Here is a 288,358-nt window from a genome sequence, read left to right on the forward strand (position 1 = left end):
AGAGTAAAACAGGAATACAAGAAATTACAGGTACTTATAGGGAAGGAAAGAAGGAGAAAAATAGCTGCACGAATCCTGACCATACACGTGTTGAAGATCCGCCAAATTAGGATGCCAAAGTTAATGCAAACGACAGATGAAATGACAGTTACCCGTCATGATTAATGACATGTCAGAATAACTGTCAATTATTGTCTGCAAGGTATTCAAACACAAGTTGAGTTCGACACCTCGCGCGCTACTCGCACATAATATTGAACTGGGGGACTTAATGATACGCATACGTTTTTCATGTCTATGCACACCACACGTGCTGCGCACGTGCTACCAAAAGACTCTTAGCGTTAATAATGGCGCGCCAAGAATACACTAAAAGTGCTCGGTGAAAGCGTATGAGCGCAGATAAACAAGAGGACGACAAAGTAGTGGTGCAGATGACTGACAGACTGTACTTGGGACGACGATCGCTTTTACAGCTTTATGGACATGGTGGTACAGAGCGGGAAAGACAATGTACCTTTTGTCGAGACACATGTCACTAAGAGAAAAATAAAACAACTATAAATAAGGTGTCAAATCATCATTGCAAAGGATCGATTCCCAAGGAGATCGACCCGTCATATTGGAAGTTATATCCGCGTTATCAGAGATTACAACTTCCTACCCACGCAACCGGATATAATCATTTCAAGCTTTATGATAACGTTACAGGTAACGTTCTTCGAACAATCAATCCTACCACCTCCTTTGGGTCATCAATTGGTCATCCCGACGATGGTGGGTCGACGTTTAACCACCCCTTTTGTGATCGTCATCTCGTAACGGAGTTATTCACGGTACTTCGAACCAGAGAGTTAAACTCAAAAGGCCCTTAATTCCCCCTATTTGTTGTCAAGTATGGACCGAACCCAAATCAAATATTCTATGCTTGATCAACACACACACACACACACACATAGATATATATATATATATATATATATATATATATATATATATATATATATATATATATATATATATATATATATATATATTGCAATAAAGTATGAGGAAATAGTTGTCTCATCACCCAAAGCGAAAGACATATATGTAAAATGATTAAACATTCTTGTAAGATTATTTACTGAAGATGAAGAAATATAAGTGATGAAATTTGTATACATATTTCAATTCGCATTAAAATTTAATTGTTGTAGGAGAGTAGGCTGTGTATAACCATGTTGAGGCTCAAATTTAGAATGAGTCGAGCCATAATGGGCCGAAAGACCAGTTGACATATACTGATGAGTGTTGGGCCTAAGCTATGAAGAGGCGTTATATTGGGCCGTAGGTGATGCATATGATGCTTGTTGTGTGCCGTGCTTATGCATTTGGGCCATTGTGTGCTGCTCAAATATATGCTTTGTGTTGATCGTGCATTATACTTGGACGTTGGGTATTTGGCCTATTATTGATGACACCACTATAGCTATAGCTATAAATATTATACTAGTTAAAGACTCGCGAGACGCGGGCATTTTGAAGTTATGTTTTTAGAAGACTAAATGTACCATAGTATGACAGAAACAATATATTAATGAGTTTGAACGAACATGAAACACATTATTATTTATGCTGTATAGTTTGAGATAGTTCAAAAACTTAAGAAACCACTGTATTCAACAATAAAAAGAAATGAAAGCAATTTAATAAACTCTGATGAGTTGGTGATTTTGTTTGATATGATCAACCAAAAAACTGTGTATATGCTTTCAAACCTTGGTTGTACTCTCGAACATATCTGACGACATAGTTAATCGTTTGATATGATCATGAATTGTAAATAATGCCATAACATATCAGTTGGACGTATTCCACCAATTCACACTATACATCGTTGAGCAGGTGTCATCCAAGTTCCATGGATAATAGTAAACACATGAATTTTTGAAGCATCTTTTTTAATATTAAAAATGGTATAGAGATGTGATAATGTGTTATTGACATATCAACAACATTTGTTCTATTGGTAACGTATAATTAAGCAATCAATGATTTGATAACAAACATGTAAGTATAGAGATAGTTGTAAATTAAGTATGTACCATGATTCATGGCTTCGTTAATACCCACCTGTTAGAGTATTATAACAGTTTAGTAATTTAATTTTTTGTTGTCGTCACAAATTAGCGAGCATATTGGTTATAGAAGTTAGTTGTTTATTTGCAACAGATGATAGGATGTGTAGACCTGTACCTTATGTTCAGCAGCATCCATTGTTGTTTTCTTATTCTTTGTTTGATGATGAATAATTTTCAATAGAAATCAGAGGATATGTATTTCACGGTTAAACAAAAGTTCAAATATAGAATTGTTTAAAGAGTTAAAAAAAATCAAGGCATTAATGTAGGAAATCAAGTTGTTAAATTAAAAGTTTATCTAAAAGATCACAGATTTCTTTATATCTTTTATTTTTTAGAATTTGTTTACTTAATAAATACGTACAATTCATTTCTTTGAATAACCTTATACGTATTATTTTTGTCATCGGTTAATGACATAAATAGGGATGGCGCCCGCAGGCAACGGGCGCGGGTTCTATATACCCGCGACCCGTCCTTCGGGTTTCTTTTTTGCACGTTGAGACCCGTTACCCACCCGCGGGTAAAAATGTTTTGCCCATGCCCGTGATCCATGGATACCCGTGATCTGTGGATAACCTGCGGGTAATAATAATATACAACTTTTTAAAAGAAAACCTAAATAATTTTATTCATTATAAAAAATATGTACAAGCTATATGTAAAATGACGTGAAAATACGTTTTTTACTTGTATATAAAACTAAATTATTAATCATCATTATTCAGTTACAAGTAAAATAACTTTTAAATTTAATAATTGTAAGTATAAAGTTGCGGGTAAATTAAAAAAAGTCTCATGTATTCATGGATCGGATTTTACCCGCAACAGGTAGTATATACCCACAACCCACCCACGACCCGTCCGCGGGTATAAATTTTTACCCGTACCCGTGCCCGCGGGTAAATTTTTTTGAATTTACCCGCCCATCAAGGATCGGGTACCCACGGGTCACGGACTTTTTCTCGCCCATTGCCATCCCTAGACATAAGCTAACAAAGCCCATTAACGATATTTTTTTTACCGGGCTTTAGGTTATTATGATTTGAAACTATATTGCACGATATGCATGATGTGATCACTATATACACTAAATATAACTTGTCTTTTACAATTTTAAATAGTCGAAGGATAGATCGACAGCTAATATGAAAGTCTAATTTTTGATTTCCATGTATAACTGCAAGAACATGAGGAGCCATACTTAAGTCACCTCCTTTTGTGATGTTTGCTGAATCAGTTTCGATCAATCTCAAATTTACCGAGTGTTATAGTATAATTGCAAGATTTCAGAAACATAACATTACTCCCTCCTTCACATAGCTTATGAAAACATAAATCATTAGACTAAACTTTTCTGCTAGATGACAATTTGAACTTTTAATTTTTTATCCACCTTTTTATGACACATAAAAAATAGGGGTGATAAAGAAACAATAGTTCATTTGGGTCATCTAAAAAAACATGGACTATAAATGTAGGACAAAGGGAGTAATATATAGGATCGCCGAGTAATATATAGGGTATTTTGGTACCATTTGTGACATTTTCTTAGATTAAGTAATGGTTTAGGAAGATAATTTCTAGCCATTGGATCTAAGGGTAATATTTTGGAAATTATTGATCTAATGGTGATTAGAAGGTAGATAGAAAAAGGTTATGTGTTAGTAAGAGCTATCTTTTAAGGTATAGTAGGATAGGATGATCATTCGAAAACCTGTGTATATGCTTTCAAACCTTGGTTGTACTCTTGAACATATCAGACAACGTAGTTAATCGTTTGATATGATCATGAATTGTAAATAATGCCATAACACGCTGTCTTATTTTGAGTATTTTGTGAATATCTGAGAGCGTCTTTTGTCGTAAATCATCTGAAATATCCCGTTCTTATTGATTAAAAACGTTCCATATTAATTGATTTCGTTGCGAGGTTTTGACCTCTATATGAGACGTTTTTCAAAGACTGCATTCATTTTTAAAACAAACCATAACCTTTATTTCATAAATAAAGGTTTAAAAAGCTTTACGTAGATAATCAAATAATGATAATCTAAAATATCCTGTTTACACACGATCATTACATAATGGTTTACAATACAAATATGTTACATCGAAATCAGTTTCTTGAATGCAGTTTTTACACAATATCATACAAACATGGACTCCAAATCTTGTCCTTATTTTAGTATGCAACAGCGGAAGCTCTTAGTATTCACCTGAGAATAAACATGCTTTAAACGTCAACAAAAATGTTGGTGAGTTATAGGTTTAACCTATATATATCAAATCGTAACAATAGACTACAAGATTTCATATTTCAATACACATCCCATACATAGAGATAAAAATCATTCATATGGTGAATACCTGGTAACCGACATTAACAAGATGCATATATAAGAATATCCCCATCATTCCGGGACACCCTTCGGATATGATATAAATTTTGAAGTACTAAAGCATCCGGTACTTTGGATGGGGTTTGTTAGGCCCAATAGATCTATCTTTAGGATTCGCGTCAATTAGGGTGTATGTTCCCTAATTCTTAGATTACCAGACTTAATAAAAAGGGGCATATTCGATTTCGATAATTCAACCATAGAATGTAGTTTCACGTACTTATGTCTATTTTGTAAATCATTTATAAAACCTGCATGTATTCTCATCCCAAAAATATTAGATTTTAAAAGTGGGACTATAACTCACTTTCACAGATTTTTACTCTGTCGGGAAGTAAGACTTGGCCACTGGTTGATTCACGAACCTATAACAATATATACATATATATCAAAGTATGTTCAAAATATATTTACAACACTTTTAATATATTTTGATGTTTTAAGTTTATTAAGTCAGCTGTCCTCGTTAGTAACCTACAACTAGTTGTCCACAGTTAGATGTACATAAATAAATCGATAAATATTATCTTGAATCAATCCACGACCCAGTGTATACGTATCTCAGTATTGATCACAACTCAAACTATATATATTTTGGAATCAACCTCAACCCTGTATAGCTAACTCCAGCATTCACATATAGAGTGTCTATGGTTGTTCCGAAATATATATAGATGTGTCGACATGATAGGTCGAAACATTGTATACGTGTCTATGGTATCTCAAGATTACATAATATACAATACAAGTTGTTAAGTTATGGTTGGAATAAATTTGTTACCAATTTTCACGTAGCTAAAATGAGAAAAATTATCCAATCTTGTTTTACCCATAACTTCTTCATTTTAAATCCGTTTTGAGTGAATCAAATTGCTATGGTTTCATATTGAACTCTATTTTATGAATCTAAACAGAAAAATTATAAGTTTATAGTTGGAAAAATAAGTTACAAGTCGTTTTTGTAAAGGTAGTCATTTCAGTCGAAAAAACGACGTCTAGATGACCATTTTAGAAAACATACTTCCACTTTGAGTTTAACCATAATTTTTGGATATAGTTTCATGTTCATAATAAAAATCATTTTTCCAGAATAACAACTTTTAAATCAAAGTTTATCATAGTTCTTAATTAACTAACCCAAAACAGCCCGAGGTGTTACTACGACGGCGTAAATCCGGTTTTACGGTGTTTTTCGTGTTTCCAGGTTTTAAATCATTAAGTTAGCATATCATATAGATACAGAACATGTGTTTAGTTGATTTTAAAAGTCAAGTTAGAAGGATTAACTTTTATTTGCGAACAAGTTTAGAATTAACTAAACTATGTTCTAGTGATTACAAGTTTAAACCTTCGAATAAGATAGCTTTATATGTATGAATCGAATGATGTTATGAACATCATTACTACCTCAAGTTCCTTGGATAAACCTACTGGAAATGAGAATAATAGATCTAGCTTCAAAGGATCCTTGGATGGCTTGAAAGTTCTTGAAGCAGAATCATGACACGAAAACAATTTCAAGTAAGATTTCCATTCGAAATAAGATTGTTATAGTTATAGAAATTGAATTAAAGTTTGAATATGATTATTACCTTGTATTAGAAAGATAACCTACTGTAAGTAACAAAGGTTTCTTGATCTTGGATGATTACTTGGAATGGATTTAGAAAACTTGGAAGTAAACTTGCAATCTTGGAAGTATTCTTGATTTTATGAAACTAGAACTTTTAGAATTTATGAAGAACATTTAGAATTTGAAGATAGAACTTGAGAGAGATCAATTAGATGAAGAAAATTGAAGAATGAAAGTGTTTGTAGATGTTTTTGGTCGTTGGTGTATGGATTAGATATAAAGGATATGTAATTTTGTTTTCATGTAAATAAGTCATGAATGATTACTCATATTTTTGTAATTTTATGAGATATTTTATGCTAGTTGTCAAATGATGGTTCCCACATGTGTTAGGTGACTCACATGGGCTGCTAAGAGCTGATCATTGGAGTGTATATACCAATAGTACATACATCTAAAAGCTGTGTATTGTACGAGTACGAATACGGTGCATACGAGTAGAATTGTTGATGAAGCTGAATGAGGATGTAATTGTAATCATTTTTGTTAAGTAGAAGTATTTTGATAAGTGTCTTGAAGTCTTTCAAAAGTGTATGAATACATATTAAAACACTACATGTATATACATTTTAACTGAGTCGTTAAGTCATCGTTAGCCGTTACATGTAAATGTTGTTTTGAAACCTTTAGGTTAACGATCTTGTTTAATGTTGTTAACCCATTATTTATTATAACAAATGAGATGTTAAATTGTTATATTATCATGATATTATGATATATAATATATCTTAGTATGATATATATACAGTTAAATGTCGTTACAACGATAATAGTTACATATATGTCTCGTTTCGAAATCATTAAGTTAGTAGTCTTATTTTTACATATGTATTTCATTGTTAATACACTTAATAATATATTTACTTATCATTTAACATAATTAACCAAGTGTATCAATATCTTAATATGATTCATATGTACCTAGTAAGACGTTGTTATAACGATAATCGTTATATATATCGTTTTCGAGTTTCTTAAATTAATAGTCTCATTTTTATGTATATAACTCATTGTTAAAATACCTAATGAGATACATACTTATAATAAAATCATGTTAACTATATATATAACCATATATATATCATCGTATAGTTTTTACAAGTTTTAACGTTCGTGAATCACCGGTCAACTTGGGTGGTCAATTGTCTATATGAAACATATTTCAATTAATCAAGTTTTAACAAGTTTGATTGCTTAACTTGTTGGAAATACTTAACCATGTAAATAAAAATTTCATTTAATATATATATAAACATGGAAAAGTTCGGGTCACTACAGTACCTACCCGTTAAATAAATTTCGTCCCGAAATTTTAAGCTGTTGAAAGTGTTGACGAATCTTCTGGAAATAGATGCGGGTATTTCTTCTTCATCTGATCTTCACGCTCCCAGGTGAACTCGGGTCCTCTACGAGCATTCCATCGAACCTTAACAATCGGTATCTTATTTTGTTTAAGTCTCTTAACCTCACGATCCATTATTTCGACGGGTTCTTCAATGAATTGAAGTTTTTCATTGATTTGGATATCGTCCAACGGAATAGTGAGATCTTCTTTAGCAAAACATTTCTTCATATTTGAGACGTGGAAAGTGTTATGTACAGCCGCGAGTTGTTGAGGTAGCTCCAGTTGGTAAGCTACTGGTCCGACACGATCTATAATCTTGAATGGTACAATGTACCTTGGATTTAGTTTCCCCCGTTTACCAAATCGAACAACGCCTTTCCAAGGTGAAACCTTAAGCATGACCATTTCTCCAATTTCAAACTCTATATCTTTTCTTTTACTGTCCGCGTAGCTCTTTTGTCGACTCTGGGCGGTTTTCAACCGTTGTTGAATTTGGATGATCTTCTCGGTAGTTTCTTGTATTATCTCCGGACCCGTAATCTGTCTATCCCCCACTTCACTCCAACAAATCGGAGACCTGCACTTTCTACCATAAAGTGCTTCAAACGGCGCCATCTCAATGCTTGAATGGTAGCTGTTGTTGTAGGAAAATTCTGCTAACGGTAGATGTCGATCTCAACTATTTCCGAAATCAATAACACAAGCTCGTAGCATGTCTTCAAGCGTTTGTATCGTCCTTTCGCTCTGCCCATCAGTTTGTGGATGATAGGCAGTACTCATATCTATACGAGTTCCCAATGCTTGCTGTAATGTCTGCCAGAATCTTGAAATAAATCTGCCATCCCTATCAGAGATAATAGAGATTGGTATTCCATGTCTGGAGACGACTTCCTTCAAATACAGTCGTGCTAACTTCTCCATCTTGTCATCTTCTCTTATTGGCAGGAAGTGTGCTGACTTTGTGAGACGATCAACTATTACCCAAATAGTATCATAACCACTTGCAGTCCTTGGCAATTTAGTAATGAAATCCATGGTAATGTTTTCCCATTTCCATTCCGGGATTTCAGGTTGTTGTAGTAGACCTGATGGTTTCTGATGTTCAGCTTTGACCTTAGAACACGTCAAACATTCTCCTACATATTTAGCAATATCGGCTTTCATACCTGGCCACCAAAAATGTTTCTTAAGAACCTTGTACATCTTCCCCGTTCCAGGATGTATTGAGTATCTGGTTTTATGAGCTTCTCTAAGTACCATTTCTCTCATATCTCCAAATTTTGGTACCCAAATTCTTTCAGCCCTATACCGGGTTCCGTCTTCCCGAATATTAAGATGCTTCTCCGATCCTTTGGGTATTTCATCCTTTAAATTTCCCTCTTTTAAAACTCCTTGTTGCGCCTCCTTTATTTGAGTAGTAAGGTTAGTGTGAATCATTATATTCATAGATTTTACTCGAATGGGTTCTCTGTCCTTTCTGCTCAAGGCATCGGCTACCACATTTGCCTTCCCCGGGTGGTAACGAATCTCAAAGTCGTAATCATTCAACAATTCAATCCACCTACGCTGCCTCATATTCAGTTGTTTCTGATTAAATATGTGTTGAAGACTTTTGTGGTCGGTATATATAATACTTTTGACCCCATATAAGTAGTGCCTCCAAGTCTTTAATGCAAAAACAACCGCGCCTAATTCCAAATCATGCGTCGTATAATTTTGCTCGTGAATCTTCAATTGTCTAGACGCATAAGCAATCACCTTCGTCCGTTGCATTAATACACAACCGAGACCTTGCTTTGATGGTCACAATAAATCACAAAATCATCATTCCCTTCAGGCAATGACAATATAGGTGCCGTAGTCAGGTTTTTCTTCAATAATTGAAACGCCTTCTCTTGTTCATCCTTCCATTCAAATTTCTTCCCTTTACGCGTTAATGCAGTCAAGGGTTTTGCTATTTTGGAGAAATCTTGGATGAATCTTCTGTAGTAACCAGCCAATCCTAAAAATTGACGTATATGCTTCGGAGTTTTTGAGGTTTCCCACTTTTCAACGGTTTCGATCTTTTCTGGGTCCACCTGGATACCTTCTTTGTTCACTATGTGACCGAGGAATTGAACTTATTCCAACCAAAATGCACACTTTGAAAACTTAGCGTACAGTTTTTCTTTCCTCAATACTTCTAGCACTTTTCTCAAATGTTCTTCGTGCTCTTGATCATTCTTTGAGTAAATAAGTATGTCATCGATGAAAACAATGACAAACTTGTCAAGATATGGCCCACACACTCGGTTCATAAGGTCCATGAACACAGCTGGTGCGTTAGTCAATCCAAACGGCATAACCATAAACTCGTAATGACCATAACGTGTCCTAAAAGCAGTTTTTGGAATATCATCCTCCTTTACTCGCATTTGATGATATCCAGAACGTAAATCGATCTTCGAATAAACCGACGAGCCTTGTAGTTGATCAAATAAGTCGTCAATTCTCGGCAGTGGATAACGGTTTTTGATGGTAAGTTTGTTCAACTCTCTGTAGTCAATACACAACCTAAATGTACCATCCTTCTTCTTGACAAACAAAACAGGAGCTCCCCATGTTGATGTGCTTGGTCGAATGAAACCATGTTCTAATAGTTCTTACAGTTGGCTTTGCAGTTCTTTCATCTCGCTAGGTGCGAGTCTATAAGGAGCACGAGCTATTGGTGCAGCTCCTGGTACAAGATCTATTTGAAATTCAACAGATCGATGTGGAGGTAGTCCCGGTAATTCTTTCAGAAATACATCGGGAAATTCTTTTGCGACGGGAACATCATTGATGCTCTTTTCTTCAGTTTGTACTTTCTCGACGTGTGCTAGAACAGCATAGCAACCTTTTATTATTAGTTTTTGTGCCTTCAAATTACTAATAAGATGTAGCTTCATGTTGCCCTTTTCTCCGTACACCATTAAGGGTTCTCCTTCTTCTCGTACAATGCGAATTGCATTTTTATAACATACGATCTCTGCTTTCACCTTCTTCAGCCAGTCCATGCCAAATATTACATCAAAACTCCCTAACTCTACTGGTATCAAATCAATCTTAAATATTTCGCTACCCAGTTTAATTTCTAGATTCCGGCATATATTATCTGCTGAAATTAATTTACCGTTTGCTAATTCGAGTAAAAATTTACTATCCAACGGTGTCAATGGACAACTTAATTTAGCACAAAAATCTCTACTCATATAGCTTCTATCCGCACCAGAATCAAATAAAACGTAAGCAGATTTATTGTCAATAAGAAACGTACCCGTAACATGCTCCGGGTCTTCCTGTGCCTCTGCCGCATTAATATTGAAAACTCTTCTGCGGCCTTGTCCATTCGTGTTCTCCTGGTTCGGGCAATTTCTAATAATGTGGCCCGGTTTTCCACATTTATAACAAACTACATTGGCATAACTTGCTCCGACACTACTTGCTCCGCCATTACTCGTTCCGACACCATTTGTTCCTTTCGTTCTGTTAACCCCTGGTCCGTAGACCTCACACTTCGCCGCGCTATGACCATTTCTTTTACACTTGTTGCAAAATTTGGTGCAGAACCCCGAGTGATACTTTTCACACCTTTGGCATAGCTGCTTCTGATTGTTGTTGTTGTTGTTGCGGTTGTTATTGTTGTTGGGATGATTGTTGTAGTTGCTGTTATTGTTGTTGTTGTTGTTGTTGTTGTTGTTGTTGTTGTTGGGCCGTTTGTTGTAGTTGCGATTGATGTTGCGATTGTTGGGATAATTGTTGCGATTATTATTGTAATTGTTGTTGTTGTTGTATTGGTGATTCTTATCACCGTTTTCCTCCCACTTTCTTTTGACTTGCTTCACATTGGCCTCTTCAGCCGTCTGTTCTTTAATTCTTTCCTCAATCTGGTTCACTAGTTTGTGATCCATTCTACATGCCTGTTGTATGGAGGCGGGCTTGTGTGAACTTATATCTTCTTGGATTCTTTCCGGTAATCCTTTCACAAACGCGTCGATCTTCTCTTCCTCATCTTCGAATGCTCCCGGACACAATAGGGACAATTCTGTGAATCGTCTTTCATACGTGGTAATATCAAATCCTTGGGTTCGTAACCCTCTAAGTTCTGTCTTGAGCTTATTGACCTCGGTTCTGGGACGGTACTTCTCATTCATCAAGTGCTTGAATGCTGACCACGGTAGTGCGTAAGCGTCATCTTGTCCCACTTGCTCTAGATAGGTATTCCACCATGTTAACGCAGAACCTGTGAAGGTATGCGTAGCGTACTTCACTTTGTCCTCTTCAGTACACTTACTTATGGCAAACACCGATTCGACCTTCTCGGTCCACCGTTTCAATCCGATCGGTCCTTCGGTTCCATCAAATTCCAAAGGTTTGCAGGCAGTGAATTCTTTGTAGGTGCATCCTACACGATTTCCTGTACTGCTAGATCCAAGGTTATTGTTGGTATGTAGCGCAGCCTGTACTGCGGCTATGTTCGAAGCTAGAAAAGTACGGAATTCCTCCTCATTCATATTCACGGTGTGTCGAGTAGTCGGTGCCATTTCCTTCAAAATAGTCATATGGAACAAGTTAATCATACAGAATATTAAGAGTAGTTAATAGTATTTCGTAGCATAATTTGAACTCATTTATAAAAGCTTTTTCTTCATATTAGCGTTTTATAGTTTTCATTCAGGTAGTACCTACCCGTTAAGTTCATACTTAGTAGCTATTATACAATTCAACTACTACAATTCTATATGAAAAACTGATTATAATAATATTTCGCGTCCAAACTTTTACACAATATTTTACAAACTTACAATACCGCTTATTTTACATATAGCATAAAATATAGCACACAATAACTTTGATACAAGATAGTTGTGAAGATAATTATAGCTAGTACGCAAGTCGTTCAGCAAAGGCAATAAAGACATTTAATTCATACATCCAGAAACAAGTCATGCATTCTGGTTTTACTAGGACTACTTCCCATCCTTGGTCTTGTGGAACATAACCGTTATGGCCATTGATAAGACAGCGTGTTGTAACGTCGTCAAAGGGACGAGGGTTACGTAATGAGCAACAGTCTCGTAATAACCTAAAAACCTCATTTCTTACCCCAATTACCGACTCCGTCACTTGTGGAAACGTTTTGTTTAATAGTTGTAGCCCGATGTTCTTTTTCTCACTTTGGTGAGAAGCGAACATTACTAAGCCGTAAGCATAACATGCTTCTTTATGTTGCATGTTAGCCGCTTTTTCTAAATCATGAAGTCCTATATTCGGATACATTGAGTCAAAATAATTTCTTAACCCGTTGCGTAAAATAGCATTTGGGTTCCCCGCAATATATGCGTCAAAGTAAACACATCGTAACTTATGGGTTTCCCAATGTGATATCCCCCATCTTTCAAACGAAAGTCTCTTATAAACCAAGACATTCTTGGAACGTTCTTCGAATGTCTTACAAAATGATTTCGCCGTAAATAGTTGTGCCGAAGAATTCTGACCGACTCTAGACAAGATTTCATCAATCATGTCTCCGGGTAGGTCTCTTAAAATATTGGGTTGTCTATCCATTTTGTGTTTTTATACTGTAAAATAGACAAGAGTTAGATTCATAAAAAAAATACTTATTAATACAAGCAATTTTTACATATATCATAAAGCATAAGCACACTATATTACATATATTACACCACACGAATACAACTATCTTATTCCGACTCGCTCGTTTCTTCTTCTTCGGTTTTGGTTCGTTTTGCCAAGTTTCTATGGATATATGATGTTCCCCTAATACGAGCTGTCGTTTTCCACAACGGTTTAGAAAAACCTGGTGGTTTACAGGTTCCCGGGTCATTGTTACAACTTAAGGGCTTCGGGGGTTGACGATACATATAAAGTTCATCGGGGTTGGAATTAGATTTCTCTATTTTTACGCCCTTTCCCTTATTATTTTCTTTTGCCTTTTTAAATTCAGTTGGGGTAATTTCTATAACATCATCGGAATTCTCATCGGAATCCGATTCATCGGAGAATTGGTAATCCTCCCAATATTTTGCTTCCTTGGCGGAAACACCATTGACCATAATTAACCTTGGTCGGTTGGTTGAGGATTTTATTTTACTTAACCGTTTTATTATTTCCCCCACCGGTTCTATTTACTCCTCCGGTTCCTCCTCTTCCGGTTCTGATTCTTCTTCCGGTTCTGATTCTTCTTCCGGTTCTTCTTCGGGAACTTGTGAATCAGTCCAATATATATTCGACTCTTCGTTATTATTAGGTGAGTCAATGGGATTTGTGCTAGAGGTAGACATCTATCACACAATATCAAACATGTTAAGAGATTAATATACCACATAATATATACATGTTAATAATATATAGTTTCCAACAAAAATGTTAAGCAATCATTTTTAAAGAAAACACGGTCGAAGTCCAGACTCACTAACGCATCCTAACAAACTCGATAAGACACACTAATGCAAATTTTCTGATTCTCTAAGACCAACGCTCGGATACCAACTGAAATGTCCCGTTCTTATTGATTAAAAATGTTCCATATTAATTGATTTCGTTGCGAGGTTTTGACCTCTATATGAGACGTTTTTCAAAGACTGCATTCATTTTTAAAACAAACCATAACCTTTATTTCATAAATAAAGGTTTAAAAAGCTTTACGTAGATTATAAAATAATGATAATCTAAAATATCCTGTTTACACACGACCATTACATAATGGTTTACAATACAAATATGTTACATCGAAATCAGTTTCTTGAATGCAGTTTTTACACAATATCATACAAACATGGACTCCAAATCTTGTCCTTATTTTAGTATGCAACAGCGGAAGCTCTTAGTATTCACCTGAGAATAAACATGCTTTAAACGTCAACAAAAATGTTGGTGAGTTATAGGTTTAACCTATATATATCAAATCGTAACAATAGACCACAAGATTTCATATTTCAATACACATCCCATACATAGAGATAAAAATCATTCATATGGTGAACACCTGGTAACCGACATTAACAAAATGCATATATAAGAATATCCCCATCATTCCGGGACACCCTTCGGATATGATATAAATTTCAAAGTACTAAAGCATCCGGTACTTTGGATGGGGTTTGTTAGGCCCAAAAGATCTATCTTTAGGATTCGCGTCAATTAGGGTGTCTGTTCCCTAATTCTTAGATTACCAGACTTAATAAAAAGGGGCATATTCGATTTCGATAATTCAACCATAGAATGTAGTTTCACGTACTTGTGTCTATTTTATAAATCATTTATAAAACCTGCATGTATTCTCATCCCAAAAATATTAGATTTTAAAAGTGGGACTATAACTCACTTTCACAGATTTTTACTTCGTCGGGAAGTAAGACTTGGCCACTGGTTGATTCACGAACCTATAACAATATATACATATATATCAAAGTATGTTCAAAATATATTTACAACACTTTTAATATATTTTGATGTTTTAAGTTTATTAAGTCAGTTGTCCTCGTTAGTAACCTACAACTAGTTGTCCACAGTTAGATGTACAGAAATAAATCGATAAATATTATCTTGAATCAATCCACGACCCAGTGTATACGTATCTCAGTATTGATCACAACTCAAACTATATATATTTTGGAATCAACCTCAACCCTGTATAGCTAACTCCAACATTCACATATAGAGTGTCTATGGTTGTTCCGAAATATATATAGATGTGTCGACATGATAGGTCGAAACATTGTATACGTGTCTATGGTATCTCAAGATTACATAATATACAATACAAGTTGATTAAGTTATGGTTGGAATAGATTTGTTATCAATTTTCACGTAGCTAAAATGAGAAAAATTATCCAATCTTGTTTTACCCATAACTTCTTCATTTTAAATCCGTTTTGAGTGAATCAAATTGCTATGGTTTCATATTGAACTCTATTTTATGAATCTAAACAGAAAAATTATAGGTTTATAGTCGGAAAAATAAGTTACAAGTCGTTTTTGTAAAGGTAGTCATTTCAGTCGAAAAAACGACGTCTAGATGACCATTTTAGAAAACATACTTCCACTTTGAGTTTAACCATAATTTTTGGATATAGTTTCATGTTCATAATAAAAATCATTTTCCCAGAATAACAACTTTTAAATCAAAGTTTATCATAGTTTTTAATTAACTAACCCAAAACAGCCCGCGGTGTTACTACGACGGCGTAAATCCGGTTTTACGGTGTTTTTCGTGTTTCCAGGTTTTAAATCATTAAGTTAGCATATCATATAGATATATAACATGTGTTTAGTTGATTTTAAAAGTCAAGTTAGAAGGATTAACTTTTATTTGCGAACAAGTTTAGAATTAACTAAACTATGTTCTAGTGATTACAAGTTTAAACCTTCGAATAAGATAGCTTTATATGTATGAATCGAATGATGTTATGAACATCATTACTACCTCAAGTTCCTTGGATAAACCTACTGGAAATGAGAAAAATAGATCTAGCTTCAAAGGATCTTTGGATGGCTTGAAAGTTCTTGAAGCAGAATCATGACACGAAAACAATTTCAAGTAAGATTTCCACTCGAAATAAGATTGTTATAGTTATAGAAATTGAATTAAAGATTGAATATGATTATTACCTTGTATTAGAAAGATAACCTACTGTAAGTAACAAAGGTTTCTTGATCTTGGATGATTACTTGGAATGGATTTAGAAAACTTGGAAGTAAATTTGCAATCTTGGAAGTATTCTTGATTTTATGAAACTAGAACTTTTGGAATTTATGAAGAACACTTAGTAACTTGAAGATAGAACTTGAGAGAGATCAATTAGATGAATAAAATTGAAGAATTAAAGTGTTTGTAGGTGTTTTTGGTCGTTGGTGTATGGATTAGATATAAAGGATATGTAATTTTGTTTTCATGTAAATAAGTCATGAATGATTACTCATATTTTTGTAATTTTATGAGATATTTTATGCTAGTTGCCAAATGATGGTTCCCACATGTGTTAGGTGACTTACATGGACTGCTAAGAGCTGATCATTGGAGTGTATATACCAATAGTACATACATCTAAAAGCTGTGTATTGTACGAGTACGAATACGGGTGCATACGAGTAGAATTGTTGATGAAACTGAACGAGGATGTAATTGTAAGCATTTTTGTTAAGTAGAAGTATTTTGATAAGTGTCTTGAAGTCTTTCAAAAGTGTACGAATACATATTAAAACACTACATGTATATACATTTTAACTGAGTCGTTAAGTCATCGTTAGCCGTTACATGTAAATGTTGTTTTGAAACCTTTAAGTTAACGATCTTGTTGAATGTTGTTAACCCATTATTTATTATAACAAATGAGATGTTAAATTGTTATATTATCATGCTATTATGATATATAATATATCTTAGTATGATATATATACAGTTAAATGTCGTTACAACGATAATCGTTACATATATGTCTCGTTTCGAAATCATTAAGTTAGTAGTCTTATTTTTACATATGTATTTCATTGTTAATACACTTAATAATATATTTACTTATCATTTAACATAATTAACCAAGTGTATCAATATCTTAATATGATTCATATGTACCTAGTAAGACGTTGTTATAACGATAATCGTTATATATATCGTTTTCGAGTTTCTTAAATTAATAGTCTCATTTTTATGTATATAACTCATTGTTAAAATACCTAATGAGATACATACTTATAATAAAATCATGTTAACTATATATATAACCATATATATGTCATCGTATAGTTTTTACAAGTTTTAACGTTCGTGAATCACCGGTCAACTTGGGTGGTCAATTGTCTATATGAAACCTATTTCAATTAATCAAGTCTTAACAAGTTTGATTGCTTAACAAGCTGGAAACACTTAACCATGTAAATAACAATTTCATTTAATATATATATATATATAAACATGGAAAAGTTCGGGTCACTACATCATCAGCCTATCAACGTTTTTAATATAAGAAACTGAAAATCAACCCGTGGATTCAAATTTTTGACCCGTCACCTAAACCGACCCAACCTGACCATTTCAAATTTTTAGCCATTTTAACTCGTTACCTAAACAGGCTTAATCTGACACGTTTGCCAGGTATAGTTAGTATACAATCTGACTGAAACTAATTTTTGACAGCTACCCCCAACCCACCATTTCAAACCATAGCCATTTTGGCGATATTAACTATATAATATAATATTACATTTAAATATATAAAGTTAAAGAATGATCTTGGTGCCTTAGAAAAAACAATGATCAAGGAAGTTGTATAAATTATAAGTTGAATTTGAACCCATTTAGCCAAAAAAAGATATTTGAACCTTTTGAGACAAAACAGAAGCCAAAGTCAACCTAGAAAAGATTGGTGAATTATAAATGGGCATAAATTGATGAAATACATATGAAAAAATGACTTGTCAATCAGAACACATAATATAATTTTATCTTTAATTAGATAGAAGATAATTAAGAGATGTAAAAAGTATTTGCCAACCTATCCAGTATTTGTCAACCTGTTAAAAGATGAATTTTTTTTTATATAAAAAGCTGTTACTAACTGTAGAATGCTGATATCTTGACGATGGACAAACTCCGGGCGCAAGAGTCCATTCCCATTGTCCAATTTTATGCATAAGCAGTCCATAAGCATCTGCTAATGGCTGTAGAACACATACAATAATACAACCGTTGTTATTAAAATAATTATTTGCAAGTTAAATTCAACTTTCACGATAAAATTCTCAGCACATGTGCATTACAACTCAAAAAACAGAGCTAAATTATGCTAAATCATAGACATAAACACAATGTCGTATGGTGCGTGAGGTGTCTCTTCCACCACAAAGCAAAAACATACCATCTGAGCGTGCACTAGCGGTAGTATACCTAAGTACAAACAAAGGAAAATGTGTACAATTTCTGTTCCAAAGCTATAACTTTTGAAAATAACAAAATATACAGAAAATAATAACAATAATTCATTCTCATGCTTCTTTCTAATTTTTTATTTAAATTTAATTACCTGAAATACAACCATGGTTCCAACAGCAGCTGCAGCATGAGCAGCCCGTGGTGAAGGGGCTTCCCCAGCCGGTTGCATTCTGCACGACACTTCAAGGATCAACATTTGATATGGAACCAACTTTAACTAAGCAAAATGCCAAAAGATGATGTAGAAATTAACTAACCTGATCCATTTCTTAGTATGAACATCATAACAATGAACAGAGTTTGTCACTCCAATGTAATCATTTTGGGAAGATAATCAAATTGATTAAGAATGGCCACCGACACACTTAATGGATCTTGTGATGCAACATTATCTAGAAGAAGAACGCATGGTTGCAAAACTCGGATTAAATCGGCGAGAACTCGCCGAGTTATCGTTTTCAGTAGCTCACCGAGAACTCGATGGCTAACTCGGCCTATAAATCGGTCAACCGCCGGTCTACGGCGGTGAACAGCCGGTCTACGGCGGTCAATTATTCAGATCTCGCCGGAAATGACAGGAGAAAGAAAAGAAGATGAGAGAGGAAGGAAACAAGTTGAAACCGGTCACAAAGTAGGCCGTAAGTTGCTTAAATCTGCTGTGACTTTTTGAATTTTATTAAAGTTTTTTGTGGAGAAGAAGATGAGAGAGAGAGAGAGAGAGAAAAGTTACTCTGTAAGTTGCTTAAATCTGTACTCCATCTATTTTCTAGGCATATTATATACCATTATTTATATTTAAATATATATTATAATTATTAAATTATATTATATATTTATTTATATTTATATATTTTTATATATAATACCAGCCCTGTAAGAGATTCACTTTAGATTAATTTCTTTTACTTTTGGCAAATGACAATAAAAGTCCCTAAAGTTTAACAAAATCAAAATAACATGAACATACTTGATATATTATACATATATATTGAAAATAATTAGTTATATTAGAAAAGTCAACAAAAGTCAACATCCGAGTACTCCTCCGAGTTCTCCCCGAGTCGCCGATTACTCCTCAAAAACCTCCGGCCGAGTACTCCCCGAGTCGCGAGTTTTACAACCTTGAGAAGAAGACCATACCTAATGCATGATCACATTGGAGTCATGGCAGTTAATAAAGATATTAAAAACATTATGCAATTAACAATTGTACCTGTAAAAATCGATAAATACATACAATAATCATCAAATTCAAAGGGTATGTGGATAAGCATTTTTCAAGGTATACACCAATACAATATCATTAATTTTTTTTCTCTTCATTGTACTTAACATGATGTTATTATTATAAACCTTAGGAAATACAAAATTAAAATTGCAAAAACAAAGACATAATACAAAGTACGTTCGGACATGTATTATCAAAAACACAAATAAAAAACAAAAACTAAATGCAATAGCAAATGAATAAGGAATCTACCTTTTGAAGAAAGTAGGAGCTCCAAATACCCAAAAACCGTTCATGAAAACCAACTGAAAAAAACAATTGAAATCATTGAGCAAATAATAAGAGGAGAATCGAATAGATCGTACCTTTTATCGATTAATGTTAGGAATGCCAAATATCAAATATATGATCGTACTCTGATTGTTTAACGAGGATACACTAACGAATGTGATGGAACCCTGGTTGATTATCTTCAAGATGCTAATCATCTACATACCAAAATTAGGGCTTACGTTAGAAATCGTAATAGAAGTCATCGTAAGTTCCGATTGTAACCTGAATCGATGCAATTCACAAGTATTGGTAAGAAACACAATTTGGCATATGCAGGATTGTTGATAAGAAACATAATTGTGTGATTCACTAAGAAATCACAAACACATCTCACAATCATGGTACCCTAATCGAACCCAAAAAAATTATAAAAGAAACGAAAATGAAACCGTCATTGTAATACAATCATTGAATCCCACTTTACAATCATAATTTTAGTATTACAAAACCTAAATAAAATCAAAGATGATATATGAAAACATAATGATCGAATCCCTAAATTAGAAATACTCGCCCGCGGTTATTAAACCCCAATTCAAAGACATACTGATTCAAAGCAGAAAATCAAAGATTCATTAAAAAAAGCATGAATGAAGGATTAGATGTCGGAAGACTCACCCGCTGCGATTGAACTGTGGTTGTTGAACGATGGATTCGACGTTAGGGTTATGGTCGTTGCCAGGAGTGAAGCAATCGAATGATTTTTGTGTAATGTGTTTTGGATTTTATGTTTAAACATATAAGCTTTTCTAAATTTAAATCATGATAAGATCAAAATTATTACCTTCACAAGAAATTAGGGATCACAAATTTGGCAACCAGGTTGCCAATGGGGCTTTGCCTCATTGGTCACCATGTTAACATGGTGTTCGAGGAGACCAGGGTTCGAGTCTCGGGGGGGGGGGGATTTTCGTGAATTAACTTCGTGTGCTAACCACTAACATTGCCTTTCAAAAAAAAAAAAAAAAAAAAAAAAAAAAAAAAAAAAAAAAAAAAAAAAAAATTTGGCAACCAGGTTTGTGTTTGAATAGGATTGGAATGTATTGTTGGAGTTTCCAGATTTCAAGAATGAATTAAAATGGTCAAATTTCCAATAGATATATGACACACGAATTTGTAAGTAATTTTGAAGAAATTCCTAAAAATTAGGAAAGGTAGTTAATGAGTTTCCAAATTTTGAATTTTGAATAAATTTGATTTAATTTCGATGAGGGTATTTCGTACTATTTTAGACATTTTCTTAATTAAGTAATGGATTAGTAAGAAAATTTATATCCATTAGATTAAAGGGTAAGATTTTAGAAATTATTGATCTAACGGTGATTAGAAGGTATATAGAAAAAGGTTATGTGTTAATAAGGACTCTCTTGTAAGGTATAGTAGGATTATATTATATTATATTATATTATACCTATATACTAAAACGCGTGGTAAATTTCGCCGTTTCAGTTATTTCGGATTGTTGTTTTGAGTTTGCGTTCACACTACGAACGGCCCCTCAAATTCGGCTCCACTTACACAACGGTCCCTCAACTTTACACTTTTTCAGGAGTAGAAAACGGATTGTTGTTTTGAGTTTGCGTTCACACTACGAACGGCCCCTCAAATTCGGCTCTACTTACAACGGTCCCTCAACTTTACACTTTTTCAGGAGTAGAAAAGTAGAAAGCGTAAATATATAATTTTATTAAAATAAAATAAACTAATTCCACCCGAATTTTTAACGGGCCCTATCTTCTCGCTCGGTGCGAGTTAAATTTTTTCGAAATCACCGTTCAATTCAAATAAAACTAAAGAACACAACGGGACTAACTACGCGCGAAACGGACATCGTTAAAAAACACTAAATATTTCGGGCTATATTTCATACATATACATACACGCAGGGCCGGCTAAGGCTATGGGCGAAGCGGGCGACGGCCCGGGGCATCACGCGGTTAGGGGCATCATTTCGAAAAAATGATTAATACACATAGTTTAAATCTCATAAAGATATATGTTTGCGTAACTGTTGGGGGCATTTTATAATCATTTCGCCCGGGGCATGCAAAATTTTTGACCAAAGTTTGACCGGCCCTGCATACACATACACGTACAACAAACAACTCAACCTATTAGATATATTAGGTACCAAACAACATATATCCAAATTCGACCGCACGTTGAATACAACCGCAGCAATGCGCGGTCGAATTTTTTTCTAGTTGATAACTTCATAAGGTAAACAAAGTAGAAATACCGAGTAATATGATACTGTAATAGACAAAGGTGTTTAATTTTATGTAACAAAAGTATCAAATGAATATTGTAATAATTGCGTCTGACATAATCAACTAGCCGACCTTGTGATCTTAAATCATGAAATTTAGACTGTGTTCAACGTCCCCAATATGAAGAACATGTTCTCCTAATGGAAGCTTCTTATGACCTTCTTCGTCAATGACACTCAGATGGCTGCACACGTCCACCTTAAAGTTAGCCACTTCTCTCCCTCTTGAACCCAAGCATACCTTTTCGAAATTACAACTGCTTTTGAGGTGCGTTGTGGATCCTTGGTGGAGCCGAGAACAGTAACACGGTATGACTTCCCTCCATTTCCCCCAAATTCGTTACACTAACCTCAACCTCAAATACTAAATTCTTGCAAACAAGACGCACCGGTAAAAAATGGTAGAAGTTTACCTCTTTTTAGTAGAAGCGATAATCTTTCGACGAGTTTTAGCATAACCTAGTGAAAGAACATCAACTAGAAACATGTACTCTTGGAACAAAAGCGTATTAAAATTTTAAGTTAAAAGAGGGTGTCAACTTATTTTAAAGAATATATATATATATATATATATATATATATATATTATGTTATAATAAAAATAATAACTAATAGTATAGTTTTCGTTTTTAATCCTCTTATTTTTAAATGTAAAGAATAAAGTATATCAAACGAAGATATTGTTACAATCCATTTATTTTCTTTAACTTTCCTTTCATTTTCCTATTATTTCCTTTCTTTTCCTTTCATCCCCTTCTTTAAAACTACTAATATAATAAATAAATTATTTACCTTCTTTACATTTATATTTTAATAAAATTTCAGAATGCATTAAACAATAAAATAAGATATATATTTATATTTGTTGTAGTTTGTATTTATTAATAAATTTTCAAAATTTAATGAAAATTCTTAACGAAGTTTTAGAATGGTATTGTTGAGTTCAAGAGGGGGAACAACGGTTAGCTTTAAGGTGGATGTGTGTAGCCAATTAAGTGTGATTGATGAAGATGGTTATAAGAAGCTTCCATTGGATATCGTGTTCTTCATATTAAAGATACCAATGACATAATACCAACATTCTTTCATTGAAAAGGTGAACAAAGTATGCATTTTGTTAATATTTTTTTATGTTAATAGGTGGTAGGCTATCAATGACATGGTACCCACAACCTTTTGCTGAAATGGTGAACATGACCAACGTGAAGATGAGACCATTTTTAAAAGCCACATGTCACCCTGGTTACACTTACAGGTTCTACAAAGGTGAAATGGTGTATCCATTTGGGTTTGGGCTAAGCTATTTTTCTCATGTCCACCAGCTCGTTAAAGCAGCTGAGATCGTATTTATCCAATTGGAGAATTTTGAAGCTGATCATGTTTGATCATCATCAAGGTGTAAGTCATTTGATGTAGTCAAAAACGTTTGTGAGAATTTAGTATTTGAAGTTGAGCTTAATGTGACAACTTTGGGGGAAATGAATGGCAGTAATATTGTGTTATTGTTCTTTCCTCCATCAACGATCTATAATGCACCTCATAAGCAGTTGTTGGATTTTAAAAAGGTATTCTTGGAATCAAGAAGAAGAACAATGGTTAGCTTTAAGGTGGATGTGTGTAGTCACTGGGAGATCATGTTCTTCATATTGGAGATGTTAACCATAGTGTAAACATCAGGATTTAAGATTAGAAGAGGATTTAAGATTAGAAGGCCAATTAATTATGTTAAAGATCACTACTATTTGCACTGCCATTTGCACATGTCAGACACAATTACAATATTTACAGTTTGAATGCGGTTGAACTTATTTTTTTTTTTTTAAAGGCAAGCTTGCATCAGTCCGGACCGAAGCCTAGCCATCATTTGCAAACACACACGCGCTTTCGGGCAGGAAACCCGAACCACACTCTGAGGATCCGACCCTTAAACCATCCCGAGGGGCAGGCGGGCCGGATCTTAGTCCCGGAGCGGGTCGGTAAAACCTTCCCTTTGGGCCACCTTCAAGGAATAATGTTTCAATTCCTAGAGCGGGTGACGAGGTTCGAACCCAAGACCTCTAGCCCTGCGAGTACACAAGTGTAACCGCGGTACCATTGAAGCAATGCTTCGTTGGTGCGGTTGAACTTATTTAGAAGATAGTTTTTAAATACGCCATTAACAATCTAAATATTTCACTTTATGTTTAGAGATGAACCACAATTTAAAATATCTTATGTTATTATAAACTAACAAAGTATTTCTTTCTAATTCGATTATTTTTAGATGTAAAGTATATCAGACAAATATATTATTAATTTTTATTCGTTTCTCTTTGTTTTCATTTCATTTTCCTATTGTTTCCTTTTATTTTCTTTCATTTTCTACTTAGAAAAAACTCACAAATGTAATAAATTTTTTACATACCTTATTTCCTTTATATTTTTAATAAATTTTCAGAATGCATTTAACAAGAAAATAACATATGACATATGTTCATAATAGTAGTATGTATTACAAGTACTTAATAATATAACTTAATGAAAAAAATCATCCAAGCTTCCAATTTTTTCATCTAATGTTCACCACTACAGAAGATCATTTGCACCCTTATTTTCACAGCTAACGAAACATTAAAAAAAATGCAAATTTCTTCAAGTTGGAATTTTTTTTCTTCATGGCATGCATAAGAGGGGAATTATAGCTTGCAGCATTCATCCACCGTGATGAGAAAACATAAAACATGAAAAAAAAAAAAAAAAAAAAAAAAAAAAAAAAAAAGTAAGAACGCACGAGCTTGCCATGGTTAAAAATGAAACTAATTTTGAATAGGGAGATAAATGACTACTTAAAGAACAAAGTAAAAACACACGAGCTTGCAGCATTCGACAGTCATGTTTGCTTGTCTTCTAATTATAAGACGATGGATGCAGTATAGCACATTTGTAGAAAATTATCGTTTGACTTTGTGTTTGGGGTAAAAATGTGGGTGAAATGGAAGGAAGTCACGTCGTGTTATTGTTCTCGTCTCCTCCAACGAGACAATGCATCTCATAAGCTATTATTGGACGTTCGAAAGGTGTTCTTAGGAGCAAATGGTAGTTCATTTTAAGGTGGATGTATCTAACCATCTAAGTGTGGTGGATGAAGATGGTAATAAGATTTCATTGAGGAAACATGATCTTCACGCTGGAGATCTTAAACATGAGATCAAATCTCAATTGTGATGATTCACTAAGGTCCTGCACACGAAGTGCGATTAGAAACCGATTAGTAAACGAGTCAGTGATTGATAGAGCTGTTTCCAACAATTTCAAGTTAAAGTTCAATTCCAAGTAGTACTTTAGTACGTAGTTCATGTTATTAACGGATATTCTAGAGATTATATTATTTAGATTAAATTTATTATGTTTAGTAATTATCTAATTTCATATTATAACAAGATTACTTGTTATGCAACCTGTTGATTACGAATGTTGAAGCTAAAATATTAGACGATTAAGTTAGATGGCCCAAGTCTTATTGTGGGTTTAGGGTCAATTAGAATTATTTAGGGTTTGATTTGTGTTCATTGTATATATTATTATTGATTTTGTAATACAGTTATGATTACGTGGTTTCTATTATTTTACATGGTATCATGGTATCAGAGCTTTTAAGAATTTCGAACACATGCTTATGTTCACATGTACGAAAAAATATATTTGGAAAAGGAAAGGCAACGCCTTTAGAGTGGTTCAAGTAAAGATGAAACATATTTGCCGCCCTTGTAGCACTAGTGGCAATAAACACAATAGATGGTATTACAAAAGAAGCAGTCACCAATGGAGCCCAACATTGAATCGTGTCATAAATGAGCAAATCGGGATTAAGCATTTTCAAAATTTTAGTAAACTCAGGACGTGCATCGTCGAAAGCTTGTTTGAGAGTATACATAAGATGAAGTGGCGGACCATTGGTGGTATGTAGGTGAGGTGGCAGATCAGGCAATGTAGGAAGGTGTAGATTAATGAGCATAATATTTTTCGGTAATGTTTTCCTGATCGATTCGAGGTTAGCAGAACTCGAAGAAAGGTAGATTTCGAAGTGTTTTTTCTTAGTTTTTTTTTTGGTGTTACTTAATTTTTGACGAGTTCTAGAAAAGGAGAAATGTGACCATGGCCTAACCACGGGAACAACAAAATAGTAAAACACTTTTCTGGTATACACATTGTGAAAAAAAACTTGTATATTTTATTTTATTTTGATTTTTTCTTCTAGTTTGAACTTTCGCGGTTTCGCCGTTCGAACTGCGGTGGAGTATTAGACGATTAAGTTAGATGGCGTAAGTCTTATTGTGGGCTTAAGGTCCATTTAGGATTATTTATAGCAACAATTAACAATTAACAGATGCATATGTTTCCTTTCTAAAAATTATTTATCTTCTTTCTTTTTTTTTCTTCCAACTCAGGAATATCAAACTTGATTAATAATTCAAACACTATGTTAACTGGTTTGATTTTATGGAAAAGTAACTTATTTAGAAAGATGTGAAAATCTTAAAAGTATTTTAGAGATTCTACTAAATAGTAAAATGAAAATAACTGGAAAGAAACACTTAACTTTAAAAGGCTTAGAAGGTCTCAAAGTTTTTGTACATTTTGTTTTCCTTTTGATTCCAACTCACAACCATATAATTTTATATAAAATCATTCAGCTTTTTTGTTTCTTTTCCTTCCAACATTGGAACACCAAACTTTAAGTAAAAATCACTTACCTTCTTTCTTTTTATACTCCAATTTTCTTCCAATTCAAAAAAGTTAAACTATAAATAAAAATCATTTACTTTCTTTTTTTCTTCTTCTTCGGACTCAAGAATATTAATTTCCTTCTAACTCAGGTACACCAAGAAGTACTTTATTTTCCTCTACTTATATTTCCTTTTTATGTTCTTTTAAGCATGATTTACACGATTTTCCTCTCACATATTGGCCTGAGACCGGTCGATGTGGGGCCACCAGATGGTCAGTTTTGCCTTCTTTTTTTCATTTCCCTTTTATCTATATAGACCGAGTAAGAAAGTGTAAATATATAGTTTCTCCAAAAAAATAATAATAATAATTTTAAAGTGTGTCACAGACGCAATACAGATTCGCACGCTGCAGTTCTCCAAATACGTAATATACTATGATTTTCCTTCATAAAATACTAGCATTTTAATATTTTAACCCATATAAGTGAATTCCCTATGATCTTCTGAATTTATTATTTTATCGTAACGGTGGATGAATATTGCAAGCCATAATTCACTTATCTATGCAAGCAATGCTGAAAAAAATCAATACTTAAAGAACTTTGCATTTTGTGATGTTTCATTGAATGTGTACACAAGGTTGAATGATGCTGTGAAGAGATTGACATTGGATTAAAAAATTGGAAATGTAGTTAGCAATGAAATTCGATTTCAGCGTCTTGGGATATCAAAATACAAGTGACGGTTCGATACATTACATATTATGGTTGACTGGAAATAAATTTCTTTGGTTTGTTCCTAGAGCCACCAGCTTCCCACAAGTCATCCTCAGTGCAATATCTTTCAATAAAACGTTGTTCAAAGTCGTTGGGAAGGTATAATGTTTGTATATGTTAAATTTAAATAACTCTCACATTATGCTTCAATAATGCACAATATATACTAATTAACAAGTTGTTGATTTTCTATATCTTACTTAGGATTGTTTGCTTTTTTAGGTGGTTTCGACTGAAGCTCGAGCAATGCACAACATAGACTTATAAGGATTAACGTTCTGGTCACCAAATGTAAACATTTTTCGAGATCCAAGATGGGGAAGAGGGCAGGAACACCAGGTGAAGAACCAACATTAACGACAATATGCAATCGCTTATGTTAGAGGTTCACAAGACAGAGACGATGGAGATACAAATCGACTCAAAATTGGAGCTTGTTGTAAACATTACACTACTAACTAGAATATCGATAATTGGAATGGAATTGACCTCTTCCATTTTGATGTTGTGGTAAGAATTTGGGTTGCAAATAAAACTCTACTATAGATAAAGTTTGAAGCGTAGCCTGTTGAGCAAGATTTTAAAATAAGGGCTTTGTTTATTTTGACTTGAGGTTACAAAACAAGATATGGAGGATACAATTTCAACCACAGTCCAAAAGTTGTGTTTTGGATGCAAATGTTGCAAATATTATGTGTTCTTATAACAGAGTTAATTGATATTAAGCCAACTTTTGAAAGGAGTTATTTTACTTATATACTAAACACCACCCGTTATTTGGTCGTTTAAGTTAATATAAAGGTGTCATTCCAAAGAAAATGGCTTACTTTGGGATTTGTTTCCTTATACACTAAACACCACCCGTAATTTGGTCGTTTAAGTTAATATAAAGGTGTCATTCCACAGAAAACGGCTTACTTTGGGATTTGTTTCTATATTTTAACTTTACTATATATTTGTTTTGTTGCCATTTAAAACAAATCACCCACTAGCTCAGTTGGCAAACCTATAGTTTCAAGTTTATTGTTGATGTGTGCGAGGTGTAGTACGAAATACTATTATTTTTATTACGAAATACGATACAATTTACACAAGTTTATTTATTTATATAGATGGGATATACTTAAACCTTGCTACAACACTTATAGGCAGTGTACCTAATCGTAGAGTAGTGTAGTTTTTAGTAAGTCCGGTTCGTTCCACATGGAGACGGCTTATTGCGTACAATATATTTTTAAACAATTATATTTGTATATATATATATATATATATATATATATATATATATATATATATATATATATATATTAGTAATATAGTAGTATTAGTAATATAGTAGTATTATTATTATTATTATTATAAAAGGGAGGTTTTACCGTTTAATGACCGGTTTGTCGATTTTAAATAAAGCGTAACGATAAATGACGATAATATAAATGACAGAATTTAAATTGCAATAAAGTAAATTGCAGTAATTAAAATGACAGTAAATAAAGGTACGATGAAATATGAAATAAAAGTATTATGCTTATTTAAACTTCCGTAATCATGATGTTTGACATTTTGATTTTAATTTATTACCCTGGGTTAATTGTCCTTTGTCCTGGCTTATTTAATACCTATCTGGGTTTTGCCCATAATAGTCCATCGGTCATAATTATAATATGCTCGTCAAATTAACCTTATTCCCGAAGTCAAATATTCCAACTAATTAGGGATTCGAACTGTAACAAGGTTTTAATACTTTATTCATAATTACACCAGGTTATCGACTGCGTGTAATCCAAGGTTTTAATACTTTGTTAACAATTAAACCAATTATCCTTGTATGTAACCCACCCCTGTTTTAATGAGATATGAATATTAATTTACCCACTTGATCAGAATGAATAATCAATTACCCAACCCGAATAATTAATTAAATGATCGTAAAAGATGTCGTATAAACGTCACTAAATATGACATACATAATCATTTTAATAATTATTAGATTAACTAATTTGAAGATGGGTTCGACAGATTCTAATGATTTGTCATTCGATTAGACAATACTCCCCATCTATTAATAGTCAATAGTCCAATGTTCACAAGTGTCGGTCTTTTGTCCAAACCCTAATTATGGTACAAAATTCAATAACCCCATCTTAATATTTAGTCTAACATCGCGATTACTTCAGCTCAAATAAGCATAATAATTACTTAGTTACGAGACATTAATTTAAAAAGGAAGAACATAGCTTACAGTGATTATTTATCGCGTAGCGTTACACGGACAGAGTTCCGACTTTAAAACCCGTAAAACATTTCTTACAATAACCCAACTAAACCATAACTTTATTATTAAAATTAACTTATATTAAAATTATAATATAAATATATTTATGTTTACAGAAGAAGGAATGAAAAGAGTGTGAAGAGGTGTATCATTCGAACAGAATTCGCTGGCTTTTATAGATGTGAACGGATCCTGAGGGCCATGCGATCGCATAGCTTTTTAGTGTTATTCCAATGCGATCGCATGGCCAGGCTGGCATGCTCCCATCAGTTTGTTTTCTAGTTTGCCTACGTTTTATTTAATAATATAATATAATATATATAATTTTATATAATTATATATATATATTATATTATATTCATGTGCATAGTAGACTTTTAATTTTAGGTCCGTTGACTTACGCGTTGATGCTCGGTTTATGTCTCGGTTCCGGATTTTCGAGCGTCCTTTCGTACGCGTAGATATCTTGTACTTTGCGTTCCGCGACTTGTACTCTTGTCTTTTTTAGACGTTTCTCATCAATAAATTAAACCACTTGGATTGTATATTGTGCATTTGAGCTTTTTGGTCATTTGTGTCTTCAAATCGTCGTTTTCTTATTTTGTCTTCGCGCTTATTTATTTAAACGATTGTTACTTGAAAATAGAACAATTGCAACTAAAAGCTTTACATATTGGAAGGATATTGAGCTTAAATATTTGTTCATTTGGAGCATTATCAAATATCTCCACACTTGAACGTTGCTTGTCCTCAAGCAATACAGAACTTGAAATTAAATCACACTTCACTCGAATCACTTTTTTTTATTCTCACACTTTGTACATCAGTGATTTTGATACGGCGGTATAAACAATGATAGTAGCGATGTGGTTTACAGTCCCACATGATTATGAAAATTTAGATCCTCTAAGGAATGGATCTTTATGAAAACATTTGATCTTTTGAAATTTCATTCAAGCTTTTACCCTAGATAAGTTTTCCGGAATAACACTTCACCGGTGTTTGCAAATTGTTTTTGTGGGTTATGTGGGTTTCAGATTTTAAAATTTTAGCTCAAAACTTACGGTTTTGTGTCACCCACTTGCTAACCTTGTATTAGGAAAGCACACGTCCAGTATACTTGCTCCGTATATTACCTTTCGGTAAACTACCATCCGGTTGTAAAGGAAAGCGTTGAACAAGCAACTGTTAAGGCAATGTCTAATGACATGCAGATGTTCATGGTCCACAACGTGTCGGATGCAATTACTATCCTTTGTAGGAGAAATAGTAAAGATCACCCTATAATTTTTCGATCTGGCACAAGGTCCTGTCTTCAACCATGCTATGCAACCAACGTTCTTACGGTTGACACCCGATTTGTTTCAGGTGACCTAATGAATTCCAGGTGAATTCCTAGGATTTTACGTTCAATGGTAATGAACGCATTGAAAATGGGTTTTCAGAAAACAAATCGGTTTTAATTTTGATCAAAATATTTTCTCGTTCAAGCTCGAGTTTAGATATCATCGAATTTCATGAGTTTGTAATTCTCAATCTTTAAAGTCAATCTCAAGGATTGAGTAATATCAGGCTTAAAAGCTGATTTTTAATCTTTAAGGAGATTATCCTTTCTGGGGGTCTGATTCATTAGTCTTATCAAGCTAATTGGTACGGCGCCCTCCCTATTTTACGAGACAGATCCTCTCATGGTTAGGATAAGTCTGACCACTTGGCGACCCTGTTTGATGCTGAGGTCCGTGGATTTCCTGCTGATTTTAGAGATGACTTTTCTAGATTTTTCATCAACCTACAGCTGATCTGGACGACAACTTCCTGACCTAAATCAAGAAGCGCGTGTCTTTTTTGGAAGACTTTACTTCCTTTTAATGATGGAATTGATTCATCGTGTAGATCCATCTATTCTTTCAAAGGTATTACAATAAATCGGGTAAAATTGATTAGTTTAGTCCAAAGCTAAAGTACCTGCAATAATCTGTACCAAATATGTGATATGTGTTTTAAAGAACTTGGTAAATTCTTCCCACACTTAGCTTTTATTTATTCTTTTCTTTGCCTTTTTATTCTCTTCTATTCCATTTTAAATGAATTCAAGCGTTTTGGGTTATTTCTCCAGTTATGTTCTCTCCGAGGTAACAATAATTTCAGCATTAACACCTAGTTTTATCGTTCATAAATATGTATAAACATGATTTTGAATTCATTTAGTTGAATTTTTTTTTCAAATTTTCACAAAATTTGGCAATTAAACTAAGTGTAAACCCGAGAGAATTTATAACCCTTCCCCACACTTGAGATCTTGCAATGCCCTCATTTGCAAGAAATCAGACTATAATTATAAATTTATGAGGGTGATTAGTGTAGAAAAGTGATTAAAAATACCGAGTTTGCAAACATATTATTTTATATCACATTTGATATTTTGCGTCTTGTCGTCAAAATTAGTAGCTTTTGATGAGCTTTAATGTCAGTCTTTGAAAGTGCGCTGTTTTACCCTGTTTTGTACATAAGATAAACTACATATATATATATATATATATATATATATATATATATATATATATATATATATATATATATATATATATATATATATATATATATATATATATATATATATATATATATATATATATATATATATATATATATATTTATATATATATATATATTTTATAAAACCTTTATTTATTAAAATAACTTAAATGAATAATTTTTTAAAATTTTATTTCCTCTTACTTTAGGTAGTTTTGGTATGTTTACCTAGTCCGTCCATCGACAAAATTTAAAATTTGTCGTTTTTAAAGCGATTGTTTTAAAAGCAAAGATTTTTGGGTTTTTTAATTTTTTTTAGTATAATTTAGATTAATAAAATTAAAAATAATGATAACAAAATTTTTCGCCCCGCCCTCGGGTAAAGCAATTTCGATTCTATGATCTAGTCTTTAACTTACGACGAATTTTAGAAATCATTTTTTTAAACTTAATGAAATAAAGTAAATTTTGTTTTTAAATTCACACAAAACTTAAATTTAAAAAGCATATTAATTTCATACAAACCTACAAAACAAAATAAAATTCAGAATGGGGGGGAGAAGAAAACTAGTTCTTTAGTGTCTGCTAGTGGAAAAGACCAATCGGATTCCATTCTCGGAACTACACGAGAACAGAACAAATAATTCTAGACAACATTATTTCTCAGAACATTTGAATCTCCCCACACTTAGGTAGCTGTGGTTTTGAAATTGTAATTAACTTCATCGTCCATTTCTCTTGGACCATAATCAACTTACATATCTGTGAATTTTGCTTTAAGCCATTGGTCGGATTCCTGTGTAATATCCACAAATTCAACTAGTTTTTCCTTTTCTTTAGGCGATAGATTGGATACTAACCGGTTACATAACTTAAAGTTCCCCGTGGTTCTAGCATCGCGAATCTGTTTAATAAGTTTCTTCATTGAACTGTTAATAACGGAGTCATTTAATTTCGTATCAACAACGGGGTTCTTTGTTATCAGGTCATCATTAGGTGTTACTTCATCTTCCCCACACTTAGGCGTTTTATTATTGTTAAGCACTACCGTTGGAGTTGGTAAAACAATATGGTTCTTACCAATCATTTTTGTTGGTTCAACAGTTTTGGTTGGTGGAGATTTAGTCTTTCGACAAACAAAGGTGACCGATTTTTCACCATCACTAAGTGTCATTCTACCCTTTCTTACATCAAATAACGCCTCGGTGGACACTAAGAATAGTCGACCTAAAATTAGAGGAATGTTTGAGTCCTCTTCTATGTCAATAACAATAAATTCGACTAGAAAGGTTAAATTACCTACTTGAACGGGTAGGTTGTCAGCAATTCCAACTGGGTGCCTAATGGTTTGATCAAAGAGTCGAACACTCATTTTCGTTGGACTTAACTCACATACACCTAATCTCTTATATAATGAAAGAGGCATAACACTTATACTCGCACCTAAATCTGCTAGTGCATCATACATGACATAATCACTAAGTAGACAAGGAACACTAAATTCACCCGGATCACCTAACCTGGGTGGAGGTTTTGGTGGAACTGTCTTTACCGGGTTTACTTTTACGGTTTTTGTTTCTTGCACTTTCTTATTCTTCTTCTTCTTCTTTCCAGAGGTATCACAAACTTTATTACCTATTATTTGCTCATACTCAACTCCTTTTCTTGGAAACGGGATGGGTGGTCTGTATGGTGCCACCACTGGCTTTACATACTCGAGTGGTGGTGGTGTTGTAACTTCTTCAATGTTACTCACATCTAAAACCTTCCCATCTTCTGGTGCTGATTTTTCAGAATTTGTTGTCACCATATTAACATTCTCATTCCGAGGATTTACTTCAGTATTACTTGGTAGCTTTCCTTGTTCCCTCTCACTCATCATGTTAGCAAGAGTACCTACGTATTTTTATAGATTCAAAATGGAAGCTTGTTGAGTTCTTAATGACTGATCAAACCACTCATTTGTTTAGGTTTGAGATGTAATAAATTGTGTTTGAGATTCCATTAGCTTTGCCATCATTTCTTCCAGATTTGGCTTTTTCTCTTCGGTTTGTTGTGGTGGTTTATACAAGCCAGGTCTTTGTTGATTGAAAGTGTTGTTTTGAGTTGGTTGGTTATTCGGACCTTGTTGGTTGTACGAGTTATTGTTAGGCCCATTTGGATTGTAAAGAATGTTTTGATTTCGATTGAAGTTTGGCCTTGGCGGTTGATAATTATTTTGATAATTATTTCCCGGCCTTTGGTTCATGTAGGAAACATTCTCACATTGTTCCATGGTTTGCTCGATGTGACAATCTTTCGTTAAGTGTGGTCCACCGCATGGCTCACAACTGATTCGTATTGCGTGAATATCTTTAGTCATCTTTTCCATTCGTCTCTCGAAAGCATCTATTTTTGCGGAAACGGAATCAAAGTCATGGCTAGAATCGGCTCTAGCCACTTTAGATGAACGAAAAATATCTTTTTCCTGGTGCCACTCATGTGAGTGGGAGGCTGTGTTATCAATAATTTTGTGAGCTTCGGTTGCGGTTTTCTTCATAATGGAACCACCAGCTGCTGTATCGATGTCTTTTCGTGTAGCAACGTCGATACCTTGGTAGAATATTTGTACTATTTGATAAGTGTCTAAACCGTGCTTAGGACATCCTCTCAACAACTTTCTGAATCTTGTCCACGCCTCATATAATGTTTCATTTGGCTTTTGCGTGAACGTAACAATTTCTCCTCGAAGTCTCACGGCTTTAGATGCCGGAAAGAATCTTTTAAGAAATTTCTCAACTAAAACATCCCATGTGTCAATTGCCCCTTCAGGTAACGATTCTAACCAATCTTTGGCTTCTCCCTTTAAAGTCCAGGGAAACAACATGAGATAGATCTGTTCATCCTCAACTTCTCTAATTTTGAATGGAGTACAGATCATGTTAAAGGTTCGAAGATGTTCGTTTTGATCTTCTTTTGGCGTACCACTATATTTGCATTGATTAGTTACCATGTGTAGGATTTGTCCTTTGATTTCATAATCTGGCGCATTAATGTCTGGTCGAATAATGGCGTGACCTTGGCCAGTGCGTGTGGCTCTCATTCGATCTTCCATACTTAGAGGTTCCATTATTTCCATATTTGAAATTTTTGAATCCGAATCACTAGAAGATTCTGATTTAACGGGTTGTGGTTCAGGAGGAATGATTAGTGGTTCAGGATCTTGGAATTGTCCTTGAATATCCTCCGGGTTCTCAATTGTGAAGTCGGGTTCAAAAAATGGATTATCGGAAATTTGAATTGGAGTACTTGTTCGACTAGATGATGATTCTAAAGAAAAATCAACGGCGATAATATTGGCTAGATGTCTTGATCGAGTTACAGGTGGTGAACGTATGAAAGGTGGTGAACGTTTTGCTCGGTGCATTCACTGAATATCCTATTAGAAATTATATATAAGTTATCAAATTAATAGACTTTTCTGCTTTTGCCCACGTTTCGAATAGCCAAAATATGCAGCAGGGAGCCAGGATCCTTTAAGTCGGAAAATCCACAACTCAGCCACTAACAAATCCAACTATTACTACGAAGCAGAAAATTTTGGATGTCTATCAATTTAATCGTTTAAAATAATTTTTCGTCGAAATTTAAAGAAAACTTTGAAAATTCTATGTCCTAAAAACTAGAGCGTAGAAATGAGAAAGAAAAAACGCGTCGAAAAATAAGAATCGAAAAACAAACGTCGAAAAATAAAAAGTCGAAAAACAATAATAAGAAAGTAGAGCGTCGAAACTTAAAAGTCTAAAAACTAAATATTAAAACTTGCGTCTAAAGGTATTAAAGCTTAAAAGGAATTCTATATCCAAAACGGAAATAACTTAAAAGGCACTAAAATATATAAACGGCGTCACAAAATTCTAAAGCGCCTAAATCTTAATTCTAAAGAAAAAACACTTAAGGGATTTTACGGCAAAGTCTTAAAAGCTAAAAATCTACGGCAAATCTATAACTACGAAATTAATATTACGAACAAAAAAGTAATAAAAACTACGAATAAACGATAAAAAGATATAAAATATAAAATAAAACGATAAAAATATAAATTTTATAAAAATATTATTTTTATATGATATTTTATAAAAGTATTAATTTAAAAACTAATTAAAATTAATAATAACAAATTATAATTAAACTAAACTAAATATATTAAATTAAAACCCTAATTAGGTAATTAATTAATAATAATAATTATAAACGTAACCCTAATCGTACCAGTTTAAGGATCAGAGCTGTCAAGTCACTCCATGCGATCGCATGGAGTGTAGGTTGTTTTTCCGTGCGGTCGCATGGCCTGCTGATCCATAAATGGTTTTGGCCTGCTACAGTACTCGGCACGATTACAATTTTTATTTTTTATTTTTCTGAGTTTAATTTACAAAATATATATAAAGAAAATATTTATTAAAATAAACTTATATTTTAAAATCTAAAAATAAAACTACTTATTATAGACAAAATCTTAAATATATATATATATATATATATATATATATATATATATATATATATATATATATATATATATATATATATATATATATATATATATATATATATATATATATATATATATATATATATATATTATATATTTTTTAATACTTATTACAAAAACAATATATTTTTACAAAATAAGAAATTATATATTTTTACAAAAATATAGTAATAATAAATATAGAATTTTTCACCGAGTCCCCGGCAGCGGCGCCAAAAACTTGATGTGTGCGAGGTGTAGTACGAAATACTATTATATTTATTATGAAATACGATACAATTTACACAAGTTTTATTTATTTATATAGATGGGATACACTTAAACCTTGCTACAACACTTATAGGCAGTGTACCTAAACGTAGAGTAGTGTAGTTTTTAGTAAGTCCGGTTCGTTCCACAGGGAGATGGCTTATTGCGTACACTATATTTTTAAATAATTATATTTGTATATATATATATATATATATATATATATATATATATATATATATATATATATATATATATATTAGTAATATAGTAGTATTATTATTATAAAAGGGGGGTTTTACCGTTTAATAATCGGTTTATCGATTTTAAATAAAGCGTAAAGATAAATGACGATAATATAAATGACAGAATTTAAATTGCAATAAAGTAAATTGCAGTAATTAAAATGACAGTAAATAAAGGTACGATGAAATATGAAATAAAAGTATTATGCTTATTTAAACTTCCGTAATCATGATGTTTGACGTTTTGATTTTAATTTATTACCATGGGTTAATTGTCCTTTGTCCTGGCTTATTTGATACCTATATGGGTTTTGCCCATAATAGTCCATCATCATAATTATAATATGCTCGTCAAATTAACCTTATTCCCGAAGTCAAATATTCCAACTAATTAGGGATTCGAACTGTAACAAGGTTTTAATACTTTGTTCATAATTACACCAGGTTATCGACTGCGTGTAATCCAAGGTTTTAATACTTTGTTAACAATTACACCAATTATCATTGTATGTAATCCACTCTTGTTTTAATGAGATATGAATATTAATTTACCCACTTGATCAGAATGAATAATCAATTACCCAACCCGTCTTCGCACTTATTTATTTAAACGATTATTACTTGAAAATAGAACAATTGCAACTAAAAGCTTTACATATTGGAAAGATATTGAGCCTAAATATATGTTCATTTGGAGCATTATCAATTGTATTCATAATAATCCAGGTTCAATCCTTCCTTGCATCAGATTATGACTTTGGACCACATTTGTAGAATTATATGGAGTAAACAATTATTAAATTAAATATTTAAATATAAATATTAATAACAATATATATATATATATATATATATATATATATATATATATATATATATATATATATATATATATATATATATATATATATATATATATATATATATATATATATAGTAATTGAGTCCTAGAATCATAAGTATAGTGCATTAAATACGGTTAACTCAATAAAATTTACCCATATAACTTTAATAGACGAATAAAAAAGGTTAAAAATTATTATGGTAAAATAATAAAATAAAAAATAAAAATAAAAACCGTATTAAATAAAAACGTCATAAATAAATTTGAAGTAATAAGTGATTAATAAATATATAAGCCTTTCATCTTCTAAGTAACGTAAGTTATTCTTTTTTAACCTATAAATATGTCATCTCCATTTCTTCCATATTAATCATACAAAAGATCACACCATATTACTAATGTTGTATTCTAAAAAAAAAATTAACATGAAAAGAAGAAGAAATGATATATATCCGAATATATATATATATATATATATATATATATATATATATATATATATATATATATATATATATATATATATATATATATATATATATCACATAATATTTGTTCATTTTTTTGTAGGTATCGAAGAAACACCAATTTCAAAATATTGTAAAGCGCGGAAAAGGCAAGAAGAAACGTGATGGAATCAATGTTGGATCGATTTATCCGAAAATCTCTTTTTAATGTTTCTATTATGATATCATGATTATTATATTGTATATTTGTATAACTGGTATGATTAATAATAATTAAGATTATGATTACTATTATGATTATAATTCATAATTATGAATATGATTACAATTATTATTTTTATTATTATTACATTTTGATTTATTATAGGTGTAACGTTTTTTATCATGTAAATATATAGATAATATTTATTTAATTAATTTATATAAATAATTATATATATATATATATATATATATATATATATATATATATATATATATATATATGCAATGATATTATTACCATATATACTAATAGACAAAAGTTATGAATTGTGCTATTCGCAAGCTTTAATCACTTGTACATCGCGCAACAATGGTTGTACAACGGTCACTATCCACGCGAACAGTACGTTATGAATAGTACTATTTGCACGCTTTAATCACTTGTACATCGCGCAACAATGGTTGTACACTGGTCACTATTCATGTAAACAGTAATATTCACGTGAACAGTACTATTCACGGTACTGTAGCAATTTTTTTTTAACAGTTTTTTCCCCATTTTTTTCTTTTTTGGTTTCCTTTATATTTTTCTTCACCCGCAGCAAATATCTACTAGACAAAAAATATGAATAGTACTAATGGTTTCTTTATAATTAGCAGCAGCAAATATTTACTAGGCAAAAAATATGAATAGTATCGATTGTTTCCTTTATATTTTTCTCTACCCGTTGTAACAATTTTTTTTTCTTTTTTGTTTTCTTTATATTTTTCTCCACCCGCAGAGATGCACCTATATTATTAATTTAAAATAATATTTAAATCTTTGACGGGTTATACCTTTTAGTTCAACGACATCACCGTTAAACTAAACGCAATAAAATACATTGAAAACCAAACCCCCGGCGCGAAGCGAGGGTAAACAACTAGTTATGACTATAATTCAAAATTATAATTATGATTACGATTACGATTAATAATAATAATAATAATAATAATAATAATAATAACAATTATTTTTATTATTGTTACATTTTAGTTATAATTTATATAAGTATGATTATTATTGGTGTAATGTTTTTTATCCATGTAAATATATAGATCATGTTTATTTAATCAATTTCCATAGATAATTATATATATATATATATATATATATATGCAACGATATTTTATCAAAGTAAATATGAAAATTTAAAAGTTTGAAACTATTGTTATTATTTATGTCATAACTTAATTTTAAATTTATGATAAATTTATGATAAGAAAAATGAAAAGATTGAAACTAATCATATAATTTATGACATATAAATTTTATTTAGTATGAATGGATGTTTATAACTAAAGTTAAAAAGTAAAAAAGATAATAGTTATTGAAAAGTTTATAAGATTTACTACTCTTGGTGGTGTTACATATATTTATTATAATAGTTAATAAATAATTGTTAATTTTATATCAATTGTTATTCAATGTTATGAACCTTCAATTTTATTCTATTCACGAGTTTTATATTGTGTGGTGTAGTAATACGTGACGGTTCATGTTTATATTTAAAAGTTTTTTTTTACGTACTCCAATTATTATGTATCTACTTATTGTCACATATGAAGTCATAAAGAGAGTCCTTAAAATTTTTTGGGGTAAATTGTAAAGGTAATATATGTTTTAATATTATGTATCGTACTACAATATGCAAGTCTTATAATCTATTTTGGCATTATTTGTTAACTAATTTAACCACCGTAAACCATTGTTTATATATAGTTTCATGGTTAGTACATATGATCCGAATGTGCAGATTTTCAGAGTGGCAAACAAAACATATGCACAAAATTCTACTTGACCACTTGCATAATGGGACCAACATCAACTTTTACTTCAAGGTTAATATGTTTGCAACCAACTCCCGCCATGACTCTGACCATTCGGAACACGAATTTTAAAATAGTAAAATTTGAGACAAGCCGTGTAACGCACGGGCATTGCCTCCTAGTACTACAATATAATTAGCTTTCATAGGGAATTTGATTTTTAACTTCTTCTTTTTTCTACATTACGGAGTACATTATATTATATTATACATATATCTAATAGACAAAAGTTATGAATAGTAACTACAGGTATTTTCGACTTTTTACTTTTTTTATATTTAAATTTTAACTAAATTTCATTTCACCAATAAAGCCCCCCACACTTTTTTCAAAAATTCAAATCGACCCCTCAAAGAGGAAGGTAAAGTGTCAAATAATCATTTTCATAAAAAATCTTAAATAAACTCCACCCAAATATTCAACGGGTCATATCTTCTCGCTCGCAACGAGTTAAATTTTTCCGACACCATCGTTAAACTCGAAATAATTTTAGGAACACAATGTCAGTAACTATACGCAAAAGGGACGTTGTGACAACCCGAAAAATTTCCGATCAAATTTAAACTTAATCTTCAAATGATTTAATGTTTCCGACACGATAAGCAAAGACTGTAATGTTGAAATCTCAAAAACTTTGAACTGTGTTTCATATATTCATTTGACCTTCGACTATTCCCGAAGATTCACGAACCACTATCTGTAAATAAATACATATATATTTAAATATAAATATATAAATATGAAAGAGAAACTTATGTGATTTAATTCATTTTTGTAAATAAAAATAATATATAATATTACTATAAATCTATATATATGAAAAGTATATTGAATACATATATATATATATATATATATATATATATATATATATATATATATATATATATATATATATATATATATATATATATATATATATATATATATATATATGATTTAGAATTTATTTAATAAACGCTCGTAGCACTCGTTTGTCATCTTGATAGTTATTAATCAAGTTAAAAACGAACTTATGTGATTTTAAAATAAACAGTGATCCGAAAATGAATTCTATAAATTATAGACTTATTAAAAATGTATTTAGGAGCTGTTTATTAAATTTTAGAACTTTTTATATTTTACCCAGAATTGAGAGGGACGGTTGATGTAATTTTTATTTAATAAATTAATGATCAAATTTTATACCATAATGACCAAAATAAATAAAACTATTTAATTTAAAATTTTGAGATTTTACTGTGAACTTTTTATCCGCCACTAATTAACAACGGAGTACGATACACTATTCGTGGGAAAACTGTCGGTAGAATAATCCAATTCATTCGATGGCTGGACTGTTTTCTTTTTGAATTCATATCCACTTGTTTTACTGTACTAAATTTGGTGATTGAGAATTAATATTATATTCTGAATTGAATGTTACATCCGTGATTTAATGTATGATTGAAAGTGTCATTGTTTGCTTTTGCTATCTATCTAAATCAAATTTCTATATATATATTTATCACATGCATATCGATAGAGATATACATATACACTCAGACTTGTTAGATAATAACCCCCTAACCTCCTACACACCACTTCTATCAACCTCTTCCTGCACTTTGAGAGACACCAACACAACATACAACCACACTCATCCACTTTAAACTTCCACCATCTCAACCATCATGAACTATGACCTATCATCCGATCATCACCACCACAGACCCTAACCCAACAAACCCCACGATCATCAAAGGCTGCTACACCTTCTTGTTTCTATCTTTCTGTTCGAAATTAACACCTTGTAAACCACCTTCGTAAACCACCGCTACTTTCATCAAAACACCAACTATCATTCAATATTCTTAAAAACTCCGTATCAATTTTTTTTTTTTTTTTGCTTTGTAAACATAACTCCATCACCTTGTGTCTGTACTAAACCATTTGATCACCAAACCCACTTATTCTATTTCATCTAATTTCATTTCTGTTTGTGGCCGAGAGATTATCTCAAACCACCACCAAACGTCGATGATCACCACTGCATCACCATCCCAACCACCATACGCCACTAACTTGTAGTGACCCGAACTTTTCCATGTTTATATATATATTAAATGAAATTGTTATTTACATGATTAAGTGTTTCCAACATGTTAAGCAATCAAACTTGTTAAGACTTGATTAATTGAAATAGGTTTCATATAGACAATTGACCACCCAAGTTGACCGGTGATTCACGAACGTTAAAACTTGTAAAAACTATACGATGACATATATATGGTTATATATATAGTTAACATGATTTTATTATAAGTATGTATCTCATTAGGTATTTTAACAATGAGTTATATACATAAAAATGAGACTATTAATTTAAGGAACTCGAAAACGATATATATAACGATTATCGTTATAACAACGTCTTACTAGGTACATATGAATCATATTAAGATATTGATACACTTGGTTAATTATGTTAAATGATAAGTAAATATATTATTAAGTGTATTAACAATGAAATACATATGTAAAAATAAGACTACTAACTTAATGATTTCGAAACGAGACATATATGTAACGATTATCGTTGTAACGGCATTTAACTGTATATATATCATACTAAGATATATTATATATCATAATATCATGATAATATAATAATTTAACATCTCATTTGTTATAATAAACAATGGGTTAACAACATTCAACAAGATCGTTAACCTAAAGGTTTCAAAACAACATTTACATGTAACGACTAACGATGACTTAACGACTCAGTTAAAATGTATATACATGTAGTGTTTTAATATGTATTCATACACTTTTGAAAGAATTCAAGACACTTATCAAAATACTTCTACTTAACAAAAATGCTTACAATTACATCCTCGTTCAGTTTCATCAACAATTCTACTCGTATGCACCCGTATTCGTACTCGTACAATACACAGCTTTTAGATGTATGTACTATTGGTATATATACTCCAATTATCAGCTCTTAGCAGCCCATGTTAGTCACCTAACACAAGTGGGAACCATCATTTGGCAACTAGCATGAAATATCTCATAAAATTACAAAAATATGAGTAATCATTCATGACTTATTTACATGAAAACAAAATTACATATCCTTTATATCTAATCCATACACCAACGACCAAAAACACCTACAAACACTTTCATTCTTCAATTTTCTTCATCTAATTGATCTCTCTCAAGTTCTATCTTCAAATTCAAAGTGTTCTTCATAAATTCCAAAAGTTCTAGTTTCATAAAATCAAGAATACTTCCAAGATTGCAAGTTTACTTCCAAGTTTTCTAAATCCATTCCAAGTAATCATCCAAATCAAGAAACCTTTGTTACTTACAGTAGGTTATCTTTCTAATACAAGGTAATAATCATATTCAAACTTTAATTCAATTTCTATAACTATAACAATCTTATTTCGAGTGGAAATCTTACTTGAAATTGTTTTCGTGTCATGATTCTGCTTCAAGAACTTTCAAGCCATCCAAGGATCCTTTGAAGCTAGATATATTTTTTTCATTTCCAGTAGGTTTATCCAAGGAACTTGAGGTAGTAATGATGTTCATAACATCATTCGATTCATACATATAAAGCTATCTTATTCGAAGGTTTAAACTTGTAATCACTAGAACATAATTTAGTTAATTCTAAACTTGTTCGCAAATAAAAGTTAATCCTTCTAACTTGACTTTTAAAATCAACTAAACACATGTTCTATATCTGTATGATATGCTAAATTAATGATTTAAAACCTGGAAACACGAAAAACACCGTAAAACCGGATTTACGCCGTCGTAGTAACACCGCGGGCTGTTTTGGGTTAGTTAATTAAAAACTATGATAAACTTTGATTTAAAAGTTGTTATTCTGGGAAAATGGTTTTTATTATGAACATGAAACTATATCCAAAAATTATGGTTAAACTCAAAGTGGAAGTATGTTTTCTAAAATGGTCATCTAGACGTCGTTCTTTCGACTGAAATGACTACCTTTACAAAAACGACTTGTAACTTATTTTTATGACTATAAACCTATACTTTTTCTGTTTAGATTCATAAAATAGAGTTCAATATGAAACCATAGCAATTTGATTCACTCAAAATGGATTTAAAATGAAGAAGTTATGGGTAAAACAAGATTGGATAATTTTTCTCATTTTAGCTACGTGAAAATTGGTAACAAATCTATTCCAACCATAACTTAATCAACTTGTATTGTATATTATGTAATCTTGAGATACCATAAACACGTATACAATGTTTCGACCTATCATGTCGACACATCTATATATATTTCGGAACAACCATATACACTCTATATGTGAATGTTGGAGTTAGCTATACAGGGTTGAGGTTGATTCCAAAATATATATAGTTTGAGTTATGATCAATACTGAGATACGTATACACTGGGTCGTGGATTGATTCAAGATAATATTTATCGATTTATTTCTGTACATCTAACTGTGGACAACTATTTGTAGGTTACTAACGAGGACAGCTGACTTAATAAACTTAAAACATCAAAATATATTAAAAGTGTTGTAAATATATTTTGAACATACTTTGATATATATGTATATATTGTTATAGGTTCGTGAATCAACCAGTGGCCAAGTCTTACTTCCCGACGAAGTAAAAATCTGTGAAAGTGAGTTATAGTCCCACTTTTAAAATCTAATATTTTTGGGATGAGAATACATGCAGGTTTTATAAATGATTTACAAAATAGACACAAGTACGTGAAACTACATTCTATGGTTGAATTATCGAAATCGAATATGCCCCTTTTTATTAAGTCTGGTAATCTAAGAATTAGGGAACAGACACCCTAATTGATGCGAATCCTAAAGATAGATCTATTGGGCCTAACAAATCCCATCCAAAGTACCGGATGCTTTAGTACTTTGAAATTTATATCATATCCGAAGGGTGTCCTGGAATGATGGGGATATTCTTATATATATGCATCTTGTTAATGTCGGTTACCAGGTGTTCACCATATGAATGATTTTTATCTCTATGTATGGGATGTGTATTGAAATATGAAATCTTGTGGTCTATTGTTACGATTTGATATATATAGGTTAAACCTATAACTCACCAACATTTTTGTTGACGTTTAAAGCATGTTTATTCTCAGGTGAATACTAAGAGCTTCCGCTGTTGCATACTAAAATAAGGACAAGATTTGGAGTCCATGTTTGTATGATATTGTGTAAAAACTGCATTCAAGAAACTGATTTCGATGTAACATATTTGTATTGTAAACCATTATGTAATGGTCGTGTGTAAACAGGATATTTTAGATTATCATTATTTGATAATCTACGTAAAGCTTTTTAAACCTTTATTTATGAAATAAAGGTTATGGTTTGTTTTAAAAATGAATGCAGTCTTTGAAAAATGTCTCATATAGAGGTCAAAACCTCGCAACGAAATCAATTAATATGGAACGTTTTTAATCAATAAGAACGGGACATTTCAGTTGGTATCCGAGCGTTGGTCTTAGAGAACCAAAATTTTGTATTAGTGTGTCTTATCGAGTTTGTTAGGATGCATTAGTGAGTCTGGACTTCGACCGTGTTTACTTGAAAAATGATTGCTTAACAAATTTTGTTGGAAACTATATATTTTTAACATGTGAATATTATGTGATATATTAATCTCTTAACGCGTTTGATATTATGTGATAGATGTCTACCTATAGAACAAGTCCCATTGACTCACCTAATAATAATGAAGAGTCAAATGTAAATTGGAATGATTCGTGGATTAATTCACAAGTTCCCGAAGAGGAACCGGAAGAAGAGTCGGAACCGAAAGAAGAATCAGAACCGGAAGAGGAGGAACCGGAGGAGGAAATAGAACCGGTGGGGGAAATAATAAAACGGTTAAGTAAAAGAAAATGCTCAACCAACCGACCAAGGTTAATTATGGTCAATGGTGTTTCCGCCAAGGAAGCAAAATATTGGGAGGATTACCAATTCTCCGATGAATCGGATTCCGACGAGAATTCCGATGATGTTATAGAAATTACCCCAACTGAATTTAAAAAGGCAAAAGAAAATAATAAGGGAAAGGATATAAAAATAGAGAAATCTAATTCCAACCCCGATGAACTTTATATGTATCGTCAACCCCCGAAGCCCTTAAGTTGTAACAAAGACCCAGGAACCTCTAAACCACCAGGTTTTTCTAAATCAATGTGGAAAACGACGGCTCGTATTAGGGGAACATCATATATCCCTAGAAACTTGGCAAAACGAACCAAAACCGAAGAAGAAGAAACGAGCAAGTCGGAATAAGATAGTTGTATTCATGTGGTGTAATATATGTGATATAGTGTGCTTATGCTTTATGATATATGTAAAAATTGCTTGTATTAATAAGTAATTTTTTTTATGAATCTAACTCTTGTCTATTTTACAGTTTAAAAACACAAAAAGGATAGACAACCCAATATTTTAAGAGACCTACCCGGAGACATGATTGATGAAATCTTGTCTAGAGTCGGTCAGAATTCCTCGGCACAACTATTTAAGGCGAAATCAGTTTGTAAGACATTCGAAGAATGTTCCAAGAATGTCTTGGTTTATAAGAGACTTTCGTTTGAAAAATGGGGGATATCACATTGGGAAACCCATAAGTTACGATGTCTTTACTTTGACGCATATATTGCGGGGAACCCAAATGCTATTTTACGCAACGGGTTAAGAAATTATTTTGACTCAATGTATCCGAATATAGGACTTCATGATTTAGAAAAAGCGGCTAACATGCAACATAAAGAAGCATGCTATGCTTACGGGTTAGTAATGTTCGCTTCTCACCAAAGTGAGAACAAGAACATCGGGCTACAACTATTAAACAAAACGTTCCCACAAGTAACGGAGTCGGTAATTGGGGTAAGAAATGAGGTTTTTAGATTGTTACGGGACTGTTGGACATTACGTAACCCTCATCCCTTTGACGATGTTACAACACGCTGTCTTATCAACGGCCATAACGGTTATGTTCCACAAGACCAAGGATGGGAAGTAGTCCTAGTAAAACCAGAATGCATGACTTGTTTCTGGACGTATGAATTACGTGTCTTTATTGCCTTTGCTGAATGACTTGTGTACTAGCTAGAATTATCTTCACAACTATCTTGTATCAAAGTTATTGTGTGCTATATTTCATGCTTTATGTAAAATAAGCGGTATTGTAAGTTTGTAAAATATTGTATAAAAGTTTGAACGCGAAATATTATTATAATCAGTTTTTCATATAGAATTGTAGTAGTTGAATTGTATATTAGCTACTAAGTATGAACTTAACGGGTAGGTACTACCAGAATTTAAACTTATAAAACGCTAATATGAAGAAAAATCTTTTATAAATGAGTTCATATTATGCTACGAAATACTATTAACTACTCTTAATATTCTGTATGATTAACTTGTTCCATTTGACTATTTTGAAGGAAATGGCACCGACTACTCGACACACCGTGAATATGAATGAAGAGGAATTCCGTACTTTTCTAGCTTCAAACATAGCCGCAGTACAGGCTGCGCTACATACCAACAATAACCTTGGATCTAGCAGTACAGGAAATCGTGTAGGATGCACCTACAAAGAATTCACTGCCTGCAAACCTTTGGAATTTGATGGAACCGAAGGACCGATCGGATTGAAACGGTGGACCGAGAAGGTCGAATCGGTGTTTGCCATAAGTAAGTGTACTGAAGAGGACAAAGTGAAGTACGCTACGCATATCTTCACAGGTTCTGCGTTAACATGGTGGAATACCTATCTAGAGCAAGTGGGACAAGATGATGCGTACGCACTACCGTGGTCAGCATTCAAGCACTTGATGAACTAGAAGTACCGTCCCAGAACCGAGGTCAATAAGCTCAAGACAAAACTTAGAGGGTTACGAACCCAAGGATTTGATATTACCACGTACGAAATACGATTCACAGAATTGTGCCTATTGTGTCCGGGAGCGTTCGAAGATGAGGAAGAGAAGATCGACGCGTTTGTGAAAGGATTACCGGAAAGAATCCAAGAAGATATAAGTTCACACGAGCCCGCCTCCATACAACAGGCATGTAGAATGGCTCACAAACTAGTGAACTAGATTGAGGAAAGAATTAAAGAATAGATGGCTGAAGAGGCCAATGTGAAGCAAGTCAAAAGAAAGTGGGAGGAAAACGGTGATAAGAATCACCAATACAACAACAACAGCAATTACAATAATAATCGCAAAAATTATCCCAACAATCGCAACATCAATCGCAACTACAACAAATGGCCTAACAACAACAACAACAACAACAACTACAACAACAACAACAACTACAACAATCATCCCAACAACAATAACAACCGCAACAACAACAACAATCAGAAGCAGCTATGCCAAAGGTGTGAAAAGTATCACTCGGGGTTCTGCACCAAATTTTGCAACAAGTGTAAAAGAAATGGTCATAGCGCGGCGAAGTGTGAGGTCTACGGACCAGGGGTTAACAGAACGAAAGGAACAAATGGTGTCAAAACGAGTAATGGCGGAGCAAGTAGTGTCGGAGCAAGTTATGCCAATGTAGTTTGTTATAAATGTGGAAAACCGGGCTACATTATTAGAAATTGCCCGAACCAGGAGAACACAAATGGACAAGGCTGCGGAAGAGTTTTCAATATTAATGCAGCAGAGGCACAGGAAGACCCGGAGCTTGTTACGGGTACGTTTCTTATTGACAATAAATCTACTTACGTTTTATTTGATTCGGGTGCGGATAGAAGCTATATGAGTAGAGATTTTTGTGCTAAATTAAGTTGTCCATTGACGCCGTTGGATAGTAAATTTTTACTCGAATTAGCAAACGGTAAATTAATTTCAGCAGATAATATATATCGGAATCGAGAAATTAAACTGGGTAGCGAAATATTTAAGATTGATTTGATACCAGTAGAGTTAGGGAGTTTTGATGTAATAGTTGGCATGGACTGGCTGAAGAAGGTGAAAGTAGAGATCGTATGTTATAAAAATGCAATTCGCATTGTACGAGAAGAAGGAGAACCCTTAATGGTGTACGGAGAAAAGGGCAACATGAAGCTACATCTTATTAGTAATTTGAAGGCACAAAAACTAATAAGAAAAGGTTGCTATGCTGTTCTAGCACACGTCGAGAAAGTACAAACTGAAGAAAAGAGCATCAATGATGTTCTCGTCGCAAAAGAATTTCCCGATGTATTTCCGAAAGAATTACCGGGACTACCTCCACATCGATCTATTGAATTTCAAATAGATCTTGTACCAGGAGCTGCACCAATAGCTCGTGCTCCTTATAGACTCGCACCCAGCGAGATGAAAGAACTGCAAAGCCAACTGCAAGAACTATTAGAACGTGGTTTCATTCGACCAAGCACATCACCATGGGGAGCTCCTGTTTTGTTTGTCAAGAAGAAGGATGGTACATTTAGGTTGTGTATTGACTACAGAGAGTTGAACAAACTTACCATCAAAAACCGTTATCCACTGCCGAGAATTGACGACTTATTTGATCAACTACAAGGCTCGTCGGTTTATTCGAAGATCAATTTACGTTCTGAATATCATCAAATGCGAGTAAAGGAGGATGATATTCCAAAAACTGCTTTTAGGACGCGTTATGGTCATTACGAGTTTATGGTTATTCCGTTTGGATTGACTAACGCACCAGCTGTGTTCATGGACCTTATGAACCGAGTGTGTGGACCATATCTTGACAAGTTTGTCATTGTTTTCATCGATGACATACTTATTTACTCAAAGAATGATCAAGAGCACGAAGAACATTTGAGAAAAGTGCTAGAAGTATTGAGGAAAGAAAAACTGTACGCTAAGTTTTCAAAGTGTGCATTTTGATTGGAAGAAGTTCAATTCCTCGGTCACATAGTGAACAAAGAAGGTATCCAGGTGAACCCGGCAAAGATCTAAACCGTTGAAAAGTGGGAAACCCCAAAAACTCCGAAGCATATACGTCAATTTTTAGGATTGGCTGGTTACTACAGAAGATTCATCCAAGATTTCTCCAAAATAGTAAAACCCTTGACTGCAATAACGCATAAAGGGAAGAAATTTGAATGGAAGGATGAACAAGAAAAGGCGTTTCAATTATTGAATAAAAAGCTAACTACGGCACCTATATTGTCATTTCCTGAAGGGAATAATGATTTTGTGATTTATTGTGACGCATCAAAGCAAGGTCTCGGTTGTGTATTAATGCAACGGACGAAGGTGATTGCTTATGCGTCTAGACAATTGAAGATTCACGAGCAAAATTATACGACGCATGATTTGGAATTAGGCGCGGTTGTTTTTGCATTAAAGACTTGGAGGCACTACTTATCTGGGGTCAAAAGTATTATATATACCGACCACAAAAGTCTTCAACACATATTTAATCAGAAACAACTGAATATGAGGCAGCGTAGGTGGATTGAATTGTTGAATGATTACGACTTTGAGATTCGTTACCACCCGGGGAAGGCAAATGTGGTAGCCAACGCCTTGAGCAGAAAGGACAGAGAACCCATTCGTGTAAAATCTATGAATATAATGATTCACACTAACCTTACTACTCAAATAAAGGAGGCGCAACAAGGAGTTTTAAAAGAGGGAAATTTAAAGGATGAAATACCCAAAGGATCGGAGAAGCATCTTAATATTCGGGAAGACGGAACCCGGTATAGGGCTGAAAGAATTTGGGTACCAAAATTTTGAGATATGAGAGAAATGGTACTTAGAGAAGCTCATAAAACCAGATACTCAATACATCCTGAAACGGGGAAGATGTACAAGGATCTCAAGAAACATTTTTGGTGGCCAGGTATGAAAGCCGATGTTGCTAAATACGTAGGAGAATGTTTGACGTGTTCTAAGGTCAAAGCTGAGCATCAGAAACCATCAGGTCTACTTCAACAACCCGAAATCCCGGAATGGAAATGGGAAAATATTACCATGGATTTCATCACTAAATTGCCAAGGACTGCAAGTGGTTATGATACTATTTGGGTAATAGTTGATCGTCTCACAAAGTCAGCACACTTCCTGCCAATAAGAGAAGATGACAAGATGGAGAAGTTAGCACGACTGTATTTGAAGGAAGTCGTCTCCAGACATGGAATACCAATCTCTATTATCTCTGATAGGGATGACAGATTTATTTCAAGATTCTGGCAGACATTACAGCAAGCATTAGGAACTCGTCTAGACATGAGTACTGCCTATCATCCACAAACTGATGGACAGAGCGAAAGGACGATACAAACGCTTGAAGACATGCTACGAGCATGTGTTATTGATTTCGGAAACAGTTGGGATCGACATCTACCGTTAGCAGAATTTTCCTACAACAACAGTTACCATTCAAGCATTGAGATGGCGCCGTTTGAAGCACTTTATGGTAGAAAGTGCGGGTCTCCGATTTGTTGGAGTGAAGTGGGGGATAGACAGATTACGGGTCCGTAGATAATACAAGAAACTACCGAGAAAATCATCCAAATTCAACAAAGATTGAAAACCGCCCAGAGACGACAAAAGAGCTACGCGGACAGTAAAAGAAAAGATATAGAGTTTGAAATTGGAGAAATGGTCATGCTTAAGGTTTCACCTTGGAAAGGCGTTGTTCGATTTGGTAAACGGGGAAAACTAAATCCAAGGTACATTGGACCATTCAAGATTATAGATCGTGTCGGACCAGTAGCTTACCAACTGGAGCTACCTCAACAACTCGCGGCTGTACATAACACTTTCCACGTCTCATATTTGAAGAAATGTTTTGCTAAAGAAGATCTCACTATTCCGTTGGACGAAATCCAAATCAATGAAAAACTTCAATTCATTGAAGAACCCGTCGAAATAATGGATCGTGAGGTTAAGAGACTTAAACAAAACAAGATACCGATTGTTAAGGTTCGATGGAATTCTCGTAGAGGATCCGAGTTCACCTAAGAGCGTGAAGATCAGATGAAGAAGAAATACCCGCATTTATTTCCAGAAGATACGTCAACACCTCCAACTGCTTAAAATTTCGGGACGAAATTTATTTAACGGGTAGGTACTGTAGTGACCCGAACTTTTCCATGTTTATATATATATTAAATGAAATTGTTATTTACATGATTAAGTGTTTCCAACATGTTAAGCAATCAAACTTGTTAAGACTTGATTAATTGAAATAGGTTTCATATAGACAATTGACCACCCAAGTTGACCGGTGATTCACGAACGTTAAAACTTGTAAAAACTATACGATGACATATATATGGTTATATATATAGTTAACATGATTTTATTATAAGTATGTATCTCATTAGGTATTTTAACAATGAGTTATATACATAAAAATGAGACTATTAATTTAAGAAACTCGAAAACGATATATATAACGATTATCGTTATAACAACGTCTTACTAGGTACATATGAATCATATTAAGATATTGATACACTTGGTTAATTATGTTAAATGATAAGTAAATATATTATTAAGTGTATTAACAATGAAATACATATGTAAAAATAAGACTACTAACTTAATGATTTCGAAACGAGACATATATGTAACGATTATCATTGTAACGGCATTTAACTGTATATATATCATACTAAGATATATTATATATCATAATATCATGATAATATAATAATTTAACATCTCATTTGTTATAATAAACAATGGGTTAACAACATTCAACAAGATCGTTAACCTAAAGGTTTCAAAACAACATTTACATGTAATGACTAACGATGACTTAACGACTCAGTTAAAATGTATATACATGTAGTGTTTTAATATGTATTCATACACTTTTGAAAGACTTCAATACACTTATCAAAATACTTCTACTTAACAAAAATGCTTACAATTACATCCTCGTTCAGTTTCATCAACAATTCTACTCGTATGCACCCGTATTCGTACTCGTACAATACACAGCTTTTAGATGTATGTACTATTGTCATATACACTCCAATGATCAGCTCTTAGTAGCCCATGTGAGTCACCTAACACATGTGGGAACCATTATTTGGCAACTAGCATGAAATATCTCATAAAATTACAAAAATATGAGTAATCATTCATGACTTATTTACATGAAAACAAAATTACATATCCTTTATATCTAATCCATACACCAACGACCAAAAACACCTATAAACACTTTCATTCTTCAATTTTCTTCATCTAATTGATCTCTCTCAAGTTCTATCTTCAAGTTCTAAGTGTTCTTCATAAATTCCAAAAGTTCTAGTTTCATAAAATCAAGAATACTTCCAAGATTGCAAATTTACTTCCAAGTTTTCTAAATTCATTCTAAGTAATCATCCAAGATTAAGAAACCTTTGTTACTTACAGTAGGTTATCTTTCTAATACAAGGTAATAATCATATTCAAACTTTAATTCAATTTCTATAACTATAACAATCTTATTTCGAGTGGAAATCTTACTTGAAATTATTTTCGTGTCATGATTCTGCTTCAAGAACTTTCAAGCCATCCAAGGATCCTTTGAAGCTAGATCTATTTTTTTCATTTCCAGTAGGTTTATCCAAGGAACTTGAGGTAGTAATGATGTTCATAACATCATTCGATTCATACATATAAAGCTATCTTATTCGAAGGTTTAAACTTGTAATCACTAGAACATAATTTAGTTAATTCTAAACTTGTTCGCAAATAAAAGTTAATCCTTCTAACTTGACTTTTAAAATCAACTAAACACATGTTCTGTATCTATATGATATGCTAACTTAATGATTTAAAACCTGGAAACACGAAAAACACCGTAAAACCGGATTTACGCCATCGTAGTAACACCGCGGGCTGTTTTGGGTTAGTTAATTAAAAACTATGATAAAATTTGATTTAAAAGTTGTTATTCTGGGAAAATGGTTTTTATTATGAACATGAAACTATATCCAAAAATTATGGTTAAATGCAAAGTGGAAGTATGTTTTCTAAAATGGTCATCTAGACGTCGTTCTTTCGACTGAAATGACTACCTTTTACAAAAACGACTTGTAACTTATTTTTCCGACTATAAACCTATACCTTTTCTGTTTAGATTCATAAAATAGAGTTCAATATTAAATCATAGCAATTTGATTCACTCAAAACGGATTTAAAATGAAGAAGTTATGGGTAAAACAAGATTGGATAATTTTTCTCATTTTAGCTACGTGAAAATTGGTAACAAATCTATTCCAACCATAACTTAATCAACTTGTATTGTATATTATGTAATCTTGAGATACCATAGACACGTATACAATGTTTCGACCTATCATGTCGACACATCTATATATATTTCGGAACAACCATAGACACTCTATATGTGAATGTTGGAGTTAGCTATACAGGGTTGAGGTTGATTCCAAAATATATATAGTTTGAGTTGTGATCAATACTGAGATACGTATACACTGGGTCGTGGATTGATTCAAGATAATATTTATCGATTTATTTCTGTACATCTAACTGTGGACAACTAGTTGTAGGTTACTAACGAGGACAGCTGACTTAATAAACTTAAAACATCAAAATATATTAAAAGTGTTGTAAATATATTTTGAACATACTTTGATATATATGTATATATTGTTATAGGTTCTTGAATCAACCAGTGGCCAAGTCTTACTTCCCGATGAAGTAAAAATCTGTGAAAGTGAGTTATAGTCCCACTTTTAAAATCTAATATTTTTTGGATGAGAATACATGCAGGTTTTATAAATGATTTACAAAATAGACACAAGTACGTGAAACTACATTCTATGATTGAATTATCGAAATCGAATATGCCCCTTTTTATTAAGTCTGGTAATCTAAGAATTAGGGAACAGACAACCTAATTAACGCGAATCCTAAAGATAGATCTATTGGGCCTAACAAATCCCATCCAAAGTACCGGATGCTTTAGTACTTTGAAATTTATATCATATCCGAAGGGTGTCCCGGAATGATGGGGATATTCTTATATATATGCATCTTGTTAATGTCGGTTACCAGGTGTTCACCATATGAATGATTTTTATCTCTATGTATGGGATGTGTATTGAAATATGAAATCTTATGGTCTATTGTTACGATTTGATATATATAGGTTAAACCTATAACTCACCAACATTTTTGTTGACGTTTAAAGCATGTTTATTCTCAGGTGAATACTAAGAGCTTCCGCTGTTGCATACTAAAATAAGGACAAGATTTGGAGTCCATGTTTGTATGATATTGTGTAAAAACTACATTCAAGAAACTGATTTCGATGTAACATATTTGTATTGTAAACCATTATGTAATGGTCGTGTGTAAACAGGATATTTTAGATTATCATTATTTGATAATCTACGTAAAGCTTTTTAAACCTTTATTTATGAAATAAAGGTTATGGTTTGTTTTAAAAATGAATGCAGTCTTTGAAAAACGTCTCATATAGAGGTCAAAACCTCGCAACGAAATCAATTAATATGGAACATTTTTAATCAATAAGAACGGGACATTTCATAACTGCAGCAACCTATCGATCCTCCGGTTGTTCTTTCATCTTTCATCAAACTATCATTACCATTGGCATCCATTAAACCATTACTACGAATAAAAAAATTTCTGTTCATGTTCGTGAATTCATAGACCCAAAATACCCTCGAAGATTGCTGCAAGTTTCTACTTAGTGTTTCTGTTTCAAATAATCTATACACCAAAACCAAAAGGGTTGTTGCTATATTATCTTTCTTTTCTCTTCGTTGAACCGTTCAAACATTAAACCCACAACCACAATAATCCATCGCCACCTTCAACATGTAAACCATTTTCTAGCACCTTGAGAACCACCACAAAGCACCACCACTCGAACAAACCACTTCTTATAATTTTTTTTATGTTTCGATATAACAACCCCAAAACCACCCATCAAACAACCACCACCTTCATTACAATCACCACCTACGAAACCCCTCTAAAAATACAACGAAATCAACCTCCAACTACTATTTCTGTTCAATTTGCGATTAAACCAAAACCCACATAAAACGGTGATGAAACGAATTAAAGAAGACAATGAAACAGGATTGAATGGATTCGCATAGTTTAAGGTTTGGACAATTTAATGTATTGAATATATATATATATATATATATATATATATATATATATATATATATATATATATATATATATATATATATATAGTGGTAGGATCAAGAGGAAAGTAACCAATCGGGGGGAAGCGGGGGGAAGCAAAAACTTTTTTTTTTCGTTTTTTGAAAAAACTTTGTTCACGAACATTATAGATGGGATGAAAATATGAACATTTAGTAGAGACACTTTGTGATAAATGTTTTTATTTTGGCGGGAAAACGCTCGAAGAAGTAATATATAACAATTATCGTGTTTTTCGAGCATATGTTGAGGTTTTAGCTATTGGGGTTTAGATATTAGGGTTTATAGGGTTTAGATATTAGGGTTTAGAAATTTAGGGTTTAGGGTTTAGATTTAGGGTTTAGATTTAGGATTTAGATTGAGTTTTTAACACGAACGGTTTAGAGTTTAGGGTTTAGGGTTTAGGGCTTAGGGTTTAGGGTTTGGTTTTTTGGGTTTATGGAATAAACCCAAAACACCAAACCCTAAACCCTAAGCCCTAAACCCTAAACTCTAAATCGGGCTAAATTTTACTTCACAAAACATGAAAAAAAATCGTTCATATTCTTCATGAACAATATTATCTTGAATGTTATTTTTGTCGATCGTTTTCCCGTCTAAATAATAACATTCATCACGAAGTGTCTCTTCTAGATGTTCATATTTTCGTGTGATCTTGATGCCGGAAAAAAAAAATTCCAAAAAAACGAAAATTTTTTTTTTTTGCTTCCTCCCTCTTCCCCCCGATTGGTTACTTCCCCATTGATCCTACCCCTATATATATATATATATATATATATATATATATATATATATATATATATATATATATATATATATATATATCACTAATTGTTGGGCAAGTGGGACTAGTATTACATAGTGGCAGACCAAGACAATTGTTTATATTATATTCTTCATGAGAAAGTTTAGAAGGAGACAGACATGTGTATGTTTGTGTTTCTATTCAAAAAGTTCCAGATCAAAAGCCACCGATTTATTTTTTTCTTTGGGCCACTTAAACTTGCAACATGGGCTCTTTTAAACTCTTCTAATTGGACTTTTAAACTTGATCTGTGGACTTTTATTTTATGTTTGGGCCGAAGTATTTAAAGGTTGGGCCGAAGATTTTATTTGTATTGGGCCGATTTAAATGAAGAAGTGGGAGGCACAGATAAATACGGGTTATATATGTATACGTCGTGAAATAAACCAAAAATGTAATGGACAGACGAGTGGTTATGCGTGTTTAGTGATTATCGAGAGGTCGCTGGTTCAAGCCTGGCTTGGGGCATTTCTTTTTAGGAAAGCTTGTTTGAGGTAGTTTTCATTATCAAAATTTTTATTATTATTATTATTGTTATAGTATTATAATTATTACTAACATTATTAACTACTTATTATTATTATTATGATTATAGTAACTATAAGTATTATTAATATTGTTATTACTAATATTATTATCATATTAGTAGTATCCTTAAGTATTATTATTGTTATTATTATTAATTTTATCAGATTAGCATTATAAGGATTATTAATATCATTACTAATTGTATCATTAAATATTATTATCATTATTATGATTATTACTATTATTATGAAAATAATATAGTTTATTATTATTTTCATAAATATTAGTATTAGTAACATTCTATAATTATTAGTATTATCATTATGTTCTATTATTATTATTATTAATATAAGTATTATTATTATTATTATTATTATTATTATTATTATCATTATTATCATTATTATCATTATTATTATTATTATTATTATTATTATTATTATTATTATTATTATTATTATTATTATTATCATTATTATTTTTATTTTTATTTTTATTAAAAACATTATCATAACTATCATTAACAGTAAAATTGGTATTTTTACAAGTATTATTATTAATATTAATATTATTATTATTGATATAATTATTAGTAACATTATTACCTTATTTAGTAATATTAAGTATTATTATTATTATTATTATTATTATTTTTATCAATATTAATATAACTTTTGTATCATTATAATTACTATTTTTAACAAACAAATGATATATATATATATATATATATATATATATATATATATATATATATATATATATATATATATATATATATATATATATATATAAACATATTTATAACATAACAAAAATTAGTATTTTTATATACAAAATGAATATATGAAATATATATATATATATATATATATATATATATATATATATATATATATACTATTAATATAAAAAGGATATAACTAATAAATTTATATATATATATTAGTTCGATTACAATTATGTATATTAATAAATATACAAATGATATAGGTTCGTTAATCCGAGGCCAACCCTGCATTGTTCAGTATCGTCGTATGCATATTTTTACTACAAAATATCGTATTGTGAGTTTCATTTGCTCCCTTTTTAAATGCTTTTGCGATATATATTTTTGGGACTGAGAATACATGCGCTGATTTTATAACTGTTTTACGAAATAGACACAAGTAATCGAAACTACATTCTATGGTTGAATTATCGAATCGAATATGCCCCTTTTTAGTCTGGTAATCTAAGAATTAGGGAACATACACCATAATTGACACGAATCCTAAAGATAGATCTATGGGTACTAACAAGCCCCAGTCAGAGAATTTGAACTGCTTTAGTACTTCGAATTTATCATGTCCGAAAGGAGTTCAGGAATGATGAGGATATTCTATATGCATCTTGTTAAGGTCGATTACCAGGTGTTCACCATATGAATGATTTTTATCTCTATGTATGGAATGTATATTTATGAAAAATGGAAATGAAAATCTTGTGGTCTATTAAAAATGATGGAAATGAATATTTATGATAAACTAATGAACTCACCAACCTTTTGGTTGACACTTGAAAGCATGTTTATTCTCAGGTATTAAAGGAATCTTTCGCTGTGCATTAGCTCATTTTAAGGTGTCACAACCCGAAAATTTTTGACCAAATTTAAACTTTATCTTTAAATAATTTAATGTTTTCGACACGATAAGCAAATTCCGTAATGTTGAGTCACGAAAGTTTTGGAACTATATTCATGTAATCAATTATTCTTTGACTGTTCTCGAAGATTCACGAACAATATATATATATATATATATATATATATATATATATATATATATATATATATATATATATATATATATATATATATATATATATATATGATTTCAAGTTATTTAGTAAACGATAGTAACATTCGATTATTGATTCGATTGATATTTAGATAAATTAACTAAAACGTTTAAGATGAAGCAGTAAAACACTACTTTGCTAAAGTAATTTCGAATTGCTACAGTACCCGAAAAGCTACAGTGTTTTCGCAAATCACTATTTGCTACAGTAAAACAAAAACTTTGCTACAGTAAAACACTATTTCAAAATGAAAATGTATATATTATATATATATTAACAAATAGTGAGATGATGATTTATAGAAGTAAATGACCAAAACACTCAAATGTATAAGTTATATCTCGAGTGGTATAGTTTATGGATAGTTTAAGACTATATTTTGACAAAGGTACGATTCACGAAACGTAAAGTACAAGTTTTCTCAGTATACGAAAGGACGTTCGAAAAACCAGAACTTAGACATAAGTCGAGTGACGACGTACGACTTATCGGGACGAAAATTAAAAGTCAACTATGCACGTGAATTTAATATAATATATAATTAATTATATAAATTATATATATTATATATTAAAATAAAAATATGTCGACAAGCTTTAGGACAAAAACAATGTGAGCTGGATTTAGAGGCCATGCGATCGCATGGCTGTAGGCCTGTGAACCCATGCGATCGCATGGGAAGGCTGGACATGAGACATCTATAAATTCCAGTCAATTTCTGTTCGTTTACACACACATATACAACACTGATCTCTCTATTATTTATATTTATATTATTATTATTATTATTATTATTATTATTATTATTATTATTATTATTATTATTATTACTAAGATTAATATTATTATTATTAATCTTATTATTATTATTAGTAATATTATACATAAAATATTACGACGAGGTTATGAGCGTGTCACTTTCAAAATGGGTTTTCGAGCGGGATAGAGCTAAGGAAATTATGAGTTATAGCTATGGAGGTTATGGATAATGTTCGAGGATAATACATATATTACTGATAAAAGGTATATGATATGTATGTTTTTGGAAAGGTGGCGAAAAATCAATAACTTTTTATTTAGAACTCGCGTAATTTCGTTGAACGAATCAAAAGATATGGTCAACTGAATTATGATTGACGTTAATTGGAATTGCTTTTGAATCTGCAATTAATATTTAAACAACTTGTTTGTAAGATTGATAAATTGGATTTTTGAATATTACCAACCGAGTAAATGAATCCTTATATAAGGTACGTCTCGTTTTGTTGAACTATTGTCAAAATTGACCTTTTGAAACGACTTTGGATAACTTTTGAATGTCAATCTCGAGCATTAGGATTGTGATACACTATGATCAGACCTAGCTTGATAGACATTTATTGACCAACATATCTTCTCTAGGTTGAGATCTACGATTATTTGGTATTCCGAGTTTCGGTCACATTTCGGTGAACGACTTTATGTGCTGCTAAGGTGAGTTTCATTTGCTCCATTTTTAATTGCTTTTGCAATCTATATTTTGGGCTAAGAATACATGCACTTTATTTTAAACGCAATGGATACAAGTACATACTAAATTCTACACCGAGTTTGAACCGAAAATCCCTTAGCTTTGGTAACTAGTAACTGCCGGTTATAAGAACTGGTGGGCGCGAGTAGTTATATATGGATCCATAGGGCTTGATATCCCCGTCCGAGCTAGAGCACTAGCCTTTTAACGGACGTATGCTATTTGAGACGCGTACACGTTGGTTTGCGTGTATTATTAAGATGATTGTACAAATGGTATAAATTATATATACGCTAAGTTTAGTTACCAGGGTGCTCAATCTTGTAGAATATTTTGATAAATGTTTCTGGATGAAACAACTGAAATCTGGTGATCCACCTTTATATACAGATTATGCGCAACATTAAAACTATGAACTCACCAACCTTTGTGTTGACACTTGTTAGCATGTTTATTCTCAGGTTCCCTAGAAGTCTTCCGCTGTTTGCTTATATGTTATACAAGATATGTGCATGGAGTCATACATGCTTTATTCGAGAAAATGTTGCATTCACAAATCATTACTATCTATCTTATTTTGACTGCATTGTCAACGGAAGTACTATTGTAAACTATTTTTTACGGTGATTGTCTATATGTAGAAATCATCAGATGTCGAAAACCTTTGATTTAAATATTCATTTATGGTGTGCCTTTTCAAAAGAATGCAATGTTTACAAAATGTATCACATAGAGGTCAAATACCTCGCAATGAAATCGATGAATGACGTGTTCGTCCATATGGACTTGGAGCGATCGTCACAGTTGGTATCAGAGCTTGAGGTCATAGAGAACCAGAATTTACATTAGTGTGTTTAACTGGTAATTGTTAGGATGCATTAGTGAGTCTGGACTACGACCGTATCTGTTTTTACCGAGTTTTGCTTATCATTTCTTGTTAGAAATTATATGCTTATCATTCTTAAGTCTAGACACGTTTGCCTGCAGTTATTGCATGAATAGTGCATAGACAAAATTCATATCTTAGTTTATCTGTTACTGTAAACTTTTCCTGACATCTTTCGAAAATTCCTCCGTGATTTATGGAATTTTTGTATTATATATACATATGTAAATTATGTATTGAAGATTACCAATCTAAATTCTATAATCTATTTCATATCAAAAATCATCTCTCTAATTATACAAGATGGATCCCGTATTTAGTTCAAATTCCTTAAACTCCGACAGCTATTCCGATATGGATATTCATCTGAACTCCGAAGACAGTGTAACCGGAATGGATCAACCAATCAGCCATCACCTATTTTGGATGAATTGGGGATGGGTTCATAGCTTACTTAATCATTGGAGACAAGAAGAAGGCGATCCCTTCCATCCACCACATTGCCCTCTTGACAAAGAACCTGAAGCACTTACCGGCGAACCTGTTCGTAATACCATTTTCTCTAGAATATCTCATCATGATTATATACTCTCTCAAATTCTGGATCTTATTCATCCGCTCGTCCGAACCGCCAATCATCCTGGTGTAGTAGAAGAAGTCAACGAGCTTCGCGCTCGGGTAGTGGCTTTGGAGAATATGGTGCAAAGGTTACAAGCACCAGCAGAATCACCGGCATCAACAGTTCCACCGACAACAACACCAACAGTACCATTACTACCACCAACAACATCCGCACCGCAAGCCTCAACATCACAATATGTACCTTGAACATCAATGTCATACGCACCATAAATACCAAGGAGTACCAACAACAATAACCGATGAAGTATTGATTCATAACTTCATTGGAGAAATATTCTGCGGCGATTATGTAATCTCTAAAGTCTTAGAGATAATCTATTCCAGCCGTAACCGTAAATCAGATGAGTGGACCGAAAAGATAGAAGGAAGAGTAGAAACCCTGACCGGAATGGTGCACGATTTACAAGCTAGACTCGTTTTACCAGCAGCATCAACAGTACCGTCAGTATCACCAACACCGGTAAAACTTGTAGCACTACAAGTTCCGCCAATTTCATAATCACTGATGTCGTACGAGGTGTATATAAAATAGTATTATTTTTAGTGCGAAAATACTATTAAATACGATACAATTTTACACAAGATATTTATTTATTTATAGAATGGATATACTTAAACCTTGCTACAACACTTATAGGCAGTGTACCTAATCGTACAGTAGTGTAGTTTTTAGTAAGTCCGGTTCGTTCCACAGGGAAATCTTTAAACAAAGCTCAACGCTATATTAGTTTACTTTTATTAAAAATACAAATATATATATAAGTAATATTATTATTATAAAGGGGGGTTTTTACCGTTTAATGACCGGTTTGTCGATTTTAAGACTTTAGTCGCAGTTAAAACCTAATGTAAAATATAAAATAAATACAAGACTTAAATTAAAGCGTAAAGTAAATAACGATAATGAAATTGCGAATAATAAAAGTGCGATAAAATAAACTTACGATAATTAAAAAGTACGATAATTAAAAGTGCGATTAAATAACAATAAATAAAAGTGCGATAATTAGAAGTGCAATTAAATATAAAATAAAGGAAATTAAATATGAAATAAAAGAATTATGCTTATTTAAACTTCCGTAATCATGATGTTTGACGTGTTGATTTTAGTTTTATGCCCATGGGTTAATTGTCCTTTGTCCTGGATTATTTAATATGTCCGTCTGGTTTTTGTCCATAACAGTCCATCAGTCATAAATATAAATTGCAAGTGTCCTCATCAAATTATTCTTATACCCGAAGTTAAATATTCCAACTAATTGGGGATTCGAATTGTAACAAGGTTTTAATACTTTGTTTAATGAATACACCAGGTTATCGACTGCGTGTAAACCAAGGTTTTACTACTTTGTTAACAATTACACCAATTACCCTTGAATGTAATTTCACCCCTGTTTTAATTATTCTAGTGGCTATTAATCCATTCCCATGTCCGGTTAAATGAACGATTATTCGTACATATAAATACCCCGCCCATCGTGTCCGATCGAGTGTATATGGTAATTTATAGGGACGCCCAATTGTAAATCTTTATATTAACATTAACAAACTTTCATTTAGTTAAACAAATATAAAGCCCATTAATAGCCCATAGTCTAATTTCCACAAGTGTCGTTCTTTTATCCAAACCCCAATTATGGTACAAAGCCCAATTACCCAATTTTAGTAATTAGCCCAACATCATGATTACTTCGTTTTAAATAAGCATAATAATAACTTAGCTACGAGACATTAATATAAAAAGGTTGAACATAACTTACAATGATTAAAAATAGCGTAGCGTTACACGGACAGAATTTCGACTTACACCCTTACAACATTCGCTAACATACCCTTATTATTAGAATTATAATTAAAATTAAAATATAAATTATAAATATAAATATAAATTTTACGTATGAATGAGGAAGAAAAAGATGATGAATTTTGATCAGAATTCGGTTTGCTTTATAGCCAGAGTTGAAATTTGGGGCTCCGCGACTCGCGGCAAAAGCCTCTTCAAACTCCGCGAGTCGCGGAGAATGTATTTACAGCTCACACCCTTGGAGTTTCTCTGCCGACGGTTTTATAATATATATATATAATATATATATAATTAATATAATTAATTATATATTATATTATATTTATATGCATAGTTAACTTGTAATTTTTAGTCCGTTGCGTCGAGCGTTAAGAGTTGACTCTGGTCCCGGTTCCGGATTTTCGAACGTCCTTGCGTACAATTTTATATTTTGTATTTTGCGTTTTGAATCTTGTACTCTTGTAATTTCGAGACGTTTCTTATCAATAATTGGAACCTCTTTGATTGTCTTTTGTACTTTTGAGCTTTTTGGTCGTTTGCGTCTTCAATTCGTCGAATCTGTCTTTTGTCTTCACCTTTTATTATTTAAACGAATATCACTTGTAAATAGAACAATTGCAACTAAAAGCTTGTCTTTTTTGAGGAATAATGCTATGAAATATATGTTCGTTTTTAGCATTATCAAATATTCCCACACTTGAGCGTTGCTTGTCCTCAAGCAATATTGTCTTGAAATACTAGAATCACTTCTTTATTCTTCACACTTTGTACATCAGTGATTTCTATACGGCGGTATAAACAATGGTAGTAACGATATGGTTTACAGTCCCACATGACTATAAAAATTTAGATCCATTAAGGAAATTGGATCTTTATGAAAACATTTGATTTTTTTGAAATCTAGTTTTTACCCTAGATAAGTTTTCCGGAATAACCCTTTACCGGTGTTTGCAAAATATTTTTGTGGGTTTGGTGGGTTTCAGATTTGAAAATTTTAGCTCAAAACTTGCGGTTTTGTGTCACCCACTTGCTAACCTTGTATTTGGAAAGCAACACGTCCAGTTTACTTGTCCCGTATATTACCTTTCGGTAAACTACCGTCCGGTTGAAAGGAAAGCGTTGAACAAGCAACTGTTAAGGCAATGTCCCGTGACATGCTTTTGATTATGGTCTATAACGTGTCGGACGCAATTACTATCCTTGGTAGGAGCAATAGTAAAGCTCATCCTTATAATTTTTCGGCCTGGCACAAGGTCCTGTCTTTGACCATGCTATGCAACCACCGTTCTTACGGTTGACACCCGATTTAGTTCAGGTGACCTAATGAATTCCAGGTGAATTCCTAGGATTTTACATTCAATGGTAATGAACGCATTGAAAATAGGGTTTTCAGAAAACAACTCGGTTTGTAATTTTGATCAAAATATTTTCTCGTTTAAGCTCGAGTTTAGATATCATTGAATTCCATGAGTTTGAATTCTCAATCTTTAAGGTCAATCTCTAGGATTGAGTAATATCAGTCTTAAAAGCTGATTTTTAATCTTTAAGGAGATTATCCTTTCTGGGGATCTGATTCATTAGTCTTATCAAGCTAATTTGCACGGTGCCCCCCCATTGTACGAGATAAATCCTTCTCATGGTTAGGATAAATCTGACCACTTGGCGACCCTGTTTAATGCTGAGGTCCGTGGATTTCCTGCTGATTTTAGTGATGACTTTTCTAGATTTTTCGTCAACCTACAGCTGGTCTGGACGACAACTTCATGACCTAAATCAAGAAGCGCGTTTCTTTTTCGGAAGACTTTACTTCCTTTTAATGATGGAATTGATTCATCATGTAGATCCATCTTTTCTTTTCTTTCATCGGGTAAAACAGTTTAGTTTAGTCCAAAGCAAAAGTATTTTCAGTTATTTGTTACAGATATATGTGACATATGTTTAAAATAACTTGGTAAATTTTCCCACACTTGGCTTTTTATTTTTCTTTTTATCGTCCTCTATTCCATTTTAAATGAATTTTGACATTTTAGTTTGTTTCTTAATTTATGTTCTTTCTGAGATAACAATAATTTCGGTGTTAAAACCTAGTTTTATCGTTCATAAATATGTATAAACATGATTTTGAATTCATTTAATTGAAAATTTTGAAAATTTTTACTAGAATTGGGTAGTCAGTATATAAGACTAGGGCTGTTCTTTTTTATCAGAGAGCACTAGATTCTAATACAACTACTGCTTTACTAGTATTTTTAATGGTAACCAAGTGTTTAATATAAAAATTTTAAAATCCGAAAGAATTTAACCCCTTCCCACACTTAAGATCTTGCAATGCCCTCATTTGCAAGAAATCAGTAACAATTTAAATTATTGAGGGTGATTTGTGTGAAAATGATTAAATTTTACCAAAGTTTCCAAATATATTGGCGTTTGTTTGCTGAATGATAAATGGTGCATATCATTTGTTCATTCCGTCTTGTTGTTATTTCACATATATTTTGCATCTTGTCGTCAAAATTAGTTGCTTTTGCTGAACTTAATGCCAGTCTTTGAAAATGCGTTGTTTTACCCTGTTGTGTACATAAGATAAACTGCAAACATATATACATATTTTTGAAGTTTGGTATATTACCCCACATTCAAAAATTATTAAAATCTAAGAATAAAAGTTAGATAATTATAAAAATGATTACAATATTAACAAAAATATTAAATGTATCAATAATTACAAATTACAAAATAAAAAAAAATAATAATAAGTAAACTAAAGATGATATTGGTACCAATAGGGGTTCCAGGCATAACCATAAGTGCTATAGAATGCTTCGGCAGGGTCATACGTAGGATATGGTGGCTGCATCTCTATCGACCAAGGAGGGAAGATGGGTTTCGGTGTAGGAATATAGTTTCTACCTATATGTTGGCAATGAGCTATGATTTGGTTCTGATGAACTTGCCAATCTTCAAATGCTCTCTGTCTAGCATTTTCGTATTCCTGAGAAGCTATAAACCTATGCATTTCTTGCATCTCATTCCCCCCTCCTACATTACCTTGCTGCTGGTTTCTCTCCACCTGTGGATGTCTACCATGGTATCGTACTGCGGCGTTATTTCGCCTCTTCAAAACTTTCGCACCATGGTATACATTTAAACCTATAGTATCGCGGGGTTCCGGCTCTTCTAGTAATAATCCCCCCCGACTTATATCCACACCGAGATATTCACCAATCAAAGTAATAAAAATACCACCTCCTATTATGCTATGTGGTCGCATCCCCCGAACCATAGCTGATAAATAATAACCCACACAATATGGTATACTTACAGCGCTTTGTGGGTCTCGAATACACATATGGTAAAACAAATCCTGTTCATTTACTTTTTCTTTGTTCTTACCCCTTTGTGTAATCGAATTAGCTAAAAACCTATGTATCACTCTTAATTCGGCTCTATCTATATCCAAATAAGAGTAATTTCCCCCTTTGAAACGGTGATGGCTTGTCATTTGACTCCACACACCGTGTGTATCAAAATTTTCATCTATCTTTCTACCGTTTAGTATCAATCCTCTACAATCGGCAGACGCTAACTCCTCAGGCGTATATATACGTAAAGCCTGAGTCATGTCCAGTAAAGACATGTGGCGCATCGAACCGCCTAACAAAAATCTAATAAAAGAACGATCGGTTAAACTAGCTACCCGATCATTCAACTCTATACTACATAACAATTCTTCACACCATACTTTATATACAGGTCTACGTATGGTGAATAAACATATCCAGTCATTAAAAGAAGAATTACCATACCTCTGTACAATTAATTCCCTAATTGGCCCGGCCAATTCTACAGCTTCTAAGGGTCCCCATTCTATGACCCTCGGTACCTCAACAACCTTAGAGTGAAGAGTATGCAAACCCCGTTGATATTTTGGATAATCTATCCAAAGTCTGTCAAATCTCAGGTTCGGGTGCAACTCTTCCAAGTGCATATCTGAAAAGGTCATGACTGGATGAGGTACATCCTGCTTGTAGTAGTTATCCACCTCCTGTTGTTCCAAATTCTCAGCAGGAGCATTGCGGGCTTGGGATGAAGATTCACCCCTTTCATTCTGCAAAACACATCAAACACAATTTTTGTGCATCCAAATATGCATTAGTGTCAGCAAAATCATCAATCAAAATAATTACAATGACATTATCAATTTATATCAAACTTAAGCTTATTTTCACATTTTTATCAAATCTACACTTTTTCAAATAAGCATATACGAAAATGTTCGCCAAGTTCATAAGCATTCAACTCAAATAACATGTCAAAATAATCATTACTAGCAATTAAACAAGTCTCAAATGGCATTATCTTTCAAAAATAAAGTTCATGAATTTTAGACTTGAAAAAGTCCACTTTAATTCTCAAAATCATGTTTAGGCTCAAAGTTTGGATCTTTTAACTACCTAGACATGTTACACTACTCAATTTAGCAACAATTCATGACAAAAATCGGCCATAACCTGTTTATATCAAAAAGCCCCAAATTTGCTCAAGAACATAAACCCTAGATTACTCAAAATTTGAAGTTTAAGGCTTCTAATCATGTTAAACAGCATCAATCTAGGTTATACAAGCATAATACATAAACAATTTAAGTCTAATTACACTAAAAAGCATCAAAATCAAATTGGGGAAAAAATAGCTCAAGAACACCAAATTTCGGATTAAATGGTGTTTAGGTGTAGAAATTTACCGTTTTTCTTGAGTAATTCTTAGATAGCATCCTTCTCAACATGATTTTAGCAAAAGATTTGGTGATTAACGGTTAAAAATTGTGATTTTGGGGTGTATTTTTCGGGTTTTTTCGGGGTTTTTTCGAGCTGTATTTTTGAGTTGGGTGTGTGAAACTGATCAGTTCTTGCGTTATATTTTTTTCTCTATAAATTGGTCCCTCCGCGAGTCGCGGGGATTTACTCTCCAAACTCCGCGAGTCGCGGAGTTTGGTATATTTTTTTTTTTTTTTTTTTTTTATAATCATTAACTTATTTCCCTTGTTATTTAGGACGAGGTCGTTTCGGATCGATGTCCTAGTCCGTCCTTCGACAAAATTTTAAAATTTGTCTTTTTGTAGCGATTGTTTTAAAAGCTAAGATTTTTGGGTTTTTTTTTAATGTTTTTGGCATACTTTAATTCAATAAGATTAAAAATAATGATAATAAAAATTCTCGTCCCTCCCTCGGGTAAAGCAATTTCGGTTCAAAGACCTAGTCTTCAACTTACGATGAATTTTAAAAATCATATTTTTAACTTAATGAGATAGAGTAAATTTTTGTTTTTAAATTCACACAACTTAAATATAAAATTCAAAATTAATATTAAAAATTCACACCAAACTTAAAATTTGAAATGCATAAAATTAAAAATTTATATTTTAAAAATTTAAAATTCACACCAACTTTAATTTAAAAATTTATAAATTTATATCAAACTTATATTAATTTTTTCAAATATTTACAATTTTAAATATATTGTTTTTATAAAGTTTACAATATTAATTTAAGATTTAAATATTAATTTTAAAAACATGGTAAAAATAAATTTAAAATCTTTTTGTCTTTTTATCCTACTTTAATCAATCAAATATTATCAAAAATATGCGCCCCTCTTTTCGGTAAAGTAATTTCGGTTCCAAGACCTAATTTAACTCATGACGAATTTTTGAAATATTTTGGTTTGATTGATTAAAGATATTTATACCTTAAGAATAAACGTTAAATTTCGCAGTGATGTAATAAATTTTTGAATGATATCAATAATTTCGGTCGCCAAACCTAATTTTATTCAATACCAATTTAATACTTTTTAGCGAACAAATTAGCGTTTATTATCAAAAGGTTAAAAATAAAAATAAAAATAAAAACTGTACAGACATACCTGTGAAATAGATTTCTTAGTTATATGATCTATCCCATTCATAAGATAGTCGGTTTAATTGGTTTTCCATGGCTACATAGGCGTAACCTCGAGCATTCAGTATCTTTTCTTCTAAACATATGAACGGTCCGTCTCTGCATAAAGTAACAAATTCGGTATTTGAATAGGTTTGATTATTTGAACATTTACCTCCATGTGACCATTTTCCGCATTTGTGACATCTTTCTAGGTGTCGTGCTCTTCTTTTCGCTGCGGATTTTGATTTTCCTTTACCAAATTGTAACTTATTATCTTCGCATCTGGATTCTTTTCTAACTCCGTCCATTCTTTCTCTGATTACTGATACTATTTCACTCGGGAGTATGTCATTATTACGTTTAGTGATCAAAGCGTGTAGCATTAGACCATGGTTTAGTTCACAGGCAGTCTTCATTTCGTAAAAGCCTAAAAAAAATAAAAATTCAGAATGGGGGGAGAAGACTAGTTCTTTAGGGTCTGCTAGGGAAAGACCATTCGGGTTCCATTTTCGAGAACTACACGAAAACAGACAATCTAACTCTAACAGAAATACATATTATCCTTTAAAGACTTGATTCTCCCCACACTTAGTTAGCTGTGGTATCGAAATTGTGATTAACTTCGTTGTCGACTTCCATCGGACCATGTATGTAATGTTTAACTCTGTGACCATTAACTTTAAATTCAATCCCATTTGAATTTATCAATTCTATCGTTCCGTATGGGAAAACTCTTTTGACTATGAATGGTCCAGACCATCTTGATTTCAATTTTCCAGGAAATAGCTTGAATCGTGAATTGAAAAGAAGAACTCTGTCTCCTTCTTTAAATTCTTTTGAACTTCTGATTCTTTTATCATGCCATTTCTTCGTTCTTTCCTTATAGATTAACGAATTTTCGTATGCTTCATGTCTTAATTCTTCTAATTCGTTTAGTTGACTTAATCGTAGACGTCCGGCTTCATGTAAATCAAGATTACATGTTTTCAAAGCCCAAAATGCTTTGTGTTTAATTTCTACTGGAAGATGACATGCTTTTCCATAAACAAGTCTAAAAGGTGTGGTTCCAATTGGAGTTTTGTAGGCTGTTCTAAAAGCCCAGAGTGCATCCTCCAATTTAATGGACCATTCCTTCGGATTTGATCCTACGGTTTTCTCTAGAATACGTTTTAAAGCTCGGTTGGTATTTTCAACTTGTCCACTTGTTTGTGGATGATATGCGGTGGAGATTTTATGAGTTACTCCATATCTTTTAAGAACTTTCTCAAGTTGATTATTACAGAAATGAGTACCCCGATCACTTATTAAAGCTTTCGGTGTTCCAAACCTTGCAAAAAGACGTTTTAAAAAGTTGACTACAACTCGTGCATCGTTAGTTGGGAGAGCTTGTGCTTCCGCCCATTTAGATACATAATCAATGGCTACGAGTATATATAGATTATTATGAGATTTTGGAAATGGACCCATAAAGTCAATACCCCAAATGTCAAATACTTCACATACTTGGATGACATTTTGTGGCATTTCATCACGTTGACTTATTTTTCCGGCCCTTTGACATGCATCACAGGATTTGCAAAGAAGGTGTGCGTCTTTGTAAATTGTAGGCCAATAGAATCCAGCTTCATAAACTTTTCTTGCTGTTAGTTGAGGCCCATAATGCCCTCCTGTTGGTCCTGTGTGACAATGGTTTAAAATTTTACTAGCTTCATCTCCAAATACACATCGGCGTATTATTCCATCGGGACAACTTTTAAACAGATGTGGATCTTCCCAGAAATAGTGTTTTATATCACTGAAGAATTTCTTTCGTCTTTGGTACGATAATCCTTTTTCAAGGAATCCACAAACTAAGTAGTTTGCATAGTCTGCAAACCATGGGATTTCTTTATAATCTATCTTCAATAGATATTCATCAGGAAAGTTGTCTTGTATGGCCGATTCATTTAGAACTTCTAATTCGGGATTTTCAAGACGAGAAAGATGATCAGCGGCGAGATTTTCTGCTCCTCTTTTATCTCGGATTTCAATATCAAACACTTGTAAGAGTAAGATCCAACGGATTAATCTTGGTTTAGCATCTTGTTTTGAAAATAGGTATCTAAGAGCAGAATGGTCGGTATAGACCACCGTTTTTGCTAGAACGAGATATGATCGAAATTTGTCAAAAGCAAAGACAATAGCAAGGAGTTCTTTTTCAGTAGTTGTATAGTTCGTTTTTGCTCCTTGTAATGTCTTACTAGCATAATATATAGGTTGAAATCGTTTTTCAATCCTTTGTCCTAAAACGGCTCCCATTGCAAAATCACTTGCATCGCACATTAGTTCAAATGGTAGATTCCAATTTGGTGTTATCATGATCGGTGCATTAGTGAGTTTCTCTTTAAGAATATTAAAAGATTTGATACACTCATCTGAAAAGATGAATGGAGCATCCTTTTCTAGGAGTTTATTCATAGGAGTGGCAATTTTAGAAAAATCTTTTATGAAACGTCGGTAAAAACCGGCATGCCCTAGAAAACTCCTAACTCCTCTAACATTGGTGGGATGTGGAAGTTTAGCAATTACATCTACTTTAGCTCTATCCACTTCAATTCCTTCTTTTGAAATTTTATGTCCAAGAACGATGCCTTCTTTAACCATGAAATGGCATTTCTCCCAATTAAGTACTAGATTTGATTTTTCGCATCTAATTAGCATTCGTTCCAGATTAACTAGACATGATTTAAATGTATCACCGAAGACTAAAAAGTCATCCATGAAAACTTCCATGCATTCTTCTATCATGTCATGAAAAATCACCATCATACACCTTTGAAAGGTTGCAGGGGCGTTACAAAGTCCAAATGGCATGCGTTTGTAAGCAAAAGTACCATAAGGGCACGTGAATGTGGTTTTCTCTTGATCTTCGGGTGCTATTGGAATTTGAAAATATCCGGAAAATCCATCTAGAAAACAATAGTAACTATTTCCGGCTAATCTTTCCAACATTTGATCTATGAAAGGTAAGGGAAAGTGATCTTTTCTGGTGGCGTCATTTAATTTTCTATAATCAATACATACACGCCATCCTGTTACAGTCCTAGTAGGAATAAGCTCATTTTTCTCATTTGTAATGACAGTCATGCCACCCTTCTTAGGTACGCATTGAACTGGGCTTACCCATGGACTATCAGAGATTGGATAAATTAAACCTGCATCTAGCAGTTTAATAATCTCTTTCTTAACTACATCTTGCATATTAGGATTTAGTCTTCGTTGGCGTTGCACATACGTTTTATGACCCTCTTCCATAAGGATTTTATGTGTGCAATACGAAGGACTTATTCCTTTTATATCATGAATCTTCCATGCAATAGCTGGTTTATGAGCTTTCAACACAGAAATGAGTTGTGATTTCTCATTTTCAGTAAGAGAAGACGATATTATTACAGGTAATTCAGATTCACCATGTAAATAAGCGTATTCCAAATGGTTTGGAAGTGGCTTTAACTCTAATTTCGGAGGTTCTTCTATCGATGATTTATATCGATATCTGTCTTCTTCTTTTAGCATTTGAATTTCTTCTGTTGTTGGTTCATATCCATTAGCTATAAGTGTAGCTAACATTTCAGCTTCATCAATTGGTTCATTACCTTCTCCTAAAGAACATTCTCCTGTTCCTTGTAATTCTGGAAATTCTTCTAATAATTCTGCATGTGCATCTATAGTTTGAATATAATAACATGTATCATCTGCAGATTGTGGCTGTTGCATTGCTCTATCAACTGAAAAGGTAACACTCTCATCCTCTATACTTAGGGTCAGTTTCTTACCGAACACGTCTATCATTGCTTTAGCCGTGTTTAAGAATGGTCTTCCTAATATGAGAGGAACTTGAGAATCTTCTTCCATGTCCAAAACAACAAAATCTACTGGAAATACTAAAGTACCAACTTTAACTAGCATGTTCTCCATTATCCCTCTAGGATATTTTATTGATCTATCGGCTAGTTGTATGCTTATTCTGGTTGGTTTCAATTCTCCAAGGTCTAGTTTAGTGTATAGTGAATACGGCATTAGATTTATACTAGCACCTAAGTCTGCCAATGCTTCTATTGAACTAAGACTACCCAGAAAACATGGAATTGTGAAACTTCCTGGATCAGATAGTTTTTCTGGTATCTTATTCAACAGTACTGCTGAACAATTAGCATTCATAGTAACAGCCGAGAGTTCTTCCATTTTCTTTCTATTTGTGATTAGATCTTTCAAGAATTTAGCATACCTTGGCATTCCTGAAATTACATCAATGAAAGGAAGATTTATATTTATTTGTTTAAACATATCCAAAAATTTGGATTGCTCGGCTTCAAGTTTTTCTTTCTTCATTTTACTCGGGTAAGGAAGTGGTGGTTGGTATGGTTTAACATAAGGTTTATCCTTAACTGTGTTATCTTCATTAACCTTCTCAACTACCGGTTCTTTTTCCTTATCTTGATCAGGTTGTGGTTCTTGTGGAGTAGGAATAGTTTCATCAGAAGTTACAGGTATTTCAGGTGATTTAAGTGTTGTACCACTTCTTGTGGTAATGGCTTTAGCTGTTTCATTCCGGGGGTTAGCATTTGTATCGCTAGGTAGACTTCCCGGTTTTCTTTCACCTATTAACCTTGCTAGGTTACTTACTTCTTGTTCCAGATTTTGAATAGAAGCTTGTTGATTTCTAAATGCTTGAGCATTTTGTTCATTGGTTTGTTTCTGAGATGTGAAAAACTGTGTTTGAGTTTCAACTAGCTTCGTCATCATATCTTCTAAATTCGGCTTTTTATCATCGGTTTGTTGTGGTGGTTTGTTTTGAAAATTCGGTCTTTGCTGATTGTAAGTATTATTGGATACTTGTTGATTGCTAGGACCTTGTTGGTTGTTGTATGGAATATTTCGGTTATAATTCTGGTTTTGATTGTAAATCGGTCTTGGCGGTTGATAATTATTCTGATAATTATTTCCAGGCCTTTGGTTTATGTATGAAATATTCTCTCTTTGTTCCATTGTTAATTCAATACTGAGACAATCTTTTGTCAAATGTGGTCCTCCACACTGCTCACAACTAATTCGTATTGAGTGAATATCCTTAGTCATCTTTTCCATTCGTCTTTCCACAGCATCTATCTTTGCGGAAATGGAATCTAAGTCATGGCTAGAATCGGCTCTAGCTGCTTTAGATGATCTAATGATGTCTTTTTCTTGGTGCCACTCATGTGAGTGGGAAGCAGTGTTATCAATAATTTTGTAAGCATCAGTTTCGGTTTTCTTCATAATAGAACCACCAGCTGCTATATCTATGTCTTTTCTTGTAGTGATGTCGTATCCTTGGTAGAATATTTGTACTATTTGACAGGTGTCTAAACCATGTTGCGGACATCCTCTTAATAACTTTCCATATCTTGTCCACGCCTCATATAGAGTTTCATTTAGTTTCTGTGTGAACGTAACAATTTCTGCTTGAAGTCTTACGGCTTTAGATGCAGGAAAGAATTGTTTAAGAAATTTGTCAATTAAAACATCCCATGTATCGATCGCCCCTTCAGGTAACGATTCCAACCAATCTTTGGCTTCTCCCTTTAAAGTCCAGGGAAATAACATGAGATATATCTGTTCATCCTCCACTTCTCGTATTTTAAATAGTGTGCAGATCCTATTAAAGGTACGTAGATGTTCATTTGGATCTTCCTTCGGCGCACCACTAAATTGGCATTGATTAGTCACCATGTGTAGAATTTGTCCTTTGATTTCATAATCTGGCGCATTAATGTCTGGATGAGTAATTGCGTGACCTTGGCCAGTGCGTTTAGCTCTCATTCGGTCTTCCATACTTAAAGGTTCCAGATTCTCCATAATTGAATTTGTTGAATCGGTATCACTAGATGATTCTGATTTAATGGTTCGTTCCTCAACAATCTCTGTTTGAATGATTGGTGGCTCCGGAGGAAAGTTTAGTGGTTCAGGATCTATGAACCGTTCCTGAATATTCCCCGGATTCTCAATTGTGAGGTCGGGTTCAAAAAATGGATTATCGAAAATTTGAACTGAAGTACTTGGTCGACTGGATGACGATTCTAAAGAAAAATCAACGGCGGTTATATTTGCTAAATGTCTTGATCTAGTTACAGGTGGTGAACGTACAAAAGGTGATGAACGTCTTGCTCGGTGCATTCACTGAATATCCTATTAGTTTTAAAAAGGAAAGAAAAATTATAATAAGTTATCCAATCAATAGACTTTTCTGATTTTGCCCACGTTTCGAATAGCCAAAAGATGCAGCAGAGGGGCAGGATTCGTTTGGTCTCAATATAATTGAGGACTGTTTGGCTCCAATAACCCGGTCCACGTACAAATCCAACTATTACTACGAACCAGAAAATTTTGATGTCTATCAATTTAACCACTCAAAATAAATTTTCGTAATTTTAAGAAATTTAGATAAGAAGTAGAAAAAATTCTAAGTCCTAAAAACTAGAATGGCGAGAAATAAGAGAGAAAAAGAGTTCGTCGCAAAAGGTCGAAAAAGAAAAAATGGTTGAAAAATAAAAGGTGACGGAAAAATAAAAGAAACTTATAAAAACTTAAAAATACTTAACTAACCTAACCTTATTACTACAACTAACTTAAAATTATAATCGCAAATTGAAATTACTAATTGGAATGATAATTGGTACATAGTAAAAGGTCTAAAATTATTAAAGCTTACAAGGAAAAACTAAATCCCAAATGGAAATAACTTAAAAAGAAACTAAAACTTAAAAAGGCGTCGCAAAATTCTAAAGCACCTAAATCTTAGTCTAAAGAAAAAGCACTTAAGGAATTCTACGGCAAAGCCTAAAAATCTAGGAGTAAAAATAACTATAGCAAAAACTAAGTTTAAAATTAAATATGAGCTAAAAATACAAATATTACGCTACAACGATTAAAAAGGGACAAAATATAAAAATATACAAAAAGTTGTAAAAAGTACAATTTTTATAAAAATATTATTTTTATATTATTTATTTAATAAAACTACTAATTTTACAATTTAATTAAAACTAATTAATACTAAATACATAAATTAAATAAAAAGTAAAAGTAAAAATAAAACTAATAATAATAATAATAATAATTAGGTTTAAATAATAATAATAATTAATTAAAACCCGTAATTAATGCTGGTTTAGGGTTTTTTGTCGCCTGTCAGAAAGGCTCCGCGAGTCGCGGCATTTATTGCATCAAACCCCGCGAGTCGCGGGGTTCCAGAATTCAGCTGACAGGTTTGAAATTTTACGCGTTTTTATATATATATTTTTTTTTTTCTGTTTTCTGTTTTTAAATAAATAAAAGATTTTTAAAATAAAACTTATATTTTTATAAACTAAAATAAAAATAAAGAAACTTATAAAACTTAAATATTTAACAAAATCTTAAAAATACATATATTTTTGTTTTTCTTTTTATATTTTTCGAATATTTAAAACGTATTTTTACAAAAACGAATTTTAATAAAAGTAAACAAAAAAAATCTTTTTTTTTTATATTAGCGTTGCGCTTCCGGCTTTTAAGAGTGTTCCCCGGCAGCGGCGCCAAAAATACTTGATGTCGTACGAGGTGTATATAAAATAGTATTATTTTTAGTGCGAAAATACTATTAAATACGATACAATTTTACACAAGATATTTATTTATTTATAGAATGGATATACTTAAACCTTGCTACAACACTTATAGGCAGTGTACCTAATCGTACAGTAGTGTAGTTTTTAGTAAGTCCGGTTCGTTCCACAGGGAAATCTTTAAACAAAGCTCAACGCTATATTAGTTTACTTTTATTAAAAATACAAATATATATATAAGTAATATTATTATTATAAAGGGGGGTTTTTACCGTTTAATGACCGGTTTGTCGATTTTAAGACTTTAGTCGCAGTTAAAACCTAATGTAAAATATAAAATAAATACAAGACTTAAATTAAAGCGTAAAGTAAATAACGATAATGAAATTGCGAATAATAAAAGTGCGATAAAATAAACTTACGATAATTAAAAAGTACGATAATTAAAAGTGCGATTAAATAACAATAAATAAAAGTGCGATAATTAGAAGTGCAATTAAATATAAAATAAAGGAAATTAAATATGAAATAAAAGAATTATGCTTATTTAAACTTCCGTAATCATGATGTTTGACGTGTTGATTTTAGTTTTATGCCCATGGGTTAATTGTCCTTTGTCCTGGATTATTTAATATGTCCGTCTGGTTTTTGTCCATAACAGTCCATCAGTCATAAATATAAATTGCAAGTGTCCTCATCAAATTATTCTTATACCCGAAGTTAAATATTCCAACTAATTGGGGATTCGAATTGTAACAAGGTTTTAATACTTTGTTTAATGAATACACCAGGTTATCGACTGCGTGTAAACCAAGGTTTTACTACTTTGTTAACAATTACACCAATTACCCTTGAATGTAATTTCACCCCTGTTTTAATTATTCTAGTGGCTATTAATCCATTCCCGTGTCCGGTTAAATGAACGATTATTCGTACATATAAATACCCCGCCCATCGTGTCCGATCGAGTGTATATGGTAATTTATAGGGACGCCAATTGTAAATCTTTATATTAACATTAACAAACTTTCATTTAGTTAAACAAATATAAAGCCCATTAATAGCCCATAGTCTAATTTCCACAAGTGTCGTTCTTTTATCCAAACCCCAATTATGGTACAAAGCCCAATTACCCAATTTTAGTAATTAGCCCAACATCATGATTACTTCGTTTTAAATAAGCATAATAATAACTTAGCTACGAGACATTAATATAAAAAGGTTGAACATAACTTACAATGATTAAAAATAGCGTAGCGTTACACGGACAGAATTTCGACTTACACCCTTACAACATTCGCTAACATACCCTTATTATTAGAATTATAATTAAAATTAAAATATAAATTATAAATATAAATATAAATTTTACGTATGAATGAGGAAGAAAAAGATGATGAATTTTGATCAGAATTCGGTTTGCTTTATAGCCAGAGTCGAAATTTGGGGCTCCGCGACTCGCGGCAAAAGCCTCTTCAAACTCCGCGAGTCGCGGAGAATGTATTTACAGCTCACACCCTTGGAGTTTCTCTGCCGACGGTTTTATAATATATATATATAATATATATAATTAATATAATTAATTATATATTATATTATATTTATATGCATAGTTAACTTGTAATTTTTAGTCCGTTGCGTCGAGCGTTAAGAGTTGACTCTGGTCCCGGTTCCGGATTTTCGAACGTCCTTGCGTACAATTTTATATTTTGTATTTTGCGTTTTGAATCTTGTACTCTTGTAATTTCGAGACGTTTCTTATCAATAATTGGAACCTCTTTGATTGTCTTTTGTACTTTTGAGCTTTTTGGTCGTTTGCGTCTTCAATTCGTCGAATCTGTCTTTTGTCTTCACCTTTTATTATTTAAACGAATATCACTTGTAAATAGAACAATTGCAACTAAAAGCTTGTCTTTCTTGAGGAATAATGCTATGAAATATATGTTCGTTTTTAGCATTATCAATCACCAACATCATCACAAATCAACAACGAGTATATTGTATCAACGAGTTATGAAGTATTAACTCATTTTCCCTGAAGAAATTATATGTATATTTTAAATATATATATGTGAAATTTGAAATCAAAATAAATCTTTTCGTACTAAGCTATTACATGTAAATCATAACTAGTAGATACTACTCGGTTAGTTCATATTACTAATATGCAATGATATACATCCTTCCTTAACAACTTAACCATTGTTAACTACAATCTCTGTTTCAACTTAATGAATTCCATTTCATAATAAACCAAGTGTATTATTCAATTACATAATTGATTTTACATTTTCATTTTCGATGTACTCGAAACTTTCCAGAAAACATCATCTGTGCCTTGTAAGGTTCACAAAAATTCCACGAGCATCAACATCCTTCACCGAGGAATAAGAATAAATAATGAAGTATCGATTACATTAGCAAAATACTCCGCAAAGATTATGCAATCTTTAATGTTTTAGAGATTAATTATTTCTAAGTCAAGCCGAAAATCAAATGAGCTTAATATGATATTAACTCATTAAATCTGTGTTACATATGAAGAAAATATACATACATATATTTTCATAAATACGGTAATAAAAATTCTTTTGTACAAAGTATTAATTGTGAAATCTTTAACGGGTAGGTAATACCCGGGAAATATATAAGTTCACAATTAATATATCACACTGTACATTCTTCAACTTTGATTCAAAAATTATTAACAATGCTCACAACGATATACAATCGTTTTCATACAAATTCAATTACATATTCTGATATTGACGGATCAGAATCCAAGTCATAACTCTGAACCGGTGACATCATTCTTAGATCTCTATATCTTTCAAAGCTATACTTTGGCTTTAAATCTGTGCAAGATCCTTTAGCATTGTTTTTACCGAAAATAACCTTGTAATTCCTTTTAAAGTATCCAGTTTTATCACACTTCCAACCAGTCAACTTCAACTTTTCAGATTAGCTTTATTGTAACTTTGACATATACGTTCTTGTTACCGGGGAACCTTTCATATTCCACCACATTAACAGTAAATGTACCAGCAAATTCATTAATCTGTGACTTAAAGTCTCTCCAAAAAACCATTATAATTGTTCATTGAAACCCTATCATGTACTCATCCACATCTTGTAACGGTAATTGCCATACCAACTACCGGGAATTAGCAATCAGTATTTCGAATTTCGCAGCAATTCTACGCCAACAGTTATATATATACATATAATGTCTATCTCCTAGACTTATTTACTTCTGATGTTTTAGCAGAGTAGTATATAAAATAGCTTATATTTTTACAGAAAATACTATTAAATACGATACAATTTTACACAAGATATTTATTTATTTATAGAATGGATATACTTAAACCTTGCTACAACACTTATAGGCAGTGTACCTAATCGTACAGTAGTGTAGTTTTTAGTAAGTCCGGTTCGTTCCACGGGGAATCTTTTTAAACAAAGCTTAACGCTATATTAGTTTACTTTTATAAAAATACAAATATATATATATAAGTAATATTATTATTATAAAGGGGGTTTTTTACCGTTTAATGACCGGTTTGTCGATTTTAAAACTTTAGTCGCAGTTAAAACCAAATGTAAAATATTAAAAATAAATACAAGACTTAAATTAAAGCGTAAAGTAAATAACGATAATGAAATTGCGAATAATAAAAGTGCGATAAAATAAACTTGCGATAATTAAAGAGTACGATAATTAAAAGTGCAATTAAATAAAATAACAATAAAAATGCGATAATTAGAAGTGCAATTAAATATAAAATAAAAGAAATTAAATATGAAATAAAAGAATTATGCTTATTTAAACTTCCGTAATCATGATGTTTGACGTGTTGATTTTAGTTTTATGCCCATGGGTTAATTGTCCTTTGTCCTGGATTATTTAATATGTCCGTCTGGTTTTTGTCCATAACAGTCCATCAGTCATAAATATAAAGTGCGAGTGTCCTCGTCAAATTATCCTTATACCCGAAGTTAAATATTCCAACTAATTGAGGACTTAAACTGTAACAAGATTTTAATACTTTGTTTAATAATTACACTAGGATGTCGACTGAGTGTAACCCAAGGTTTTAATATTTTGTTATCAATTATACCAAGTGTCCTTTTACATAATTTACCCCTGTTTTAATTATTCTAGTGGCTATTAATCCATTCCCGTATCCGGTTAAATGAACGATTATTCGTACATATAAATACCCCGCCCATCGTGTCCGATCGAGTGTATATGGTAATTTATAGGGACGCCCAATTGTAAATCTTTATATTAACATTAACAAACTATAATTTAGTTAAACAAATATAAAGCCCATTAATAGCTCATAGTCTAATTTCCACAAGTGTCGTTCTTTTATTCAAACCCCAATTATGGTACAAAGCCCAATTACCCAATTTTAGTAATTAGCCCAACATCATGATTACTTCGGATTAAATAAGCATAATAATAACTTAGCTACGAGACATTAATATAAAAAGGTTGAACATAACTTACAATGATTAAAAATAGCGTAGCGTTACACGGACAGAATTTCGACTTACACCCTTATAATATTCGCTAACATACCCTTATTATTAGAATTATAATTAAAATTAAAATATAAATTATAAATATATATATATGTTTTACGTATATATGAGAGAAAAGAGAAAGATGGATGTGTTTTTGGTTCACCAAAGCTCGATTTTTATAGGCATGTGGGCTGGAATTGGGGCTCATGCGATCGCATGGATTTATGCCTTCCAGGCCATGCGATCGCATGGCCAGCTGGGGAGGCTCAAAAATTGGTTGTTTTCTTCTGCCGACGGTTTTATAAATAATATAATATATTAAATAATTATAAGAATTATTTAAATATTATATTATATTTATGTGCATAGTTGACTTGTAATTTTTAGTCCATTGCGTCGAGCGTTGAGAGTTGACTCCGGTCCCGGTTCCGGATTTTCGAACGTCCTTGCGTACAATTTTATATTTTGTACTTTGCGTTTTGAATCTTGTACTCTTGTAATTTCGAGACGTTTCTTATCAATAATTGGAACCTCTTTGATTTTCTTTTGTACTTTTGAGCTTTTTGGTCGTTTGCGTCTTCAATTCGTTGAATATGTCTTTTGTCTTCACCTTTTATTATTTAAACGAATATCACTTGTAAATAGAATAATTGCAACTAAAAGCTTGTCTTTCTTAAGGAATAATGCTATGAAATATATGTTCGTTTTTAGCATTATCAACTTCGAATGTGAAGTTTCTGAAAAACACCCAAACTGCGAAACTAGTTCTCCTAATTTTGAAAAAATGCTGATGAAGCAGCAAAAACTGTAAACGACTTTAACAGTCGAAAGTTTGATTATAAAGAGTAGTGTGTTAGAAAAGCAAAGAAAAAGAGAAAGTTTGGTACTGAAAAATGGATTGAGCAAATCATGAAGGAGGCTGTGGACAAATCACAAAGACTAAACCTGCCTTCAAAGAATATAAATGATTCAGTATCTGTTGAAGTCATTAATGAATACCTTGCTCCTGACTCAAAATCGTTACGAACAAATCTTCTTCATCATCCTTCGATATTAGGAATTCTAAGATATCATTATATCTTTCATTATGAATATCTTCGATATTTATGAAGATATCTTCATAACTATTATTATCCGAAATTATTTATCTCTTCGCGCTATCTGTGTTACATCATAAAAGAAATTATTTTAGTTTCTAAATTCTAAAAATCTTGAAAAATGGATGTTTTTGAAGTAGTGTAGGGAACTGAAGCATGAGTTAGTATAATATAATGACACTTGATCAACGTGATTATATTACAGTAAGTCATGCTGAGTTTCTAATGGAACGTGATAAAGGTTCACAGATCATACCCTCATCATGAACCATGTTACATAACTCTTTCATTCTATTTAACCTCTAAACTATCAAGAAAATATTTTCTTAATGATTCGGTCTTTTTTCAAGGTATTCTGGTAATTTGACAAGTCAGATTGTGCTATTACCGTTTCTTTCTTAGAACATTAATTATGTTCATTTCGAAATGTATAGCTACGAATTCTGGACCATTATTCGCCTGACTTAAGGTTGGGAAGAGAAAATGAAAGCATGAATCTCCGAAATATAATGGAAAATATAAAGCCCGATAACAACCCCGAAATTACAAACCGTGTATATCAATGCGTATAGCAATATAAAGACACGGGAGAATGAAAAACACTATAACCCCAAGGTAATAGTAGAAGAAAATAACTTCCTCTGGTGGTAGATGAACAAAAAGAATGAAGGATACGATAGCCAGGAAAATATCAAGAATCAGAACTGGATTAAGCATTTTCACAGTCTATTAGGAAGTATGAAATAAGGAAGAAGATTATAGGAGTGGTGAAAATAAATGAAACGGAAAAGGTCAATTTATAGCAAAATATCAGACATAGCGATCAAGGCAGATTACGCATTTAATCAAAGAAAATCCTAATTTCCGCAATTACCGAAGAATCAAATCTTATTCAGATTATGAAAATTTTCTATTCCTTAAATTCTGGAAATCAATCGTGACTACGTCAAAAGATATGACGAATCTATATTTATTCATTTCACTCTTTTGTGATAACTTCACTCGTACTCTTCACAAAATCGAATTGTTTTATCTATATTACTCAATGATGATAAAACTCTAATTTTCAACTCGTATGAGTCATGAAAACATACTTATTGTCATCCATGACCATCCCAACCAAATTTCGGGAAGAAATTTCTTTAACGGGTAGGTACTGTGACAACCCGGAAATTTTTGACCAAATTTAAACTTTATCTTTAAATGATTTAATGTTTTCGACACGATAAGCAAAGTCTGTAATGTTGAGTCACGAAAGTTTTGGAACTATAATCATGTAATCAATTATTCTTTGACTGTTCTCGAAGATTCACGAACAATATATATATATATATATATATATATATATATATATATATATATATATATATATATATATATATATATATATATATATATATATATAACTTAATGTGCATATATATATATATATATATATATATATATATATATATATATATATATATATGATTTCAAGTTATTTAGTAAACGATAGTAACATTCGATTATTGATTCGATTGATATTTAGATAAATTAACTAAAACGTTTAAGATGAACCAGTAAAACACTAATTTGCTACAGTATTTTTGAATTGCTACAGTACCCGAAAAGCTACAGTGTTTTCGAAAATCACTATTTGCTACAGTAAAACAAAAACTTTGTTACAATAACTTTGCTACAGTAAACACTATTTCAAAATGAAAATGTATATATTATATATATTAACAAATAGCGAGACGATGATTTATAGAAGTAAATGACCAAAACACTCAAATGTATAAGTTATATCTCGAGTGGTATAGTTTATGGATAATTTAAGACTATATTTTGACAAAGGTACGATTCACGAAACGTAAAGTACAAGTTTTCTCAGTATACGAAAGGACGTTCGAAAAACCGGAACCGGGACATAAGTCGAGTGATGACGTACGACTTATCGGGACGAAAATTACAAGTCAACTATGCACATGAATTTAATATAATATATAATTAATTATATAAATTATATATATTATATATTAATATAAAAATATGTCGACAAGCTTTAGGACAAAAACAATGTGAGCTGGATTTAGAGGCCATGCGATCGCATGGTTGTAGGCCTGTGAACCCATGCGATCGCATGGGAAGGCTGGACATGAGACATCTATAAATTCCAGTCGATTTCTGTTCGTTTACACACACATATACAACACTGATCTCTCTATTATTTATATTATTATTATTATTATTATTATTATTATTATTATTATTATTATTATTATTATTATTATTATTATTATTATTATTATTATTATTATTATTATTATTATTATTATTATTACTATTATTATTATTATTATTATTATTACTAAGATTAATATTATTATTATTAATCTTATTATTATTATTAGTAATATTATGCATAAAATATTACGACGAGGTTATGAGCGTGTCACTTTCAAAACGGGTTTTCGAGCGGGATAGAGCTAAGGAAATTATGTGTTATAGCTATGGAGGTTATGGGTAATGTTCGAGGATAATATTCGCAAGTCAAACCTAGTGTTTATCATCTCTGTTGCGTCTACGTACTTTCCTGCAATATTGAATCACAATATTGATACGTGAGCATTCATATCTTATCTTTTATATATTATTTGTGTATCCATGTCTAGTGCTCGAGTATATATATTTATGCATGCTTGTATGCTAAATTTCGTCGTTAAACAGTTTATGATGAATCATGAATTAAATACATATATTACTGATAAAAGGTATATGATATGCATGTTTTTGGAAAGCTGGCGAAAAATCGATAACTTTTCATTTAGAAATCGCGTAATTTCGTTGAACGAATCAAAAGATATGGTCAACTGAATTATGATTGACGTTAATTGGAATTGCTTTTGAATCTGCAATTAATATTTAAACAACTTGTTTGTAAGATTGATAAATTGGATTTTTGAATATTACCAACCGAGTAAATGAATCCTTATATAAGGTACGTCTCGTTTTGTTGAACTATTGTCAAAATTGACCTTTTGAAACGACTTTGGATAACTTTTGAATGTCGATCTCGAGCATTAGGATTGTGATACACTATGACCAGACCTAGCTTGATAGACATTTATTGACCAACATATGTTCTCTAGATTGAGATCTACGATTATTTGGTATTTCGAGTTTCGGTCACATTTCGGTGAACGACTTTATGTGCTTCTAAGGTGAGTTTCATTTGCTCCCTTTTTAATTGGTTTTGCAATCTATATTTTGGGCTGAGAATACATGCACTTTATTTTAAACGCAATGAATACAAGTACATACTAAATTCTACACCGAGTTTGAACCGAAAATCCCTTAGCTTTGGTAACTAGTAACTGCCGGTTATAAGAACTGGTGGGCGCGAGTAGTTATATATGGATCCATAGGGCTTGATATCCCCGTCCGAGCTAGAGCACTAGCCTTTTAACGGACGTATGCTATTTGAGAAGCGTACACGTTGGTTTGCGTGTATTATTAAGATGATTGTACAAATGGTATAAATTATATATACGTTAAGTTTAGTTACCAGGGTGCTCAATCTTGTAGAATATTTTGATAAACGTTTCTGGATGAAACAACTGAAATCTTGTGATCCACCTTTATATACAGATTATGCGCAACATTAAAACTATGAACTCACCAACCTTTGTGTTGACACTTGTTAGCATGTTTATTCTCAGGTTCCCTAGAAGTCTTCCGCTGTTTGCTTATATGTTATACAAGATATGTGCATGGAGTCATACATGCTTTATTCGAGAAAACGTTGCATTCACAAATCATTACCATCTATCTTATTTTGACTGCATTGTCAACAGAAGTACTATTGTAAACTATTATTTACGGTGATTGTCTATATGTAGAAATCATCAGATGTCGAAAACCTTTGATTTAAATATTCATTTATGGTGTGCCTTTTCAAAAGAATGCAATGTTTACAAAACGTATCATATAGAGGTCAAATACCTCGCAATGAAATCGATGAATGATGTGTTCGTCCATATGGATTTGGAGCGAACGTCACATAAGGATATTACTTGGAGTCATTCATAGCATATTTCGAAAGACGTTGCAATCGAGTCGTTGAGTTCATCAAAGATTATTATTAAGTCAATTATAGTTGGATATATTATAAAAGGGTATGCATGCTGTCAACTTTCGATGTAAAGAAAGTTTATCTTTTAAAAACGAATACAATGTTTGCAAAATGTATCATATAGAGGTCAATTACCTCGCGATGTAATCATATGTTATTGTATTAGTCCTTATGGATTGGGACGGGTCGTTTCAGACGCTTTTTAAAGAACGCTAAATATTCGGGGTACTTTTCATACACGTTGATTTTGCGTTAAATTTTTAAAAGGTGACAATTCCATAGCGAAACGCGGAGATGCACATATATTGTTAATTTAAAATAACATTTAAATCTTTCACGGGTTATACCTTTTAGTTCGACTCGAGTTGCGCTTCAACGACATCATCGTTAGCCACGAAATAATTTTACAAACAAAACGCAATAAAATACATTGAAAACCGAACCCCCGGCGTGAAGCGAGGGTTAGAAAACTAGTTTAGTACAAAATGAGCAAATTTAAGAGATTATCGTACGTAAACAAAAGTATAAGCATAAAGTTTAAAATAAAATATCTCCGTTTCAATTTATTAGTCTAGTTTTTTTATTTTTTAGTCGACTCAAGCTAATAATATACTTTCATATATAAATATGAATAATGAGGTAAAGTTATTTTATTTTTTATTTTATATATGTAAAAAAAATGTATGTAAAAAGTAAGAGGTAAAAATGTAAAGCTAAAAAGAAATTACAATTTTATAATTATGTGGACTATTAAATTAAGACGGAGGTGTACTAACTTTCAAAATAATACTATGTATATTTTAGTTATAAACAACTAAAAATGGTTTAATGTATATAGCAAAAAAAGGTATTGATACAAACGATTTGTTCCTCCCCAATACGGTAAACATCTATACTACTGAAACAATACTTAAGTTCGAGCGAAACATTTTCCGCAGTAATAAGCGGGCTATTTCTTTACTCGTTTACAAACACTTGAAATTGAACGAGTAAACTTCTATTATTATATATTACTTATATTATAATATTATATTATATAGTGGTATATATAAATCTAAAAGGTGCCTGGGCTTAAAACTGTTGGACGATAATAAGGGTCGAGTTCATATGTGGGCTTAGGGTCCATTAGAGTTTACTTAGGTTTAGGGATTATGTAATCTGTAAATAGTGGTTAATGTTATCAATAATATTGACGGGAAATTCATTGTCTAACATTGTATCAGAGCGGGATTTCTAATCCTGTGACATATCGCTTCCACCCTCACCAAATATTTGTTAGGAAATCTAGGTGAGCCCTAACAATAACTTGATAATCATAGTTATCAAACCCACCGTGCAACAAACAAATAATCTCCAACACAAATAAAGATAAGAACAAGAAACGTAAAGAACAAGGAATTAACGTGGTGATGTCCAATCGTTTAATTCAAACGAATTGGTTTACTCCACGGCCAAACAAAGAGGATTTTATTATATTTTTCGTAGGTGTATATTGCAGGTCACATATGAGGGTTTTTATAAGGCAAAAAACGAAATAGGAACAATCTAGATAACTTGATGAATACGAACATTGTCACGTTTCGCGACACCTTGTCGCGTATCGCGACAAACCACACTCATACGCGACACGCTCCAAACGTGACAAGTCCAGATCTCAAGTTCTGCCACATCTGTCTCGTTTCGATGCACTTTGTCACTTTCCAGTCTTGTCGCGTTTTGCGACAAACATCACCGTTTGGCGAAAAACATCACCCGAACACGATAAACATCACCCGAACACGATAACTGCAGCTCATTCGTTTTGATCTTCTTTGCACCCAACAATATCCTCCGGTCATTAACTACTTGTTGATGATTCGGAGGAATCCCAATCCATCGTTGCTACCCTTTGTCTATCTCAATCCTTAAGCTTCTATTAAAACTATTATTTTGTTTTATCCTCAATTGCCGCATAATTTTTGGGTATTGAGGAAACACAATTGCCTCAACATGTTAATAACCCACATCCTCGAGTAACCGGTAGTCTATTTTTTTTTTTTTTTTCTTTCAAAGTTTATGTGTCTACCTCTTATCTTAACCGATCGGGGTAGCCTTGCTCCTCTCATGCCTTTCTTTTGGCAATTCTATTTTATTGTTATTATTATTAGTTTTTAATTTATCTCTGTAACATGAACAATTTTTATTTTTCTTGCTTAACATTTTCAAAAAATCTCAACCGCATCAAATTTCTTGCTTCTTTTAAAATATTTTCTTTTTTTTAACCACTATTATCTCCTTTAATGCTTTCCTATTTTAATTCTCATAAATGATAAATGATCATGCTACCAAAATCGCAGATTCACTTTCTTTTCAAGGACGTGGGGATGAATCGCTTAGCTTGACTAGGTTTCAAACCCCGAAAAAAGACTATAGTCAAAATTCTTGTTTGCAGCATTGAAAAATATAGTTATCATTGACAAATAGCATATTAAAGTGATACTTGATCCTTAGGCACAACAAGCCACTGCGTAAAAAAAAATAAACGGTAAAACGAGCTTTAACAAAACACGCTAATATATAGTGTTTGCAAATATATAAGTTCTGATTACATGGCAGATTCCACGTCACTAGAACATAAACTTTCAAGATTATTAAGCTGATGGCATGGCATATTCCAGATAAAAAAAGATGTCAAAAAATTATCCATCTCAAATTTCCCTCCACACATTCAAGCCCTAACCTTATCTTCTTATTTGTCTCATTCATCACTTTCTTTCCCAAATTAAACACCACAAAAATGAATTCATCAATTTACAATCCTTACTCTGCACTGCATCACGATCGCCGAAGATATGGCGTCAAAATTAGGGTTTACAATAACATCATCTCGTTTCTTCACTGCTCCAGTTCGAAGACCATCTGTTACTGGTGGTTTATCGTTACCCGGTTCTTATCGGTTGTCTTCTTCGAAGGTTCAGTCGATTCAGCTGATCGGAAAACAGTTCGTGAGTCACCGGAGGTTGATTATTATTTCTCCAAAAGCCACAACTGATCAGCCAGGTTAGGGTTTCATTTGTGCTTTGTTGTTTTTGTACGTTAATTGTTGATATATGTTTGATTATCTATTTCATGCTTATTTGTAATTAATTATATTTTTCGACTTTTATTTGTAATTAACTCAGTGATTTAGCGCTGAATGGTTTAGAATTTGAATGATTCAAAGTCTCTAAATAAAGTTTGTTCGGAATGAAAATAAGTTGTTTGATAATCATTTAGAATGAATGATATAAACTGAGTAAAATTACCTTATCAAAGTGTAACATGAATAAAATATTCAATATACTTGTTAGTTAAGTGTTCATGATAGGATTTGAGGAGAAAATTACAAAAAAATAGGCTCTTAATGGTTAAGAGAATGTTTCATCTCTGAATGGTTCAACACTGAATTCCGAACCATTCAGCACCATATGTCATTCAGAGGTCAGAAACAAACGCACTGAATGCTGAATGGTTCAGCATTCAGCACTGAACCATTCCATTAAGAGGCAAACAAACGCACCCTAAGTTTAAGTTTGTGTGAATCAGATAAATTTCGCACCATGGGGCTAATATGAAAATCTCTTACGAAAACTTGAAGTATTATAAAAAACTTTCGCACAGAATATGATTTGGGTGGTGAAATTAAGCTAACATATATGCAGATGGTTAAGGAGGGTACTCTTACAATTATAATTCATAGAAACATTATATTATATTAATGATCAATTTCAGTAGAGGTGCACAGTACAAATTGACAGGTTTTATATTAAAACCCGTACTTGGTGAAATTAAGTATGAATATATGTGATTGGCTCCTATATATTACAGCCCATGCTTCTGTGGTTGACCAGTTAGTACCAAAACCGGTAGGTCTTGGATTGGTGTATACTGTATAATCGTTAGAAAAGATTCAAACCACCTTTGGAATAGTGCCACCTAGTGCGCCTTATGTCCACCAATCTGTTAGTTGTGCGTTTAAGTATCACAAGAGACGCACGTGTTTGTATTTATCAATTTTCTATATGAAAAATGTGTCCATGATAAAAATGCAATACAAGTGATGTGGTTGACCATGAAATAGATGTTTATGTTTAAGTTCTTAAGTTGAGGCATGATGAAAATGGCATCGGTGATTTCCAATATCAGAGCCTACCCCTTTTCCATGTGTTAGCTCAGGAAAAGGCACTTGTACACTTTTAATATGTTGCTTTTGTACAATAATGCAACATCAACATAAGTTCATATTTGGAGTGTGTATTCTTTCAGGTCAAATTAAGGAAGATGAAGTTGTTGATAGCAACATAATGCCGTATTGCAGCTTAGATAAAAAAGAGAAGAAGACAATAGGAGAAATGGAACAAGATTTTCTTCTAGCATTGCAAGTAAACCATTTATCTCGGCTCCTGTACTAATATTTTTTTTTTCTTACTTTGACCTTGGGGTTGTTGCCTAATATGTTTCATTTTTTCCGCACTTTTGCTTCGCTATTATACATGAAATGAAATGAATTCTGCTATCTTTATTTACCGTTTCTCTTATTCATTATTGATTCATCTAATCTGTTTCTTGTGCAGTCATTCTATTATGAAGGAAAAGCTATTATGTCAAATGAGGAATTTGATAACCTCAAGGAAGAACTGATGTGGGAAGGAAGCAGTGTTGTAATGCTAAGTATGGATTGTGATTAATTGTTTTTCTTGTTGCCTATTAAACTTTATCTTCTCATTCTATCAAAGTATCAGTCAATGTTCTATGTATGTGATGGTTATGAGTTATATATACAATGCAGGCACTGATGAACAGAAGTTTCTAGAGGCTTCAATAGCTTATGTTTCTGGTAACCCCATAATGAGTGATAAAGAGTATGACCAACTGAAGATGCAATTAAAGGTATTCCGAGGAATGCTTTTCATAACAGTTGGTGTCATTGGTTCCGTTCTTTCTTAAAGTTTGTTTTTTTTCTTGTCACACATATATGACGTCATTTCTTCAATAACTTTCTTTCAGAAAGATGGAAGTGATATAGTGGCTGAGGGCCCACGATGCAGTCTTCGCAGTAGAAAGGTATATTTGCCTTCTAGAATCCTACGTTTACTTTTCTTATACATTATGACCTCTGATGCTTTGCAGCTCAGTTTATGCTTTTACGGTTGTAGCTATTAGCTTCTATAAGTTACACTCATAGCTAGCATAGCGTTGAAATCGTGATTATGCTGACCAGTGTACACTAAGCGTTCATTTCAAAGATTTCACATGAAACAAAGGTTGAAAAAAGTACGAGACGGAGACAAGTTGGTCACCTTGAAAAGTCGAGTCGGTCAAGATGGGTCGAAACGGACTTTGACCAACATTGACTTTTAAATATAAATATTTCAAATATAAATATTTTTAACATAAATATTTTAAAAATAAATGATTTACAAATAAGATGTTGTGGTGTTAGTTATAATAATATATAGGGGTTTTATAATGTTGTCTATAATTATAGTGTGTTTCTTAATTTATCTTTAAGGGATATATATGTAAATCGACGTTTTTCCCATCTAATTTTTAACTGGGGTTGGGATTTTCGTTGCACTAGAAAAAGGCCGGACGAAAAGTCGACATTTTTTTTACTTTGACCTAACTTTTTAGCCTTTACCGACTAAGTAGACGTTTTTGGTCGAAACAGGACGGACTAGTCACCAAACCGCCGCAACGGCCGCCACAACCGCCGTTTACAACCATGCATGAAACTGTCGTCATATCGACATCCATGGCATGAATACTAACTTAATCCTCTACTAATTATTGTCTTTGCTTGTAGGTTTACAGTGATCTGACTGTCGATTACCTCAAAATGTTCCTCATAAATGTTCCTGCTGCTGTTGTTGCGTTAGGATTGTAAGTTACAGTCTACTTTTTCTCTAGGCTAACTCTCTATTGCTTGCTTCATAAGAATTCTTGTCACTAAAATTACATCAACTTGCTTTCTAGTTGCTTATACATGTTTCTATGTCAGGTTATTCTTCCTTGATGACATAACTGGATTTGAAATCACATATCTTTTGGAGGTAATTACTGTTACATGCCCTTTTTCTGACAGCTTAAAAAGTTCTTAAATGCATTACGAACACACATAAGGCCTGTATACATGGAAAACGGGTCAGGTTGGGTCGGTTTGGATAACGGGTCAAAATGGTTTTGGGTTGAAATGGGTCGTGGGTCAAACGGGTCCAAATGGGTCAGGTTGGGTCGGGTTTGGTAACAGGTTAAATGGGTGAAACGGGTCCAAACAGGTCATATACTTTTTTCATTGATTTTTTACATTTATATTATTTTAGTTATTATTATTATTTAGTACGGAGAATTTATTATATTTATATGTATAATAAAATATTAATATAAATAACCAGGAATGTTTCCATAAATGTTTGTCGGATGAAACTTGTTATACTTGACTCATTAGATCTATCTCTATTTATTGAGCTTTGGGAATCGATACCCATTAGACATGTTTCTTTATATTTTGTATAAGATCTAATAGGTTGGAGGGACACCCATCGGTCATTTTTTTTTTTTTTAGTTTTGATTTACATTGCTAGGCCTAATTTTTCTCGAAACCCAATTGACCCGAAAGCTAGACCCAGTTGACCCAAATTTGAGAGTATGGGTCTCAATTGCTATGTATACACAAGGGATAACAGGATACTGTTTCTTTTCCATTTCTGAAGTTTATACATCGTTTCTAACAAGTTGGTGATCATAAATACTATTCTCAGCTTCCAGAGCCATTCAGTTTCATCTTCACTTGGTTTGCCGCTCTTCCACTCATATTATGGTTATCCTTTACACTTACAAATGTCATTGTGAGAGACTTTTTGATATTGAAGGTAACATATGCTATAAGATATTACATATTACATATTTAAATTAAATTTCTTATTGCATTAACCTAACATCTAAATTTCATTCATTTCAGGGCCTTTGCCCAAACTGTGGTACTGAGAATAATTCATTCTTCGGTACCATCTTGTCAATTTCTAGTGGTGGTACCACCAACAAGGTCAAATGCTCAAAGTAAGTACCTTAACTTTTTAACCTCGATCTCAGGTATCCTCAGGGGCGGACTTAAGTGGGGGCGCCCGCCCCCAGTCGATTTTGAAATTTTAGTGGAAAAATTTTGGAATTTTCGACTTTGCCCCGGGTGAATTATTATTTTTGCCTCAAAACCTATATATTTTGTCCCAAAACCTTCAAATTTTGCTCAAAAATCCCCAAAGTTTGCCCCAAAATCTTCAAATTTTGCTCAAAAATCTCCAAATTTTGCCCCAAAACCTTCAAATTTTGCCCACAAACCCTAAAATTTTGCCCAAAAACCTTCATATTTTGCCTTAAAAACTCCATTCCCCCCCCCCCAACCCCAAAACCTCCATATTTTGCCCAAAAAAGTTGCTTTGGTTTTAAATTTTTTCCGACCCCGGTGAAAAAGAATCCTGGTTCCGCCACTGGGTATCATGCACTGCGGAGTATATTATTAAGGTGGTAAAGCGGGTGGGGCAGTAGGGTTGGCTACATTATTAGTCAAATATAAAACTAGATATGATTTCCGGTCTCATTTATTTAATGAGAAGTAAAGACATGTCCAACATAATAAGTAAATAAATTGATATGAAAAAATGGGGAGGCTTACATCCTATCCTGTATCCTTTTTTTTCTTCCTTGAAACGACTACTTTCGCAGACATATTAGTAATTGTTTCTCTGATTTCAGCTGTCAAACCACACTAGTGTTTGATCAAGATACCCGTTTGATAACATTGCCTGAAGGAAGTGAAGCTTGAGATTGGTATGCACCTTATTCCCACAACATATTAACAAGTTTATGGCTAGTTTAAGTTTATTCGTTATCTGTTACACTTGAACCTCTATATACTTATATCGATTAAAACCAACCAAAACAAATGCAGGAGTGATTCATATGAAATTACTGGCCATGAAGGAAGATGTTGCTGTAAATTTACCTAGGTTTTTACCTTTATAATGGAGAAGGGCGTTTGTTTAGGCAGCATTGCATAAGCGTGCATTCGTATTTAATCATAGTCGATGTATGTTCATGTGTATAAACATGAAACCATGATTATGTATATGTTCATATGTATATTTGAGATTCGACACGTGTTCCTACAAAGCTGAGTATTATACAGTAATTAATAACATCCCACATTATACAGTATTTGTTCAACTTATTAAGATTCGAACACCATATACGTAACAGGGACCATAACTCATGTTGTGACATGCGACAATAAATAATGATTTTATTTCAATGCTAGGAAAAACTACAAATTTGTTACATAACCTGGATAATTTTATTAGTGATTTTGACTCATTTTGGCACCTCTTAATTACTAAGATGGTTCGTGACAATGCCAGTAGTCCCAACTCTGAAGTCTCAACTGTGTCAACCGGTGTCAATATGGCAATATGGTTTGCAGTTTGGCACCTGAACAATTGATCTCTGACTTTTGTCTGACTGAACTATGAATTCATGACATATGTGCCCTGTTCAAGCTAACAAATAAAGTGTGAATAAACATAAACACCTTGCCCTTATAATAATACAAATACAAATAAATAAATAAATTGCCCTAGTACAACACAGTCGGCTAGATATAACAAGACGTGGAATATAATCTTTATATTCTTTGTCATCCAACAACCGAAACCTTCTCATTTGATTATTTGTAAAACGAGTATTATCACAATCTTATAAAAATGACGTGCATGTACAATATTCTAATATTAAATTTATTTGCTTTTGGCCAATTCAGATTTGTCCAGTCTAACAAAACACATACAACTTGCTTGCACGTATATATTTAAGAAAAATGGAAGCAAGTTTGACTTTAGAATGTCAACCTACGTGAAGGTCATGTTAGCCACTGAACCCATTTCTAACATTTTGTCACTAGTTACATTTTGGATCCTATAAATGTCCCTTGATATTGAAGTTAATAAGCAACATCACACACACTTCACTACTACATCTTTAAGCAATCAAGATTAAGAAATCAAACACAATGGCTTTATTTAATCATACCCGGAGCTTTTGCTTCTTCTTTAGTATCATCACACTCATCTTCTCCTGGCTCGTAAACCCTACACGAGCCATGTACCATGGCTACGTTCCTAGTCCATGGTCTCTCGCCCACGCTACATTCTATGGCGATGAGTCTGCAGCCTCAACCATGGGTATGTAATGGAAAAATATTTTAATATTTGATCATGTAGCAAATATTTATTTTTAGAGTCTATTAACAACTTTGTTTCAGGAGGTGCATGTGGGTATGGAAACTTGGTCACTAACGGATACGGTACTGACACAGCCGCATTGAGTTCGACACTATTTAGTGACGGATATGCTTGTGGTCAGTGTTACCAAATACGATGTGTCCAGTCACCTTGGTGCTACAGAGGGTACACAACCATTACTGCAACCAACCTGTGCCCACCAAACTGGTCTGAGGATTCAAACAATGGTGGATGGTGCAACCCTCCTCGAACCCATTTCGACATGGCTAAACCTGCGTTCATGAAAATCGCTCAATGGAAAGCTGGCATCATCCCTGTCATGTACCGCAGGTACATATATACATTTATGTTTCTTTAACAGAAAGCATCAAACTTTTTTTCTAAAGTTGTAACCTTTTAATTGTTCAAAGAACATATTAACTAAAAGTTGGTTTTAGGCTAACATGTTTGTGTATATTTGGTACTTAAATATAGGGTACCTTGCAGTGGAATTAGAAAAGGTGGCATTAGATTTTCATTTCAAGGAAATGGATATTGGTTGTTGGTGTATGTGATGAATGTTGGTGGTGCTGGTGACCTTCATAACATGTGGGTTAAGGGGACCAAAACCGGTTGGATCAGCATGAGCCATAACTGGGGTGCTTCTTATCAAGCTTTCGCAACACTTAAGGGTCAAGCTGTCTCTTTCAGGCTAACTTCATTCACCACTAAACAGACAATTACAGCATACAATGTTGCTCCGGCTAATTGGAATTTAGGATTGACGTACCAAGCGAATGTCAACTTCCATTGATCTCACACACCTTGTTTTATTGCCACAACTATTCATTCTGCTGGTGATTTTTTTTTTATTTTTTATCATCACACATATATTGTTTAGCCAGTATTTGAAAGGGCTACAGTCTAGTATGTATATCTGCTATGTAATTTTCTGTATTTTCTCGTCCATCCCATTAAATCAAAGCGATTTAATGGGTTAGCGATGAACTTATTTGTGCATATAGTACCAAGAAACTTGCTCCGTCTCAATTCTGTACGATTTTTTTTGAAGTGCCTATGAAATTTGAATCCAAGTTTTCCGTTTAGTTTCTTCAACACGTACATTGTGAACTTCACTATTACTATGTTCACATAAATACACAATCACACGTAATTATGTAACGCACATGTTGGAGATAATCGGTTAATAGGTGCAAACCAAAGTCCCACTTTGGAAAAAAAAAAAAAAAAAAAAAAACTAATGTATGCAATATATGTGACGCGGTTCACCAAGAATTAGATGTTTATGCATGCTTAAGTACTTAAGTTGTGGCATGAGAAAAATGGCATTGGTGATTTCCAATATCAGAGCCAACCCCATTTTTATATATCGATCAGCTCAGGAAACAGCACTTGTACAGTAGTACAGTCCCACTATGTTACTTTTATACAATAAATGCAACATCAACATAAGTTCATATTTGGAGTGTGTACTCTTTCAGGTCAAATTAAAGAAGATGAAGTTGTTGATAGCAACATAATGCCATATTGCAGCTTAGATAAAAAAGAGAAGAAGACAATAGGAGAAATGACAAGATTTTGCCTACTATAACCTTGAAGTTGTTGCCAGATATATTTCATTTTTTCTGCACCTTTGATTCACTTATGAGATGAATTCATCTATTTTCATTTTCTCGTTCATTATTGATTGATCTGTTCTGTTTCTTGTGCAGTCGTTCTATTATGAAGGAAAAGCTATCATGTCAAATGAGGAATTTGATAACCTCAAAAAAAGCTGATGTGGAAGGAAGTAGTGTTGTAATGCTAAGTGTTGGTTCATAATCCCTAGTTCTATGTATCATTTGTTTACATTCGGTCATGTAATAACTTCTAACATTATGACTATTGAATTGTTATGAGTGTACGTTAATGTTTTATATCAATAGTTAATCTGCCAACACAGTAGACTGAGTGAGTCTACTCACTCGACCGACTGAGTACACACAGTCAACCGACTGTCTTTGTGACGACCCGGAAAATTTCGACTAATTTTAAACCAAATTCTCGATACGATTCATTATCTTTGACATGATAAGCAAAGTCTGTAATATTGAGTCTTGAAAATTTTGGAACTATTTCATGATACCATTTGACCGTTGACTAATCCCCCACGATTCACGAACAAATGTTTGTAAATAAATAAATATATAAATATAAATGTAAGTAGTGAAATACTAAAATACAACTGAATCATTAGAACTAAAAACATAAAATAACATACAAGATACAAAGTTGATATTAAAAATGGAAGTAGATATATATTTTGTGATATATTTTGAATGTATAGATAATAATTATTCAATAAAAGTTAATATATATAAATATCACATAAGTAATAATACAAGTATACAAGTATAACTATAATTGTTAAAATAATATTGTTATTACTTCTAATATTAATGTCATACTAATGATATTAATATTATTTTAAATATATAATCAATAGGTACGAAAGTGATATATTTAATTTGTTATGATATTATTATTACTAATATTGTTATTAACATTAGTAATATTAGTATTATTATTATAATTAGTATTATATTATGATAAATAACATTAATATTATTAATTCCATAGATATTATATTCACTATCATTAATAATAATATAATTGTTAATACCATTATATTATTATAAGTTCTTATTTTTATTTATAATATTAAATGTATTATTATTATAATTATAATTACTAATTAATAAGAATAATTATATAATGTAAATACAGATATACTAATACAGATGTATAAAACAGATATAAATTATGAAATTATACAGTGTGTATATATATATAGTTAAACAGAAAACATAATTCAGATATATATATATAATTATATTAAGTACAGCTATATAAATAAATATAAGCAGATATAAAAAGAAAATCCAGTTAAATATATAATACAGATATTTACGCATCACTGGTTACCTTTTTCTGTTTTTATCTTTTTCTGATTTTCTGTTATACCCGTGAACAAATGTCGACCCATTTTTTTTTATATATATCCATCGATTCATCACAGATCATGGAGGAGAGTCTAGTTGAATTTTTCCATCACCATAAACAATCATAATAGTTTTTAACTTCAGTTATTAGAGGAATTAAAAACAGAAAGATTAGAAAACTGGTATCGTCATCCCTGTTACTCGACTGGATTGCCAAACACTCGAAATCCAATTCCATTTCAAAATCCACAAATACAATTTTGTTAGGAATGTTTCGTTAAAACTATCTGGTAAATTTCAACTCTTAATCTTTTAAAATGAGTTTGAATTTAAGAGTCAAACTTTTATTTTTAAAAGTCAAACGAATATTCAAACATCAAATTAAATTCGTAGGAGTTTTTTCTTTTGAAATTGATGAATTCAAAAGTTTCTATAAGAGATTTAAGACGTATTTCATGTTGTAATATTAAGCTAAAAAGGGTCGGATTTTGATAAACGATTTTGTGTTCTTCATTACCTCGTCGAAACAGTACAGGAGGTTATTTTTTTATCTTTATTTTTTTTCCATTGATAAAAGCATGGGTGTTGATTGATTACAATTAGTTTGAAGTATAAAACTCGTGATTTTGATGAACTGAATGGATTATGATCGATTTTTTTTATATAAAGAAGAAGATGAAGATGAACACTAAGTGCACGGTTTATAAATATTTGAATTAATAATAAAATAGAAAAGCAAGGATAGAGGGACGGTTTTGGTGGGTGTCGAGTAAACGAGTGGTCACAGGATCGAGCCCTGCAATGGCCTATTCTTTTTAGAACCTAATTATAAGGTAGTTTACTAGCATATTCATTTATTATTATTATTATTATTATTATTATTATTATTATTATTATTATTATTATTATTATTATTATTATTATTATTATTATTATTATTGTTATTGTTATTATTAATTGTTATTACTATTAACTATTAGCATTATAATTGTTACTAGAATTATAATTGTTATAAGTATTATAACTATAATATTATCATTAATATTAGTATCAATATCATTGAAGACCTATTTTTAACAAAAGTATTGTTATTACTAAAAATTGTTAACATTATTATCATTTTTATTAAAATTATTATTTTACTATCATTAAAACTATCACTATTGTTATTATCAGTGTTAGCTATATTAATATTAAATTAATCATGATTACTAAAATAAAAGTTTTAAAGATATTATAAAGGTTATAAGTACGTACTAATCATATTAACAATTTTATATAAATATTCATAAATAACAAATTAAGTATTTTAATATATTACAAATCAGATATATATATTAATATAACTATATAGATATTAATCATTTTGAATATATATACACAAATTAAATAAATAATATATAAATTAAGATATAATAAATAAAATTGTTCGATTACGATTATTGTGTGTTAATAAATATACAAACGATATAGGTTCGTGAATCCAAGGCCAACCCTGCATTGTTCAATGCCGCCATATGTATTTTTACTACAAAATACATTAGGTGAGTTTCATTTGCTCCCTTTTTAATTGCTTTTGCAATATATATTTTTGGGCTGAGAATAAATGCGATGCTTTTATAAATGTTTACGAAATAGACACAAGTACTTAAAATACATTATACTTTGAGTCGTACCACTGGCATATTTCCCTGTAGCTTGGTAACTACTATTTACATGGGTATTGTAAACGCGAATCCTGTTGATAGATCTATCGGGCCTGACAACCCCAACCGGACTGGACGACCAGTATTCAACGGTTGCACAATACTTTGTTTTGTAGGCTACACTTGGTACGGTGTAGTGAGATTTCATAATAAAGGGAATATGCGACGTTGTTTAATAGTTAAGTATGGTTACCAAGTGCTCAACCACTTAGAATGATTTACATACACTTGCGAGTGTATTATGTTTATGATTATGAAATCTTGTGGTCTATTGAAACTATTGATAAATGTTGTTACTATAAACCTATGAACTCACCAATCTTTTGGTTGACACTTTTAAGCATGTTTATTCTCAGGTATGAAAGAAACCTTCCGCTGTGTATTAGCTCATTTTAAGAACATTACTTGGAGTCGATCATCGCAATGGGACCAGATGTTGATGACTTGTCCAGGTGGATAAGGGCAGGTCGTTTCAGTCTTAGACAGTTGACAGACTATGTCTGATTATATACGGGTTTAAGCCTTCTTTTAGACGATCTAGGACCTTAGATTAAACGTTATACCTAGAGTAGAGGCGGAAAACACTAAACTAGGATGAATCGAATACGTTGTTCACTTTGGGATCAATCTAACCAATGAAATATTGATAGAATCGACGCCTAGATGGTCTTTACCATCGGTCGATGGTATGAGCTGCCAACCAAACAGCTCGAACCATTTTACGTCATTGCATTAATCAAATCAATCACAATGTATCAATGACGAAATCCTTACACGACTGAAATAGTAAACACAATACAAATAGAACTTATTACATGATAGAACTCGGGATTATGCACCAACAAACTCCCCCTAAGACCTAGTTCTATTTCAAAAGTATTCAGTCATCATACAGTTCATTCGTATGGATCAATCACCATGTTATTAAAGTAGCACAGCTTTGCTACTTTCACATACTGTTCAGCCTGCACCTTGTTCTCGCGTCGATAGAGCATACGGTTATAATACAGCATGAAAATATCAGCCTCGGTTCAGTTTCTTAACCAAATCGGATCCAACACACGAATGCACTCAATATCACCCTCTTTCAACTTATCCAAAACAATCACAGCTTCCTCAGAATGATCATCGTAAAACCACCATCTGAATCTCTGACTCCAATTTTGCGGCAACTTCCTCAATGGTACCTTCTTCATCGTCTTTGCCCGCTTGTACTTTACAATTCTTTGAGATTCACCAGTTCTTGGATTAACTTTGTAACTAATCCTAGGATACTGTGGCCTAATACCTTCCCAATTCTTAGAATTAAATGCAATTCGAATCTTCTTAACCAGTAACGAAGATAGATAGTTCATTCCACAATACAACATTCTTAACCTGGCAATCTGCATTAGCTCAAAATATGGTAGTGACTTGAATTCGTGTCATGTTTAAAATAATCAACACCAAATTCTCGTTTAACTGCAAACATGTTGAATTCTTCAATATAAGCCCATGCTAGAATTCTCCCTTTCGCACTCTTTCTCAGATTAATCATCTTCAAATACTTCGACTCAAGCTTCGGTTTCTCACAATACTTTCTAATCCTCAAGATATCTCTCCAATCAGCTTCCAACTTCTCAACTGATTTATCATTATACTTAACAGGCAAGAAACCTTCAGGCAAAACTTCAGTTCTCTCCTTCTCTTTACACCTTGTATTCAAAATCTCATCATTAGTCTTAAACAATTCATCAAAACCAGGAAGATCTTCATTCTTATCATTTCGATATGTAGGAAAATCTTCATGAGTAACATCTTCAACTAAATCATCTACATCTCTATCGCTAAAACCCTCTGTAACCTCAGGTCCAAAAGAGTCATCCTCAGATGGAGGATCATCGGACTGTGCGTCAGCAGCTTTAGCTTCTTCTTGCTCTAGACGCACCAGTTCGTCCAGCTCTTCTCTAGAGAGGTTGTGATGGATCTCTCCCTCTTCTAGTTCATCATAAACAACAGAATGCTTGAGCTCATCCTGTTCAGAAAAGAAATCACTAAAACTATAATCAATTTTAAGAGGAATTACTGACAGTGCTGTAGCTTTGGAGGAACCAGGAGCCTCCACCATTCTGTTATCGGTCTCATCCTCAGGCATCTCAACCAGATCAAACTTCTCTTCCCATACAGTCACCTTAGCAAGAGCTGATGCAGCCAACTCCTTAGCTTGTGAAGCTTCTCTTTTCGCATCAGTCAATAACAACGATTGATCACCAACTTTCCTTTGCAACAGGTCAACTTGCAACGATAACCGTGCAACATCCTCAGACTTAACACGATTCTCCTCCTTCAGCTGCTCAGCCTTTTCATCCATTTCCTTTCTCATTCTCAAGTTATCAGCCATAGCTTGAACATATAAATCATTCAAAGTACGAAGAGTCGAGGAACTAACACCTCCTTCTGCCTCAGTATGTGGATGAGCATCAGGAGTTGGAGTAGAAACTGTCTCCTGAGACACTTGTTGTGCCACGGGCGATGATTGATGAGTTGATTGGGTTTGTTGAAGTGGAGGTTGTTGTCCTTGAGTTTGTGAAGGCTGAGTTCCCTGGGTAGCACCAGTAGCAGATCCACTGGGAGTTTTATAAACAAACCTAAACCTTTTCTTCGGTCTGAGCTTTGTTGACACATGTGAACCCTCATCTTCAACCATTCTTCTTCGTTCACCTCTCGAAGCTTCCTCAACACCCACATTAGGATTAACATCACCTATTTCATCAACTAATCCACCAGCACCTGAACCACCTGCAGCTTGAGTATTCACTGGTTGTTCAACTTCTTCATCACTATTTGCCACCTCAAAATCAGGCTCTCGATCAGATAAACTATTTTCATTTCTCCACTTCTTCCCTGGAGGACACTGATAAGTTTCTTTCGCAAGATGACACAAAAGCTTGCCATCATTAGCACTTTTCTTCTGATCCAGTCGATTGAAAGTAAGATCTGTCATATGTTTCAACTCAATGATACCTTTCTTCAATCTTGGCAAATCAACAGTTTGACGGTTGATCATGATCTGTAAAAACCTCGGATAAATCAAATATAACTGGCTCGTCACATTCTCCACCAGTAGATCAAAGATAACCCCCGAGAAATTGAAATCAACTTTCAGAACCAACGCAGCAAACATTCCTTGATAGATCTCGCTCAGTTCATCAAACTCGCCTTGTAACGGACTTAAACATTTAACCACAACCAGTGATAAGTATCTGTACGGTGGAGTGAACCCACTTCTTTTGATTGTAGCTCGAGTAATATCACCAGTATACTTACACCTTAACATACACCCAGTAATCTTTGTCTTGGACAACTTCTTGGGCATATCCTCATCATCCTCAAACAGAAATGTGTTGCGAATCGTGTCTTCATAAATCTTAACCTCTTGACCACACACAGAACTCACAATCACCCTTCGGTCATCTACAGTCTCAACTTTTGCCTTCTCCCAGAATTCTCTCTGATGAGAATAATAAGTAGTACAAGGCATGGATACAGCTGCAAAGATTCTAGAACTCTTCAGAAACTTGATCACTCCTTTGTATTTTCTAGCATACAGACCCTTCTCGTTCAAAAAAGCAGTCAAATTAGAACCACTGCAGGCTTTTAACCCTGGAAGATCAGCTGATTCTGGTCCACCTGATGATTCAGTTTCAGAACCATGAACTACCTGCTCTTGATCAATCTGAACACCTGACATGATTAACAATAACTGCAAACACAATTTCAAATCAGCATCGTTTATTCATGACTTATTAGATAACACAGTGTGATCATCACAGAATATATTACATCATTTAGTCCATAAGATCAAGATCACGATTACATGTCCGAAGTAATATTATTACAGCCATAGAATAGTGTATCAATGCTAACAGGCTAGCATCATCAAATTACAAACTAAGCTGAAAATACATAATAACAAAAACAAACACAGAAACATAAACTCAGAAACACTTATCCCACAATGGGATTCTCTGGCACTGGCTTTTCCTCATATTGAACCACACCAAGTTTCTCAAACAAGTTATGCAATAAAGCTGCATTGGGAAATGGTTCTTCCATCTCAAGAAAATCTTTCATCACATGAATGAGAAAGTGGCCCATATTCACTTGAATACACTCTAGTAGGCAATACAAAAGCAGAGCTTCAGTACCAGACAACAGATTATCTCCTTCTCTCCTAAAAGTCACATTACTTTTGATTATTCTCAAATGTATCTCATGTTGTTGTGACACATCATCATCACTAATCTCAACCCTACCAGCATTAACTACTCTCCCTGGCTTGCATATCCTTACAATAATGTCAGACAGTTTGAATCTGTTGGGAATCTTTCTTAGATCTTTGCCAGGATACAATATTTTAACCCGAGTGTGAGGAACATTCAACAAATTTGAGAATTCCTCCATGGTCCACTTATACTGTTGGTCAAATAGGCCTGAGTGTACAAATTTCTTCTTACTATCTTCTAAGGAAACATTGGCATAGAATTCCCACAATAAATCAGGACAGAAGTAATCCCCAATGTCTAAGAATGCTTGACAACCAATTTGTTCCCAAAGACCATAGGTTTGTCGAGTCGCAATGACCTTTTGTTCCACTAAGATGGGTCGTCCACTAGCTAGAATTCTCCTACGGTCGATGTTAAACATCCATTGCCTAACAAAGGAATCACCTGACATTCTAATACAGACTACAAGCACTAGCATTAGATAGGCATAACAAAGATTATCAGAGACCTAAAATTCATTTAGATTAAACATAAAAACCCACCATCGGTCCAATTAAGTGACCATCGGTCGATGGACTAGACCATCGGTCCGATGGTCTAGACCTACGGTAGTTGGTCTAAACACACCATCAAAAATCTAACAACCGATCAACTTGGGGACCTACGGCCGAGTGTAGAGACATACGGCTGAGTGTAAGACACCATCGGTCGATGGTCAGAGACCATTGGTAGAGTGTAGTTCATCAGATCTGTTTTTTAATCAATATTTCAATTCGATCAATCTGTTGTTTCTGGGTCAATTCCTGGTCACAATATTCTCTAAGGGGGCCGATTAACACAAATATATCAACAATTTTAACAGATAATGTCCAGAAAATCACTCGATTGAAAGTTTATACATCGAATATGAAATTAACGATTTAAAAAGATGAAAGCAGGTTAGAGTACCTCGTTAACGGCGCTAGAATCACAAAGAAAAGATGCACAAAACTATCGGACAAACTCCTTTCTCTTTCACTTGAAAATCGAAGGTAAAATCTCACAAATTCGCACAAAGTGACTGACCCGATCGACTTTGGCCCTTTTATACTCTGTCAGTGACCATCAGCCGATGGTCTAATCCTTCGGCCCGATGGTCCAGACACTCGGTCGAGTGTCAGAGTCCTTCGGCCGAGGGTAAATACTGTCGGCCGGTGGTCTTGGCCTTGAAAAATTTAAAAACTTAACACTTTTCATACTCAAACTTTACCTTCTTTTTCACATTCACTCCCCCTTTGTCTGATCTCCACAGTATAAATCAAACACGCTTTGTTCCTTTAAGCTCTAAACAACTTGTTTTCAAATTTAATAAAAAAAAACAGAGGATTCCTTTCACAGTAAACCTCTCTGAGAACTGAGTTGCTTGGCTTAATACATAAACAGAAATGCACATGTAACTAACTTATGAATGCAAACAATCTCAGATATGCATGCACATGCAAATACACAAAGTAAATTACTGTACAAGATCCAGTGTGTCATGATTAGCAATATTATAACAGACATATTCAGTACCATTTAACCTTTTAGATCTACAATAAATCAACTTCTAACATCAGTTTCATTAAACAATAGCATAAGAAGAGTATATGATGTTATCAGCATAGGAACAGGTAATACTGCTTATCATGAATCACACTGCAAGGGGCACAACACATCTTTTTGTGAGTTGATATATCCAATTGATTAAATCTTTTGATTCGGGGATTAGAACTGAACTATATTGACATGTTATTCCACAGTTCATTCATTAACTTATTTGATAAAGCATATACAGAACAACTTTCAAATATATCAGTAAACATTTATCAACTTTCACCCTAGACTTCGATGATGACGTTATATTAATTACTTTAACATTTTTCAATGCCAGATTTTGATCACAAAGTCAGTCCTCATTTGAGATCGCACAATTTCTCAGGTAGAACAATTGAGCACAACATGTTGACGCTGTCCTCTTATCACATCAATGTACTTTCAATTTGATTGAACAGAACCATCTCACGATGTTTCTAGCAACCCTGTCAGCCATGAGCTTCTACCTTAAACTTACACTTTTCGTTTCAAATAACGTTATTAATCTCAAATTTATTGCATACTTTGTTAAGGCGCATACCGGCCGCTATAAACCCCATACTTAAATGGAAATAGTATGATGTATGATGTTGGATGGATGGAAGTGATCCAGGTCACTCGGTACAATCCCATACCACAGACAAAAGATGTAAAGTCCACCAAATGTGATGTGAACTGAATGATTTAAGTTCTCTATATCTGATGATCTGATAAATTCTCCCCCTCAGATGTAGATAACTAAATCGTCCAAATAATTCTCCGATTGGAATATCTATTGTCTCAGACTTAGATAACGTAAGAATCTTCAAAGCTTTATTCAATTCTTGATCCATGATTCTCTTGCATTAATGTGGTGCATCATGTTATTTACAACTTTAAATAAATAAACAGAGACATAACATAACTTGCAATATATATATATATATATATATATATATATATATATATATATATATATATATATTTTTTTTTTTTTTGGATTTTCTGATGTTTCCTTTTCTCCATAAATAAAACAAACAAAATAAATAAATAGATACAACTATACATGATGATAATGCACCACTGTCTTCGACTTTAGTAGTAACTGCACGGAAAACCAATCTTCTGATGTTGAAATCTAGAACCCGATGACGTTGCAATATATAAATCATACTGTGTCTGTGATACAAGACTGCACTTCTCAACCCTGTTAGAGAAAACACCTCCCTTTGGGTACCCAATATGTATGTTGTTGAATTTCGGTCCAAGTAATAAAGGTAAATAGGAGCAAGTATGCATCCTAGACAAAATATGCTCACCTTAAGGACTCACAAAATTATCCTTTGCTACTGAGTATAAATCGTAGTAGGGGAGACCTCAACCGTCTGTTGAGTTTCTGAACAATCATTTCTCAGTACATATTCAGTGATAAGTAGGTGACTACCCTCAACCGCTGTAAATCTTTCCATGATTTTCTCATCATGATATTTACGCTTTGTTAGTGTGATCATCTCTATCTAGAATTAGGCCAATAAAGTCTACTAACACATTATCAATCATCCTGTATTACTTGTTTTTCACAACTTACATGTCAGTTTAGTATTGCAATCACTTCCCCACAAACATAATAAGCAACTCATTTTCAGGTTTTTCAATTTTTATTTGTTTTTCTTGTTTTTCTGATTTTTATGGCTTTTCTATTTTCTCTGTACAAAAGCATAAAACTATCTAAAAACATAAGCAAACATGCAGAAATATCAGCAAAAACTAATCTATCATGCAAATGGAAAGAGAACATGCAAATGACCTACAAACTACCATGCAAAGCTACACATAATATACAAGTAGTTTTAAGTTCTTCATAACTCAGTCTCTTGGTTAGGTTCCTCTGTGTTAGGAACCTCAGTTTCAGGAACCACGTCAGTAAGCAATTTAATACCTATTTCCTTTAACATAAAATCAAAGCGTGGTTTATCAAAAGCTTTTGTGAAGAGATCAGCCCTTTGGGCTGTAGTGTCTATCTGCACTACATCTATCAACTTTTTCTCATAGCAATCTCTAATGAAATGGTATTTAATCCCTATATGTTTCGTTTTAGAATGATTTACGGGATTTTTAGTGACAGCTATGGCAGCAGTATTATCAATATAAATAGGAGTGTTAGAAATTTGCAAACCGTAGTCACGCAGTTTCTGTTGAATCCAGATGACCTGTGATGTACAGATGGCCGCAGCAATGTATTCTGCTTCACAAGTGGACTGAGCCACCGCTGTCTGCTTCTTACACTGCCAGGTAGCTAGTTTGCTACCCAGAAATTGACAACCCCCTGATGTTGACTTAAAATCTTTCTTACAACCTCCATAGTCAGAATCACTATACGCTGTGAGATCAAAACCATCCTCACACGGATACCATAACCCTAAACTCGGTGTATCTTTAAATTACCTCATAATCTTCTTAACCACCAACATATGATGAACATTAGGATTCGCCTGATAACAGGCACACAGACAAACCACAAACATGATATCTGGTCGAGAAGCTGTAAGATACATTAGAGAACCTATGATTGCCCTGTATAATGTTTGGTCCACTGAAGCACCCTCATAATCAGGTGATATCCCATGATTCACAGACAACAGAGTCTTAGCTGGTCTTTCTGCTTTCATTTGAAACCTCTTCAGAATATCAGCAACATACTTGGTTTGATGTAAAAAGATGCCTTTATCCGTCTGAGCTACCTGCAGACCTAAGAAAAACTTTATCGTTCCCATTGAACTCATTTTGAACTTCTGCTGCATCACCTTCTCAAACTCATCAACCATTCCCTGATCTGTTGACCCGAAGATAATATCATCAACATAAACCTGCACTAACATAAGATGTTGTCCCTTCTTCTTGATGAAAAGTGTTTGATCAATGACACCTCTCCTAAAACCGTTTTCAAGCATATAGTTGGACAACATTGCATACCATGCTCTCGGAGCTTGGTGAAGATCATAAAGTGCCTTTTCAAGTAGATAAACCTTTTCTGGGAAATGCGGGTCTTTGAAACCGGGTGGTTGTTCAACAAACACTCTTTCATTGATCTCTCCGTACAAAAATACACTTTTAACATCCATCTGAAAAACTTTAAATCCCATGAAGGATGCAAAGGCCAAGAAAATCCTAATAGCCTCCAGTCTCGCTACCGGAGCAAATACCTCATCATAGTCAATTTCAGGGATCTGTTGATATCCCTTCACCACCAATCTATCTTTGTTTCTGATAACAATACCCTGTTCATCCTTCTTATTTTCAAAACCCATCGAAGACCATAGGGGCACACAACCATGTGGTGGATTGACTAGCTTCCAAACCTTTAAATTGTAACAGCTCCTCTTGCATTGCACTAACCCACTCGTCATACTTCAATGCCTCATAAGCATCTTTAGGTTCGATTTGACACACATAACATGAGTGAGCATACACAAATATTTTTCCTGTCTTATTCAGTGATGAATAAAAGGTTGTCACTACATTTTCACTCTCTGTCTGAACATCGTCTGCTACTGTTGAACTCACACTTGTCACGGGAACCTCTGATGTAGTCGGAACTCCATATGTAGAAGCTTCATTAGACTTCACTTGAGGAATACTAATGTGAGGAATGCCTCTTGAATCCACATAATAATTATCAAGACGTTTAGGTGGCAGAATAACACGATTGGATCTACGCACACCTCCTGCTTCAGTTGGCGGTTCAGGCACTGTTACAGTTGGTGGTTGATTATATAGAGGATTAAGATGTTCCTCTGTCAGTCGCGTTTGACTAACTTCCTCGTCATCTTCAAGCTCATTATCTTCATCTGTATATACTACCCCGTCCTCATTTGAATCAAAATTACCTCTAACACTCTGCGGACTTGGTTGCAAGCTAGAAACCGTATTCTGAACTTGCGCTGGAATAGTAATAACATTCTCAGTAGAGTTTTGAGAATCAAACAATATCTGAGTTAGAATTTCTTCCTCTGTAACATCTGGTGGAAGATTGAAGGAATCAAATAACTTATCATATTCAAACTGCCATGCGAACCCTTTACTAACACGAGGTGGAGCATTGCGTTGAATATTAACCTCATAACGTTCTTCCACACACTTTGACTCAGTGTTATATACCCGTTTGTTCGGATTCCCATATCCCAAGAAGATACCAGAGACAACCTTTGAATTAAATTTTCCTCCAGCGTCTCGTACCAGAATAGTACAAGGAGCACCAAAGGGTTCAAAATGTTTAATGTTCGGCTTTCTCTTATGTAACAGTTCATAACATGTTTTACCATGTCTCTTCACCACTAGGACTCTGTTCATCACATAGCATGCAGTACTCACGGCTTCACCCCAGAAAACAATTGGAAGACATGAATTAGCTAGCATTGTTCTTGCGGTTTCAATTAGAGTCTTATTCTTCCTTTCATCAACACCATTTGAATGTGGTGTATAAGCAGGACTGAACTGTTGTTGTATCCCCTTCTCATTACAAAACTGCATCATCTGATTATTCTTGAATTCTGTACCATTGTCCGTACGAATCTTTCTTACCTTCAACTTATACAAACTTTCAAGCTTTAGAATCAAAACTTTAATATGCTCAAAAGTGTATGACTTGTGTTTTAACATCACAACCCACGAGAAACGGGAATATTCATCTGTAACTACCAAGTAATAAGATTCACCAGTGAGAGTTATACAATTAACTGGACCAAAGAGATCCATGTGCAACAACTCCAAAGGAATATTAACAGAATGATGCTTTTTGGTAGTATGTGACTTTTTAGTCTGTTTCCCCTGTTTACACGGAAGACATACTTCAGGAATATGAAAACTCTTAACATTCACACCATCAACTAATTCATTGTGGACTAGATTATTCATCTTCTTTAGACTCAGATGACCCATACGCTTGTGCCAGATAATCGACTCCTGTTCAGTAGCCTTAGAAACAAAGGCCTGATGGCCTGTAGCTGCTTTAACATGAGCCTTACGCATATCAAGGATATAGAGATCCTTGCACCTTGGAGCAGTCATCAGAATCATGTCTTCCAGAATTACAAACTCTTTTCTCAAAATATAACAAAACTTATCATCAAAAGCAACAGTATACTTTTTGTCAGCAACTTATGAAACTGAAAGTAGATTGTTCAACATCTGCTCTACATAATTAACTTTATCAAAACTGACGTTCTCATTAGAAATAACACCCTGAGCAGTAATAAATCCTCCTTCACTACCTGCAAAAGAAACTGGTCCTCCATCCACTATTTTCACATTAGAAAGCAAACACAAGTTCCCTGTCATGTGCCTGGACACCCCACTATCAACAATCCAAGTACTACAGCGTGGATTGTAGGCGACCTGCACATTAAAGTAAGAGGATTATTTAGAAAGGGCCACCCATGCCCTAATGGCAGTGGGTTTCCCATCAACGCCAACAACTGGCAACTCCACCCATTGTCCTTTAGATCCAGAAGGACCTTCAGGATTTTGAACACCCTTAACTTCTGATTTAGGTTTCCAAACTGTGTTTTTCGGTAATGGTTTTCTATAGTAATCATTAGTTTGAAAAACCTTTGTTTCATTTGTTTTCACAGAAGAAGATTTAAACACTGGTGAAGGTGATCTCCTATTAAAGGAACGATTTGAACTAAGATCAACCTTCCTTCTGGGTGTCTATCGAATGGGTCTACAATTCACAGCCCTGTTGAAAGGACCCGTCCTAATCCATACGGACAAAATCCACATCGATTATAAACGATTCACAACAGTTGCTTACATCGCGAGGTACTTGACCTCTATATGAAACATTTTACAAACATTGCATTCATTTTAGAAAAAGCAATCTTTCTTTACATCAAAAGTTGACGACATGCATACCATTTCATAATATATCTAAACTATAATGACTTGATAATAAACTTGATGAATTCAACGACTCGAATGCAACGTCTTTTGAAATATGTCATGAATGACTCCAAGTAATATCTCTAAGATGAGCATATGCACAGCGGAAGATTTCTTTAATACCTGAGAATAAACATGATTTAAAGTGTCAACCAAAAGGTTGGTGAGTTCATTAGTTTAACATAAATAATCATTTCATAATTTTTAATAGACCACAAGATTTCATATTTCCATTTCTCATAAACATACGTCTCATGCATAGAGACAAAATATCATTCATATGGATTGAACACCTGGTAACCGACATTCACAATATGTATATAAGAATATCCCCATCATTCCGGGATCCTCCATCGGACATGATATAAATTTCGAAGTACTAAAGCATCCGGTACTTTGGATGGGGCTTGTTGGGCCCGATAGATCTATCTTTAGGATTCGCGTCAATTAGGGTGTCTGTTCCCTAATTCTTAGATTACCAGACTTAATAAAAAGGGGCATATTCGATTTCAATAATTCAACCATAGAATGTAGTTTCACATACTTGTGTCTATTTTGTAAATCATTTATAAAAGCGCATGTATTCTCAGTCCCAAAAATATATATTGCAAAAACATTTAAAAAGGGAGCAAATGAAACTCACGCATATAAATATTGTAAAACAGTTAATAAAGCATTTGCATGTATTCTCAGCCCAAAAATGTATATAAAAAGGGAATAATGAAACTCACAATCCAATATTTTGTAGTAAAAATATTCATACGACGGAACTGAACAATGCAGGGTTGGCCTCGAATTCACGAACCTCAAATAAGTCGTCCTAAAAAAAAATGCCCAAGTCCGGGTTTGAACACGCGACGTCCCGCTAACCTGATAACACAAACATTCCAAACCAACCGCTCTGCTCGATCATTTCTATTTTATTTTGCATCCTAATTCTCCATAACCTTATTTCTGTTTTCCCTCTTCTTCTTCCTAACATTATCATCATTTTCAATCACATTTATTTTCATCATCATAAACGTTATTATCTTCACGATATCATTATCAATATCATTAAAGTATCATCATCAACCCATAACATTATCATCTATCATCTCCTAATCTTATCATCATCTTAACCTCAAGCTATCTTACTTGTCCTTAATATAATCGTGACCTATCATAATATTAGCATATCATGTCATCATCATCACGTTGTCTTCAATCCATATCATTAAATTTCTCATCATCTAAACTGTAACATGGGTGTATACTACTAGTCCCCACAAAATTAATTTGGCCCAACAACCAATAGCAATATTCGGCCCAAAGCATAAAAATATAAGTTTGAGTCCAAGAACGATTGTCTAGCCCAACAATGAAAAGGATTTCGACCCAGTTAATGAAAAAAAAAGATCACGCCCAACTGATTTATTCAAGACCAATTATTTTAAATGTCTAGTGTATGCAGTATGAGGAACTCGACATCAAGAAGTGGGTGGGGTCTTTGGTATATTATTTATTTAACTAGAACCTCAACTTCTCAACCTTATTAACCATCACTTTTTATTTCCATCATCAAGCCACTTTTCAATCATCTCATTCAGGTGTACTTTTAATAGAAACGACGAGTGGCAGCTACAGTTTATAGCAGCGGTAAAAGAAACAACAAAATAGCAATCGTAGCAGGTAGTGGTGGCGGTATACGGTGGTTGGACAGAAAGTAATAAACAGCCGGCAGTAGCAGTAGAATAGCAAGATTACAACGGTATTTTTAAGCAGTAGTAGCGGGTTTTCATATGTTTTGGGGCTGTTCAAACAGAAACACAGAATACGCAGGTGCCAGGTGGTGTGTGGTGATTGGTAATTAAATGGGTCTTGTTGTGTTGGTCTTCGAAAACAGAAATAAATAGATAGCAGATGGTGACGATAGGAAGAAGAAAGAAGAAGAAGGAAAAGAGAGAGAGAGAGAGAGAGAGAGAGAGAGAGAGAGAGAGAGAGAGAGAGAGAGAGAAAAGGTGGTGGTTGCGAGGGTGACGGTTGCACATGGTGGAGGTGATTGTGGAGCTCGATGGTGGTTCTAGTTGGTAGGAGATTTGAGGTGGTTAGTGGTGGTGGTTATCTCAAGATTAGAGAGATATAAGATGAGAGATAGTGGGCTAGGGGTGGTCGGTTTCATGGTTTTTGTTAAACGGAAACATTTGTAGTCGAGCTTGTTTAACCGGTGGCACTAGTAGTGGTCACGAAGAAGAAATAGTGAATGGTGTTTATGATCGATCGAGATGCAAGGTTGTTGTAAGCTGATGGAGTGATGGCCGTGAGGTGAAGTGGGATTTTTGTTTATTACTGAATCTAATCAAGTATTATATCCAAAATCTTTGGCAGCAAATATAATCCAGAAAAAAAAAAATTAATTATTAATTAATTAAAACAAAAGGTGAATCGTGACAGCAAACAGAATTTGGCTGTTTCTCTATGGATTGGAATTGATTTTAAACAGAAACAAAATTTACCTATAGTTTGAGAAAGACGTCAAACATAATTCGTACGAGTTCTTTGGTTTATAAATATATATATTATATGTAATTAATATTAAATTGATAATTATTAAATATAATCATATAAATAATAATAATAATAATAATAATAATACGTTTAATATCTTGAGTAAAGTTTATAATAATATTAATAATAATAGTAATAATACTAATTTTTAATAATTATATTAATAATTCAGATTAATAGAAACACTAATAATAGAAATACTACTTTTATAAATGATAAAAAAAATAATGGTTTGTATTATTTTCTAAAAACAAATAACGATAATGATAATAATTTACAATAATAATAATTCTTAATAATGACAATTATAATATCTAAAGCTTAAAATTTTATTATTAGTTATAATACTATTAACAATGATATCAAAAATTTTATTATTAATTTTTGTTGTTACATTAATTATAATGATATTATATATTAAATATTTAATATTCATACGTTTTTATATATTACTATATAATAGTAATTATTGATAAGAATCATACACATATAGTTTCATATCATATATATATATATATATATATATATATATATATATATATATATATATATATATATATATATATATATATATATATATATATATATATATATATATATATATATATATATATATATATATATTCATTCTAATATTACTAAATTATTATTATTATTTTACATTTTTAATTACACACAATTGTTCATGAATCGTCGGGCATAGGTCAAAAGGGCAAATTCAATCATGTAACTGTTCCAAAGTTTTCGAGACTCAACATTACAGGCTTTGCTTATTGTGTTGGAAACATATAAAGATTAAAGTTTAAATTTGGTCGGAAATTCCCGGGTCATCACAGTACCTACCCGTTAAAAGAAATTTCGTCCCGAAATTTGATCGAGGTCATCATGGCTAACTATTAAAATGTTTTCATGACGAATATGAGTTGGTGAATAGAGTTTTATCATCATTGAGTAATATAGATAAAACGATTTGATTACGCAAAGAGCATAAGTGAAGCTATCGCAAGAGTGTAAAATGAGTAAATGTATATTCGCTTTAACCGATGACGTAGCTATGATTGACTTCCGGAATTTATGAGATTTAAAGAAAATCTTCGTAATAAGATTTGGTTCTTTGGCGATTAAGGAAATCAGGATCTTCTTTGATTAAATGCGATAATCTGTTTCGATTGCTCTGTCGGATATTTCACTATAAATCCACCCTCTTCGCTTCTTTATTTTTCACAACTCACACCTTCTATTCTTTCTTCTCAATTCATACTTTAAGATGTTTGTCAATATGCTCCATCCCGTTCTGATCCTTGATATACTCTTAACTTTCATATCTGTCATTCTTCTCTTTCATCTACCATCGGAGGATTATATTTACTTCTACTATTACCTTGGGGTTATAGTGTTTTTAATTCTCCCGTGCCTTTACGTGACAATACGTATTGATATGCACGGTTTGTAATTTATGTGTTGTTGTCGAGCTTTATATTTTGTTTTATATTCAAGGGTTCCATACTTTTGTCTCCTCTTCCCGACTTCAAGTCAAGCGAATAATGGTCCGGAATTCATAGGTATGGATTTTTGGATGAACATAGTTAATGTTTTAAGAAGAAAGTCGTAATGGCACGATCTTGATTTGTCAAATTACCAGAATATTCGAAAAGATAGAACTATCAAGAAGATATGTTCTTATTATGTTTGGAGATTGGGTAGAATGTAAAAGTCGTGTAAATGTCACATGATGACAGTATGTTCTGTGAATCATCACGTTCCATTAGAAACTCAGCATGAATTACTGTAATATAATCACGTTGATCAAGTGTCATTATATTATACTAACTCATGCATCAGTTCCCAACATTACTTCAATAACATTCATATTTTAAACTCGAAAGTTTACAGAATATAGAAACTAACAGTTTCTATATGATATAACACTGGTAGCACTAATAGATTAATGATTTCAGATAAGAATAGTTATGAGAATATATTCAGAAATATCGAGGATATTTAAAATGAAAGATACGATAATATCTTTAAATATCTAAGATCAGAGGATGATGAAAACTATTGTCCGCAAAAGTTTAGAGTAAGGAGCAAGATATTCGCTAAAGACTTCAGCAGGCATTGAATCATTTGGATTCTTTGAAGTCAAACTTATTCTTTGTGATTTGTCCACGGTTTCCTTCATAGTTTCGCATAATCCGCTTTTCGGTACTAAATTTTCTATTGAGTGTTTCCAATACTTCATTCTTTATCATCATACTTTCGACAGTTAAGGTCGTGTACAATTTTTGCTGCTGTATTCAGCTTTTTCAGAATTTGGAGTATTGATTTGAAGACTGGGTGCTTTTCAAAATTTCAGAGTGGAAGATCATAATTCTAAGAAGTAAGGATTATATGTATACTTATAACTGTTGATGTAGATATGCTGCGAGATTTCAAAATACCGATTTGCTAATTCCCGGTAGTTGGTATAGTAATTCTAGTTATATTGTGTAAATGAGTAAATGATAGGGTTTCACTGAATATAGTGATTTTTCGAAAGTCGAAGATCAATGGAGTTGTTGGTAAATTTACTACTAATATGGTGAGATATAAACGGTTTCCCGGTATCGATGACAAAAGACAACTTATATAACATGGTTATAATAAGCTAATCCGAGTGAAAAGTCGAAGTTGACTTGCTGGAGATGTGATAAAATTGGCTAATTTGGAAAGGAATTGCAAAGTTATTTTTGAGTAATATTAACGCCAATGAGCTAGCACGGATACGTGTTTAAACGTTTACTCAAGTTCTGAATGTTTTCAGGTGCATAACTATATGCATCAATCTCTTCTTCCGTAGATGAAGTGCGGTTGGTTCATCCTCTCGATTGAGGTGTTTTCAAGAATTCATGAAAGGTTTGAACGCAGATTGGAATCGTCAAGATACAAATGAGGTTTAAGATGAAATCAAGTGGCAACTTGAAGAATTGTTTAGTTTCATATGTTATAATCAATATTTTAATTCATTTTTTTTAATTGTCCAATCTTATTAGTCCACAGTCGATAGTCCACAGTTGACAGTTCAATAATTCATATATAATTTAATATATAATATTCGAATTAATTAATACGTATCGTGACCCGTGTACATGTCTCAGACTCGATCACAACTCAAACTATATATATTATTGTAGAATCAACCTCAACCCTGTATAGGGAACTCGATCATTACTGCATATAGAGTGTCTATGGTGATTTCAAATAATATATATAGATGCGTCGATATGATATGTCAAAACCTTATATACGTGTCCCGATATTTAAAGTGCGTAAATAAATAACAGAAATTAAATAACGATATATAAAATTGCGAGAATTAAAATTGCGATAAATAAAATGCGATAAATAAAAGGTAATAAGGAATTAACAGTTAGCTAGAAACAGTTAGCGTGGATTCTTAACAAATTTTCTCATAGTTAATTTGTTTGTTTCTATCAAATTTTTATTTCGTCAAATGTGTTCTTCATTATGCCACCTGTTGGATTCTGATAGATTAAAATCTAAATATGAAATTGAATGAAAATGGTTATTCTGTGGTGAACGGATATGTATATCTGTGAGTGTAAGTAGGATAGTAAGTGACTGTTGAATCAGATTCGAAGAATGTACAGTGTAACCTATTAATGTGAAATCTAAATATTCCTCGGGTATTACCTACCCGTTAAAATATTTTCACCATTAACAGTTTGTACTAAAAGAATTTTTAATTACAATCTTTATGAAAATATACTTACATATATATTTTCCTCAGATGTAATCATGGATTTAATGAGTTAATATGATATTAATCTCATTTGCTTTACCGTTAGAACAAGAATATATAATCTCTAAAATATTAGAGATTACATAATCGCCATGAAGAAAGAAGATATTTGATGTAGAACGATACGTAAAACGATGATTATACTCGAGGTACAGAATGAGTTGTGGAGGCATGGATTGTTGATGGTACTGGTGCTGTTTATTGATGGTACTATTGGTACCGATGATGTTGCTGAAGCTGGTAAATTTTGCACCATATTTTCCAAATTGATTACTCGAGCGCGAAGTTCATTGACTTCTTCTATTATTCCGGGATGATTGTCAGTCGAAACGAGCGAATGAATAAGATCTATGATTTGAGATAGCATATAGTCGCGATGAGATACTCTGGAAATGAGGCTGGTGATGTTACTGGTGTTGGTGATACTGCTGTTGCTTGCAAATTATATACCGTGCTCTCTAAAGTTAACACTCTAGCTCGGAGTTCTTTAACTTCTTCTACAAACCTTGGTTGGTTATCAGTGTGAGGTAGAGGTCGGATATCTTCTCTAGTTCCGTTAATGGTAGTCTCAAGATGGAAAATTCTTGCAAAAAGGGTATAAACGGTGTTGCGAACAGGTTCGCCAGTAAATGCCTTAGGTTCTTCGCTAAGAGGTGAATTCGGTTGGTGGGAAGGATCGCCTTCTTTGCATCTCCATTGATTAAGTCGACTACGAACCCATCAGATGAATTGGAGATGGATGATTGGTTGATTCATTCTGGTTATACTGCTTTCTGAGTTCGAGTGGAAATCCTTATCGGATTAGTTGTCGGAATAATTATCGGAATAGCTATCGGAATCTGAGGGACTCGAACTGGTTGAGGGATTTATCTCGTACGATCAGCTGAAGGATTTTCGATAAGAAAAAGATTATAGGATGTAGATTAGTACCCTTCAATACATAAGTTACATATGCATATATAATACTAAAATCCCATAAGTTACGGAGGAATATACGAAAGCTGTCAGGCAAAGGTAACAATAACAGATACACTAAGATATGAATCTATCTATACACTGTCTACTCAATAGAGGTAGTAAGACATGTCTAGACTAAGAATGATAAGCAGGTAATTTCCTAAGGATGATAAACTGATGATTTTCGACATGAAATGATAAGCAAAACTTTTGACATGCAGACACGGTCGAAGTACAGACTCGCTAATGCATCCTAACGACTTATCAGTTAGACACACTAATGCAGACCTGGTTCGCTAAGACCAACGCTCTGATACCAACTGAAAGGACCCGTCCTAATCCATACGGACAAAATCCACATCGATTATAAACGATTCACAACAGTTGCTTACATCGCGAGGTACTTGACCTCTATATGAAACATTTTACAAACATTGCATTCGTTTTAGAAAAGGCAATCTTTCTTTACATCAAAAGTTGACGACATGCATACCATTTCATAATATATCTAAACTATAATGACTTGATAATAAACTTGATGAATTCAACGACTCGAATGCAACGTCTTTTGAAATATGTCATGAATGACTCCAAGTAATATCTCTAAGATGAGCATATGCACAGCGGAAGATTTCTTTAATACCTGAGAATAAACATGCTTTAAAGTGTCAACCAAAAGGTTGGTGAGTTCATTAGTTTAACATAAATAATCATTTCATAATTTTTAATAGACCACAAGATTTCATATTTCCATTTCTCATAAACATACGTCCCATGCATAGAGACAAAATATCATTCTTATGGATTGAACACCTGGTAACCGACATTCACAATATGTATATAAGAATATCCCCATCATTCCGGGATCCTCCATCGGACATGATATAAATTTCGAAGTACTAAAGCATCCGGTACTTTGGATGGGGCTTGTTGGGCCCGATAGATCTATCTTTAGGATTCGCGTCAATTAGGGTGTCTGTTCCCTAATTCTTAGATTACCAGACTTAATAAAAAGGGGTATATTCGATTTCGATAATTCAACCATAGAATGTAGTTTCACATACTTGTGTCTATTTTGTAAATCATTTATAAAAGCGCATGTATTCTCAGTCCCAAAAATATATATTGCAAAAACATTTAAAAAGGGAGCAAATGAAACTTACGCATATAAATATTGTAAAACAGTTAATAAAGCATTTGCATGTATTCTCAGCCCAAAAATGTATATAAAAAGGGAATAATGAAACTCACAATCCAATATTTTGTAGTAAAAATATTCATACGACGGAACTGAACAATGCAGGGTTGGCCTCGAATTCACGAACCTCAAACCTGATAACACAAACATTCCAAACCAACCGCTCTGCTCGATCATTTCTATTTTATTTTGCATCCTAATTCTCCATAACCTTATTTCTGTTTTCCCTCTTCTTCTTCCTAACATTATCATCATTTTCAATCATATTTATTTTCATCATCATAAACGTTATTATCTTCACGATATCATTATCAATATCATTAAAGTATCATCATCAACCCATAACATTATCATCTATCATCTCCTAATCTTATCATCATCTTAACCTCAAGCTATCTTACTTGTCCTTAATATAATCGTGACCTATCATAATATTAGCATATCATGTCATCATCATCACGTTGTCTTCAATCCATATCATTAAATTTCTCATCATCTAAACTGTAACATGGGTGTATACTACTAGTCCCCACAAAATTAATTTGGCCCAACAACCAATAGCAATATTCGGCCCAAAGCATAAAAATATAAGTTTGAGTCCAAGAACGATTGTCTAGCCCAACAATGAAAAGGATTTCGACCCAGTTAATGAAAAAAAAAGATCACGCCCAACTGATTTATTCAAGACCAATTATTTTAAATGTCTAGTGTATGCAGTATGAGGAACTCGACATCAAGAAGTGGGTGGGGTCTTTGGTATATTATTTATTCAACTAGAACCTCAACTTCTCAACCTTATTAACCATCACTTTTTATTTTCATCATCAAGCCACTTTTCAATCATCTCATTCAGGTGTACTTTTAATAGAAACGACGAGTGGTAGCTACAGTTTACAGCAGCGGTAAAAGAAACAACAAAATAGCAATCGTAGCAGGTAGTGGTGGCGGTATACGGTGGTTGGACAGAAAGTAATAAACAGCCGGCAGTAGCAGTAGAACAGCAAGATTACAACGGTATTTTTAAGCAGTAGTAGCGGGTTTTCATGTGTTTTGGGGCTGTTCAAACAGAAACACAGAATACGCAGGTGCCAGGTGGTGTGTGGTGATTGGTAATTAAATGGGTCTTGTTGTGTTGGTCTTCGAAAACAGAAATAAATAGATAGCAGATGGTGACGATAGGAAGAAGAAAGAAGAAGAAGGAAGAGAGAGAGAGAGAGAGAGAGAGAGAGAGAGAGAGAGAAAAGGTGGTGGTTGCGAGGGTGAAGGTTGCACATGGTGGAGGTGATTGTGGAGATCGATGGTGGTTCTAGTTGGTAGGAGATTTGAGGTGGTTAGTGGTGGTGGTTATCTCAAGATTAGAGAGATATAAGATGAGAGATAGTGGGCTAGGGGTGGTCGGTTTCATGGTTTTTGTTAAACGGAAACATTTGTAGTCGAGCTTGTTTAACAGGTGGCACTAGTAGTGGTCACGAAGAAGAAATAGTGAATGGTGTTTATGATCGATCGAGATGCAAGGTTGTTGTAAGCTGATGGAGTGATGGCCGTGAGGTGAAGTGGGATTTTTGTTTATTACTGAATCTAATCAAGTATTATATCCAAAATCTTTGGCAGCAAATATAATCTAGAAAAAAAATATTAATTATTAATTAATTAAAACAAAAGGTGAATCGTGACAGCAAACAGAATTTGGCTGTTTCTCTATGGATTGGAATTGATTTTAAACAGAAACAAAATTTACCTATAGTTTGAGAAAGACATCAAATATAATTCGTACGAGTTCTTTGGTTTATAAATATATATATTATATGTAATTAATATTAAATTGATAATTATTAAATATAATCATATAAATAATAATAATAATAATAATAATAATAATACGTTTAATATCTTGAGTAAAGTTTATAATAATATTAATAATAATAGTAATAATACTAATTTTTAATAATTATATTAATAATTCAGATTAATAGAAACACTAATAATAGAAATACTACTTTTATAAATGATAAAAAAATAATGGTTTGTATTATTTTCTAAAAACAAATAATGATAATGATAATAATTTACAATAATAATAATTCTTAATAATGACAATTATAATATCTAAAGCTTAAAATTTTATTATTAGTTATAATACTATTAACAATGATATCAAAAATTTTATTATTAATTTTTGTTGTTACATTAATTATAATGATATTATATATTAAATATTTAATAATCATACGTTTTTATATATTACTATATAATAGTAATTATTGATAAGAATCATACACATATAGTTTCATATCATATATATATATATATATATATTCATTCTAATATTACTAAATTATTATTATTATTTTACATTTTTAATTACACACAATTGTTCATGAATCGTCGGGCATAGGTCAAAAGGGCAAATTCAATCATGTAACTGTTCCAAAGTTTTCGAGACTCAACATTACAGGCTTTGCTTATTGTGTTGGAAACATATAAAGATTAAAGTTTAAATTTGGTCGGAAATTCCCGGGTCATCACACCTGTGTCCCAACATCCCATAATTGAAGCAGTTAACATTATCAAAATCATGAGAATTAAACAATTTGTGTCTAATTGGTGAAAACTGTTTCCTAGGTAGTTCAGTATGTTGTCTAGTCGTAGGGGGTGATGAGACTTGTTGCTTACCAGTCTGTCGTCAACTAGGTGGAACATACTTTGACACATTACCAGAATTAGAACTCTCACCTTTTGGTGGTTGTTCTACCTTAGGACCTGTTCCGTCTAACATTCCCTTACTGACAAACTTAGGTGACACACCCTGAGTGTTCTTTTTCTTATTTTGTTTGGGAGTCACAATGCTCTTGGACTGAGCCTTTTGACTTTCAGTCACCTTACTAGCATTAGCAGGGTTTTTCAAAATTGTAACCGGTTTAGTGACAAGCTTAAAAGGTTTGCTGTCTTTCTCAGTGTCGATATATCAGTATCTAACTCTGTTTCATAGACAACATCTATAGGTTTCGTTGACTCAACCACCTTACTAGAACTCTTAACAGGTGTTTCCTTAGTCTTACCATATCCTGGTTCTACAACCGGACCCTTACATTTCTCAACTGGTTTGTTAATATACTCACCCGTAAGTGGTGGAGCAACCTGGTCATAACCTAAACCCTGCTAGTTAGGATGATTAAGAGTCTGTTTCACATAAGACATCCTCTGCCAATTGTCAATCCTAGCTTTCTCAGACTCATATTTCAACTTAAAGGAATCCTTTTCTGCCTTAAGAGTCTCTATCTGTCCCAAATACATAGTAATCACTTTTCCATCATCTATAACAGTTGATTTTAAGTGACTTACCTGATTTTCTAAAGACTTAATCACATCAACATAGTCTTTCTATTTATTAAGGTAGAAAAGTGCATCCTCATAGTTCTTTTTATTAGTCTGATTCTCTAAACTTACGTTCTTAAGGTCAATTCTAAACTTAGGGCAGGTCTCACATGTAACAGATATCTCATTAAGCTTAGTGATAATACATTCAAGCCTCTCAATTTCCTGTTCATAACCAATGCATTTAGAACAATTAGAAACTGAGTCATTACATACCTTATCATTACCGAACATGTTAGCCATGAATGCATAGTCATTTCTTCTAACCTGAAAATCTGCATCTGATTCTGATTCGGACTCTGAGCTCGTACCATCCAAGTAATCGGCCTCATAACCTCCTTTACCCTCACCTTGATTTGAACAAACTGGATCTGAACCGTAACAATCTTCTCATCACCACTCTTAAGATCACAGTTGAGCAAATGCTCCAGCTCTTTCCTGAACCAAGTACCAACATGACAACTCACCCCTTCCTCTTCATCAGACGAATCAGTAGTAAAATCAAGATCTGATAAGTCCTTAGCTTTGCAAAACTTATCATACAACTGATCCTTGATCCTCTTCCTGAAGCACAGTTTCATAAGCTCTTCTGCTCTCTTCAACCTAGCATCACATTTGCACACATAGCATGTGCAATTTGGATTATCCTTACCAGTTCAACCTGCATTTTTCCAAATAATTCTTTCTTCTTCAATTTCATCTTCACTTTTACCTACAAACACAATGTTAGCTTTCTGTGTATCTACCAAGATGGACCAGTCACATACTTCATCAGCATACGTTGTAGTCAAAGCCTTAGATTGAACAGAACCCGAAGATTCTTTCTCTACAATTACATGTTGTGGAGTAACTGAGATGGTTGTATTGTGAAAAAGATCATGAAAATTGGGCTTGGGTGGTCTCGTGCAAGTTTTCTTAAAGTGACCATATTCATCACAATTGTAGAACCTAACCTTTGACATGTCAAAACCAAATTTCGAATCGCGATTTAAACTCAACGACCTTTGTCCTGTTCTCTTCAAGTACTTTCTAGCACGTCTCACAATGCTACCCATACAGTAGAGTATATCCATCCTCTCAAGCTCGTCCTCATCAATCTGATCATAGTCTTCATTTTTAAGATGACTATTAAGCACTTGTCCACTAATCATATCATTGTATGAGTTAACAACGATAGCTGCCAAAGCCATATCTTCCTGAATAGATTCGATAGATCTCTTCTTGATATTCTCAGTTTGAAACACAGGAGTCTGAGTCTGAGTTTGAGTCTGTTGAATCGGAGAAGCCTCAATCATCTTAATTGTAGAATTCTGAGCTTGTAATTTAGCATTAAAGTAGCCGAACTGAGACGATGGTGCAGACATTTGTGAAGCATTGGCTGTTATGTATGCTGTCTGTAGTGGAGCATGAGTACCAGAAGATGTCCCAATAGTGGATGCCACAGCAGCTACATAACCAAGTCTCTTTCTCTTTACTTAAACCTGAATGTCCTTATCCATCAACTTCGAAGTAAAAGTTGTCAGTGTTAACGTACGACCTGATGAACTGTACCTGTTCGGAATCTTTTCTATCTCATGATCTCACTTTTCTGGAAGACCATCTTTCAACACCCTGACTGCCTTATCATCAGGCACCTCAATCCCAAAATCTGCCATCTCTGCAACCAATAACCAATATCTCTCCATAGTTTGTCCTAGAGATTCTGATGGAAGAGCTGCAAACACCCTCCATTCATCCTTCAAAACCTTACCCTTAGTCGCACGATAAGTTGTTGTACCCTCTGTTGCAGATTGAAGAGCCAACCAGATAGTATACGAGGTTTTATTTCTGTTCTTAAATTGCTGAAAAATCTCCTTTGACAAAGCTTGGGTTAGCTGAGCATAACATCTACACTCAAGATTGTACTCTTCACGCTCTATAGGACTAAACTGTGTAGTTTCTTTGGGTTCACCATCTGCTTCGCATGGCCATACATACGGATTCTCAATACATTCCCAAAGTCTAGAATCGACACTGTTTAAGTAAATAACAAACCTAACTTTCCAGTCCAAGAAGTCTTTAAGATTGTCAAGTCTAGGTACTTTATTTGATGAACCAGATTCACTTTCATTAAGTAATAGTTTTTATAGTCCAGGTGCAATTACTAACGCACTGTATTCATTTGTCACTTGTTCGTTTGTGTCAGGCATTTTAACTGACTGAGTACTAAATTAAATGTAGTTATAAGATTCTGTCTCAAAAGAGGATCGGCCAACGGACAAGACAATCGGTCAGAGGTCTATGAAATCGGTCGGAGGTCTATGACTAACGGCCGATGGTGTTAACTTTGGAACTGAATCTTAGAATTAGGACCTTCGATCGATGGAAGCTACTATCGGTCGATGGTAATGGACGATCGGTCGATGGTCAAGAGACGAACGGCCGATGGTAAAGACAAACTGTTCTATGATATGACAAACTGTCCTCTGGTTCAATATGAGACGATCGGTTGATTGTGTCTGACGTGAAATGTCCCGTTCATATTAATTATAAACGTTTCATATTAATTGATTTAGTTGCGAGGTTTTGACCTCTATATGAGACATTTTTCAAAGACTGCATTCATTTTTAAAATAACCATAACCTTTATTTTATCAATAAAGGTTTTAAAAACATTACGTAGATTATCAAATAATGATAATCTAAAATATACTGTTTATACACGACCATTACATAATGGTTTACAATAGAAATATATTACATCGACATATGCTTCTTGAATGCAGTTTTTACACAATATCATACAAACATGGACTCCAAATCTTGTCCTTATTTTAATATGCAACAGCGGAAGCTCTTAGTATTCACCTGAGAATAAACATGCTTTAAACGTCAACAAAAATGTTGGTGAGTTATAGGTTTAACCTATATATATCAAATCGTAACAATAGACCACACGATTTCATATTTCAATACACATCCCATACATAGAGATAAAAATCATTCATATGGTGAACACCTGGTAACCGACATTAACAAGATGCATATATAAGAATATCCCCATCATTCCGGGACACCCTTCGGATATGATATAAATTTCGAAGTACTAAAGCATCCGGTACTTTGGATGGGGTTTGTTAGGCCCAATAGATCTATCTTTATGATTCGCGTCATTTAGGGTGTCTGTTCCCTAATTCTTAGATTACCAGACTTAATAAAAAGGGGCATATTCGATTTCGATAATTCAACCATAGAATGTAATTTCACATACTCGTGTCTATTTTTTAAATCATTTATAAAACCTGCATGTATTCTCATCCCAAAAATATTAGATTTTAAAAGTGGGACTATAACTTACTTTCACAGATATTTCCTTCCTCGGAAATAAGACTTGGCCACGGATCGATTCACGAACCTATACAAATATGTACATATATATCAAAGTATGATCAAAATATAATTATAACTATTTTTATTATGTTTTAAAGATTTAAGTGTATTAAGTCAGCTGTCCTCGTTAGTAACATATAACTAGTTGTCCAAAGTTAGATGTACAGAAATAAATCGATATATATTTTCTTGAATCAATCCACGACCCAGTGTATACACGTCTCAGGCTAGATCACAACTCAAAGTATATATATTTTTGGAATCAACCTCAACCCTGTATAGCTAACTCCAACATTACTGCATATAGAGTGTCTATGGTTGTTCCAAATAATATATATACATGGGTCGATATGATATGTCAAAACATTTGCATACGTGTCTATGGTATCCCAAGATTACATAATATATTAGAATACATGTATAATACAATATAAGTTAGCTAGGATATGATTTGTATAGATTTGTTAAACATTTCCCGTAGCTAAAAAGATCAAAAATATCCAATCTTGTTTTACCCATAACTTCTTCATTTTAAATCCGTTTTGAGTGAATCAAATTGCTATGGTTTTATATTGAACTCTATTTTATGAATCTAAATAGAAAAAGTATAGGTTTATAGTCAGAAATATAAGTTACAAGTTGTTTTTTTTTAAAGGTAGTCATTTCAGTCGAAAGAACGACGTCTAGATGACCATTTTAGAAAACATACTTCCACTTTGAGTTTAACCTTGATTTTTGGATATAGTTTCATGTTCATATGAAAAATCATTTTCCCAGAAGAACAACTTTTAAATCAAAGTTTATCATAGTTTTTAATTATCCAAACCAAAACAGCCCCCGGTTTCACTACGATGGCGTATATCCGATTTTATGGTGTTCATCGTGTTTCCAGGTTTTAAATCATTAAGTTAGCATATCATGTAGATATAGAACATGTATTTAGTTGATTTTAAAAGTCAAGTTGGAAGGATTAACTTTTGTTTGCGAACAAGTTTAGAATTAACTAAACTATGTTCTAGTGATTACAAGTTTAAACCTTCGAATAAGATAGCTTTATATGTATGAATCGAATGATGTTATGAACATCAATACTACCTCAAGTTTTCTGGATAAAACTACTGGAAATGAGAAAAATAGATCTAGCTTCAAATGATCCTTGGATGGCTTGAAAGTTCTTGAAGCAGAATCATGACATGAAAACAGTTCAAGTAAGATTTTCACTCGAAATAAGATTGTTATAGTTGTAGAAATTGAATCAAAGTTTGAATATGAATATTACCTTGAATTAGAAAGATAACCTACTGTAAATAAAAAAGGTTCCTTGATCTTAGATGATTACTTGGAATGGATTAGAAAGCTTGGAAGTAGACTTGCAAACTTGGAAGTATTCTTGATTTTTATGAAACTATACTTATGGATTTTATGAAGAACACTTGAAACTTGAAGATGGAACTTGAGAGAGATCAATTAGATGAAGAAAATTTAAGAATGAAAGTATTTGTAGGTGTTTTTGGTCGTTGGTATATGGATTAGATATAAAGGATATGTAATTTTGTTTTCATGTAAATAAGTCATGAATGATTACTCATATTTTTGTAATTTTATGAGATATTTCATGCTAGTTGCCAAATAATGGTTCCCACATGTGTTAGGTGACTCACATGGGCTGCTAAGAGCTGATCATTGGAGTGTATAAACTAATAGTACATACATCTAAAAGCTGTGTATTGTACGAGTACGAATACGGGTGCATACGAGTAGAATTGTTGATGAAACTGAACGAGGATGTAATTGTAAGCATTTTTGTTAAGTAGAAGTATTTAGATAAGTGACTTGAAGTCTTTCAAAAGTGTATGAGTACATATTAAAACACTACATGTGTATACATTTTAACTGAGTCGTTAAGTCAACGTTAGTCGTTACATGTAAATGTTGTTTTGAAACCTTTAGGTTAATGATCTTGTTAAATGTTGTTAACCCATTGTTTATTATATCAAATGAGATGTTAAATTGTTACATTATCATGATATTATGATATATAATATATCTTAGTATGATATATATACAGTTAAATGTCGTTACAAAGATAATCGTTACATATATGTCTCGTTTCGAAATCATTAAGTTAGTAGTCTTATTTTTTACATATGTAGTTCATTGTTAATACACTTAGTGATATATTTACTTATCATTTAACATAATTAACCAAGTGTATCAATATCTTAATATGATTCATATGTACCTAGTAAGACGTTGTTATAACGATAATCGTTATATATATCGTTTTCGAGTTTCTTAATTTAATAGTCTCATTTTTATGTATATAACTCATTGTTAAAATACCTAATGAGATACTTACTTATAATAAAATCATGTTAACTATATATATATAACCATATATATGTCATCGTATAGTTTTTACAAGTTTTAACGTTCGTGAATCACCGGTTAACTTGGGTGGTTAATTGTCTATATGAAACCTATTTCAATTAATCAAGTCTTAACAAGTTTGATTGCTTAACACGTTGGAAAAATTTAGTCATGTAAATATTAATCTCAATTAATATATATAAACATGGAAAAGTTCGGGTCACTACAGTACCTACCCGTTAAATAAATTTCGTCCCGAGATTTTAAGCTGTTGAAGGTGTTGACGAATCTTCTGGAAATAGATGCAGATATTTCTTCCTCATCTGATCTTCACGCTCCCAGGTGAACTCGGGTCCTCTACGAGCATTCCATCGAACCTTAACAATCGGTATCTTGTTTTGCTTAAGTCTCTTAACCTCACGATCCATTATTTCGACGGGTTCTTCAATGAACTGAAGTTTTTCATTGATTTGGATTTCGTCCAACTGAATAGTGATATCTTCTTTAGCAAAACATTTCTTCAAATTTGAGACGTGGAAAGTGTTATGTACAGCCGCGAGTTGTTGAGGTAGCTCCAGTTGGTAAGCTACTAGTCCGACACGATCTATAATCTTGAATGGTCCAATGTACCTTGGATTTAGTTTCCCCCGTTTACCAAATCGAACAACGCCTTTCCAAGGTGAAACCTTAAGCATGACCATTTCTCCAATTTTAAACTCTATATCTTTTCTTTTACTGTCCGCGTAGCTCTTTTGTCGACTCTGGGCGGTTTTCAATCGTTGTTGAATTTGGATGATTTTCTCGGTAGTTTCTTGTATTATCTCCGGAACCGTAATCTGTCTATCCCCCACTTCATTCTAACAAATCGGAGACCTGCACTTTCTACCATAAAGTGCCTCAAAAGGCGCCATCTCAATACTAGAATGATAACTATTGTTGTAGGAAAATTCTGCTAACGGTAGGTGTCGATCCCAACTATTTCCGAAATCAATAACACATGCTCGTAGAATTTCTTCAAGTGTTTGTATCGTCCTTTCGCTCTGCCCATCAGTTTGTGGATGATAGGCAATACTCATGTCTAGACGAGTCCCCAATGCTTGTTGCAATGTCTGCCAGAACCTTGAAACAAATCTACCATCCCTATCAGAGATAATAGAAACGGTTATTCCATGTCTGGAGACAACCTCCTTCAAATACAATCGCGCCAACTTCTCCATTTTGTCATCTTCTCTCATTGGCAGGAAGTGTGCTGACTTGGTGAGACAATCAACTATTACCCAAATAGTATCATAACCACTTGCAGTCCTTGGCAATTTAGTAATGAAATCCATGGTAATGTTTTCCCATTTCCATTCCGGGATTTCAGGTTGTTGTAGTAGACCTGATGGTTTCTGATGTTCAGCTTTGACCTTAGAACACGTCAAACATTCTCCTACATATTTAGCAATATCGGCTTTCATACCCGGCCACCAAAAGTGTTTCTTGAGATCTTTATACATCTTCCCCGCTCCGGGATGTATTGAATATCTGGTTTTATGTGCTTCTTTAAGTACCTTTTCTCTCACATCTCCAAACCTTGGTACCCAAATTCTATCAGCCCTATATCGGGTTCTGTCTTCCCGAATATTAATATGTTTCTCTGATCCTTTGGGTATCTCATTCTTCAACTTTCCTTCTTTTACAACCCCCTGTTGCGCCTCCTTTATTTGAGTAGTAAGGTTAGTACGGATAATTATATTCATAGCTTTTACCCGTATAGGTTCTCTGTCCTTTCTACTCAAAGCTTCGGCTACCACATTCGCCTTCCTCGAGTGGTATCGAATCTCAAAATCATAATCATTCAATAGTTCAATACACCTGCGTTGTCTCATATTCAGTTGCTTCTGATTAAATATATGTTGGAGACTTTTATGGTCGGTATATATAATACTTTTGATCCCATATAAATAATGCCTCCAAGTCTTTAATGCAAAAACAACAGCACCCAATTCCAAATCGTGAGTTGTATAATTTTGCTCGTGAATCTTCAATTGTCTAGACACATAAGCAATCACCTTCGTTCGTTGCATTAATACACAACCGAGACCTTGCTTTGATGCATCACAATAAATCACAAAATCATCATTCCCTTCAGGCAATGATAATATAGGTGCCGTAGTTAGCTTTTTCTTCAATAACTGAAACGCCTTCTCTTGTTCATCCTTCCATTCAAATTTCTTCCCTTTATGCATTAATGCAGTCAAGGGTTTTGCTATTTTGGAGAAATCTTGGATGAATCTTCTGTAGTAACCAGCAAATCCTAAAAATTGACGTATATGCTTCGGAGTTTTTAGGGTTTCCCACTTTTCAACTGTTTCGATCTTTGCTGGGTCCACCTGGATACCTTCTTTGTTCACTATGTGACCGAAGAATTGAACTTCTTCCAACCAAAATGCACACTTTGAAAACTTAGCGTACAGTTTTTCTTTCCACAATACTTCTAGCACTTTTCTCAAATGTTCTTCGTGCTCTTGATCATTCTTTGAGTAAATAAGTATGTCATCGATGAAAATAATGACAAACTTGTCAAGATATGGCCCACACACTCGGTTCATAAGGTCCATGAACACAGCTGGTGCGTTAGTCAATCCAAATGGCATAACCATAAACTCGTAATGACCATAACGCGTCCTAAAAGCAGTTTTTAGAATATCATCCTCCTTTACTCGCATTTGATGATATCCAGAACGTAAATCAATTTTTGAATAAACCGACGAGCCTTGTAGTTGATCAAATAAGTCATCAATTCTCGGCAGTGGATAACGATTTTTGATGGTAAGTTTATTCAACTCTCTGTAGTCAATACACAACCTAAATGTACCATCCTTCTTCTTGACAAACAAAACATGAGCTCCCCATGGTGATGTGCTTGGTCGAATGAAACAACGTTCTAATAGTTCTTACAGTTGGCTTTGCAGTTCTTTCATCTCGCTGGGTGCGAGTCTGTAAGAAGCACGAACTATTGGTGCAGCTCCTGGTACAAGATCTATTTGAAATTCAACAGATCGATGTGGAGGTAGTCCTGGTAATTCTTTCGGAAATACATCGGGAAATTCTTTTGCGACGGGTACATCATTGATGCTCTTTTCTTCAGTTTGTACTTTCTCGACGTGTGCTAGAACAGCATAGCAACCTTTTCTTATTAGTTTTTGTGCCTTCAAATTACTAATAAGATGTAGCTTCGTGTTGCCCTTTTCTTCGTACACCATTAAGGGTTCTCCTTTTTCTCGTACAATGCGAATTGCATTTTTGTAACATACGATCTCTGCTTTCATCTCCTTCAGCCAGTCCATGCCAACTATTACATCAAAACTCCCTAACTCTACTGGTATCAAATCAATCTTAAATATTTCGCTACCCAGTTTAATTTCTCGATTCCGACATATATAATCTGCTGAAATTAATTTACCGTTTACTAATTCGACTAAAAATTTACTATCCAACGGCGTCAATTGGTAACTTAATTTAGCACAAAATCTCTACTCATATAGCTTCTATCCGCACCCGAATCAAATAAAACGTAAGCAGATTTATTGTCAATAAGAAACGTACCCGTAACAAGCTCCGGGTCTTCCTGTGCCTCTGCCGCATTAATATTGAAAACTCTTCCGTGGCCTTGTCCATTCGTGTTCTCCTGGTTCGGGCAATTTCTAATAATGTGGCCCGGTTTTCCACATTTATAACAAACTACATTGGCATAACTTGCTCCGACACTACTTGCTCTGCCATTACTCGTTCCGACACCATTTGTTCCTTTTGTTCTATTAACCCCTGGTCCATAGACCTCACACTTCGCCGCGCTATGACCATTTCTTTTACACTTGTTGCAAAATTTGGTGCAGAACCCCGAGTGATACTTTTCACACCTTTGGCATAGCTGCTTCTGATTGTTGTTGTTGCTATGGTTGTTATTGTTGTTGGGATGATTGTTGTAGTTGTTGTTGTTGTTGTTGTTGTTGTTGTTGTTGTTGTTGTTGTTGTTGTTGTTGTTGTTGTTGTTGTTGTTGTTGTTGTTGTTGTTGTTGTTGTTGTTGTTGTTGTTGTTGTTGTTGTTGTTGTTGTTGTTGTTGTTGTTGTTGTTGTTGTTGTTGTTGTTGTTGTTGTTGTTGTTGTTGTTGTTGTTGTTGTTGTTGTTGTTGTTGTTGTTGTTGTTGTTGTTGTTTTGCCGTTTGTTGTAGTTGCGATTGTTGGGATAGTTGTTGTTGTTTTGGTGACTCTTATCACCGTTTTCCTCTCACTTTCTTTTGACTAGCTTCACGTTTGCCTCTTCGGCCGCCTGTTCTTTAATCCTTCCCTCAATCTGGTTCACTAATTTGTGAGCCATTCTACATGCCTTTTGTATAGAGGCGGGCTCGTGTGAACTTATATCTTCTTGGATTCTCTCCGGTAACCCTTTCACAAATGCGTCGATCTTCTCTTCCTCATCTTCGAACGCTCTCGGACACAATAGGCACAATTCTGTGAATCGTCTTTCGTACGAAGTAATATCGAATCCCTGTGTTCGTAACCCTCTAAGTTCTGACTTGAGCTTATTGACCTCGGTTCTCGGACGGTACTTCTCGTTCATCAAGTGCTTGAATGCTGACCACGGTAGCGCGTAAGCAGCATCTTGTCCCACTTGCTCTAGATAGGTATTCCACCATGTTAACGCAATACCTGTGAAGGTATGCGTAGCGTACTTCACTTTGTCTCCTTCAGCACACTTACTTATGGCAAACACCGATTCAACTTTCTCGGTCCACCGTTTCAATCCGATTGGTCCTTCGGTCCCATCAAATTCTGAAGGTTTGCAGGCAGTGAATTCCTTGTAGGAGCATCCTACACGATTTCTTGCGCCATTAGCTGTATTGCTAGATTCAGAGTTATTGTTGGTATGTAGCGCGGCCTGTACTGCGGCTATGTTTGAAGCAAGAAAGGCACGAAATTCCTCTTCGCTCATATTCAAGGTGTGTCGAGTAGTCGGTGCCATTTCCTTCAAAATAGTCAAATGAAACAAGTTAATCATACAGAATATTAAGAGTAGTCAATAGTATCTCGTAGCATAATATGAACTCATTTATAAAGCTTTTTCTTCATATTAGCGTTTTATAAGTTTAAATTCGGGTACTACCTACCCATTAAGTTCATACTTAGTAGCTAATATACAATTCAACTACTATAATTCCATATGAAAAACTGATTATAATAATATATCACATACAAATATTCTTTAAACTTACAACTTCGTTATATTACATATAACATGAAATATAGTACACTATGATACAGGACAGTTTTGAAGATAAATCTAGTTAATACGCAAGTTGTTCAGCAAAGGAAATAAAGACACGTAATTCATAAGTCCAGAAACAAGTCATGCATTCTGGTTTTACTAAGACGACTTTTCATCCTTGGTCTTGTGGAAAATAACCGTTATGACCATTAGCTAGGCAGCATGTTGTAATGTCGTTAAAAGGACGAGGGTTTCGTAATGTCCAATAGCCCCGTAATAATCTAAAAACCTTGTTTCTCACCCCAATTACTGAATCCGTCACTTGTGGGAAAGTTTTATTTAAAAGCTGCAATCCGATGTTCTTTTTCTCACTTTGGTAAGAAGCGAACATCACTAACCCGTAAGCATAACATGCTTCTTTATGTTGCATGTTAGAAGCTCTTTCTAATTCACAAAATCCTATGTTGGGATATGTTGAGTCAAAATAGGTTCTTAACCCGTAGCATAAAATTACATTTGGGTTCCCTGCATTTAATGCTTTAAAGAAAACACGGCGTAACTTACGGTCTCCCCAATGTGATATACCCCACCTATCAAAGGAAAGCCTTTTATAAACTAAGGCATTTATGGAAAGTCTTTCAAATGTTTGACAAGTTAATTTCGCCATAACTAAATGTGCTGATGAATTCTGACCGACTCTAGACAAGATTTCCTCAATCATATCCTCTGGTAGGTCTTCTAAAATATTCGGTTGTCTACTCTTAATGTGATGCCCCGTACAAAACCATCGTGTACGAATCATCAACAACAGGAACATTACAAGGTTAAGTACTATATGCTGTAATAAAAGAAGTTGCATTCACGATAAAAAGATGACGTCATAACCGACGTCAATTGTTTTACACCAACAGTATGCTTCTACGAATAGCAAGCATGAATAAATGTATATGACCCTTAGGTCGTTACAAAACATAGTTCAAAAGTATTAAAGTTTGAATGCAAGATAAACAGTTCATGCGGTGATAACACTAGAGCAGCGGGTGTCTACGGCCAGACTAGCACGACAGCGGAAGCAAATAACCTTAAGCACCTGAGAAAAACATGCTTAAAAACGTGAACACAAAGGTTGGTGAGTTATAGTTTAAGTATAACAGTATGTGATGTTATGCGAGGTGTATATGAAATAGCTTTATTTTTACAACTAAATACTATTAAATACGATACAATTTTACACAAGATATTTATTTATTTATAGAATGGATATACTTAAACCTTGCTACAACACTTATAGGCAGTGTATCTAATCGTACAGTAGTGTAGTTTTTAGTAAGTCCGGTTCGTTCCACAGGGAATCTTTTAGACAAAGCTTAACGCTATATTAGTTTTATTTTATAAAAATACAAATATATATATAAGTAACATTATTATTATAAAGGGGGGTTTTTACCGTTTAATGACCGGTTTGTCGATTTTAAAACTTAGTCGCAGTTAAAACCTAATGTAAAATATTAAAAATAAATACAACTTAATTTAAAGCGTAGAATAAATAACGATAATGAAATTGCAATAAATAAAAGTGCGATAAAATAAACTTGCGATAATTAAAAAATGCGATAATTAAAAGTGCAATTAAATACAATAACAATAAATAAAAGTGCGATAATTAGAAGTGCAATTAAATATAAAAATAAAGGAATTATGCTTATTTAAACTTCCGTATTCATGATGTTTGACGTGTTGATTTTAGTTTATTCCCATGGATTAATTGTTCTTTGTCCTGGATTATTTAATATGTCCATACGGATTTGTCCATAATAGTCCATCAGTCATAAATATAAAGAGCGAAAGCCTTCGTCAATTTATTCTTATTCCCGAAGTCAAATATTCCAACTAATTGGGGATTCGAATTGTAACAAGGTTTTAATACTTTGTTTAATGAATACACCAGGTTATCGACTGCGTGTAAACCAAGGTTTTACTACTTTGTTAACAATTACACCAATTACCCTTGAATGTAATTCACCCCTGTTTCAACAAGTCTATTAACTATTAATCCAGTTCCGTGTCCGGTAAAATGAATAATTATTGGTATTTATAGATATCCCGCCCACCGTATCCAGTCAAGCGTATGTGGTTATATATAAATACGTCAAATTATAAGTTTGTATATTAAATTAACAAGGTATTGTTTAGTTAATATAAAACCCATTAATAGCCCATAGTCTAATTTCCACAAGTGTCGTTCTTTTATCCAAACCCCAATTATGGTACAAAGCCCAATTACCCAATTTTAATATTTTTAGCCCAACATCATGATTACTTCGGTATTAAATAAGCATAATAATAACTTAGCTACGAGACATTAATGAAAATAATATAAACGTAACTTACAATGATTAAAAATAGCGTAGCGTTACACGGACAGAATTTCGACTTACACCCTTACAACATTCGCTAACATACCCTTATTATTAAAAATTAAAATTAAAATATAAATATAAATATTTACGTATACATATATAGAGAGAGATAGATTTTAGGATATTAAAAACGTTCAGAATTCGCTGGATTTTATAGGCAGTTTCAGTTTTTGGGGCTCCGCGAGTCGCGGGGTTTTTGGCCTTCAAACTCCGCAAGTCGCGGAGTTTTTTTTACAGCTCACACAGCCTTGGCTCCTAGCTTGCCGACGGTTTATAATATATTATATAATATATAAATAATTATAAGAATTATTTAAATATTATATTATATTTATGTGCATAGTTGACTTGTAATTTTTAGTCCGTTGCGTCGAGCGTTGAGAGTTGACTCATATCCCGGTTCCGGATTTTCGAACGTCCTTGCGTACAATTTAATATCTTGTACTTTGCGTTATGAATCTTGCACTCTTGTAATTTCGAGACGTTTCTTATCAATAATTGGAACCTCTTTTATTGTATTTTGTACTTTTGAGCTTTTTGGTCGTTTGCATCTTCAATTCGTCGAATCTGTCTTTTGTCTTCACCTTTTATTATTTAAACGAATATCGCTTGTAAATAGAATAATTGCAACTAAAAGCTTGTCTTTCTTGAGGAATATTACTATGAAATATATGTTCGTTTTTAGCATTATCAGTATGTAAGGTAGGCCACGAGATTTCAGTGCTACAAAGAGCGTTTCAAAACAGTATGATAAAGTATATGTTAACCGTGGGCACTTGGTAACTAACTTAACGTTTATACCCCCTGAAAGTACACTTGGCAAGTGCGTATGTTTACGAAGTATTAAACACTCATTAAATGCTAGTGCTACTAGCCCGAGTGGGGATGTCAAACCCTATGGATCCATATCTAAGATTCGCGTTCACCGGTTCAAAACCAATGACTAAACGTTACCGAGCTAAAGGGAATGTTTCTGCCGTTGTATAACCCACACATATATAAGTTTAAGTACTCGTGCCTAGTATGTAAAACATAAAATCCGCATGTATTCTCAGTTCCCAAAATAAGTTAAAGTAAAAAGGGAATGCTATAACTCACAATGATAAAGTAGCGGTAAAGTATGACTCGGAAAGTAAGCAAGTAATGAAGGTTGTCCAAACGGGTCCTCAACCTAAGTCAAATATCACTAAGTCAGTAAATCATCCCAAAAGGTTTAAAAGTATGTAAATAAGGTCTTCAGGGTCATCATCATTCATCATCAAATAAAAGGCGTAAAGTAAGTTTCGTTTATGAAAGTAGTTTAAAACAAAGGCTGACTTCAGTCAGTCACCACGGCCTCTACCCTTACTGAAATAAGGTGAGACCAGTGGGTATGGCTCCGTATATGAGTCCTTTAAGTGTGGTAAAAATCCCAGAAGCAAACTCATCTTCGTTTGACCTTGGCGACGGTCTAAGTGCAAGTAGGTCACAATTTTATGCACAACGTTAAATGGACATAGTGACGATCGGAGGGCCATAAATCCTAAACCGTAACTCGGATTAAGACGAGTCCTATATGAAAAGTTATCTACTCGAACAGAGGTATCTGAAAATCAACATTAAAACAGCCCAGTTCTTACTGATCAGACCCAGAAACAGAAAAACAGTAGGGTCAGTAGGTTCCGGTTGTTCTTGGTGCTCGATGCTTATCATGGTTCTCATCCTTGATGCATATAGCTTCAAGTGTACAACTCGTTGATGTGTTTGCATCACTTTCACCAAGGTTTGACCATCATAACCCAAGTGTAAGTCTAAGACATGAAGCACAACTCACTTAAGTGTTGCAAGTGTTTTGATGAACCAAAGTTGCATCAAAGTCTTAGATTCAACACATACATGAAATGTAAAAGTAATATTAACCAAGTTTTGACTATTATGACACAAGTGTAGGTCTAAGACATGTAGCACAATTCACTTAAGAGTTGTATGAAGTTTGATGAACCAAGGTTACATCAAAGTCTTAGATCTAACACATACATGAACTTTAAAACTAATAATAAGTTACAAACTTGAAAGTAAACTTATGAAATCAAGATCTTGAGTTGTAGAACATAGTTCTTAGTTTGATCTTGAAGATCCAAGACTCAAAAGTCTAGATCTAACATAAGTGTACCAAGTTATAATTAAAAAGTTTCATTTACATGTTCTTGAACTAGTAAAGTTAACTTTTAGTTCAAGAGAAATGAGATCAAGGTTAACTAGTAACACTTGACCAATAATAACCAACAAACATGAAATTAAAGTGCATAATATGAAGTAACAAACTAAATAAACAAGTTAATAGGTCATGGTTGTTCATACTTTAAAGATTCAAACCAAAGTTTGATCTTTAAGAAAGTAAACTTTAAAGTTTACTAACATGAATTACAAGTATGAGTTTAACAACTATGAACTTACAAACTTTTGAAACAATAAATGTAGAATCATAAACTAGTAAGTTTATGTTCTTGTGTTCTTGAAAATTCAAGATATTATGAAGAATGAAACTAAAGAGTTTGATTCTTGGAAACTAGTAAGTAAATAATAACAAGTAACAAAGTAACAACAACTAACAACTACAAACAATTAACAACAAAGAACAAAGATGATGATGATTTAAGGTGTAAGGTCACGGTTTACAAAGAAAAAGAAAGGAAGAAAAAGCTTCAAGTTTACTTACAAGAACTAGAGAAAAGAGAGAAAAAGTGAGAAAGAAAGTTGCAAGTTTGAGAGTGTTTTTGAGAATGAGAGAATGTGAGTAAACAAGTAATGAAAAATTGAAACCAAAACCCCATCAAAAGGCCTAAAGGCCGACGGCTTTTGGCTCCAAGGGGGGAGGGATTTATTCCTTGGTCACTTGCATGTAAAGTCTTACAAAGTTGGTTATTAGGGGTTAGTTCATGGGGAAGATGTATAACTAGATTCCAATCACCTTAAACTAACTAGTTACACTTAATGATGATACTTACATGTAGTATAAATGGGCTAGTTAATCTAACAAGGTGTAGGGTGGGTTTATAAGCCCATATTCATGAGTCCATTAACATTAAACAAGCCCAAGTTTCATTAATTCACAAGTTAAACCAATTAAAGCCCAAGTAACTTGAAATGTCCCATTCTTATTGATTAAAAACGTTCCATATTAATTGATTTCATTGCGAGGTTTTGACCTCTATATGAGACATTTTTCAAAGACTGCATTCATTTTTAAAACAAACCATAACCTTTATTTCATAGATAAAGGTTTTAAAAAGCTTTACGTAGATTATCAAATAATGATAATCTAAAATATCCTGTTTACACACGACCATTACATAATGGTTTACAATACAAATATGTTACAACAAAATAAGTTTCTTGAATGCAGTTTTTACACAATATCATACAAGCATGGACTCCAAATCTCGTCCTTATTTAAGTATGCGACAGCGGAAGCTCTTAATAATCACCTGAGAATAAACATGCTTAAAACGTCAACAAAAATGTTGGTGAGTTATAGGTTTAACCTATATATATCAAATCATAATAATAGACCACAAGATTTCATATTTCAATACACATCCCATACATAGAGATAAAAATCATTCATATGGTGAACACCTGGTAACCGACATTAACAAGATGCATATATAAGAATATCCCCATCATTCCGGGACACCCTTCGGATATGATATAAATTTCGAAGTACTAAAGCATCCGGTACTTTGGATGGGGATTGTTAGGCCCAATAGATCTATCTTTAGGATTCGCGTCAATTAGGGTGTCTGTTCCCTAATTCTTAGATTACCAGACTTAATAAAAAGGGGCATATTCGATTTCGATAATTCAACCATAGAATGTAGTTTCACGTAATTGTGTCTATTTTGTAAATCATTTATAAAACCTGCATGTATTCTCATCCCAAAAATATTAGATTTTAAAAGTGGGACTATAACTCACTTTCACATATTTTTACTTCGTCGGGAAGTAAGACTTGGCCACTGGTTGATTCACGAACCTATAACAATATATACATGTATATCAAAGTATGTTCAAAATATATTTACAACACTTTTAATATATTTTGATGTTTTAAGTTTATTAAGTCAGCTGTCCTCGTTAATAACCTACAACTAGTTGTCCACAGTTAGATGTACAGAAATAAATCGATAAATATTATCTTGAATCAATCCACGACCCAGTGTATACGTATCTCAGTATTGATCACAACTCAAACTATATATATTTTGGAATCAACCTCAACCCTGTATAGCTAACTCCAACATTCACATATAGAGTGTCTATGGTTGTTCCGAAATATATATAGATGTGTCGACATGATAGGTCAAAACATTGTATACGTGTCTATGGTATCTCAAGATTGCATAATATACAATACAAGTTGATTAAGTTATGGTTGGAATAGATTTGTTACCAATTTTCACGTAGCTAAAATGAGAAAAATTATCCAATCTTGTTTTACCCATAACTTCTTCATTTTAAATCCGTTTTGAGTGAATCAAATTGCTATGGTTTCATATTGAACTCTATTTTATAAATCTAAACAGAAAAATTATAGGTTTATTGTCGGAAAAATAAGTTACAAGTCGTTTTTGTAAAGGTAGTCATTTCAGTCGAAAGAACGACGTCTAGATGACCATTTTAGAAAACATACTTCCACTTTGAGTTTAACCATAATTTTTGGATAAAGTTTCATGTTCATAATAAAAATCATTTTCTCAGAATAACAACTTTTAAATCAAAGTTTATCATAGTTTTTAATTAACTAACCCAAAACAGCCAGCGGTGTTACTACGACGGCGTAAATCCGGTTTTACGGTGTTTTTCGTGTTTCCAGGTTTTAAATCATTAAGTTAGCATATCATATAGATATAGAACATGTGTTTAGTTGATTTTAAAAGTTAATTTAGAAGGATTAACTTTTGTTTGCGAACAAGTTTAGAATTAACTAAACTATGTTCTAGTGATTACAAGTTTAAACCTTCGAATAAGATAGCTTTATATGTATGAATCGAATGATGTTATGAACATCATTACTACCTTAAGTTCCTTGGATAAACCTACTGGAAAAGAGAAAAATGGATCTAGCTTCAATGGATCCTTGGATGGCTCGAAGTTCTTGAAGCAGAATCATGACACGAAAATAAGTTCAAGTAAGATCATCACTTGAAATAAGATTGTTATAGTTATAGAAATTGAACCAAAGTTTGAATATGATTATTACCTTGTATTAGAATGATAACCTACTGTAAGAAACAAAGATTTATTGAGGTTGGATGATCACCTTACAAGATTGGAAGTGAGCTAGCAAACTTGAAAGTATTCTTGATTTTATGAAACTAGAACTTTTGGAATTTATGAAGAACACTTAGAACTTGAAGATAGAACTTGAGAGAGATCAATTAGATGAAGAAAATTGAAGAATGAAAGTGTTTGTAGGTGTTTTTGGTCGTTGGTGTATGGATTAGATATAAAGGATATGTAATTTTGTTTTCATGTAAATAAGTCATGAATGATTACTCATATTTTTGTAATTTTATGAGATGTTTCATGCTAGTTGCCAAATGATGGTTCCCACATGTGTTAGGTGACTCACATGGGCTGCTAAGAGCTGATCATTGGAGTGTATATACCAATAGTACATACATCTAAAAGCTGTGTATTGTACGAGTACGAATACGGGTGCATACGAGTAGAATTGTTGATGAAACTGAACGAGGATGTAATTGTAAGCATTTTTGTTAAGTAGAAGTATTTTGATAAGTGTATGGAAGTCTTTCAAAAGTGTATAAATACATATTAAAACACTACATGTATATACATTTTAACTGAGTCGTTAAGTCATCGTTAGTCGTTACATGTAAGTGTTGTTTTGAAACCTTTAGGTTAACGATCTTGTTAAATGTTGTTAACCTAATGTTTATAATATCAAATGAGATTTTAAATTATTATATTATCATGATATTATCATGTATGAATATCTCTTAATATGATATATATACATTAAATGTCTTTACAACGATAATCGTTACATATATGTCTCGTTTAAAAATCATTAAGTTAGTAGTCTTGTTTTTACATATGTAGTTCATTGTTAATATACTTAATGATATATTTACTTATCATAGTATCATGTTAACTATATATATATATATATATATCCATATATATGTCATCATATAGTTTTTACAAGTTTTAACGTTCGTGAATCACCGGTCAACTTGGGTGGTCAATTGTCTATATGAAACATATTTCAATTAATCAAGTCTTAACAAGTTTGATTGCTTAACATGTTGGAAACATTTAATCATGTAAATATCAATCTCAATTAATATATATAAACATGGAAAAGTTCGGGTCACTACAGTACCTACCCGTTAAATAAATTTCGTCCCGAAATTTTAAGCTGTTGAAGGTGTTGACGAATCTTCTGGAAATAGATGCGGGTATTTCTTCTTCATCTGATCTTCACGCTCCCAAGTGAACTCGGGTCCTCTACGAGCATTCCATCGAACCTTAACAATTGGTATCTTGTTTTGCTTAAGTCTTTTAACCTCACGATCCATTATTTCGACGGGTTCTTCGATGAATTGAAGTTTTTCGTTGATTTGGATTTCATCTAACGGAATAGTGAGATCTTCTTTAGCAAAACATTTCTTCAAATTCGAGACGTGGAAAGTGTTATGTACAGCCGCGAGTTGTTGAGGTAACTCTAGTCGGTAAGCTACTGGTCCGACACGATCAATAATCTTGAATGGTCCAATATACCTTGGATTTAATTTCCCTCGTTTACCAAATCGAACAACGCCTTTCCAAGGTGCAACTTTAAGCATGACCATCTCTACAATTTCAAATTCTATATCTTTTCTTTTAATGTCAGCGTAGCTCTTTTGTCGACTTTGGGCGGTTTTCAACCGTTGTTGAATTTGGATGATCTTCTCGGTAGTTTCTTGTATAATCTCCGGACCCGTAATCTATCTATCCCCCACTTCACTCCAACAAATCGGAGACCTGCACTTTCTACCATAAAGTGCTTCAAACGGCGCCATCTCAATGCTTGAATGGTAGCTGTTGTTGTAGGAAAATTCTGCTAACGGTAGATGTCGATCCCAACTGTTTCCGAAATCAATAACACATGCTCGTAGCATGTCTTCAAGCGTTTGTATCGTCCTTTCGCTCTGCCCATCAGTTTGTGGATGATAGGCAGTACTCATGTCTAGACGAGTTCCTAATGCTTGCTGTAATGTCTGCCAGAATCTTGAAATAAATCTGCCATCCCTATCAGAGATAATAGAGATTGGTATTCCATGTCTGGAGACGACTTCCTTCAAATACAGTCGTGCTAACTTCTCCATCTTGTCATCTTCTCTTATTGGTAGGAAGTGTGCTGATTTGGTGAGACGATCAACTATTACCCAAATAGTATCAAAACCACTTGCAGTCCTTGGCAATTTAGTGATGAAATCCATGGTAATGTTTTCCCATTTCCATTCCGGGATTTTGGGTTGTTGAAGTAGACCTGATGGTTTCTGATGCTCAGCTTTGACCTTAGAACACGTCAAACATTCTCCTACGTATTTAGCAACATCGGCTTTCATACCCGGCCACCAAAAATGTTTCTTGAGATCCTTGTACATCTTCCCCGTTCCAGGATGTATTGAGTATCTGGTTTTATGAGCTTCTCTAAGTACCATTTCTCTCATATCTCCAAATTTTGGTACCCAAATCCTTTCAGTCCTATACCGGGTTCCGTCTTCTCGAATATTAAGATGCTTCTCCGATCCTTTGGGTATTTCATCCTTTAAATTTCTCTCTTTTAAAACTCCTTGTTGCGCCTCCTTTATTTGAGTAGTAATGTTATTATGAATCATTATATTCATAGATTTTACTCGAATGGGTTCTCTGTCCTTCCTGCTCAAGGCATCGGCTACCACAATTGCCTTCCCCGGGTGGTAACGAATCTCAAAGTCGTAATCATTCAATAATTCAATCCACCTACGCTGCCTCATATTCAGTTGTTTCTGATTAAATATGTGTTGAAGACTTTTGTGGTCGGTATATATAATACTTTTGACCCCATATAAGTAGTGCCTCCAAGTCTTTAATGCAAAAACAACCGCGCCTAATTCCAAATCATGCGTCGTATAATTTTGTTCGTGAATCTTCAATTGTCTAGACGCATAAGCAATCACCTTCGTTCGTTGCATTAATACATAACCGAGACCTTGCTTTGATGCATCACAATAAATCACAAAATCATCATTCCCTTCAGGCAATGACAATATAGGTGCCGTAGTTAGCTTTTTCTTCAATAACTGAAACGCTTTCTCTTGTTCATCATTCCATTCAAATTTCTTCCCTTTATGCGTTAATGCAGTCAAGGGTTTTGCTATTCTGGAAAAGTCTTGGATGAACCTTCTGTAGTAACCAGCTAGTCCTAAAAACTGGCGTATGTGTTTCGGAGTTTTCGGGGTTTCCCACTTTTCAACAGTTTCTATCTTTGTCGGATCCACCTTAATACCTTCTTTGTTCACTATGTGACCGAGGAATTGAACTTCTTCCAACCAAAATGCACACTTTGAAAACTTAGCGTACAATTCTTCCTTCCTCAATACTTCTAACACCTTTCTCAAATGTTCACCGTGTTCTTGGTCATTCTTTGAGTAAATAAGTATGTCATCAATGAAAACAATGACAAACTTGTCAAGGTATGGTCCACACACTCGGTTCATATGGTCCATGAACACAGCTGGTGCATTAGTTAAACCAAACGGCATGACCATAAACTCGTAATGACCGTAACGTGTTCTGAAAGCAGTCTTTGGAATATCATCTTCTTTCACCCGCATTTGATGATACCCGGAACGTAAGTCAATCTTTGAATAAACAGACGAGCCTTGTAGTTGATCAAATAAGTCATCGATTCTCGGTAGTGGGTAGCGGTTCTTGATGATAAGTTTGTTCAACTCTCGGTAGTCGATACACAACCTGAATGTACCATCTTTCTTCTTGACAAACAAAACAGGAGCTCCCCACGGTGATGTGCTTGGTCGAATGAAACCACGCTCTAAAAGTTCTTGTAATTGGCTTTGTAGTTCTTTCATCTCGCTGAGTGCGAGTCTGTAAGGAGCACGAGCTATTGGTGCAGCTCCTGGTACAAGATCTATTTGAAATTCAACGAATCGATGTGGGGGTAATCCCGGTAATTCTTTCGGAAATACATCGGGAAATTCTTTTGCAATGGGAAAATCATTGATGCTCTTTTCTTCAGTTTGTACTTTCTCGACGTGTGCTAGAATAGCATAGCAACCTTTTCTTATTAGTTTTTGTGCCTTCAAATTACTAATAAGATGTAGCTTCGTGTTGCCCTTTTCTCCGTACACCATTAAGGGTTTTCCTTTTTCTCGTATAATGCGAATTGCATTTTTGTAACAAACGATCTCTGCTTTCACTTCTTTCAACCAGTCCATACCGATTATCACATCAAAACTCCCTAACTCTACTGGTATCAAATCAATCTTAAATGTTTCACTAACCAGTTTAATTTCTCGATTCCGACATATATTATCTGCTGAAATTAATTTACCATTTGCTAATTCGAGTAAAAATTTACTATCCAAAGGCGTCAATGGACAACTTAATTTAGAACAAAAATCTCTACTCATATAGCTTCTATCCGCACCCGAATCAAATAAAACGTAAGCAGATTTATTGTCAATAAGAAACGTACCCGTAACAAGCTCCGGGTCTTCCTGTGCCTCTGCCGCATTAATATTGAAAACTCTTCCGCGGCCTTGTCCATTCGTGTTCTCCTGGTTCGGGCAATTTCTAATAATGTGGCCCGGTTTTCCACATTTATAACAAACTACATTGGCATAACTTGCTCTGACACTACTTGCTCCGCCATTACTCGTTTCGACACCATTTGTTCCTTTCGTTCTGTTAACCCCTGGTCCGTAGACATCACACTTCGCCGTGCTATGACCATTTCTTTTACACTTGTTGCAAAATTTGGTGCAGAACCCCGAGTGATACTTTTCACACCTTTGGCATAGCTGCTTCTGATTGTTGTTGTTGTTGCGGTTATTATTGTTGTTAAGATGATTGTTGTGGTTGCTGTTGTTGTTGTTGTTGTTGTTGTTGGGCCGTTTGTTGTAGTTGCGATTGATGTTGCGATTATTAGGATAGTTGTTGCGATTATTGTTATAATTGCTGTTGTTGTTGTATTGGTGATTCTTATCACCGTTTTCCTCCCACTTTCTTTTGACTTGCTTCACATTGGCCTCTTCAGCAGTCTGTTCTTTAATTCTTTCTTCAATCTGGTTCACTAGTTTGTGAGCCGTTCTACATGCCTGTTTTATGGAGGCGGGCTCGTGTGAACTTATATCTTCTTGGATTCTTTCCGGTAATCCTTTCACAAACGCGTCGATCTTCTCTTCCTCATCTTCGAATGCTCCCGGACACAATAGGCACAATTCTGTGAATCGTCTTTTGTACGTGGTAATATCAAATCCTTGGGTTCGTAACCCTCTAAGTTCTGTCTTGAGCTTATTGACCTCGGTTCTGGTACGGTACTTCTCGTTCATCAAGTGCTTGAATGCTGACCACGGTAGTGCGTACGCATCGTCTTGTCCCACTTGCTCTAGATAGGTATTCCACCATGTTAACGCAGAACCTGTGAAGGTATGCGTAGCGTACTTCACTTTGTCCTCTTCAGTACACTTACTTATGGCAAACACCGATTCAACCTTCTCGGTCCACCGTTTCAATCCGATCGGTCCTTCGGTTCCATCAAATTCCAAAGGTTTGCAGGTAGTGAATTCTTTGTAGGTGCATCCTACACGATTTCCTGTACTGCTAGATCCAAGGTTATTGTTGGTATGTAGCGCAGCCTGTACTGCGGCTATGTTTGAAGCTAGAAAAGTACGGAATTCCTCTTCATTCATATTCACGGTGTGTCGAGTAGTCGGTGCCATTTCCTTCAAAATAGTTAAATGGAACAAGTTAATCATACAGAATATTAAGAGTAGTTAATAGTATTTCGTAGCATAATATGAACTCATTTATAAAAGCTTTTTCTTCATATTAGCGTTTTATAAGTTTAAATTCGGGTAGTACCTACCCGTTAAGTTCATACTTAGTAGCTAATATACAATTCAACTACTACAATTCTATATGAAAAACTGATTATAATAATATTTCGCGTTCAAACTTTTACACAATATTTTACAAACTTACAATACCGCTTATTTTACATATAGCATGAAATATAGCACACAATAAATTTGATACAAGATGGTTGTGAAGATAATTCTAGCTAGTACACAAGTCGTTCAGCAAAGGCAATAAAGACACGTAATTCATACGTCCAGAAACAAGTCATGCATTCTGGTTTTACTAGGATTACTTCCCATCCTTGGTCTTGTGGAACATAACCGTTATGGCCGTTGATAAGACAGCGTGTTGTAACGTCGTCAAAGGGACGATGGTTACGTAATGTCCAACAGTCCCGTAACAATCTAAAAACCTCATTTCTTACCCCAATTACCGACTCCGTCACTTGTGGGAACGTTTTGTTTAATAGTTGTAGCCCGATGTTCTTGTTCTCACTTTGGTGAGAAGCGAACATTACTAATCCGTAAGCATAACATGCTTCTTTATGTTGCATGTTAGCCGCTTTTTCTAAATCACGAAGTCCAATATTCGGATATATTGAGTCAAAATAATTTCTTAACCCATTGCGTAAAATAGCATTTGGGTTCCCCGCAATATATGCGTCAAAGTAAACACATCGTAACTTATGGATTTCCCAATGTGATATCCCCCATCTTTCGAACGAAAGCCTTTTATAAACCAAGGCATTCTTGGAACATTCTTCGAATGTCTTACAAACTGATCTCGCCTTAAATAGTTGTGCCGAAGAATTCTGACCGACTCTAGACAAGATTTCATCAATCATGTCTCCGAGTAGGTCTCTTAAAATATTGGGTTGTCTATCCATTTTGTGTTTTTATACTGTAAAATAGACAAGAGTTAGATTCATAAAAAAAAATACTTATTAATACAAGCAATTTTTACATATATCATAAAGCATAAGCACACTATATTACATATATTACACCACATGAATACAACTATCTTATTCCGACTCGCTTGTTTCTTCTTCTTCGGTTTTGGTTCGTTTTGCCAAGTTTCTAGGGATATATGATGTTCTCCTAATACGAGCCGTCGTGATCCACATTGGTTTAGAAAAACCTGGTGGTTTAGAGGTTCCCGGGTCATTGTTACAACTTAAGGACTTCGGGGGTTGACGATACATATAAAGTTCATCGGGGTTGGAATTAGATTTCTCTAATTTTATGCCCTTTCCCTTATTATTTTCTTTTTCCTTTTTAAATTCAGTTGGGGTAATTTCTATAACATCATCGGAATTCTCATCGGAATCCGATTCATCAGAGAATTGGTAATCCTCCCAATATTTTGCTTCCTTGGCGGAAACACCATTGACCATAATTAACCTTGGTCGGTTGGTTGAGGATTTTCTTTTACTTAACCGTTTTATTATTTCCCCCACCGGTTCTATTTCTTCATCCGGTTCCGATTCTTCTTCCGGTTCCGATTCTTCTTCCGGTTCCGACTCTTCTTCCGGTTCCTCTTCGGAAACTTGTGAATCAGTCCACGAATCATTCCAATTTACATTTGACTCTTCATTATTATTAGGTGAGTCAATGGGACTTGTTCTAGAGGTAGACATCTATCACATAATATCAAACGCGTTAAGAGATTAATATATCACATAATATTCACATGTTAAAAATATATAGTTTCCAACAAAATTTGTTAAGCAATCATTTTTCAAGTAAACACGGTCGAAGTACAGACTCACTAATGCATCCTAACAAACTCGATAAGACACACTAATGCAAAATTCTGGTTCTCTAAGACCAACGCTCTGATACCAACTGAAATGTCCCGTTCTTATTGATTAAAAACGTTCCATATTAATTGATTTCATTGCGAGGTTTTGACCTCTATATGAGACATTTTTCAAAGACTGCATTCATTTTTAAAACAAACCATAACCTTTATTTCATAGATAAAGGTTTTAAAAAGCTTTACGTAGATTATCAAATAATGATAATCTAAAATATCCTGTTTACACACGACCATTACATAATGGTTTACAATACAAATATGTTACAACAAAATAAGTTTCTTGAATGCAGTTTTTACACAATATCATACAAGCATGGACTCCAAATCTCGTCCTTATTTAAGTATGCGACAGCGGAAGCTCTTAATAATCACCTGAGAATAAACATGCTTAAAACGTCAACAAAAATGTTGGTGAGTTATAGGTTTAACCTATATATATCAAATCATAATAATAGACCACAAGATTTCATATTTCAATACACATCCCATACATAGAGATAAAAATCATTCATATGGTGAACACCTGGTAACCGACATTAACAAGATGCATATATAAGAATATCCCCATCATTCCGGGACACCCTTCAGATATGATATAAATTTCAAAGTACTAAAGCATCCGGTACTTTGGATGGGGTTTGTTAGGCCCAATAGATCTATCTTTAGGATTCGCGTCAATTAGGGTGTCTGTTCCCTAATTCTTAGATTACCAGACTTAATAAAAATGGGCATATTCTATTTCGATAATTCAACCATAGAATGTAGTTTCACGTAATTGTGTCTATTTTGTAAATCATTTATAAAACCTGCATGTATTCTCATCCAAAAAATATTAGATTTTAAAAGTGGGACTATAACTCACTTTCACAGATTTTTACTTCGTCGGGAAGTAAGACTTGGCCACTGGTTGATTCACGAATCTATAACAATATATACATGTATATCAAAGTATGTTCAAAATATATTTACAACACTTTTAATATATTTTTATGTTTTAAGTTTATTAAGTCAGCTGTCCTCGTTAATAACCTACAACTAGTTGTCCACAGTTAGATGTACAGAAATAAATCGATAAATATTATCTTGAATCAATCCACGACCCAGTGTATACGTATCTCAGTATTGATCACAACTCAAACTATATATATTTTGGAATCAACCTCAACCCTGTATAGCTAACTCCAACATTCACATATAGAGTGTCTATGGTTGTTCCGAAATATATATAGATGTGTCGACATGATAGGTCGAAACATTGTATACGTGTCTATGGTATCTCAAGATTACATAATATACAATACAAGTTGATTAAGTTATGGTTGGAATAGATTTGTTACCAATTTTCACGTAGCTAAAATGAGAAAAATTATCCAATCTTGTTTTACCCATAACTTCTTCATTTTAAATCCGTTTTGAGTGAATCAAATTGCTATGGTTTCATATTGAACTCTATTTTATAAATCTAAACAGAAAAAGTATAGGTTTATAGTCGGAAAAATAAGTTACAAGTCGTTTTTGTAAAGGTAGTCATTTCAGTCGAAAGAACGACGTCTAGATGACCATTTTAGAAAACATGCTTCCACTTTGAGTTTAACCATAATTTTTGGATATAGTTTCATGTTCATAATAAAAATCATTTTCTCAGAATAACAACTTTTAAATCAAAGTTTATCATAGTTTTTAATTAACTAACCCAAAACAGCCCGCGGTGTTACTACGACGGCGTAAATCCGGTTTTACGGTGTTTTTCGTGTTTCCAGGTTTTAAATCATTAAGTTAGCATATCATATAGATATAGAACATGTGTTTAGTTGATTTTAAAAGTCAAGTTAGAAGGATTAACTTTTGTTTGCGAACAAGTTTAGAATTAACTAAACTATGTTCTAGTGATTACAAGTTTAAACCTTCGAATAAGATAGCTTTATATGTATGAATCGAATGATGTTATGAACATCATTACTACCTTAAGTTCCTTGGATAAACCTACTGGAAAAGAGAAAAATGGATCTAGCTTCAATGGATCCTTGGATGGCTCGAAGTTCTTGAAGCAGAATCATGACACGAAAACAAGTTCAAGTAAGATCATCACTTGAAATAAGATTGTTATAGTTATAGAAATTGAACCAAAGTTTGAATATGATTATTACCTTGTATTAGAATGATAACCTACTGTAAGAAACAAAGATTTCTTGAGGTTGGATGATCACCTTACAAGATTGGAAGTGAGCTAGCAAACTTGAAAGTATTCTTGATTTTATGAAACTAGAAATTTTGGAATTTATGAAGAACACTTAGAACTTGAAGATAGAACTTGAGAGAGATCAATTAGATGAATAAAATTGAAGAATGAAAGTGTTTGTAGGTGTTTTTGGTAGTTGGTGCATGGATTAGATATAAAGGATATGTAATTTTGTTTTCATGTAAATAAGTCATGAATGATTACTCATATTTTTGTAATTTTATGAGATATTTCATGCTAGTTGCCAAATGTGTAACATCCCGCCTTTTTCCATTTACTTTTCCGTTTAACTATTTATGTTCCGTTATATGTTTATAACACGTCTCGTTGATACGCGTTTCAAATTATCTTGTTTAGGTAATTTAACGCACCCGATTAAAACATGAGGGACTAAACTTGTCAAAGTGTCAAAGAAACCACTAGGTCAAAGTGGTGGTCAACACCCTTTCTATCCACTCATTCACATTTTCATTTCATTTTCCTTTATTTCTCCTACTTTCACATTTTCCTTAAATTTGCTCCATCAAAGAATCATCATCTTAAATCGAGCTAGTGATTATCTTGCCAAACAAATTACGTATTTGAACTCCTCGTGATCTCCTCTTCGATTCCACACCAACCTCATTACATTTGGGTAAATTTCTAAAATCACTAATTTTATGTGTTCTTGAGATTTTTGAGTTAAAAGGTTGTTAATTAGTGTCTATGGCTCAAGTCTAGTTTGTTTATGTGATTTGTATGCTTGTTCTTGCCATTTTGGTGTAACTAGTTCATATGGAAAGTTAACATGCTTAATCTTGAGTTTTAAGTGTTCATATGTTGTTAGATGCTAAGACTTCATGTTTTAATCTTGTTCTTAGTGTTACTAGCTCCATTATGATGTAAAGATTGATCAAGAAACCCCTTAAACTTGATTATGAAATTTGGTGACTTTTGGTTAGGGTTTCACGAACTAGGAATGGATTCTTGATGCATTAAATGACATGAGATGTTAATTGTAAGTGTTAGGTTGTGTTGTATGCTTAATTACCTTCGAAACGGCATATTGTACATGTAATTTGGTTGCCAAATCGTTAAATTGCAATATTGACTTGAATGCATTGATTATGGAACATTAAATGCGGTTTTGTTTGTCATAAGTGCAAGCTTGATTGATGATATGTGTTTAGTTGCATTCCTTGTCAAAATACCTTTCAAACGATGTATGATAGGCGTTATAAGCGTTTGCGGGTCAAGAATTGTGTTAGAATTGGTTTTGGTTCGTGCACATTTAAAAAGCAGAAAAATAGCTGAAGCAGCAGGGTGGCGCGGCGCGCCCCTACCCCGCGCGGCGCGCCAAATGGCCTGGCCAGAATTCTGTCCAACTTGGTCAATTTTTGAATAATGTTTGGCATGCTACGCACCTCCGATTAACATGTAACTTGGCCAACATGCTCATATATGATTTCTAAGATTAGAAAAATAGTTCGGAACCCGACCCGAACGTGTTGACTTTCGTTGACTTTGACCGACCAAAGTTTGACTTTTTGTCAAACTTAACCAAATGATTATGCAACCTTCCTAACTTATTTATATACTTGTATCTTGCATGAAACTTGGCAAATTGATTTCACATGCTAAATAATCGAGTCGTAACGAGCCATAGGACTAATTGAACATCTTTGACCTATCGTGTTTACCGTTATTGATACAACCTATTGTTTAGGTCAAGACTAGCATTGTTCTTTGCACACGTTTACTTGTTGAAGTACTTTACTACTCGTGCACTCAAGGTGAGATCATAGTCCCACTTTTACTCTTTTTGAACTTACATTTGGGATGAGAAGACATAAACATTTCTTTACTAAGTGAACACAAGTACAGGAAAAACAAACATTCTACATACGAGTTTAGAACAAAATCCTCAATTCGATTATCATTAGTTACACTTGCCGGGTGTAAGCGAGAACTTATGTTGTATGGATCCATATGGGTTTGACAAACCCTCATTCAAACGGTTCGCTACCGTTTACGAATGAAATATATTTTCGAGAAACAGTGTATGTTCTAGCACTAAGTGATGGGGTTCGATGGAAGGAAATGTTAAGCATTGATAATTGGGTGCTCGTGAAACAAACTTTTGGAATGTATTACTATTATTTCATTGATGCAAATCTTGTGGTTCACTTGTACTTACTTACTTAAACCTATGATTTCACCAACGTTTTCGTTGACAGATTTCTATGTTTTTCTCAGGTCCTTGAACGATACATGATACATGCTTCCGCTCATTATTTGATACTTGCATTGGATGTCGAGTATATGTGCATTTCATGGAGCGTCTTTTGACTTTACTTTAAACCGTGTCGCCTAGATTTCATTCGTATTATAACGTTGTAACTTAACTATTGGTTGAACAATTCTTGTATACTTTGGGAACAAATCTTTATTTTGAAATGAAGGCGACATATTTTGGTCAAACTTTGTCTTAAAGACTTATGACCACGTAACGGGACCTAAGTAGACGGCGCCGTCAAACATGATTTGGTCGGGTCGCTACAGATGGTATCAGAGCGTTGGTTGTAGGGATTTAGAGTTCATTAGTGTCAACCCCGAGTCATAGGGTACATTGATGAGTCTAGACTACATCCGGCATATAGACTTGAAGTAGGAATTACTTGACTACTTGTGCATTTATACTCGAACGCTTCTACTCATATCTACTCTTAGTTCATCTTAATCTCACGTTGTTTAATTTGATTGACACGCCACCTTGACTTTATAGAATAATGTCGAATGCACATATGAATCAGGGTAATATAATTTCCGGGATTATATTACGGTGACTCATATGAACGTTCCGACATTATGACATAAAGAATTTAAGGCGAGTCGGAAAAAAAAAAAAAAAAAAAAAAAAAAAAAAAAAAAAAAAAACTTCTCTTTATCTTTATTCTATATCACGGTTAGTATTATTGAGAATACTAATCAATGATATTCTTGTGTCTTGAAGGAACAATGGCTCCTCGTCGTGTACGCCGCAATGAAACTCCCGAACAAGCTCTCGAACGGATGATAGCTACCGCCGTAGATGCGGCCATGGCCGGTCACTCATCCAACAACAATAATAATAACAACCACAACAATAACAACAACAACAACAACAATGGAGCCGGAAACTCAAACGAGGGATGCTCCTATAAAGCTTTCATGGGGTGCAAACCTCACACTTTTGATGGAACCGGGGGACCGGTCGTGCTCACCCGATGGTTTGAGCAAACGGAAGCCGTCTTTAGCATAAGCGGTTGTCGGGACCAAGACAAGGTCAAATACTCCACTCACACTTTCTCCGGAATTGCTCTAACATGGTGGAACACCTATGTTCAATCGGTGGGTACCGATGAAGCTCATGCCCTCTCTTGGGCCGATCTAAAGGAAAAGATGATTGTTGAATATTTTCCGCGCGAAGAAACCCGAAAGCTTGAGGAAGAACTAAGAGCTTTGAAAGCGGTCGGAAACGACCTTAAAGCTTATAATCAACGCTTCGCCGAACTATCCTTGATGTGTCCTAATCTTGTTAACCCCGAATCTCAAAGGATTGAGCTCTACATGCTCGGTCTTCCAAAAAGCATCAAACAAGGGGTGATGTCCTCCAAACCCACTACTCATCAAGCCGCTATGAACATGGCTCGCCAACTAATCGAAACGGTTGACGAAATCGTAGTTCTGGCACCTAAAGCCGAGGATAAATCGAGCGGCAACAAAAGAAAGTGGGAACCCTCCCAATCAAGCAACAACAACTTTGCCAAGAAGCCTTACACCTCCGACGGCAAGAAAGGTTATGCCGGGAACCTACCTCTTTGCAACAAATGCAACAAACATCACTTTGGCGAATGTAGTAAGATAATTTGCCACCGGTGCCAAGGAGTTGGTCATAAGGCCAACGATTGTAAAAGTGCCACTCCCGTCGCTCGAAAGTGGCCCAATGCACCAAAGACGGGCACTTGTTACGAATGTGGCCAAACGGGTCATTATAGAAATACATGCCCGAAAAGGAAAGATAACACCAATACGCGCGGCCGAGCTTTCAACATCAACACCGAGGAAGCCCGGGATGACACTGAACTAGTCACGGGTACGTTTCTTCTCAACAATTCTTATGTCTCTTGCTTATTCGATTCGGGTGCCGATAAATGCTTTGTATCCAAGACTTTGACTCATTCTTTTAGCACTCCACCTCTTCCATTAGATACCACTTATACCATTGAAGTAGCTAACGGAAAACTATTAAGTGCCGACACATATTACCGGGGGTGTACGTTAAACATTTTGGGTAAGGAATTTGAAATTGACTTGATACCCATGGAACTAGGAAGCTTTGATGTAATAATCGGTATGAATTGGTTAGTCAAAACGAAATCTCACATTCTTTGTGATCTTAACGCAATCCGAATTCCTATCGAGAATGGTGAACCTTTGATTGTTTATGGCGATAAGAGTTGCACCAGACTCAACCTCGTTTCGTGCCTTAAAGTTAGAAAACTACTCCGTAAGGGTTGTTTTGCGATCCTTGCCCACGTTAAGAAAGTCGAGTCCGATGAGAAGCACATCGATGATGTGCCAATTGTTAGTGACTATTCCGATGTATTTCCCGATGAATTGCCGGGTCTTCCGCCTCATCGACCGGTTGAATTCCAAATCGATCTTATTCCGGGAGCCGCACCCGTAGCACGTGCACCATATAGACTCGCTCCATCCGAAATGCAAGAATTGCAAAGTCAAATCCAAGAACTACTTGATCGTGGTTTTATCCAACCTAGCCATTCACCTTGGGGCGCTCCGATTTTGTTTGTTAAAAAGAAAGACGGATCCCTACGAATGTGCATTGATTATCGCGAACTAAATAAATTGACGGTTAAGAACCGATATCCTCTTCCTCTCATCGATGACCTCTTTGATCAACTACAAGGGTCTTGTGTATATTCGAAAATCGATCTCCGCTCGGGTTATCATCAATTGAGGGTTAAGGGGGAAGATGTCTCCAAAACCGCTTTCCGAACTCGTTATGGTAGTTATGAATTCCTTGTCATGCCATTTGGTCTCACTAACGCACCGGCGGTGTTCATGGATCTTATGAACCGCGTGTGCAAACCGTATCTCGATAAATTCGTTATTGTGTTCATCGATGACATATTGATCTATTCTAAAAATGAAGAAGAGCACGAACAACATCTCCGACTTGTGCTTGAACTTTTAAGACAAGAACAACTCTATGCCAAATTCTCCAAGTGTGAATTTTGGTTAAAGGAAGTTCAATTTCTTGGTCATGTTGTAAGTGACCAAGGTATTAAAGTCGATCCATCGAAAATCGAAGCCATTAGCAAATGGGAGACTCCTACTACTCCTACTCACATTCGTCAATTTTTGGGTCTCGCCGGGTACTATCGTAGATTCATCGAAAATTTCTCTTTGGTTGCACGTCCTCTAACCGCCTTGACTCACAAGGGAAAGAAATTCATTTGGGCGACCGAACATGAATCCGCATTCCAAATCTTGAAAACGAAGCTAACCACCGCTCCTATCTTGTCACTTCCCGAAGGCAATGATGACTTTGTTGTATATTGCGATGCCTCAAAACATGGTTTTGGGTGTGTATTGATGCAACGAACGAAAGTCATTGCTTATGCTTCTCGACAACTTAAAATTCATGAACGAAACTATACGACACATGATCTCGAACTCGGAGCCGTTGTCTTTGCACTTAAAATGTGGAGACACTATCTTTATGGAACCAAGAGTACTATCTTTACCGACCACAAAAGTCTCCAACACATTTTCGATCAAAAGCAACTAAACATGAGACAACGACGGTGGATTGAAACTTTGAACGATTACGATTGCGAGCTTCGTTACCATCCCGGGAAGGCAAATGTAGTAGCCGATGCCTTAAGTCGAAAAGAAAGAGTGGTGCCTCTCCGTGTCCGAGCTTTAAACATCACCATTCACACCAACCTTAATAGCCAAATTCGGGTAGCCCAAGATGAGGCTCTTAAGGATGAAAACATCTCTCTCGAACACTTGAACGTCCTCACCTCTCGATTCGAAGTTAAGGAAACCGGACTCCGATATTTCGCCGGAAGAATTTGGGTGCCTAGTTATGGGGACCTACGAAGCCTTATTTTAGATGAAGCCCATAAGTCACGATACTCGATTCACCCCGGTGCCAATAAGATGTACCACGACCTTAAACAGCTATATTGGTGGCCGAATATCAAAAGGGAAGTAGCTACTTATGTTTCCAAGTGTTTGACATGTTCCAAAGTCAAAGCCGAACACCAAAGACCGTCCGGACTACTTCGACAACCCGAGATCCCGCAATGGAAGTGGGAAGGGATAACGATGGATTTTATCACCAAACTACCAAAAACGACGGGCGGTTATGATACCATTTGGGTTATTGTTGACCGTCTCACCAAATCCGCACACTTCCTTGCCATGAAAGAAACGGACAAAATGGAGAAACTTGCACAACTTTACATTAAGGAGATCGTAGCCCGACACGGTGTACCTTTATCGATTATCTCCGACCGAGATGGCCGTTTCGTTTCTAGATTTTGGCGTACATTGCAAGAAGCGTTGGGAACGCGTTTAGACATGAGCACCGCATATCATCCTCAAACCGATGGACAAAGCGAACGTACAATTCAAACCTTAGAGGACATGTTACGAGCTTGCGTGGTTGATTTCGGAAAAGCTTGGGACAAGCACTTACCTCTCGCCGAGTTCTCTTACAACAATAGTTATCACGCGAGTATTAAAGCCGCACCTTTTGAAGCGCTATATGGCCGCAAATGTCGTTCACCTCTTTGTTGGGCCGAGGTAGGCGACGTGCAAATCACCGGACCCGAACTCATTCACGAAACCACTGAGAAAATCGTTCAAATCCGAGATAGGCTTAGGACGGCCCGAAGTCGTCAAAAGAGCTATACCGATAAACGACGCAACGATCTTGAATTTCAAGTCGGTGACCGAGTAATGTTAAAAGTCGCACCTTGGAAGGGTGTAATCCGTTTTGGGAAACGCGGGAAGCTAAATCCGCGGTATATTGGTCCTTTCGAAATCTTGGAGCGTATTGGAACCGTTGCTTATCGTTTAGATCTTCCGCCTCAATTGAACTCCGTTCATCCTACTTTCCATGTATCCAACTTGAAAAAGTGTCTTGCCGAACCCGATATCGTCATTCCTCTCGAGGAGCTTACCATTGATGACAAACTTCATTTCGTGGAGGAACCGGTTGAAATTGTGGACACCTCCGTCAAGACATTGAAACAAAGCCGAATCCCGATTGTCAAGGTTCGTTGGAATGCCAAAAGAGGACCCGAGTTTACTTGGGAAAGACAAGATCAAATGCAAAGGAAGTATCCTCATCTATTCGTGAATTCGGAAACGCAAGATCTCGAGGAAGAAACAACGACTACTACGCCTACTTAAATTTCGGGACGAAATTTCTTTTAAGGTGTAGGTAATGTAACATCCCGCCTTTTTCCATTTACTTTTCCGTTTAACTATTTATGTTCCGTTATATGTTTATAACACGTCTCGTTGATACGCGTTTCAAATTATCTTGTTTAGGTAATTTAACGCACCCGATTAAAACATGAGGGACTAAACTTGTCAAAGTGTCAAAGAAACCACTAGGTCAAAGTGGTGGTCAACACCCTTTCTATCCACTCATTCACATTTTCATTTCATTTTCCTTTATTTCTCCTACTTTCACATTTTCCTTAAATTTGCTCCATCAAAGAATCATCATCTTAAATCGAGCTAGTGATTATCTTGCCAAACAAATTACGTATTTGAACTCCTCGTGATCTCCTCTTCGATTCCACACCAACCTCATTACATTTGGGTAACTTTCTAAAATCACTAATTTTATGTGTTCTTGAGATTTTTGAGTTAAAAGGTTGTTAATTAGTGTCTATGGCTCAAGTCTAGTTTGTTTATGTGATTTGTATGCTTGTTCTTGCCATTTTGGTGTAACTAGTTCATATGGAAAGTTAACATGCTTAATCTTGAGTTTTAAGTGTTCATATGTTGTTAGATGCTAAGACTTCATGTTTTAATCTTGTTCTTAGTGTTACTAGCTCCATTATGATGTAAAGATTGATCAAGAAACCCCTTAAACTTGATTATGAAATTTGGTGACTTTTGGTTAGGGTTTCACGAACTAGGAATGGATTCTTGATGCATTAAATGACATGAGATGTTAATTGTAAGTGTTAGGTTGTGTTGTATGCTTAATTACCTTCGAAACGGCATATTGTACATGTAATTTGGTTGCCAAATCGTTAAATTGCAATATTGACTTGAATGCATTGATTATGGAACATTAAATGCGGTTTTGTTTGTCATAAGTGCAAGCTTGATTGATGATATGTGTTTAGTTGCATTCCTTGTCAAAATACCTTTCAAACGATGTATGATAGGCGTTATAAGCGTTTGCGGGTCAAGAATTGTGTTAGAATTGGTTTTGGTTCGTGCACATTTAAAAAGCAGAAAAATAGCTGAAGCAGCAGGGTGGCGCGGCGCGCCCCTACCCCGCGCGGCGCGCCAAATGGCCTGGCCAGAATTCTGTCCAACTTGGTCAATTTTTGAATAATGTTTGGCATGCTACGCACCTCCGATTAACATGTAACTTGGCCAACATGCTCATATATGATTTCTAAGATTAGAAAAATAGTTCGGAACCCGACCCGAACGTGTTGACTTTCGTTGACTTTGACCGACCAAAGTTTGACTTTTTGTCAAACTTAACCAAATGATTATGCAACCTTCCTAACTTATTTATATACTTGTATCTTGCATGAAACTTGGCAAATTGATTTCACATGCTAAATAATCGAGTCGTAACGAGCCATAGGACTAATTGAACATCTTTGACCTATCGTGTTTACCGTTATTGATACAACCTATTGTTTAGGTCAAGACTAGCATTGTTCTTTGCACACGTTTACTTGTTGAAGTACTTTACTACTCGTGCACTCAAGGTGAGATCATAGTCCCACTTTTACTCTTTTTGAACTTACATTTGGGATGAGAAGACATAAACATTTCTTTACTAAGTGAACACAAGTACAGGAAAAACAAACATTCTACATACGAGTTTAGAACAAAATCCTCAATTCGATTATCATTAGTTACACTTGCCGGGTGTAAGCGAGAACTTATGTTGTATGGATCCATATGGGTTTGACAAACCCTCATTCAAACGGTTCGCTACCGTTTACGAATGAAATATATTTTCGAGAAACAGTGTATGTTCTAGCACTAAGTGATGGGGTTCGATGGAAGGAAATGTTAAGCATTGATAATTGGGTGCTCGTGAAACAAACTTTTGGAATGTATTACTATTATTTCATTGATGCAAATCTTGTGGTTCACTTGTACTTACTTACTTAAACCTATGATTTCACCAACGTTTTCGTTGACAGATTTCTATGTTTTTCTCAGGTCCTTGAACGATACATGATACATGCTTCCGCTCATTATTTGATACTTGCATTGGATGTCGAGTATATGTGCATTTCATGGAGCGTCTTTTGACTTTACTTTAAACCGTGTCGCCTAGATTTCATTCGTATTATAACGTTGTAACTTAACTATTGGTTGAACAATTCTTGTATACTTTGGGAACAAATCTTTATTTTGAAATGAAGGCGACATATTTTGGTCAAACTTTGTCTTAAAGACTTATGACCACGTAACGGGACCTAAGTAGACGGCGCCGTCAAACATGATTTGGTCGGGTCGCTACAAAATGATGGTTCCCACATGTGTTAGGTGACTCACATGGGCTGCTAAGAGCTGATCATTGGAGTGTATATACCAATAGTACATACATCTAAAAGCTGTGTATTGTACGAGTACGAATACGGGTGCATACGAGTAGAATTGTTGATGAAACTGAACGAGGATGTAATTGTAAGCATTTTTGTTAAGTAGAAGTATTTTGATAAGTGTATTGAAGTCTTTCAAAAGTGTGTAAATACATATTAAAACACTACATGTATATACATTTTAACTGAGTCGTTAAGTCATCGTTAGTCGTTACATGTAAGTGTTGTTTTGAAACCTTTAGGTTAACGATCTTGTTAAATGTTGTTAACCCAATGTTTATAATATCAAATGAGATTTTAAATTATTATATTATCATGATATTATCATGTATGAATATCTCTTAATATGATATATATACATTAAATGTCTTTACAACGATAATCGTTACATATATGTCTCGTTTAAAAATCATTAAGTTAGTAGTCTTGTTTTTACATATGTAGTTCATTGTTAATATACTTAATGATATATTTACTTATCATAGTATCATGTTAACTATATATATATCCATATATATGTCATCATATAGTTTTTACAAGTTTTAACGTTCGTGAATCACCGGTCAACTTGGGTGGTCAATTGTCTATATGAAACATATTTCAATTAATCAAGTCTTAACAAGTTTGATTGCTTAACATGTTGGAAACATTTAATCATGTAAATATCAATCTCAATTAATATATATAAACATGGAAAAGTTCGGGTCACTACATAACTAACTAATAACCATAGTTAATTAAAATGATTAATAAAACTTAATCATGAATGCAAATAATATCTAAAAATATTATTCGTGAAAGTTTCGTGTGTCACAAAGACGTTTCGGGCAATTAAAGTCAAGTACGGGCAATCATGGCAACATGTAAATGTAATAACATACATTCGTTTAATCACACGTATTAATAATAATAATTATTAATAAATGAACGTTGGAAAAACCAGGGTCGTTACATTACCCACCTGTTAAAGAAAATTTCGTCCCGAAATTTAAGCTGAGGTAGATGGAGGAATCGGGAAAAGGTGAGGATACTTCCGCATCATTTGATCCTCACGCTCCCAAGTAAACTCAGGTCCTCGTTTGGCATTCCATCATACTTGGACGATCAGAATCTTGTTGCGTTTCAAAGTTTTGATCTCACGATCCATAATTTCAATAGGTTCTTCCACAAAGTGGAGTTTATCATCAATCGTAAGTTCCTCCAGTGGTATGATAAGTTCAGGTGCAGCAAGACACTTCTTTAAGTTTGACACGTGGAAGGTAGGATGAACTGAGCTCAATTGTGCTGGTAGATCCAAACGGTAAGCAACGGGTCCAACACGTTCCAAGATTTCAAAAGGACCAATGTATCGTGGGTTTAACTTTCCACGTTTTCCAAAACGGATCACACCTTTCCAAGGTGCAACCTTTAACATTACACGGTCGCCCACGTTGAATTCAAAGTCTTTACATTTAAGATCGGCATAACTCTTTTGACGATCGCGGGCAGTCTTAAGTCTAGCTTGAATCTGAGCAATCTTCTTCGTTGTTTCATGGACTACCTCGGGTTCGGTGATTTGCTTTTCGCCTACTTCGGCCCAACAAATAGGAGATCGGCACTTGCGACCATAAAACGCTTCAAAAGGTGCAGCATTAATGCTCGAGTGATAACTGTTGTTGTACGAGAATTCGGCTAACGGCAAATGCCTTTCCCAGGCCTTTCCAAAATCAATGACACATGCACACAACATGTCTTCCAATGTCTGAATCGTTCGTTCACTTTGCCCATCAGTCTGAGGGTGATAAGCAGTACTCATGTCAAGACGAGTTCCCATGGCTTCTTGCAAATAACGCCAAAATCTAGAAGCAAAACGGGGATCGCGATCGGAGATGATCGATAAAGGTACACCATGATGAGATACAACCTCTTTGATGTATAATTGAGCAAGTCTCTCCATCGTATCCGTTTCCTTCATCGCTAAGAAATGTGCAGATTTGGTAAGACAGTCAACGATAACTCAAATAGTATCGTATCCGCCCACCGTCTTCGACAGCTTTGTAATGAAATCCATTGTGATCCTTTCCCACTTCCATTGTGGGATTTCCGGTTGTTGAAGTAACCCAGAAGGTCTCTGATGTTCGGCTTTAACCTTCGAGCAAGTCAAACACTTACCAACATAAGTCACAACGTCCTTCTTAAGATTCGGCCACCAATACTATTCTTTAAGGCCGTGGTACATTTTGCCCGCACTGGGGTGAATCGAATATCTCGATTTGTGTGCTTCATCAAGTATAAGGTTCCGTAGATCTCCATAAAGAGGTACCCAAATTCTTCCGGCATAACATCGGAGTCCAGACTCTCTAACCTCGAATCGAGAGACAAGTATGTTCAAATGTTCATGAGATATGTTCTCCTCCTTGAGAGCCTCATCTTGGGCTACTCTGATCTGGCTGCTGAGGTTCGAATGGATGGTGATGTTCAGAGCCCTAACACGAAGAGGTGTCGTCCTCTCCTTTCGGCTTAAAGCGTCAGCTACAACATTGGCCTTGCCAGGGTGATCACGGAGTTCACAATCGTAGTCGTTGATGAAATGTCCCGTTCTTATTGATTAAAAACGTTCCATATTAATTGATTTCGTTACGAGGTTTTGACCTCTATATGAGACGTTTTTCAAAGACTGCATTCATTTTTAAAGCAAACCATAACCTTTATTTCATAGATATAGGTTTTAAAAAGCTTTACGTAGATTATCAAATAATGATAATCTAAAATATCCTGTTTACACACAACCATTACATAATGGTTTACAATACAAATATGTTACAACAAAATAAGTTTCTTGAATGCAGTTTTTACATAATATCATACAAGCATGGACTCCAAATCTCGTCCTTATTTAAGTATGCGACAGCGGAAGCTCTTAATAATCACCTGAGACTAAACATGCTTAAAACGTCAACAAAAATGTTGGTGAGTTATAGGTTTAACCTATATATATCAAATCATAATAATAGACCACAAGATTTCATATTTCAATACACATCCCATACATAGAGATAAAAATCATTCATATGGTGAACACCTGGTAACCGACATTAACAAGATGCATATATAAGAATATCCCCATCATTCCGGGACACCCTTCGGATATGATATAAATTTCGAAGTACTAAAGCATCCGGTACTTTGGATGGGGTTTGTTAGGCCCAATAGATCTATCTTTAGGATTCGCGTCAATTAGGGTGTCTGTTCCCTAATTCTTAGATTACCAGACTTAATAAAAAGGGGCATATTCAATTTCGATAATTCAACCATAGAATGTAGTTTCACGTACTTGTGTCTAATTTGTAAATCATTTATAAAACCTGCATGTATTCTCATCCCAAAAATATTAGATTTTAAAAGTGGGACTATAACTCACTTTCACAGATTTTTACTTCGTCGGGAAGTAAGAATTGGCCACTGGTTGATTCACGAACCTATAACAATATATACATATATATCAAAGTATGTTCAAAATATATTCACAACACTTTTAATATATTTTGATGTTTTAAGTTTATTAAGTCAGATGTCCTCGTTAGTAACCTACAACTAGTTGTCCACAGTTAGATGTACAGAAATAAATCGATAAATATTATCTTGAATCAATCCACGACCCAGTGTATACGTATCTCAGTATTGATCACAACTCAAACTATATATATTTTGAAATCAACCTCAACCCTGTATAGCTAACTCCAACATTCACATATAGAGTGTCTATGGTTGTTCCGAAATATATATAGATGTGTCGACATGATAGGTCGAAACATTGTATACGTGTCTATGGTATCTCAAGATTACATAATATACAATACAAGTTGATTAAGTTATGGTTGGAATAGATTTGTTACCAATTTTCACGTAGCTAAAATGAGAAAAATTATCCAATCTTGTTTTACCCATAACTTCTTCATTTTAAATCCGTTTTGAGTGAATCAAATTGCTATGGTTTCATATTGAACTCTATTTTATGAATCGAAACAGAAAAAGTATAGGTTAATAGTCAGAAAAATAAGTTACAAGTCATTTTTGTAAAGGTAGTCATTTCAGTCGAAAGAACGACGTCTAGATGACCATTTTAGAAAACATACTTCCACTTTGAGTTTAACCATAATTTTTGGATATAGTTTCATGTTCATAATAAAAATCATTTTCTCAGAATAACAACTTTTAAATCGAAGTTTATCATAGTTTTTAATTAACTAACCCAAAACAGCCCGCGGTGTTACTACGACGGCGTAAATCCGGTTTTACGGTGTTTTTCGTGTTTCCAGGTTTTAAATCATTAAGTTAGCATATCATATAGATATAGAACATGTGTTTAGTTGATTTTAAAAGTCAAGTTAGAAGGATTAACTTTTGTTTGCGAACAAGTTTAGAATTAACTAAACTATGTTCTAGTGATTACAAGTTTAAACCTTCGAATAAGATAGCTTTATATGTATGAATCGAATGATGTTATGAACATCATTACTACCTTAAGTTCCTTGGATAAACCTACTGGAAAAGAGAAAAATGGATCTAGCTTCAACGGATCCTTGGATGGCTAGAAGTTCTTGAAGCAGAATCATGACACGAAAACAAGTTCAAGTAAGATCATCACTTTAAATAAGATTGTTATAGTTATAGAAATTGAACCAAAGTTTGAATATGATTATTACCTTGTATTAGAATGATAACCTACTGTAAGAAAAAAAGATTTCTTGAGGTTGGATGATCACCTTACAAGATTGGAAGTGAGCTAGCAAACTTGAAAGTATTCTTGATTTTATGTAACTAGAACTTGTAGAATATATGAAGAACACTTAGAACTTGAAGATAGAACTTGAGAGAGATCAATTAGATGAATAAAATTGAAGAATTAAAGTGTTTGTAGGTGTTTTTGGTCGTTGGTGTATGGATTAGATATAAAGGATATGTAATTTTGTTTTCATGTAAATAAGTCATGAATGATTACTCATATTTTTGTAATTTTATGAGATATTTCATGCTAGTTGCCAAATGATGGTTCCCACATGTGTTAGGTGACTCACATGGGCTGCTAAGAGCTGATCATTGGAGTGTATATACCAATAGTACATACATCTAAAAGCTGTGTATTGTACGAGTACGAATACGGGTGCATACGAGTAGAATTGTTGATGAAACTGAACGAGGATGTAATTGTAAGCATTTTTGTTAAGTAGAAGTATTTTGATAAGTGTATTGAAGTCTTTCAAAAGTGTATAAATACATATTAAAATACTACATGTATATACATTTTAACTGAGTCGTTAAGTCATCGTTAGTCGTTACATGTAAGTGTTGTTTTGAAACCTTTAGGTTAACGATCTTGTTAAATATTGTTAACCTAATGTTTATAATATCAAATGAGATTTTAAATTATTATATTATCATGATATTATCATGTATGAATATCTCTTAATATGATATATATACATTAAATGTCTTTACAACGATAATCGTTACATATATGTCTCGTTTAAAAATCATTAAGTTAGTAGTCTTGTTTTTAAATATGTAGTTCATTGTTAATATACTTAATGATATGTTTAATTATCATAGTATCATGTTAACTATATATATATATATATAAATATATATATCATCATATAGTTTTTACAAGTTTTAACGTTCGTGAATCACCGGTCAACTTGGGTGGTCAATTGTCTATATGAAACATATTTCAATTAATCAAGTCTTAACAAGTTTGATTGCTTAACATGTTGGAAACATTTAATCATGTAAATATCAATCTCAATTAATATATATAAACATGGAAAAGTTCGGGTCACTACAGTTGAGCATCTCGATCCATCGTCGCTGTCTCATATTCAGTTGATTCTGATTAAAGATGTGCTGGAGACTCTTGTGATCGGTGAAGATAGTGCTCTTAGTTCCATACAAATAGTGTCTCCACAATTTGAGCGCAAAGACCCAAGTTCAAGATCGTGAGTAGTGTAGTTCCGCTCGTGAATCTTCAATTGGCGGGAGGCATAGGCAATAACCTTTGATCGTTGCATCAGTACACAACCAAAACTACTTTTCGATGCATCACAATAAACAACAAAGTCATCACTGCCCTCAGGAAGTGATAGGATATGTGCAGTGGTTAACTTCTTCTTCAAAGTTTGGAATGCTGATTCGTGTACGAGTTCTCAAATGAACTTCTTGCCCTTGTGAGTCAGCGCGGTCAAAGGACGCGCAATCAGAGAAAATCCTTCAATGAACCTTCGGTAGTAACCGGCGATACCTAGGAATTGGCGAATATGAGTCGGAGTAGTGGGGGTCTCCCACTTGCTGATAGCTTCAATCTTGGCGGGATCAACTTTGATACCCTGGTCGCTCACAACATGACCCAGAAATTGGACTTCCTTCAACCAAAATTCACACTTGGAGAATTTGGCGTAAAGTTGCTCTTGTCTCAAGAGTTCAAGTACCAGTCGGAGGTGTTGCTCATGCTCTTCTTCGCTCTTAGAGTAGATGAGGATATCATCTATGAAGACGATAACAAACTTATCCAAGTACGGCTTGCAGACACGATTCATAAGGTCCATGAACACGGCAGGTGCGTTGGTCAATCCGAATGGCATTACGAGAAACTCATAATGACCATAGCGAGTTCTGAATGCAGTTTTCATCACGTCACTTTCCTTCACCCTCAACTGGTGATAACCGGATCGTAAATCGATCTTTGAGTAAACGCTCGATCCTTGTAGTTGGTCAAAAAGATCGTCAATTCGTGGAAGAGGATACCGATTCTTGATTGTCAATTTGTTGAGTTCACGGTAGTCGATACACATACGGAAGGATCCATCCTTCTTCTTCACAAAAAACACATGTGCGCCCCAAGGTGAGAAACTTGGTTGGATAAACCCTCGGTCAAGTAGTTCTTGTAGTTGACTTTGTAATTCTTGCATCTTGGAAGGTGCTAGTCTATAAGGTGCGCGAGCTACATGTGCAGCTCCTGGCACTAAATCAATCTGAAACTCTACTGCTCTTGGCGGCGGTAGTCCAGGAAATTCCTCTGGGAAGACATCGAAAAATTCGTTCACAATTCGAACATCGTTCACGCTTTTCACCTCAGTTTCTACTATTTTCACATGCGCTAGGACAGCAAAACGTCTCTTCTTCATGATCTTTTGCGCTTTCACGCAACTAATGAGGTTCAGCTTTGAGGTACATCTCTCTGTAGATGATCAGTGGCTCACCATCTCCTTGTGGTATACGAAGAGCTTTATCTCCACAAATAATATCAGCCTTTATCTTGCTCAACCAATCCATACCGACTATCACGTCAAAACTTTCCAGTTTGATGGGTATCAAATCGATTTCGAAATCTGCACCAACTATGTTGATGATAGCTCCTCGACTAATATGGTCAACTTTCTCAAGTTTTCCATTGGCGACCTCGACAAGCATACTCTCTTTTAATGGGACTAATGACCAATTAATCTTATCGCAAAAATGTCTACATACATAACTTCTATCCGCACCAGTATCAAACAAGACAGAAGCTAAAAGATTGTTAATTTTGATTATACCTGTCACTAAGTCGGGGTTTTCGCGTGCGTCCCTTGCATTAACAATGAAAGCTCTACCACGGGGTGGTCCGCCATCTTTTCTTTTATTTGGACACGCATTTCTGAAATGGCTCATCTGCCCGCATTCGTAACACTTCCTTGGCCCTGTGGGGTTCGGCTTCCCATTCAAAGTGGTGACCTTGCAGTCTTTTCCAACATGCCCAGACCGTTGGCACTTCTCGCAGACAACATTGCAATACCCAGTGTGGTGTTCGTAACACCTCTTGCATTGAGGTAGGGTTCCCTTGTAATTCGGGTTGGAGTTGGTGTTGTTGTTGGGGTTGGGGTTTCCACCGTTGTTATTTCCTCTAAAACCATCATGTCGGTTTGCCGGGTTCTGTTCATAGTTTCTTCCCCTGTTGTTGTTATTGTTGTGGTTATCCCATTTGCGCTTCTCACTAGTACCCGCTTCAGTCTTAGTTTTCTCCGGTTCATCGATGGTTATTTGATTCATTAAAGTATGCGCCATGCACATCGCTTCGGGAACATTCGGTGGCTTGGACGAGGTGACATTTCCCTTGATGCTCTTAGGGAGTCCCCAGAAGTATCTCTCCATTCGCTTGAATTCTGGGGTGACCATTGTCGGTCACATCAGGGCTAGTTCCAAAAATCTCCTGTTGTAACCATCAAGGTCGTTCCCAACGGCCTTTAACTGCATGAATTCCATTTCCATCTTTTGGATTTCGATTCTCGGACAATACTCCTCAATCATGGCACACTTAAATTCCTCCCATGGCGTAGCATACGCCTCATCAATGCCTTGTGCATGTGCCATTGTGTTCCACCACGTGAGCGCGCCGTCAGACAGCGTGCAAGAAGCAAATTTGGTTTTGTTGTCCTCCGAACAGTTGCTAACTCGGAATACTGATTCAAGTTTCTCGAACCATCTGGTGAGACCGACCGGTCCCTCAGTGCTGCTGAAGTTATGTGGTTTACAGCTCTAGAATTCCTTGTAAGTACACCCATTTCGAACGGGTTGGATAACCGGTGGTGGTGGCGGTGGCGGTGGAGCTTGGGGTTGCATTTCCGCAATGGCTGCGGCTACACATTCTTGGATCATCTCTTCAATTTGAGCAGCAGTAGGTGTGCATCGACCGTTAGCCATGGTGTTCTATACAAACATTTTGACTCAAGTCAAAATTCAGTATTCAATAATAATACAGTATATAGTAACCAACATGTAATCAAAACATCACATGTTATTAAATAACGCATCTAGGTACAAATACCACAGAATCATCGTACAGTAATGTAAATAGAACATCGTGCAAGAATTAAATAACGCAAAGTTCCATTAATAATAATAAGTTTCATACATCTGAATAAGCCCGTACAATACATAAGTGAAATATGAAACTACAACTAGATTACATCATGAAATCTAATACAAAAGGTCCTACGGTGAAGGTGGGTGTAGGATGTCTAAAACCTGAGCCAACTGCTCCTCGAGCTCAGTAACCCGAGCTCGTAGGATTCCCACCTCCCTCCTCAGTTCCTCATTAGCGGGAGATGGTGGGGCAGGCGGTGCAGGTGGTGCGGGTGGTGCGGACCGCACGAAACGGGGTGCAGACGTTCTGGCTCCAGAAATAGTCAGTACGTAATGGGGTGCCTTACGTACTTGCGGGTCGGCAGGGTACGGCACAAGCCGCTTATGAGCAGTAACCCTACGACGCCGACCAAACGCGTCAGTGAAGGCTCGTCCTCCGTTGATCCCCGAAATGATGGTACCGTCGAAGCGATACCGCTTCTTCGGCGGGGTGGAGGGTGGCTGAATAGGTATATCAGCAGGGTCCTCATCATCACTGGAGTCGTCTGAGGAGGTGTCGTCGGATGAAGCATCAGTGGATGACGGGTCGTTCGAATCATGTGGTGGCTGTACGGGTGGCTGAACTGGCAGTCCGAAGGTGGCCAACATCTCTCTGTGTCTGCCTGGCAGAATCGGCACTAAACGTCCATTAGCAGCTCATCGGCACGGCATGCGCATATGGTTACGGAATGGACCTTCCTCGAACTCCGCGGGAATCACAACACCACCGATGCGGGGCTGTGGCTCTCAGGGTCCGGGAGCAGACGGAGCTGGAATCTCCGTAGGGTCCACGTGTCCGTCAATAGTAGCCACTGGTGCCGGCGCACTACTACTAGCTCCGGAAGATGAAGCGCCGGGGTCACTGGTGCGTATCGGGATCGGTGTGTCGGCAACAGCAGCAGGTGGGGTGGCCGACGAGTCTAAACTGCCCAAAACAATAGCAGGTGGAACATCCGACATCTGAACAAGGAAAAATAAATTTTCCATGTCAGTAAGTCATAAAGCAAGCACGTATTAGGCCAACAGTTTAAATCATGTATAACAGTAAGTAGCATGGCAATAATAACGAATCGTACAGAAGTAACATGCAATCGAAAGCAAATAATATCATACAGTAGTGAAATCATGTAGTAGCATATGGCATATAGCAGTAAAAGTAAGCAGCAACATGCAGTAAATTCAGCGGAAACAAGTAAACTAGCAAGTTGTAGATTAGTCCTATTAGTGAATCCTACTCGGGTCGGTCTTAGACTCACTAATGCAACTTAATTCCCTACAACCAATGCTCTGATACCAAATGTAATGCCCCGTACAAAACCATCATGTACGAATCATCAACAACAGGATCATTACAAGGTTAAGTACTATATGCTGTAATAAAAGAAGTTGCATTCACGATAAAAAGATGACGTCATAACCGACGTCAATTGTTTTACACCAACAGTATGCTTCTACGAATAGCAAGCATGAATAAATGTATGTGACCCTTAGGTTGTTACAAAACATAGTTCAAAAGTATTAAAGTTTGAATGCAAGATAAACAGTTCATGCGGTGATAACACTAGAGCAGCGGGTGTCTACGACCAGACTAGCACGACAGCGGAAGCAAATAACCTTAAGCACCTGAGAAAAACATGCTTAAAAACGTCAACACAAAGGTTGGTGAGCTATAGTTTAAGTATAACAGTATGTAAGGTAGGCCACGAGATTTCAGTGCTACAAAGAGCGTTTCAAAACAGTATGCTAAAGTATATGTTAACCGTGGGCGCTTGGTAACTAACTTAACGTTTATACCCCCTGAAAGTACACTTGGCAAGTGCGTACGTTTACGAAGTATTAAACACTCATTAAATGCTAGCGCTACTAGCCCGAGTGGGGATGTCAAACCCTATGGATCCATATCTAAGATTCGCGTTCACCGGTTCAAAAACCAATGACTAAACGTTACCGAGCTAAAGGAAATGTTTCTGCCGTTGTATAACCCACACATATATAAGTTTAAGTACTCTTGCCTAGTATGTAAAACATAATATCCGCATGTATTCTCAGTTCCCAAAATAAGTTAAAGTAAAAAGGGAATGCTATAACTCACAATGATAAAGTAGCGGTAAAGTATGACTCGGAAAGTAAGCAAGTAATGAAGGTTGTCCAAACGGGTCCTCAACCTAAGTCAAATATCACTAATTCGTAAATTGTCCCAAAAGGTTTAAAAGTATGTAAATAAGGTCTTCAGGGTCATCATCTGTAACATCTTCAATCGGGTCTAGTTGTAAGATTACTATTTTGCCCTTAAGTTTGTATTGCGTTATTATATGCTTTTATTTCTATTTAATATTTATTATTATTTAATGATGTGGTTAGGACCAGTATGTGACAAGGGTCACAGAACAGGTTTGTTTATTTAATTTAGACTTCGTTTGGGTCTCCAAATGATGTACGAAAGATATCAGATAACTGATAAATACCCGTGTGTCACACAGTGTGGGAATTATCCACAATTAAGTGACCAGTCTGTGTTCTTTCTTTCCATTTCTAGACCCTTCTTCCCAAACACTCCCGTACCTTCCCTTCCACCTACAATCAAACTCTAATCCTTAATCTTTAGCTAGAGCTCAAATTGTTCATATCTTTGTGTTCCTTGTGATTCACTGATTCTTTTAAGGTAAGAATCACAAGCTTCCATGCTCTAATCTTTGAAAAATTTAAGGTTTTGTGTTAGTTTTGTAAAAAGCTTGAATTTGTGTCAAAACAAGTGATTTAAGTGTTGTTATGGTCAAATTGTTGTGGGTTTTGAGTCTATAACAAGTAGTGAACAAGTTGTGGTCGATTTTGGTGTTGAAAACGAGCTCTAGATCGAGATTTGAGGATTTCATCATGAAGTCCGTAGCCTTTGTTCAGTTTCTGATGAAGATGAACACACTCGGCCGACTGTCGGTCGACAGTCGACCGACTGAGGGTTGAACCGACCGATTGACGAAGACAACCGACCGACTGTTGAGTGAACCGATCGACTGAGATTTACCTTCGGCTGATTGATGTAATACCAAATGAATCGACCGACTGGGAAGGTCAGTTGACCGGTTGTGTCAACAGTTGACCGGTTATGTCGACAGTCGACCGACTGTAAGAGTCAGTCGACCGACTGAGTGTCCAGGGCAGAATATTTTACCTAAGTGTTGATTTTTAGCCGTTATGCTGCCCGTTTGTATTTTGGTGTTTAGGATGTAAATTTTGAAAGTGCATAAGTGTTAAGCAGAAAATTTTTAGCTGACAGTTTTCTGACAAAATTTTCTGTATTGTGTTATTTGGTGTTTATGGACATAAACTAACTCGTGTATATGTATTTCTCAGGAGAAAAGGAGAAAGAGAAGGTTCAATGATTAGATAGCTGAACACCTTTTCGTTTGCTGGTATTTGGTGAGTAGGACTAACTGGAGAATATAGTATATAGTAGCATGTTATATTATGACTGCCATGCTTGTTAGATATACTTATTATTGTGGATAGTTAGTACATTGTGATGATTGCATGTTGGTTGATGCTCGTCTGTTGGAGCCCAGTGCGTCCCTATTGTGTGCTGGCCTCTGTAGGAGAGATCAACCTGCGGGTTGGGTTCCTCATGTGGTGGCCTAGACAATCGTGGTGTATATATATGTGAATGACGCATCCGTCGCGTGTGGATTATGTATATACATACGGTGGTGGAGGAACTTCTGGTAAGCCCCAGTCCGATCAGCTGGTGGTTAATGGTTTGGCCGAGCCGCCAGAGTCTCTGTAGACGACACTTGGGTGATGTTTGTGTGTTAGACTAAGTGACATGATTAGTATAACACTTTTGTATGCTATGGCCTGTAGTTAGTCGTACTCACTTAGCTTCGTGCTAATTCCCCTCCATCTCCTCCCTGCAGGTTGATAGCTTTTGTAGATAGTGCTTTTTGGGAAAAGACGGGCATGGTGATGTTATGTTTGACAGGGTTAACTCTGATGTGGTCTTTTATAGTTTGAACTATGTTCTTTTGAAAACTTAATGTATTTACGTCTTTTCCAGTTACGTATGGAATTTGTTGTAATGACACGTGACATCGGTTTGTACAAATGTTGATATCTTATTTAAATAATATAATGCTTCCGCCACGTACATTTAAAAAAAAAAAAATAGCGGTGTCACAAGTTGGTATCAGAGCTGAGTTTGGCAGCATGTGCATTGTGATCTACATGTCATGTTCCCAAACTTAGAAGTGTCATGTCAAACATAACATGCTGGGGATGGGTTAAGTGAGTACTAGGACAGGATATGTGTTAGTTGTTAGTACTAACAGAATTTATACTAAGCTTTGGTGTGAGTGTTGTGGTAGTGCAGCAATGACAGATAACGAAGCTAATGCTACTGGCCCTGCTGCCCCTGGAACTGGTACATTCAGAGCCCCTGATGAAGATGGACATGTGTCTTCAGAAGAAGAAACTTCTCAAGAAGTAATAGAACTTCAAAGTTGGTTACTAGAAGCTCAGGAGAAAATTAAGGAATTGGAACAAGAACGGGCGCAATGGAACCCTAATACCACTGCGTTAAATACAACCTTTCCTCCTAACTTTTATAATCAAGCCGGTGGCAGTTCTCAGTCACAATTTCCACAAAATACCTATCAAAACTATCAAATGCCATTTCCGTTTAACTAGACTTTTCCTAATCAAATGATGTATCCATTTCAAGTCCCTGAGACAAGAAGGAAGTGTACCTATAAACAGTTTATGGACTGCAAACCCCCTGAGTACAGTGGTCACACAAACCCTACAGCGGTGCTCAATTGGTTAAAGAAGTGGAACGAGCATTAGAAGCATGTTTCTGTGAGCCTGAATCTATGGTACTGTTTGCAAGTAGGCTTCTCAAGGGTGAAGCAATGGAATGGTGGGACTCTATCACTGCATCTTTACCCAAAGAACAGATCAGTCAGATAACTTGGGAACAGTTCGCTGCTAAGGTTCGTGAGCAGTATTGTTCTGAGTATGAGATAGAAAGATTGAAAACTGAGTTTCTGAGTATGAAAATGACCGAAAACATGACGATTGATGAGGTTTTCAGAGATTTTACATCGAAGTTAAGGTTTGTTCAACAGTGGGTACCGACTGAAAAGGATAAGATTCAGCATTTTGTGCGAGTGATTAAGCCAGAATATAGGACAGTTGCGAGATTTACAACCACATTGGCACAGGCTCATGAGATGGCTAAAGTTACTGAAGGTGATATAATGGCAGCGAAAAGAGAAAGTTCAAAAGGTGGATCTTTTGGGGGAAAACCAGAGGGTCAAACAGGAGGTCAGTCTGGTCAGCAATCAAGTAAGCAATCAGGATTTCGTGGTAAGAAGTCAGGTGGGTTTAAACAGAAAAGTTAGTCAGGTATGAGTGGATCAGGTTCTAGTCAGTCTGGTTGGTGTAATGTTTGTAAGTCGACTCATGCCGGTCCATGTTCTCCAATGACCCGAAGATGCTTGAGATGTGGAGTACTAGGTCATGAAACAACAACTTGTTCCTTTAAGTCCGATGTGTGTTGGACTTGTCATCAGGTAGGTCATAGATCAGCGAATTGTCCATCTGCATCGAGAGCCGGTTCTGGGGCAGGGTCAGGGGCGAGGTCAGCAACTTCTGGGGGATCTTCTGCTTCTACCGCCGGGCAGAAGAGAAAGAATCCTTCAACAGCAGAGGCAAGGGCGTTCCAGATGACAGTAGACGCTGCAACCACTACCGATGACATCATTACCGGTATGTTCTTGGTTAATTCCTTGCCAGCTCGTGTGTTATTTGATTCTGGAGCGAATCGATCTTTTATGTCCTTAGGCTTCTGTGATAAGTTGAAGTTGCCTGTTAGGATATTAGATGAGCCTTTGGGAATAGAAGTAGCTGATGGTAAAATTGTTCCATGCACATCATCTGTGTCTGGAATTACCATCGAAATTGACGGCCATTCTTTTCCTTTAACCTATTTGTTGATGCCTATACCTAGCTTTGATGTAGTCATAGGCATGAATTGGTTAAGAAGTAATAGGGCTAATATTAAGTGTGATAAGAAGATGATTTCTTTCCGTTTGGCCAACGGATCCCGAGTGATAGCTAGGGGAGAGCGCAGTGGATTTAACTTTCCTATGGTTTCCCTAATGAAAGCTCAGAAAGCAATAACGAAAGGGTGTGATTCATTCTTAGCCTACGTGATTGATGTTAAGAAAGAGAAGAAGCAGGTGACTGATATTCCCATTGTGTCAGAATTTCCCGAAGTATTTCCAGATGATTTACCAGGGTTACCTCTAGTACGTGAAGTAGAGTATAGTATTGATTTGTTTCCCGGTACTACGCCAGTTGCAAAAGCTCCTTACAGATTAGCTCCATCAGAAATCCGAGAAATGATGTCTCAGATTCAGGAATTGTTAGATAAGGGGTTTATTCGACCAAGTTCTTCACCATGGGGTGCTCCTGTGTTGTTTGTGAAAAAGAAAGATGGGTCGCTTCGTATGTGTATAGATTACCGTGATTTGAATAAGAGAACAATAAAGAATAAGTATCCCTTACCGAGAATAGATGATTTATTCGATCAGTTACAGGGTGCTTCTTACTTTTCAAAGATTGATTTACGTTCAGGGTATCATCAAGTACGTGTTGCAGAGAACGATATACCAAAAACAGCGTTCAGAACTAGATATGGTCATTATGAATTTTTAGTTATGCCATTTGGGTTAACAAATGCGCCAGCAGTGTTTATGGATTTAATGAACAGGGTGTGTCGGCAGTATCTTGACAAGTTTGTGATTGTCTTCATAGATGATATCTTAATATATTCGAAAACCGAGAAAGATCATGCTACACATTTGAGATTGGTATTAGAACTTCTGAAACAGGAACATTTGTACGCTAAGTTTTCCAAATGTGAATTTTGGTTGCGAGAAGTACAGTTTCTGGGTCATGTGATTTGTGAACAGGGTATTAAAGTAGATCAGTCTAAGATAGAGGCCGTAATGAATTGGAACTCACCGAAAATGCCAACAGAAATTAAGAGTTTTCTGGGTTTAGCAGGTTATTACCGCCGATTTATCAAAGACTTCTCTAAAATAGCAGGTCCGTTGAATAAGTTAACTAGAAAAGATGTAGCCTTTCGATGGACTAATGAACAAGAAAAGGCTTTTCAGACTCTCAAACAGTTGTTATGTCAAGCGCCGGTTTTAGCTTTACCAGAGGGAACAGAAGATTTTATGGTCTACTGCGATGCGTCATGTGCAGGTCTGGGTTGCGTTTTGATGCAGAGAAATAAAGTTATAGCGTATGCTTCACGACAGTTGAAGAATCATGAACGAAACTACCCTACTCACGATTTAGAGTTAACTGCAGTTGTGTTTGCTTTGAAGCTTTGGAGACATTATTTGTATGGTACACATTGTGAAATCTATACAGATCATAAGAGTCTTTAATATATCTTTTCACAGAAAGAATTAAATATGCGTCAACGTCTATGTTTAGAACTGATTAAAGACTACGATTGTGAGATTAAGTACCATCCGGGTAAAGCAAATGTGGTCGCAGATGCTCTGAGTCGTAAGAAAACAGTCGAAAATGCCAAATTTATGAGAATTGAGATAGTTTCAGACTTGATTGATCGATTGAAAACCATACAGTTAGTAGCTTTGAATGACGAAAACCTAAAGACTGAACAAATGACCAAAAGAAAATTTGATCTATGCAATGATTCTAGAGGATTAAAGACCTATAAAGATCGAATTTGGGTGCCTATGCTTGGAGATTTGAGGGATTTAATCCTTACTGAAGCGCATAAATCGAGATTATCAGTGCATCCAGGTATTACTAAGATGTATAGAGACTTGAAAACATTGTATTGGTGGCCGACAATGAAGACAGATATTGCAGGTTTCGTTGAGAAATGTCATATTTGTTGCCAAGTTAAGGCAGAACATCAGAAACCATACGGATCTCTACGACAGTTAAAAATTTCTCAGTGGAAATGGGATCATATAACGATGGATTTTGTAACCAAGTTACCCCGAACCCAGAAAGGACATGACATGATCTGGGTGATTGTGGATCATTTAACAAAGAGTGCTCACTTTTTAGCTACTCGTGAAACAGCTTCGTTAAGTGATTTGGCAGAATTGTACTTGAAAGAGATCGTTAGTCGACATGGTATACCGTTGTCAATAGTTTCCGATAGAGATACTAGGTTTGTATCGAACTTCTGGAACAGTTTACAACAGAATTTGGGCACACGGGTGAATCTAAGTACAGCATATCATCCACAGACAGACGGTCAGAGTGAACGGACGATTCAGACATTAGAAGACATGTTGAGAGCGTGTGTCTTAGAATATGGTGGTTCTTGGGATTCACATCTTCCATTGATAGAGTTTGCTTACAACAATTCATATCATTCGAGTATCGGAATGCCACCGTATGAAATGTTCTATGGTCGAAAATGCAGAACTCCGACATGTTGATTAGAAGCAGGTGAGAAACAATTTGCAGGTCCCGAAATTGTTCAGATAACCGCAGAAAAGGTCGAAATTGCACGTGAAAAGTTAAAAGCATCTAGAGATAGACAAAAGATGTATGCTGATCCGCGCAGACGTCCTGTGATATTTAATGTAGGTGATCGTGTATATTTGAAAGTTTCGCCGTGGAAAGGGGTGATCAGATTTGGTAAGCGTGGTAAACTAGCACCGAGATTTATTGGACCATTTCCGATCAAAGAAATTTTGAATGATCAGACTGTTGTTTTAGATCTTCCATCAGAGTTAGCAGAAATACACAACACGTTCAATGTTTGTTATTTAAGAAAGTGTAAAGTAGACGATGAAAGTCAGATTCTTCCATTGAAGGATTTGAAAGTTGATTTAACTAAGAAGTTAGTAGAAGAGCCGGTTAGAATAGTGGACAAGAAAGTTACAAAGCTAAGAAAGAAACAGATTCCTATGGTGTTAGTGGAATGGCAGCACAGTTTAGGTTCTAACTTGACGTGGGAAACCGAGGAGTTAATGAGAGCGCGCTATCCCCATTTGTTTGACCTTGACCAGATTCCGAGGACAGAATCTTCTTAAGGGGGGTAGATTTGTAACATCCTCAATCGGGCCTAGTTGTAAGATTACAATTTTGCCCTTAAGTTTGTATTGCGTTATTATATGCTTTTATTTCTATTTAATATTTATTATTATTTAATGATGTGGTTAGGACCAGTTTGTGACAAGGGTCACAGAACAGGTTTGTTTATTTAATTTGGACGTCGTTTGGGTCTCCAAATGATGTACGAAAGATATCAGATAACTGATAAATACCCGTGTGTCACACAGTGTGGGAATTATCCACAATTAAGTGACCAGTCTGTGTTCTTTCTTTCCATTTCTAGACCCTTCTTCCCAAACACTCCCGTACCTTCCCTTCCACCTACAATCAAACCCTAATTCTTAATCTTTAGCTAGAGCTCAAATTGTTCATATCTTTGTATTCCTTGTGATTTACTGATTCTTTTAAGGTAAGAATCACAAGCTTCCATGCTCTAATCTTTGAAAAATTTAAGGTTTTGTGTTAGTTTTGTAAAAAGCTTGAATTTGTGTCAAAACAAGTGATTTAAGTGTTGTTATGGTCAAATTGTTGTGGGTTTTGAGTCTATAACAAGTAGTGAACAAGTTGTGGTAGATTTTGGTGTTTAAAACGAGCTCTATATCGAGATTTGAGGATTTCATCGTGAAGTCCTCAGCCTTTGTTCAGTTTCTGATGAAGATGAGCACACTCGGCCGACTGTCGGTCGACAGTCGACCGACTGAGGGTTGAACCGACCTATTGACGAAGACAACCGACCGACTGTTGAGTGAACTGACCGACTGAGATTTACCTTCGGCCGAGTGATGTAATACCAAATGAATCGACTGACTGGGAAGGTCAGTTGACCGGTTGTGTCGACAGTCGACCGACTGTAAGAGTCAGTCGACCGACTGAGTGTCCAGGGCAGAATATTTTACCTAAGTGTTGATTTTTAGCCGTTATGCTGCCCGTTTGTATTTTGGTGTTTAGGATGTAAATTTTGAAAGTGCACAAGTGTTAAGCAGAAAATTTTTAGCGGATAGTTTTCTGACAAAATTTTCTGTATTGTGTTATTTGGTATTTATGGACATAAACTAACTCGTGTATATGTATTTCTCAGGAGAAAAGGAGAAAGAGAAGGTTCCGTGATTAGATAGCTGAACACCTTCTCGTTTGCTGGTATTTGGTGAGTGGGACTAACTGGAGAATATAGTATATAGTAGCATGTTATATTATGACTGTCATTCTTGTTAGATATACTTATTGTTGTAGATAGTTAGTACATTGTGATGACTGCATGTTGGTTGATGCTTGTCTGTTGGAGCCCAGTGCGTCCCTATTGTGTGCTGGCCTCTGTAGGAGAGATCAACCTGCGGGTTGGGTTCCTCATGTAGTGGCCTAGACAACCGTGGTGTATATATATGTGAATGACGCGTCCGTCGCGTGTGGATTATGTATATACATACGGTGGTGGAGGAACTTCTGGTAAGCCCCAGTCCGATCAGTTGGTGGTTAATGGTTTGGCCGAGCTGCCAGAGTCTCTGTAGACGGCACTTGGGTGATGTTTGTGTGTTAGACTAAGTGACATGATTAGTATAACACTTCTGTATGCTATGGCCTGTAGTTAGTAGTACTCACTTAGCTTCGTGCTAATTCCCCTCCATCTCCTCCCTGCAGGTTGATAGCTTTTGTAGATAGTGCTTTTTGGGAGAAGACGGGCATGGTGATGTTATGTTTGACAGGGTTAACTCTGATGTGGTCTTTTATAGTTTGAACTATGTTCTTTTGAAAACTTAATGTATTTACGTCTTTTCCAGTTACGTATGGAATTTGTTGTAATGACACGTGACATCGGTTTGTACAAATGTTGATATCTTATTTAAATAATATAATGCTTCCGCCACATACGTTTAAAAAAAATTAATAATTTTAGCGGTGTCACATCATCATTCATCATCATTCATCAGCATTCATCATCAAACAAAAGGCGTAAAGTAAGTTTCGTTTATGAAAGTAGTTTAAAACAAAGTCTGATTTCAGTCAGTCACCACGGCCTCTACCCTTACTGAAATAAGGTGAGAACAGTGGTAATGGCTCCATATATGAGTCCTTTAAGTGTGGTAAAAATCCCAGAAGCAAACTCGTCTTTGTTTGACCGTGGCGACGGTCTAAGTGCGAGTAGGTCAGAATTTTCTGCACAACGTTAAATGGACATAGTGACGATCGGAGGGCCATAAATCCTAAACCGTAACTCGGATTAAGATGAGTCCTATATGAAAAGTTATCTAATCGAACAGAGCTATCTGAAAATAAACATTAAAACAGCCCAGGTCTTACTTATCAGACCCAGAAACAGAAAAACTGTAGGGTTAGTAGGTTCCGGTGGTTCTTGGTGCTCGATGCTTATCATGGTTCTCATCCTTGATGCATATAGCTTCAAGTGTATAACTCGTTGATGTGTTTGCATCACTTTCACCAAGGTTTGACCATCATAACCCAAGTGTAAGTCTAAGACATGAAGCACAACTCACTTAAGTGTTGCAAGTGTTTTGATGAACCAAAGTTGCATCAAAGTCTTAGATTCAACACATACATGAAATGTAAAAGTAATATTAACCAAGTTTTGACTATTATGACACAAGTGTAGGTCTAAGACATGTAGCACAACTCACTTAAGAGTTGTATGAAGTTTGATGAACCAAGGTTACATCAAAGTCTTAGATCTAACACATACATGAACTTTAAAACTAATAATAAGTTACAAACTTGAAAGTAAACTTATGAAATCAAGATCTTGAGTTGTAGAACATAGTTCTTAGTTTGATCTTGAAGATCCAAGACTCAAAAGTCTAGATCTAACATAAGTGTACCAAGTTATAATTAAAAAGTTTCATTTACATGTTCTTGAACTAGTAAAGTTAACTTTTAGTTCAAGAGAAATGAGATCAAGGTTAACTAGTAACACTTGACCAATAATAACCAACAAACATGAAATTAAAGTGTATAATATGAAGTAACAAACTAAATAAACAAGTTAATAGGTCATGGTTATTCATACTTTAAAGATTCAAACCAAAGTTTGATCTTTAAGAAAGTAAACTTTAAAGTTTACTAACATGAATTACAAGTATGAGTTTAACAACTATGAACTTACAAACTTTTGAAACAATAAATGTAGAATCATAAACTAGTAAGTTTATGTTCTTGTGTTCTTGAAAATTCAAGAAATTATGAAGAATGAAACTAAAGAGTTTGATTCTTGGAAACTAGTAAGTAAATAATAACAAGTAACAAAGTAACAACAACTAACAACTACAAACAATTAACAACAAAGAACAAAGATGATGATGATTTAAGGTGTAAGGTCACGGTTTTACAAAGAAAAAGAAAGGAAGAAAAAGCTTCAAGTTTACTTACAAGAACTAGAGAAAAGAGAGAAAAAGTGAGAAAGAAAGTTGCAAGTTTGAGAGTGTTTTTGAGAATGAGAGAATGTGAGTAAACAAGTAATGAAAAATTGAAACCAAAACCCCATCAAAAGGCCTAAAGGCCAATGGCTTTTGGCTCCAAGGGGGGAGGGATTTATTCCTTGGTCACTTGCATGTAAAGTCTTACAAAGTTGGTTATTAGGGGTTAGTTCATGGGGAAGATGTATAACTAGATTCCAATCACCTTAAACTAACTAGTTACACTTAATGATGATACTTACATGTAGTATAAATGGGCTAGTTAATCCAACAAGGTGTAGGGTGGGTTTATAAGCCCATATTCATGAGTCCATTAACATTAAACAAGCCTAAGTTTCATTAATTCACAAGTTAAACCAATTAAAGCCCAAGTAACTAACTAATAACCATAGTTAATTAAAATGATTAATAAAACTTAATCATGAATGCAAATAATATCTAAAAATATTATTCGTGAAAGTTTCGTGTGTCACAAAGACGTTTCGGGCAATTAAAGTCAAGTACGGGCAATCATGGCAACATGTAAATGTAATAACATACATTCGTTTAATCACACGTATTAATAATAATAATTATTAATAAATGAACGTTGGAAAAACCTGGGTCATTACACTTAACGTCCATTTTGTTTTTATACTGTAAAATAGACAATGATTAGATTCTAAATAACAAACAATACAATCAATTTTTACATAGAACCTAAAAGTACAAGCACACTACAATACATTTATTACACAACATGCTCACACCCCTCTAATCTGAATCACTGGTTTCTTCTTCTTCGGACTTGGTTCTTTTTCCTAATCTTCTAGGGATATATGATGTTCCTCTAATACGAGTCATCGTTTTCCACATTGGTTTAGAAAAACTTGGTGGTTTAGAGGTTCCCGGGTTATTGTCACGATATTGAAAATACGGGTGTTGACGGTACATATAAAGTTCATCGGGGTCAGAATCAGATTTCTCTATTTTGATGCCTTTTCCCTTATTATTTTCTTTTGCCTCATTAAATTGGGTCGGGGTAATTTCTATAACATCATCGGAATCCTCATCAGGATCTGATTAATTAGAAAATTGGTAATTTTCCCAATATTTTGCTTCCTTAGCGGAAACACCATTGACCATTATTAACTTTGGTCCATTGGTTGAGGATTTTCTTTTATTTGACTGGTTTTCTGTGGTTCCTACTATTCCCCCCTCCGGAACCTCTTCTTCTTCCAGTTCCTCTTCTTCTGGTTTCTCTTCTTCCGGTTCCTCTTCTTCCGGTTCCGTTTCCTCTTCTTCCGGTTCTTCGGGAACTTGTGAATCTTGCCAATATATATTCGACTCTTCGTTATTATTAGGTGAGTCAATGGGATTTGTGCTAGAGGTAGACCTCTATCACACAATATCAAACATGTTAAGAGATTAATATATCACATAATATTTACATGTTAATAATATATAGTTTCCAACAAAAATGTTAAGCAATCATTTTTAAAGAAAACACGGTCGAAGTCCAGACTCACTAATGCATCCTAACAAACTTGATAAGACACACTAATGCAAATTTTCTAGTTCTCTAAGATCAACGCTCGGATACCAACTGAAATGTCCCGTTCATATTGATTATAAAAGTTCCATATTAATTGATTTCGTTGCGAGGTTTTGACCTCTATATGAGACGTTTTTCAAAGACTGCATTCATTTTTAAAACAACCATAACCTTTATTTTATCAATAAAGGTTTTAAAACCATTACGTAGATTATCAAATAATGATAATCTAAAATATACTGTTTACACACGACCATTACATAATGGTTTACAATAGAAATATATTACATCGACATATGCTTCTTGAATGCAGTTTTTACACAATATCATACAAACATGGACTCCAAATCTTGTCCTTATTTTAATATGCAACAGCGGAAGCTCTTAGTATTCACCTTAGAATAAACATGCTTTAAACGTCAACAAAAATGTTGGTGAGTTATAGGTTTAACCTATATATATATCAAATCGTAACAATAGACCACAAGATTTCATATTTCAATACACATCCCATACATAGAGATAAAAATCATTCATATGGTGAACACCTGGTAACCGACATTAACAAGATGCATATATAAGAATATCTCCATCATTCCGGGACACCCTTCGGATATGATATAAATTTCGAAGTACTGAAGCATCCGGTACTTTGGATGGGGTTTGTTAGGCCCAATAGATCTATCTTTAGGATTCGCGTCAATTAGGGTGTCTGTTCCCTAATTCTTAGATTACCAGACTTAATAAAAAGGGGCATATTCGATTTCGATAATTCAACCATAGAATGTAATTTCACGTACTTGTGTCTATTTTGTAAATCATTTATAAAACCTGCATGTATTCTCATCCCAAAAATATTAGATTTTAAAAGTGGGACTATAACTCACTTTCACAGATATTTCCTTCCTCGAAAATAAGACTTGGCCATGGATCGATTCACGAACCTATACAAATATGTACATATATATCAAAGTATGATCAAAATATAATTACAACCATTTTTATTATGTTTTAAAGATTTGAGTGTATTAAGTCAGCTATCCTCGTTAGTAACCTACAACTAGTTGTCCAAAGTTAGATGTACAGAAATAAATCGATATATATTATCTTGAATTAATCCACGACCCAGTGTATACACGTCTCAGGCTAGATCACAAATCAAAGTATATATATTTTTGGAATCAACATCAACCCTGTATAGCTAACTCCAACATTACTGCATATAGAGTGTCTATGGTTGTTCCAAATAATATATATACATGGGTCGATATGATATGTCAAAACATTTGCATACGTGTCTATGGTATCCCAAGATTACATAATATATTAGAATACATGTATAATACAATATAAGTTAGCTAGGATATGATTTGTATAGATTTGTTAAACATTTCCCGTAGCTAAAAAGATCAAAAATATCCAATCTTGTTTTACCCATAACTTCTTCATTTTAAATCCGTTTTGAGTGAATCAAATTTCTATGGTTTCATATTGAAATCTATTTTATGAATATAAACAGAAAAAGTATAGGTTTATAGTCAGAAATATAAGTTACAAGTCATTTTTGTAAAGGTAGTCATTTCAGTCGAAAGAACGACGTCTAGATGACCATTTTAGAAAACATACTTCCACTTTGAGTTTAACCTTGATTTTTGGATATATTTTCATGTTCATATGAAAAATCATTTTTCCAGAATAACAACTTTTAAATCAAAGTTTATCATAGTTTTTAATTATCCAAACCAAAACAGCCCCCGGTTTCACTACGACGGCGTATATCCGATTTTATGGTGTTCATCGTGTTTCCAGGTTTTAAATCATTAAGTTAGCATATCATATAAATATAGAACATGTGTTTAGTTGATTTTAAAAGTCAAGTTAGAAGGATTAACTTTTGTTTGCGAACAAGTTTAGAATTAACTAAACTATGTTCTAGTGATTACAAGTTTAAACCTTCGAATAAGATAGCTTTAAATGTATGAATCGAATGGTGTTATGAACATCATTACTACCTCAAGTTTTATGGATAAAACTACTGGAAATGAGAAAAATGGATCTAGCTTCAAATGATCCTTGGATGGCTTGAAAGTTCTTGAAGCAGAATCATGACACGAAAACAGTTCAAGTAAGATTTTCACTCGAAATAAGATTGTTATAGTTATAGAAATTGAATCAAAGTTTGAATATGAATATTACCTTGAATTAGAAAGATAACCTACTGTAAATAACAAAGGTTCCTTGATCTTAGATTATTACTTGGAATAGATTAGAAAGCTTGGAAGTAGACTTGCAAACTTGGAAGTATTCTTGATTTTTATGAAACTATACTTATGGATTTTATGAAGAACGCTTAGAACTTGAAGATGGAACTTGAGAGAGATCAGTTAGATGAAGAAAATTTAAGAATAAAAGTGTTTGTAGGTGTTTTTGGTCGTTGGTATATGGATTAGATATAAAGGATATGTAATTTTGTTTTCATGTAAATAAGTCATGAATGATTACTCATATTTTTGTAATTTTATGAGATATTTCATGCTAGTTGCCAAATGATGGTTCCCACATGTGTTAGGTGACTCACATGGGCTGCTAAGAGCTGATCATTAGAGTGTATATACCAATAGTACATACATCTAAAAGCTGTGTATTGTACGAGTACGAATACGGGTGCATACGAGTAGAATTGTTGATGAAACTGAACGAGGATGTAATTGTAAGCATTTTTGCTAAGTAGAAGTATTTCGATAAGTGACTTGAAGTCTTTCAAAAGTGTATGAATACATATTAAAACACTACATGTATATACATTTTAACTGAGTCGTTAAGTCATCGTTAGTCGTTACATGTAAATGTTGTTTTGAAACCTTTAGGTTAACGATCTTGTTAAATGTTGTTAACCCATTGTTTATTATATCAAATGAGATGTTAAATTGTTACATTATCATGATATTATGATATATAATATATCTTAGTATGATATATATACAGTTAAATGTCGTTACAAAGATAATCGTTACATATATGTCTCGTTTCGAAATCATTAAGTTAGTAGTCTTATTTTTTCATATGTAGTTCATTGTTAATACACTTAGTGATATATTTACTTATCATTTAACATAATTAACTAAGTGTATCAATATCTTAATATGATTCATATGTACCTAGTAATGAAATGTCCCGTTCTTATTGATTAAAAACGTTCCATATTAATTGATTTCGTTACGAGGTTTTGACCTCTATATGAGACGTTTTTTTCAAAGACTGCATTCATTTTTAAAACAAACCATAACCTTTATTTCATAGATAAAGGTTTAAAAAGCTTTACGTAGATTATCAAATAATGATAATCTATAATATCCTGTTTACACACGACCATTACATAATGGTTTACAATACAAATATGTTACATCGAAATCAGTTTCTTGAATGCAGTTTTTACACAATATCATACAAACATGGACTCCAAATCTTGTCCTTATTTTAGTATGCAACAGCGGAAGCTTCTTAGTATTCACGTGAGAATAAACATGCTTTAAACGTCAACAAAAATGTTGGTGAGTTATAGGTTTAACCTATATATATCATAGACCACAAGATTTCATATTTCAATATACATCCCATACATAGAGATAAAAATCATTCATATGGTGAACACCTGGTAACCGACATTAACAATATGCATATAAGAATATCCCCATCATTCCGGGATCCTCCTTCGGACATGATATAAATTTCGAAGTACTAAAGCATCCGGTACTTTGGATGGGGCTTGTTGGGCCCGATAGATCTATCTTTAGGATTCGCGTCAATTAGGGTGTCTGTTCCCTAATTCTTAGATTACCAGACTTAATAAAAAGGGGCATATTCGATTTCGATAATTCAACCATAGAATGTAGTTTCACGTACTTGTGTCTATTTTGTAAATCATTTATAAAACCTGCATGTATTCTCATCCCAAAAATATTAGATTTTAAAAGTGGGACTATAACTCACTTTCACAGTTTTTTTTACTTCATCGGGAAGTAAGACTTGGCCACTGGTCGATTCACGAACCTATAACAAATATGTACATATATATCAAAATATGTTCAAAATATATTTACAACACTTTTAATACATTTTGATGTTTTAAGTTTATTAAGTCAGTTGTCCTCGTTATTAACCTACAACTAGTTGTCCACAGTTAGATGTACAGAAAATAAATCGATATATATTATCTTGAATCAATCCACCACCCAGTGTATACATATCTCAGTATTGATCACAACTCAAACTATATATATATTTTGGAATCAACCTCAACCCTGTATAGCTAACTCCAACATTCACATATTGAGTGTCTATGGTTGTTCCGCAATATATATATAGATGGGTCGACATGATAGGTCGAAACATTGTATACGTGTCTATGGTATCTCAAGATTACATAATATACAATATAAGTTGATTAGGTTATGGTTGGAATAGATTTATTACTAACTTTCACGTAGGTAAAATGAGTAGTTTTTATCAATCTTGTTTTACTCGCCATTTCTTCGTTTCTAATCCGTTTTGAGTGATTCCAGTGGCCATGGTTTCGTATTGAACTTAAATTTATGAATCTAAATAGAAAAAGTATAAGTTTATAGTCGGAAATACAAGTTACAAGTCGTTTTTGAAAGAGGTAGTCATTTTCGTCGAAAGAACGACATCTTGATGACCATTTTGAAAAACATACTTTCACTTTGAGTTTAACCATGATTTTTGGATATAGTTTCATGTTCATAAGAAAAATAATTTTTCCAGAAGTATAGCTTTTAAATCAAAGTTCTTCTTAGCTTTTAATTATCCTAACCAAAACAGCCCCCGGTTTTACTACGACGGCGTATATCCAGTTTTATGGTGTTTATCGTGTTTCCGGGTTTTAAATCATTAAGTTAGCATATCATATAGATATAGAACATGTCTTTAGTTGATTTTAAAAGTCTAGTTAGAAGGATTAACTTTATTTGCGAACAAGTTTAGAATTAACTAAACTATGTTCTAGTGATTACAAGTTTATAACGTTGAATAAGACAGCTTTTTATGTATGAATCGAATGATGTTATGAACATCATTACTACCTCAAGTTCCTTGGATAAACCTACTAGAAATGATAAAAATGGAAATTGAATTAAAGTTTAAATATGATTATTACCTTGTATTAGAAAGATAACCTACTGTAAGTAACAAAGGTTTCTTGATCTTGGATGATTACTTGGAATGGATTTAGAAAACTTGGAAGTAAACTTGCAATCTTGGAAGTATTCTTGATTTTATGAAACTAGAACTTTTGGAATTTATGAAGAACACTTAGAACTTGAAGATAGAACTTGAGAGAGATCAATTAGATGAAGAAAATTGAAGAATGAAAGTGTTTGTAGGTGTTTTTGGTCGTTGGTGTATGGATTAGATGTAAAGGATATGTAATTTTGTTTTCATGTAAATAAGTCATGAATGATTACTCATATTTTTGTAATTTTATGAGATATTTCATGCTAGTTGCCAAATGATGGTTCCCACATATGTTAGGTGACTCACATGGGCTGCTAAGAGCTGATCATTGGAGTGTATATACCAATAGTACATACATCTAAAAGCTGTGTATTGTACGAGTACGAATACGGGTGCATATGAGTAGATTTGTTGATGAAACTGAACGAGGATGTAATTGTAAGCATTTTTGTTAAGTAGAAGTATTTTGATAAGTGTCTTGAAGTCTTTCAAAAGTGTATGAATACATATTAAAACACTACATGTATATACATTTTAACTGAGTCGTTAAGTCATCGTTAGTCGTTACATGTAAATGTTGTTTTGAAACCTTTAGGTTAACGATCTTGTTAAATGTTGTTAACCCAATGTTTATAATATCAATTGAGATTTTAAATTATTATATTATCATGATATTATGATGTACGAATATCTCTTAATATGATCTATATACATTAAATGTCGTTACAACAATAATCGTTACATATATGTCTCGTTTCAAAATCATTAAGTTAGTAGTCTTATTTTTACATATGTAGTTTATTGTTAATACACTTAATGATATATTTACTTATCATTTAACATAATTAACCAAGTGTATCAATATCTTAATATGATTCATATGTACCTAGTAAGACGTTATAACGATAATCGTTATATATATCGTTTTCGAGTTTCTTAATTTAATAGTCTCATTTTTTATGTATATAACTCATTGTTAAAATACCTAATGAGATACATACTTATAATAAAATCATGTTAACTATATATATAACCATATATATGTCATCGTATAGTTTTTACAAGTTTTATCGTTCGTGAATCATCGGTCAACTTGGGTGGTCATTTGTCTATATGAAACCCATTCCAATTAATCAAGTCTTAATAAGTTTGATTGCTTAACATGTTGGAAATACTTAATCATGTAAATATCAATTTCATTTAATATATATAAACATGGAAAAGTTTAGGTCACTACAAGTAAGATGTTGTTATACCGATAATCGTTATATATATCGTTTTCGAGTTTCTTAATTTAATAGTCTCATTTTTATGTATATAACTCATTGTTAAAATACCTAATGAGATACTTATATATAATAAAATCATGTTAACTATATATATAACCATATATATGTCATCGTATAGTTTTTACAAGTTTTAACGTTCGTGAATCACCGGTCAACTTGGGTGATCAATTGTCTATATGAAACCTATTTCAATTAATCAAGTCTTAACAAGTTTGATTGCTTAACACGTTGGAAACATTTTGTCATGTAAATATCAATCTCAATTAATATATATAAACATGGAAAAGTTTGGGTCACTAAATGACGAACGGTCGAGGGTCGGGACGAACGGACGATAGTCAAAGACGATCGGCCGAGGGTAGTTCTTACGAATACTGGGCAGGAAAAACTAGGGTTTTTGCTAAAAACTTCAATTTCGATCGATTTTGACGTTCTAAACACAAACCAAACCGTTAGAAACCTAAGAAACTCACCCAGTAACAAAAATAAATACAAAAACACAAGATTTAAACGTAAAAATATCAACTTTTAATCAAAAACCCGTTTTGACCAAAAACCCTAAAACTTAAACGATGATTTCGACTCAAAAACATTTATATCAACAAGCCTACGCTCTGATACCACTTTTTAGACGATCTAGGACCTTAGATTAAATGTTATACCTAGAGTAGAGGCAGAAAACACTAAACTAGGATGAATCGAATACGTTGTTCACTTCGGGATCAATCTAACCAATGAAATATTGATAGAATCGACACCTAGATGATTGTATTCGGTTAAGGTATGGTCTGGGACAATGGTAACAGCGAAGTACGACGGCTAGAGGGTGTAGGGTGTGTAACCTGACAATGTAACCCAATACCCGTATTTATATATAGTCACAGCGACCATCGGCCGGTGGTCTCTGACCTACGGCCGATGGTGATAGTCCCTCGACCGATGGTCTCTACCATCGGTCGATGGTCTGAGCTGCCAACCAAACACCTCGAACCATTTTACGTCATTGCATTAATCAAATCAATCACAATGTATCAATGACGAAATCCTTACACGACTGAAATAGTAAACACAATACAAATAGAACTTATTACATGATAGAACTCGGGATTATGCACCAACACCTTCTTAGTGAGATTACTCATTCCCTTAACCCTAAACCGTGTGTTTTCGTTCCAGTCATTTTCCAAGTCCAAAACCCACTAAATAACCAAGTTAGGAGTCGTTCTAATCTAGATTTCCATCCTAGGTTTGACTCATTCGACACTGATACGACCCGTTATTCGATTGATCCTTGTTTTAGAGTTTTCTGCCTCTAGATCGAGTTACAAACTATTCAAGATCCTTAATATATTCGTCTACACTAAGCATGGATTGTTATTAATTATTTTTTACGTCGCCTATTAAACTTTATTTTTTCATTCTATCAAAGTATCAGTCAATGTTATATGTATATAATGTTAATGAGTTATATATACAAAATGCAGGCACTAATGAACAGAAGTTTTTAGAAGCTTCAATAGCTTATGTATTTGGTGACCCAATAATGACTGATAGAGTATGAACAACTGAAGATGCAATTTAATTTATCTTTAAAAAAATTCTGAGATAGAGGAAGGATTAGATTTTCTTGTTGTTGTTGTCAAAAAAATGCTTTTCATAACATTTGGGTGTCATTAATTCCTCTCTTTATATAAGTATTTTTTTTTTTTTTTGTATTTTTGTCACACACATATGACATCATTTGTTTTATAACTCTCTTACAGAAAGATGGAAGTGATATAGTGGCTGAGGGCCCACGATCCAGTCTTCGCAATAGAAAGTTATAATTGCCTACGATAATCTTGCATTTACTAACTTAATCGTCTACTAATTATCATCTTTTCTTGTAGGTTTATAATGATCTAACTGTAGATTACCTCAAAATGTTCCTCATAAATGTCCCTGCTGCTGTTGTTGATTGTACGTTACAGTATACTTAATACTTATTCTCTACACTAACTTTCTATTTCGTGCTTCATCAGAATTTTGTCACTAGAATTACATCGAATTGATCATACATGGTTCTATTTCAGGTTCTACTTTCTTGATGACATAACTGGATTTGAAATCACATATCTTTTGGAGGTAAATATTGTTACATGTCTTTTTTTATAACTGAAAAAGTTCTTAAACACATTTACAAACACACACAAGGGATAACAGGATACTGTTTCTTTTTCATTTATGAAACTTTATTTATGCTTTTTTTAAACATGTTGGTGATTGTAAATACTTATGTCAGCTTCCAGAGTCATTTAGTTTCATCTTCACTTGGTTTACTGCTCTTTCGCTCATATTATAATGGTTATCCTTCACACTTACAAATGTTATTGTGAGAGACTTTTTGATAATGAAGGTAAAATATGCAATAAGATATTACATATTTAAATTGAAACTTCTTATTACAGTAACCTAACATTTAAATTTCATTCATTTCAGGGCCTTTGCCCAAACTGTGGTACTGAGAATAATTCATTCTTTGGCACCATCTTGTCAATTTCCAGTGGTGGTACCAACAACAAGGTCAAATGCTCGAAGTAAGTACCATAACTTTTAAACCTCAATCTCAGGTATCATGCACTACGGAATATATTGTTAAGGTGGTAAATCGGGTGGGGCAGTAGGGTTGGCTACATTATTAGTCAAATACTCCGTATAAAACTAGATATGATTTCGGGTCTCATTTATTTAATGACAAATAAAGACATGTACTATGTAACATTCCGCCTTTTTTCGTTTACTTTCTGTTATACTATTTTTAAAGTCCGTTATATGATTATAACATCTTCCGTTAAAACGCGTTTTAAAATATCTCGTTTAGGTAATTCACGCACCCGCTTTTAAAGTCGAGGGATTAAACTTGCCAAGAGACTAAACTATTGACTAGGTCAACTAGTCAACCATGAACTCTCATCCATTCATTCACCTCCTTCTCTCTTTCAATACTTCAACTTTTTCTCTCAAACACCAATTCAAAGATTCATCATTCATTTTCAAGTTAGCAATCAAACATCGAAACAAATTACATATTTGGAATCCTAGCATCTTCCTCTTCAATTCCATACCGATTTCATCAAGTTTGGGTAACTTTCTAAAATCACTAGATTCTTTGTTCTTGATGTTTTCAACTTATAAAAGTGTTAATTAGTGTCTATGGCTCAAGTCTAACATGAATATATGATTTGTATGCTTGTTCTTGTTATTTTGATGTAACTAGCTTAAACTTGAAATGGCTGTGTTTGATCTTGAGTTTTGGTTGATCATATGTTGTTAGATGTTAAAAGTGCATGTATTAAATGTGTTACTAGCATCACTAGCTTCAATTTGGTATGTAAGTTGACTTGGAAAAGCCTCATTAACATGATTAAGGATTTTATGATTGTTAGTTAGGGTTTGGTGGCCTTAAATGTGATCTTTGATGCATTAAAAGCCTTGCAATGTTGTTTGTAAGTGTTTAGTAGTATTGTATGCTTAATTACCTACGAAACGGCATATTATATGCGTGCATTTAATTCCCGAATCATAAATGTGCATTTATGAACTTGAAAGTATTTATGATGAACATTAAATGAGCATTCAACTTGAATTTTGATTTTTGTAACTGATGTTTTTAATTGATGAAAGGTGTTTAGTTGTGTTCCTCGTTAAATTACCTTTCCAACGATGTATGGTATGCGTTTTAGGTATTTACGGTTCATGAGTTATGATAAATTGAAGTTTGGATGAGACTTGAACAATTGAAACAGCCCAGGTACCAGCTCCCGCATAGTGTCGCGGCGCGGCCTTTCTGTGTCGCGGCGCGGCAATAGCCGCATTCAGGGACTGACTTACCTTGTCAATTTACGAAAAATGTTTGCTATGCTACGCACCTCTGATTCACATGTAACTTGTTCTGACATGCTTATATATGATTAAAAACCTCAGAAAAATAGTTCGGGACCCGACCCGAATGTGTTGACTTTTTTGTTGACTTTGACTTGACCAAAGTTGACTTTTGTCCAAACTTAACCAATACTTGTTTAAACCGTTCTAATCTTCTTGTATACTTGATTCTAGCATGAAACTTGACAACTTGATTCATGTGGCGACTCCGTCAAAACACTTAACGGCTCCGTCACTTGGTCCCACAGCTTGATCGAAAATCTATATGAATTTAATAAAACAACCTTGCATTCTTTATTTAAAAATGATTTCCTATAAAGGAAATCTACTAAAATGTATAAGTTTAGAAAAACTATACAATAATACTTTAACCAAAAGTTGACCAACATAAAGTCAACAAACAACCACTTTTTAATGTAACAAAATAGAATGCAAGTTAATGTTTAACAAAAGCTGCCATCATAAATATGCAGACTCTCTAAGCACAGCGGAAGCAATCAATCATGAACCTGAGAATAAAACATGCGAGTAACTGTCAACAAAAATGTTGAGTGAATTATAGGTTTAATATTGTAAACAATATTTAATTTAAACAATAAAAATTTATGTTTGAAAACATAAAAACTCCTTTTTGAACCACCAAATTATATGCTAGAAAACATATAATAAAACATTATTCCATTTTCCGTGAGCCACCTGGTAACCACTTAACCATTTATTTACCCTTGCCAAACACAATAAATAATATACACCGAACAAGTGTATCTACAACAAAATACGAAGTACTAAACATTCCGATAACAAATTGCTAGCGCGACTAGCTCGAAATGGGGTTGTCAAACCCGATAGATCTATCCATAGGATTCGCGTTCACCAGTAGAAACCAGTGATTACAGTTACCAGACTAGGGAATATTTTTGTTCAACTCACAATGAATAATTTAAACCAACATCCACTTATGTCCAAAATATAAAATAAATTGCATGTATTCTCATCCCAAAAGATTTAAAATAGAAAATGGGACTATAACTCACCTTAATAGCAACGAAGTAACCAACACAATTAAGCGAACAGCAAATGTAGTACAGTGATCAGGAATGATCACAACGCCGACCTATAAATAAAGCAGGTCGATATAAATAACTAACTTAGGTCAAGTCTTAGTATGACAGCTATTGTACATATTGCAAGTAGTCATAGAACAATACTCAATATGCATCGGTTTGATCGGAACAGCTTACGGACACACACTTTCTATTTTTAGAAAGTTTCTATTTTTAGCAGGTTTCCATTTTTGGAAAGTTTCTATTTTTGGAAAGTTTCTATTTTTGGAAAGTTTCTATTTTTGGAAAGTTTCTATTTTTGGAAAGTTTCCAAATTTAGAAAATTGCTATTTTAGGAAAGTTTATAAGTTAGGAAAGTTTCCTTAATTAGAAAGTCAACAAAAGTCAACTGAAAGTCAAAGTCAATCGAAAGTCAACTCAAAAGTCAACCTTGGTCAAACATGGTCAATGTAAATTTTAAAAGTGTAAGTTATAATAATAATATAAGTTATAACGTTTATTAAAGTTAAATATGTCTAGTTATGTCATAACATAAGTTTAATTAAATTAAAATGAATTATTAAAGTTAATATAAGTTTAAATGGTATAATTAATATAACATAAGTATTTAATTAATTAATTAAATATTAGTCATAATGTAAGTATTATTAATTAATAATAAATTTTAAATCATATCATAAGTATTATTAATTAATAATGAATTATTAATCATATCATAAGTTTCTAATTATAATTATTAAATCATAAGTATTTAATAATTAAATTATAATTAAATAATAACTAAGCCTTATAATAATTAAATAATTAATTAATCCTTATTATAAGTCTTATTATAATAATCTCATTATATAAGTTTAATACTTATCATAAGTATTTTCCATTAATAATGAAGTATCATTTATAATATGTTTAATTAAAATGTTAATTAAATCATAAGTATTAATTAAATGATATAATAAATATATATCATAAGTCTTAAATAATAATAATAATTACTTTTTATATCATAAGTAATTAAATGATAATGAAATCCATTATTTATATCATAAGTTTAATAATAAATCCCAAGTTTTAAAATCAAAAGTTCATCGGGTCGTATCCTGAGCCCCGGGTGTCGGTTTTCGGCGAGCCTTACATATATCTCCGCCTAATCAAACCACCCGACACTTTGGTACACTCAAGAACACACCATGAACAGCCCACAAGTCGTGATATACAGCCAATACACTACTTGGAACTTCAATTCAATCAAAAACGTGTTTTAGACGTAACGGGTGATTCGTGGCTCGGATTGAGATGACCCGAACATGAAAGTTCGCCCCACCATCAGTCCTAACACACTAAAACACCCTAAAGTCACCAAATATGGTCACAAAGTCGGACCAAACCTGGTTCATACCAAAATCACATTTCAATCTTAACAAAATACCACTTTGCTCGCATCTAGGGCTCCGGGAATCGAAACGACATGAATCCGGAGTCTAGAATTAATGTCTTGATGAGAGGAACTCATTTATATACTTTATTTTATGATCAACATCAGTTACAATATCAGAAACACACGAAAAAGCTGCTGTCCCAATTTTATCAAACCGAAAACAAGTGAAATTGAGCAATTCTATGCATACAAACATCATTACAATAATCCACAATCATCATACTACTATAATAACATATAAAAACAGAAAAATAAAGAAAAATCAAAAGTTCTAGGGTTAGGGTTTATACCCTAATCAAGAAATGATTAGTATGAACGCGTAGAGCTCGATACGGTGAATCCGGAAATGATGAAAGCCCTAAATCTCCAAGCTTGAAATAAAAAGATGATGATGGTGATTGGTGTTGCAGGTGACGGCTCCAAAGAAAAGAGAAGGAGAGGAGAAAACTAAAATGAGAAATTAGGGTGTAATGAAGGAAAATGAGACTTTTGATCAATCTAGTCACTAATTACACAAAATTGCACAAACACCCCCTTTCAAAGGGGCTTGGCCGAATTTTTGAGAGGGGTGGACCCCACATGGCCCACTTGATTAATTGAAAGAGGTCTTGTGGCCCGAATGCCCGAACGAAGCCCGAAACGCGAAAATACCGCTACGCGATTAAATCTTCGGAGAGAGAACGCACACGCGACAAATAAAATATATAAACACTATATATAATCATATGACATCAAAATATCATATTTAAAATAATTAGGACTTAAAAATTCCAAAAGTTCGACCGTTGGTTTGAAAACCGAAAAGATTCGCCGGATAGAAATCCGCGACACGTAGAAACGTACAGTTAAAGATATGAATACAATTATTCATATAACACATAATAATTAATATATTATTACAAAAATAATAATATAGGTCATAGAAATGACGTGGCACGAAAAATAATTAACGGTCGTTAAATAATTAACGGCAAAAGATAACGGAAAAAGTAGGGTCGTTACAGTACCTTCCCGTTACGGAAATTTCGTCCCGAAATTTAAGCAGGTGTAGGGGTTTCCTCGTCATCTGGGAACAAATGCGGTTACTTCTGCTTCATCTGACCTTCACGCTCCCAAGTGAACTCGGGACCGCGTCCGGTGTTCCATCTAACTCGAACAATAGGAATTTTACTCTGCTTAAGAGTCTTTACCTCTCGGTCCATAATTTCAACAGGTTCTTCAATAAAATAAAGTTGCTTATCAACATGAAGTTCATCAAAAAGAATAGTTTCATTGGCCTCGGCCAAACACTTCTTTAAATTCGATACATGAAAAACGTCACGAATAGCACTGAGTTCTTGTGGCAATTTCCAACGATAAGCCACTGGTCCAACTCTCTCAATAATCCCAAAAGGTCCAACAATTCGAGGATTCAACTTTCCCCTTTTACCAAAACGTACCACACCCTTCCAAGGTGAAACTTTCAACATAACACGATCACCGACCTGAAAGTCGATATCGTTCCTTCTCTTATCAGCATAACTCTTTTGCCTACTCCTGGCAGTTCTCAATCTTTCCTTAATCTGTGCAATCTTCTCGGTAGTCTCGTGAATGATCTCTGGTCATGTGAGTTGAGCATCCCCAACCTCATTCCAACAGACAGGAGACCTACACTTTCTACCATACAGAGCTTCAAATGGTGCGGCTTTAATACTTGCATGATAACTGCTGTTATAAGAAAACTCATCCAGCGGCAAATATTTATCCCACCCATTTCCAAAATCAATAACACACGCTCTTAACATGTTTTCTATGTTTGAATGGTCCCTTCACTCTGACCATCCGTCTGTGGATGATAAGTGGTGCTCATATCCAATTTAGTTCCTAGAGCACCTTGTTAGGACTGCCTCAGTCCAACATAATCGACACGGGAACACCATGTCTCGAAATAATCTCCTTCAAATACAAACGAGTAAACTTCTTCATTGAATATGTTTCCTTAATTGGCAAGAAAAGAGTTGACTTAGCGAGTCGGTAACAATCACCCAAATGGTATCATAACCACCCACAACTCCCGGTAACTTCGTAATAAAGTCCATCTTAATACCTTCCCACTTCCACTCGGGAATTTCAGGTTGCACCAAAAGTCCAGACGGTTTCTGATGTTCAGCTTTAACCTTAGCGCAGGTCAAACACTTAGCCACATACGTAGCCACATCAGCTTTCAAATTAGGCCACCAATACAGCTCCTTAAGATCATGATACATCTTTCCTGAACCAGGATGAATAGAGTACCTAGACTTATGAGCCTCATCTAAAACAAGTTTTCGTAGATCACCAAACTTCGGAACCCAAAGGCATCCCGCAAAATACCGAGTACCATCGGTTTGTACCTCTAACTGTTTACTCAAGCCTCGGACCTTCCCGTTACAAAATTTTCCTCCTTCAAGGCTTCTTATTGTGCCTCAAGGATCTGCCTAGCGAGGTTTGTTTGAATTGTCATATTCAAGGCCCTAAACCTGCGAGGTTCAGCCCTTTCTTTATGACTTAATGCATCAGCCACATCATTGGCCTTTCCCGGATGATATAAAAGTTCGCAATCATAATCATTTAACGTCTCAACCCATCTTTGTTGCCTCATATTTAGCTGTTTCTGATCAAGAATATGTTGAAGACTTTTGTGATCAGTGTACAATGTACCTTTGACCCCATATAGATAATGTCTGCTAATCTTAAGCGCAAACACAACAGCTCTCAACTCTAAATCATGGGTTACGTAATTCTGCTCGTGAATCTTCAACTGACGTGACGCGTACGCAATAACTTTCTTTCGTTGCATCAAAACACAACCAAAGTCTTGACACGAAGCATCACAATAGATAACCAAATCATCATTACCCTCAGGTGGTGATAATATCGGTGCAGAAGTTAACTTCTTCTTCAGAGTTTGGAAAGCAGACTCTTGTTCACTCTTCCACTCGTACTTCTTCCCCTTATGCGTTAAAGCAGTCAGAGGTTTCGCTACTCGTGAAAAATCTTGAATGAACCTTCTATAATAGCCTGCTAATCCTAGAAACTGGCGAATCTGAGTAGGAGTTTTCGAAACTTCCCACTTTTCAATCGCCTCAATCTTAGCAGAATCAACTTGTATTCCCTATTTACTAACAATATGTCCGAGGAAATTGAATTTCTCTTAACCAGAAAGCACACTTAGAGAACTTAGCGTACAACTCTTCTTTCCTCAACAGATCAAGCACCAACTTCAAATGTTCTTCGCCCTTCATCACTCTTAGAATAAATAAGGATGTGGTCGATGAAAACAGTAACGAATTTGTCCAGATAGGGTCTACACACACGGTTCATGAGGTCCATGAACACAACAGGTGCATTTGTCAATCTGAACGGCATAACAAGAAATTCAAAGTGACTATAACGGGTACAGAAAGCGGTTTTCAGAATATCAGTTTCTTTAGCGCGTAATTGGTGATAACCGGAACGAAGATCAATCTTATAATAAACGGACGAACCTTGAAGTTGATCGAACAGATCATCAATTCTCGGAAGAGGGTAACGGTTTTTAACAGTAAGCTCGTTCAATTCACGATAATCAATACACAAACGAAATGAACCATCTTTCTTCTCAACGAACAAAACGGGAGCTCCCCAAGGGGACGAACTGGAACGGATGAAATAAAGTTGCAATAATGAAGGAAGAAATAAATATGGAGTAGTCACATCTGTGGCATAGATATTTAAGGCAATTCTCTCAAAAGAGTTAACGAGGATCATGGACTCCAAAGTAAATTTTCATTATATTTCCGAAAGGAAGACGTATGAAAGGTGTGATAATTCAACGAGAGTGAACTTCCTTGTACAATGAGCGAGGAAGTCTAGGATTCATCCATATTCTTAAATTTATGTGCGGATGAAAAGAACGCGAATCATGGGTTATAAAGAATGGCCGACTCCAGGTGAGATGAATCTCCAAAAATAATTTCGTGCACCCTAAAGTATCGAATCCTAGGATTGATGTTTATGAGGGTGTTGCGATTGACAGTGAATATTGAGAGTAGAAACTCCTCAATCAGTCTAGTGTAATATATATCCATGATACCTGCCATAACAACAGTTGGGGTAGAAACCCACTTAGCGCCTTTTCTATAATAGGGTGACCATCGAGTGTACCCCAGAAACTTGATTTATCGATCTGCGTTTCGGCCATGTCCAACCATAAGAGGGAAAATTCTATGGGCGCAAAGACTTTCCAACAAATTTTATAAAACCGACATCCAAACTGGTGTAAGAATTTCTATCAACGATCTTAATGGTAAATTTCATCCTTAAACGGAGGATGAGAAGAACTGTGATCCAAGCACTCTGTAGAGTAATGCGAAAATTCTAATGTAATCAATCAAAGAAGTTTTTGAAAAAGCTTTAAACGTCTGATGTAACCCCATAAATGGAACGAAGCTCTTAGTAAATTTAGAAGTATGTACAACGTGTACCATTTTACGTAAAACAATTTGAGTTAACTAGACAACTCGACATGAGTGATTTTAAAATAATTTTGAAGGTACAATTTAGTGTATACTAGCCAAAATAGGTAAGGGTAAATTTATCCATTCGAATTCATACGTACATATATGATTTTATAATTAGTATACATGACAAAATATTTCATTACTTCTATTCGCCCATAAATCTCGTGAGAACCGCCCAATTACACAAATGTGTAAAATTTTTAATGAAAAGCAGGGTATCCGCATCACAGAGGTTACGAGTTGAAGTAAGATCGTTAAAGCTCGGGTGATGGACTTGAATCGTCTTGCGACATCTCTTCAATAAATGCTACGAGGTCATGAAAACCAATGAGTTAAATAATGTCTTGACTTTTATCAGAACACAAGTCCTTGGGTCAAAACTATTCACGTGCGAAGCTGTCACTAACAAGCGAGTTATAAATGATAAAACATGGGGTAGGTAGTTCGGTTAAGATGAGTCTCTCGCATATCAACAAATAAGATAATGAGTATCTTCCTTACTCATGTAATAACATTAGAATTTCCGAATGAGTGGTGTACAAATTTTCTCTGACTCGCTTTCTATTCCTCATGTCACAATATTGGGACTTTTTATGAATTAACGTAATATAATCACGTTGGCCTGACGCCATTATATTTCACTAACTCATAGTTCCATTCCAATATCACTACATAAGGTCAGGACACGTGGTCAACCTCGAATTTCAACACAATTTCCCTAAAACAATTTCTTAACAATGTGCTAAGGATAGCACAAGAGACAAAGACATCGAAAGTAATGAATAGGAGTAACGATGACATAAAAATATCTTCGAAGTACCAAGAATCTCTAAAAGTAAGAATGACGTTTTCCGTTTCAACAACCAAAGCACATAGGCACAACGGCACAAATGCACGTAATATAACAAAAATGTTATATACCTAAACATAATAGCTGACATTGAAATGCCGAGCATTTAGAAGTCAAGAATGACATCTCGTGTAATATAACTCAAACGTTATATACATAACCATAATAGATGACATAGAAATGCCGAGAATTCTAGAACACGTAATGTAACTTAAACGTTATATCAATAAACACTAATTATGACATAGAAATGTCGAGAATTCCAGAAGTCAAGAATGACACCCCCTCGGTTTCACTAACCGAGGTGTTCCTTTAAAAGATGAACTCGCATGAGTCGGAGAATACGTTTAAATCGGAATGGGAGTTCCTCCCGGATTCAGAACATAATAGAAATGTATGTATGATAACAATATACATACCAACACGACACAAATAATCACATATAATAATATATAATAGGCCGGGCTGTAGACTAGACTCACTAATGCACCCTATTGACCCGGGTAACGACATCAATGCAGCCTAATTCCCTACAACCTGGCTCTGATACCAACTGTGGCGACTCCGTCAAAACACTTAACGGCTCCGTCACTTGGTCCCACAGCTTGATCGAAAATCTATATGAATTTAATAAAACAACCTTGCATTCTTTATTTAAAAATGATTTCCTATAAAGGAAATCTACTAAAATGTATAAGTTTAGAAAAACTATACAATAATACTTTAACCAAAAGTTGACCAACATAAAGTCAACAAACAACCACTTTTTAATGTAACAAAATAGAATGCAAGTTAATGTTTAACAAAAGCTGCCATCATAAATATGCAGACTATTTAATAATTAAATTATAATTAAATAATAACTAAGCCTTATAATAATTAAATAATTAATTAATCCTTATTATAAGTCTTATTATAATAATCTCATTATATAAGTTTAATACTTATCATAAGTATTTTCCATTAATAATGAAGTATCATTTATAATATGTTTAATTAAAATGTTAATTAAATCATAAGTATTAATTAAATGATATAATAAATATATATCATAAGTCTTAAATAATAATAATAATTACTTTTTATATCATAAGTAATTAAATGATAATGAAATCCATTATTTATATCATAAGTTTAATAATAAATCCCAAGTTTTAAAATCAAAAGTTCATCGGGTCGTATCCTGAGCCCCGGGTGTCGGTTTTCGGCGAGCCTTACATATATCTCCGCCTAAGCAAACCACCCGACACTTTGGTACACTCAAGAACACACCATGAACAGCCCACAAGTCGTGATATACAGCCAATACACTACTTGGAACTTCAATTCAATCAAAAACGTGTTTTAGACGTAACGGGTGATTCGTGGCTCGGATTGAGATGACCCGAACATGAAAGTTCGCCCCACCATCAGTCCTAACACACTAAAACACCCTAAAGTCACCAAATATGGTCACAAAGTCGGACCAAACCTGGTTCATACCAAAATCACATTTCAATCTTAACAAAATACCACTTTGCTCGCATCTAGGGCTCCGGGAATCGAAACGACATGAATCCGGAGTCTAGAATTAATGTCTTGATGAGAGGAACTCATTTATATACTTTATTTTATGATCAACATCAGTTACAATATCAGAAACACACGAAAAAGCTGCTGTCCCAATTTTATCAAACCGAAAACAAGTGAAATTGAGCAATTCTATGCATACAAACATCATTACAATAATCCACAATCATCATACTACTATAATAACATATAAAAACAGAAAAATAAAGAAAAATCAAAAGTTCTAGGGTTAGGGTTTATACCCTAATCAAGAAATGATTAGTATGAACGCGTAGAGCTCGATACGGTGAATCCGGAAATGATGAAAGCCCTAAATCTCCAAGCTTGAAATAAAAAGATGATGATGGTGATTGGTGTTGCAGGTGACGGCTCCAAAGAAAAGAGAAGGAGAGGAGAAAACTAAAATGAGAAATTAGGGTGTAATGAAGGAAAATGAGACTTTTGATCAATCTAGTCACTAATTACACAAAATTGCACAAACACCCCCTTTCAAAGGGGCTTGGCCAAATTTTTGAGAGGGGTGGACCCCACATGGCCCACTTGATTAATTGAAAGAGGTCTTGTGGCCCGAATGCCCGAACGAAGCCCGAAACGCGAAAATACCGCTACGCGATTAAATCTTCGGAGAGAGAACGCACACGCGACAAATAAAATATATAAACACTATATATAATCATATGACATCAAAATATCATATTTAAAATAATTAGGACTTAAAAATTCCAAAAGTTCGACCGTTGGTTTGAAAACCGAAAAGATTCGCCGGATAGAAATCCGCGACACGTAGAAACGTACAGTTAAAGATATGAATACAATTATTCATATAACACATAATAATTAATATATTATTACAAAAATAATAATATAGGTCATAGAAATGACGTGGCACGAAAAATAATTAACGGTCGTTAAATAATTAACGGCAAAAGATAACGGAAAAAGTAGGGTCGTTACAATTCAGATGCTATATAATCGAGTCGTAACGAGCCATATGACTAATTGAACAACTTTGACCAATCGTGTTTACCGTTATTGATACAACCTACTTGTTTAGGTCAAGACTAGCAATTATCCTTGCACACATTTACTTGTGAAGTACTTTATTAATCGTGCACTCAAGGTGAGATCATAGTCCCACCTTTACTCTTTTAAACTTACATTTGGGATGAGAAAACATAAACGTTTCATTTTACAAAGTGAACACAAGTACGAAAACAAACATTCTACATACGAGTTAGAACAAAAATCCTCAATTCGATTATCATTATTTACACTTGCCGGGTGTAAGCGAGAACTTATGTTGTATGGCCATATGGGTTTGACAAACCCTCATTCGGACGGTTCACTACCGTTATTCGGATGAAATATATTTTCGAGAAACAGTGTATGTTCTAACACTATTGTGATGGGGTTCTATGGATGGAAAGTTAAGCCTTGATAATTGGGTGCTCGTGATAACAAATTTTAGAATGGTTTACTATTATTTCAACGATATAAATCTTGTGGTTCATTTGTACTTACTTACTTACTTACTTAAACCTATGATTTCACAAACGTTTTCGTTGACAGATTTCTATATTTTTCTCAGGTCCTTGAACGTTTTGTGATACATGTTTCCGCTCATTATTTTGATACTTGCATTGGATGTCGAGTATATATGCATACATGGAGCGTCTTTTGGCTACTTTTAAATTGTGTCGCATAGGTTTCAATTGTACTTATAACGTTGTAACGTAACTTGTGGTAGAACTATTCTTGTAAACTTTGAAACAATCTTTACATTTGAAATGAATGCGACAGATTTTTGGTCAAACGTTGTTTTAAAGACTTATGACCACGTAACGGGACCTAAGTAGACGGCGCCGTCAATGACGATTTTGTCGGGTCGCTACAGATGGTATCATAGCGTTGGTTGTATGGATTTAGAGTTCATTGGTGTTAACCCCGAGTCATAGGGTACATTAGTGAGTCTAGACTACAAACGGCATATAGACTTGAAGTAGGAATTACTTGACTACTTGTGCATTTATACTCAAACTCTTCTATTCATATCTAACTTTTATTCCATCTTAATCTCACGTTGTTTAATTTGATTGACACGCCACCTTGACTTAGTGAAATAATGTCGAATGCACATATAAATTAGGGTAATATAATTTCCGGGATTATATTACGGTGACTCATATGAATGTTCCGACATTATGACATAAAGAATTTAAGGTGAGTCAAGGAAAATTTTCTCATTATCCTCATTCCATATCACGGTTAGTATTGTTGAGAATACTAATCAACGATATTCTTGTGTTTTGAAGGAACAATGCCTCCTCGCCGTGTACCACGCAACGAAACTCCCGAATAAGCTCTTCAACGCATGATAGCCACCGCCGTGGATGCGGCCATGGCTGGTCACTCATTAAACAACAATAACAATCACAACAACAATCACAACAACAACAACAATGGAGCCGGTAATTCAAATGAGGGATGCTCCTATAAAGCTTTCATGGGGTGCAAACCTCACACTTTCGATGGAACTGAGGGACCGGTTGTGCTCACCTAATGGTTTGAGCAAACGGAAGCCATCTTTAGCATAAGCGATTGTCGAGCCCAAGACAAGGTCAAGTACTCCACTCACACATTCACCGGCGTCGCTCTCACTTGGTGGAACACCTATGTACAATCGGTGGGTACCGATGAAGCCCACGCCCTCTCTTGGGCCGATTTAAGGGAAAAGATGATCATCGAATATTTTTCTCGTGAAGAAACCCGAAGGCTCGAACAAGAGCTAAGAACTTTAAAATCGGTCGAAAACGATCTCAAGGCCTATAATCAACGATTTTCCGAACTAGCCTTGATGTGCCCAAACCTTGTGAACCCCGAGTCTTTAAGGGTTGAACTTTACATGGATGGTCTTCCAAAGAGCATCAAACACGGGGTAATGTCATCCAAACCCACTAATCATCAAGAAGCTTTGAATATGGTCCACAAATTGATAGAAACGGTGGACGAAATCGTAGTACCGGCACCTAAAATCGAGGATAAGTCGGGTAGCAACAAAAGAAAATGGGAAGCCCCCCAATCAAGTAACAACAACTTTGCCAAGAAGCCTTTCACCTCCGACGGCAAGAAGGGTTATGCCGGAAACCTACCTCTTTGCAACAAATGCAACAAGCATCACTTTGGTGAATGTGGCAAGCTAATTTGCCATCGGTGCCAAGAAATTGGTCATAAGGCCAACGATTGTAAAAGTGCAGCCCCCGTCACTCGAAAGGGGCCCAATGCACCAAAGACGGTCACTTGTTACGAATGTGGCCAAACGGGTCATTATAGAAATGCATGCCCAAAGAAGAAAGATAACCCCAATACGCGCGGCCGAGCTTTCAACATTAACACCGAGGAAGCCCGAGATGACAATGAACTAGTCACGGGTAGGTTTCTTCTCAACAATTCTTATGTCTCTTGCTTATTCGATTCGGGTTCCGATAAGAGTTTTGTATCCAAGACTTTGACTCATTCTTTTAGCACTCCACCACTCCCACTAGATACTACTTATACCATTGAAGTGGCCAACAGGAAACTATTGAGTGCCGACAAATTTTATCGAGGGTGTACGTTAAACTTAATGGGTAAAGAGTTTGAAATTGACTTGATACCTATAGAACTAGGGAGCTTTGATGTAATCATTGGTATGGATTGGCTAGCCAAAACGAAATCTCACATTCTTTGCGATCTTAAAGCGATTCAAATTCCTATCGAGAATGGTGAACCCTTGATTGTCTATGGCGATAAGAGTTGCACCAGACTCAACCTCGTCTCGTGCCTTAAAGTTGAAAAATACCTTCGTAAAGGTTGTTTCGTGATTCTAGCCCATGTTAAGAAACTCGAGATCGATGAGAAGCATACTGATGATGTGCCAATTATTAGTGACTTTTTCGATGTATTTTCTGACAAATTGCCGGGTCTTCCACCTCATCGACCGGTAGAATTCCAAATCGATCTTATTCCGGAAGCCGCACCCGTAGCACGTACACCGTATAGACTTGCTCCATCCGAAATGCAAGAATTGCAAAGTCAAATCCAAGAACCACTTGACCGTAGGTTTATCCAACCTAGCCATTCACCATGGGGCGCTCCGATTTTGTTTGTTAAGAAGAAAGATGGATCCCTACGAATGTGCATTGATTATCTTGAACCAAAAAAATTGACGGTTAAGAACCGATATCCTCTTTCGCGCATCGACGACCTCTTTGATCAACTACAAGGGTCTTGTGTATATTCAAAAATCGATCTCCGCTCGGGTTATCATCAATTAACGGTTAAGGGGGAAGATGTCTCCAAAACCGCTTTCTGGACTGGTTATGGTATTTATGAATTTCTTGTAATGCCATTTGGTCTCACTAACGCACCGGTGGTGTTGATGGATCTTATGAACCGCGTGTGCAAACCATACCTCGACAAATTCGTTATCGTGTTCATCGATGATATTTTGGTCTATTCTAAAAGCGAAGAAGAGCATGAACAACATCTCTGACTTGTGCTTGAACTCTTGAGACAAGAACGACTCTATACCAAATTCTCCAAGTGTGAATTTTGGTTGAAGGAAGTTCAATTTCTTGGTCATGTTGTAAGTGATCAAGGTATTAAAGTCAATCCCGCAAAAATCGAAGCCATTAGTAAATGGGAGACTCCTACTACTCCTACTCACATTCGTCAATTCTTGGGTCTCGCCGGGTACTATCGTAGATTCATCAAAAACTTCTCTTTAATTGCACGTCCTCTAACCGCGTTAACTCACAAGGGAAAGAAATTCATTTGGGCGACCGAGCAAGAATTCGCGTTTCAAATCTTGAAGACAAAGCTAACCAGCGCTCCTATCTTGTCACTTCCCGAAGGCAATGATGATTTTGTTGTATATTGCGATGCCTCGAAACATGGTTTTGGGTGTGTATTGATGCAACAAAAGAAAGTCATTGCTTATGCCTCTCGACAATTGAAAATTCATGAACGGAACTATACGACACATGATCTCGAACTCAGAGCCGTTGTCTTTGCACTTAAAATGTGGAGACACTATCTTTATGGAACCAAGAGTACTATCTTCACCGATCACAAAAGCCTTCAACACATCTTCGATAAAAAACAACTAAACATGAGACAACGACGGTGGATTGAAACTTTGAACGATTATGATTGTGAGCTTCGTTACCATCCCGGGAAGGCAAACGTAGTAGCCGATGCCTTAAGTCGAAAGGAAAGAGTGGTGCCTCTTAGTGTCCGAGCTTTAAACATCACCATTCACACCAACCTCAATAGTTAAATTTGTGTAGCCCAAGACGAGGCTCTCAAGGATGAAAACATCTCTCTCGAACACTTGAACGTCCTCACCTCTCGATTCGAAGTTAAGGAGACCGGACTTCGATATTTCGCCGGAAGAATTTGGGTGCCCAGTTATGGGGACTTGCGAAGCCTTATTCTAGACGAAGCCCATAAGTCAAGGTATTCGATTCACCCCGGTGCCAATAAGATGTACTACGACCTTAAGGAACAATATTGGTGGCCAAACATTAAAAAGGACGTTGCTACTTATGTTAGAAAGTGCCTAACTTTCTCCAAAGTCAAAGCCGAACATCAAAGACCGTCCAGACTACTTCAATAACCCGAAATCCTGCAATGGAAGTGGGAAAGGATAACGATGGATTTTATCACCAAACTACCAAAGACGTTGGGCGGTTATGATACTATTTGGGTTATTGTTGACCGTCTCACCAAATTCGCGCACTTCCTAGCCATGACGGAAACCGAAAACATGGAAAAACTTGCACAACTTTACATTAAAGAGATCGTAGCCCATCACGGTGTGCCTTTATCGATTATTTCCGACCGAGATGGCCATTTTGTTTCTAGATTTTGGCGTACCTTACAAGAAGCGTTGGGGACGCGTTTAGACATGAGCACCGCATATCATCCACAAACCGATGGACAAAGCGAACGCACAATTCAAACCTTGGAATACATGCTACGAGCTTGTGTTATCGATTTCGGAAAAGCTTGGGACAAGTACTTGCCTCTCGTCGAATTCTCTTACAACAATAGTTACCACGCGAGTTGATGTCGAACGAGGTGTATATAAAATAGTTATTATTTTACTAGAAAAATACTATTAAATACGATACAATTTTACACAAGATATTTATTTATTTATAGAATGGATATACTTAAACCTTGCTACAACACTTATAGGCAGTGTACCTAATCGTACAGTAGTGTAGTTTTTAGTAAGTCCGGTTCGTTCCACAGGGAAATCTTTAAACAAAGCTCAACGCTATATTAGTTTACTTTTATTAAAAATACAAATATATATATAGGTAATATTATTATTATAAAGGGGGGTTTTTACCGTTTAATGACCGGTTTGTCGATTTTAAAACTTTAGTCGCAGTTAAAACCTAATGTAAAATATAAAATAAATACAAGACTTTAAATTAAAGCGTAAAGTAAATAACGATAATGAAATTGCGAATAATAAAAATGCGATAAAATTAAATTGCGATAATTAAAAAGTACGATAATTAAAAGTGCGATAAAATAAAATAACAATAAATAAAAGTGCGATAATTAGAAGTGCAATTAAATATAAAATAAAGGAAATTAAATATGAAATAAAAGAATTATGCTTATTTAAACTTCCGTAATCATGATGTTTGACGTGTTGATTTTAGTTTTATGCCCATGGGTTAATTGTCCTTTGTCCTGGATTATTTAATATGTCCGTCTGGTTTTTGTCCATAACAGTCCATCAGTCATAAATATAAATTGCAAGTGTCCTTGTCAAATTATTATTATACCCGAAGTTAAATATTCCAACTAATTGGGGATTCGGATTGTAACAAGGTTTTAATACTTTGTTTAATGAATACACCAGGTTATCGACTGCGTGTAAACCAAGGTTTTACTACTTTGTTAACAATTACACCAATTACCCTTGAATGTAATTTCACCCCTGTTTTAATTATTCTAGTGGCTATTAATCCATTCCCGTGTCCGGTTAAATGAACGATTATTCGTACATATAAATACCCCGCCCATCGTGTCCGATCGAGTGTATATGGTAATTTATAGGGACGCCCAATTGTAAATCTTTATATTAACATTAACAAACTTTCATTTAGTTAAACAAATATAAAGCCCATTAATAGCCCATAGCCTAGTTTCCACAAGTGTCGTTCTTTTGTCCAAACCCCAATTATGGTACAAAGCCCAATTACCCAATTTTAGTAATTAGCCCAACATCATGATTACTTCGTTTTAAATAAGCATAATAATAACTTAGCTACGAGACATTAATATAAAAAGGTTGAACATAACTTACAATGATTAAAAATAGCGTAGCGTTACACGGACAGAATTTCGACTTACACCCTTACAACATTTGCTAACATACCCTTATTATTAGAATTATAATTAAAATTAAAATATAAATTATAAATATAAATATATTACTTCGTATGAAGAGAAGAAAAAATGATGTTAAAACTCGTCAGAAAACTGGCTATTTATAGGACCTGACCAGCAATCTTACACCATGCGACTCGCATGGTTTTGTGCTTCTGGCCATGCGAGTCGCATGGCCACCTTGGATTCAGCCAACTACTTTTGTTTTCTTCTTGCCGACGTAATATAATAATAATAATATATATAATATATAATTATATATAATTATATATATATTATATTATATTCTTGTGCATAGTAGACTAGATATTTTTGGTCCGTTGCGTCGGGCGTTTCTTCTTGGCTCAGGTCCCGGTTCCGGATTTTCGGACGTCCTCGCGTATTATTTTAAATCGCGTACTTTGCGTCTTGTAACTTGTACTCTTGTCATTTTGAGACGTTCCTCATCAATATTTTGAACCTTTTTGATTGTCTTTTGTTCTTTTGAGCTTTTTGGTCGTTTGCGTCTTCAAATCGTCGAATCTGTCTTTTGTCTTCACCTTTTATTATTTAAACGAATATCACTTGTAAATAGAACAATTGCAACTAAAAGCTTGTCTTTCTTGAGGAATAATGCTATGAAATATATGTTCGTTTTTAGCATTATCAAATATTCCCACACTTGAGCGTTGCTTGTCCTCAAGCAATATTGTCTTGAAATACTAGAATCACTTCTTTATTCTTCATACTTTGTACATCAGTGATTTCTATACGGCGGTATAAACAATGGTAGTGATGATATGGTTTACAGTCCCACATGACTATAAAAATTTAGATCCATTAAGGAAATTGGATCTTTATGAAAACATTTGATCTTTTGAAAATTAAATCTAGTTTTTACCCTAGATAAATTTTCCGGAATAACCCTTTACCGGTGTTTGCAAAATATTTTTTGTGGGTTTGGTGGGTTTCAGATTTGAAAATTTTAGCTCAAAACTTGCGGTTTTGTGTCACCCACTTGCTAACCTTGTATTAGGAAAGCAACACGTCCAGTTTACTTGTCCCGTATATTACCTTTCGGCAAACTACCGTCCGGTTGTAAAGGAAAGCGTTGAACAAGCAACTGTTTAAGGCAATGTCCCGTGACATGCTTTTGATTATGGTCTATAACGTGTCGGACGCAATTACTATCCTTGGTAGGAGCAATAGTAAAGCTCACCCTTATAATTTGTCGGTTTGGCACAAGGTCCTGTCTTTGACCATGTTATGCAACCACCGTTCTTACGGTTGACACCCGATTTATTTCAGGTGACCTAATGAATTCCAGGTGAATTCCTAGGATTTTACGTTCAATGGTAATGAACGCATTGAAAATGGGTTTTTCAGAAAACAAATCGGTTTATAATTTTGATCAAAATATTTTCTCGTTCAAGCTCGAGTTTAGATATCATCGAATTCCATGAGTTTGTAATTCTCAATCTTTAAGGTCAATCTCTAGGATTGAGTAATATCAGTCTTAAAAGCTGATTTTTAATCTTTAAGGAGATCATCCTTTCTGGGGATCTGATTCATTAGTCTTATCCAGCTAATTTGCACGGTGCCTCCCCATTGTACGAGATAAATCCTTCTCATGGTTAGGATAAATCTGACCACATGGCGACCCTGTTTGATGCTGAGGTCCGTGGATTTCCTGCTGATTTTAGTGATGACTTTTCTAGATTTTTCGTCAACCTACAGCTGGTCTGAACGACAACTTCATGACCTAAATCAAGAAGCGCGTGTCTTTTTCGGAAGACTTTACTTCCTTTTAATGATGGAATTGATTCATCGTGTAGATCCATCTCTTCTTTTCTTTCATCGGGTAAAACAGTTTAGTTTAGTCCAAAGCAAAAGTATTTTCAGTTATTTGTTACAAATATATGTGACATATGTTTAAAATAACTTGGTAAATTTTCCCACACTTGGCTTTTATTTTCCTTTTTATCGTTCTCTATTCCATTTTAAATGAATTTTAACATTTTAGTTTGTTTCTCAATTTATGTCCTTTCCGAGGTAACAATAATTTCGGTGTTAAAACCTAGTTTTATCGTTCATAAATATGTATAAACATGATTTTGAATTCATTTAATTGAAAATTTTGAAAAATTTTACTAGAATTGGGTAGTCAGTATATAAGACTAGGGCTGTTCTTTTTTTATCAGAGAGCACTAGATTCTAATACAACTACTGCTTTACTAGTATTTTTAATGGTAACCAAGTGTTTAATATAAAAATTTTAAAATCCGAAAGAATTTAACCCCTTCCCACACTTAAGATCTTGCAATGCCCTCATTTGCAAGAAATCAGTAACAATTTAAATTATTGAGGGTGATTTGTGTGAAAATTATTAAATTTTTACCAAAGTTTCCTAATATATTGGCGTTTGTTTGCTGAATGATAAATGGTGCACGTCATTTGTTCATTCCGTCTTGTTGTTATTTCACATACATTTTGCATCATTGTCGTCAAAATTACTTGCTTTTGCTGAACTTAATGCCAGTCTTTGAAAACGCGTTGTTTCACCCTGTTTTGTGCATAAAAATAGAATACATACAATACAAATATAATCATACATGCAATTTGAAATGGAACTTTGGCATCCCACTTTCAAACTATAAGAAAAATATTAGTACACAATAATAATAAAATATCCAACATTACATAAACATAATAAAATGTTAAGTGTTTAAAATAAAAATAAAAATTACCACTTATCTCTACTGATCAGGAGGTGGGTTAGGAGGAAAATTAGGATATGGATCCCAATTCATGTTCGCGTCCGGGTTCCATGGCTGATTATAGGTGTACTGGTATGCTGCGTCATAATCATATGAATCATATGGTGGTCTCATCTCTGGCTGATGTGCGGGATAGTATGCGGGTCGGGTCGGATAATACATCTCACCAGGCTGCAACTGGCTTATAATTTGGCGCTGATGATAATCCCATCGGTCATGCTCTCGTTGCCGGGAATGCTCGTAGTCATTCCGGCGTTGCCATGCCTCGTACTGCATATGCCTATCATAGTTCGTCATGTATTCATCCTCCATACGAATACCTAAATCAAGAGCAGTCTCCCGAACAACTCCTATAATGTTGTTCGCCTCCTCCATCTCGTCATCCGAACCTCTCTCTACCTGTCGCTGAGGTCCCTCGTATCGATATACCCGACCACGTCTCATCAATAATACCCTTGCACCGTGATAAAGGTTTGAACTTATAGTTTCACCTCCGTCCTCTATTTCGTTCATTGGACCCCCTTGGTGCTTATCTACACCTAAATACTCTCCAATGAGAGTAATGAAAATACCACCACCTATAATACTCCCCGATTTCATCCCCGAAACTACATTAGCGAGATAATAACCAACACAATAGGGAATGTTAACGAAACTCCTCGGGTCTCTAATACACTTAAGGTAGAACAAATCGTTTACGGTCAATTTCTCCTTATTCCTACCCCTTTGTGTGATTGTGTTTGCTAAGAATCTATGAATCACCCGGAGTTCAGCTCTGTCTATATCTAAGTATGTATGATTTCCACTGGCGTGAAATTCATTAAAGTGGGACATACGCCTCCAGACAGCGTTAATATCAAATTCCCTATCTACCCTTTCTCCTTGGGCAATCAGGCTATTACAGTCGGGGCTCAAAAGTTCAGCAGGGGTGTAAATCTGTAAGGCCCTTGCTAAATCTATCATGGACATTCTGTACATTCGTCCACCTAACAGAAACCTAATAAAGCTTCTATCATCTATTCTCCTAACATCACTGTTTAACTTAATAGTACTAAGTAATTCTATACACCATTCCCTATATATGGTTCTACGAATGGAAAATAGGCGCATCCAATCGTTAAACTGAGAATTACCATACCTTTGCACCAATAATTGCCGAATCGGTTCGGCAAGGTCAACTGTTTCCAAAGGTACCCAGTCAATTGCCCTTGGCATTTCAACAACCTTAAAGTAGAGAATGTGCATGTTCTTTTGATAATCTGGATACTCTATCCAACATCTATCAAATCTCAGATTTGGGTGTAACTGATCTTCATTAATGTCTAAACTCAGAATCCTTTGATGTGGAGCGAATTGACGAAACTGATTCACGAATAATTGATCTTGATCGTGATAAGGAATATGTTGCTCCTCCTGTTCTTCTTCTTCTTGTTGCATATGTTGTTCCTGTTCATGAAACATTTTCGGTTCGGGCTCTGGTTGCCTGGACGATGATGCTCCTGAACCTCCAGTATCGGCTTTCTGCAAAACACATTAAACACAAAATTTGTGCATCCAAATATGCATTAGTGTTAACAAAATAATAACTTGAAACAATTATGATGACCTGTTCAATTCATAACACATTTTATACACATTTTCTTAACAATAACAATTCTACACTTTTACATACGAAAAATGTATACAATGTTTTATCACATTTAAACTCTTAAACATGTCAACAATAATCATTATAGCAATTAAACACTTGTTACATGGCATTCAAATCAAACTAGTGTTCATTTTCATATTTTTGTCAAGTCTACACTTTTTCAAATAAGCATATACGAAAATTTTCGCCAAAGTTCATAAGCATTCAACTCAAATAACATGTCAAAATAATCATTACTAGCAATGAAACAAGTTTCAAATGGCCTTTATATCAAATTATCCAAGTTCATGAATTTTTAGGCTTAAAAAGTCTACTTTAATTCTCAAAAACATGTTTAGGCTCAAAGTTTGGATCAATTAACTACCTAAACATGTTACACTACTTAATTTAGCAACAATTCATGACAAAAATCGGCCATAACCTGTTTATATCAAAAAGCCCCAAATTGCTCAAGAACACAAACCCTAGATTCTTAAAAATTTGAAGTTTTTAGCTTCAATTCATGTTAAATAGCTTCTATCTAGGATATACATGCATAATATAACAACAATTTAGCTCTAATTACACCTAAATTTAACAAAATCAAAATATAAATTTTCTAGCTCAAGAACACAAAAATTCGAATTTAAAGAGATTAGGGGTGAAATCTTTACCTTTCTCCTGAAGGGGTTGAGACTACTGAATCTAGGCATGATTATTGTGAAGTTTTGCAAGAAATTTGGTGAAAATTGGTGAAAAATTGAGAGAGTTTGGAGATGGTTCGTGTATGTGTGTGTTATTGTGAAAGAAAGAGCAGAACTCGGCTGGATTTTGTTCCTGTCCAGTTTTTAGTGGCCATGCGAGTCGCATGGCATAACCCTTTCCCCCATGCGACTCGCATGGGGTGTAATTCCAGGTTTTTTTTTTTTTTTTTTTTTTTTTTTTTTTTTTTTTTTTTTTTTTGGGTTTTTTAATGTTTTTGGCATACTTTAAATCAATAAGATTAAAAATAATGATAATAAAAGTTCTCGTCCCTCCCTCGGGTAAAGCAATTTCGGTTCAAAGACCTAGTCTTCAACTTACGACGAATCTTAAAAATCATATTCTTAACTTAATGAGATAAAGTAAATTTTTGTTTTTAAATTCACACAACATAAATATAAAATTCAAAATTAAAATTAAAAATTCACACCAAACTCAAAATTTAAAATGCATAAAATTAAAAATTAATATTTTAAAAATTAAAAATTCACACCAAACTTAATTTAAAAATTTATAAATTCATACCAAACTTATATTAATTTTTCAAATATTTATAATTTAAATATATTGTTTTTACAAAGTTTACAATATTAATTTAAGATTTAAATATTAATTTTTAAAAATATGGTAAAAATAAAATTAAAAATCTTTTTGTCTTTTTATCCCACTTTAATCAATCAAATATTATCAAAAATATGCGCCCCTCTTTTCGGTAAAGTAATTTCGGTTCCAAGACCTAATTTAACTCATGACGAATTTTTGAAATATTTTGGGTTGATTGATTAAAGATATTTATACCTTAAGAATAAACGTTAAATTTCGCAGTGATGTAATAAATTTTTGAACGATATCAATAATTTCGGTCGCCAAACCTAATTTTATTTAATACCAATTTAATACTTTTTAGCGAACAAATTAGCGTTTATTATCAAAAGGTTAAAAATAAAAATAAAATAAAAATAAAAACTGTACAGACATACCTGTGAAATAGATTTCTTAGTTATATGATCTATTATATTCATAAGATAGTCGGTTTAATTGGTCTTCCATGGCTGCATAGGCGTAACCTCGAGCATTCATTGTCTTTTCTTCTAAACATATGAACGGTCCGTCTCTGCATAAAGTAACAAATTCGGTATTTGAATAGGTTTGATTATTTGAACATTTACCTCCATGTGACCATTTTCCGCATTTGTGACATCGTTCTAGGTGTCGTGCTCTTCTTTTCGCTGCGGATTTTGATTTTCCTTTACCAAATTGTAACTTATTATCTTCGCATCTGGATCCTTTTCTAACTCCGTCCATTCTTTCTCTGATTACTGATACTAATTCACTCGGTAGTATGTCATTATTACGTTTAGTGATCAAAGCGTGTAGCATTAGACCATGGTTTAGTTCACAGGCAGTCTTCATTTCGTAAAAACCTAAAAAAAATAAAAATTCAGAATGGGGGGAGAAGACTAGTTCTTTAGGGTCTGCTAGGGAAAGACCATACGTGTTCCATTTTCGAGAACTACACGAAAACAGACAATCTAACTTTAACAGAAATACATATTATCCTTTAAAGACTTGATTCTCCCCACACTTAGTTAGCTGTGGTGTCGAAATTGTGATTAACTTCGTTGTCGACTTCCATCGGACCCTGTATGTAATGTTTAACTCTGTGACCATTAACTTTAAATTCAATCCCATTTGAATTTATCAATTCTATCGTTCCGTATGGGAAAACTCTTTTGACTATGAATGGTCCAGACCATCTTGATTTCAATTTTCCAGGAAATAGCTTGAATCGTGAATTGAAAAGAAGAACTCTGTCTCCTTCTTTAAATTCTTTTGAACTTCTGATTCTTTTATCATGCCATTTCTTCGTTCTTTCTTTATAGATTAACGAATTTTCGTATGCTTCATGTCTTAATTCTTCTAATTCGTTTAGTTGACTTAATCGTAGACGTCCGGCTTCATGTAAATCAAGATTACATGTCTTCAAAGCCCAAAATGCTTTGTGTTCAATTTCTACTGGAAGATGACACGCTTTTCCATAAACAAGTCTAAAAGGTGTGGTTCCAATTGGAGTTTTGTAGGCTGTTCTAAAAGCCCAGAGTGCATCCTCCAATTTAATGGACCATTCCTTCGGATTTGATCCTACGGTTTTCTCTAGAATACGTTTTAAGGCTCGGTTGGTATTTTCAACTTGTCCACTTGTTTGTGGATGATATGCGGTGGAGATTTTATGAGTTACTCCATATCTTTTAAGAACTTTCTCAAGTTGATTATTACAGAAATGAGTACCCCGATCACTTATTAAAGCTTTCGGTGTTCCAAACCTTGCAAAAAGACGTTTTAAAAAGTTGACTACAACTCGTGCATCGTTAGTTGGGAGAGCTTGTGCTTCCGCCCATTTAGATACATAATCAATGGCTACGAGTATATATAGATTATTATGAGATTTTGGAAATGGACCCATAAAGTCAATACCCCAAATGTCAAATACTTCACATACTTGGATGACATTTTGTGGCATTTCATCACGTTGACTTATTCTTCCGGCCCTTTGACATGCATCACAGGATTTGCAAAGAAGGTGTGCGTCTTTGTAAATTGTGGGCCAATAGAATCCAGCTTCATAAACTTTTCTTGCTGTTAGTTGAGGCCCATAATGCCCTCCTGTTGGTCCTGTGTGACAATGATTTAAAATTTTACTAGCTTCATCTCCAAATACACATCGGCGTATTATTCCATCGGGACAACTTTTAAACAGATGTGGATCTTCCCAGAAATAGTGTTTTATATCACTGAAGAATTTCTTTCGTCTTTGGTATGATAATCCTTTTTCAAGGAATCCACAAACTAAGTAGTTTGCATAGTCTGCAAACCATGGGATTTCTTTATAATCTATCTTCAATAGATATTCATCAGGAAAGTTGTCTTGTATGGCCGATTCATTCAGAACTTCTAATTCGGGATTTTCAAGACGAGAAAGATGATCAGCGGCGAGATTTTCTGCTCCTTTTTTATCTCGGATTTCAATATCAAACTCTTGTAAGAGTAAGATCCAACGGATTAATCTTGGTTTAGCATCTTGTTTTGAAAATAGGTATCTAAGAGCAGAATGGTCGGTATAGACCACCGTTTTTGCTAGAACGAGATATGATCGAAATTTGTCAAAAGCAAAGACAATAGCAAGGAGTTCTTTTTCAGTAGTTGTATAGTTCGTTTGTGCTCCTTGTAATGTCTTACTAGCATAATATATAGGTTGAAATCGTTTTTCAATCCTTTGTCCTAAAACGGCTCCCATTGCAAAATCACTCGCATCGCACATTAGTTCAAATGGTAGATTCCAATTTGGTGTTATCATGATCGGTGCATTAGTGAGTTTCTCTTTAAGAATATTAAAAGATTTGATACATTCATCTGAAAAGATGAATGGCGCATCCTTTTCTAGGAGTTTATTCATAGGAGTGGCAATTTTAGAAAAATCTTTTATGAAACGTCGGTAAAAACCGGCATGCCCTAGAAAACTCCTAACTCCTCTAACATTGGTGGGATGTGGAAGTTTAGCAATTACATCTACTTTAGCTCTATCCACTTCAATTCCATCTTTTGAAATTTTATGTCCAAGAACGATGCCTTCTTTAACCATGAAATGGCATTTCTCCCAATTAAGTACTAGATTTGATTTTTCGCATCTAATTAGCATTCGTTCCAGATTTACTAGACATGATTTAAATGTATCACCGAAGACTGAAAAGTCATCCATGAATACTTCCATGCATTCTTCTATCATGTCGTGAAAAATCGCCATCATACACCTTTGAAAGGTTGCAGGGGCGTTGCAAAGTCCAAATGGCATTCTTTTGTAAGCAAAAGTACCATAAGGGCACGTGAATGTGGTTTTCTCTTGATCTTCGGGTGCTATTGGAATTTGAAAATATCCGGAAAATCCATCTAGAAAACAATAGTAACTATTTCCGGCTAATCTTTCCAACATTTGATCTATGAAAGGTAAGGGAAAGTGATCTTTTCTGGTGGCGTCATTTAATTTTCTATAATCAATACATACACGCCATCCTGTTACAGTCCTAGTAGGAATAAGCTCATTTTTCTCATTTGTGATGACAGTCATGCCACCCTTCTTAGGCACGCATTGAACTGGGCTTACCCATGGACTATCAGAGATTGGATATATCAAACCTGCATCTAGCAGTTTAATAATCTCTTTCTTAACTACATCTTGCATATTAGGATTTAGTCTTCGTTGGCGTTGCACATACGTTTTATGACCTTCTTCCATAAGGATTTTATGTGTGCAATACGAAGGACTTATTCCTTTAATATCATGAATCTTCCATGCAATGGCTTGTTTATGAGCTTTCAACACAGAAATGAGTTGTGATTTCTCATTTTCAGTAAGAGAAGACGATATTATTACAGGTAATTCAGATTCACCATGTAAATAAGCGTATTCCAAATGGTTTGGAAGCGGCTTTAACTCTAATTTCGGAGGTTCTTCTATCGATGATTTATATCGATATCTGTCTTCTTCTTTTAGCATTTGTATTTCTTCTGTTGTTGGTTCATATCCATTAGCTATAAGTGTAGCTAACATTTCAGCTTCATCAATTGGTTCATTACCTTCTCCTAAAGAACATTCTCCTGTTCCTTGTAATTCTGGAAATTCTTCTAACAATTCTGCATGTGCATCTATAGTTTTAATATAATAACATGTATCATCTGCAGATTGTGGTTGTTGCATTGCTCTATCAACTGAAAAGGTAACACTCTCATCCTCTATACTTAGGGTCAGTTTCTTACCGAACACGTCTATCATTGCTTTAGCCGTGTTTAAGAATGGTCTTCCTAATATGAGAGGAACTTGAGAATCTTCTTCCATGTCCAAAACAACAAAATCTACTGGGAATACTAAAGTACCAACTTTAACTAGCATGTTCTCCATTATCCCTCTAGGATATTTTATTGATCGATCGGCTAGTTGTATGCTTATTCTGGTTGGTTTCAATTCTCCAAGGTCTAGTTTAGCGTATAGTGAATACGGCATTAGATTTATACTAGCACCTAAATCTGCCAATGCTTCTATTGAACTAAGACTACCCAGAAAACATGGAATTGTGAAACTTCCTGGATCAGATAGTTTTTCTGGTATCTTATTCAACAGCACTGCTGAACAATTAGCATTCATAGTGACAGCCGAGAGTTCTTCCATTTTCCTTCTATTCGTGATTAGATCTTTCAAGAATTTAGCATACCTTGGCATTCCTGAAATCACATCAATGAAAGGAAGATTTACATTTATCTGTTTAAACATATCCAAGAATTTGGATTGCTCGGCTTCAAGTTTTTCCTTTTTCATTTTACTCGGATAAGGAAGTGGTGGTTGGTATGGTTTAACATAAGGTTTATCTTTAACTGTGTTATCTTCATTAACCTTCTCAACTACCGGTTCTTTTTCCTTATCTTGATCAGGTTGTGGTTCTTGTGAAGTAGGAATAGTTTCATCAGAAGTTACAGGTATTTCAGGTGGTTTAAGTGTTGTACCACTTCTTGTGGTAATAGCTTTAGCTGTTTCATTCCGGGGGTTAGCATTTGTATCACTAGGTAAACTTCCCGGTTTTCTTTCACCTATTAACCTTGCTAGGTTACTTACTTCTTGTTCTAGATTTTGAATAGAAGCTTGTTGATTTCTAAATGCTTGAGCATTTTGTTCATTGGTTTGTTTTTGAGATGTGAAAAACTGCGTTTGAGTTTCAACTAGCTTCGTCATCATATCTTCTAAATTCGGCTTTTTATCATCGGTTTGTTGTGGTGGTTTGTTTTGAAAATTCGGTCTTTGCTGATTGTAAGTATTGTTGGATACTTGTTGATTGCTAGGACCTTGTTGGTTATTGTATGGAATATTTCGGTTATAATTCTGATTTTGATTATAAATCGGTCTTGGCGGTTGATAATTATTTTGATAATTATTTCCAGGCCTTTGGTTTATGTATGAAATATTCTCTCTTTGTTCCATTGTTAATTCAATACTGAGACAATCTTTTGTCAAATGTGGTCCTCCACACTGCTCACAACTAATTCGTATAGCATGAATATCTTTAGTCATCTTTTCCATTCGTCTCTCGAAAGCATCTATCTTTGCGGAAATGGAATCTAAGTCATGGCTAGAATCGGCTCTAGCTGCTTTAGATGATCTAATGATATCTTTTTCTTGGTGCCACTCATGTGAGTGGGAAGCAGTGTTATCAATAATTTTGTAAGCATCAGTTTCGGTTTTCTTCATAATCGAACCACCAGCTGCTATATCTATGTCTTTTCTTGTAGTGATGTCGCATCCTCGGTAGAATATTTGTACTATTTGACAGGTGTCTAAACCATGTTGCGGACATCCTCTTAACAACTTTCCATATCTTGTCCACGCCTCATATAGAGTTTCATTTGGTTTCTGTGTGAACGTAACAATTTCTGCTTGAAGTCTTACGGCTTTAGATGCAGGAAAAAATTGTTTAAGAAATTTGTCAATTAAAACATCCCATGTATCGATCGCTCCTTCAGGTAACGATTCCAACCAATCTTTGGCTTCTCCCTTTAAAGTCCAGGGAAATAACATGAGATATATCTGTTCATCCTCCACTTCTCGTATTTTAAATAGTGTGCAGATCCTATTAAAGGTACGTAGATGTTCATTTGGATCTTCCTTCGGCGCACCACTAAATTGGCATTGATTAGTTACCATGTGTAGAATTTGTCCTTTGATTTCATAATCTGGCGCATTAATGTCTGGATGAGTAATTGCGTGACCTTGGCCAGTGCGTTTAGCTCTCATTCGGTCTTCCATACTTAAAGGTTCCAGATTCTCCATAATTGAATTTGTTGAATCGGTATCACTAGATGATTCTGATTTAATAGTTCGTTCCTCAACAATCTCTGTTTGAATGATTGGTGGTTCCGGAGGAAAGTTTAATGGTTCAGGATCTATGAACCGTTCCTGAATATTTTCTGGATTCTCAATTGTGAGGTTTGTTTCAAAAACTGGATTATCGGAAATTTGAACTGAAGTACTTGGTCGACTGGATGACGATTCTAAAGAAAAATCAACGGCGGTTATATTTGTTAAACGATGTCTTGATCTAGTTACAGGTGGTGAACGTACAAAAGGTGATGAACGTCTTGCTCGGTGCATTCACAGAATATCCTATTAGTTTTAAAAAGGAAAGAAAAATTATAATAAGTTATCCAATCAATAGACTTTTCTGATTTTGCCCACGTTTCGAATAGCCAAAAGATGCAGCAGAGGGGCAGGATTCGTTTGGTCTCAATATAATTGAGGACTGTTTGGCTCCAATAACCCGGTCCACGTACAAATCCAACTATTACTACGAACCAGAAAATTTTTATGTCTATCAATTTAACTACTTAAAATAAATTTTCGTAATTTTAAGAAATTTAGATAAGAAGTAGAAAAAAATTCTAAGTCCTAAAACTAGAATAGCGAGAAATAAGAGAGAAAAAGAGTTCGTCGAAAAAGGTCGAAAAAGAAAAATGGTTGAAAAATAAAAGGTGACGGAAAAATAAAAGAAACTTATCAAAACTTAAAAATACTTAACTAATTTAACCTTATTACTACAACTAACTTAAAATTATAATCGCAAATTGAAATTACTAATTGAAATGATAATTGATACATAGTAAAAGGTCTAAAAATATTAAAGCTTACAGGAAAAACTAAGTCCCAAATGGAAATATCTTAAAAAGAAACTAAAACGTAAAAAGGCGTCGCAAAATTCTAAAGCACCTAAATCTTAGTCTAAAGAAAAAGCACTTAAGGAATTCTACGGCAAAGCCTAAAAATCTAGGAGTAAAAATAACTATAGCAAAAACTAAGTTTAAAATTAAATATGAGTTAGAAATAAAATACAAATATTACGCTACAACGATTAAAAAGGGACAAAATATAAAAAGTTATAAAAAGTTATAAAAATATTAGATTTTATAAAAATATTATTTTTATATTTTATAATAAAAGTATTAAGTTTTAAATATAAAAAAAACTAATTAAAAGTAATTAATTAAACTAAAATCTTAATTAATAATAATAAAACTAGGGTTTAATTAAATAATAATATATTATACTCCGTAATTAATGCGTTTTTAGGGTTTGAGGGTGGCCCTGTCAGACCCCTCATGCGACTCGCATGGGGTTTAGTTGAAATGCCATGCGACTCGCATGGTGTTCGGATCCAGGCCAAAAGTTGGGCTGCTACAGTACCTTGGCCCGATTATTATTATTATTATTTTTTTTTTTTTTCTGTTTTTCTATTTAATATAAAATATTTATATAGTTTAAATAAAAACTTATATTTTTATAAAACTAAAAATAGAAATATTTGATAATTTTGTAAATAAAAATCTTAAAAATATATATAAGTATATATTTTTTTTTTCTTTTTGGTTTTTTAAAAGCTCTTTTTTTTTTTTTTTTTATTATTTAAACAAAATATAAATTTTACAAAAACTAATTATAACTTAAAAATTAAAAATATGGCGTTTCGCTTCGAGCGTTCCCCGGCAGCGGCGCCAAAAATACTTGATGTCGAACGAGGTGTATATAAAATAGTTATTATTTTACTAGAAAAATACTATTAAATACGATACAATTTTACACAAGATATTTATTTATTTATAGAATGGATATACTTAAACCTTGCTACAACACTTATAGGCAGTGTACCTAATCGTACAGTAGTGTAGTTTTTAGTAAGTCCGGTTCGTTCCACAGGGAAATCTTTAAACAAAGCTCAACGCTATATTAGTTTACTTTTATTAAAAATACAAATATATATATAGGTAATATTATTATTATAAAGGGGGGTTTTTACCGTTTAATGACCGGTTTGTCGATTTTAAAACTTTAGTCGCAGTTAAAACCTAATGTAAAATATAAAATAAATACAAGACTTTAAATTAAAGCGTAAAGTAAATAACGATAATGAAATTGCGAATAATAAAAATGCGATAAAATTAAATTGCGATAATTAAAAAGTACGATAATTAAAAGTGCGATAAAATAAAATAACAATAAATAAAAGTGCGATAATTAGAAGTGCAATTAAATATAAAATAAAGGAAATTAAATATGAAATAAAAGAATTATGCTTATTTAAACTTCCGTAATCATGATGTTTGACGTGTTGATTTTAGTTTTATGCCCATGGGTTAATTGTCCTTTGTCCTGGATTATTTAATATGTCCGTCTGGTTTTTGTCCATAACAGTCCATCAGTCATAAATATAAATTGCAAGTGTCCTTGTCAAATTATTATTATACCCGAAGTTAAATATTCCAACTAATTGGGGATTCGGATTGTAACAAGGTTTTAATACTTTGTTTAATGAATACACCAGGTTATCGACTGCGTGTAAACCAAGGTTTTACTACTTTGTTAACAATTACACCAATTACCCTTGAATGTAATTTCACCCCTGTTTTAATTATTCTAGTGGCTATTAATCCATTCCCGTGTCCGGTTAAATGAACGATTATTCGTACATATAAATACCCCGCCCATCGTGTCCGATCGAGTGTATATGGTAATTTATAGGGACGCCCAATTGTAAATCTTTATATTAACATTAACAAACTTTCATTTAGTTAAACAAATATAAAGCCCATTAATAGCCCATAGCCTAGTTTCCACAAGTGTCGTTCTTTTGTCCAAACCCCAATTATGGTACAAAGCCCAATTACCCAATTTTAGTAATTAGCCCAACATCATGATTACTTCGTTTTAAATAAGCATAATAATAACTTAGCTACGAGACATTAATATAAAAAGGTTGAACATAACTTACAATGATTAAAAATAGCGTAGCGTTACACGGACAGAATTTCGACTTACACCCTTACAACATTTGCTAACATACCCTTATTATTAGAATTATAATTAAAATTAAAATATAAATTATAAATATAAATATATTACTTCGTATGAAGAGAAGAAAAAATGATGTTAAAACTCGTCAGAAAACTGGCTATTTATAGGACCTGACCAGCAATCTTACACCATGCGACTCGCATGGTTTTGTGCTTCTGGCCATGCGAGTCGCATGGCCACCTTGGATTCAGCCAACTACTTTTGTTTTCTTCTTGCCGACGTAATATAATAATAATAATATATATAATATATAATTATATATAATTATATATATATTATATTATATTCTTGTGCATAGTAGACTAGATATTTTTGGTCCGTTGCGTCGGGCGTTTCTTCTTGGCTCAGGTCCCGGTTCCGGATTTTCGGACGTCCTCGCGTATTATTTTAAATCGCGTACTTTGCGTCTTGTAACTTGTACTCTTGTCATTTTGAGACGTTCCTCATCAATATTTTGAACCTTTTTGATTGTCTTTTGTTCTTTTGAGCTTTTTGGTCGTTTGCGTCTTCAAATCGTCGAATCTGTCTTTTGTCTTCACCTTTTATTATTTAAACGAATATCACTTGTAAATAGAACAATTGCAACTAAAAGCTTGTCTTTCTTGAGGAATAATGCTATGAAATATATGTTCGTTTTTAGCATTATCACGAGTATCAACGCCGCACCTTTCGAAGCTTTGTATGGCCGAAAATGTCGTTCTCCCCTTTGTTGGGCCGAAGTAGGCGACACACAAATCACCGAACCCGAACTCATTCATGAAACAACCGAGAAGATCGTTCAAATCCGAGATAGGCTCCGGACGGCCCGTAGTCGTCAAAAGAGCTATACCAACAAAAGATGCAACGACCTCGAATTTCAAGTCGGTGACCGCGTAATGTTAAAAGTCGCACCTTGGAAAGGTGTAATCCGTTTCGGGAAACGAGGGAAACTAAATCTGCGGTATATTGGTCCTTTCGAAATCTTGGAGCGTGTTGGAACCGTTGCTTATCGTTTAGATCTTCCGCCTCAACTGAACTCCATTCATCCTACTTTCAATGCATCCAACTTGAAGAAGTGCCTTGCCGAACCCGATGTCGTCATCCCTCTCGAGGAACTTACTATTGATGACAAACTTCATTTTGTGGAGGAATCGGTTGAAATCGTGGACACCTCCGTCAAGACGCTAAAACAAAGTAGAATCCCTATCGTTAAGGTCCATTGGAATGCCAAAAGGGGACCCGAGTTTACTTGGGAAACGCAAGATCAAATGCAAAGGAAATACCCTCATCTATTCACGGATTTAGAAACGCAAGATCTCGAGGAAGAAACAACGACTACTACGCCTACTTAAATTTCGGGACGAAATTACTTTTAAGGAGTAGGTAATGTAACATTCCGCCTTTTTCTGTTTACTTTCTGTTATACTATTTTTAAAGTCCGTTATATGATTATAACATCTTCCGTTAAAATGCGTTTTAATATATCTCGTTTAGGTAATTCACGCACCCGCTTTTAAAATCGAGGGACTAAACTTGCCAAGAGACCAAACTCTTGACTAGGTAAACTAGTCAACCATGAACTCTCATCCATTCATTCACCTCCTTCTCTCTTTCAATACTTCAACTTTTTCTCTCAAACACCAATTCAAAGATTCATCATCCATTTTCAAGTTAGCAATCAAACATCGAAACAAATTACATATTTGGAATCCTTGCATCTTCCTCTTCAATTCCATACCGATTTCATCAAGTTTGGGTAACTTTCGAAAATTACTAAATTCTTTGTTCTTGATGTTTTCAACTTATAAAAGTGTTAATTAGTGTCTATGGCTCAAGTCTAACATGAATATATGATTTGTATGCTTGTTCTTGTCATTTTGATGTAACTAGCTTAAACTTGAAATGGGTGTGTTTGATCTTGAGTTTTGGTTGATCATATGTTGTTAGATGTTAAAAGTGCATGTATTAAATGTGTTACTAGCATCACTAGCTTCAATTTGGTATGTAAGTTGACTTGGAAAAGCCTCATTAACATGATTAAGGATTTTATGATTGTTAGTTAGGGTTTGGTGGCCTTAAATGTGATCTTTGATGCATTAAAAGCCTTGCAATGTTGTTTGTAAGTGTTTAGTAGTATTGTATGCGTAATTACCTACGAACCGGCATATTATATATGTGCATTTAATTCCCGAATCATAAATGTACATTTATGAACTTGAAAGTATTTATGATGAACATTAAATGAGCATTCAACTTGAATTTTGATTTTTGTAAATGATGTTTTTAATTGATGAAAGGTGTTTAGTTGTGTTCCTCGTTAAATTACCTTTCCAACGATGTATGGTATGCGTTTTAGGTATTTACGGTTCATGAGTTATGATAAATTGAAGTTTGGATGAGACTTGAACAATTGAAACAGCCCAGGTACCAGCTCCCGCACAGTGTCGCGGCGCGGCCTTTCTGTGTCGCGGCGCGGCAATAGCCGCATTCAGGGACTGACCTACCTTGTCAATTTACGAAAAATGTTTGCTATGCTACGACCTCCGATTCACATGTAACTTGTTCTAACATGCTTATATATGATTAAAAACCTCAGAAAAATAGTTCGGGACTCGACCCGAACGTGTTGACTTTTTCATTGACGTTAACTTAACCAAAGTTGTCTTTTGTCCAAACTTAACCAATACTTGTTTAAATCGTTCTAATCTTCTTGTATACTTGATTCTTGCATGAAACTTGACAACTTAATTCAGATGCTATATAATCGAGTCGTAACGAGCCATATGACTAATTGAATAACGTTGACCAATCGTGTTTACCGTTATTGATACAACCTACTTTTTTAGGTCAAGACTAGCAACTGTCCTTGCACACGTTTACTTGTGAAGTACTTTATTGTAGTGACCCGAACTTTTCCATGTTTATATATATTAATTGAGATTGATATTTACATGATTAAATGTTTCCAATATGTTAAGCAATCAAACTTGTTAAGACTTGATTAATTGAAATATGTTTCATATAGACAATTGACCACCCAAGTTGACCGGCGATTCACGAACGTTAAAACTTGTAAAAACGACATGATGATATATATATATATATATATATGGATATACATATGGTTAACATGAGATTATGATAAGTAAGTATCTCCATAAGTATATTAACAATGAGTTATATACATATGAACAAGACTACTAACTTAAGGATTTCGAAACGAGACATATATGTAACGATTATCGATGTAACGACATTTAAATGTATATATATCATATTAAGATATATTAATATATCATAATATCATGATAATATAATAATTTAACATCTCATTAGATATAATAAATAATGGGTTAACAACATTAATTGAGATCGTTAACTTAAAGGTTTCAAAACAACACTTACATGTAACGACTAACGATGACTTAACGACTCAGTTAAAATGTATATACATGTAGTGTATTTAGATGTATTAAAATACTTTTGGAAGACTTCAAGACATATATCAAAACACTCATACTTAACGAAAATGGTTACAGTTACTTTTCCATTCTTTTCTTTCATCAAGAATTCTAGTCGTATTCTTACCCGTATTATACACAGCTTCAAAACGTACTTACTATGAGTATATACCAATAGGAACTAGCATGGGATTCCACTCTTGATTATGTCATGTATGACTAATCAATTTTAACTTCTACCATGAGCTAGTCAACTAACTAGAAATCCTTTTAACCCCACTCACCACTCACCAATTACCACTCATCATTCACTCCATTTCACTTCCAATTCTCTTTCTAATTCTCTCTCAACACACCCACACTATTATGAACGTATTTTTCCAGTAGTTAATCATCATCTTCATCAAAAATCACTTCAAGAATCAAGCTATAATCATCATAGGAAGAACACTTCAAGAACACTTCAAGAACACTTCAAAAATCCCTTCAAGTTTACTAATTTACTTCCAAGCTTTCTAATCCATTCCAAGTAATCATCTAAGATCAAGAAACCTTTGTTATATACAGTAGGTTATCTTTCTTATTCAAGGTAATATTCATATTCAAACTTTGATTCAATTTCTATAACTATAAACTATCTTAATTCGAGTAAAAATCTTACTTGAACTTGTTTTTGTGTCATGATCCTACTTCAAGAACTTTCAAGCCATCCAAGATCCTTTGAAGCTAGATCATTTCTTGTCACTTCCAGTAGGTTTACCTACTAAACTTGAGGTAGTAATGATGTTCATAACATCATTCGATTCATATATATAAAACTATCTTATTCGAAGGTTTAAACTCGTAATCACTAGAACATAGTTTAGTTAATTCTAAACTTGTTCGCAAACAAAAGTTAATCCTTCTAAATTGACTTTTAAAATTAACTAAACACATGTTCTATATCTATATGATATGCTAACTTAATGATTTAAAACCTGGAAACACGGAAAACACCGTAAAATCGGATTTACGCCGTCGTAGTAACACAGCGGGCTATTTTGGGTTAGTTAATTAAAAACTATGATAAACTTTGATTTAAAAGTTGTTATTCTGAGAAAATGATTTTTATTATGAACATGAAACTATATCCAAAAATTATGGTTAAACTCAAAGTGGGAGTATGTTTTCTAAAATGGTCATCTAGACGTCGTTCTTTCGACTGAAATGACTACCTTTACAAAAACGACGTAACTTATTTTTCCGACTATAAACCTATACTTTTTCTGTTTAGATTCATAAAATAGAGTTCAATATGAAACCATAGCAATTTGATTCACTCAAAACGGATTTAAAATGAAGAAGTTATGGGTAAAACAAGATTGGATAATTTTTCTCATTTTAGCTACGTGAAAATTGGTAACAAATCTATTCCAACCATAACTTAATCAACTTGTATTGTATATTATGTAATCTTGAGATACCATAGACACGTATACAATGTTTCGACCTATCATGTCGACACATCTATATATATTTCGGAACAACCATAGACACTCTATATGTGAATGTTGGAGTTAGCTATACAGGGTTGAGGTTGATTCCAAAATATATATAGTTTGAGTTGTGATCAATACTGAGATACGTATACACTGGGTCGTAGATTGATTCAAGATAATATTTATCGATTTATTTCTGTACATCTAACTGTGGACAACTAGTTGTAGGTTACTAACGAGGACAGGTGACTTAATAAACTTAAAACATCAAAATATATTAAAAGTGTTGTAAATATATTTTAAACATACTTTGATATATATGTATATATTGTTATAGGTTCGTGAATCAACCAGTGGCCAAGTCTTACTTCCCGACGAAGTAAAAATCTGTGAAAGTGAGTTATAGTCTCACTTTTAAAATCTAATATTTTTGGGATGAGAATACATGCAGGTTTTATAAATGATTTACAAAATAGACACAAGTACGTGAAACTACATTCTATGGTTGAATTATCGAAATCTAATATGCCCCTTTTTATTAAGTCTGGTAATCTAAGAATTAGGGAACAGACACCCTAATTGACGCGAATCCTAAAGATAGATCTATTGGGCCTAACAAACCCCATCCAAAGTACCGGATGCTTTAGTACTTCGAAATTTATATCATATCCGAAGGGTGTCCCGGAATGATGGGAATATTCTTATATATATGCATCTTGTTAATGTCGGTTACCAGGTGTTCACCATATGAATGATTTTTATCTCTATGTATGGGATGTGTATTGAAATATGAAATCTTGTGGTCTATTATTATGATTTGATATATATAGGTTAAACCTATAACTCACCAACATTTTTGTTGACGTTTTAAGCATGTTTATTCTCATGTGATTATTAAGAGCTTCCGCTGTCGCATACTTAAATAAGGACGAGATTTGGAGTCCATGCTTGTATGATATTGTGTAAAAACTGCATTCAAGAAACTTATTTTGTTGTAACATATTTGTATTGTAAACCATTGTGTAATGGTCGTATGTAAACAGGATATTTTAGATTATCATTATTTGATAATATACGTAAAGCTTTTTAAAACCTTTATTGATGAAATAAAGGTTATGGTTTGTTTTAAAATGAATGCAGTCTTTGAAAAACGTCTCATATAGAGGTCAAAACCTCGCAACGAAATCAATTAATATGGAACGTTTTTAATCAATAAGAACTGGACATTTCATTTATTACTCGTGCACTCAAGGTGAGATCATAGTCCCACCTTTACTCTTTTAAACTTACATTTGGGATGAGAAAACATAAACGTTTCATTTTACAAAGTGAACACAAGTACGAAAACAAACATTCTACATACGAGTTAGAACAAAAATCCTCAATTCGATTATGATTAGTTACACTTGCCGGGTGTAAGCGAGAACTTATGTTGTATGGCCATATGGGTTTGACAAACCCTCATTCGGACGGTTCGCTACCGTTATTCGGATGAAATATATTTTCGAGAAACAGTGTATGTTCTAACACTATTGTGATGGGGTTCTATGGATGGAAAGTTAAGCCTTGATAATTGGGTGCTCGTGATAACAAATTTTAGAATGGTTTACTATTATTTCAACGATATAAATCTTGTGGTTCATTTGTACTTACTTACTTACTTAAACCTATGATTTCACCAACGTTTTCGTTGACAGATTTCTATGTTTTTCTCAGGTCCTTGAACGTTTTGTGATACATGTTTCCGCTCATTATTTTGATACTTGCATTGGATGTCGAGTATATATGCATACATGGAGCGTCTTTTGGCTACTTTTAAATTGTATCGCATAGGTTTCAATTGTACTTATAACGTTGTAACGTAACTTGTGGTTGAACTATTCTTGTAAACTTTGAAACAATCTTTACATTTGAAATGAATGCGACAGATTTTTGGTCAAACGTTGTTTTAAAGACTTATGACCACGTAACGGGACCTAAGTAAACGGCGCCGTCAATGACGATTTTGTCGGGTCGCTACATCCTACTTAATGAGTAAATAAATTGATATGAACAAATGGGGAGGCTTACATCCTATCCTGTATCCTCCTCTTTTTTTTTTCCTTTCCGAAACGACTACTTTCGCAGATTTATTAGTAATTGTTTCTCTGATTTCAGCTGTCAAACCGCACTAGTGTTTGATCAAGATACCCATTTGATAGCATTGCCTGAAGGAAGTGAAGCTTGAGCTTGGTATGCACCTTATCCCCACGAAATTTTATTTAGAGTTAAAGTTTATTCTGTATCAGTTACACGTAACCTCTATATAATCGTATTAAATAAAACCGACTAAAACAAATGCAGGAGTGATTCATATGAAATTACTGGCCATGAAGGAGGAAGATGTTGCTGTAAATTTACCTTAGTTTTTACCTTTATAATGGAGAAGGGCGTTTGTTTAGGCAGCATTTCACAAGCGTGCATTCGTATTTAATCATAGTCAATGTATGTTCATGTGTATAAACATGAAACCATGATAATGTATATGTTCATATGTATATTTGAGATTCGACACATGTGTTCCTACAAAGCTGAGCATTATATTATACAGTAATTAATAACATCCCACATTATACAGTATTTGTTCAACTTATTAAGATTCGAACATCATATACGTAACAGGGACCATAACTCATTTTGTGACATGAGACAATAAATAATGATTTTATTTCAATGCTAGGAAAAACTACAAATTTGTTACATAACCTGGATAATTTTATTAGTGATTTTGACTCATTTTGGCACCTCTTAATTACTAAGATGGTTCGTGACAATGCCAGTAGTCCCAACTCTGAAGTCTCAACTGTGTCAACCGGTGTCAATATGGTTTGCAGTTTGGCACCTGAACAATTGATCTCTGACTTGTCTGACTGAACTATAAATTCATGACATAGGTGCCCTGTTCAAGCTAACAAATAAAGTGTGAATAAATATAAACACCTTGCCCTTATAATAATACAAATACAAATAAATAAATAAATTGCCCTAGTACAACACAGTCGGCTAGATATAACAAGACGTGGAATATAATCTTTTCTATATTCTTTGTCATCCAACAACCGAAACCTTCTCATTTGATTATTTGTAAAACGAGTATTATCACAATCTTATAAAAATGACGTGCATGTACAATATTCTAATATTAAATTTATTTGCTTTTAGCCAATTCAGATTTGTCCAGTCTAACAAAACACATACAACTTGCTTGCACGTATATATTTAAGAAAAATGGAAGCAAGTTTGACTTTAGAATGTCAACCTACGTGAAGGTCATGTTAGCCACTGAACCCGCTTCTAACATTTTGTCACTAGTTACATTTTGGATCCTATAAATGTCCCTTGATATTGAAGTTAATAAGCAACATCACACACACTTCACTACTACATCTTTAAGTAATCAAGATTAAGAAATCAAACACAATGGCTTTATTTAATCATACCCGGAGCTTTTGCTTCTTCTTTAGTATCATCACACTCATCTTCTCCTGGCTCGTAAACCCTACACGAGCCATGTACCATGGCTACGTTCCTAGTCCATGGTCTCTCGCCCACGCTACATTCTATGGCGATGAGTCTGCAGCCTCAACCATGGGTATGTAATGCAAAAATATTTTAATATTTGATCATGTAGCAAATATTTATTTTTAGAGTCTATTAACAACTTTGTTTCAGGAGGTGCATGTGGGTATGGAAACTTGGTCACTAACGGATACGGTACTGACACAGCCGCATTGAGTTCGACACTATTTAGTGACGGATACGCTTGTGGTCAGTGTTACCAAATACGATGTGTCCAGTCACCATGGTGCTACACAGGCTACACAACCATTACTGCAACCAACCTCTGTCCACCAAACTGGTCTGAAGATTCAAACAATGGTGGATGGTGCAACCCTCCTCGTACCCATTTCGACATGGCTAAACCTGCGTTCATGAAAATCGCTCAATGGAAAGCTGGCATCATCCCTGTCATGTACCGCAGGTACATATATACATTTATGTTTCTTTAACAGAAAGCATCAAACTTTTTTTTCTAAATTTGTAACCTTTTAATTGTACAAAGAACATATTAACTAAAAGTTGGTTTTAGGCTAACATGTTTGTGTATATTTGGTACTTAATTATAGGGTACCCTGCAGTGGAATTAGAAAAGGTGGCATTAGATTTTCATTTCAAGGAAATGGATATTGGTTGTTGGTGTATGTGATGAATGTTGGTGGTGCTGGTGACCTTCATAACATGTGGGTTAAGGGGACCAAAACCGGTTGGATCAGCATGAGCCATAACTGGGGTGCTTCTTATCAAGCTTTCGCAACACTCAAGGGTCAAGCTCTCTCTTTCAGGCTAACTTCATTCACCACTAAACAGACAATTACAGCATACAATGTTGCTTCGGCTAATTGGAATTTAGGATTGACGTACCAATCGAATGTCAACTTCCATTGATCTCACACACCTTGTTTTACCACTATTGATTCTGTTGATGACTTTTCTTGATCATCACGGATATATTGTTTAGCCGGTATTTGAAAAGGCTGCAGGATCAGTACGTATATCTGCTATGTAATTTTTATTATTTCGTATTGTCTCGTCCATCCCATTAAATCAAAATGATTAATGGATTAGCGATGAGCTTATTAGTGCATATAGTACCACGGTCTCATTGTGGTACGATTCTGTTGAAAGAGCTTATTAAATTTGAATCTGAGTGTTCTCCGAGTCCCATAACCCTTCTCGTTATTGTTCTTTAACAACTACATTGTGAATTTCACTTTTATGATCACACAATTGTTAGATGATAAGTTTGTGTTAGACGGATTAAATAGTTAGGCCCGAGTTCGTTTGTGAGCTTGGTCCGTTAGGGTTTACCATTAGGGTTTCATAATGTACACTATAAATATGGATGAATAACAAAGTAATCTCATGGGATTTCACAATGTAACATGTTAGATGATAGATCAGTGCCCCAACGCTTTTAGGGTTTTGTACTCCTCTAATGTAGTAATATTTACGGGGTTTTATTGTCTTACATGGCATTAGAACCAAAGATTTAGAAGAATTTTTTTTTTTTAAAAATATCGTCATCCTCCGATCACCAATTAATTGCGGTGATTCGGAGGAATCCTTGTACTTTTGCTTCTATAATTTTTTTTTTTTCCCCAAATCACTTAAACAAAAATAACAAACCTACCATCGTTTTCTTTTCATCTACGGCGGCTGTCTGTTATCCTAAAGGTCCAAAAATTTTCACAGCTTCTTTTCTTTGTGTATTCATATCCTTTAAATAACTATTCTATTCTATTGGTTCAAATCAATTTTTGTTTTATCCTTATTGGCACCGTATTGTCTTTTTGACAATTTCTATTACGGAGTATCTTTTCTATTATTCATGATTTAAGAACCTAGTGCAATAATAATAATCGGCGTGGGGCTTAGCCGCCTACCTTGACTAGGTTCCAAACCCCGAATAATAAAGAATATTTTGTCAAATATTCTTGTTTGCAACATTGAAGATTATTGTTATCGTGGACAAAAGTAGCATATCAAAGCGGTACTTGATCCTTAGGCACAGCAAGCCACGGCGTAAAAGAAAAAAAAAACGCTACGGAAAAGGAGAAGCCGTAGAAATCTGCAACTCTATCAACGAATATCAGTCTATTCGATGCAAGACAGATGAGAATAAAATAGAGTTTATTTTATTTTTAATTTAGTATTTAGTGTTTTGTTTCAGTCCGAACTTTCGCGATTTCGCCGTTCGGACTGCGGGGGAGTGTTAGATTATAAGTTAGTGGCCCAATCAATTTGTGGGTTTGGGTCCATTAGGTGTATAAATTTATTAGGGTTTCCAGAATGTTCGATGTACTCTATAAATAGTGTTTGATATCATCAATAATATTTAAGGTGGTTTACATTCTCTAACAACAATTTGCATTTATGGAAAGCACACACACTTGACGTACATATGTTTTTTCCCCTAATAGCATGCACATTGTGTGCGTTTGATAAAACTGGATGAATGATGTAAATCTAAATGATATAAAGGTGCTAAGTGAACTTGATTCTGAATGACAATAACCTATTTGATAATCATAAATGAACTCTATGAATAATCTAAAATCAATTTATTAACCATATAAATGAATGATATAATGATACCCGTTTGATAACATTGCCCAAAGGAAGTGAAGCTTGAGCTTGGTATGCACCTTATTCCAACTACATTTTATCAAGTTTTAACCCAGTTAAAGTTTATTTTTTCTCTGTTACACTTAAACCTCTATATAATCATATCAGTTGAAACCAACCAAAACAAATGCAGGAGTGCTTCATATCAAATTGGTGGTCATGAAGGAAGATGTTGCTGTAAATTTACCTAGATTTTTACCTTTATAATGGAGAAGGGCGTTTGTTTAGGCAGGCATTACATAAGTGTGCATTCGTATTTAATCATAGTCAATGTATGTTCATGTGTATAAACATGAAACCATGATAATGTGTGTTCATATGTATATTTGAGATTCGACACATGCTCTGTTCATGATCCGTTACGAAAATAAGAACGCGACGAATTCCGTAAGGATACTAAATATATACGTATTTGATTGTTACAAGCCAATAATTAATTGAAACAATAAATACGAATATTATGTACAAATGTGTAATGGAGAATCAATATGTGAAAACTTAATTTAATACTCCGTATCTCACTACGTTTACAAATATAGTACAACTAGAAAACGGGCCCGCGCGATGCCGCGAGGCTTTTGGGTTGCGTATTCATAGTTAACGGAGCGTATTATAGGTGTGTATATGTATTGAATATAGTTCGAGGTATTAAGCGTTTTTTTTTAGAAGTGTCCGTTTCGCGTATAGTTAGTCCCGTTGGGTTCGTAAGATTTTTCTGAGTTGAACGGTGGGTTCGAAAAAAATTAACGTGAGGCGAGCGAGAAGATATGTCCCGTTAAAAATATGGGTGAAGTTTAATTAAAATTTTTAATTAAAATAATAAATTTACGTTTTACACCCCTGATTGAGGGACTAAGCTTAAAAGTTGGATGAAGTTTTGGGAGAGAAAATGTTTTTTTTTCTGTTGTCGTTTGGACAACGTGCGGGGTTAAAACGACCAATAGCAATTGAAAGAAACGTAAATATATGGAAGACAGGAATATGGGGCGAAGGTAATTGTTTTATTAATAACTATGGACGTCCGTTGAAAAATCATTTAAAAGTTTACTATAGTTATGACAAATCGCATTCACTATATTATTAAGCTCGTGTAATGCACAACTCGTAAAAAATAATTAAACAATTAGTAATGATTTATTTTTGCATAATGCCATAATAGTGTAATGTATATGTAAGAGTCAAACACTTCCAAACTGTGTGACATGTAAATGTTAGAATACAGAACACAAAATGGATCAGTTCCTGATTAGGAAACATTGACTTGGATCAGAAGTCTTTGTACTTCATCATTTCAGTTTTAGTAAAGTCACAAGGCATCACAACGGCTACAACAAAAAGCACAGCTATTTCCACTTTTGTAAAAGGGGTTTCAAAAACATAATTGGATCCATCCTCAAACTAGAATTAGCTGTTACATCTCTAAGTGTGTATAAACACACTTACAACTTGTAAAATATAGAACAATTGTATCAATTCAAGTTCATGCTAAACTGATCAATACAAATCATATTTACAACCTTAAATTCTCTTAATTAACATGGTATCAGAGCTAACGATGTAGATCAAGGATCAATACAACCGGTTTTAGCTTCAATCATCTACCAGAATCAAAATCAAGCTGCCATGTCGATAATCGACGGTAGCCTAATATTGAAGAAGCAAAAAATTGGCTTCTTAAATCAGGTTAAAGTTACTAATCAAGCTGCCATGTCAAATAAAGACGGTAGCAAAGTAACTTACCTGGATGTTCTGTGTCAAACACCTGCTTGTATCGAATCAAAAACTGTCACCATGAACCACCATCGACGACCACAACCACTGAGTTGTATCTATTGTAGAATACCAGGAAACACAATAATTAACTGTTATAAGCTTCTTGGGTATCCCAATTGGTGTCACAAATCGAAACTTGGCAGAGGCAGCCGACAGCAACCATGAAGTCACCGGCGACAATCATGAAGTCACCAGCGGCAACGGCACTACAAGAGGTAAACCTCTACCCTTTAACTCCTATTCTTTGCAAAAATCGACCAAAAGGGTGAAAGGGATAAATCCCTTAAACCCTAATTTGAAACAGTCAATCGATGGGAAGAACCAGAATCCATCAATCGAAAAAAGGGAGAAACAAAATTGTAGGAACCAGAATCGATTTTACCCTTTGAAAGTTTTAGATGAGATTGTAGGTGAAACCATAGATGGAACGACCCCCAAAGAAAAGCTTCAAAAAGCTGTGCCTGTTTGTGTTCCCAAGAGTCACGCGTATGAGATGAATAAAAAGGAATAGTTTTTAATAAATAAAGGAAATAAACAGACTTACGGTTTTTCATTAAATAAAGAAAAGAAATATTTTTTAATTAATAAAGAAAAGAAAAAGGGTGGTATGGGCTTGAAACAGGTGGGCCTTAAAACAAGTAGGACTGATAAAATCAATAGTGATGGGCTTATGAATACAAATGATTTAGCCGAAAATATTCAGGCCCAGACCCAAGACCTTTTTAGACCAGTCCAAAATACTATCTTTAAACATTTAATCAATAGTTCGGGTTCTACCGGAAAAGCTAATATGATTTCAAATAACGAAAAGAGTAAGGAATAGATTTTTTATTGTGGTGCTACTCACACCATGACTTTTGAAAAATCGGATTTTTGTTCCACATCAAAACCTCGGGTTAATAATATTCAAACGGCTAACGGGGGCATTGTACAAGTAGAAGGGGGAGGGAAAATTGAGATTACTCTGACTATGAAATTATCCAATTGTTTATATATTCCAACCCTATCTCACAAATTATTATCCATTAGTCACGTTACAAAGGAATTAAATTATTCCGTTTTACTACATCCCACTTTCTGTATCCTTCAAGATATCAGGACTGGGGTGATTATTGGACGTGGTACCGAACGAGGTGGGTTGTACTATGTGAACGAAGTAACCCAACAAGGTACCGTGATGCTTGCTCACGGAACACCTACGAGGGAAACTTGGCTATGGCATAGGAGGTTAGGTCACTCATCTGCCGGATACTTACACTTGATGTTATGCGAGGTGTACTAGGAAATAGTATTATTTTTGCTACGAAATACTATTAAATAAGATACAATTTTACACAAGATATTTATTTATTTATAGACTGGATATACCTAAACCTTGCTACAACACTTATAGGCAGTGTACCTAATCGTACAGTAGTGTAGTTTTTAGTAAGTCCGGTTCGTTCCACAGGGAAAATTAAACAAGCTTAACGCTATATTTTTAAAAACAATATTTGTAAAAATACAAAAATATATAAGTAATATTATTATTATAAAGGGGGGCTTTTACCGTTTAATGACCGGTTTGTCGATTTTAAAACTTTAGTCGCAGTTAAAACCTAATGTAAAATATTAAAAATAAATATAAATTAATTTAAAGCGTAAAGTAAATAACGATAATGAAATTGCGATAAATGAAGTTGCGATAAAATAAAATTGCTATAATTAAAGAGAACGATAATTAAAAGTGCAATTAAATACGATGACAGTAAATAAAAGTGCGATAATTAAAAGTGCAATTAAATATGAAATAAAAGAATTATGCTTATTTAAACTTCCATAATCATGATGTTTGACGTGTTGATTTTTTAGTTTATTCCCATGGGTTAATTGTCCTTTGTCCTGGATTATTCGATATGTCCATACGGATTTGTCCATAATAGTCCATCAGTCATAATCATAAAGTGCGAGTGTCTTCGTCAAATTATTCTTATTCCCGAAGTCAAATATTCAAACTAATTGGGGATTCGAATTGTAACAAGGTCTTAATACTTTGTTTAATGAATACACCAGGTTATCGACTGCGTGTAGTCCAAGGTTTTACTACTTTGTTAACAATTACACCAATTACCCTTGAATGTAATCCACCCCTGTTTCAACAAGTCTATTAACTATTAATCCAGTTATGTGTCCGGTCAAATGAACAATTATTGGTATTTATAGATATCCCGCCCACCGTACCCAGTCAAGCGTATATGGTTATATATAAATACGTCAAATTATAAGTCTATATATTAAATTAACGAGGTATCGTTTAGTTAATATAAAGCCCATTAATAGCCCATAGTCTAATTTCCGCAAGTGTCGTTCTTTTGTCCAAACCCCAATTATGGTACAAAGCCCAATTACCCAATTTTAATAATTAGCCCAACATCATGATTACTTTGGCATTAAATAAGCATAATAATAACTTAGCTACGAGACATTAATTTAAAAATAACAATAACCATAACTTACAGTGATTAAAAATAGCGTAGCGTTACACGGACAGAATTTCGACTTACACCCTTACAACATTCGCTAACATACTCTTATTATTAGAATTTAAAATTAAAATTAAAATTATAATATAAATATATATATATACGTGATAGATAGAGAGATGGATAAAAGATGGATATATCATTCACCAAACTGCGAATTTATAGGCATGTGGCCTCTCACCTACTGCCATGCGATCGCATGGTTTTTAGCCTTCCTGGCCATGCGATCGCATGGCCACTTTTTCCAGCCCACATGTTGTTGTTTGCATTCTGTCGACGGTTTATATAATAATATATAATATATAAATAATTTATATAATTATTTAAATATTATATTTTATTCTTGTGCATAGTAGACTTGTAATTTTTAATCCGTTGCGTCGAGCGTTGAGAGTTGACTCTGGTCCCGATTCCGGATTTTCGAACGTCCTTGCGTACAATTTAATATCTTGTATTTTGCGTTTCGCGTCTTGTACTCTTGTAATTTTGAGACGTTTCTCATCAATAATTTGAATCACTTTGATTGTACTTTGTACTTTTGAGCTTTTTGGTCGTTTGTGTCTTCAATTTGTCGAATTTGTCTTTTGTCTTCACTTTTTATTATTTAAACGAATATCACTTGTAAAATAGAACAATTGCAACTAAAAGCTTGTCTTTCTTGAGGGATAATGCTATGAAATATATGTTTGTTTTTAGCATTATCAAATATTTCCACAATTGAGCGTTGCTTGTCCTCAAGCAATATAGTCTTGAAAAATACTAGAATCACTTCTTTATTCTTCACAATTTGTACATCAGTGATTTCTATACGGCGGTATACACAATGGTAGTAACGTTGTGGTTTACAGTCCCATATGACTATAAAAATTTAGATCCTTTAGGAAATTAGATCTTTATGAAAGCATTTGATCTTTTGAAAATTTAATCTAGCTTTTACCCTAGATAAGTTTTCAAGAATAACCCTTCACCGGTGTTTGCAAATTGTTTTTGTGGGTTTGGTGGATTTCAGATTTGAAAACTTTAGCTCAAAACTTGCGGTTTTGTGTCACCCACTTGGTAACCTTGTATTGGGAAAGCAACACGTCCAGTATACTTGCTTCGTATATTACCTTTCGGTAAACTACCGTCCGGTTGTAAAGGAAAGCGTTGAACAAGTAACTGTTAAGGCAATGTCCCCTGACATGCTTTTAATTATGGTCTATAACGTGTCGGATGCAATTACTATCCTTGGTAGGAGCAATAGTAAGGCTCACACTTTAGTTTTTCGGTTTGGCACAAGGTCCTGTCTTCGACCATACTATGCAACCACCGTTCTTACGGTTGACACCCGATTTAGTTCAGGTGACCTAATGAATTCCAGGTGAATTCCTAGGATTTTACGTTCAATGGTAATGAACGCATTAAAAATGGGTTTTCAGAAAACAAATCGGTTTGTAATTTTTATCAAAATATTTTCTCGTTCAAGCTCGAGTTTAGATATCATCGAATTCCATGAGTTTGTAATTCTCAATCTTTAAGGTCAATCTCTAGGATTGAGTAATATCAGGCTTAAAAGCTGATTTTTGATCTTTTAAGGAGATTATCCTTTCTGGGGGTCTGATTCATTAGTCTTATCAAGCTAATTTGCACGGCGTCCTCCCCATTGTACGAGACAGATCCTCTCATGGTTGGGATAAGTCTGACCACTTGGTGACCCTGTTTGATGCTGAGGTCCGTGGATTTCCTGCTGATTTTAGTGATGACTTTTCTAGATTTTTCGTCAACCTACAGCTGGTCTGGACGACAACTTCATGACCTAAATCAAGAAGCGCGTGTCTTTTTTGGAAGACTTTACTTCCTTTTAATGATGGAATTGATTCATCGTGTAGATCCATCTATTCTTTCAAATATATTATAGTAAATCGGGTGAAACTGATTAGTTTAGTCTAAAGCAAAAGCATCTTCAGTTATTTGTTACAGAAATATGTGATATATGTTCAAAATAACTTGGTAAATTTTTCTCACACTTGGCTTTTTATTTTCTTTTAGTTGTCTTTTTATTGTCCTCTATTCCATTTTAAATGAATTCTAACATTTTGGTTTGTTTCTCAATTTATGTCCTTTCCAAGGTAACAATAATTTCGGTGTTAACACCTAGTTTTATCGCTCATAAATATGTATAAACATGATTTTGAATTCATTTAATTGAAAATTTTGAAAATTTTACTAGAATTGTGTAGTCAGTATATAAGACTAGGGCTGTTCTTTATTATCAGAGAGCACTAGATTCTAATACAACTACTGCATTACTAGTATTTTTAATGGTAACCAAGTGTTTTAAGTTAAAAATTTTTAAAAATCCGAAAGAATTTAACCCCTTCCCACACTTAAGATCTTGCAATGCCCTCATTTGCAAGAAATCAGTAACAATTTAAATTATTGAGGGTGATTAGCGTAGAAAAATGATTAAATTTTACCGAAGTTTCCAAACATATTGGCGTTTGTTTGCTGAATGATAAATGGTGCACATCATTTGTTCATTCCGTCTTGTTGTTACAACACATTTGTTTTTCGTTTTGTCGTCAAAAGTATTAGCTTTTGCTGAACTTAATGCCAGTCTTTGAAAATGCGCTGTTTTACCCTGTTGTGTATAATTGACAATATACATACATACAAATATAAACAAGCATGTTAATTTGAAATGGGACTTAAAATCCCACATTCAAATCAAATATAAAATATTAGTACAACATAATAAAAATATTAAACAATACATTAATGTATCACAATATCATATGTTTAAACATAAATAAATCGAAATAATAAATAATAAAAATCATAGAAATCACCAATAGGAACTAAATCAATCTAGATAGGGGTTCCAGTTCATGTCATCGTCCGGGTTCCATGCTTGGTGATAGGTGTACTGGTAGGCCTAGTTAGGGTCGTAGAGAGTATATGGGGGTCTAATCTCGGGCTGGTGTGGAGGATAGTAAGCGGGTCGGGTCGGAACGTAGTGATCCTGAGGTGACAGCCGGCTCATAATCTGACGCTGATGATAGTCCCATCTATCATGCTGTCATTGCCTGGAATGTTCGTAATCATTCCGGGCTTGCCACTGCTCCATCCGACGAAATCTCTCCGCGTTTGTCATATCTACCTCATCTATATGCTGGTAGACATCAGTCATAGCCTCCCGAATGACATCCCTAATGTCATCCGCTTCCTCCATTTCCTCGTCTGATCCTCTCTCTACATGTGGATGACTACCTTCATAGGGTATTGCCTGGTTGCGTCTACTCTTCAATACCTTAGCACCCGCATAAACCCTCAATCCTAAAGGCTCAACCTGTTCCCTACATCCTAAAAGTGGACCCCCTTGGTCCTTATCTATACCTAAATACTCTCCAATGAGAGTAACAAAAATACCTCCTCCAATTATCCCCCCTTCCTGTATTCCTTCAACCATCTTTAACAAATAAAAACCAACACAGTAAGAGATATTAACAAAGCCTCTTGGGTCTCGAATACACTTTAGGTAAAATAAATCATGTAAGGTCAATTTTTCCTTGTTGTAACCTCTCTGTTTAATCGAGTTAGCCAAAAATCTATGAATTATACGAAGCTCGGCTCTGTTAATATGTAAGTAGGTATGTGTTCCTGCCCGCCCAAAAACATTATAATCTGACATACGCCTCCAGACGGCGTTCACATCAAAATTCCTATCTACCCTTTCACCATGATAAATCAAATTCATACAATCGGGTAGTAGTAATTCAGCGGGCGTATATATCTGCAAAGCCCTGGCCATGTCCAGCATGGACATCCTGTACATCCTACGGCCAAGTATAAATCTAAGAAAACTTCTATCATCTAATCTATCTACATCTAGATTTAATGCTATAGTACTCATCAGCTCAACACACCATTCCTTATATACAGGTCTACGAATGGTGAATAAACGTTCCCAATCAGTAAAAGAAGTGCTACCATACCTTTGAATCAAATGTTGTCTAACTGAGTTAGCAAGTTGGACTCTTTCTAAAGGATTCCAATCAATTACCCTAGGCACCTCTACATCTTTCGTTACTAATTTGAATTTATTAATTTGATATGCCGGGTAATCTCTCCAGCTTCTATCGAATCTCAGATTAGGATGCAATGTATGTTCAGGAATCGTTGGGTATTCTACTGGAGGATGCATCGGAACTACTATGAATTCATTATCAAACTGTAGCGGATCATAATAAGGTACATGTTGATCAGGCCGATGTTGTTGTTCCTGTTGTGGTTCTTGTTCGGGTTCTGGCTCATATTGCGGTTCATATTCTAGTTCAGGTTCTTGTTATGTTTGTCTAGATGATGATGAAGCACCAGCAGTATCGGTTTTCTGCAAAACACATTAAACACAAAATTTGTGCATCTAAATATGCATTAGTGTTAGCAAAATAACAACTTAAATTAACCACAATAACATGTTAAATCAAAATTAAACTTATACATATTTTCACATTATTTACAATTCTACATTTTTTTCAAATTAGCACATATGAAAATGTATACAAAGTTCATAAGCATTTAACTCAAATAACATGTCAAAATAGTCATAACTAGCAATTAAACAAGTCTCAAATGGCAATTATATCAAATTAATTAAGTTCATGAATTTTGTACCTAAAAAGTCTACTTTAATCTCCAAAAATCATGTTTACGATCAATGTTTGGATCATTTAGCTACCTAAACATGTTACACTACTTAATTTAGCAATAATTCATGATAAAAATCGGCCATAACCTGTTTATATCAAAAAGCCCTAAATTGCTCAAGAACACAAACCCTAGATTTCTAAAAATTTTGAAGTTTTTGGCTTCAAATCATATTAAATAGCATCAATCTAGGTTATACATGCATAAAATACTAACAATTTAACACTAATTACACTAGAAATTAACAAAATTAAATTAGGTACAATATTGGTAATTATCACAAAAACTAGAAAATTTATGAGTTTAGGGGTGTAATTTTTACCTTTTTGTTGAAGAATCCGAACCTAGGCATGATTAGAGCAATAAATTTGACGAATTACGGTGAAAATTTGCGAATTTTAGAGAGGATTTTGGGGTATTTTTGGATGTTTGTGTGTGTTGTGGTGTGAAGAAAGAACCAGTCGACTGCCTTTTGATCTTGAGCTGAAATCCAGCTACATGCGATCGCACGGAGTTGAAGTTCAAAACCCATGCGATCGCATGGGTCTGGTATTTTTTTTTTTTTTTTTATAAAAAACCTTATAACTTATAAAACATATAATTAATAAAATTTTTAAAAATTTGTTTCTTTTTAGGATGAGGGCGTTTCGGATCGTTGTCCTAGTCCGTCCCTCGACAAAATTTTAAAATTTGTCAATTCAAAGCGCGGTTTTAAAAGTAAAGATTTTTGGGTTTTTTTAAATGTTTTTGGCATACTTTAGTTCAATAAGATTAAAAATAATGATAATAAAAGTTTTCGTCCCTCCCTTGGGTAGAGTAATTTCGGTTCAAAGACCTAGTCTTCAACTCACGACGAATTTTTAGAAATCAATTTTTAACTTAGCGAAATAAAGTAAATTTTTGTTTTTAAAATTCACACCAAACTTAAATTTAAAATGCATAAAATTAAAAATTCATATTAAAAATTCACACCAAACTTAAATTATATTTTTTTGTTTTTATACATACAAACTTATATTAAAAATATTAATTTTTCAAATATTTATAATTTTAAATATATTAATTTTAAAAAGTTACATTAATAATTTAATATTAATATATTAAATTTAAAAACATAATAAAATTAAAAATTAAAAATCTTTTTGGTCTTTTATCCCACTTTAATCAATCAAATATTATCAAAAATATACGCCCCTCTTTTCGGTAAAGTAATTTCGGCTATATTACCTAGTTTTACTCCTGACGAATTTTTGAAATATTTTGGGTTGATTGATTAAAGATATTTATACCTTAAGAATAAACGGTAAATTTCTCAGTGACGTAATAAATTTTTTTATGATATCAATAATTTCGGTCGCAAAACCTATTTTTATTGAGTATCAATTTAATACTTTATAGCGAACAATTTAGCGTTTAATATCAAAAGGTTAAAAGCAATAAAATAAAAATAAAAACTGTACATACTTACCTGTGAAATAGAATTCTTAGTGACCTGCTTTAGCCCACTCATAAGATAGTCGGACTAATTGATTTTCCATAGCTACATAGGCGTAACCTCGAGCATTCAACGTTTTTTCTTTCGAAACATATGAACGGTCCATCTCTGCATAAAGTAACAAATTCGGTATTGGAATATGTCTGATTCGTCGAGCATTTTCCTTCGTGTGACCATTTTCCGCATTTGTGACATCTTTCAAGGTGTCGTGCTCTTCTTTTCGCTGCGGATTTTGATTTTCCTTTACCAAATTGTAACTTATTATTTTCGTTTCTGGATTCTTTTCTTACTCCGTCCAATTTACCTCTGATTAATGATACCAATTCACTTGGAAGGGTGTCATTATTACGTTTAGTGATCAAAGCGTGTAGCATTAGACCATGGTTTAATTCACAGGAAGTCTTCATCTCGTAAAACCTAAAAAAAATAAAAATTCAGAATGGGGGGAGAAGACTAGTTCTTTAGGGTCTGCTAGGGAAAGACCTTTCGGATTCCATTCTCGAGAACTACACGAAAACATAAAAATGAGTTATATATAGTTAACATGATTTTATTATAAGTATGTATCTCATTAGGTATTTTAACAATGAGTTATATACATAAAAATGAGACTATTAATTTAAGAAACTCGAAAGCGATATATATAACGATTATCGTTATAACAACGTCTTACTAGGTACATATGAATCATATTAAGATATTGATACACTTGGTTAATTATGTTAAATGATAAGTAAATATATTATTAAGTGTATTAACAATGAAATACATATGTAAAAATAAGACTACTAACTTAATGATTTCGAAACGAGACATATATGTAACGATTATCGTTGTAACGACATTTAATTGTATATATATCATACTAAGATATATTATATATCATAATATCATGATAATATAACAATTTAACATCTCATTTGTTATAATAAACAATGGGTTAACAACATTCAACAAGATCGTTAACCTAACGGTTTCAAAACAACATTTACATGTAACGACTAACGATGACTTAACGACTCAGTTAAAATGTATATACATGTAGTGTTTTAATATGTATTCATACACTTTTGAAAGACTTCAAGACACTTATCAAAATACTTCTACTTAACAAAAATGCTTACAATTACATCCTCGTTCAGTTTCATCAACAATTCTACTCGTATTCACCCGTATTCGTACTCGTACAATACACAGCTTTTAGTATATACACTCCAATGATCAGCTATTAGCAGCCCATGTGAGTCACCTAACACATGTGGGAACCATCATTTGGCAACTAGCATGAAATATCTCATAAAATTACAAAAATATGAGTAATCATTCATGACTTATTTACATGAAAACAAAATTACATATTCTTTATATCTAATCCATACACCAACGACCAAAAACACCTACAAACACTTTCATTCTTCAATTTTCTTCATCTAATTGATCTCTCTCAAGTTCTATTTTCAAGTTCTAAGTGTTCTTCATAAATTCCAAAAGTTCTAGTTTCATAAAATCAAGAATACTTCCAAGATTGCAAGTTTACTTCCAAGTTTTCTAAATCCATTCCAAGTAATCATCCAAGATCAAGAAACCTTTGTTACTTACATTAGGTTATCTTTCTAATACAAGGTAATAATCATATTCAAACTTTAATTCAATTTCTATAACTATAACAATCTTATTTCGAGTGGAAATCTTACTTGAAATTGTTTTCGTGTTATGATTCTGCTTCAAGAACTTTCAAGCCATCCAAGGATCCTTTGAAGCTAGATCTATTTTTCTCATTTCCAGTAGGTTTATCCAATGAACTTGAGGTAGTAATGATGTTCATAACATCATTCGATTCATACATATAAAGCTATCTTATTCGAAGGTTTAAACTTGTAATCACTAAAACATAGTTTAGTTAATTCTAAACTTGTTCGCAAATAAAAGTTAATCCTTCTAACTTGACTTTTAAAATCAACTAAACACATGTTCTATATCTATATGATATGTTAACTTAATGATTTAAAACCTGGAAACACGAAAAACACCGTAAAACCGGATTTACGCCGTCGTAGTAACACCGCGGGCTGTTTTGGGTTAGTTAATTAAAAACTATGATAAACTTTGATTTAAAAGTTGTTATTCTGAGAAAATGATTTTTATTATGAACATGAAACTATATCCAAAAATTATGGTTAAACTCAAAGTGGAAGTATGTTTTCTAAAATGGTCATCTAGACGTCGTTCTTTCGACTGAAATGACTACCTTTACAAAAACGACTTGTAACTTATTTTTCCGACTATAAACCTATACTTTTTCTATTTAGATTCATAAAATAGAGTTCAATATGAAACCATAGCAATTTGATTCACTCAAAACGGATTTAAAATGAAGAAATTATGGGTAAAACAAGATTGGATAATTTTTCTCATTTTAGCTACGTGAAAATTGGTAACAAATCTATTCCAACCATAACTTAATCAACTTGTATTGTATATTATGTAATCTTGAGATACCATAGACACGTATACAATGTTTCGACCTATCATGTCGACACATCTATATATATTTCGGAACAACCATAGACACTCTATATGTGAATGTTGGAGTTAGCTATACAGGGTTGAGGTTGATTCCAAAATATATATAGTTTGAGTTGTGATCAATACTGAGATACGTATACACTGGGTCGTGGATTGATTCAAGATAATATTTATCGATTTATTTCTGTACATCTAACTGTGGACAACTAGTTGTAGGTTACTAACGAGGACAGCTGACTTAATAAACTTAAAACATCAAAATATATTAAAAGTGTTGTAAATATATTTTGAACATACTTTGATATATATGTATATATTGTTATAGGTTCGTGAATCAACCAGTGGCCAAGTCTTACTTCCCGACGAAGTAAAAATCTGTGAAAGTTAGTTATAGTCCCACTTTTAAAATCTAATATTTTTGGGATGAGAATACATGCAGGTTTTATAAATGATTTACAAAATAGACACAAGTACGTGAAACTACATTCTATGGTTGAATTATCGAAATCGAATATGCCCCTTTTTATTAAGTCTGGTAATCTAAGAATTAGGGAACAGACACCCTAATTGACGCGAATCCTAAAGATAGATCTATTGGGCCTAACAAACCCCATCCAAAGTACCGGATGCTTTAGTACTTCGAAATTTATATCATATCCGAAGGGTGTCCCGGAATGATGGGGATATTCTTATATATGCATCTTGTTAATGTCGGTTACCAGGTGTTCACCATATGAATGATTTTTATCTCTATGTATGGGATGTGTATTGAAATATGAAATCTTGTGGTCTATTGTTACAATTTGATATATATAGGTTAAACCTATAACTCACCAACATTTTTGTTGACATTTAAAGCATGTTTATTCTCAGGTGAATACTAAGAGCTTCCGCTGTTGCATACTAAAATAAGGACAAGATTTGGAGTCCATGTTTGTATGATATTGTGTAAAAACTGCATTCAAGAAACTGATTTCGATGTAACATATTTGTATTGTAAACCATTATGTAATGGTCGTGTGTAAACAGGATATTTTAGATTATCATTTAATCTACGTAAAGCTTTTTAAACCTTTATTTATGAAATAAAGGTTATGGTTTGTTTTAAAAATGAATGCAGTCTTTGAAAAACGTCTCATATAGAGGTCAAAACCTCGCAACGAAATCAATTAATATGGAACGTTTTTAATCAATAAGAACGGCACATTTCATATATCATACTACTCCTTATTATGAGTAAGGGAAGTATGACCTAGAGTCGTATTTTTAAGATATCAGTAGAATCGAACCTATATTTAAAGCTTAAGATAGTTATAAAGGAATAGTAGTTACCTAATTTTGGGTTTTTCTAGTTTATACGACAGATAAAGTAAATGCAATAAAATTCGTAATTCAGACAGGGTTAAAACAAGTGCATACTACGATTTCATCAGTTATTCTGCCGAGACTATGAAATGCTGGCTCATGAATAGGTAGAGGCCTTGTATTCATTACACTGGTCCTAAACGCCCATGTCGTAAGACATGTCACTGGGTAATGCGATAGGCTTGAAGATTCTGAATAGACAGCAACGTCCTTTACCCCCGACGCCCGTGCAGTCTGACTACAGGTATACACGTTCAGACGGCTCATCCAATTGAGCGACTCGGTTGGGTGACGTATTAACATTCCACAAAGGTCTAAACTTTCTTAAGTATAATAGAATATAGGGTTTACCATATCCGAGAGACGTGATGTGTTTCAATGCTTTCGTTAATGATTGGGTTTAAAAGATAGTTAGGCCCTTAAAAGATTTCAACCATAAAGAACACCATAGCCAAGTCAAGTTGACTTCCATGAACACGTTCGGTTATCCTAAGTCCAATCCTTTATGTGTTTAAACAAACAGTTCCTTAATTAACCAAGAATCCCTCAAGCGGGGTGCAATGCTTGAGACCGCGTTATGATGCAGTGTACTAATCAGCACTGACCGGGTTCCATGGCCTTACTTAGCAGAGGTACAGCTTACAACAATCGTTGTGCTTCAGCATGCACGTACGAAGTTTATATGCTTGGTAACTACACTAGCATGGTCTGAGACCGACAATGTACTAGGGGTCTAGTTAGATGTTTCGCTACGAAAGAGTCCTCAGTCGGAATCTAAAGCTTGATAGACTTACTACAACTGGTGTGCCTCAGTCGATCTTACGTTATATCTGATAGACTTCTCTTACCAAGGGGTGACACAGATAGTGTACTCTGGATCGGGGTTCGCGACTTCCCAATAACAGAGCCAATAACTACGTTCTATTAGTTGGAAAAGTGATTGAGTTTAAAGCATAATCAGAAAGCATTTCAACAACATACGCAAACCATAATACTATTTCGGCATTATAACTTGTTATATCATAGCATACGCTAAAGATAACTACTCGCTAATCATGGCAACAACATCACAGAACATAATGATAAAAGACATTATAATAAGATAAAGAATCGAAGTACCAGTAGATTAAACGAGTTCCGAATACAAAAGTGACAACTTCAAACTCCAGACCACTCCTAATACAATCTTCGGCAGTCTTCTCCGGGTACTAATTTCCCGTACGGAGTCGAAGACCTTGAAAGTATGACTAATATTGTACAAGAGAGAGAAAGAAGTGAATTGAAGTGTTTGTTGGAATGAATGACAAAGATCCTTTAAATAAGCATGAAATTTGCCTGCAAACGGCTGGCAGGCCATTTGTCAAGCCGTTTGGCAAGCCGTTTGCAGGGGCCGTTTGCCAGGCCAGCCCGTTTAACGTGCCCGTTTGATCTGGGCATATGGCAGGTCATTTTCCATACTGGCAGGCCATTTGGCAGCCCGTTTGGAAAGCCGTTTGGCTTGCTGATTCGCTGGATCGTAACTTGATTTCTTGTCTTTCACCGTTTTCGCTCTAGAATCTTCGTTTTAGCTCCGATTCTCTTGATTCTTTTTGCACCATCTTCATAATTACTTGCTCTTCAATTTTAACCAGCGAAGCGGGTATTTTTCTGATAAAGTTTGAATATTTCTTGTTTTTGGGCCTTAATACCGGGGTGAAAAAGTGACTTTTTAGCCGATACCACTCACCATTATATAGGTGCGGCGCACCTGTTGTGCTTCAGCCCAGAAATTCAGTAACACTATAAAAGCATAAGTTAGGGTTTTAGTAAAAGGGAGCTACGATTGGGGACCAAAATGGAGCCCTAAAAGGCTCCATCATCCATTCTCCATTTTGTAATCTCTTTCCTTTTTAACACTAGTTCTTCTCCATTTTAGTTATAATAATGAATACTTTAATTTTAATTGATTTTGTTCTTATTTATCTTATGATTATAGCTTAGATTAGTTGTGTTCACTTGATTGTAAGACTTGATGTTATGATTTTACCCTAATCTATGAAATTGATGTTTGAATAAGTTGAAAATTGTTATGCTTGGATGAAGATCCATTACTATGATTGTTTCAAGCCTTATTTTGATTTTACAAGATGTTAAACATTTCTAAGTGATTTAAAATGAGATTCAATTTGTACTTCAACACCACTTGGTGATCTAGACAATTAAGGAAAAGACTTCAAGTGATTATGTCTTTGAATTAGTTGGTTTTCAAAAGGGTTTTTAGTCAACATGGTAGTGTTAGTCATTTCAAGTGTTTGTGGTAATTAAGTGTGACACTGCTAAATTTTTTTTATCTTTTTAAATATGTTACGGAAGCATTATATAAATTAAACCATTGTAACTTATAACCAATGTTAATTCAGTTCAACTGGTGCCACGTGTCATTATAGCAAAATACATATTTAATCGGAAAAAACATATCCACATTACATTTACAAAAGGATAAGGTTTAAACAAAGTATAACAACATCAGAGTTAAGTCTAGTCAATCATAACAACTTCATGCCGGTCTTCTCCCAAAATCAATGTCTACAAAAGCTAACAACCTGCAAGGAGGAGATGGAGAGGAATTAGCACAAAGCTAAGTGAGTACAACTAACTATAGGCAATAGCACACAGAAACAGTCATACTAATCATGTCACATAGTCCAACACATAAGCATCACCCAGTAGTTCAGTCAACAGAGACTCCGGCAGTCCGGCCGAAACATTAACCACCAGTTGATTGGACTGGGGTTTACCGGAAGTTCCTCCTACATGTTGTGTTGCATAAATCATCCACACACGATGAACGCGTCATTCAAACATATACAACACATATGCTCATTAGGCTACCACACGAGGAACCCAACCTGCAGGTTGATCTCTCCTATCAAATTAGGCTACCACAATATAGGGACTTACTGGCTCCATCAACAAGCATCAACCTAACATAGAGTCATCACAGTCAAAACTAACAGTAGTTGCAAGTTAATTATAACAAGCATGACAATCTTAGAATAACAAGCTACTATATACTATCAATCTCTAGTTAGTCCCACTCACCATTACCAGCAAATGAGAAGGTGTTCAACTATCTATTCACTGAACCTTCTCTTTCTCCTTTTCTCCTCAGAAATGACATATACATAAGTTAGTTATAATATTGTAATCATCAATACACAATCGGGCAACATAACATCTAAAATCAACACTTAGTAAAATTTTCCACTGCCAAAGACACTCGGTCGACTGTCAGAGACAGTCGGCCGACTTTCCACACTCACTCGGCCGAGTGTCTAGTCACTCGGTAGATGGTCATTTGCAGACACACTCGGCCTAGGTCTTACACACACGGTCGATGGTCGAGACGGTCGATCGAGTGTCAGGATACACTCGGCCGACTGTGTTCATCTACAGGTGGTGATGAACTCAGCTACGGGTTTCACCCAAAATCAACCAATTCTTGCTTTAGAGTGTGATTATGACCTCCAAACCGACCAAATCAATGACATCAAACATGTAGAAACATAAACGCACAAGATTTTGACTCAAACAACACCAAATCTAACAATTTTGACTCAAATTACACACTTTGTTAAGCTTAACACAAAAACTCAATTTTCTCAAAGATTAAAGCATGAAATATCTTGATTCTCACCTTGATAGAATCAGTAAATCACTAAGAACACAATGATATGAAAGATTTGAGCTCAAGAATAAGGATTTGAGATCTGTGATTTATTGGGTGAAGATGAAGGTACTTGTGTGTGTGTGTATGATGGTTCTGGAAACAAATGCAAGAGAGAGGCACTTACTAGTGACCTAATTGGGTTTAATTCCCACATTGTGCAACACAAGGGTATTTCTCAGTTATCTGATATCTTTCATTCATCGTTAGGTAGCTGGACACAACACAAACTTAAGGGCAAACTAGTAATATTATAGCTAGGCCTAGTTGAGGATGTTACATTAAGAATTGTAAGTGATTTCAATTCAAGATCGAGTCTCAATGATTTCACTCAAAACATAGTTTGATCTTTGAAATGAGTCTACATGAGTTAACAAATTTCATTTGATTGAGGTTTTATGGAAGTTGACGATTGGAAATGAAACTATATGTTTAAACATTGTTGTGTAATAAATGAGTTGGGTGAACCATGGAAAAAGGTGGATCAATCAAGTGGACACGTTTTTATCTTATTTTTTAATCTCTCTTAGTTTAATATTAGTTTAATAAACACTTTCTTAAAATCCCCCAATCAACTTAGGATAATTATTAGTGTTTTCGGAATCTGAATTAAACCGCTCTCCGTGGAACGAACTTGGACTTGCTATTAGCTTTACTATATGATTAAGACTAGTTGCCTATTTGTGTGATAATTTTCTAGTAGTATTTCCACACATCAATGACCTTTATATTCGGTTTTGTATTCAAGTGCTAATGACCTTGATGAGTGGCTTAAAATTGGTGTAAAGAAAATTAAAATCCTAAATATTCCTTTATCCTTTACATTACTTTACTAAGACTTTGAACAAACTTTATTATTATCATCTTTTCAAAGTCTTCTATCTTTACAAAAGTTTACCTAGGACAAGAATTTTGAAATTTATCCATTTTATTCAAATGTGAATATTTAGGAAAGATTTCTATTTTCTTCAAGTTTCAAATTTTCAAATTTTATCTTGGTATTTTATTTTCAAGTGAATATTTCACTTCCCTCCCCACACTTAAGATTATGCAATGTCCTCATTTGTATAAAATCAGATTTTATTAAATTAAAAGAAATAAAAATTTAGTAAAGGGATAACAAAATATATTACTTGATTTAGGATCGCAGAGTAACCGCAGAATTGTAACATTGAAGTTATAACTTTAAGAAATACGAACTCAATACAAATGTAAATAACACAATATATAAAACAAATCATAACTTTATTAATGAAATTTAAACACATAGGAACATAGCTGTACACAAACATAACATAAACACTTAAACACATATTCCTAAAAAAAACTGATAAATGGATAGGTAGTTTTGATTATAGAGTCAGTTGCGCGACTCATTTTCGAAATCTTTTACTTTAAGCTCATTGTGCTGACCAACCGCACTTCCTTCTTCATCCTCTTTCTCTTTAAGAAACTTAATGTCCCTCATCACTTTCAACGAAGCCATGTTGTTCTTAAAACATGCTTCTTCATATCCCAACTAGAGTTCACTAATCTGTTTTCTTATTTCTCCACTAACCCTATGTAACTCCTTCATAAATTCCAATATAACTTCTTCTATAGTAAATTATTTCTTACTAAGATAATAATCCAAGTAGTTAACATTTTCATCACCTTCCTCCCCACATTTATCCCTAATCATTCGATTAGGTATCTTATGAAGAGTTGATCTTGGAACAATGGGAATGATTTCACCAAAATTTCCTTAACGAATTACAATGGTGTTATCAGGATAGTCTATATTAGAACGAACAGTGGATAGGAAAGGTGTACCCCAAAGGAGAGGAGCAATAGGATCTTCTTCCATATCCATCACTATAAAATGAACAAGAAAATTAGCAAATCCCACTTTAACTTCTACATTTTTGCAAATACCCAAAGGTCGGTAAATTTTATTGTCAGCATAAGAAATAACATCTTTGATTGGTTCGAGAGGTGGTAATCCTAAACGATAGTATAATTTAAATGGAATTACATTAACACTTAGACCACTGTCATCTAAAGCACAGATAGGAACTAGACCTCGAATAATACAAGGGATATGAAACTCCCCCGAATCAGGACGAATAATAGGAAATTCGAAATAAGAATTTGTTGGAAATTTACTTGAATTGAACAAACGAACACCATTAGCTTCTAAAACTTCTTTCCTAATTTCCTTATCTTTAAAAATCAAAACATTTCATCCTTAGCATCTTGAAACTCATCAAAACTTATACTGAATTTATAAGGATGAAAATAATCTAAGGGATCATAACCTTTCAACAATTCTAGCATCTTTGGTAAGTTTTCATCTTCTTCCTCATCAGATATTTTTTGGATTCATTATCATAAGTATCTATTACCTCAGGTTTAACTTCCAACTTATTTGTGTCTAACTTATTTTTAGGGTTAGAAGCTTCTCCATTCATTTTATCTATTTCCTTAGATAACTCCTCCTCAGTCATCTCATATTCCCACGTTACATCGTATCCAAACTTATGAACTTCATTTCTACCTAATGGATCTTTTTCAACCATGTCCTCAACAATCTTTCCAAACTCAGTCATTGGCTCATCTTCCTCTACAGGCTCTTTTTCCACAAACTTATTATACCATTCATATTCGCTATCTTCATTAACTTCTTCATCAACAACCACTTCATCATCACTTCCCCACTCATCGAAAAAAGTAGTAACTGCATTTTCCTTCTCAAATGAAGTTGCTTAGGCTTCTTATAACTAGATGAACCTTTTCCCTCAACCAGTTGAAATAGCTTAGTAACATTACGCTCTAGGTTTTAGATCGAAGCTTGATGGTTATTTTAAACTTGGGATAATTGGGATTTGATTAACTCGTTTGCTTCATTTTGGTTTTTTATAAACGTAAGGATGTTTTCTTCAAGAGTTGGACATTTTTCTTGTTGATTAGTGGTAGGATAGTTTGGAATGAAGGATGCTCTAGTTTGATAGAAATCTGGTGGATTCTTAGAAGTATTGGGAAACGGAGTTTGATAATTGTTGAACTGACGAAAAGTTTGGGTTCCCATTTTGAAAGTTTTGACCAGCCTAAGAAACATTTTCAACTTGCTCAATAGTCAAACTATTAACACAGTCTTTAGTTAAATGTGGACCATTGCATTTCTCACAACCTACTTTCATCACATGCATCTCCTTAGTAATGTTTTCCATTTGCCTACTTAAGTTCCCTAACTCAGCGTTCATTGCCTTTAACACATCTTCCGAATCATAACCTATAGCACTAACAGAAAGAGAAACTCCGAGATCTTTGTGCCATTCATGCGAATGAGCAGCTAACTTTTCAATTAACGTGTGAGCTTCATCAGCAGTTTTGCTCATAATGTTACCTCCAGCTGAAGTGTCTATTTCCCTTCTAGTCGCAATATCACTCCCTTTGTAGAAATAGTAACAATTTGAAAAGTAGTTAACCCATGTTGCGAACATGTTCTCAGTAATTGACCAAATTGAACCCAGACAACATATAATGTAGTGACCCGAACTTTTCCATGTTTATATATATTAATTGAGATTGATATTTACATGATTAAATGTTTCCAACATGTTAAGCAATCGAACTTGTTAAGACTTGATTAATTGAAATATGTTTCATATAGACAATTGACCACCCAAGTTGACCGGTGATTCACGAACGTTAAAACTTGTAAAAACTATATGATGACATATATACGGATATATATATATATATATATATATATATATATATATATATATATATATATATATATATATATATATATATATATATATATATAGTTAACATGATACTATGATAAGTAAACATATCATTAATTATATTAACAATGAACTACATATGTAAAAACAAGACTACTAACTTAATGATTTTTAAACGAGACATATATGTAACGATTATCGTTGTAAAGACATTTAATGTATATATATCATATTAAGAGATATTCATACATGATAATATCATGATAATATAATAATTTAAAATCTCATTTGATATTATAAACATTGGGTTAACAACATTTAACAAGATCGTTAACCTAAAGGTTTCAAAACAACACTTACATGTAACGACTAACGATGACTTAACGACTCAGTTAAAATGTATATACATGTAGTGTTTTAATATGTATTTATAAATTTTTGAAAGACTTCAATACACTTATAAAAATACTTCTACTTAACAAAAATGCTTACAATTACATCCTCGTTCAGTTTCATCAACAATTCTACTCGTATGCACCCGTATTCGTACTCGTACAATACACAGCTTTTAGATGTATGTACTATTGGTATATACACTCCAATGATCAGCTCTTAGCAGCCCATGTGAGTCACCTAACACATGTGGGAACCATCATTTGGCAATTAGCATGAAATATCTCATAAAATTACAAAAATATGAGTAATCATTCATGACTTATTTACATGAAAACAAAATTACATATCCTTTATATCTAATCCATACACCAACGACCAAAAACACCTACAAACACTTTCATTCTTCAATTTTCTTCATCTAATTGATCTCTCTCAAGTTCTATCTTCAAGTTCTAAGTGTTCTTCATAAATTCTACAAGTTCTAGTTACATAAAATCAAGAATACTTTCAAGTTTGCTAGCTCACTTCCAATCTTGTAAGGTGATCATCCAACCTCAAGAAATCTTTGTTTCTTACAGTAGGTTATCATTCTAATACAAGGTAATAATCATATTCAAACTTTGGTTCAATTTCTATAACTATAACAATCTTATTTCAAGTGATGATCTTACTTGAATTTGTTTTCGTGTCATGATTCTGCTTCAAGAACTTCGAGCCATCCAAGGATCCGTTGAAGCTAGATCCATTTTTCTCTTTTCCAGTAGGTTTATCCAAGGAACTTAAGGTAGTAATGATGTTCATAACATCATTCGATTCATACATATAAAGCTATCTTATTCGAAGGTTTAAACTTGTAATCACTAGAACATAGTTTAGTTAATTCTAAACTTGTTCGCAAACAAAAGTTAATCCTTCTAACTTGACTTTTAAAATCAACTTAACACATGTTCTATATCTATATGATATGCTAACTTAATGATTTAAAACCTGGAAACACGAAAAACACCGTAAAACCAGATTTACGCCGTCGTAGTAACACCGCGGGCTGTTTTGGGTTAGTTAATTAAAAACTATGATAAAATTTGATTTAAAAGTTGTTATTCTGAGAAAATGATTTTTATTATGAACATAAAACTATATCCAAAAATTATGGGTAAACTCAAAGTGGGAGTATGTTTTCTAAAATGGTCATCTAGACGTCGTTCTTTCGACTGAAATGACTACCTTTACAAAAACGACTTGTAACTTATTTTTCCGACTATAAACCTATACTTTTTCTGTTTAGATTCATAAAATAGAGTTCAATATGAAACCATAGCAATTTGATTCACTCAAAACGGATTTAAAATGAAGAAGTTATGGGTAAAACAAGATTGGATAATTTTTCTCATTTTAGCTACGTGAAAATTGGTAACAAATCTATTCCAACCATAACTTAATCAACTTGTATTGTATATTATGTAATCTTGAGATACCATAGACACGTATACAATGTTTCGACCTATCATGTCGACACATCTATATATATTTCGGAACAACCATAGACACTCTATATGTGAATGTTGGAGTTAGCTATACAGGGTTGAGGTTGATTCCAAAATATATATAGTTTGAGTTGTGATCAATACTGAGATACGTATAAACTGGGTTGTGGATTGATTCAAGATAATATTTATCGATTTATTTCTGTACATCTAACTGTGGACAACTAGTTGTAGGTTACTAACGAGGACAGCTGACTTAATAAACTTAAAACATCAAAATATATTAAAAGTGTTGTAAATATATTTTGAACATACTTTGATATATATGTATATATTGTTATAGGTTCGTGAATCAACCAGTGGCCAAGTCTTACTTCCCGACGAAGTAAAAATCTGTGAAAGTGAGTTATAGTCCCACTTTTAAAATCTAATATTTTTGGGATGAGAATACATGCAGGTTTTATAAATGATTTACAAAATAGACACAAGTACGTGAAACTACATTCTATGGTTGAATTATCGAAATCGAATATGCCCCTTTTTATTAAGTCTGGTAATCTAAGAATTAGGGAACAGACACCCTAATTGACGCGAATCCTAAAGATAGATCTATTGGGCCTAACAAACCCCATCCAAAGTACCGGATGCTTTAGTACTTCGAAATTTATATCATATCCGAAGGGTGTCCCGGAATGATGGGGATATTCTTATATATGCATCTTGTTAATGTCGGTTACCAGGTGTTCACCATATGAATGATTTTTATCTCTATGTATGGGATGTGTATTGAAATATGAAATCTTGTGGTCTATTATTATGATTTGATATATATAGGTTAAACCTATAACTCACCAACATTTTTGTTGACGTTTTAAGCATGTTTATTCTCAGGTGATTATTAAGAGCTTCCGCTGTCGCATACTTAAATAAGGACGAGATTTGGAGTCCATGCTTGTATGATATTGTGTAAAAACTGCATTCAAGAAACTTATTTTATTGTAACATATTTGTATTGTAAACCATTATGTAATGGTCGTGTGTAAACAGGATATTTTAGATTATCATTATTTGATAATCTACGTAAAGCTTTTTAAACCTTTATTGATGAAATAAAGGTTATGGTATGTTTTAAAATGAATGCAGTCTTTGAAAAACGTCTCATATAGAGGTCAAAACCTCGCAACGAAATCAATTAATATGGAACGTTTTTAATCAATAAGAACGGGACATTTCAGTTGGTATCCGAGCGTTGGTCTTAGAGAACCAGAATTTTGCATTAGTGTGTCTTATCGAGTTTGTTAGGATGCATTAGTGAGTCTGGACTTCGACCGTGTTTACTTGAAAAATGATTGCTTAACAAATGTTGTTGGAAACTATATATTTTTAACATGTGAATATTATGTGATATATTAATTTCTTAACGCGTTTGATATTATGTGATAGATGTCTACCTCTAGAACAAGTCCCATTGACTCACCTAATAATAATGAAGAGTCAAATGTAAATTGGAATGATTCGTGGACTGATTCACAAGTTCCCGAAGAGGAACCGGAAGAAGAGTCGGAACCGGAAGAGGAATCGGAACCGGAAGAGGAATCGGAACCGGAAGAAGAATCGGAACCGAATGAAGAAATTGAACCGGTGGGGGAAATAATAAAACGGTTAAGTAAAAGAAAATCCTCAACCAACCGACCAAGGTTAATTATGGTCAATGGTGTTTCCGCCAAGGAAGCAAAATATTGGGAGGATTACCAATTCTCCGATGAATCGGATTCCGACGAGAATTCCGATGATGTTATAGAAATTACCCCAACTGAATTTAAAAAGGCAAAAGAAAATAATAAGGGAAAGGGTATAAAAATAGAGAAATCTAATTCCAACCCCGATGAACTTTATATGTATCGTCAACCCCCGAAGTCCTTAAGTTGTAACAATGACCCGGGAACCTCTAAACCACCAGGTTTTTCTAAACCAATGTGGAAAACGACGGCTCGTATTAGGGGAACATCATATATCCCTAGAAACTTGGCAAAACGAACCAAAACCGAAGAATAAGAAACGAGCGAGTCGGAATAAGATAGTTGTATTCGTGTGGTGTAATATATGTAATATAGTGTGCTTATGCTTTATGATATATGTAAAAATTGCTTGTATTAATAAGTATTTTTTTTATGAATCTAACTCTTGTCTATTTTACAGTTTAAAAACACAAAATGGATAGACAACCCAATATTTTAAGAGACCTACCCGGAGACATGATTGATGAAATCTTGTCTAGAGTCGGTCAGAATTCCTCGGCACAACTATTTAAGGCGAGATCAGTTTGTAAGACATTCGAAGAACATTCCAAGAATGTCTTGGTTTATAAGAGACTTTCGTTTGAAAGATGGGGGATATCACATTGGGAAACCCATAAGTTACGATGTGTTTACTTTGACGCATATATTGCGGGGAACCCAAATGCTATTTTACGCAATGGGTTAAGAAATTATTTTGACTCAATATATCCGAATATTGGACTTCGTGATTTAGAAAAAGTGGCTAACATGCAACATAAAGAAGCATGTTATGCTTACGGATTAGTAATGTTCGCTTCTCACCAAAGTGAGAACAAGAACATCGGGCTACAACTATTAAACAAAACGTTTCCACAAGTGACGGAGTCGGTAATTAGGGTAAGAAATGAGGTTTTTAGATTGTTACGGAACTGTTGGACATTACATAACCCTCGTCCCTTTGACGACGTTACAACACGCTGTCTTATCAACGGCCATAACGGTTATGTTCCACAAGACCAAGGATGGAAAGTAATCCTAGTAAAACCAGAATGCATGACTTGTTTTTGGACGTATGAATTACGTGTCTTTATTGCCTTTGCTGAACGACTTGTGTACTAGCTAGAATTATCTTCACAACCATCTTGTATCAAATTTATTGTGTGCTATATTTCATGCTATATGTAAAATAAGCGGTATTGTAAGTTTGTAAAATATTGTGTAAAAGTTTGAACGCGAAATATTATTATAATCAGTTTTTCATATAGAATTGTAGTAGTTGAATTGTATATTAGCTACTAAGTATGAACTTAACGGGTAGGTACTACCCGAATTTAAACTTATAAAACGCTAATATGAAGAAAAAGCTTTTATAAATGAGTTCATATTATGCTACGAGATACTATTAACTACTCTTAATATTCTGTATGATTAACTTGTTCCATTTGACTATTTTGAAGGAAATGGCACCGACTACTCGACACACCGTGAATATGAATGAAGAGGAATTCCGTACTTTTATAGCTTCAAACATAGCCGCAGTACAGGCTGCGCTACATACCAACAATAACCTTGGATCTAGCAGTACAGGAAATCGTGTAGGATGCACCTACAAAGAATTCACTGCCTGCAAACCTTTGGAATTTGATGGAACCGAAGGACCGATCGGATTGAAACGGTGGACCGAGAAGGTCGAATCGGTGTTTGCCATAAGTAAGTGCACTGAAGAGGACAAAGTGAAGTACGCTACGCATACCTTCACAGGTTCTGCGTTAACATGGTGGAATACCTATCTAGAGCAAGTGGGACAAGACGATGCGTACGCACTACCGTGGTCAGCATTCAAGCACTTGATGAACGAGAAGTACCGTCCCAGAACTGAGGTCAATAAGCTCAAGACAGAACTTAGAGGGTTACGAACCCAAGGATTTGATATTACCACGTACGAAAGACGATTCACAAAATTGTGCCTATTGTGTCCGGGAGCATTCGAAGATGAGGAAGAGAAGATCGACGCGTTTGTGAAAGGATTACCGGAAAGAATCCAAGAAGATATAAGTTCACACGAGCCCGCCTCCATACAACAGGCATGTAGAATGGCTCACAAACTAGTGAACCAGATTGAAGAAAGAATTAAAGAACAGACTGCTGAAGAGGCCAATGTGAAGCAAGTCAAAAGAAAGTGGGAGGAAAACGGTGATAAGAATCACCAATACAACAACAATAATTACAACAATAATCGCAACAATTATCCCAACAATCGCAACATCAATCGCAACATCAACAAACGGCCCAACAACAACAACAATCAGAAGCAGCTATGCCAAAGGTGTGAAAAGTATCACTCGGGGTTCTGCACCAAATTTTGCAACAAGTGTAAAAGAAATGGTCATAGCGCGGCGAAGTGTGAGGTCTACGGACCAGGGGTTAATAGAACGAAAGGAACAAATGGTGTCGGAACGAGTAATGGCGGAGCAAGTAGTGTCGGAGCAAGTTATGCCAATGTAGTTTGTTATAAATGTGGAAAACCGGGCCACATTATTAGAAATTGCCCGAACCAGGAGAACACGAATGGACAAGGCCGCGGAAGAGTTTTCAATATTAATGCGGCAGAGGCACAGGAAGACCCGGAGCTTGTTACGGGTACGTTTCTTATTGACAATAAATCTGCTTACGTTTTATTTGATTCGGGTGCGGATAGAAGCTATATGAGTAGAGATTTTTGTGCTAAATTAAGTTGTCCATTGACGCCTTTGGATAGTAAATTTTTACTCGAATTAGCAAATGGTAAATTAATTTCAGCAGATAATATATGTCGGAATCGAGAAATTAAACTGGTTAGCGAAACATTTAAGATTGATTTGATACCAGTAGAGTTAGGGAGTTTTGATGTGATAATCGGTATGGACTGGTTGAAAGAAGTGAAAGCAGAGATCGTTTGTTACAAAAATGCAATTCGCATTATACGAGAAAAAGGAAAACCCTTAATGGTGTACGGAGAAAAGGGCAACACGAAGCTACATCTTATTAGTAGTTTGAAGGCACAAAAACTAATAAAAAAAGGTTGCTATGCTGTTCTAGCACACGTCGAGAAAGTACAAACTGAAGAAAAGAGCATCAATGATGTTCCCATTGCAAAAGAATTTCCCGATGTATTTTCGAAAGAATTACCGGGATTACCCCCACATCGATCCGTTGAATTTCAAATAGATCTTGTACCAGGAGCTGCACCAATAGCTCGTGCTCCTTACAGACTCGCACCCAGCAAGATGAAAGAACTGCAAAGCCAATTACAAGAACTTTTAGAGCGTGGTTTCATTCGACCAAGCACATCACCGTGGGGAGCTCCTGTTTTGTTTGTCAAGAAGAAAGATGGTACATTCAGGTTGTGTATCGACTACCGAGAGTTGAACAAACTTACCATTGATGTCGAACGAGGTGTATACAAAATAGCTTATATTTTACTAGGAAAATACTATTAAATACGATACAATTTTACACAAGATATTTATTTATTTATAGAATGGATATACTTAAACCTTGCTACAACACTTATAGGCAGTGTACCTAATCGTACAGTAGTGTAGTTTTTAGTAAGTCCGGTTCGTTCCACAGGGAAATCTTTAAGCAAAGCTCAACGCTATATTAGTTTACTTTTATTAAAAATACAAATATATATATAAGTAATATTACTATTATAAAGGGGGGTTTTTACCGTTTAATGACCGGTTTGTCGATTTTAAAACTTTAGTCGCAGTTAAAACCTAATGTAAAATATAAAATAAATACAAGACTTTAAATTAAAGCGTAAAGTAAATAACGATAATGAAATTGCGAATAATAAAAATGCGATAAAATAAAATTGCGATAATTAAAAAGTACGATAATTAAAAGTGCGATAAAATGAAATAACAATAAATAAAAGTGCGATAATTAGAAGTGCAATTAAATATAAAATAAAGGAAATTAAATATGAAATAAAAGAATTATGCTTATTTAAACTTCCGTAATCATGATGTTTGACGTGTTGATTTTAGTTTTATGCCCATGGGTTAATTGTCCTTTGTCCTGGATTATTCAATATGTCCGTCTGGTTTTTGTCCATAACAGTCCATCAGTCATAAATATAAATTGCAAGTGTCCTTGTCAAATTATTATTATACCCGAAGATAAATATTCCAACTAATTGGGGATTCGAATTGTAACAAGGTTTTAATACTTTGTTTAATGAATACACCAGGTTATCGACTGCGTGTAAACCAAGGTTTTACTACTTTGTTAACAATTACACCAATTATCCTTGAATGTAATTTCACCCCTGTTTTAATTATTCTAGTGGCTATTAATCCATTCCCGTGTCCGGTTAAATGAACGATTATTCGTACATATAAATACCCCGCCCATCGTGTCCGATCGAGTGTATATGGTAATTTATAGGGACGCCCAATTGTAAATCTTTATATTAACATTAACAAACTTTCATTTAGTTAAACAAATATAAAGCCCATTAATAGCCCATAGCCTAGTTTCCACAAGTGTCGTTCTTTTGTCCAAACCCCAATTATGGTACAAAGCCCAATTACCCAATTTTAGTAATTAGCCCAACATCATGATTACTTCGTTTTAAATAAGCATAATAATAACTTAGCTACGAGACATTAATATAAAAAGGTTGAACATAACTTACAATGATTAAAAATAGCGTAGCGTTACACGGACAGAATTTCGACTTACACCCTTACAACATTCGCTAACATACCCTTATTATTAGAATTATAATTAAAATTAAAATATAAATTATAAATATATATTACTCGTATATATTGAGGGAGAGATGAAAAAATGATGATATTTTGATCAGAATTCGGGTTGATTTATAGCCAGGAATGAAATTTGGGGCTCCGCGACTCGCGGCAAAAACCCCTTTAAACTCCGCGAGTCGCGGAGAGGTATTTTCATTTCACACCCTTGGAGTTTCTGGCTGCCGACGGTTTTTATTATATATATATAATATATATATAATTAATATAATTAATTATATATTATATTATATTTATATATATAGTTAACTTGTAATTTTTAGTCCGTTGCGTCGAGCGTTAAGAATTGACTCTGGTCCCGGTTCCGGTTTTTCGAACGTCCTTGCGTACAATTTAATATCTTGTACTTTGTGTTTTGAATCTTGTACTCTTGTGATTTCGAGACGTTTCTTATCAATAATTTGAACCTTTTTGATTGTCTTTTGTTCTTTTGAGCTTTTTGGTCGTTTGCGTCTTCAAATCGTCCAATCTGTCTTTTGTCTTCACCTTTTATTATTTAAACGAATATCACTTGTAAATAGAACAATTGCAACTAAAAGCTTGTCTTTCTTGAAGAATAATGCTATGAAATATATGTTCGTTTTTAGCATTATCAAATATTCCCACACTTGAGCGTTGCTTGTCCTCAAGCAATATTGTCTTGAAATACTAGAATCACTTCTTTATTCTTCACACTTTGTACATCAGTGATTTCTATACGGCGGTATAAACAATGGTAGTAACGATATGGTTTACAGTCCCACATGACTATAAAAATTTAGATCCATTAAGGAAATTGGATCTTTATGAAAACATTTGATCTTTTGAAAATTAAATCTAGTTTTTACCCTAGATAAGTTTTCCGGAATAACCCTTTACCGGTGTTTGCAAAATATTTTTGTGGGTTTGGTGGGTTTCAGATTTGAAAATTTTAGCTCAAAACTTGCGGTTTTGTGTCACCCACTTGCTAACCTTGTATTTGGAAAGCAACACTTCCAGTTTACTTGTTCCGTATATTACCTTTCGGCAAACTACCGTCCGGTTGTAAAGGAAAGCGTTGAACAAGCAACTGTTTAAGGCAATGTCCCGTGACATGCTTTTGATTATGGTCTATAACGTGTCGGACGCAATTACTATCCTTGGTAGGAGCAATAGTAAAGCTCACCCTTATAATTTGTCGGTTTGGCACGAGGTCCTGTCTTTGACCATGCTATGCAACCACCGTTCTTACGGTTGACACCCGATTTAGTTCAGGTGACCTAATGAATTCCAGGTGAATTCCTAGGATTTTACGTTCAATGGTAATGAACGCATTGAAAATGGGTTTTCAGAAAACAAATCGGTTTGTATTTTTGATCAAAATATTTTCTCGTTCAAGCTCGAGTTTAGATATCATCGAATTCCATGAGTTTGTAATTCTCAATCTTTAAGGTCAATCTCTAGGATTGAGTAATATCAGTCTTAAAAGCTGATTTTTAATCTTTAAGGAGATTATCCTTTCTGGGGATCTGATTCATTAGTCTTATCCAGCTAATTTGCACGGTGCCCCCCCCATTGTACGAGATAAATCCTTCTCATGGTTAGGATAAATCTGACCACTTGGCGACCCTGTTTAATGCTGAGGTCCGTGGATTTCCTGCTGATTTTAGTGATGACTTTTCTAGATTTTTCGTCAACCTACAGCTGGTCTGAACGACAACTTCATGACCTAAATCAAGAAGCGCGTGTCTTTTTCGGAAGACTTTACTTCCTTTTAATGATGGAATTGATTCATCGTGTAGATCCATCTCTTCTTTTCTTTCATCGGGTAAAACAGTTTAGTTTAGTTCAAAGCAAAAGTATTTTCAGTTATTTGTTACAAATATATGTGACATATGTTTAAAATAACTTGGTAAACTTTCCCACACTTGGCTTTTTATTTTTCTTTTTATCGTCCTCTATTCCATTTTAAATGAATTTTAACATTTTAGTTTGTTTCTCAATTTATGTCCTTTCTGAGGTAACAATAATTTCGGTGTTAAAACCTAGTTTTATCGTTCATAAATATGTATAAACATGATTTTAATTCATTTAATTGAAAATTTTGAAAAATTTTACTAGAATTGGGTAGTCAGTATATAAGACTAGGGCTGTTCTTTATTATCAGAGAGCACTAGATTCTAATACAACTACTGCTTTACTAGTATTTTTAATGGTAACCAAGTGTTTAATATAAAAAATTTTTAAAATCCGAAAGAATTTAACCCCTTCCCACACTTAAGATCTTGCAATGCCCTCATTTGCAAGAAATCAGTAACAATTTAAATTATTGAGGGTGATTTGTGTGAAAATGATTAAATTTTTACCAAAGTTTCCAAATATATTGGCGTTTGTTTGCTGAATGATAAATGGTGCACGTCATTTGTTCATTCCGTCTTGTTGTTATTTCACATATATTTTGCATCATTGTCGTCAAAATTACTTGCTTTTGCTGAACTTAATGCCAGTCTTTGAAAATGCGTTGTTTTACCCTGTTGTTTACATAAGATAAACTGCAAACATATATACATATTTTTGAAGTTTGGTTTATTACCCCACATTCAAAAATTATTAAAATCTAAGAATAAAAGTTAGATAATTATAAAAATGATTACAATATTAACAAAAATATTAAATATATCAATAATTACAACTTACAAAATAATAAAAAAATAATAAGTAAACTAAGGATGATATTGGTACCAATAGGGGTTCCACGCATAACCATAAGTGCTATAGAATGCTTCGGCAGGGTCATACGTAGGATATGGTGGCTGCATCTCTATCGACCAAGGAGGGAAGACGGGTTTCGGTGTAGGAATATAGTTTCTACCTATATGTTGGCAATGCGCTATGATCTGGTTCTGATGAACTTGCCAATCTTCAAATGCTCTCTGTCTAGCATTTTCGTATTCCTGAGAAGCTATAAACCTATGCATTTCTTGCCCCCCTCCTACATTACCTTGTTCCTGGTTTCTCTCTACCTGTGGATGTCTACCATTGTATCGTACTGCGGCGTTGTTTCGCCGCTTCAAAACTTTCGCACCATGGTACACATTTAAACCTATAGTGTCGCGGGGTTCCGGCTCTTCTACTAATAATCCCCCCCGACTTATATCCACACCGAGATATTCACCAATCAAAGTAATAAAAATACCACCCCCTATTATGCTATGTGGACGCATCCCTCGAACCATAGCTGATAAATAATAACCCACACAATATGGTATACTTACAGCGCTGTGTGGGTCTCGAATACACATATGGTAAAACAAATCTTGTTCATTTACCTTTTCTTTGTTTTTACCCCTTTGTGTAATCGAATTAGCTAAAAATCTATGTATTACTCTTAATTCGGCTCTATCTATATCCAAATAAGAGTAGTTTCCCCCTTTAAAACGGTGATGGCTTGTCATTTGACTCCACACACCGTGTGTATCAAAATTTTCATCTATTTTCCTACCGTTTAGTATCAATCCTCTACAATCGGCAGACGCTAATTCCTCAGGCGTATATATACGTAAAGCCTGAGCCATGTCCAGTAAAGACATGTGGCGCATCGAACCGCCTAACAAAAATCTAATAAAAGAACGATCGGTTAAACTGGCTACCCGATCATTCAACTCTATACTACATAACAACTCTTCACACCATACTTTATATACAGGTCTGCGTATGGTGAATAAACATATCCAGTCATTAAAAGAAGAATTACCATACCTCTGTACCAGTAATTCCCTAATTGGCCCGGCCAATTCTACAGCTTCCAAGGGTCCCCATTCTATGACCCTCGGTACCTCAACAACCTTTGAGTGAAGAGTATGCAAACCCCGTTGATATTTTGGATAATCTATCCAAAGTCTGTCAAATCGCAGGTTCGGGTGCAACTGTTCCAAGTGCATATCTGAAAAGGTCATGACTGGATGAGGTACATCCTGCTTGTAGTAGTTATCTACCTCCTGTTGTTCCAAGTTCTCAGCAGGAGCGTGACGGGCTTGGGATGAAGATTCACCCCTTTCAGTCTGTTTTCTTGAGTAGTTCCTAGATATCATCCTTCTCAACATGATTGTAGTGAAAAATTTGAAGATTAACGGTGAAAAATTGAGTTTTTGGGATGATTTTTGTGGGTTTTCTCGGGTTTTTTCGCAGTTTGTTCGGGTTGTTTTTGTGTGTGTGGGAGAGACTGATCGTGTGCAGCTGTTTTATTTTTTTTCTGTAATTTGGTCCCTCCGCGAGTCGCGGAGGTTTTCACTGAAAACTCCGCGAGTCGCGGAGGTTTTTTTTTTTTTTTTTTTTTTTTTTTTTTTTTTTTTTTTTTTTTTTTTTATAATCTTTAACTTATAAAACAATTAAGAAATTAATTTTAAAATTTTGTTTCCCTTGTTATTTAGGACGAGGTTGTTTCGGATTGATGTCCTAGTCCGTCCCTCGACAAAATTTTAAAATTTGTCTTTTTGTAGCGATTGTTTTAAAAAGCTAAGATTTTTGGGTTTTTTTAATGTTTTTGGCATACTTTAAATCAATAAGATTAAAAATAATGATAATAAAAGTTCTCGTCCCTCCCTCGGGTAAAGCAATTTCGGTTCAAAGACCTAGTCTTCAACTTACGACGAATTTTAAAAATCATATTTTTAACTTAATGAGATAAAGTAAATTTTTGTTTTTAAATTCACACAACTTAAATAATAAATTCAAAATTAAAAAATTAAAAATTAAAAATTCACACCAAACTTAATTTAAAAATTCATAAATTCATACCAAACTTATATTAATTTTTCAAATATTTACAATTTTAAATATATTGTTTTTACAAAGTTTACAATATTAATTTAAGATTTAAATATTAAGATTAAAAACATGGTAAAAATAAAATTAAAAATCTTTTTGTCTTTTTATCCCACTTTAATCAATCAAATATTATCAAAAATATGCGCCCCTCTTTTCGGTAAAGTAATTTCGGTTCCAAGACCTAATTTAACTCATGACGAATTTTTGAAATATTTTGGGTTGATTGATTAAAGATATTTATACCTTAAGAATAAACGTTAAATTTCGCAGTGATGTAATAAATTTTTGAATGATATCAATAATTTCGGTCGCCAAACCTAATTTTATTTAATACCAATTTAATACTTTTTAGCGAACAAATTAGCGTTTATTATCAAAAGGTTAAAAATAAAAATAAAAATAAAAACTGTACAGACATACCTGTGAAATAGATTTCTTAGTTATATGATCTATTATATTCATAAGATAGTCGGTTTAATTGGTCTTCCATGGCTGCATAGGCGTAACCTCGAGCATTCATTGTCTTTTCTTCTAAACATATGAACGGTCCGTCTCTGCATAAAGTAACAAATTCGGTATTTGAATAGGTTTGATTATTTGAACATTTACCTCCATGTGACCATTTTCCGCATTTGTGACATTTTTCTAGGTGTCGTGCTCTTCTTTTCGCTGCGGATTTTGATTTTCCTTTACCAAATTGTAACTTATTATCTTCGCATCTGGATCCTTTTCTAACTCCGTCCATTCTTTCTCTGATTACTGATACTAATTCACTCGGTAGTATGTCATTATTTCTTTTAGTGATCAAAGCGTGTAGCATTAGACCATGGTTTAGTTCACAGGCAGTCTTCATTTCGTAAAAACCTAAAAAAAAATAAAAATTCAGAATGGGGGGAGAAGACTAGTTCTTTAGGGTCTGCTAGGGAAAGACCATACGTGTTCCATTTTCGAGAACTACACGAAAACAGACAATCTAACTCTAACAGAAATACATATTATCCTTTAAAGACTTGATTCTCCCCACACTTAGTTAGCTGTGGTATCGAAATTGTGATTAACTTCGTTGTCGACTTCCATCGGACCCTGTATGTAATGTTTAACTCTGTGACCATTAACTTTAAATTCAATCCCATTTGAATTTATTAATTCTATCGTTCCGTATGGGAAAACTCTTTTGACTATAAATGGTCCAGACCATCTTGATTTCAATTTTCCAGGAAATAGCTTGAATCGTGAATTGAAAAGAAGAACTCTGTCTCCTTCTTTGAATTCTTTTGAACTTCTGATTCTTTTATCATGCCATTTCTTCGTTCTTTCTTTATAGATTAACGAATTTTCGTATGCTTCATGTCTTAATTCTTCTAATTCGTTTAGTTGACTTAATCGTAGACGTCCGGCTTCATGTAAATCAAGATTACATGTCTTCAAAGCCCAAAATGCTTTGTGTTCAATTTCTACTGGAAGATGACATGCTTTTCCATAAACAAGTCTAAAAGGTGTGGTTCCAATTGGAGTTTTGTAGGCTGTTCTAAAAGCCCAGAGTGCATCCTCCAATTTAATGGACCATTCCTTCGGATTTGATCCTACGGTTTTCTCTAGAATACGTTTTAAAGCTCGGTTGGTATTTTCAACTTGTCCACTTGTTTGTGGATGATATGCGGTGGAGATTTTATGAGTTACTCCATATCTTTTAAGAACTTTCTCAAGTTGATTATTACAGAAATGAGTACCCCGATCACTTATTAAAGCTTTCGGTGTTCCAAACCTTGCAAAAAGACGTTTTAAAAAGTTTACTACAACTCTTGCATCGTTAGTTGGGAGAGCTTGTGCTTCCGCCCATTTAGATACATAATCAATGGCTACGAGTATATATAGATTATTATGAGATTTTGGAAATGGACCCATAAAGTCAATACCCCAAATGTCAAATACTTCACATACTTGGATGACATTTTGTGGCATTTCATCACGTTGACTTATTTTTCCGGCCCTTTGACATGCATCACAGGATTTGCAAAGAAGGTGTGCGTCTTTGTAAATTGTAGGCCAATAGAATCCAGCTTCATAAACTTTTCTTGCTGTTAGTTGAGGCCCATAATGCCCTCCTGTTGGTCCTGTGTGACAGTGGTTTAAAATTTTACTAGCTTCATCTCCAAATACACATCGGCGTATTATTCCATCGGGACAACTTTTAAACAGATGTGGATCTTCCCAGAAATAGTGTTTTATATCACTGAAGAATTTCTTTCGTCTTTGGTACGATAATCCTTTTTCAAGGAATCCACAAACTAAGTAGTTTGCATAGTCTGCAAACCATGGGATTTCTTTATAATCTATCTTCAATAGATATTCATCAGGAAAGTTGTCTTGTATTGCCGATTCATTCAGAACTTCTAATTCGGGATTTTCAAGACGAGAAAGATGATCAGCGGCGAGATTTTCTGCTCCTTTTTTATCTCGGATTTCAATATCAAACTCTTGTAAGAGTAAGATCCAACGGATTAATCTTGGTTTAGCATCTTGTTTTGAAAATAGGTATCTAAGAGCAGAATGGTCTGTATAGACCACCGTTTTTGCTAGAACGAGATATGATCGAAATTTGTCAAAAGCAAAGACAATAGCAAGGAGTTCTTTTTCAGTAGTTGTATAGTTCGTTTGTGCTCCTTGTAATGTCTTACTAGCATAATATATAGGTTGAAATCGTTTTTCAATCCTTTGTCCTAAAACGGCTCCCATTGCAAAATCACTTGCATCGCACATTAGTTCAAATGGTAGATTCCAATTTGGTGTTATCATGATCGGTGCATTAGTGAGTTTTTCTTTAAGAATATTAAAAGATTTGATACATTCATCTGAAAAGATGAATGGCGCATCCTTTTCTAGGAGTTTATTCATAGGAGTGGCAATTTTAGAAAAATCTTTTATAAAACGTCGGTAAAAACCGGCATGCCCTAGAAAACTCCTAACTCCTCTAACATTTGTGGGATGTGGAAGTTTAGCAATTACATCTACTTTAGCTCTATCCACTTCAATTCCTTCTTTTGAAATTTTATGTCCAAGAACGATGCCTTCTTTAACCATGAAATGGCATTTCTCCCAATTAAGTACTAGATTTGATTTTTCGCATCTAATTAGCATTCGTTCTAGATTAACTAGACATGATTTAAATGTATCACCGAAGACTGAAAAGTCATCCATGAAAACTTCCATGCATTCTTCTATCATGTCATGAAAAATCGCCATCATGCACCTTTGAAAGGTTGCAGGGGCGTTACAAAGTCCAAATGGCATGCGTTTGTAAGCAAAAGTACCATAAGGGCACGTGAATGTGGTTTTCTCTTGATCTTCGGGTGCTATTGGAATTTGAAAATATCCGGAAAATCCATCTAGAAAACAGTAGTAACTATTTCCGGCTAATCTTTCCAACATTTGATCTATGAAAGGTAAGGGAAAGTGATCTTTTCTGGTGGCGTCATTTAATTTTCTATAATCAATACATACACGCCATCCTGTTACAGTCCTAGTAGGAATAAGCTCATTTTTCTCATTTGTGATGACAGTCATGCCACCCTTCTTAGGCACGCATTGAACTGGGCTTACCCATGGACTATCAGAAATTGGATATATCAAACCTGCATCTAGCAGTTTAATAATCTCTTTCTTAACTACATCTTGCATATTAGGATTTAGTCTTCGTTGGTGTTGCACATACGTTTTATGACCTTCTTCCATAAGGATTTTATGTGTGCAATACGAAGGACTTATTCCTTTAATATCATGAATCTTCCATGCAATGGCTGGTTTATGAGCTTTCAACACAGAAATGAGTTGTGATTTCTCATTTTCAGTAAGAGAAGACGATATTATTACAGGTAATTCAGATTCACCATGTAAATAAGCGTATTCCAAATGGTTTGGAAGTGGCTTTAACTCTAATTTCGGAGGTTCTTCTATCGATGATTTATATCGATATCTGTCTTCTTCTTTTAGCATTTGAATTTCTTCTGTTGTTGGTTCATATCCATTAGCTATAAGTGTAGCTAACATTTCAGCTTCATCAATTGGTTCATTACCTTCTCCTAAAGAACATTCTCCTGTTCCTTGTAATTCTGGAAATTCTTCTAATAATTCTGCATGTGCATCTATAGTTTGAATATAATAACATGTATCATCTGCAGATTGTGGTTGTTGCATTGCTCTATCAACTGAAAAGGTAACACTCTCATCCTCTATACTTAGGGTCAGTTTCTTACCGAACACGTCTATCATTGCTTTAGCCGTGTTTAAGAATGGTCTTCCTAATATGAGAGGAACTTGAGAATCTTCTTCCATGTCTAAAACAACAAAATCTACTGGAAATACTAAAGTACCAACTTTAACTAGCATGTTCTCCATTATCCCTCTAGGATATTTTATTGATCTATCGGCTAGTTGTATGCTTATTCTGGTTGGTTTCAATTCTCCAAGGTCTAGTTTAGCGTATAGTGAATACGGCATTAAATTTATACTAGCACCTAAATCAGCCAATGCTTCTATTGAACTAAGGCTACCCAGAAAACATGGAATTGTGAAACTTCCTGGATCAGATAGTTTTTCTGGTATCTTATTCAACAGCACTGCTGAACAATTAGCATTCATAGTAACAGCCGAGAGTTCTTCCATTTTCTTTCTATTCGTGATTAGATCTTTCAAGAATTTAGCATACCTTGGCATTCCTGAAATCACATCAATGAAAGGAAGATTTACATTTATCTGTTTAAACATATCCAAGAATTTGGATTGCTCGGCTTCAAGTTTTTCTTTCTTCATTTTACTCGGGTAAGGAAGTGGTGGTTGATATGGTTTAACATAAGGTTTATCCTTAACTGTGTTATCTTCATTAACCTTTTCAACTACCGGTTCTTTTTCCTTATCTTGATCAGGTTGTGGTTCTTGTGGAGTAGGAATAGTTTCATCAGAAGTTACAGGTATTTCAGGTGTTTTAAGTGTTGTACCACTTCTTGTGGTAATAGCTTTAGCTGTTTCATTCCGGGGGTTAGCGTTTGTATCGCTCGGTAGACTTCCCGGTTTTCTTTCACCTATTAACCTTGCTAGGTTACTTACTTCTTGTTCTAGATTTTGAATAGAAGCTTGTTGATTTCTAAATGCTTGAGCATTTTGTTCATTGGTTTGTTTTTGAGATGTGAAAAACTGCGTTTGAGTTTCAACTAGCTTCGTCATCATATCTTCTAAATTCGGCTTTTTATCATCGGTTTGTTGTGGTGGTTTGTTTTGAAAATTCGGTCTTTGCTGATTGTAAGTATTATTGGATACTTGTTGATTGCTAGGACCTTGTTGGTTGTTGTATGGAATATTTCGGTTATAATTCTGGTTTTGATTGTAAATCGGTCTTGGCGGTTGATAATTATTCTGATAATTATTTCCAGGCCTTTGGTTTATGTATGAAATATTCTCTCTTTGTTCCATTGTTAATTCAATACTGAGACAATCTTTTGTCAAATGTGGTCCTCCACACTGCTCACAACTAATTCGTATAGCATGAATATCTTTAGTCATCTTTTCCATTCGTCTCTCGAAAGCATCTATCTTTGCGGAAATGGAATCTAAGTCATGGCTAGAATCGGCTCTAGCTGCTTTAGATGATCTAATGATATCTTTTTCTTGGTGCCACTCATGTGAGTGGGAAGCAGTGTTATCAATAATTTTGTAAGCATCAGTTTCGGTTTTCTTCATAATAGAACCACCAGCTGCTATATCTATGTCTTTTCTTGTAGTGATGTCGCATCCTTGGTAGAATATTTGTACTATTTGACAGGTGTCTAAACCATGTTGCGGACATCCTCTTAACAACTTTCCATATCTTGTCCACGCCTCATATAGAGTTTCATTTGGCTTCTGTGTGAACGTAACAATTTCTGCTTGAAGTCTTACGGCTTTAGATGCAGGAAAAAATTGTTTAAGAAATTTGTCAATTAAAACGTCCCATGTATCGATCGCCCCTTCAGGTAACGATTCCAACCAATCTTTGGCTTCTCCCTTTAAAGTCCAGGGAAATAACATGAGATATATTTGTTCATCCTCCACTTCTCGGATTTTAAATAGTGTGCAGATCCTATTAAAGGTACGTAGATGTTCATTTGGATCTTCCTTCGGCGCACCACTAAATTGGCATTGATTAGTCACCATGTGTAGAATTTGTCCTTTGATTTCATAATCTGGCGCATTAATGTCTGGATGAGTAATTGCGTGACCTTGGCCAGTGCGTTTAGCTCTCATTCGGTCTTCCATACTTAAAGGTTCCAGATTCTCCATAATTGAATTTGTTGACTCGGTATCACTAGATGGTTCTGATTTAATAGTTCGTTCCTCAACAATCTCTGTTTGAATGATTGGTGGTTCCGGAGGAAAGTTTAATGGTTCAGGATCTACGAACCGTTCCTGAATATTTTCTGGATTCTCAATTGTGAGGTTTGTTTCAAAAAATGGATTATCGGAAATTTGAACTGAAGTACTTGGTCGACTGGATGACGATTCTAAAGAAAAATCAACGGCGGTTATATTTGTTAAACGATGTCTTGATCGAGTTACAGGTGGTGAACGTACAAAAGGTGATGAACGTCTTGCTCGGTGCATTCACAGAATATCCTATTAGTTTTTAAAAGGAAAGAAAAATTATAATAAGTTATCCAATCAATAGACTTTTCTGATTTTGCCCACGTTTCGAATAGCCAAAAGATGCAGCAGAGGGGCAGGATTCGTTTGGTCTCAATATAATTGAGGACTGTTTGGCTCCAATAACCCGGTCCACGTACAAATCCAACTATTACTACGAACCAGAAAATTTTGATGTCTATTAATTTAACCACTCAAAATAAATTTTCGTAATTTTAAGAAATTTAGATAAGAAGTAGAAAAAATTCTAAGTCCTAAAACTAGAATAGCGAGAAATAAGAGAGAAAAAGATTGCGCGTCGAAAAATGTCGAAAAAGAAAAAAAATGGTTGAAAAATAAAAGGTGACGGAAAAATAAAAGAAACTTATAAAAACTTAAAAATACTTAACTAATTTAACCTTATTACTACAACTAACTTAAAATTATAATCGCAAATTGAAATTACTAATTGGAATGATAATTGATACATAGTATAAGGTCTAAAAAAATATTAAAGCTTACAGGAAAAACTAAATCCCAAATGGAAATAACTTAAAAAGAAACTAAAACTTAAAAAGACGTCGCAAAATTCTAAAGCACCTAAATCTTAGTCTAAAGAAAAAGCACTTAAGGAATTCTACGGCAAAGCCTAAAAATCTAGGAGTAAAAATAACTATAGCAAAAACTAAGTTTAAAATTAAATATGAGCTAAAAATACAAAAGTTACGCTACAACGATTAAAAAGGTACAAAATACAAAAAGTTGTAAAAAGTACAATTTTTATAAAAAATATTATTTTTATATTATTTATTTAATAAAAACTACTAATTTTACAATTTAATTAAAACTTATTAAACAAAATACATAAATATAAAGTAAAAAGTAAAAATAAAACTAAAATTAATAATAATAATAATAATTAAGTAATTAATAATAATAATAATAAATTAAAACCCGTGATTAGGGTTTTGTCCGTGTGTCAGAGGGACTCCGCGAGTTGCGGTGAATAAAGAGGAAAACCCCGCGAGTCGCGGGGTTCAGGAATTCAGTTGACAGGTTTTGTTTTTACGCGTTTTTCTTTATTTTTTTTTTTTTATTTTCTTTTTTTCTGTTTTTAATTTAAATAAACGATTTTTAATAAAATTTATATTTTTATAAATTAAAATAAAGATAAAGAAACTTATAAAACTTAAATATTTAACAAAATCCTAAAAATACTTATATTTTTGTTTTTCTTTTTATATTTTTCGATAATTAAAATGTAATTTTTACAAAAACGACTTTTAATAAAAGTAGATAAAAATCTTTTTTTTTTTTTTTTATTAGCGTTGCGCTTCCGGCTTTTAAGATAGTTCCCCGGCAGCGGCGCCAAAAATACTTGATGTCGAACGAGGTGTATACAAAATAGCTTATATTTTACTAGGAAAATACTATTAAATACGATACAATTTTACACAAGATATTTATTTATTTATAGAATGGATATACTTAAACCTTGCTACAACACTTATAGGCAGTGTACCTAATCGTACAGTAGTGTAGTTTTTAGTAAGTCCGGTTCGTTCCACAGGGAAATCTTTAAGCAAAGCTCAACGCTATATTAGTTTACTTTTATTAAAAATACAAATATATATATAAGTAATATTACTATTATAAAGGGGGGTTTTTACCGTTTAATGACCGGTTTGTCGATTTTAAAACTTTAGTCGCAGTTAAAACCTAATGTAAAATATAAAATAAATACAAGACTTTAAATTAAAGCGTAAAGTAAATAACGATAATGAAATTGCGAATAATAAAAATGCGATAAAATAAAATTGCGATAATTAAAAAGTACGATAATTAAAAGTGCGATAAAATGAAATAACAATAAATAAAAGTGCGATAATTAGAAGTGCAATTAAATATAAAATAAAGGAAATTAAATATGAAATAAAAGAATTATGCTTATTTAAACTTCCGTAATCATGATGTTTGACGTGTTGATTTTAGTTTTATGCCCATGGGTTAATTGTCCTTTGTCCTGGATTATTCAATATGTCCGTCTGGTTTTTGTCCATAACAGTCCATCAGTCATAAATATAAATTGCAAGTGTCCTTGTCAAATTATTATTATACCCGAAGATAAATATTCCAACTAATTGGGGATTCGAATTGTAACAAGGTTTTAATACTTTGTTTAATGAATACACCAGGTTATCGACTGCGTGTAAACCAAGGTTTTACTACTTTGTTAACAATTACACCAATTATCCTTGAATGTAATTTCACCCCTGTTTTAATTATTCTAGTGGCTATTAATCCATTCCCGTGTCCGGTTAAATGAACGATTATTCGTACATATAAATACCCCGCCCATCGTGTCCGATCGAGTGTATATGGTAATTTATAGGGACGCCCAATTGTAAATCTTTATATTAACATTAACAAACTTTCATTTAGTTAAACAAATATAAAGCCCATTAATAGCCCATAGCCTAGTTTCCACAAGTGTCGTTCTTTTGTCCAAACCCCAATTATGGTACAAAGCCCAATTACCCAATTTTAGTAATTAGCCCAACATCATGATTACTTCGTTTTAAATAAGCATAATAATAACTTAGCTACGAGACATTAATATAAAAAGGTTGAACATAACTTACAATGATTAAAAATAGCGTAGCGTTACACGGACAGAATTTCGACTTACACCCTTACAACATTCGCTAACATACCCTTATTATTAGAATTATAATTAAAATTAAAATATAAATTATAAATATATATTACTCGTATATATTGAGGGAGAGATGAAAAAATGATGATATTTTGATCAGAATTCGGGTTGATTTATAGCCAGGAATGAAATTTGGGGCTCCGCGACTCGCGGCAAAAACCCCTTTAAACTCCGCGAGTCGCGGAGAGGTATTTTCATTTCACACCCTTGGAGTTTCTGGCTGCCGACGGTTTTTATTATATATATATAATATATATATAATTAATATAATTAATTATATATTATATTATATTTATATATATAGTTAACTTGTAATTTTTAGTCCGTTGCGTCGAGCGTTAAGAATTGACTCTGGTCCCGGTTCCGGTTTTTCGAACGTCCTTGCGTACAATTTAATATCTTGTACTTTGTGTTTTGAATCTTGTACTCTTGTGATTTCGAGACGTTTCTTATCAATAATTTGAACCTTTTTGATTGTCTTTTGTTCTTTTGAGCTTTTTGGTCGTTTGCGTCTTCAAATCGTCGAATCTGTCTTTTGTCTTCACCTTTTATTATTTAAACGAATATCACTTGTAAATAGAACAATTGCAACTAAAAGCTTGTCTTTCTTGAGGAATAATGCTATGAAATATATGTTCGTTTTTAGCATTATCAACCATCAAGAACCGCTACCCACTACCGAGAATCGACGACTTATTTGATCAACTACAAGGCTCGTCTGTTTATTCAAAGATTGACTTACGTTCCGGGTATCATCAAATGCGGGTGAAAGAAGATGATATTCCAAAGACTGCTTTCAGAACACGTTACGGTCATTACGAGTTTATGGTCATGCCGTTTGGTTTAACTAATGCACCAGCTGTGTTCATGGACCTTATGAACCGAGTGTGTGGACCATACCTTGACAAGTTTGTCATTGTTTTCATTGATGACATACTTATTTACTCAAAGAATGACCAAGAACACGGTGAACATTTGAGAAAGGTGTTAGAAGTATTGAGGAAGGAAGAATTGTACGCTAAGTTTTCAAAGTGTGCATTTTGGTTGGAAGAAGTTCAATTCCTCGGTCACATAGTGAACAAAGAAGGTATTAAGGTGGATCCGGCAAAGATAGAAACTGTTGAAAAGTGGGAAACCCCGAAAACTCCGAAACACATACGCCAGTTTTTAGGACTAGCTGGTTACTACATAAGGTTCATCCAAGACTTTTCCAGAATAGCAAAACCCTTGACTGCATTAACGCATAAAGGGAAGAAATTTGAATGGAATGATGAACAAGAGAAAGCGTTTCAGTTATTGAAGAAAAAGCTAACTACGGCACCTGTATTGTCATTGCCTGAAGGGAATGATGATTTTGTGATTTATTGTGACGCATCAAAGCAAGGTCTCGGTTGTGTATTAATGCAACGAACGAAGGTGATTGCTTATGCGTCTAGACAATTGAAGATTCACGAACAAAATTATACGACGCATGATTTGGAATTAGGCGCGGTTGTTTTTGCATTAAAGACTTGGAGGTACTACTTATATGGGGTCAAAAGTATTATATATACCGACCACAAAAGTCTTCAACACATATTTAATCAGAAACAACTGAATATGAGGCAGCGTAGGTGGATTGAATTATTGAATGATTACGACTTTGAGATTCGTTACCACCCGGGGAAGGAAAATGTGGTAGCTGATGCCTTGAGCAGGAAGGACAGAGAACCCATTCGAGTAAAATCTATGAATATAATGATTCATAATAACCTTACTACTCAAATAAAGGAGGCGCAACAAGGAGTTTTAAAAGAGGGAAATTTAAAGGATGAAATACCCAAAGGATCGGAGAAGCATCTTAATATTCGGGAAGACGGAACCCGGTATAGGGCTGAAAGGATTTGGGTACCAAAATTTGGAGATATGAGAGAAATGGTACTTAGAGAAGCTCATAAAACCAGATACTCAATACATCCTGGAACGGGGAAGATGTACAAGGATCTCAAGAAACATTTTTGGTGGCCGGGTATGAAAGCCGATGTTGCTAAATACGTAGGAGAATGTTTGACGTGTTCCAAGGTCAAAGCTGAGCATCAGAAACCATCAGGTCTACTTCAACAACCCGAAATCCCGGAATGGAAATGGGAAAACATTACCATGGATTTCATTACTAAATTGCCAAGGACTGCAAGTGGTTTTGATACTATTTGGGTAATAGTTGATCGTCTCACCAAATCAGCACACTTCCTGCCAATAAGAGAAGATGACAAGATGGAGAAGTTAGCACGACTGTATTTGAAGGAAGTCGTCTCCAGACATGGAATACCAATCTCTATTATCTCTGATAGGGATGGCAGATTTATTTCAAGATTCTGGCAGACATTACAGCAAGCATTAGGAACTCGTCTAGACATGAGTACTGCCTATCATCCACAAACTGATGGGCAAAGCGAAAGGACGATACAAACGCTTGAAGACATGCTACGAGCATGTGTTATTGATTTCGGAAACAGTTGGGATCGATATCTACCGTTAGCAGAATTTTCCTACAACAACAGCTACCATTCAAGCATTGAGATGGCGCAGTTTGAAGCACTTTATGGTAGAAAGTGCAGGTCTCCGATTTGTTGGAGTGAAGTGGGGGATAGACAGATTACGGGTCCGGAGATTATACAAAAAACTAC

The 288,358-nt window shown here is 34.2% G+C and overlaps 3 protein-coding genes, 1 long non-coding RNA gene and 1 pseudogene across 4 annotated transcripts; 4 read left to right on the forward strand and 1 right to left on the reverse strand.

The window, feature by feature from the left end:
- Positions 1 to 19,606: 19,606 nt before the first annotated feature.
- Positions 19,607 to 20,801, reverse strand: LOC139891512 (uncharacterized). Its single transcript, XR_011773689.1, has 3 exons — positions 20,655 to 20,801; positions 20,119 to 20,191; positions 19,607 to 20,008 (listed from the first exon to the last, which is right to left on the reverse strand). It is a non-coding gene; the product is annotated as an uncharacterized lncRNA (long non-coding RNA).
- Positions 20,802 to 91,318: 70,517 nt separating this feature from the next.
- LOC139891514 (PGR5-like protein 1A, chloroplastic) lies at positions 91,319 to 96,773 on the forward strand. Its single transcript, XM_071874484.1, has 11 exons — positions 91,319 to 91,580; positions 92,826 to 92,941; positions 93,134 to 93,230; positions 93,349 to 93,449; positions 93,567 to 93,623; positions 94,366 to 94,442; positions 94,561 to 94,612; positions 95,321 to 95,431; positions 95,521 to 95,618; positions 96,312 to 96,386; positions 96,508 to 96,773. Exons 1-10 carry the CDS (start codon positions 91,373 to 91,375, stop codon positions 96,379 to 96,381), a joined length of 987 nt encoding a protein of 328 aa, XP_071730585.1. The 5' UTR covers positions 91,319 to 91,372; the 3' UTR covers positions 96,382 to 96,386; positions 96,508 to 96,773.
- Positions 96,774 to 97,620: 847 nt separating this feature from the next.
- LOC139891513 (expansin-A7-like) lies at positions 97,621 to 98,645 on the forward strand. Its single transcript, XM_071874483.1, has 3 exons — positions 97,621 to 97,792; positions 97,873 to 98,182; positions 98,327 to 98,645. The coding sequence occupies exons 1-3, from the start codon at positions 97,621 to 97,623 to the stop codon at positions 98,643 to 98,645; spliced, it is 801 nt and encodes a 266-aa protein (XP_071730584.1).
- Positions 98,646 to 99,287: 642 nt separating this feature from the next.
- LOC139888368 (PGR5-like protein 1A, chloroplastic) lies at positions 99,288 to 237,263 on the forward strand (annotated as a pseudogene).
- A 1,232-nt stretch (positions 237,264 to 238,495) lies between these two features.
- LOC139891515 (expansin-A7-like) lies at positions 238,496 to 239,521 on the forward strand. The gene is made up of 3 exons (XM_071874485.1): positions 238,496 to 238,667; positions 238,748 to 239,057; positions 239,203 to 239,521. Exons 1-3 carry the CDS (start codon positions 238,496 to 238,498, stop codon positions 239,519 to 239,521), a joined length of 801 nt encoding a protein of 266 aa, XP_071730586.1.
- The last annotated feature ends 48,837 nt before the right edge of the window (positions 239,522 to 288,358 follow it).

Source organism: Rutidosis leptorrhynchoides, chromosome 2, assembly GCF_046630445.1.
Source record: "Rutidosis leptorrhynchoides isolate AG116_Rl617_1_P2 chromosome 2, CSIRO_AGI_Rlap_v1, whole genome shotgun sequence".
NCBI classification, from domain to species: domain Eukaryota; kingdom Viridiplantae; phylum Streptophyta; class Magnoliopsida; order Asterales; family Asteraceae; genus Rutidosis; species Rutidosis leptorrhynchoides.

What these genes read in the sequence shown, in the direction of transcription:
- LOC139891513 (XM_071874483.1), top strand. Translation starts at nt 97,621, where the DNA reads ATGGCTTTATTTAATCATACCCGGAGCTTTTGCTTCTTCTTTAGTATC. An exon ending in GTCTGCAGCCTCAACCATGG is followed by an intron (nt 97,793 to 97,872) that starts GTATGTAATGGA and finishes ACTTTGTTTCAG; the next exon opens with GAGGTGCATGTGGGTATGGA. An exon ending in ATCCCTGTCATGTACCGCAG is followed by an intron (nt 98,183 to 98,326) that starts GTACATATATAC and finishes ACTTAAATATAG; the next exon opens with GGTACCTTGCAGTGGAATTA.
- LOC139891514 (XM_071874484.1), top strand. Translation starts at nt 91,373, where the DNA reads ATGGCGTCAAAATTAGGGTTTACAATAACATCATCTCGTTTCTTCACT. An exon ending in ATTTTCTTCTAGCATTGCAA is followed by an intron (nt 92,942 to 93,133) that starts GTAAACCATTTA and finishes TTTCTTGTGCAG; the next exon opens with TCATTCTATTATGAAGGAAA. An exon ending in AACTGAAGATGCAATTAAAG is followed by an intron (nt 93,450 to 93,566) that starts GTATTCCGAGGA and finishes ACTTTCTTTCAG; the next exon opens with AAAGATGGAAGTGATATAGT.
- LOC139891515 (XM_071874485.1), top strand. Translation starts at nt 238,496, where the DNA reads ATGGCTTTATTTAATCATACCCGGAGCTTTTGCTTCTTCTTTAGTATC. An exon ending in GTCTGCAGCCTCAACCATGG is followed by an intron (nt 238,668 to 238,747) that starts GTATGTAATGCA and finishes ACTTTGTTTCAG; the next exon opens with GAGGTGCATGTGGGTATGGA. An exon ending in ATCCCTGTCATGTACCGCAG is followed by an intron (nt 239,058 to 239,202) that starts GTACATATATAC and finishes ACTTAATTATAG; the next exon opens with GGTACCCTGCAGTGGAATTA.